The sequence below is a fragment of the Tachysurus fulvidraco genome, chromosome 11 (assembly GCF_022655615.1).
Source record: "Tachysurus fulvidraco isolate hzauxx_2018 chromosome 11, HZAU_PFXX_2.0, whole genome shotgun sequence".
Classification (NCBI taxonomy): Eukaryota; Metazoa; Chordata; class Actinopteri; order Siluriformes; family Bagridae; genus Tachysurus; species Tachysurus fulvidraco.
Window position 1 is genome coordinate 9,316,789 of NC_062528.1, and position 288,358 is coordinate 9,605,146.

Genomic DNA, 288,358 nt, shown 5'->3' on the forward strand with positions numbered 1-288,358 from the left:
GAAATAAATTTTAGAGAAAGAACTAACTTGTTTGCCTGCGTTTTTGACTTCTGAATTAAAATGAATGCAAAGAATTTTAGACTAATGACCAAATAAACAGTGACTTCATTTCAGATGTTAGCCAGACGGTTCAAGCAATGCGCTCTATTGCCCTCAGGCAGAAAACAGAACCTGCTCGTAGACTGGAAAAGAAAAATGACCAGAATTGGTCCAAGCATTTTGAGTGGATCGGGTATCGGTGGTGTGTGACCGATCCAAATCCGATACCTGTAGTGGTTGATTAATGAACACCAAACATCACAGACTTATATATTAAATTGCATTAATGAAAATAAATATAATAAATTTTTTAGTAAATATGTTGCACAACTGCCTGCGACAGACAGGCGTGTTTAGCAGGCATCCTTTCCTTTTACCTCAGCTCGTTAAAAATGTCGCTTATTTGGAAGTATTTTACGATTGATTCAGCAGAGAGTAGCACTGCAAATTGTAATGTCTGTAAAGCCAAAGTTTCAAGAGGTGGATGTAGTATTTCAAATTACACTACGACAAATTTAATCAAGCATCTTCAGAAGTATCATGCAAAAGAACACATACTGTAGAGTTCACGCAAGTTAAGCGGAAAAAGGATGAGCCGTCAAAGCAGATGACCCTTTTTTTTTAAAGTTTCTTGTGTTTTCATTTTTCATCCAGTAATGGGCATTTTTGTATTTCTTTACCAAAAACAAATAAATCTTAATAACTAAACAAGTTATTCTTTATAACATTCTTTAGTTTTAAAGGTAGAAAAGAACACAGATATCGGATCGGTATCGGCCGATACTGTCAAGCTCTGGTATCGGAATCGAATCGGAAGAGAAAAGTGGTATCGGTGCATCCCTAGTAGAAATTAGACTATTTGATGGCCAGTACTCAGTTCAATACTCACCAAATATCCAGTCTAAGCCCAGGGATTAGTCCTGACAGCACTACATAAACATCAGACTCTCAAACACCTTTATATTTCATTATTCTCACCCTATGAACGATTTATTTCACTGATATCATGCACTTCAAAAATGTTTATAAGACCTTATAATCAAATGATATTGAACTTTATTGTATCAAAACAACTGATTACAACTTCCAGAGAAAAACTTTATAACAAAAGCTAACAGTGTTTGCTGGCTGGTCACTGGCTGTGAAGGAGTAAGTATGATGAATATGATGTGGTGAAGGCGGATTCACAGGGTTTTTTCCTCCATTATACTATACTGTATTAATACTAATGGTTTTGGAAAGGGAGGTTCAATAAGGACACATGGGTGGGACGGTCAAGTGACCACATACTTTTAGCCATATGGTAACCATTTAAAAGAAAAAAGGGGAAAAAATAGTAGTAAAATAATAACTAGAGGAAAACCAATATGGTGCTCCAGATTGCAGCAACAAAGTTTTTTTTTAACTGCTATTTACAGTGCCTGCAAAAGTATTCATACCCACTGACGTTTCCACATTTTGACATGTTACAACCATAAAGAAAAATAAAATGTATTTTATTTGGATTTTGTGAAATAGACCGAAAGAAAGTGGCACATGAAAGTGGAATGAAAATTCTAAAAAAGTGGACAAAGTGTGGTGTGCATTTGTATTCAGCCCCCTTTACTCTGATACCCCTAACTAAAATCCACTGAAACCAACTGCCTTCAGAAGTCACCTAATTAGTAAACAGAGTGCATCTGTGTATGATTTAATCTCAGTATAAATACAGCTCTTCTGTGGAGCCCTCCGAAGTGTGTTAGAGAACATTACTGAACAGACAGCATCATGAAGACCAAAAAAAACAACACACCAGACAGGTCAGGGATAAAGTTGTGGAGAAGTTTAAAGCAGGGTTAAGTTATAAATTAATATCCCAAGCCTTGAACATCTCATGGAGCACTGTACAATCCATCATCCGGAAATAGAAAGAGCGTGGCACAACTGCAAGCCTACCAAGACATGTCCGTTTACCTAAACTGACAGTCCCTGCAAGGAGAGCATTAATCAGCAAATCAGCCAAGAGGCACATGACAACTACTGTATCAGTCGTGCACTCCACAAATCTGGTCTTTATGGAAGAGTGGCAAGAAGAAAGCTGTTGTAAGAAAGCCATAAGAAATCTTGTTTGTAGTTTGCGACAAGCCATGTGGGGGACACAGCAAGCATGTGGGAGAAGGTGCTCTGGTCAGATGAGACCAAAATTTTTTGCCAAAATTCAAAACGTTATTTGTCGCGGAAAATTAACACTGCACGTCACCCTGAACACACCATTCCCACCATGAAACATGGTGGTGGCAGCATCATGTTGTGGGGATGCTTTTCTTCAGCAGGGACAGGGAAGCTGGTCAGAGTTGATGGGAAGATGGATGGAGCCAAATACAGGGCAATCTTAGATGAAAACCTGTTAGAGTCTGCAGAAGATTTAGGACTGTGGCGAAGGTTCACCTTCCAGCAAGAGCTACAATGGAGTGGTTTAGAACAAAGCATATGCGTTATGTGTTAGAATGGCCCAGTCAAAGTCCAGACCTAAATCCAATTGAGAATCTGTGGTCAGACTTGAAAACCGCTGTTCAGACGCTCGCCATCCAATCTGTCTGAGCTCAAGCTATTATGCAAAGAAGAATGGGCAAAAATGTCACTCTCTAGATGTGCATAGCTGGTAGAGACATACCCCAAAAGACTTGCAGCTGTAATTGCAGCAAAAGATGGTTCTACAAAGTATTGACATGTTTATTTGTAAAAAAAATTTGAATAATGTGTCAAAATGTGAACGTTCAGTGGGTATGAGTACTTTTGCAAGGCACTGTATGTACTCATTCATTAATCCTTGCTATGTCACTCATGGAAACTAGGTGTTGGTGAGTAGATATCTGGTTGTGAATATAAATGCAGGAGTATTTCTTTACTAAACCCTATCCACGTATTCGATTTTTCTGATCTAATCGAGAGGCTGTTAATTCATTTGAATGATATGTAGAGCTGCTAAATCATTAACAGTCACTGAAGTAAACCATGACATGGATAGAACACTTTGTGACAGCACCCATGAGAAGAGGCAATTACAGCTTACATCATTAGAATTATATAGAAATGATTTTATTTGTATGCCGGGTTGAACTGCTGTTCTTATTGGTTGCCCTGTAACAAGTTCCAAGTTATAAAATCTATATTTATGTCCATGCAAGATGACAAATGAACTTGATACAATGCAGAAAAGAGAGCTGGTGGCTCTGATGAACCACCATTTGGAGTCCACATGGAGCAGAGGTGTTGATGGTGAACTAATTACAATATTGTCAGTATAAAAAAAAAATTAAAATAAAACAACCTACAGAAGCTTTAAGGTTTGCATTGCACTAGACATATCAGAAGGTTATTTACTTCAAGAATTCAAGTGAATCTACATTCTACCCATTCACGACTATGACCTGCTCTGTACACCGGTCACTTCTAAGAAACATCCTGTGCTCCTCTACAGGCTACAGGACTGTGAGCAGATTCGATAGGACGTAAAAGAAAACAGGAGAATATGTTTCTGGCATTGTTTTTTTTTCCTGCCTGTACTATAAAAGATTTGTGAAGGTAAAGTCTGAGAATAAAATAATAACCACAAAATAATAGCAAAGAAGAACACACTGGAGACAGCATCAGTGCCTGTGCAGATCTAGAACACCAGGAAGTTCTTATTAACACATGTACAGGTGAAAGCAGGCTGCTTTTGCAGTGCTTTCAGTTCAGTTTTTTTAAACTGGCCTTTAGTGCACGCGCACACACGCATACACTCTCAAACACACACATACTCATATATATATACATAAATACAGTTTCATACATACACACATATATACAATATCATTCTCTCTCACTCTCTCTCTCTCACACACACACACACAGCCAGGGAAAGGCTGAGCCAGCTTGGCTGCGTACTGCTTGGCAGAGAGAGTTCACATTAGCATTTCTGCCTCGTATCCATATCCGACTCTGCTCTCCAAAAGGAACGTACTTCATAGAGCGCAGGTCTTTGAATTCTGAGCTGCCGTGCAAAGACACACATGAGGTCTCTTCCTTGAGGGCTGCATAAGAGTCTGAATGGCAGTAGTGGATAAGTATCAAACTGCTAAAAAAAAAACATTACTTGTGCTCTTGGATTGAGTGGCAGGGAATCCCATGACAACTCCTACAACCGCCTTCATTCGGAAACAAACAAAAAACAAAACAATGCACATTCAAATATATACACAATGCAAATGTCAGTTTATATTATATATATATATATATATATATATATATATATATATATATATATATATATATATATATATATATATATATATATATATATAAAATCCAGTATTAATCTAAACATAATGCATGTTTCTATATTATTATTCTATAAATGAAATGAAAAAGTAACTACTCAAGTATCTTGACTGTTATTTTTGATGAACGTCACGACTGATCGTGACCACAGAGAAAACTCTCATCCCTGCACATGACAAGAGTCTGAATATCTTTTTACAGCCTGTTGAGCCAGGCAGCAAGTCAGAGAGAATAGCTCAATGTGGGTTCTAGCACAAGTCTTTTCCATGTCTGTGTCAATAAAGTGCATTTGATTTTAAAAGGAAAAAAAGAAAGAAAAAAAAAGATTAAATGTTACAAATGTCAGGCTGCCGTGCTAAAGACAGCTGAGTAAAACGTGTGCGTGTGTGTGCTAGTCTGACTCACGAAGAGCATCCGATCATAACGTAACACTAACATCCTCCTCTTAAAACCAATAAATAACTGCAACACCATCACAGAATACAATATTTTTAAAAAAAAGTCATTAAAAAAAGACCAGTTCTCAGTGTAAAAAGAGGGAAAAGCTAAAAGAGGTGTTCTGAGGAGAACTGCTGAAACGAACAGGAAACGGCTGGCTGAGTCCGGAGCCTCGATCTTCAGAACAGAATGTGTATTGTTGTTGCAGTTTATCTTTGGTAGTGATTCGGTGGAAGAGGTCCTATAGGAAAAAATAATACTTGTTCTGTTGGTTCAGGTGATCTCATGAAAAAGAAGAATAAAAAAAGGAAAAGTGCTCTGTCTGCTACGAAGTTGGAGAAGTAGGAGTGAGGGGATCCTCCAGTCTGAGTGAGCTGGAAGGAGGATGGTCCCTGTGGCCAGTGATGTGTGTGTGTTCTATTCATACAATGTGACAGTGCAGTAACACAGCGCAGAGATTCTCCGATCCACGCTCGCCTTATCTGTTTACAAAAACACAGAAAAGACACACTATCAGCAGGGAGAAGACTGTAACAGAGAGAACTTCTATGAGTTTTATGTAGCACCATGATCCTGGAGAAACGTTGTCTCATTTCACTGTGTACTGCAACAGCTATATATGGTTGAAATGACAATAAAAGCGTCTTGACTTGACTTTAGACAGTGTTTGAGTTCCTCCTATAGAAACAGGCTCTCAGAGTTTTGTAACCAGAGACTCCTTTAACTGTCCAATACAGTTCTCAAACCCCTCAGGACAGATTTATTTTAGAAACATAGATCTTTTAATTCTGTAACTTGCTCCAGCAGAGCACATCAAGTCAAAACATCATTCAATTCAAAAGTAACCAGTCAAACAGGCTAATAGCTATAAGAACCTAGAAATAAGTAAAATTTTGATAACATCAGGTTGTGATATCAGGACTAAATGTGACTGGATTACCAAAAGTCTGTTAAACATGGCCAAGGAGTCAAAGACCCTACTTTCATACGTAAGGCTTAGGGTGTGTGCCGTGATACTCACACTTGGTGACGTTCTCTACATCTGCCGGATCATGAAGGATCTTAGTGAGGCCTTCCAACAGCATAGCAGCTTTGTTATAGCGGTACGCAATGTCCTCTGTCTGCTGGAACATTTCGTCCAGCGCTGCCGACTGGACCTGTCCCATACACAAAGCCTGTGTCAATCCTTTACACAGAGACAAGACACATGTACAAGTGCATGCTATTGTTGGTCTTGCTCACCATCTCTACAGCATGGTTGTATATGAGCTTCTCAGCAGTCACACTGTTGATCTCGTCCACAAAGCGCTGCTTGTCTGAGAAGAAGTGGTTCAGTTTGTCCGTGAGCTGGCGGCACAGGGAGATGCAGCTCTTATAGCGCTCGTTCAGGCTTTTAACCACTGCAGAACACAGGAGTAGAGATTAAGGACATTTATCTGTTTTAATGAGCCAGTTTTTGTGTGTCTTAATGGTAAATGACATTTGTAATAAATTTTGTCAAATGGCAGAGCATATTGACACTACACTATTCTGGAATAGGGCAGAGGTTCCCAAGCAACAAGCCACAAATCGGTGTTGGGTTGTAACAGTGAGCCACTGAGGGCTTTAAGTTTCCCTCAGAGGGGCAAAGACTGAGAAACATATCACAACTGAATATGAAGGAAAAACTATTAGGAAAGGAGCTTTCTGAACAAACGACAACATGTCCTTACTGTGTGATATCTCTGTCCTTGTGAGGACATTTGGCACACACACACACACACACCTGCTCACCTTGTTTGACGGCAGTGGAGGGGTTCAGCTTGGCAGATTTGATCTGAGCTTTGGCCAGGTGCAGAGAGGACGCGAGCAGCTGAGCAGCCTTCATGTACAACACCAGCTGCTCTACTTGCCTACAGTGGGTGATATGATTGGGGTATAAATGAGTGATGGGTAGTTTCTGGTAACTCTGTATGCAAATTAACACTTGTATGTTAGTAGAATACATTTGATACCATTTGTGTGTGTGTGTGTGTGTGTGTGTGTGTGTGTGTATGTGTGCGTGTGTGTGTGTGTTTTACCCCCACTCCTTGCTGAGCTGGCTAATCTGGTCCACCACCACACTCTCCTGTGGAGGATAAAGCGAGGCTGCAGAAATGCCAAGGTCTGCTCCTCCCGCTCTCACAGCAGCCATCTCCAACACACAGTCCGTAAAGGACAGCATCATCCGTAGATACATTAGTGTGTCTGTGTGTTCTCTCTGCCATAACACACACACACACGTCAGTGTACCTTTTTAAGGTCAGCCTGTATGCACTATTCTCTGTGCCTTCCTCTGTTTTAATATATTAAATATTTATATATTGTGATCGACATAACAGACTAGAATAAGTAACGATGAGCTCTTTTAAAACAGGGATACTCATATCTCGTACCACATCTGCACAGAGCCTAACATTTTCCCTACATGATCAGTTAATTATCAGGTCCATTATGAAACGGATCATGTTTGTTATTAAGAAAAGAATGAAACTCTTAAATACAGATGGTCCTCAGGGATGTAGCTGAGAGTTCAGCTTTACAGTGAATTTTCCCTTCCTTGCATTAGTGTTAACCAAAAGGTAGCCTCTTACCTCCATCAGCGTCTCCTCTGGGAGCTCAGGGGCCTCAAAAGTGATAAACCCATCAAGGCTGGGTGGAGAGGTGCCGTAGGGGACATAGCGTAGGCTGCTAGGGGCTGCTTCCGCCCCAGGGGGAGAACTACCCATGGCCATAGCAGGAGGAGAGCCCACGCATACCTTTCCACTGGTGGAGTACACAGAGCCTGCTGAACTGTTGGACCCCACTGTGGAAAGACACACATACACAACAATACATTAACGATTGCACCTACATGAACAATAAATCTAAATGAATGGGCTGGTGGTATTAGTGCCTTCACCAAGATTATACCACAAACCCAGCTGCCTTACCTCACGACTACTAATTTAGTAGTTCTATCCCTTGAGGACTACCATCAGTGCCAAACAAATATGGCCCAATTAAGCATTTGGATAAGTGAAATATGATTATGGTGTATGAAATGTTTGTTTGTAAATGTATGTAGAATCTGAGCAGACAGATAGCACACATGCATTGATGTCCAGTACCAAACTTAGCACTATTGCTGATGCTGCTGGTGGTGACCTGGTCAGCAGAAGCGAGGTAATGCTCTCACCTGATATGGTGCGAGGGCGTGTGCTCAGGTGACTGCAAGCGGGAGGGGTGCTGCTGTTGGGGGGCGAGCCTACTGTGAACACTACAGTACGAGGACTCGAACCCCCCACTGCCAAACCACATGACCCTGCAGGGGCTGAGGGTAGCACACACACACACACACACACATACACACACACATACACACACACATACACACACACACATACACACACATACACACACATACACACACATACACACACACACATACATACAAACACACACATACATACAAACACACACACACACACACACACACACACACACACACACACACACAAATCACAGGGGTCACTCACAAACTCAGGGCAAGACCCAGGGCAGCATGACACATGCCAAAAGCCAGTCAAAGAGTCCCATGCAGAGCACAAGCTGAGATATGGAAACATACTAAATGAGATTTAGGACAATGCAAAGCTACGTATAAAACAAGCTCTGAGATTCCATGCCATGCCTTATCTAATAATATCTAACATAGCTGGGGAATTTGTAAAAGCAACACATCATATCCTCATGAAGCAGTTGGTTTTCTAGACATTTTTAAAGGCAAAAAAGATTTTAAGATGTGTTGTAGAACTGTGTTGTACCAATCAGCAAAAACCAGACATTGTAACTCTTGACCCTGCTGCTTAAAGACCAAAAAATATTGGACATTGGCCTTAATAACATAAACATGAACACATTTGCTATCATTCATTTGTTTAAGTAATTCAATGTTGAAATGTTTCTAATGCTTAATGATGGTTTTGCTGTCAGATTCTCCTTAAAACCTGATCTGCAAACTTTATTTACTACATTTTGTTTTATCACACCGTCTCCCAACTTTTTTTTAGAAGCTGGAAATACAAGGCATCAGTGTAGGCAGAGCTTGAATGGCCAACTATTCTAACAGCAATGCTTACTTGCTTTACAAGCACAATAAATACACGGTATAATGTATTGTCGGTGTCAAGTTACCGGTGTCCATGGGTCTCTCTGTGTTGAGGCTGTCTGTACTGCCTTGATATGGCTGTCCTCCCAGAGCGATTCTTACAGGCTGCTCTGACAAACGCCCTGTACTCACAGACCTGAGGAAAAGCATACATACTGTGTCATATATACATATTCTGTACGGTGCAGGACTAAATGCCCTGTAGGATAGCAGTGCCTGGTGTAAAAGGAAAGGCATAACTGAAATGATGTGACATGCTACAGAACGCGGCAGTGATTCTGATGAACAGGCTGACCGCAAACCTATTTTCTTCTATTCAGACATGTTTAATGAAGGGGACTGGATCCGTAATGTCTCTTTTGTCTGACTGCCTGCTCTTAGAGTGAGCATTACCTAAGTTGTTCATCACATCAGTGCTGCTCTCTGCATCAACATTTTTGCCACACCTGGCTTTTCTATTTTAGTCTCCACCTTTCTATGGATGTGGTGTATAATGAACGACCAAATAGCAAATGTAGGAATCATATAAATGGTTAACCCAACAGAAAATGCAAGCACAGTATAATACTTCACCTGGAGGATCCAGAAAATCATCCTTTAGACAATTAGAAAATTGTGGGGTTGTTTTTTTGTACCTGCCAAAAGTTGTTTTGGAACTTTCTGAAGCTGAGTGTCTCCCGCTGGGGTACGGTGACCAGTGAAGGGGGCAAATCTCCCGGGCATCAGTAGACATCTTACTGGAATTGGGGCTGTCCACTATGCCCTGTTGAGAAGCCAGGGCCATGAGGTTGCATGAGGCCTGAGTTTTAGGGATTTTAAATGGAGCAGTTGTCTGTAAAACAAGGATGGGTAACAGGATGAGTCTAGTAATATGTACAAACCTACTCTATTTGTTAAGTTTTCATCAAGATTACCTTAGTTGGTGAGCCAATGATAGTGGGGAGGGGGGATTTCTGTAGCCAATCAGATGTGCGGGGGGAGGAACCAAGATGCTTGGTGGGAGACGTCCCCAGGTTGCCAGGCCGTCCCAGCTGTGGTGAGTGTGTTGGGGCATAGGCTAAGGCAGTAGGCTGAACAGGATCTGAGAGCTGCTTGTGCAGCTTCTGCTTGTTTTGGTAGAAATCCGTCAGGGTGGGTGCACTCTGGAGTCGGGCACCCAGCAGTTGAGACGTGGGCACAGGGGAACCTGTATTAAAAAAAAGGAAAATAATGATAAAAAAATTAAAATGTATATGTGTTTGAAATGTCTGATAATATTCGAGTCATTTAAAGCTATTCTTGCTCGCTGCATGATATGCCCATTAGGTGGCACCACCACCACATATGAAATTTCTACGCTTCAGAAAACTGCCAATGGCACTGCAGTGGAAGAGGTTACGGAGTTCTTTTCACCTTCATTTCAGCATGTAGAGTTCATGTACTGTAAACACTTGACACACCATTGGTTTTGAGAACAGGTGTCTGCTGTAAACCAGAAATACACAGTCCCTGGAAAAGGTCCTGGGTTGCATTTCCACTGTACTAAAAAGGCCATGATTATTATGTACAGCTGCAAGACTCATGTATACTGTTATAATGGATCTGATAACTTTGTGTTGTGAATATAATGTTAAAAACACCATACACTATATGGCCGAAGATGTCACACCCACATGTGGTTATTCCCCAAACTGTTGCCACAAAGTTGGAAGCACACAGTTGTATAGGATGTCTTTGTATGCTGTATTATTACTGACCCAACAAACAGGCCCAAACATGTTCCAGCAAAACAATGTCCCTGTGCACAAAACAAGGTCTAATATGACATGGCTTGCCAATTTTGGAGGGAAAGAACTTGAGTGTCCTGCACATAGACCTGACCTCAACCCCACTGAACACCTTTAGGATGAACTTGAAGGACGAGTGCACCCCAGGGGGACTCACCAAACATCAGTGCCTGACCTCACAGATGCTCCTGACGCTCAATGAACACAAAACCCCACAGCCACACTCCAGTGGAAAGCCTTCCCAGAAAAGTGGAGCTTATTAAAGCAGGGAAGGGGGCTATTCCACAAACAGAGTGACCCAGAATAGAATTCAGAGGAAACAAAGTCTCGTGGTCATTTAATAGGCTTTGGGAGAAAAGAATCCCTCTCTGTCACACAGCATGTCATCCACTTACCACCAGATGAGCTGCGGCTGCGTGCCTCATGACTGTGGGGATGTCCACAACAGCAGTGACCCAGCTGTTCAGGAATAGTAGCCACTGAACAAAGCACAAAGACAGACATGTCAGGACATGCATGCTAAAACAAACAAACTCCTCCTTCTAAAGATTATACAGCTATATAGCTCCCTGTTAACTGCTACAAAAATTGAGAGAGATACAGAGAGAAAGGGAGAGAGAGAGAGAGAGATACAGAGAGAAAGAGAGAGAGAGAAAGAGGTGAAAAAATTTGACGAGATGGGAGGAAAAAATATGGGAAAATACAGAAAAAAGAAAAGGGGAGATAATTGGAGAAAAAGATGGATATTTTTACCCAGTGGAGAAGGTGAATAGGGGCGGGAGCTACCAGTGGAGAGTCTTCGACCCACAGTCTGGGCAGCATCAGCAGGGCTGGGGGAGCCAGAGGCAGTTTTTGGAAATCCCATAGGGCTGGTGTTAGAACGCCTTACTGTACCAGACCTGCAGATATACAGCACATGATCATGATATTGCAATACATTCGTTCATCATACTGTAAATTAGTGGTAGTACAAAAACAACATATATAGACTTTATGCATAGTTTCAATTTTCTAACATTAATATGTATCCTTACCAATCACATGAATCAAAATCCCAAATCAGATATAAAAATTGACAAATTATATTAGAGCACATTTCCATCAATGTTTCATGTGTACCATTACCATCTAAAATTCATGAGTTGGTTACAAATGTCTGCTGTAATTGTAAATGTCGGGCACTAAAAGCAAAGCACAAAAGCATATAGACAACTCAAGTTATTCACTTTCCTCAAACATCTTTCCTTGGCTTTAACTTACCAACTAATACCAAAATCCTTACACTGGCATACAGTGCCTGTTCCTCCCAGAAAGCAATGAAATTATATTGTAATTTGTCCTGCTAAAACTTGTTGGACATTTTGTACAGATATCCCAGTAGCACTGAAAAACAAACATGACTCATGAAATGACAGTGGCATTCATCTCATACACACTGGTATGCAGTTCTCTTTACTGCAACCGGTAGCAGTGTGGTCTAATAAGGAACATGAAGCCACATGCGTGAATCCGCGAGTCTAGGACGGTGAGTTTAATCCTTGTTTGAGATGGAGACAGAAGAACAGAAGTGGGGCAGCAGCTGTAGTCTGGCAGCAAGCACAGACTTGGGGCTGTTGGGTAGGTGGAGCTGGATTAATCTCTAAGCTCCCGCTGGCCAACTGTCTAAACCAAACCAGCCACATCCTGAGACAATCGACCTGCAAACAAAAGCTGCATCTTTCTTTCTCTTCCTCTTTTTAATTGCTATTGACTATTATATCCCAACCCCTCTGCTTCAACACCACCCAGAATTTGTACTTTCTGGTTGGTCGCAAATTCTATACACACACAATTACCACTGCAAAGACAAAGTTGATGAACCCAGGACACCAAGTATTTTAAGCATCAGCCATTCACATGCAAAAAAAAAAAAAGCATACCACCTGACCCATAATTAAAATAACAATCTGTCAGAACATCACACACAGGTAGTGTTTAACCCAAAATCTCATACGTAGTGCAAAGTGTCTCACCTTGGTGAACCATAGAGGGTGGTGCTGGGGCTGCTGGAGAGGTTCTGCTTGATCCGCTGGTAGTTGCGCACCTGAGTGGGCACAGGTATAGGAGTTGTCTCAGTTCGAGGTGACACCACAGGGTTCTGGCCTGTTGAGGGTTGCCTGTATAAAGTAGAAGAAAATTCACATATTCAACCATGGTAGCTGTTTAAACAAAAACCTTCAAAACACAAAACATGTGCATTTATAATAAAAATAAAAATGAAAAGCTAAAACTAACAGAGGTAAAAAAAAAAAAACCTCAGAGATCTTTCCTTCACAGAACACTGGTGGTGAGCTTGTTTATATGCAGTGTATAAACCTTTTCCTGTATAAAGCAGCAGAGGGAAGAGAAACCATGTAAACACATGCATGCCCAGCCTATCAGCAAGCAAGGAGGGGTTTAAGGTCTGGCCATGTGCAAATGAAGGCTGAGCTTGACTGGACCTCCCACTTCCAGTCCCCCAGAGAGAGAAAGAAAGTGCTCATTTGCAGTCTTTTGTTCTCTATAGGGTACAAAATGTCTTTGGACAAAAGTCATGCGGGGGTCACATTGGGTACAATGTGTTATGTAGGAATCATAGTAAGGCAAGGAACAGCTAAAACAGCCATAGTGGTTTTTTTTTTAGAACAGACGGTGGTCATAAAACGAGAAGTAATTCCAACGTTACACATGAGCTGCACAAGATCAGCAAAGACAATCTCTTTGTTTGATTCAAAATCAGTTCATCATGGAACGACACAACATGCAAAAGCGAAATCTGAGGAGGAAAAGGTAGCTCTAACGGATTTACAAAAAACACATAACAGATCTTTTTAAAGGATACTGGAAATGCAAAAAATGTAAAAAAAACAACAACAACAACAACAACAACAACAACAAAAAAACCACACCAGACAGAAGAAGCAGCCTGAGTTTTTCAACAGGATTTCAGTAAATGCCTCATTTATTATGTACATGTTTTTACAGATTACTGTGAACTGACACCTAGTTTTATATGTCTAGTTGCACCTAGTTACCTGCCTGGAGGTAGCACTATGCTGCTTGCTGCTAAGAGCCACACTCTGTAGAATCAACACAAAAATAAAGAACATGTGGTGCTACGGAGTGCACATCATGAGTACAATGTGTTGGACTGCAGCTCAGAACTCCAGGAAAAGTCAGCAGCTCTCCTGGAGGAGCTGGCACACTTCCAAAGTATTGCATGAGACTTCGCACACAAGTGTTGAGAAACACTGCATGGCCTGCTGCTCAGCCAGCTCACCCACAAGTACATACACAAAGAGTGTCTCATACTGCACTCAAAAGACTGAGGAGGGGGACAAACAAAACAGTGCATGTGTGTGTGTTTGTCAAAGAACAACAACATGGCTAAAAGGGTTTAATTTCAGTAGATATACAGGCTCTCAGATATACTGCACATAAAGATCTTTCCCTTTGGCATTTATGTATATACAAGTATACAACACATCTGTTTTTGTAACAAGGTAGTGTTGCTTATCACGTTTCACTTTTTGATTACTGATCACAAGTCAGAAGAAAAATATGCCATTCTCCACCAATTCTGTCATCTTTACAGAATATGTACAATATGGTTGTCTGCGAAAACCCTGTAAGATGTCACTGTGGCTGAATTGTAAACAAGCAATTGTTCAATTACAATGAACTGGGTTTTAAACAGATTTCTTCTGGCAAAAATGTGACTTTTCTAACCTTTCCTTGGTTTTTAAATAGTTACATGCCGTAAGTCAGTTCATAATCAAATACCGGCTGACAAATCATCTGTGATGCTCAGAAGAGATGAGTGCTTACAAAATGTGTACAGATGACAGCGGACAATGTTTTGAATATTTCATATTAATTAATAGGAACATGAATTCGTTACTTCAACTGACCGAATTAGTTTGCAATTACTTTCCCTTTGGTGTCGAGTGATGAGTCAATGAGGAAGCTCTGATGAATCACTGAGAGTGATTTTTACCTCAGGTAAGGAGACAGATACTTATGTAACTTAATGTGGCAGTTGGTGTTTATGTTGTTTTTTCATAAATACATGTCTTTCAGTGGAACTGAAATGAAGCCAAGTTTCTGCCTTTTCACTTTTTGGGGTAAGCAGGCTTGATCAGCGTCTTATGCAGTGTCTTGTCTGTCAAAAAGAAAGCTGTAACTTGCATTAAGGTGTTTTCCTCACTATTAAATATCCCATAGTCAATTTTAGTGGTCTTTTAACAAAGTGGAAGCAATCGGGAAGAACAACAACTGCAGGCCACGTAAAATCCCAGAGTGAGGTCAGCGCATGCTGAGACACATAGTGCACAGAAGTCAGCAAACTTCTGCAGAGTCAATAGCTACAAACCTCCAAACTTTTTTGTGGCCTTGAGAATTAGCTCAAGAACAGTTCGTAGAGAGCTTCATGGAATGGGTTTCCATGGCCGAGAAGCTGCCACTAAGCCTTGCTCCCATGGACTCTTCTCTGGAGTGACAAAAACTACTCTTTTTTTCCTGGCAATCTGATGGACGAGTCTGGGTTTAGTGGTTGCCAGGAGAACGATACTTGCCTGACTGCATTGTGCTAAGTGTAAAGTTTGGTGGAGAAGACTATGGTTTGAAGTGTTTTTTTAAGGAGTTCCAATGAAAGAACTCTTAATGCTTCAGCATACCATGACATTTTGGACAAGTTCATGCTCCCAACTTTGTGGGAATAGTTTGGGGATGACCTCTCCCTGTTCCAACATGACTGCACACCAGTGCACAAATCGAGGTCCATAAAGACATGGATGACCGAGTTTGGTGTGAAGGAACTTGACTGGCCTGCTCAGAGTCCTGACCTCAACCTGAGAGAAAACCTTTGGGATGAATTAGAGTAAAGACTGCAAGCCAGGCATGTGAGCATGTACAACATCATTGCCTGACCTCACAGGTGCGCTTCTAGAGTAATTGGTTCAAAAATTCAATTAACCACACTCCTAAATCTTGTGAAAAGCCTTCAACAGAAGAGTTGAAACTGTCAAAGCTGCAAAGTATGGGCCAACATTATATTACACCCTAGAAATTAAGAATGGGATGTAATCAAATTTCATGTGCATGTAAAGGCAGACGTCCCAAAACTCTTGGCAATATAGTGCATTTTGTTATAATACAAAAACAATATATTATATTCAATAACTACAATACAGTCTTTGTCATAAGAGTGACAAATTATTAATTTCTATTTTTCCATATTTAGAACCGTTAAAATTACTGTCACTTATGACTAAATGATTTTCATTCTGCCAACATTCACAATAGGCTATGCTGTCACCACAAACACTCTCTTTTACAGCCTCGTGATTCACACCCTGGCTGAGCTACGTCAGCTAGCTTCAGTGCAGAAATAGTAGATGCATCACGCTAGGTCATGTTCCCATAATGGAATCTGCTGTCTTTATCACCTTCATGAGGAACTGAAGACTGAATATATATGCATTGAGAAGACAAGCAGAAGCACATGGAAACCCACATTATCTTGGTGCTCTAAAGTAAATAGAATTAACACATAAATAACACAAACCTAATGCACATCCTAATCACTTTAAATTCACTGAGTGATGCTTATTCAGCCATAAATTAATCTTTACTGAATAAACAATACACTGTTGTCACCATTCGTTCCCAGGTTTCCAGACCTTTGTTAGCAAAAAATTTGAGGTGAATTCCCCTGCACTGTATACTGCATGATCCTAGCACACAGGAAAAGACAGTCTGGCAGTTCATATTTTTTGTGTAACTTTTTGTGTGTGTGTGGTGTGTGTGTGTGTGTGCGCGTGTGTGTGTGTGTGTGTGTGTGATTTGTTAATGTCATTGAGATCGCACTCACCCTCCGCACAGCAGAAACTCACTGGATGGTCTACGACCAATGGCCCCCATTGGCAAGTCATCTAAGTACATTGAGACAGAAGTCAGTAATTCCCTGTACACACTAACAGTTGACCACATGTAGTGTGTATTGTAGTAAGTCTTACTCACAGGACTGTTCTCCAGACAGGTGAGGCACCAGCACAAAGTCATCTGTATCACAGGAGGAGTTCTTGCTGCTGGTGCTGCCACCCGACTCTTTAGACAGCTGCAGGTAGTTGGGAGGGCCGAGAGGTGGAGAGGAAAGCACGTCTTCAGGCAGGGTCTGCATGTCCGGCAACGACTACATCAAAGAAAAAGACAGGGAAGTGGAAGGAAAACAATGGATTACCTGGAGTTGAGTCAGCAATAAGGCTGTTAATCTTTTCATACATCATAATATGGTGGCAATCACCTAACAGTGCGGAACATCTGCAGTGGCATGACAGTTTAAATGGGATAAAGTGATTAACTCACCGGAGGTGAGGCATAACGGCAGGAGGGCGAGCTGCCACAAGTGCTCTCCAACACGGAGCTAGGGCATGCAGGCACTGGCACAGGACAAGCTGAGAGAAAGGAGAGAAGGCACCTATTTAGTTATCGGGTCAACAGTTCTCCAGCTCTAAAATATGTTTCTGTGTGATCATTATTCTCACATTTTTTGATGTTTGATGTTTGCTCCAAGAAGGGATGGCTGAAGAATGTGTCTAAAAGAATTAGAAAGAGGAGAGTGCAGTGAGAATCAACAGGCATTTCCAAATCTCCTAAACAAGACCTACACAGTCCTTGTGGAGAGGATTTTGAGTCACCACTTCACTGTAGGGAGCACAATCACAATGACATGGCACAACAAAGAGGACGAAAAGGAGGTTGAGACTGGAGTTGCATTGTTCTCCACTGATTTAAATGTGATGTTAACAATAATGTAACTTTCTACAGAGATCAATTTCATGCTTTAACAAATTCACAACATTCTAAATTTGGGTAAAAGCAAAAGTGCGGTGAAATGTTCTACTTCACCAGTCATGCATCTCTGCCTCTAACAGAAAACATCCTTTAGTAATTGCTCATTTGCTAAACACAGGGTATAGTCTCAGTTACTACAAGGCAGGAAATAAAATGCTTTATGGAATTGCAGCACATGAACCAAAATCAGGTTTGTTGCCTTGGGGCAAAGTTAATGAGCTCCTGAAAAAGTTCCTGGGTTCCATAAAAGCTGGAAATGTGCCATATATTGAAAAATGCACATTTCAATAAAATGAATGATGATAAGCAATGCATTAAATCACAGCCTAATACAGACAATCTGCACGTACCAAAATCCATCCGGTCCTTCTGATTCCTCTGTAGTAAACCCAGCAGTAGTTCAGCAAGGGGGGGAGATGTTTCCCTTGGGATGCTAAAAGCAGGAAGGAAGAGCTCTTAAGTTTTGATGTTAATAGAAGCTGTATTACAGTCTAGCTTTGAATTTTATGAGTTTTATCTCCTCCAGTAACCGTCTTTTGAGTTCTGCTACTGCTTACTTTGGCACCAGTGTCTTATTTTTCTCATAGAACATCCTCAGGTCTTGTGGGCTGTTTGCCTATAGGAACAGAGCAGAAAAAATTATTGTAGTACATACATTGCCAGGCATTTGGCTGAATTACAGCAAATCTGTTCTACCACAATGACTTGATATTAAAATACACCAACACTGTGGTCTTCACAATGATACTATGAAAAAATACTGGGCCCCCGTGTCTTCTTAAAAAGGGAAAAGAACTGGCTGACAAACATCTATCACCAGACTCTGACCTGAAAAGGTGGCTTCCCGACGAGACACTGATAAATAACAGTCCCGATGCTCCACAGGTCTGCTTTGGCATCATAGTTCTGGGACATTATTACTTCTGGAGCCTGAACAGGAGAACATTGGGGAATGTTCAATAAACCAACACAAACAATATGTCAAAGTATCAAGCAGCACTGAGGTGTGTTTAGACCTGATGATGCTCACCATGTACATAGGTGAACCACACAGAGTAGCTGCCATCATATTACTTTGAAGATATCGTGCAAAGCCAAAGTCAGCTGTAGAACACAAAAGGTTGCATTTATTTAAAACACCACTGTCTTCATGTTATGCATTGTACGGACAGAAATCCCTCACATGAATGATGCCCTAGGTCATACATAATCATTTTTTAACAGTCTAGCCATATGTGCACAGTGTAGTAGTGAGTATGTGTGAGACATATCCAATTACCAATTTTAATTCGAATGCCACTGACGCTGGATTTCTTGCGGCTAGTGTAGGACAGGAGAATGTTCTGGGGTTTGAGGTCACGGTGGATGATACCCTTGTTGTTGAGAACACGCATGGCTGCTGCGATCTGCTGGAGGAAGACCCTCAGTGTGTCCTCCCGCAAAGTGCCCTTAGCTGGAACAACAGAAAGGCAATGCTGCTGAGAAAGCAATTCCCCCATCACATACACATCCCCAACCCTTTACTCCGAGGACTGATGAAACACGTGAGAACTACAGCTATAGACCACATACTCTAAAATCTACCCTGCAGCATTTAATGTCCATTAACCTCTAGACTGATAAACATACATTGTGCAGGTACCAAAACAATGCAACAATATTCATTTTGGATCCTGCTATGAGTGTTTATCACAAACAAATGGGTGCAAGGCTCAGACATGCTGCACCATGCCATATGACGTTGTAGCTTTTGCCTGTTACGTAGTGATAAAAACTCCAATCACACACAGTACTGAGGTACAGCTGTTCCTTATCTTGTGCACACACAGTCACACAAACAAATGCTTGGTGGAGGTCACCTGACTGGTCAAAACAAGGCACCGAAAGAGACATCACTGCTAGATGACCTTTAGGACTGACTGCTGAGGTCTTGCTCTGCACATGCATTAGCACTATATACTACAGTACACTACAGGACGGTGCAAAAATCTTTATCAACTGTACCAAAGATGTGAGGGTACATGCAATAATAACTTATAGTGCGTACCTTGTAAATAGTCTGCCAGATCTCCTCCATTACAAAACTGTAACACACAAGATATGCATTCTGATTCTCAGCATGTAAAATAGATAAAGTATTCAAAAATATAGTCACATACATTTGTGAAGAGAGACAAGGGGTTAGAAATACGAGGGGTGGAGAGCAAAGCAAAGCGATCGCCAATTAAACTGATATGAAGCGATGCGGTGTTGCAGCTTCCTTCGCACATGGGCATTTAATCTCCTTATGACCGGAAGAGTGTAACAAGAAGAAAGGATATGGCATTCAGAGTTCTCCATACAGAACAGCATTAGGCACTGCCAAAAGGCTTCGACATGACTGTACTCTTTCAGCCAGGGCCATTGACATAAGATACTCAGATTCCATGCTGATCAGACTGTTCTCAAAAGTCTCTGTTTAATGAGATTGACTTGTCAGCATTACAGAACTGTGTTGGCTAAATAAGGGATAAAACACTTGTGACGTGCTGTTATAAGATGATTATCAGTGCTGGGGTGATGATGGAGTTGACATGTAATCCAGGCCAAAACTGATTGTTTTCCCATAACACGTGTTTTTCCACTGTACCATGCCAATTAAAAAAATGTGATTGCAAATTGCTATTTACTGTTTGTTTTTTCCCCTCTTGAATTTAAGAAGACGATACAAATGCAGTTTGTTATCAAGTTAACAGTACTGGCAGAGAAAAAGTACTGGCAGAGACATACTGACACTCATGACTCAATTGTTATAAATATTATATAGACATGTTTTTTTTATCTGTTTATTATTCTGCTTAGTTTATTTAGTTCTACCTCCATATACATCCCTGGATTATAATTATATATAAAATAATAATAATAAAAAAATTCTGCAGTACTGTCAATGCTGTGCTGTTATAGAATCAGACTTAAGTCTTAATTAATATGGACTTGGTCAGATTGCAACATAAAAGATCCTCAGGCATCCATTACGTTAACCAAACACTCAACTCAGCTGAGTCATCTCTGTGGTCATACACACTCAAGTGGTCACTTATTTTATCAGCAGGACTGAGCTAGTATCAAAGCTGATATTCGTTTTTCAGGATAGACTTCCCTGGAAAGGTATTTTTAGTTTGGTAGACAGTTTGTTTTTCTTGCAACCGTTCCTGTATTGAGTAACACTGGTCACTGGGTCTTGTGATTAGGTTTAACATGAACATTTAGGACTTCATGAAAGAAGACAAAAAGTACAGGAGATATCTGAGGATAATGAACTCACCTCCATTACAAGGAAAACAAAATTTGGTGTTTCCTGGAAGAAAAGAGAAGACATTTTATACCTCAAATTTGCAAATCAGACATCGTTTATCTTTATCCATGTACACATTTATGGTGGATAGAAAGCGAGGTCTCAGACAGGGTATAAATTAAAGCTAGATATAGTGTTACCATAAACACCGTGTCTCTGATCCTACAGGGTTTTGATGATCGCAAGATCTGACGTTTTGCCAAGGGTCAAAATCCATATTATGTTTTATTATATATGAGCAGTCAAGCATGTTTTTAATCTTCCACTCTGAAACCTGGCATTTATTACAGCTAAAAAGGCTGAATGCATGACAAGTCAGATGATTGAGGTTCTTGTTGGGATAAAAAACAGTGGTAGAAAAGCATGTAAGCAATAGAGCAAGCAAATGATATGAATATCATATGATTACCACTCTCTATCTTTCCTACAGTTTTACTTAGAAACTGCATTGATTGTCTGACCTGTTGGTCTATTGTACAAGAAAATGTGACAGGTTTTGTGTTAGGAATATACAGTAAAGTCTGCAGGAACAGCAATCAATGTTCCAGCTGCCATCCTGGCTTTAGTGTCTCCCTAGAAATCTCATTAACTCCCTCTCACAGTCTGAATTTCTCACACACATTTGTATGCTGTAGGTGAACCCGAGACTATTCATTTGGCTCAGTCAAAGAGGGCAACAGAACCTATACAACCCACTATTCATCTCAGCAGCAGAGGAAAAAATATTCTCTGTTAATGACTCTTCAGACAAGCCTGGCATTAAACCAACTGAGATTCACTTTATGCTAGTCTAAACGGTTTGGTCCATCCTCCCCCACTCTTCCTCACACTGATGATGAGGCTGAGTGTCCTTCCTGCTCCAATTCCACTGTGTTTCCAGTAATGGGATGTGCAGGGGGATTAACACTGACCAGGGAAACGTGTGACAGTCAATAACTGACTGTACTTTACACTAGTCAGCGATTATATAAGGAGTTGTTAAGAGCGAGCTGTGGCTGTGGGAAAAAGGGAAGAGCTTGGTAAATATGTGTAATCTGTCCACCAATAGATAGAGGCAGACTGTTGTAAGGATAATGCGAAGCTCCGCAGTTTCCTTTCTGGACTCCTCAGAAAGGACGCCAAGTGCTTTCAGACAGCACACACTCATAAGGGTTGATGTGATAGGACCTGGTGATCAAGTGTGGGTTGGGAAAAATATTAAAAACAAACAGCACTACATCCAAAAACACACAGTCTCTCTATCTCTCTCTCACACACACACACAAACAGAACTGCGTTGATCTCCAGGCATTCCTGCTATTTCAATTGCCAAGAGATTTATGATTTAATTTAGACTTGAAAAATGATGTACATGGGGTACAAGGTTGTAAAGTGTACCTACTACAAGCTTGGAAGCCTTTCAAGACAATATAGTCTTGTTTTATCAATATACACATATGTGGGCTTGCTGAACATCCCGAATGAAAAACCATTGACATTATCATTGGCAGACAGTTGCCCCTTTCAGCCACAAGACCATTAGTGAGGTCAGGCATTAATGTTGGGTGAGGAGGTCTTGGGTGCAATCAGTTCGTCCTAAAGGTGTTCAGTGGGGTTGGAGTCAGAGCTCCGTGTAGGACACCTTGCCCTTGGTCACCTGGTTCATGTGTTTTCTCTGATCCGATAGCTATCTGATTTGTTAAAACTGTTCCATTTACATTAGGCCACATAAACGCGTCCTTGCGAATCGGATATCAATCCGATCTTTCTACTCCTGCCCAATATGTAAATATATTTTACCTCATTTCCGGAGTAATTGAAATGGAACACGTTTTGGTGTATGCGGTTGCTACAAAAAACAGCAATTACTGTTTGCTGCATATTTGTGTATACTCGCGAGTCACCTTCTTTACATACTTCTGTTTGGGAGGAGTTTAGTGCTGATGTATGTGGAATGTGGAACATTTACCAATAACAGAACCAAGTGTTGCATTTTTCTTACACAGCTGCAGTCATTTTTTACTTTAATGTTGCAAAGCATTTGTGAGAAACACTCATACCTAAACATTAATTCTTAAATGTTCACATACCCATATACTGTACACATCAGACCCTGTGCTTTCAACTCTCCTTCACGCATGGAGCCAATAAACACACACACACACACACACACACACACACACACACACACACACACACACACACACACACACACACACACACACACACACACAGCCTACACTGGGAATCTCAGCAAGAAGATTCATTGAAGGAAGCATGATGGACAAAAACAAGGGCCTGTGATATCAACCTGTAGTTAAATTATAATGGCACAACATGATGAACACTGTGTTAAGCTATGTGACTTGGTAACATTCCTGAAAAGCACAAGCCTGAGCCCCCACTGCTCCTCGTTTTTCACAGTGTGTTTGTTCACACAAACCCCTCCCTTTGCTTTCCAAGAACTGGAGAGAAAACCATGTAGCAAACCCTTATATACGGGACACTGTGTTCCACAACAGGAAGTTCAGGTTCTGCTTTGATGAGTCGATAGGAGGACCGTGACTCTTCGAATTTACAGTAAACAAACTTTGAACCTCTTTCTTGCTCTCTATTCTAATCCGTTGACCCCTCCCTGTTTATTATCCCACGTGTCTTAAGTTCATTTTAATCACACAGTGTGCTTGAGAGGTACATGTTCCATCTACACATTATGGGTTTCAGTTACAAAAATATATCTGAACATTTTAACTGCTCTATTAGAGGAATATGTAGGCTTAATATAGGCAGACAGCTCCCTGTTCCTGTTATTACAGAGCATCGAGCCCCCCTCCACCACACGGAGCTTTGATTGGAGCTATACAGCTCTTACTACAGGGATATAATTAAGTCTGCTCTGCTCAGACAACCCCATTCAGAAAAAAATACAGCAGAGAACAGTACCATTAGCTCTTAAACTTTAAACCTATGCAATAGGTATAAGGATACTGTATGTTTTTTAACAGCAAGTTATTCACAATGACTTCTTGCTGACAATTATTCAAGCTTCTTATTCATGTTGCTTTATAACAGAAACAAGAGCTCTGGAGCTGGCTTGGTGTTCGCACTTGAATATAAACTCACAAGTGGTTTAATTTAAATGCAAAATAAGTGATTTCATTTAAGCCAAAATAAGACCGAGTCACTAAATACATTGCTTCCAATAAAGTGTCTATGGCAAGAGAAAGAAAGTTAATCCTGATCTCTCAATGAGATGAACAAAGCTGTAGCTGAGAACAGACACCGAAATAGAGCTCTTAGAAAGCACAGGAATTTGTGGGTGATTCCTTTGTCCTCAATATTACACAGTGATGGTGACATGACAAACGGCTAAGTATGGTGACCCATACACAGAATTTGTTCTCTGCGTTTAACCCATCCAAAGTATACACACACAGCAGTGAACACACACACACACACACACCCACACCGTAAACACACACCCGGAGCAGTGGGCAGCCATTTATGCTGCGGCGCCCAGGGAGCAGTTGGGGGGGTTCAGTGCCTTGCTCAAGGGCAACTCAGTCGTGGCCGGCCCGAGACTTGAACCCACAACCTTAGGGTTAGGAGTCAGACTCTCTAACCAATTTCCCAATTTTTTGATACACATTTGACTTTGTGTATCAAATATTAAAACTTAACACCACACAAAATGCAGGTTTTAATAAATTAAGGCTCATATTAGTTCTGCTGGGACATACAATATATTTGCAGTATGTGTTATACTGTTAGTTGGAATTTTCCACTAAACAATTACATTCAATAAACTATCAAAGCTCATTATTTACACATACTAACCAACACTGCTGTTTTAATAGTGTCCATCAGTTGACCAAGCATGTGTATTTATAGCTCCCGGTCAAATATCACAGCACGTGGTATCCTGACAAGCAACTAATGAGCCGCTGCATGCTGTTGCAGGCCCCAACTTCTCCTTTCCAACGTGGAGGAAAAGTATTAAAACCAGTCAGCTGGCACGACAATAACAGGTCAGAGCCATGTTATTTTTCACTCCAATCAAATTACGCCCCAAAATCTTTTTGGAATGCAGGAAAATATATATTCAACTTTCTGCTAATACAGAGTACAACACAAAGACTCAATTTCCATCAGGTGATGGAATCTGAGATATGATGGAGGCATACAAGACAGAGTAACTGATGCTTAAAGTTAAAGGATGAAAAGCATAGCTTAAGGGCCACAGTCAGCACTGCTGTTCCCAGAGTGGGAGTGTTATATAAGGACGTTACACTGTATGTGGGATGAGCTGGGAACAGCTCTCTTCTCCCAAGCATGTGGAAATCTGGGGCTATTTTCTCCTCAAAGCCAGAAGACATCATGCTACTGAATCCAGATGAGTCCAATTAAACCAACAGCGCTGGCTTTTATACCCCAGGCAGCTTCACAGCATCCACATTAATTCATCTTTCAAATCTTTACCAGACATAGGAACAGTTTCTACCCTCAGGCAATCCATCTGATGAACACAACATTCACGGAACACACACTATTCTTACACACTATTTACTTAAAACACATACTTAACACATATTTAAATTGCTCAGTTCACACTTGTACATTTGTACATACAATTTGTCTATATTGTACATGTCATTCTGTTACACTGTGGAGCTTCTGTCACTAAAACAAATTCCTAGCATGTGAAAACATACCTGGCAATAAAGCTCTTCTGATTCTGATTCTGATTCTGATTTCAGCTAAGGATTAGAGCCAGTGGGGTGACATATCTATCCTCCACCGTACCACAAAACACTAAACATGTCTTCCCTACTTGCTGAATGTAGAATATTTCTTTCAGAATAGTCTTTAATGCATTCCATATCATACAAGCACCTTTGAACAATATTAATATCAGCAACATGCAGAGGAATGTAGATCAGGATAAACCTGGGCGTATCATTAAGAGGAACCTAATTGATAATAACTAGCCTGGTTGGTCACTATGGAAGAAATAAAACACACCAGGACATGTTGTTATAGACGTATCAACACTGGGGTGGTGAGATATGAGTTATTGCCACTGCTAGTTGGTAATTCTTTAACGGCTGATCCTAGGAGCGCTTTTTTCTCCTTATACCACAGCAATCTGCCAACAGTTACATTTTGACTTTATTACCAAACAGCAGTTCTTATTGTAGCTATTTATAGCACCATTTAATGTTGAATGTTTGCAAGACATGTCAGTTCCTGTTTTAACTTATGTCACAGCACTTTTTAACTGTTGTTCCCAGACAAGAAATCAGGTTTCCTGAAGCCTTTTTTTTAATCTTACTATATTTATTTATAAATATTTCAAGACGCCCAACGACACTCTGGTGGACAAAACATCTTACAGATTTCCTGTAAATTAGCCTAGGTTGTGAGATTTGAGAATCCAGCAGCAGTTTGGTCTAGTTTTTGTTAATGTTGGTGTCCCGTGACTTTCTTATTCAAAGTCCGAATAAAGGGTTAGTTTTGACTTTTTCATTTTTGAATGAACAGCAAAAAAAAATCTAAATGTAAAGTTCTCGTACCTGGACATCATAAAGCGCCACAATGTTCTCATGCTGCAGCTCCTGGAGAGAAGAAATCAGATATCATTTGTAAACAACCCCGACAGCTGAGTTGTCCGAAAACGCTGATAAGGACACTTTGAACGAAAATGAGACTAACAGAACTCACCTTCAAAATTTTAATCTCCTTCCCAAGCAGAATCTGAGACTTGGAGAGGTTCTTTTTGTTAATGCTCTTGATGGCCACCTCCCACTCTGTCTTCTGAGAATGGATTGATATGAAAAAGCGAGACAGCCATTGATTAAACTTCTATGCTTCACAGGAAATGAAAACAAAGACAACAGAATGAAGGCTATGACAAGATAATTTATTTTAAGCCGATGATAGGTCCTTCCTTATAGCTCAATGTTGCCTTTATTCTGATTTGGCACTCTAACCCATGCAGAGGACACTGCATTATCCAAAAGTATGTCCTAAAGGGATTTATTCCACTTACTTTTAACCATTTGCCATACAGTTGCATTTCCTGCAGGTTCAAGTTGCTTCCTGTTTTCACTTGCGTTAGAGCAGCTATAAACAGTCACTCATTCCCAACCTCCTTAAATTAATAAGCCAAAAGTAAACATAGCTTGTTATGTTTCTTAGAAACCGGAAATGTACAACGTCCTGAAAACTTTGGGAGAAAACTTACTGGCACTGACAGTGAGGACTCCTTACATAAATTCCATAAAATTTTCTTACAGAAAACGAAGACACGTTTTTTTTTTATTTTAAAGTACAGTAATACATGTGTTAATTATTAGGCTGATTACTTGCAACAAAACATCTTGTGTGTTAAGCTGTTATAACAGAAACAACAATCTATTTATGCAGTACATGTGCTTTAATATACGTATGATGCGAGTTACATTTAGCACTACAATACTGTCCAAACTGTACTCATAAAAATATCATTAACAACTTATGACCTGGCAGATCTGTGACTTCAACAATGATGCGATATAAAATTAACTCAAAATGGAAAAATTTTTAAACAAAAATTGGCCGAAGCAGAGCATCAGATGAGTGGAAGCCCATGAGAGGACATTAATAGATGTTACTGTGTTCACTGGGTCATTGCCTACATGCAAGAATGACATCAGTAAGATCATTTTAATGAAAGGCTGCTCAGCAAAGAACAGAAGCAAAAAGGCATAGACAGGCCATTTCTATAGAGACTCAGCCTCCTCTGCACAAAAAGCCTTTTTTGGGGTCAAATCAATTACACTTCAGCTAATCTAGCAAAGAGCCCATTTAGTCTTTCCCGAGCTTCAGATTAAACACATCCCTAACATCCACTACAACACCATCTACACATCATACAGACAGGTGTGTGAATTAGACCATTGGTGTGACAGAACAGTCTAAATAATTACTCAGTTAAATGTACAAGGGATTCTTTTAGCCATTTTCTCTCTCATCGCATATAAAAAACCTGAGTCCTGAACTCCTACCAATAAGCGAGCAAACTAAAAAAAGAAATCATGAGGGGGGAAAAAAATGTGCGACGATTAGTCGATGGTCCTGGCCTGGTTCAGGATCAATCAGACATGGCATTTTCATTACAATATATAATATAATATATAATTATATATTATATATTATATAATAATATATAATATAATATATAATATATAATATATTATTATAATAAGCCAATTTCTGTGCACAATTCACCTAATCGTCAGTGTGCTCATGTTGTGGTTATAAACTATTCTCTGTTAGTGGTTTCACAACACAATCCTGACAAAAGAACTGGCACACCTAGTATGTTTTGAATTTTTTTATTCAGGGTACAACTTGCCATGAGCCAAAGAAGTGTCAGGTTTCTGCTTCATCCTTCTTGGCTTAAATCATGGATAGTTTACTTACAAATCCAGCTCACCAAGAACTTAAGTAGTATCCAAGAGCAGTAAATCTCTTCGATTGAGGATTCAGTCCTCAAAATTGCTAGAATCTGTTAGCTGTGGCTGTTGTGGAATTGTGGGGTAAATCCACTGGGAGCACTAATAACTAATAACAGAATCATAAATGCAATTACCCCACTAAAAAGTCAAAGCTTTATCACACTTCTCCTAATCATTACATTACGAGTCATGCTTGTTCAATTAGTTTCTTCTTGTCCTATTCATGACAGCCTGATCAAACACATACCACAATTGCTCACATTCCCGTGTTAAAAACAGACACAGAAACTGAATCATCCTCTGTAGACTACTGCCCTCAAATTGTGCAAAACCTTACAGGTGCAATGGCAACATGCGGAAGAACAAGTTGTGTCCAATTTCCAAGCACAACATATGTAAAGTCAACACATTAGTCATTCTAGTGAACACTATGAGGCTAAAGGTTTATGGAGACCTGACCATAACACTGGTGTACCTGTACATCTACCCTCATCTCATTCCAGATCTCCATCTTTGCTGTTATAATAAACTTATCTGGAATGTTTTTCTATAGATTTTGGAGCGTGACGATGGGAATTAATATTCATTCAGCCACAAGAGCTACGGTCATGCTGAAATGCGATGCTATGTAATGTAAAGACTTAACAATCCTAAACAATTGTGTGCTTCCACCTTTGTGGCAACAATTAGAGGAAGAAAATATTTTTTAAATCTAATTCATTACTAATCAAGGATTGACCTAGATACCGAGTCTCAAACCTGACAAACTTACTCTGATGATATTGATCACACCCACAAATAACCACTAACAGAAATTATTGACTCATCATTATTCACACACACGTCACTAAAATGATGCTGATGTAACATTTGAATAACCATCTAGTGTCATGATATGTCAAGAACTTCACTTCAGAAGTTACTTCAGATTTTTTTCATATCCACAAAATCTAATCACGCATTCCACGCATGCTGTTTTATATAAAGTATTCTTTTGCTGTTTACTGTTAAATCTCAATGGAGCTGTTTGTTTTTATGAATGAACGATGCAGGTGTCTCCCCACTGGCTGGGAAAAAAACACACCGGTTGTGTTTTTATTATACTTATAGCAATCAATAACAGTTGTAGGAAGAAAATAATTCACATTTTCCAGCACTGACCCACATTTGAAAGCCTTAACGAACAGAGAACAGAGATGCAAGAACCTGAGATGTTGGGGGGAATAAATACACGACACTCACCTTTTTATGTCTTCCCTTGAAAACGACCGCGAAGGCTCCGTGTCCTATCAGGTCTTTTCGGCTGTACTCGAAGTCTCCAACCGTCTCCATATTTCTGTCCAGAGTGTGTGGATAATACACAGCAAATGGACCAGGAGGACTGAGGGAGAGTTTTAAACACTAACTGAGCAAAAGCACAGAGCTGAACCTGAACACTGTGTTATTTCTGTCCCACAAATCAGCTCGACTACTTAACATTAATATAGCAAACGTAGCTACAAACAATCAGCTAGCTATATGTGAAATAAATATAAATATATAAATACACGTTCCTTGACAAACAATACTAACCCTTTGTGGTGTATTGAAGCGAGCAGGCGTTAGCTAACAGCAGACTGCAGTAATAATAGATGGGGAGTTGAAGGCTAGTGGCCTAAGCTGTCATTATTCTGACCCAGTTAGCATTGAGCTAACCGCTGCTTTGTGTTCCCTTCGCTAGCCAGTCGACAAACACAGACTTCTACATGGTGTCGGAGGAGGTGGTCTGTGACTCTGGAGCTCAGGGTCAGTGTGAAGCCCATAGCAGGATTCAGACCGTCCAAAGGTCACAATAAAGCGGACAGAATCGTTGTGCGATGTTAAAGATCATTTTTAAAGCTTCAACGCTCGTTAGATTTAAACGTGCAGTAACGTATCAGTGTGACAGAAACAGAATAGATACCGATTACAGTCCGTTACAGAAAAATAACGGGAAAAAATGGTGATGGTCTTTAACGTCTCCACACAACCAGCTGGGTGTTTATTATTCAGCTCGGGTTTTTTTTGTTTGTTTTTTGTTTAGTTTCTTCAGTCCTCACAAGACAGGATTAATTCCGTCCTATATCTTTAACCGAGCGCCTTTCTTTATTCGCTGTAATATAATAAATAAACTAAAAAAGACATTATCGGGCTGTTGCTACTCCTCAGGGTCCCAGCATCACACTGTCCGACTCTTCCTGTGAGCGAGACTTGACGTAACTGCAGAGCGGCTCTACATCATAATAAAGTGTTCATCCGCGAGCCGTGCGCCGACAGGTCGCCATCCGCCACCGACAATAGTGCGCGTCTCCTACTTCTTCTTCTTCTTCATATAATAATAATAATAATAATAATAATAATATTTTTATTATTATTATTATTATTATTATTATAATTATAATAATAATAATAATAATAATAATAATAATAATAATAATTATTATTATTATTATTATTATCAGTAGTGTACATATTATTTGTATACATACCTGACTTACGTGTGTGTGTGTATATATATATATAATAAATTATAATTATTTTTATACTTATTATAAATACTATATATACAGTATTTAATATGGTAATATGGTTGATAATCTAATACTATAGCCTGCGTCAGGATTTCAGTGATGCACAGCTGTTTCTGAAATCTTGAATATTAAGCTAAAAGGTGTTTAGCATTCACAGTGAGCTTATATAACGTGTACATCAGTGAATGAATTAACGGATTGGTGAATGAATCTAACAAACGCTCCATTGACTGTTTTATATCGAGGCACAAGTCACCAATGCAGTAAAACAGGTGAATAGTTCATGTGCTCCACCTGGTGGTGGATATATATACTGCAGCAGCTGGTGAAGAGACGAACGTGTAGGTAAAATGCATCTTGAATTTCTAACATATCTCCTTATTATATATATATATATATATATATATATATATATATATATATATATATATATATATATGATATATATTGTTATCCTTATTGTATTACCTCTGGGATCTCTTCCAGGATCTATCTATCTATCTATCTATCTATCTATCTATCTATCTATCTATCTATCTATCTATCTATCTATCTATCTATCTATATTATTATTATTATTATTATTATTATTATTATTATTATTATTATATTTGTTATTATTGTCTGTCTGTCTGTCTGTCTAGAGCAAACATATATAAATAAACATGAATACAGACATGTAATATATAATAACTTAATTGAACTGAACCATAAAACACTATACATTGGTTTGTGCCCCTGACCAGTGTTTTACTATAGCCTCAAAAATGTGATTTGTGACAAATTACTCAAATTGCCAGAAGATTTCTATAAGTATTTGCATACATTTAACGATATTTAGTTGAAGACTTTGTAGTTTTTAAAAAGCTTGTGTTTTGTTTCCGTTTTTCAACACGACTTCGTAGGTCTATCAGTAATACGATATTTTTCTGACCAGCAGATGGCGTTTTGGAAAATACGACAGTGTCGAAGGGTGAAGGAGTCGCTTCAACGGCTGAGGAAACACCAGGTCACTCAGTGATAAGTACATGAGTACAGGTACAGGTAAAGGTAGTTAAACTCTATCTTTATATATATTTATTGTTATAGTTCTTGTACAGGATTTTAAAGATCATTATCTGGCCACCAAACTATAAGCCTAATCCAACAGCACTAGCTTTCAGTGTTGTTATTGTTTGTTAGCTATCTAGCTAGCTAGTTAGCCAGGGTGTGAAGACTGAAAGAATAACATTTGTTTACTAGTATATTAATGTTTAAAACAAACAAACAAACAAACAAAAAACATTGTAGCTTGCTGTACAACAGCGACCAGTTGTGCCCCTATGTTGTTTATTTGTAGTTATTTAAGTGCTGCTCAGGTCTGTCTAATACATTCACTAGTTTCACTAGTAATCAGAATGGAAAAAGTGCAGATTATAAGGTATTTCTCATGGAGAAAAGGAGTGTCGGGTCACGGCACCACAAAAAGCTGCTTTATAGTGCTGGCTGCAAAGTGTAAGGGCGCGATAACAAATGCAATGAGCAAAGAGAAGAAACAAACAGGAGAAAACGACAGAAAATGAAAGATTTGGGATCATTTCAAATTGAAAAGTAAAGAAAACGCCATGGCGTGTGTCCATTGCAAGATTGAGCTGGCAACACAACAGCACGTCGTCCATGCTGCAGCATGTTGATATGTTTACCTTTCTTCATTACAATCACATGCTCCTTTAAAGACTTTTAAAGCAAACACACGTTGAGAGAGAGAGAGAGAGAGAGAGAGAGAGAGAGAGAGAGAGATTTTTATATTCTGATTAATACATATGCCTAAAGCACTCGGTGTGAAACCATGCATGGACTCCAGTTCCAAGTTCCTGTTCATGTTTTTTGCCTCTTAAATACCACAAAGCATTTCAAGAAGACAGTAAAGGCTTATGTTATGCTTGAGCTGTAGATTTTAAATCTTTTAGTTCTGAAAGTAAAGTTGCATGACTTAAAGGCAGTTTTTTTTGTATTATTATTATTACAATTTTTATATATATATTTATTTATTTATTTATTTATTTATTTTAATGCATGCCTTAGTTTTGATGCTTTAAAAAATTTATTTGAAAGTAATTAATTTTTTAATTAATTAAATTTTTTTTTGTTTTTGCATCTCAGAAAAGGATTCATTTAAAACCCAGAATGTTTGGCACTTAAATGTACTTAATTCTTCTCAGTCAACTTAGTCATTGTTCACAGTACAAGTACAGACAGGGAAACAATGGGTAATATCTAAATGTTTATTTTTGATAGAAAATATTGTTGTATGCATTGCATACCGTGCATTTAAATAATGAAAGTTCATTATTCTTTAAAAAAAAAAAAAGGAAATCAATTAGTTGTTCATTTTAAGAGACCCATCTTATTTTCTCTTGTATATTTAATACTGTTCTTTAATTAAACAAAAATTAATTTTATCCAATTACTTGATTAATCGATGGAATTTTGGGTAGAATACTTGATTACTAAAATATTTGATAGCTACAGCCCTACTATGAATCTTTTCTGTGACAGATGTCTCGAGAGCAGCTGGTGGTTCAGCAGGCCAGAAAGGCTTTTCAAACTGGGAGATCCAAACCGCTGGATTACAGAATACAGCAGCTGAAAAACCTACAGCGTTTTATTACAGAAAAGCAAAATGACATCACTGATGCTCTCAAGAAGGACCTGTACAAGGTGAATTGTAATTCACAAAACTTTTATGCTGCTGCATGTTTTTTTTTTTTTGTTATACGGGTTCTTTTCTTTGCGTAGAGCGAGAATGGAACACTGCTGTATGAGATCCTCGGCCTTGAAGGAGAGATCAGTCTGGCTATGAGCAAACTGGCAGAGTGGGCAGCCCCCCGTCCTGTGGCTAAAAATCTTCTCACTATTATCGATGAGGTTTACATCCGTCCAGAACCTCTCGGCGTGGTGCTTATTATCGGAGCTTGGAATTATCCGATAGCCGTGACCCTACAGCCGCTTGTAGGAGCCATTGCTGCTGGTAAAGCAGTTAGACACTTAGAATGCTACTATTTTAGAAAAGCTCATGTCATTCTTATTCATATTCACCATATGAAGATTCTACTGTCAAATGGACTGAATATAAAAATACAATTGAAATACACAGCATTACATTACATTTATCTCCACTCATTTTGCTTTCTGCATCATCTTTTCTGTAGGTAATGCAGCGGTCGTGAAGCCGTCAGAGGTCAGCGTTCACACTGCCAAGGTCATGGAGCTCCTGCACATGTACCTGGACCCGGTAAAACCATACACAGTGTTCTTACTACCTACATGTTAACAATATTACTACATTCAGTCTATCATGAGGGTTTGGGAGCACTAATGAAATGTTTTTTTGAATACAGTGATTTTCAGTTCAGAATATATTATTGGGAACAACTTGAGGGAAAAGTAGAATTTTAAAACATTTAAAAAGACATAATACAGACTAAACATTTAAAAATACTGAAATCTGTTTATTTCTAATTGTAAATAAAGAAATCAGCCTTTTGGACTGTCAAGTAGACTGATATTATATATAAATACACAGTGAGATATAATATCATGCTTTCAATGCCATGCTGTATGCAAATACAGAATGACATAAATTGAAATAGATTCCCATCATTTTCTTCCATGATTTCAACTAAAACTTGCATTACTCTTTTAGGAGATGTACCATGTGGTGACTGGAGGAGTTCCTGAAACGCAGGAGTTGCTAAAGCAGCGTTTCGATCACATCTTCTACACAGGAAGCAGCACAGTGGGCAAACTGGTTATGGAAGCAGCTGCACGCCACCTCACACCAGTCACTCTGGAACTGGGGGGAAAAAGTCCCTGCTATATTGATAAAGGCTGTGACCTCAGAATTGCCTGTCGGTGAGCTTCATGTATCAGTTCTATAGGAGTCATGGAAAAATGTGTGGTGTTAAGCTTTCAGGTCAAGGTCTGTCATATGTGAGATAAGTAAATACACAAAGGCGTTTATTGTTAGACTATCGGTGTGTGATTGCTAGTCATTCCTGATTGGAAAAAAAAGGTTGTGTTAAGGAAATGTAGATTATTTTATAAGAAAGTCTAATTACTTGGCTCTGAGCAAGCAACATATAAAATAAACAAACATAAAAACTAATAAATTAAAAAAAAGATTTTGCCCTGTAGTGAAGTGAGCAACATTCTCTGCCTCCCACTAGCCAATCACAGGTGTCTGTTAGCTCATCTGTACAGAAATGGGCACCTTTTCTTGCAGTACATTGGTGTAATATCGACTTATCGGATGTTGATTCCAAGAAAAAGAAATACGTATTAAAAACAGCATAACCCCGAGTGTCGTCTTTCATATGACCCATTAACCACTGGTGTAGTCTACATGATACGCGGGTATACGCCGTATACCCACTAGGAAAGGCCAAGGATTTCCGTATACCAACTTAAAAAGCGTGAGGATACGTAACAGTATCGTTTTGGGACAGAACTTTCATTCATAAATTCACCCCGTCTGTATTGCGAACACAGACAGTGGTTGCGGTTGCGAATCACTAACGTTTTTGGATTATTGGGGCTTCCGTGGCCTGTGACCTGTTCTGACGTCACCTACCAAGGAGGAAAATCAGTTTCTTGGCGGTCTTTTTTGGCGCAAATTTGAAATTAACTAACTAATGTAAAAGAAGATATGAAACGAAAGCAGACTCAAAATACACTCTGAGTGTTTTCGGAAGCCTGCGCCTAAAGCTACAGCAGCTTCGGGTGACATTTCACACACAGTCCGAGTACAAATGTATTTGGAAAGCTTTGTAAACTACCAGTTCATTCAGTTCATAATATTCTGCAATGAAAGAGTGTTGGTGATAGAACTGAAGAAAGGTTTATTGTTCACTCTTAAATGTACATTGAAAATTGACAGCTGATAAAACCTGTTCTCCAGGTCCAACATATAACATTTAAGGCTAAATGTAGCTCTTAATGGTATAGGTATATACCCTCAATTTGTTCCAAAACTGTACTGTATGAGTTTCTTTCTTCTGTTTAACGTTACTGGGGCTCAGAGCAATGTGCAGTGATGTGAAGTGATGGCTTAGTTTTAAAGAATAAAAGATGAAATCCCAATGAAGAGCGATGCTCTTAACAGCTCTTTATTTTTTGTGCTTCTCACGTTGTTATTTTTCTGTGTTCTTACTGTAGCCGTATCACATGGGGGAAGTATGTAAACTGTGGTCAGACCTGCATAGCCCCTGATTACATCCTTTGTGAAAAGAGCATCCAAGACCAAGTGGTGGAGGAGATTAGAAAATGCATTCAGGTTGGTACCTATATAATATACCGGATTTAAAGAGAACTTTCGGTTGGGTTTAATACGTCACATTCAGGACTAAAAGGTAACCTTGGCAACAGCGACAGTGAAAGAAAAAAATAAATGCAAAAAAGTCGTTTTCATTTATTTAAAAAAATGTTGGTTGAAAACTTTAGAGCATGGTACTCGTGCGGAATTGGACCCCATGCTTTATTACACATGTTGGCCAAAACGTGATCTGGGTAGGGGACATGTTTTTGCTAGGTGGATTAATTAGCATACACAAGTGCTAAACAATCTTTTCAAAATCATGCGGAAATGTAAAAACACACAGAAGTGCAGTGCAAAACTGTCATGTAATGCTTCTGCTTACTATAGTCACCTCGATTGAAAGAAAATAAATTTGATAGACAGAATGTTGACTCTTTTTGTTTAGCACAAAAATACGTTGCTAATTAAAAGCTTTGTTAGAAAACAAATATATATAATACACATATAATCATTTGATGTAGCTAAATGTGACCAGTTAAGCACGCTGGAGCATTTATATTCATGATGCCCTTGCTGATATATTTAAGATCTGCTACCACTGTCTCATTGTTTAAATCTGCTTTAAAAACCCACTTTTATTCTGTATGTTTTAACTCTGTTTTTGAAGGTGTAGAATTTTTTGTTTTATTTTGGTTTGTTTTGGATTGTGTTTTTACTTTTGCACTGTTCTTGTTTGTTTTTACTTGATGTACAGCACTTTGGCTGCAACGGCTGTTTTTAAATGTGCTTTATAAATTACTAAACTAAACTGTGTAATAACAATGTAATTACATAGCCTGTGTAATAACAATGTAATTACATAGCCTGTGTAATAACAATGTAATTACATAGCCTGTGTAATAACAATGTAATTACATAGCCTGTGTAATAACAATGTAATTACATAGCCTGTGTAATAACAATGTAATTACATAGCCTGTGTAATAACAATGTAATTACATAGCCTGTGTAAGAACAATGTAATTACATAGCCTGTGTAAGAACAATGTAATTACATAGCCTGTGTAAGAACAATGTAATTACATAGCCTGTGTAAGAACAATGTAATTACATAGCCTGTGTAAGAACAATGTAATTACATAGCCTGTGTAAGAACAATGTAATAACAATGTAATTACATAGCCTGTGTAAGAACAATGTAATTACATAGCCTGTGTAAGAACAATGTAATTACATAGCCTGTGTAAGAACAATGTAATTACATAGCCTGTGTAAGAACAATGTAATTACATAGCCTGTGTAAGAACAATGTAATTACATAGCCTGTGTAAGAACAATGTAATTACATAGCCTGTGTAAGAACAATGTAATTACATAGCCTGTGTAAGAACAATGTAATTACATAGCCTGTGTAAGAACAATGTAATTACATAGCCTGTGTAAGAACATAGCCTGTGTAAGAACAATGTAATTACATAGCCTGTGTAAGAACATAGCCTGTGTAAGAACAATGTAATTACATAGCCTGTGTAAGAACAATGTAAGAACATAGCCTGTGTAAGAACAATGTAATTACATAGCCTGTGTAAGAACAATGTAATTACATAGCCTGTGTAAGAACAATGTAAGAACATAGCCTGTGTAAGAACAATGTAAGAACATAGCCTGTGTAAGAACAATGTAATTACATAGCCTGTGTAAGAACATAGCCTGTGTAAGAACAATGTAAGAACATAGCCTGTGTAAGAACAATGTAAGAACAATGTAATTACATAGCCTGTGTAAGAACAATGTAATTACATAGCCTGTGTAAGAACAATGTAAGAACAATGTAATTACATAGCCTGTGTAAGAACAATGCCTGCTTACTCTGTTGCAGAGATGTTGTGTTACTGAAGCCTTTAAGATTCGTCTGCCTCTGACATTAAATAAAACATTTCTCTGTCAGGAATTTTACACAAACGATCCTAAGACCTTCACAGACTATGGACGCATCATCAACCAGTGGCATTTCAAGAGAATAACGGGACTCATGGAGGGCAGCACAGTTGCTATAGGAGGCGGACATGATGAATCCCAGCGCTACATTGGTGAAAAAATATACATCTATATTATTGTGGAGAAATTAGTTACATTTAACAAGACATTGCCATGTGCACAGCACTAAATTTGACTTTACACTTCAGCTCCCACTGTCCTAAAAGATGTCACGGCAGAATCCAAGGTGATGCAGGAGGAGATCTTTGGGCCTGTACTGCCCATCGTCCCTATAAACGGACTGAACGAAGCCATCCAGTTCATTAATGAAAGAGAAAAGCCTTTGGCGATATACCTTTTCTCTTCTAGTAAGAAGGTAAATGACCTGAACTGTGCTGAATAAGTCATGCAGTTACACGTATACTGTATCTTTCAGGCTTACCGGTGACATTTAATTTCCAAGGTAATAAAGAAGGTGATGTTGGAAACCTCCAGTGGAGCGCTGTTAGCCAACGACTGCCTTGTACACTATACCATCAGTGAATTGCCCTTTGGTGGTGTTGGTAAGCATTCATGACTATGCAGCGGTTCACATTTTAAGTGGTTTCTTTCTAATTGAAGAAAAAAAGCCATTGTTGTTGTGGAAGACTTTATGTAAAAACCCCAAACCCAACAGGTAACAGCGGGACCGGATGCTACCACGGAAAATACACATTTGATCAGTTGAGTCACTTGCGCAGCTGCCTCATTAAAAATCTGAACATGGAAAGGCTCAACCTGATCCGCTACCCACCTCATACGGCAGAGAAACTACGCTGGGCCCGAGTTCTCCTTATCAAACAGGTGAACGTCAAACTTTGGCGACAGCTGGTGCAAGTTGCTATGCTCACAGCGCTGGCAGCTTTTGTGGTACAGGTATGCTTCACCTTCTTTCCCTTCTCCCTGCTTGCTTTTTCATACTTCCCAGTTGGGCTAGGCAAAGAAATCATGTTCTACTTTTACTGTCCACTTTAATAGTGGTCATTTATGCAGTTATCCAGTCCTTCAGTCATGTGGTAGCAGCACACTGCTTTATTGGTTTCCTGTGACTAATCTTCAATTGTCCACTGTCTTATTCCTGGAACCCAATGTTGTCTTCTGCTGTTTTAGACCAGCCACCTCAAGAGTTGTTGTTTTATGCACAATGAGATGCTTTTCTGCTCACCACACTTTGATTATTTAAATGGCCATCCATTCTGGCAACTCCAACCAATCTGGCTATAGTCTTCTGACCTTTCTTTTAAAAAGAAAATGCGTTCATACTTGCAGAACTGGTGTTCAATCTGTTTTTTTTTCCCACACCATTCCATGAGACCTGTTGTATGTGGAAAATCCCAGGAGATTGACAGTTCCAGAAATCTTTAAACCAAAATCCACCCCACAGTTAAGGTCATAGATATCACTTTTTTCCCTATGCTGATGTTTGATGTGATCATTTATGGAAGCTCTTGACCTGTATATTCATGATTTGATACCTCGTCATGTTGCTACATGATGGAATGATTAGATAGCATAACAACATACTGTAAATGAGCGTGTCCACAGGTATTCCTAAAAAAAAAAAATTGGACAACATGTGTCTAATAATAAAGTTTCTTAAGCATTGATCTTACTGTTAAAGAGGGACAAAATTTAGGATTTATGTGTAAGACTACTGCTATATATTTCCTTTGTACAAATATGAAGTTTGTATAACAGCATTACTATAATGAATTTTTAGTTCCCTTTGGTTCCTAATACCTGGTCAAATCACCATGGTGTAAGTATGAATCATAAAGGCTGCATTTATAAATTGCTTGCATTTTAATTTGGCCCCAGATTTAGGGCTATTTTAAATCTTCAACGAAATCTTTAACCCCAAGACTGGCCACAAAGGAAAGTTCTCCACAATGAGTCTCTGTCCATTTAAAAGAGATTTACTGAACTGGCTAAACCCCCTTCCTTATATAAACCAACCAAAGAGAATGAACAATAGGAAAATTACTGTCTAGGCTTGACTAGTTTTCTCTTGCATGGTCAGATGCTGATTTTTTTGCTGTAATTACCTTAGTGGGGGTAGGACGAGAAACTCAGCCAAACCAGGCTTTCTGTATTCATTTATGAAAAGCTATAGCTGGTGGTACATTGTTTTTATTTTCCTTTCAATGCGGGGTTGTGTACTGCATGAACTGATCTTTGTGTTGTGTCCTTTGCAGAGGTTCTTGAGATAAGGTACCTGAAAAGGAACACCGACAGTCACGTCCAGCCTTCTATGGAAACTTTGCCTTTTTACTGTAGCATTACTAATAAAGAGCAACACTAAACTGTAAAAAAACACTTTAGTTTGAAAATTGTGATAGTTTAAACCATGTGTTACAGCAAAATAAAATAATTCACTTCACATTGTGGACATTATTTACTGAATGCAAATATAACAGAAAAGATTCAATACTTATACAATGCAAATATAAGAGGCTATATTTCATTTCAATTATATTTTAACTGCATTGCATTTCTTTAAAAAAAATTTGTGACAAAGTGTATTTTATAATTGAATATTTGTGGTAGGCACTGGGCATATTAATTATACCACTTTTTCAGGATGTGTAGCTTATTATCATTAAATTGTACTAAACAGATTGTACAGGATAAACATTAGAATTTCTAGCATGTTGTGGAACCAGATTCCTGTAAAAAGAAGACATAAATCTTGTAACACAAGACGTTTGTAAAGATCCTAAACATGCACTTTTCCACTCTTTAATAGCACTTTTTGAGTGGCTTCCAATTTGAACAAACTCACCGCAATGTAGACATGATACAGATAACAATGTTATTTTAAACCCAGTATTAGCATCAAAATATTAAACCTGAGAATATTAGAACTTTAGATTTTTATTTATTTGTTTGTTTGTTTGTTTATTTTAAGAATTTTTTTAGGATTTTTAAGCACCGTTTTAAACTATCCCCTTTAATTTCCAATAACATTCCAATTATTCCATATAATTGGAATTATTTTCAATTATTTCCAATAAAATAGAATTCGAGTTCCAATGAGATTTAAAGAAACTGAATTTTTTATTTAGATGAGAATTATCCTTTCTTTGTAAGTAAAAATGCTTTGAGAAAATAAAATAAACTGTAAAAAATAAATGAAAACGTTGATGTCAGTTTATTTGCAAAACTTGTTACTCTTGAAAGTTTTATTATAGGAAGGTACGGATGGTATTTTATTGTTAGATTTTAATAATAAGTTTTACATTCTTGGCTGTTTAATAATTTATCTCATTCATCTGACGTGTTACTTTGGACTTTGAGGTGTGAAGGTTAGTTCACTCGATTCACTTTGTAACGTGGGTTAATGTCGGTCAAGTTATACGCAAGATATGATACAGTCTTGCCTTTTTTTAAATCAGAACAAAAGTGTTTTTGTTTATTTGCAGTTTGCTTGGTTTGTAACATTGGACACTGTGATTAATGTGTTCATTATTCAGTAACAGCTACAATAAAGGCTTTATGTGAGATGCACCTCCCCTCTGGGCAGCACACAATAAATACTGATCCATTCTCTGCTTGCTTGGACTTTTCTAAGTCACACTGGAGGTGTGCATTTGCTCTGTAACACTTACAAGCACAGATTCTAGGAATTTATCATTATTATTATTATTATTATTTATTTATTGACTAATTTTACCAGGAGAGGAAGAAATGGAGAAACAAGTGGTGGATGTAGCAAAGAAAGCCTTCAACACTGGTAGGTCTCGAGTCCTGCGGTACAGAGTTGAGCAGCTCCGAGCTTTACTGCGGCTCATCAGAGAGAAACAGGCGGAGATCAGTGCTGCTCTTACACACGACTTGCACAGGGTAAGAGCTGCTACAGTGCATCAGTGCTTATCTTATTATCACCACAGATATACTGCTTTACACTTAAAAAGAAAATTTGTATCGTTTGTAATTCTTATTATGTACCTTTAACTCTGAAATGTTTATATAGCTTACCTGTAAATAAAAAAAGATTTAATCTTTAAGGTACAGGTTTTGATAGGTGTGTGTGTATATATAACTTTTTTTTAGGTAAAGGGCAAATAGTAAAGGATACTACTCCAGTTTTCTCTATTAATTTACAGTTTACATTGGTTTCCTACTTGGATTGGCATCTCTATATTGTCTGGTGTGTGTGTGTGTGCGGGAGTGTCCTGTCCCCTGGGAATGGCTGTATGCTGGTCTATAAATGGATGGATTAGATCTCATAGAACAGTGGATCTCAGTGTGGCGTACAGGGTGGAGATGTGCATTGGGACTGGACTCGGAGCAAAAAAGTCACCAGAGCATCTGATTTTCCTCTGATAGAAGCAGGAAAGTGCTGTCAGATATATGCAGCTCACAGGACCAAGAAAGTCCATGATCACGGTGTATGAAGAGGTTGTCATTGTCTGTATTGACAATAGATAATAGTCCCATAGATCATAGTGAAGTGTGGACCAATAATGCAGGGAGTAAGGACCAGTCAGTTTTAGCAGATAGTCCCAGCAGAGCGAAATGCGCTTTGACGATTGTTCAGTGTAAATTCCTAGCACTAGTTAATATGTAACTATCATATTGTAATGAGAGTAAGGGAGAGATTTTTAATAGAGAGCAAGCATAGGCCAATTTTATTGTATTTAAAAATATTTGTATGGTTTCTTTCACCAAAAATACCCCGAAAATATAACAAAATAAAAAGGTGTAAGTCAGATTTATTGAATTTTTGTATTGTTTTGTATTATGTATTGAGATGTATTGTCGGGCCAAATAATTAACAAAAATCAAAACAAAAATCAAAACAAACGTGTAGCCAATGAGCAGAAAGGGGCGTGGCTTGTCAATATGCGGCGGAGAGAGTGTTCAGTGCGCATGTGTGACATTAACAGAAAGCGGTTTTAACATTGATATGGCGGATAAAAACAAAGAAAGAAAGCGAAGAAAGACTTACGATAAGGCAAGAAGTAGGACGTGTTAATATAGGATCAGCTTTCCAGCGCTGGAGAGAACTGGAGCGGGAAGTTGGTGCATATTCACAGATTGGAGTTTCCCGAGTCAATAACTCCTGAGCTAAACGCTGTTACTACACAAATAACACCTGTTTTCTATTGTAGTAATGTAGAGAGGCAGCTACAACCGTTTTGTGTAGTAACAGCGTTTAGCTCAGGAGTTACTGACTCTCCAATCTGTGAAAATGCGGCCAACTTTACTTAAGACGCCAAGGCACTTTTTCCCTTCTCGATAGGTGAGTAACGTTGATTTTATTTTGTTTCACAGAACTAATAAATGTTGTCTTTTGCATGATTATGCTTGTGTCATTTTTGTGTGTCTTGTTTGTTTATCTGCAATCGTATTGTTCTTTCCTTCAGCTATGATAGACAGCTATTTCTTTCTATTAGTTGCCTGGGTTACGTATGTATGTCTGGGCGGAGCTATAAATACAGGGGTGGGACCTATTTGGGTTAGGGGCGTGTTTGTTTTGGTGATTTCAAATGTCGACATTGGCTTTCAAACATCGGAGACCCTGCCTTTAATAGTTTTGATAATACTTATCTAATGATTATTTAAACATTATCTCACAAACCATAAAGGTTACAAGCATCTCGTACACCTAAACCAATTATTTGATTTCATGAACATTAAACAGACTTAAACGTATATCAGCAAAGCACATTATATGATTTTACATTTATATTATTTATGAATCACAAATGCTTGCAGTTCTTGCTGCTAAGGGTGGCCCAACCAGTTATTAGGTTTAGGGGGTAAACACTGGGCCATCTGGGTTTGGATTTTGTCTTAATAATAAAACCCTTCATTTAAAAACTACAGTTTGTATTCATTTCTGTTATCTTTGACTAATATTAGTCAATACTAAATTTGTTTGTTGATCTGAAACATTAAAGTGTGACATATGTCGGAACTCAGAGCCGGTCTCCAAGTCGACACATCACAGGGTGATCTCTTCTCTTAGGCCTTTAGTTAGATTTCACTGTTAACTCTAAAATTACTACAAAAATACTGAGAAAACTCCTCAGACCTGGATGAGAATGAGCAAACTTCTTTATTGTGGTCAATCAGCCAACAAATTATAATTTGCCAAATTCAAAGTAACAAATTGCCAAATTCAAAGTATCAAATTGCCAAATTAAAAGTAACAAATTGCCAAATTAAAAGTAACAAATTGCCAAATTCAAAGTAACAAATGAAAACCCCCAAAAAGAGCATGTCATGCAAAATCAATCAAGAAAAACAAGAACTCTCGTGACGTCCTTGCAAAAATAAAAACCACCCGCGGACACGGGCATGCGCCCGCGCGCGCACACGCGCCCCTACGCGCACACGCGCCCCTACGCGCACACGCGCCCCTACGCGCACACGCACCTTCTCCCCCGAAGAACCAAAAAAAAAACCTCAGATATCTTCTCAATATATACCCTGGCGCTCCTAGGAGCCCAGGTGCCATATCACCTTATTTACCGGCATTACCTCCTATGTTTTCTAAATACACTGACCCAATTTTCCCTTATTTCCAATTACCTTTCACCCATATGCCCATTTATGGATTTTCCTCCCCTTATTTTTCATGATCTCAGACCTGGGCCTTCTTCAGTCTGCACAACAAGTTTATGAGCACCACATGCCCATTTATGGATTTTCCTCCCCTTATTTTTCAGGGCCTAGATCTGTGGACCACTGTTTTTTTTCATTCTACATAACATGTTATTGCTATGGACCAAGGTCTGAGAACCATGGTGTTCTTCATTTTCCATAACAATTTATGAGCTAAGGTCTGGGAACAATGGTCTTTTCCCTTCTACATAACAAGTTGTTATTACAAATGTGCTCAGACTGACTAGGCCTGACAGCCCCGAATCTGGTTGCAATAAACATCTTTGGCCTACAACATCACCTACATATGTCTTATGACAGCAATTGTAATATTTTGCAAGGCCTAATACTTTACTTTGGTTATAGTATTGTAAGGAATAATATTTTAATTATTTCTACTAAGATTTTTTCCAACACAAACATGCAAAAAAAAAAAATCAGGAAGGGGGCCAACACTTTTTCACACCAGTGTATGTATGTATATTGTCAGGAAATGTATCCAGTGAAACAAATGTGCTATATACTGTCTTTTTGGCTGCAGAGTGAGTTCAACACACCGCTTTTGGAGCTCATTGGACTTGAGAATGAAATCAAGCTGGCTGAACGTGAACTCAGTGACTGGACAAAACCTCAGCCGGTTCAGAAAAACCTCATCACCATGACAGATGATGTGTTTATTAAAGCTGAACCTTTGGGTGTGGTACTGATCATTGGCGCCTGGAACTACCCATGGGCTCTTACCTTGGGCCCGCTCATTGGAGCAATTGCAGCAGGTAAGCTAGGGCTTATAGGAGCTGTCATACTTCCATTCCTTCCTTTTGCAGTTAGCTACATATCTGTACCTTAGACTCATTGTAGTGACTGAACAATTCACAGTAGCCACTGAATAATATGCTTTCAGATGATAATAAAACAGGTTGTAATTTAAGGTTTAACTCTAAAAGAGTGCAAATTACTAAGAACTGTCATCTTTTTCCACATTATACTTTAAAATTCACTTGTGCAGAAATGTTCAATCACTCTGAAACTTCTCTTGTAAGGCAATGCTGCTGTGGTGAAGCCTTCAGAACTGAGTAAAAATTCAGCCAGCCTTCTGAAAGAACTGCTACCTCAGTATTTGGATCAGGTCTGTGACTTCCAGTGAGTTTTCGTTTTGCAAGTATGGACAAAGCATAAATCTATTAACTACACCAATGTGCACCAAAGCTCTCTATATATAATATATATAATATATAATAGAGTACGATGATGTAATTGCCTAGTCAAGTGCATTAATAGAGACATAAAAATGAGTGTAACTCGTTGAATAGTTGGGTCTCTTCATCCTCTTCTTTGGGTCTCTTCTTCTTTTTCTTCTTCTTCTTCTTCTTTCATAATTGCTTATTGTGTATTATGCCGTGTTTAAAGGAAAATGATTGTTTCTGTTTGTCTAACATGCATATCTGATTTTAAATACTTTTTTCATTGCACATTGCACATAAAATATATTATTCAGGTCTGGCTAACATATTTATTTTCCCTTCAAGTGTAACCCCAAGTCAGCAATGCTAGCTAGCTATACAGTTATACAGTATGAGCAAGTGTTGACTTAGTCTGAACATCGGCACTGCTGTGATTCAGCTTAGACAAGAGGCCTGAATCCTGAATAAGCCACACTCACATTATATTGCATCAGCTTGCTGGCTAACAGTGACAGTTATTTTTTCATTCCTGTTAAACGTGCACACAGTGGAATTGGCGTCTCTTCTAATCTTTTAACCTTCAGCTGATGAGCTTTCATAGTTTAAGTCAGAAGTTACGTTTACAAAACGTACATCGTTCGTTATTCCCACCGATAATATTACTAACTGTTCGGCATATCTAATGTCAATGGGATTCAATGCGGTTTTACTAAAATATAAACACTCTTAGAAGTCTGCTAGTGGTCTATTAGTGGACAAGAACAAACTGTTGTACAATAGACTCCAATTTGCTTGGATTTGTCATTCCTGCATGTTGCTAATTCTAAAAATGTTAAATGTTATATCTGTGGGCGCTAATTTATCTGCCAGGTGAAAGACAATTCAGAATAAGTAAGCATGCTATAGAGGGGCATCACACCACCATCAAGCGCAAATGGTTTAAATATGCATTACAAAACAATGGTTGATTTCTGAAAGTCAACAGAAGTGGAATTCTTATTGACCTGGGTGCTTCATGCTTCGTGATCTCTCCATGTCTGGCTTGTTTCTATGGCGATTTTTTAGTTTAGTTCAGCATCAGCACATGACATTTTATCCAGAGCCCGAACTAGAGTCTACGTTCATTTTACTGGTCCAACTTTATGTTTGTTCTCAGTTCTTAGTTATGAATCTACATAAGTATGACTGTTGTGTAATCTACTGACTGTTTGAATATTTTAGGACATGTACCATGTGGTGATTGGAGGAGTTCCTGAAACGCAGGAGTTGCTAAAGCAGCGTTTCGATCACATCTTCTACACAGGAAGCAGTACAGTAGGCAAACTGGTTATGGAAGCAGCTGCACGCCACCTCACACCAGTCACTCTGGAACTGGGGGGAAAAAGTCCCTGCTATATTGATCAGAACTGTGACCTTGCGGTTGCTAGCCGGTAAAACATTGTTCACAAACTGCATTCATACAATAATTTAAATGCACGAAAATTCTGTCTTTATTACCTAAAAATAGGTTAGAGTTTGCTATATATGTTCAATTTATTGGGTTCACTGGATAGTCATCTATATTTTCCTGTACACCCCACATTTTGTCATTACTAACCAGGTTTGTTTGCTGGACCACTGTTTACTTTGCTGACAAGCTTCGGGATTACTATATCCCTCACTGTGCATGGACAAAGATAGACTGTAGTCTCTAAACTTCAAAAGTCTAATAAACTTGCCTGTATATAGTGGATGTAGTAAGATGTTGACACAGAACATAATGTTTCAAATGAAACTGGACATTTCAGAACACTGTCCTTAATCAGCTATGTATCTACAGTGCTTGTGAGGCTAGAAGTTGTGAATACTCTTATATGGTGCAGGGGAAGTGTTCACCTCACAGTTCACGCCCTCGGTTCAATCCACAGCTGTGCAGAATTCCTGTGCTGTGTGGGTTTCCTCCTACCTGGCAAAACATGCTGATGTCTGGGCTAAGATCAATTCCCCTATAGTGTGAATGAGTATGTGAATGTGTGGGTGCCTGGTCTCCTGCAACGGCCTGGCATCCCATCCAGGGTTTATTCTCACCACAGTGTTCCCAGGATGAACTCCAAATCATCAGCAGTAAGCCTAATTCTTTGTGTAGCTCATTAACTGCTGGTTCTCGAGTCCTAACATGACTCGGCATTAGGATCTTTATTTAATAAAGTAAAGGTACTTTTGAATGTACTGTAGCCTGTAGACAAATGATTGCTCTAATGTTAAGTGTAAAGCATAATGCTATGCAAGTCTGATTAGATTTTCAATTTGATTATTCCAGTAAAATGATAATAAAATCATTTCACTACTAATAAACATTTATTGATTACGTGTATCTATTACCTTGGTTAGATTTTCAAATGTGACATTTTTAGAATTTAACAAGACATTGAATCAAACGTTTTTTCTAGACCTTAGTATGCTGTATAGTGTAGTATTATGTTTCCGTTTTTGCTTCTGTCTTCAGTCGAATCACTTGGGGAAAGTTTTCTAACTGTGGCCAGACCTGCATCGCACCAGACTACATCCTCTGTAATGCCAGCATCCAGAACAGACTGATTGAAGAGATTCGCCAGACATTACAGGTTTGCTCTCTGAAATAGTCTTTCAAGGACATCATATTCTTCCCAGAATATAAAGAATGTACAGTACTCTGATGTTCGTGCTTACTTCAGGAGTTCTACGGTGAGAACCCGAAAAGCTCTCCAGATTACGGCCGTATCATCAACCAGAATCACTTTGAGCGTGTGCTAGCTCTGATGGAGGGATGCACTGTGGCTGTGGGGGGAGAGAGCGATAAATCACTGTGTTACATTGGTATGGATATGACTTGTGATTAAATAAAAATATAAAATGTTTGTGTCATCCGGTAGGGTCGTAGTTTGTTTCGTTGTTGGATTTGTGTACAGCATTAGTGGATGTGTATTTCCTGGTTTCTGCCAGCTCCTACCGTTCTGAAGGATGTTTTGCCTCACGCCAGGATAATGCAAGAAGAGATCTTTGGACCCGCGCTGCCAATCATCACTGTCAGTGATGTCAATGAGGCCATTCGCTTTATTAATGACAGAGAAAAACCTTTGGCTCTTTATGTCTTCTCTTCTGATAAGAAGGTATTTTTATATTCTGAGCAGCTGATAATATTATGTAATACACAGTATGTCTAGGAGAAACTTCTTTAAATTAATTTCAAGGGGTTTCGTATCTTTTTTGTCTTTTTGTGAAGGTGATCAAGCGAATGCTGAATGAGACGACTAGCGGAGGAGTGGTGGTTAATGACGTAATGATCCACTACACAATCAGCTCGTTACCCTTTGGTGGAGTAGGTAGGTCAACCTGTTAAAAACACAAGCTTTTCATTTGCGTATAAACATATCATCGTGCTCGGGCTTGAGTAGCGGGTGTATTGGACTAATCATGCTCCTAGAAACAATCAATAAAAACACAAAATTGCATCTCATCTTTGCAACTGGGTTTATTTTTTAAGCTATGTTTAAGCAATTATTTGGTAGTATGGAGTCAGTAAGCTTTCCCACTCCTGGTAGCCACAGTAATAATGTTTGTCAGTAGATGGTGCAACTGGCATTCTAGCAACTTGCAAAGTTTTCTTGTGCTGAAAAGAAAATATACAGCTTACTGTATGTGTGCATTATATCATACCAGATGAAGGAGAAGCTCTACTGTCTTCGCTCCTATAGGTATTTGCTGCACCAGGTCACATTTGCATGAAGTTAGACCCATATCCAGAAAAATAATAGACCCAGAAAAAGAATAAACAAATTATCTGTTTGTTTCGAGCGGAACCAAAATGTGAACGTTTCTATTCTTGTGTTTAAATATCTAATATAACAAAGAAAGAAAACGCAGAAAAGAAATGCTTATTCCTGTATCTACACAAGCTGTATGCAAGCCTAGTATTATAAAAAAAATAGTAGATTTTGAAAGTTATACAACTCGACAGCTGTCTATTTTGATAAGGAATCACACAGGCTATGAAAATTTGCTGTTTGTGCTTCAACATATAATTATAAAATAGCATGTAATAATTTACTGGAGGATTGTCAAAACCCAAAAAACAATGATTTTAAATAATGAATGTCCTGTTTAAAAATATATCATATAATCATGTTAAGCCCTATCTTTTCTTTAATTTACTAAGCTAAGCTGTTTTTGTTAAGAGAAGCTTTAATGGTGAGAAAATGTTACTAGTGCTAGGTCTGTCTTTGTCTGCATGCTTTACAAATACATAGCCATTTTTCGAGAAGCCAGCAAAAGCAACACAATCACGTAGAGGCTGGAAAAGTGTCATTCATCCATCATTTATATGAATCATTCATTTATTTATTACATCCTTGTAAGACAGAATACATGTGTATGAATGAGAGGGAGGGAAGTAGAACGGTGAGGTAAAAGGGGGCTGAAGAGAAAGAAGGTGGTGCAGGGGGTTAGTGTGGGTGGAGAAAAGTGTCAGGAGTGTTGTGTGACAGAAGTTTGTCAGCAAGAATCAAAGAAAAGGTTTTCAAGACGTTAGACTGCTGTATGTGTTAGAGACTGTAGCAGTGAGGAAAACACACGAGGCAGAGATGGAGGTAGCAGAGATGAGGATGTTGAGGTTTTCTTTAGGAGTGATGAGGATGGATAGTATTAGAAATGAGCACATCAGAGGGACAGCTCAGGTTGGCTGTTTTGGGGACAAGGTCAGAGAGGCTAGATTGAGATGGTTTGGTAAAAGGATGTTGGAGATTGAGCTGCCAGGTAAGAGGTCAAGATGAAGGCCAAAGAGGAGATATATGGGTGTGTTAAATGAGGTGCGAGAGTAAAGGATGCTGAGGACAGAGTTAGGTGGAAACAGAAGTTTCACTGTGGTGACCCCCAATGGGAAAAGCCGAAATTAGAAGAAGATTTATTTATTATATCCTTGCTTATTAATTTTGTAGCTTTTAGGTCAGCCAAACCTTTTAGACATTTTCTTTACATTTTTACAAAGTCTGCGCATCTCTCTCTCTCTCTCTCTCTCTCCCTCTCTCTCTTAGGAAACAGTGGGATGGGCAGATACCACGGCAAGCACACCTTTGACCAGTTTAGTCACAAACGTGCTTGCCTCATCAAGTCTTTAGGTATGGAGAGTCTGAACAAAGCACGCTATCCTCCACAAACAGCGTCCCGTCTGCGCAGAGCTCGGTTCTTCATGCAGAGACGCTTATGCAGCTGTACACAACTCACCAGCACCTGGGCTGTCATCTCCACCATGCTGGCCTTGGGTCTGCTCATTGCCTTACTGGTCGTCCTGCTCAAGGTTAGCAGCCATGATCCCCATAAACATAGGACAATTAATTTATTCATAATAAAAAAAAAATGAACCAACATGTGGCATCATGCATTCACATGTCATCCATGTAAAAATCTCTTTTAATCTCATATTATATTAATTAGTCTATCTTATGTTAATTGCACCTCTGTACAATGAAGATTTTCTGAGATTCCCAGAATTCCCAGAATGTGGCACACACTTAACACTCGCTAGACGCTATATGCTTACTGTATAGTGAGTCAGTCTATTAAGTGGCATCATACCGTGAATATGTGTGAGTTTGTCAGTTCTTCAATCCTCATGCCTGATGTTTTTTTTTCCCTTAAAACTGTTGCTGTAGCAGTGACATGTACACTTAGAGCAAGCTTTTTAGGACCACTGCATCCTTCTGTATTGTCAAACCCAGTAAAAAAACTGTCCGGTCAAAGACAGTTAGGATCATGTTTTTTTGACATTAATGGAATTTGACTTCAGGAAAAAACATCCTGAGAAGTGATTCACCCAAAATGCTTTTTCTGTTGGTACCTAAGCACTTGACTTTAAAATCACTTATTATTGTCTTGATGTGTGATTTTGTCCTGACGTTCTTTTTTTTCTGCTTTGGAAGTGCTCTAGCATAGTCGCTGCTTCAGCTGGGGCTTTATTAAGCTGAAAACAAAATCTCACACTTTCTTTGCTTTTTATCATCTACCCTGAGGACTGAAGAACAAAAATCACAGAAATCTATTCAACCCCTGTATTAATCTTTAAAATAAACGTACAGCTTAAAGATCACGATTATTAGTGTACAATGCTGTCAAAAAGTATTTTCATTCTGCTGCTTGAAAGTAATCGAACCCTAAAGTAAAATGTGCTGATGTCTTGGAGCTGATAAGGGATTTGATTAATGAGCAATGCATTTTTAAGGTAAAACAGTGCTCAAATAAAAGTGTGTCCTCACTTTTTTTTTTTTCTTGAGGACTCAAATAAAACTGCTGATTTAGCCACGGCTGCTGTTACGAAGACAAATATCTGCCCTGGATATTATTTTAAATGAAGAAATTGTGAATCTTACAAAAAATAACAGACAAAAATCTACACAGGACACAACAGGACTGTCAAGCAATAGAAAAGTGAATAAGGAGCCAGGTTCAAATTTCAAGTGGACCAAAAGTCCAAAATACATCCAGAGATAAAAAAGCGAAACAACAACAAAGAAAAAAAGACAACACACACACTTTCTAAACTGAGTTAAATGACAAGGAACTGCAAGTGCTAGGGGGGACCTTGATGGAACAGACGAATCAATGTTCGATCAAACTAAAGTTTGACACAGACTGAGTAACAGCAAGCTTTACAGAGCTTTCTAGATGTCAACAACCTCTTTATCACTTCACTAGCACTCCTGAGAAGCGCTAAGATACAGTCGTACCTCGAGTTTGCTCGAAGCCATCTGACAAAACCTGAAAAAAGAACACAAAATGAGACTTTTGGCCTGAAGGCAACGCACTTGGTGTTTGTGACAACCAAAATACACAAATAACACCATCATGTAGGCAGACCGATGTCCTGTGGTGACGTCTCAGCAGGAGGGATCGGAAAGCTTGTTTTGGGTTGTGTTTTGAGACAGAAAAAATTTCATCAGGACAAATATGAAAAAGAATGAAAGGGTCGGGGAGGTGGGACAAAATAATTTGAAGGCGTTAATATGATTTATATTGAATGTTTCATTTTGTTCCACAGGGAATCGTGATTTGAAGATGCCTTAAGACCTACACCTCAAGACATGCTGCAGAATTGAAGCAAAGTCTGCCAAACTGTAGTGCATTTATTCTTCCTGGCAGTGTTTACATGTTTTGTTTGCTTGTTCTTAAACCTTCTTACAGATTCGTACAGCAGCTGAAATGCCAGTAGGACAAACACAGACTTGTCAGCATTGCTTAGATTTCCTGAGCATTGGACAGGGAATTTGAATTGCTGATGGTTTCGGATAAGCTGTTTTCACTGTTCAGTGACGGCAGCAACAAAGAGCTTGTTCTTTTCTGCTTCTTGCTTTGATGCTCAAGCCAGACTCTGAGACTCTCAGGAAGGATTTGGCATCATTGAACTCCATAAAATGCCACCAGGTGGCGTCATGTCACTATATTATAACATGAACTCATCTCTTTTTAGTAATTGTCTCAATTTATTTCAGAAGTTTGGAAGTAACACTGTTGTTATCTTTTGTAATTAATTTGTTAATTAAAAAAACTCATCAAATGTCAAATAATATTCACAATATAATAAAAGTGCACACCAAACCCTTTTGATATAGAGCCTTCATTATCAAAACTAATGTTTTTCTTTAAAGTGCCATTAGAACTGATAAATCTTTAATATTTTGGTCTCGATTTATATCATGAAAGTCTGACTCTTTGACTGACTCTAATCCCCTTGAGTCGGAATATTTCAAATTCAGCATGCATTGTTCTTCTCAAATATCATCTAGGTTTACATTCCACATTTGCTATACCACATGCTGGGAATAGAAATAGATTATACTCGTGTGCTCGTGGACGTCCTGTCTTTTCCATATGTGATTCATGTGCAGTGATTCTGTATTTCATCAGATTGCAATTCTGCCATGACTCACAGCATCTAGTGGACCCCTGAGGCAATGACCCCCCTCTCTGGTACTGCTTTACCACTCTGTACTCTGCATTCCAGCACAAGCTCAGAGTTGAAGTGTCTGTTTACTTTAGATTATAGTCCTTAATGTGGCTTTACAGTTCTAAGGGAATACAACATCACTGAATATATGCATGCTTCTGATGCTTTCAGAACTGAAGCTTTGGGGCTTTTTTTTTTTTTTTTTTTATCAAACTTACTCTACATCATCAGTTTTCTTTTTCTTTGTCCACTTGTTTCTACTGATTCTGTGAACATCAAGACTGCTGTTTTCTCAATTATGGTCACCAAGCTCCTTTATGTAATGAGCATTGCAATTTATTTCTTGAGTACAGCAGCTTTTTGAGGCAGGACACAGATATAGGTAGACACAGAGTGGGTCATTTTAAATCTGTACTCTGAAACAAAAAAAGAAAAAATGAGATGACGTTGTATCGGAGATATGAATTGTGTCTTGCTGACAGATTAAAAAAAAATACTGGTCATTTCCCTGAGTGTCACTTTACTATAGCCTTTATCATTAGCAAAAATATGAAGAGAGAGGAAAAGGCAGACAGAGTTGACTCACACACACATACACACACACATACACACAAACATACACACGTGTATCATTATTGGATTTTGTACAAGAATATTCACTGGAGATTTTTCTTTCTGAATTTTCCACTGAGAAAATTTAGTCCAAGTTGACTTTGCTTGTTTTTGAGTTATGAATATACACTGAATATCAGTCAAACAGTCAAACTATATTGGTGATAATAAATAACACTTGGTGGGCTGTGATTTCCACTACCGTGTGATTACCCCTTGGCTATTCTGCTCAAATCCCATTTTGAGAACCAAAGTAGTGGACTATTCATCTGTCCATCCATCAATCCATCCATCTATTTTCTGTACTGCTTATCATACACAGGGGTCACAGGGAACATGGAGTTTATCCCAGGGGACTTGGGGCACAAGGTATGAGACACCATGGATGGGAAAACAACCACACTTATCTTATACAAACACTGCAATCTCTTTATTTTGTTTTTGCTGCATTCAAAGCATAAAACCTAATCTCAAAATCAGGTCTTCTCATGTCTACGTGATTAGAAAGCTTCAGAGAGGATTAGCGGTTCTCACGTTAGCCTCGGACCTCTGCGGTTGGGGGTTTGTTTCCCGTCTTTGCCCTGAGTGTGGAGTTTGCCTGTTCTCCCATTGGTTCAGGGGGTATCCTCTGGCTACTCTATTTTCCTCCCCAAGTACAAAGGCATGCATTGTAGGCCGGTTGGCATTTTCTAAATTATGTGTAGTGTGAGTGTTTGTTTTATTGTGTCCTGGGATTGACTCCAGGTTCCCTGCGACCCTGTGTAGAATAAGTGCTACAGAAAAGGGCTTAACGGATGAAGTGCTGCTGTATGATTGTATGATTCTTTTGTGTGGAGTTGATTTTCTCTGGATAGACATTATCATCCTCTCATCTCGTTCTTTTTGCAAAAAAAAAGTGGCACATCTCTGTCTTACAGCTCCAGTGTTGCAGTTTCCATGACTACATATTAACCCTGCTAACCTTGGCATGCACAGCATTTATGAATATGCGTGTGTGTGTGTGTGTATGTATGTGTGTGTGTGTGTGTGTATGCGCTCGCTAAGTGACTGTACCTCCCACGCTAGGCCCACATGTCTCTCTCTGCTAAACACACCTTCCTCTCAGCTTCCCATGTGGTTCTGCTCTCTCCTCCTACTGAATATAAGCAGATTTGGGTAAATGACTGAGAAAGTGTAATCCTGTACTGATACAAATTACAGGACTAATGATGTCATCAGTACCGTTACTTTAATGCTACCTAATCTTTTTATTCGATTAAATTCTACTTCTATGTAAAGTAATCCTATCCTGATTTTATATCACAGTGCCGTTGAATGCTAGGATATAATTGCTCAGAAGCTGTTGGTTTGTTTTCTATAACAGAAGCTCTGACAATAGTTTATACTAAACATGCTGCACATAAAAAGATGTTTTAATTGTTAAAAAATGTAAACTTTAAAATTAATATTTTTAAATTCAATTTAAACTTTAATTGCATGTATTCGTTTATTGCTTCTTTCTTTTTATTATATAGATTTATTTCTTTTTTCTCTCTCTCTTCTGTTTCTATACCTCTATAAAGCTGCCTTGAGACAATGGGAATTGTTAAAAGCGCTATACAAATAAATTTAATTTAATGTTTAAAATTGAGAGGAGACGTACAGCATAGTTATCATTTTTTGGAATCTCCAGTGTCAGCATCTCCGAATCTCATTGGAGTCTCCAGTTTCAGCACTTAAAATAGCTGAAATATGTTTTTTGACATGGGAAATTCTTCAAGATATAGAAGTTTGCTGTTTTTTTTTTTTTAAACGTGTCCTATTCCGAATTACATAATGGATCTTACATGTAGTCTGTTACTGCCTATAAATATTGTTACCGTTGAATGACTCTTTGCTATGCAAAGACTGACAGTCGGATCTTCTTTATTAGGTTTTAAAGTTTGTCATTGTCAACCATAACAAAATTGTAAGTGCTCAAAAGAGCTTGGCTTGTCGTAAATCCTCTAATTGTGTTAGAAACAGGACACCTGCTGCAAAAGCAAGACTTCCACTTCACCTCCCCTTCCCTCTGCTTTCCTTCCTCTGATTCAGTCTTGAGACAGCTGTAATATACGACACAGTGAGGCCAGGAGATCTGTTGATGCAACTAATAAGACCGCATGAGCTATAATAGGCTGAAGTTAACCACTGGAGTTAGGAAACCGGTAGTGTGTTTTGCAACCAGGTTGCGTTTCCTTTAACAAAAGAGAAAGAGTGTTGTTCTTTTTCAACAGCGGTTTTTAGGGACTTGGACCTGAGCTGTTTTAAGTTAAATCCAGAAAAATGAATGTGAGGTTTGTTCTACACAACACTCATGAGAGACAGAGTGTAAAATTCTGAGTGTTTTCCTCTGACTTCTCCTATTTCTCAGTGCAAATGCTCTATGCCAGTGCTCTGGTTATATAAACATTGTTATTTTTTGGAACTCAACAGGAACAAAAAGATTGAGATGCAGCCACCGTTCCAGAGAAGTGGATCCATTCCTCCGAGGCATATCTAAATCCTTCACACTTAGCCCAATCCTCTGTGGAAAAGACTTCTTCTTCATGTCACAAAGGTTGGATTGTATCATCACAAATCCTCTAGTGACAGAGGACAACAAAGCATGATGCATGTCCAAGAGCCCCTTGTCGCATGCTCCAGTGCTCACTGAGCGCTCTGCTGATCTTTCACTCCACTCCTACTGTATCCTAACCGCTTTGTTTTAACCTCCGAGATCTTAGCTGTCTTCTCCTTTTGTACAGAGGTCAAGAGAGTCTTAACAAGTTGAACACACTTCTCTAGACAGTTTTTTTTTATTTGCTAGGCTGAACATTCTCTTCAAAATTCAAATGTGATTTATTGTTCAAAAAAACAAAAAGAAAGAAAGAAAGGGTTTCTACATTAATAGGGTCGTGCGGGATTTGCTGATTTAAGAACAAAGGTTGTCTAGAATGCGAGAGTACACTTATCCACAACTGCTCCATGTTTTCTTATCTAAATTACAGGAAAGCGTAATCTTTGTTACCAACAATTGTTTTAATAATTTTGCAAATATCAAGTGATCAAACCTGATTTGTTTATTCAGAACATAATCACATATACCTCAATAGCCAATGTAATTATGCTCCATAGTACAACCCAGTAGTGTACCGCATACTGAATAGTGTATTTTAGCTAGATAGTATAGCTGCCTACAGGGCAAGATCTCTTGTCTGTTTTAAATGTCTAGTAATAATAACTTCGACCCAAACCATACAAGATAGAGAATGTTGATTAGAAATACCAAAAATCCTTCCTGAATATAGTCAAAGTGATAATGGAAGTCTATTTGTGCTGACTCATGACTGAGCTGAGACTTGTTCACATGTTTGTGTGAACATCTGCAAATATTAGCAGATTTTTTTTTTTGCTTTGCTTTGCTTATACTTAAAAGAGCCCACACCAAGCCCCAGTTCATGAGACAAGAATGAACATAAATAGCCTATTACAGAAAATGACTAAGCTATCCTGCCATTAGAAGGTCCAGTTCAGATGTAAATTTCTGTTGAAGCCTAAACCTCTTAAACATCAGGGTAAGTGGCTTCAATTAAACCACAGTGGTTTTGGACTTAAGTATTCTGTGACCTTATAACTAAGCTGCAGAAGCAATTGTGTGTGTGTGTGTGTGTGTGTGTGTGTGTGTGTGTGTGTGTGTGTGTGTGTGTGTGTGTGTGTGTGTGTGTGTGTGTGTGTGTGTGAGAGAGAGAGAGAGAGAGAGAGAGTGTGTGTGTGTGTGTGTGTGTGTGTGTGTGTGTGTGTGTGTGTGTGTGTGTGTGTGTGAGAGAGAGAGAGAAAGAGAGAGAGAGAATGTTTCATTATTCCTTTTCTGTCTGTCACTATCTCATGCTCTGAAGCATCTGAGGTAACAGCAGGATACTAAAGCAGAGTGAAATCTTTTGGGGACTTTTTGTGATGCTGCGTTTCAACTTCCAGATCTACTCAGACAAATGTGGCCTACTTTCTTTTCCTTTTGTGTTCTACTTTTGTTCTTATATGCGGGATTACTATGCAATCGTTTAAGGTTAACTCAAGTCAATGTGATTTTTTTTGCTAAAGCATGATGTACTGTATACGTGTGTATCTTTTGTTCACTCGGGATGTTTTTGTCACTGTTCATGTTTTACTGTCTTTTTTCTTTCTTGTGTTATAACCTTTATCTATATGGTCTGGAGTATCCTTTGTATGTACATCTCAGTATAAAAGTCAACTGTTTTCAACTTATATCTAGATTTTGGCTCTATTTAGCCCAGGCTCTATTTGTGCATGTAATAAACTCTTGACTAAACCTTGAATCTTAGTCTCCTGATTCTTCAGTCATCTTTCTACTGGTGAAACTGTAGTTTTTTTTGATTATCAAGAATGATAAGAAAGTCTTGTTTCTCACTTCTCTGACTACCTGAATGCTTTAACTGGTAATATCTGATCACAAGTTACACTCTTCACCCTCTGTACTCTGGCTGCATGCTGACATTTTGTCCCGCTTTGACAAAAATCAATTGATGACCACAGATAAAGACCTTGTTCCACATTTATTCCCTGTTCCCAGAGTTATCAAATGGCCACTTATTTTTTTTATGATGGCTCCACATCAAAGATAAGATTGAGACATGGACTAGCAGATAACTAAAAGCCTTTTGCCAGTGCAATTATGACCCAAACCCACATGTTGACATTTCCAGACACCATTGATCTCTGGTTTCTATCTAAGGCTGTCCAGTGCAATCATATCAGTTAATACACGGTCAGTGTGGGTGGACGCCATGTGTGCATTTTGTTTGGTTAACAGATTAGCTTTGTGGGAGGCTTCAAACAGCAAAGTGTCGATTACACTGGACTTATTTACATCCTGTCACTGTTAGAACAATCTTGTTGAACATTTGCAAGCATGTATATGCTTGTTAATCTTCATGTGCTAATTGCAAATTTATATATGAAAAAATAATTGTAGTAAAATAAATCTGTAGCTCTCATTGTGTTTTTTTTTTTTTTTTTGCATGCAGAAGTTTCTAGGACCAGTTCAAATGCAGTTAGGGATCTTTGCAGCATGCACAAATTACATGTCTATAATGCTTTGGAAGTTTCATAGCCTAAAGACCTAGTGGATAAAAACCATCATTTAATGTGATATTTTACCCTTAAAAACCAACTACTAATCAGTTAAATTGATGATTTGGAATAGAAATTAAACTTAAGGCAGTGACTGATTCCATCCATCCATCCATCCATCCATCCATCCATCCATCCATCTTCTACTGCTTATTCCATGCAGGGTTTCAGGGACCCTGAAGCCTATACCAGGGGAGTCAGGGTACAAGGCAGGACACACACATGCTCTGGACAATTTAGAGATGCCAGCCACCCTATAATGCATGAAAAAGAAACCTGGAGTACTTCTAGGTAACCCCTGAAGCACAAGGAGAAAATGCAAAATCCAGAAAAAAGTCATGTGAAAATCAAATCCCCAACACAGAGCTGCAAAAAAATATGGAGGTGAAAAGTGACGTGACATACGGCTAAGTGAACATAAAATACAGCAGTGAACACACACACGGAGCAGTGGGAAGCCATTTTATGCTGCGGCACCCGGGGAGCAGTTGGGGGGTTCAGTGCCTTGCTCAAGGGCAACTCAGTTGTGGCCGGCCCTAGACTTGAACCCACACCCGTAGGATTACGAGTCAGACTCTCTAACCATTAGGCCACTTTTTGCCTGGGGTCAGAGCGCAGGGTCAGCCATCGTGCGGCACCCCTGGAGCAGGTGAGGTAAGGGCCTTGCTCAAGGACCCAACGTAGACGTCTCAGCAGCTTGTGGCCTTGAACCCCAACCTTCCGATTAGGAACCCAGCGCCTGGACTGCTGGACCATCCTGTCCTCACCTGGACCATCCCGTTCTCACATACAGTATATGGCAACCATCACAAATATATATAAGCCATATGCCCCCTAAGTGATTCAGTTACGCTAAATAGATTTTTAACGAAAACTGTATTCCAGTATGCTATTGTAAATGTGTCACATTCCAGTACTTTAACCCATCTGGAATCCTGGGAAAACGTTTATAGTCAGCAGATCTTCTAAGCACCTTACTCTTTAGCTACTGTAACACTGCAGTGTATCTTATATGCCTTATTAACATATTGTATTAACACCGAAAACATAAAAAAGTATCATTATCTATAAAAAAAAAACTAGCAAAAGTGGCTTGTTTAATGGCTCCTTTTCTCCATTATTCTGGCATCCTAAAGCTTGATTAAGCTTGAAGTAAAGTTAAAGCTAGTGATAAAGATAATTTTAGCCTGTGTAGCTAAGTAACTACAGTAGCATTTACTAGTTAGTCTTACTGTATGTATATTTTAAATAGATAACACCTGTAATGTACGTTCTTATTGTTTTTCTGAGGTATTCAGGACCATAAACCATATCTGCTATTTGTTCTCATGAGCACTGAATGGTGGCTTTGTTAAACAAATTTTTGTATTTTTTTTAAATGTATTTTATGTAATAAACTTTTGCATTGGTGATTTATCCCTGGTGGTTTCATATTACATTTTGGACAACAATCTTGTCATTTTTTGGATAGGACCTGATTGAGGCTTATAACTGGGTGCTCATTAAGATCCAAGCCAGCATGAGGATGAGCTCAGCAAGCTGCACCATATGACTGGCATATTTTTATATATCAAGCTGTTTGTTGTCTGTTGTTGCAGTACACTTAGAGCATGATTCATGACTGCACTAATCACGATTCATTTAAAAATAAGTTTTCACATTCTATGTCATGGTTCACTGAGGTCAATCTGACATGAAATGACTAACTCTTGTGTAACTGCAGACAGGAGAGCCAAGAATTTGTGTTTCTATTCACTTCCAATCTATTTCCATTCCATTTCTTGGAACCCCCCCCCCCCCCCCCCCCGTCAGTGACAAATGTAAAGTTCTGAGAATATTCAGAAATTTTACCCTACATAAATCAATCAAACATGCCCCAACATTATATTTTGAAGAACAAGTAGCTTTTTTAGAGGCTTCACACCTCAAGTCCAGATTTTCTGAGATAAATCCATCCCAGTAGATCCATCTAAACCCTATCAAGTATTATGAGTTTCTCCCTCTGTGGGACAAAAAGACCCCTGAAAGGTTCAATGAAAATTTGATGAAAACCTTTTCATGAGCTGACCCCACTTTACTTCTATTAAGTGGAATCTAACTAGTTATCCATGTAACCTGTCCAGAATTAACACTTAACTTGAACGAACAAGCAGTAAACAAGTTTTTCATACTGATGACAATTCTGTCTAGCCATTTCCTTCCATTAGTATCACCTCTTGTCTGTTGGTAAGTGTCTTTAGCAAATCAGGAACACTACTGGGAGTGTTCTGGCTTGGGAGCATATGGATAGAGAGAAGCGTAAACTGAGCCTGATGGAGTAGATCATTGACAGGCTTCTACATATCATGATGAATCCCTTTCACCTTGGAGACTTCTCCCGGAACTATAGACTTTGAAGAAAAAGAGTAAGCACTAAAAGACTGCAGTGCTATTGGAGTAGACAGCACTATTGTTCCTCTTCATTGTGCAGAATCTCTGACCTTGCACATTTATGGACTTTCCAGAACTCTTGATTGGGCTCATATTTCGCCACACAGGCAGTGGCTGAGGCCATTAATCCTCTGGGTTTCAGAAGAGTGAGGTTGGAAGACAACAAAGTGTCGAATGCTATACTAGAGTGAATTTGTTATGTCTGATTAGCCACACAGGGTGGGGTTGTGGAGGAACCTTGCATCATTAGTTTGAATAATCCAGTTAAGTGGTTCAGTATATTGCATGCAACAGCAAAAGAACTATTCAGTACATTTCAATTCAATTTGAGCACTTTTAACAATAGACACTGTCACAATGCTGTTTTCTTTAGAGATCTAGATCATAAATGAGTCAGAAGTGACTTGGGCAAAGAGGATTCCCTTAAGAAGAAATATTGAGAGGAACTATATTCTGAAAGCCACCCTCTTCTAGCTGACACCAGATTATTATTATATATTATTAGATAATTCAGTTACAAGAGTAAAGACAAGCATTAGGTAGGTTAAAACATATTACGTATGATCACATTAGGAACCAGTATCCATAGGATTTATGATTGAGGCATCAGTCCTTAAGTACAAGTACAAGTCTACAGAATCCATTTGAGATTTGGGAAAGTGTATATATTTACAACGTCATGTTCTAGTGAATATTCAGTGCAGTTGTTTTCTACCATTTATTCTTCTGAGTCTGATAAAAGCTGACATTTCTATGTCTATCTGACTGGAGTCTCTAGGGGATTACTACTAACATACCAATAATATGATTTAAATACATAAACAGTATATCATGTGCTTGTTCCTGACTCAACCCTCCCATTTTAACCAGGCTTGGGACCGGTACTAAGATTTTACAGTTTGGAGTAATTCAAACTTACTCAAAAATAATGCAAAAACAAATACAATTATATAGATTTTTTTTTATATTATAGAAACTCAATATAAGGATTAATAAGCTCCATGGCTTTAAAATATTGTTGCGCATATTTAAATAATGAGCTTAGTATTTAAGAAGTTTATATTTGTAAATATAATAGGGCTTTTTTTCTTCAACATAATATAAGGGGTTTACTATAATTTTTTGACTATACAGAAACTTTGTTTTGGACTAGAGTATAGTTATAAATAAGAAAACTTTGTTATAGAAATGTATTGTTACTGCAATGTTATGAAAGCCATCTACTTTAAGTACAGTATGATGCTTGTTTTATTGTTCCTATAAACTTTGTAGGAAAATAGTACCTACTTATTCTCTAAAGTCTAGAAAACATTCTGTAAGCCCCACATGTTATCTATTCATCTGGGTGTGTGATAGTGCTTTAGTTACACACAAACAAACCTTGACCCATCAGCATTCAGATACAGATTCAGCATTCAGAACTACATACACCACCGTTGCCAGTGGACACTTTCTGATTTAGCAAACACTGCAATGACACAACTGTTTCCATGATGTTCTCTCTAGACAACTCAGGGTCACACCATTCCATTTCAATCGGTTGCTGGATTATGAATGCACTATAAAGAATCAGCTTGTGTGCATAGCAGGGAGTGGAAGAGAAAATAATGGAGAGCATGAAATATCTTTAAAAGCTCAGACAGCGGTTTTGGAGCCAACTGCTGAATTAGCTTGAAATTACTGCCAATCTTTGGCACTTAAATGAATGAGCAGCCAGGATTTATTATGCTTTGGCTGCTAAACTGACAAGCAAAAAGTGAAATATGTGAAATTTCACAAAGCTGCTCTATCAACATTTAGAATAGTGTATGAAATAGTTAATGAAATGATAAGCTGCTCTTAAAAAGGCAGGTATTTTGTCCATTAGTGGTGTTTAGACGCCTAGAAATCTGCTGGGTCAGTGTAGGCAATGATGCCAAAGCTTATTTAATCTGTTTTTGAGCAGTGCATACTAGATAAACAAATGCAAGCTGTGCAAGTCAGAGACAAATGCTGTCAGAACAAATTACTTAGCAGTGATTACAATGCTAAAGAGTCATGACTATATAACGTGATCGCTCTGGTACTCCCTTTTTCCCCCTTTAGATCCCCGGGGACTAAATGAATACACATAAAAGCCAGGAAAATAGAAATTATGGAACACACACACTTATTGGATTGTCCAACTCAGCATACTGTAGCTGGCCAGTAGCTCAGTTGGCTATCCTGCAGTGCCTCTGTATATTTGTGATGTCTCAGCACTGGTGCATGCTGCAGACAGCCTGTGCCGACAGTGTGTCATTTGACTCCTATACTTTTTAAACCTCAGCCAGGCTTACTTCCTAAAGAGCTACAGTAGCACTGTTTAATATAGTCAGAAGTTCCATGCATGTCACTCTGATGGCATCTTCGAAGCTTGTATCCAAGCAGAAAGCATCAGGAGTCTGGCTGTCACATCACAGCGATTTTACAATGACTCATGATTCATTTCTGCAGCATTTTCATTACCAGCATGCTACAGTATTCAGGTTCACTCTTCAGCCACACTGATACTCACTGATCCTTTCTTTTTGTAAACTAAGTATGAAGTTTCATGTTTTTTTTCACACCGTCAGCTTTTGCTCTTGTATATGTTGTAACAGAATGGTTTGAGGATTTCAGATCAACTTCCATTGCTGAATAGTAAGAATGTGTAAAACATAAACTGTTTCCCTTGTAATTATATACCACGTAACATAATGCTGTTTTAACATAATGCTTTTAGCTCATCACACCACAGCAGACCATTAGTCTGCACATTTGATTTGTCATACACTGTTCCTGACACAACCCTCCTCAGCATCTCTGGGCTTAGAGCTGGCACTGGGAGTGCACTGTCTTGTGTGACCTCAGTGGGTGGCTGGGGCTGGTTCCTTGGCCAGGTCCTGAACCCAAGCCATGGCAATGAGAGCACTGATGCCTATCCACTAGTTTTCCAGAGACCCAGTGTCTCAAATAACTAATTAAAAAAACAAAAGCTTACATCATCAATATTGATGCCTCCACTGCCAACACATCTAGTACTTCTTTTTTCTAATTTGTAACCTGAAATAAACAGAAAGGAAGCAATTGAACAAAAAACAATTTCAGACAATCTGCTGTTTTCTGACCCCTTCCACCATTTATTGCTTTAAGCCCATCTCTCTGATCAACAGATATTTCTGCCCTGAAAATTTTTCATCTCAACTGTCCTCTTCTCCTCTCTAATAGAAACACTTTCTGAAATAAAAATTATTAATAAAATAAAAGTGAGGAAGTCAAGTTAAAATGCTGGTCACTTTATTATTCTGCTTTCGGTCACAGCTTTTGACCTTGCTGTGATCTTGACCCTCATTGGATCAATTTCAAAATCTGTTGGTTACAGTAATAAATCCAGATAAATCCTACAGACATTCAACTAATCTTTCTGGACATATTTTGCTAATGAGAATCTTCGATTTGCACATGAATAGACAGACAGACAGACAGACAGATAGATGTCTGATCTGACTGACCAGTTTAACAGACAGACAACCTGAAACAACACAATGCCTCCACCGATTGTTAAAGCATCGACCATTAATATAAGAATTAAAGATAAGATAAGCAAATTTTCATATCCTTAATTTCAGCATTAAAACACACTCTGTCACACCAGATATGAGTGCTGAATAGCTAATCCACCTACCACCATGTTTTTGGGAGAACCTGAGTGAACTAGAGAGCCGTGAATCAGCAGTGCAGCCTGCTCCAGCACCATGCTGCCCTAAAAATAGTTTAATACATGCAAAATGTTATTTCAGCAAATGCTGACAACAGAGTAATAGCAAAGTGTACTAAACTGTGTATTCCTTGTTGCTGACTAGCTGTCCTCATTTTATACCATGAATATTTCCAGTTCCATATTCAAGGTATAAAAAGTACAGGTAAGTGTACCTTCTGTGTACTCTGTAGGAGGGAACAAGTAAACTAACCTTTATGATGCAGGCAATAAAAAATATGTTTTGTGGCCAAATTTCACATTAGAGCAAAAGATAACCCAATGGACTAATGAAATAATCCAGTATTCAATTTTCAAAGTATGGTGCTAATGCTGCGCTAAACGAGAGCAAGTGAATTCACAATGACGTTTTTTTATTTGAGCTTTGTTTAAACAACTTCCGTGGCACCTTCCGTGTTTGAACAGCCGTCACTCTTTACTGACGGTTAACATATTTCAGCTTCATTAAATCTCTGTCACACAGAACAGAAAAAAAAACAAACACCAGAGTCTGCACGGTGTCACTGATGCTGCCAGGGGCTGTTCGTTCAACCGTGAAGGCTGGCTGAATAACAAACAAATCGAAATCTCATTTCTTATCCTTCACATGTGGCGGATACGACCATTTCCTTTCATGCTGACAGTTACCGTCAGCACATGCAGAGCATCATCTAATTCTGTCCTTATTTAAAGATAAGCACTTCTTACTAATGAGAGACTCTGTAATTTACGCATACTCTGTAATCAATCACTTAGACGGGCTGTGAATGGAAAAAAAAACGATTGGGTGGCTGGTTTGGTAGAGACTCAATGTATCCTACGACGAATGTGTAGAAAAAGAAAAATGTAGAATGTTTTGACATGATGATGTTTACTGTAAGGAAGTGTTTATTTCACATTTATGGAAGGAGTCTCCAATGTGCATCGTGAGACGTCACCTTTGTCAGTACGTTTTCCAGCAGAGTAAATTCTACCGAGGAAGTTGCATTTCGCAGTTTCTTTATTTGTTTGTTTAGTTTTTTATTTGTTTTTGCTGTTGTTGTTTTTGTTCATGTTGTTTTTGAAGCTGGTAACAGCTCTTCAAAATTATAAGTAAAAAAAATTAATAAAAGGTCATTAATGTTTTATTCTTTAATTCAGTTCTAACTTTTTAGCAGTACGCTGGCATCCCGTTCTGCTGACTTGTCAGACATTTTCGATCTATAAACAAATGAACTATTTTATCATTGCAAGTCTGAAATTAAAATTAGTCAGGACACTGTCGACTTTCAGTGAGATGTGAGATGTTTTTAACTCTTTTGTGAGGAAATGTACGCAGATAACACCTTCAAATTTCAGATGCTTTCAGAGAGCAGAAATGGGTTGATATCACTATTTACTTTGAGAACTTTTTTCTTTTTCTTTTTTTTTTATGAATATATTGGGTATTTTTAACTGCCTTTTTAAAAAGTGTCTTTGATATGATCAAATAAATTTAGTTAAAAGCTCATTTATGTGTCATTCTTTAATTCATTTTAAAACTATAATCAGTTCCAATTCTCCTGTGCTGTAAAGGAATAAAACATTCACCACCTCCACATTAATTTTACCAGTGATGACCTTTGTGTGTTTTAATCATTCTTTATGCTGAGCGTATCCATAATTGAATGTGATTTCTTTTTCATTTGTTGTAAAGCACTCCTTATGTTGCTAAATGTGAGTGCTTGTGTTTCTGGTCCATTTAGCTTTCTGCCCTCTGACTCTAATTTTGAGCTTTTAGATAATTATCTCATATGCTATGCATCTGATTAACGCTGCATCCTGTATTTTCTTGTTGTTTGTACCATTGTCTTTATATCTAAATCTGGAGCATTTTTTTTAATGTATTTGCGTGGTCATTTTTTAACTATAAATATTTCAAGAGGTTTTATTTTCCAATAAAACAAGTCCTGAAGTGTTTTATTCTTCTCATACCAAAGAGATTTGACAATGATACAGTTTTTTTTTTAGATAAACAATGACTTAATTAATTCAATAGTTACTATATAATGTCAATAATTACTGACACTTTCTGACACATTCTGGCCAAAAACAGTGTTGTTATAATTTATTCATACACACTGAATATGTCATGCATTTGCAGCTGAGTGGACTACTGAAAACCATTGGATCTTGATCGAAAAACGTTAGATCTGACATCTTTTTCGTTCCTAGCAAAACAAGTTCCACCAGTAACGAGCAAATTGATCTTCCAAAGTACAGAGAAAGAAAACTGCAGAGTTTGCTAGTTTATGAATGTGCTCTCCTCTGAAATGTTGAATGTTCCCTGAGGTTACTATTCATTGAAAGCCTTAAATCTCCATGATGAGTGCTTACATGTTTTATATCAACCACATTTTTTCCGCATGAAAGTTATTGTCTGGACTTTATTATATTTTTTCAGCTATAATATGAAAATCCCCAGGCTATGTCTGCACAACCCTGCTTGTCTCCTGTTATCAATGGCTATGAATAAAATCCAGCCAGCAGCTTCATCATCATGACCACTCAGCATACATGGCTCTGGTTTTGTCTTCAGTGAACCACTGAGTTGTTTTAATTAGAAGAGAATCTGCATTGTTTCTCACAACAGTTGCTGCAATGTTCATTTCCAAAATGCTTGTGTGACGACAAGGCCTGCACCACTGCCTTTCATCAGCATTTTCTCACTTCTCCTGCTAATACAACCTGGGTGCTGAACGGACAGCAGCATTTCAGCGCATATGGCCTTGAAGAAGAGACCTGTCCCAACTGCCATTTCTCTCCCTGAACCCTGTTATGACTCACAGCAGATCATCACCAAGATGAATAGCGAGGATGATGTGGAGGCACACTTCCTCTAAGAAGAAGCCCAAGTGGCCAACTACTACAGGATATTAAAACAGGAGAATCTGGCATGCTGCAGTTAATCCACAGTTTGCACCACCACTAAGTTTCACAAATGGACTTACTGTCCCGGGGAAAATCCCAGAACCCAGATGGATGCCCTGCTCCACACCACTCGATGCTGGCTGCAACCAAACCAACTATCAGCAGTGGAGGCCGGCGAGTGATGGACTGGTTCCTCTACGATTTACCACCTGAGGATTGGAAAGCTGTAAGGCAGGCATGCCGCAAGGAATGTTAGGAAATCTAGAGTGCGCACTGGCCACCCGAGAAATTGGCAGGGAAGAGCAAAAATGCATGGAGATGAGGCAACAGTACAGCCTCCCTGCTGGGGGACCCATCCTAGATGAGCCCATGCCCACTGAGCCAGACCCTCCCACACCTCAACAAGACAACAAGCCTTGGTTAGCAACCCCCACTGCACCCAGAACACCCACTGTCACCCTGGAGGTAAATGGATGTCCCTATCCGTTCTACTGGATTCCAGTAGCAAGGAAACCCTGGCCCAACCTTCAGTCAGTTGCAATACTGCCAGGGACCCTTTTGGTCTTGTGTGTTTATTGCAATGTCAGTGTGGTTCCTAGGTAAAAATCTGGAACCAGGATGGTGAGTGGCCATTGCTAGCTGGGCTCATTCCTGACATCCTCATGCCCTTGCTTTTAGGTTGTCACTGGCCAGACTTGAAGCACTGCTGAGGCCAAGTGCACATAGTCGAGGAGGAAAATGTTGACCGCACACAAGCCTTGTCTGTGATATATTTTCTGGTATAAAGAGGGCTTCTCTATCAACACACCAACTGGCACAGCCAACCCTGTGACCTCTTGGTTGTAACTAAATTTGGCTCCTCTGTCCTCAGTTGTCATCCATTACTCCACCTGGTCCGACCAACTACACCATCTGGGGGAAGGTCTTGGGAGCTCTCCAGAAGGTTTGGCTGACAGCAACTCAAAGAACTGAAATCTGGGGCTGACAAAGGTGCTGTAAGTGGGGTACTGTATAGGCGATGGATTGCTCATATATAAAAACCATTTAAAAAAAAAAAACTCTGATCAGTCATTTAGGCTCATCTTAAGGTATCTTAAGCCTTTAGCCTAGTGACCCAGAGTTACATTCAATGGTAGAAACCGAAGCAATTTAGTACGTCGCTCTGGATAATGGCATCTGCCAAATGCTGTAAATGTAAATGTAAATGTTCTTGAGCCCTTCTTGTAAATAGCCAGGAAGCTCATGGCCAAAAGGCAGGGCCGAAGATGCAAAACAATAAGCTGTCGGCCAATCAGAGCAGCACTACAACCTCTTCACCCTCCAAGAGAAGAGAAGAGAGTACTGTGGAGCGCAGCATCTCCGAGGAGCTAAGAGCGCAAGTCACACCTGAAACAATGTGCATTTCTCCTGCTTTTGTGTTACAGAGCTGCCAGTGGACATGGTCCCTAAACCTGCTGTGCCCTGCCAGCCACCTGGGTTTTGAATGATTACTGCTTATCACCCTAGAAGCCCTCAGCATGCCGAGAATGCTAGCACTCAGCTAAATATCATTCTCTTTCTAATTGCACCTTAAAATCCTATCCTTAAGGAGTGCTTCACTTACTGCACTGTCAATAGAACTGCACTTAAGTTCACAATATCTGGTCTCTAGTGAATTTGTGTTCAGCCCCTTGTGTTCAGTGTTAAACATTATGACTCAGGTACTGCAGGGACTGTGGTTTCCAACACGCCAACACAACAAGCTGTGACAGAAAACAGAATAATAAAGTGAACAGCATTTTATCTTGCATTTCATACTTATTATTCTATTTCAGGAAGTATTTTTTCATATATAGAGAGGAAAAGAGGACAGTTGGGAAGAAACAAATCTGCAGTTTTGAGAGACAGGTTTCAAGCAATAAATGCTTCGTTTACAGGAAGGGGTCAGAGCAGCTGGAGTACTCATCCTGTGCTCCGATTGAAGCAAGGCTCTCCAAACGCTTCCTTTTTTCAAAAAATGCTAGGTTTCAGAGTCTGACAACATATGAAAATGATTTTTTTCCCTGCAGACCAAATTTCCAAGCGAGTTTATGAATGTGTAATCAGCTATCACAGCAGTATGTTCACTAGAGAGTAGGAATATACAGTGACTTCACCTCAAATCTGTTTGTAAACAGATTTATTTAATCAAGACTCTGCTCAGGCAAGAAACACATTAAATCAAGCTTCACGTTTTTATATTTCACTAAAAAATAAACACATCATTTGTTGATGACACTGGTGTAACGAGTCTGTCTGTGTTTCCCCTTGTTTCTGTCTGCTGTCATTCCCTGATGTTAATTGTTGACCCCACCCACCTATTTGTTACCACGGACATTTAATTGCATTCAATCTCTTCCCCAGGTCTTTTGTCTTAGTCCTTGTCTGTCTCCGTCTTGTGATTGGTTCTCGTTCACTATATGTACTCTGTTTTGTTCACTTCCCGGTGAGTCGTTGTTTAGTATGTTGTCTGTTTATGTCTCTGTTCCTGTTCCCTGTCCTGCTCAGTGTTCTGATCTGTTTTACCTGCTTGTTCATTGTTTATTTCCTGTTGTTGCGTATTTAATAGTAACTACACATGGATCCACATTCGCCTCTGTGACACCACGTGACAACTGGTAACCCGTGTGACTCCTTTCTATGTGCAAGGCTGCCAGATACACACATACATTATATTCATATGACCATTCAATTCAGATAAATCTACCATACTGATGCTCTTTCTATCATCACAGACTGTATTCTACATTTACATGTATGCATTTAACAGACACCCTTATCCAGAGCAACCTACAAAAGTGCTTTTAACTCTCTATCGATGAATACACTGGTTCACTAGGTTATAGACTTAGAATAATGTTTTAGATCGTTAAACAACTTTTAATAGTAGTCAAAGATAACACAAGTAAACACAACATGCAGTTTTTAACACACACACACACACCCTGCCACAACTGCAATCAAGACATCACTTACAGTACATAAGACCTGACTGACAAAGTGAAGTAGACCAAAAGATCCTCAAAAGCTACACATCATGCCGGGATCCAAAGAAATTCAGAAACATATGAGACAGAAAGTAATTGAGATCTATCAGTATGGAATAGGTTATAAAGCCATTTCTAAAGCTTTGGGACTCCAGTGAACCACAGTGAGAGCCATTATCCACAAATTGTGAAAACATGGAACAGTGGTGAACATTGCCAGGAGTGGCCGGTTACCCAAAGAGCGCAGAGACGACTCATCTAAGATGTCACAAAAGACCCCACAATAACATCCAAAGAACTGCAGGCCTCGATTGCCTCAGTTAAGGCCAGTGTTCATGACACCATAAGAAAGAGACTGGGCAAAAATGGCATGCATGGCAGAGTTCCAAGACAAAAACCACTGCTGAGCAAAAAGAACAAAGGCTCGTCTAAGATTTGCCAGAAAACATCTTGATTCCCAAAACTTTTTTGAAAATATGTGGTCTGATGAGACAAAAGTTTAACCTTTTGGAAGGTGTGTCCCCCATTACATCTGGCATAAAAGTGACACTGCGTTTCAGAAAAAGAACATCATACCAACAGTAAAATATGGTGGTGGTAGTGTGATGGTCTGGGGCTGTTTTGCTGCTTCAGGACCTGGAAGACTTGCTGTGATAAATGAAACCATGAATTCTGCTGTCTACCAAAAGATCCTGAAGGACAATGTGTGGCCATCTGTTCGTGACCTCAAGCTGAAGCGAACTTGGGTTCTGCAGCAGGACAATAATCCAAAACACACCAGGAAGTCCACCTCTGTATGGCTGAAGAAAAACAAAATGAAGACTTTGGAGTGGTTTAGTCAAAGTCCTGACCTGAATCGCATTGATATGAGGTGGCATAACTTTAAAACGGCGGTTTCATGCTCGAAAACCCTACAATGTGGCTGAATTACAACAATTCTGCAAGCTATCGCATATGCTTGATTGCAGTTCTTGCTGCTAAGGGTGGCCCAACCAGTTATTAGGATTAGGGGCAAGCACTTTTTCACACAGGGCCATGTGGGTTTGGATTTTGTTTTCCCTTAATACTAAAAACCTTCATTTAAAAACTGCATGTTGTGTTTACTTGGGTTAACTTTGACTAATATTTACATTTGTTTGAAGATCTGAAACATTAAAGTATGACAAACATGCAAAAAACAAACAAACAAACAAACAAACAAATAAATCCGGAAGGGGCAAACACTTGACTAATCTCTCATTACAGTTACAGAATCTCTAGGATAAGACACATTAAAATGTTGTGGTGGTTTAGGTTTGTGTTGCACCCAACACCTAAAGTAATATTCAGAATATCCTATCATCTAAATATTCTTTAAGTTGTGCAATAGTAACTCTACAATGGTCCTTTTCTGTTGGTGGAAGGAAGATGTTGGGCCAACACGTTTGACATCAATTCTAGAAATTTCTAGACTAGAAAAATATTTTTATGTAGATATTGATCTTTAAATAAAGGCTTTCTAGAGCGTGCCTCTACAAAATCTCCTGTAAGTGTGTAATAGGTTTAAATCTAGTGGCTGTGAAGCTCAGGGCATGTGATTTACTCACCATGCTCATCATACCATTCACTGACCCCTCATTCCTTATATTCTGTAATTATTTTATCCTGGGCAGGGTTGCAGTGAATCCATAGCCTGTCCATCACTATATTGAAGAGAAACATGAACACACACTCACTCACACTTAAGGCTTATTTAGAGTAACCAATCCACCTACCAGGAAGAGGAAAACTTGTGAAACTTCACACAGGCACCAAGCTGAGCTCAGTTTCAAACTAGGCACCCTGGAGTTGTAAGGTAACCACTTACCACCCAGATCACACCAATCATGACACAAGTTTCATTAGAGAATAAAATGTATCAGTTAGAATACTCTTGTATTCATTTGTAGTGATCGTTCATTCTAAGAGGAAAGATTCACTAGTAAAATTTGCCATAGTCACCCAAATACTGTCAACTAGCAGGCTATAGAACAGAGAGAGAGTAGTAAAAGACTCAGGAGAACTCATTTTGTTTTTCTCTCTTCTCTTGATCTCACTCCATCTCTGCTGGCCCATATGGCCACGGTGTGGGACGCTGTGACTTCCTCCCATTCTCCCAGGACTCCCATCTGTTCCCACAATTTACAGTACAGTCTGGACATATTCTACTCCAGCCTCCAGAGACATATTGTTAAGAATGCCATTCTTGACCCCATTGCTCACCATTTAGTGTGGTGAGAATACACTATATGAATAGCCGACAGCCCAGGCAAGGAAATGCATAGAAACTGGATAGTGATGTAAGATATCAGTGTGAGATATTTTCTGCCTGAGAAACTCTGAATGGATTTTTGCAATATAACAATACTGTAGGGGATGTGGTAGCCTAGTGGGTAAGGTGTTGGGCTACCAATGGGAAGGTTGTGAGTTCGATATCTATGTCAGCTTGTATAAGGGTGTCTGCTAAGTGCTGCAAATGTAAAATAATAATAATAAGAAGAATGCCAACTTTGCCAATCAAGACTTCTGATAAAAGTGATGAGATCAGTTGCCAATCCCCAGGGCTCTCAACAAGCCACAGATCTGTTACCAGCTAAGTAAAACTGAAGACAGATGTGACCATTTTCCTGCTATACAATTGATAGATAGAGAGATAGATACAGTAGATAGATGTGAACTTAGATGACTTCTCCAGGTCTTAGCTCCCATATTCATCTTACTTTCAGCTTTCATATTAAGGACCATTAGTCCAGTTGAGGCTGTCTAATTTGCCCTTTTGAGTTGTCTTGTTGAGGATTTATTTGCTTACTCTGGCTATTTTGCCAACATGTTATTTTAGCTTGAAAGTGCCCAGGGCTATTTGTAAAATCATAAGGCTATAATGCCATAAATACGTATAAGAAAGCTGGACACTACATCGGGCTGAGATTGACGTGTCTACGGTGCCGCCTTCTTGGTGGGGCATCATTTTGGTTTCCATTTGAGATGAATGTGTAGCACTGTGGAACATATGGATACATGATATTTAATTGACATTTCAAGACAAGAAAACAAATAATTACTTTAAACCTGAGTATATTTTGATTTCAATTATGAAAGAATTAAGGCAGCATGCCTATATGAAGTGTTGCACTCTTTTGCACTCAAATAATGGTCACTTTTCCACCATATGGGGAAGCAGTGCACAAAATACATTTTTGTTGTTATAGTTTGAGTTTCAGTTATTGTTCGAACATGTGATGAACAAATGTGATCTCAGTGAATTTGAATATTGCATCGGGCCAAGCAGATAGGTTTGAGTATTTCAGAAATTGCTGATTTTCCTACCAGTCTCTAGAGTCTCTAAATCTCTAAACTGGAAAAATCTGAAGCTACGGTGAACACAGACAGACTGAATCTAAGCTGTCAAAGACAGGAAAAAAGGTTTTGCAATCCAATTGACCAGTTTTAGTGAAAATGATACTACAGTTAATTTATAATCATCCATTATTCGTGTTTGATTCTGGAACAAATCAGTGTTTTTGAACTAATCTAAAAAAATAAAACCTCTTCAACATACAACATACTCATAGCATAGCATGGTTCCTGCCCTCCTTCTGCTCTTGTTGAACCAGTAATACTCACATCTAAGCTGAATTGATCTGAAACCTTCAGCTCGTTCACGACCGACAAATCCCGGTCATATCATATAAAACTTCTCCAAAGTACTACATTCTCTTTATAGAATGGCTCATGTCCATTTTGTCGAAGTAGTAAAACTAATTCATGGTCATTATTAGTGGTAATTGTCAGCATGGTAATTGTCGCAGTTGTTTTTGTCAGAGTGTTAACTGTTGTTTGTGAGCAAAAGAAAAACAAACTGGTAATAGTCATCCGTTAATGAACCGGACAAACGTCTCCTGACTCACCTTTCTTGTTTGTTGAGTGTTTCACAAGAAGATAAAGAAGATATTGTACGTCTGAAAAAGTATGTACACTAGAAACACAGGCAATACAAGACAAGCCTTATGTGTTGTTCAGAGCATCTGCTATACACAAATATGTAAAAATGACTTATACCTAAATTATTACAGCACAAAAAACTCCATGCACATATGTAAAATGTTTATTTGTTCAAATTACATTTGTATCCCTATTCGTGACCACTCTCTCATATATACACCATACAGGAATACCTGGTGTTCTTAATTGATTGTATTGATTCATTCCGAATAAATCTTTTTTTTTTTTTTAAATATTCGAATCGGAGGGGTGAATCGAAATTACCATCTGTACTGTCTCTTTAACAGGAGATACACCGTGAGGCTGCCTTATGGAAATCAACTACAAAGGGCGGGGCCTAGCGTTGTCCTCAATATCTGAACCAATCGGCTACTTGGAGACAAACACGGTAAGAGATCTGTAATCCAATCAAATTTTTGCCTCATCCACGGCCTCCCCTTCTGAATCCTGGTTGCCAGATTGACAGTAGACCCTCGTTAGGTTAACTGGTTTATTTAATAGAAGATCCTAATGTCGTTTTAACGTGTCCGTGTGATTTATCACTGAAACATAATTGTTAGTTAAGGCTGTTTTTTAATTTTTTAGGTTAACGTATCGGTTTAATAAAACACGGTCAAGATGTATGGACATATCTGGCAACCCATCCAAAATGACGCGCATTCTGTGTGATACAGTTATGGGGAGAGCCGAGAGGATTTCAGTGTCGCGTTTTTTCCTGCGTCTAGTGGAGCGATAACCGAATGGAAAGCGCAGCTGCTGGTGTTTCATGGCTCAGATCTGCTGCGTGAACATCTGACCGTGTCTCTGCAGACGGATCTTCTGCTTTAGGTGAGTTACAGTTCGTTAGACCCGTGAACGGTGCGACGTGAACGCGCCTTTGCTCCTGCGGCTGCAACTTAGGCTCCAGAACCTTCAGGGTTTCCTCCTGTTGATGTTGATCAGGCGCGTGCATGTGCAGTAGGACTGGAGATCCGAGCGCGTGCAGGAGGTTACAGCAGGCTGTCGGTGTGGTACAGAATGTCGACTTGTAGTGAAATGCAGTCCAAAAAAAAAAAAATTCACCTTTCTTGTGGTCTCACTGGTCGGCTTATAAACATCGCAGGGCTTCCACAGACCACAGGGAATAATAAAAACATCTCATTTCACTGTAGGACCGAGGAATAGATGGACGGAGCTGGAGATATTGTCCATGTCTCTAAGTTTGTGTAATGCTTTTGTGTGTCTGTGAGAGTGTGTGTGTGTGAGAGAGAGAGTGTGTGTGTGTGTGTGAGAGAGAGTGTGTGTGTGTGTGTGTGTGTGTGTGTGAGAGAGTGTGTGTGTGAGAGAGAGTGTGTGTGTGTGTCTGTGAGAGTGTGTGTGTGTGAGAGAGAGAGTGTGTGTGTGTGTGTCTGTGAGAGAGTGTGTGTCTGTGAGAGAGTGTGTGTCTGTGAGAGAGTGTGTGTGTGTGTCTGTGAGAGAGTGTGAGTGAGTGTGTGTGTCTGTGAGAGAGTGTGTGTGTGTCTGTGAGAGAGTGTGTGTGTGTCTGTGAGAGAGTGTGTGTGTGTGTCTGTGAGAGAGTGTGTGTGTGTGTCTGTGAGAGAGTGTGTGTGTGTGTCTGTGAGTGTGTGTGTGTGTGTCTGTGAGAGTGTGTGTGTGTGTCTGTGAGAGTGTGTGTGTGTGTGTGTGTGTGTGTGTGTCTGTGAGAGAGTGTGTGTGTGTCTGTGAGTGTGTGTGTGTCTGAGAGAGTGTGTGTGTGTCTGTGAGTGTGTGTGTGTCTGAGAGAGTGTGTGTGTGTCTGTGAGTGTGTGTGTGTGTCTGAGAGAGTGTGTGTGTGTCTGTGAGAGAGTGTGTCTGTGAGAGAGTGTGTGTGTGTCTGTGAGAGAGAGTGTGTCTGTGAGAGAGAGAGTGTGTGTGTGTGTGTCTGTGAGAGAGTGTGAGTGTGTGTGTGTCTGTGAGAGTGTGAGTGTGTGTGTCTGTGTGTGTGAGAGAGAGAGAGTGTGTGTGTGCGTGTGAAAGAGAGAGAGAGAGAGTGTGTGTGTGTGTGAGCGTGTGTGTGAGCGTGTGTGTGTTTCTGTTTGTTTGTGAGTTGAATCATGTTCTGGAGTCCTACTTAAATATATCCTCTCCTTGATACCTACAGTAGGTGACAAGGTGATTTACGATGACATTTCTACCTTCCCTATGAATATCCTATCCTGTGTTCCTGTAGCTGCTCTCAACTCTACCATGTTTATGTTCTTGCTGCAAGACGGATTTGCTGGTATTATACAGCATTAATCCATTCAAAACCTACTTAACTAGTAGGAATCAGGCGATACATTATAGACAGATTACTTTCTTAGTCAGCAGTTTACATATAAAATAAACGTGTGCATTTGCTGCGTTTTGAGGTGTTTCTTAAATTGTGCAGTTTTAGACTTTGAGCGTTTTGTATTCAACAATTCTCATTCATCTTCTGTAAGTGCTTCATCCTGGTCAGAGTCTTCACCAGGGTCAGGGACCCAGAACATGTCCCATGCACACAGGCACACAATGGGGAAATCATGCAGTCCGTCACACATTAACACATACTGTACATTCACAGCTAGGTTCAAGGTGTCATAGACGATCCACCTACAGACATGTTTTATGGGAGGTTATAGAACCTGGAGGAAACCCACGCAGACGCAGGAACATGCACAGAACATACTCAGAAACTCTACACAGACAGTAACCCAAGCCTGCGATTGAACCGGAGATCCAGGAGCTGTGAAGTGGTAACACTACGCCGCCCGCCGTGCCTTACCGCCTCCGTAGTCAGTCAACATCGTGTCTCTTTCAGATGCTCAAACTGTGCTCAATCAAACAAAACGTTCGAATGTCAGGATTGACTTTGCTGAAATAACAAATTGCCTCTAGACAAGTATCAGTATGATGCTGTTTTGAAAGATTGACCATTGTCGGTTTTTATGAGATGTCAGTATTGAATCGGTATGTATAATACGTACAGTTGTAATCTCTATAATGTATCAAAAAGGAAAAAGTTGGAAAATCTGTCATTTTGTCATATTATGATGAGGACCTTTTTTTTGTGAGCTCGGTAGAAATTATTTGTCTATGGCTCAAGTAGCATTTGAGAGCTTCAGCAACAAAATGAAACCTTTGTAAATAAATTATAATATTTGTGATTTTTTTTTCTTTTTAAAAAAAATAAATAAACAAATAAAGAATATTTAACTTGTAAATAAATATAGATACGTTTTAAAATCTTTTAGATTTTTTCACGTTGTCATGAAAGTCTGAGTTATGTAATTGTTTTCAGGTTTATATCAGGCTTCAGTCTTCCAGTCCCATTTCTTGACTGATTTATTGAATAACCAATTGCTTTAAGATGACTGCTGAGTAAGTGCTAAACATTAATGCCACCAAAACAAAAAAAAAATCTGCTATGTCGTATTTTCTTGGTTACGTTTGTTTGCAAAGCGCTCAGAAATCTGGACTTTATACCTGTGAGAAAACGCATTGCCGCAATGTCTCTCTTCGGTACATACTGTAGCTGTTAGTAGTTACGTGGTTAAACGTGTTTGGTCAAAAGCTTGTGACATTCAGCTCCGTCAGCTTGTCTCGGTCTTGGTGTTTAAACCCCGATGATTTCTTTTCAATTGGGTAATTTTTTAAATAATGGCTTAATATCTTCCCTTTCCAAAGTGTTTGATGGGTTCTGGTGATGTTAATCTGTTGATCTGACATGGAGCCAAACCTACAAGTAAAAAAAAAAGTATTAGGAATAAAACAAAAAAGCTGACATTGTTGCCAACTTTCTCGTTGTTCCTCTTGTTCACTTTGTTATAGACAGCAGCAGCTGTGTTCTCTGTGTTACGTTTTTTTCATGACTTTTTCACTACCGCCGACAGTCGCTGAGATGTCGGTCGCAGTGTGAAGGAAGAAAGGCTGTTCCTGATAGATTACACAAACCCGTAATGCTTGTAAATAGCATACAGAGGCAGTGTAGTTTGTTCCATGAGGTTATAATGACCACAGAAGGGGATTTTATGAGGCCAATTCATTTAAAGAGCTATTTTACAAGGTTTCATCAGAAAAAGTTTTAGAGTTTCTGTCATATATTAATGTAGTAATGTAATTTTAGGTTATTTTAGTTCTTATTAACCGTTCTTGCCATGAAGATAGCCTCAGTAGCTGACATTGCAGTAAACTACAGTAACTAACTAACTTGTTCCACAAGGTCACCATGTTTATCGTACATGTTGTCCCTATGCGCTCGTATCTAACTTCTCTTCCAGTCAATCCTGCAATCTCTTTTGTCTCTCTTCAGTAAGTGTCAGCATTTTCTGCAATAATTCCTGTTTAAATTTAATTCCTGTTTAAAGAATATGTTGATGATTATGTACAATTGGTTTATTTGGATTAGGTCATTTTGTCTCAGCCTGGCCAGTCAATCAATATTTTCCCATTAAAGATGTCTTTTCTGACCAGGTCACAGGGCTGCTGGAAGTCCGTGGTGATTGATATGTTTTGTTTCCTGAATGTTAGCCCCTACGGGAACCATTAGCTCATGTTGACAGTGTTGATAAAAAGCACACATGTACGTGGAAGGGCTGTGACACTACAGATCGTTTGTTCAGTTAAAGGTGATGTATGTTTTATATCATATATGTGCTGCTGGATGCTCAAATCTGACTGGTTTGTAGGTGTTAATTATATTTCCTATAACAGAAACTCTGTAGTTTTGGCTTTAAATTCAAATCCCAGGTTTTTCATTATGTCTGTAACATCATAAGCTATATACTATTCTTTATAGGTGCTGTAACATAAGCGATAAAAGGAACTAACTTGTTTTGTGGAAATTAAACTGAACTACAAACAGATGTGCCATTTTTCCAAAATTAATAAAAGTAAAATTGGTTGAAAACGAATACACGCGCTGTCTCAACATTTCTCATCAATGTATTTTATGGTTTATTCCTTACTCATCCCACTATCTGGATCGCTGATCATATAATTATACCTTTAGTTGATTTGTTATACTACAATAATTTGGGGCAACAAACGAGCCGTGACCGAAGATATAACATCTTCGACATCATGTGTCTGACTGAAACTTAGTCATACGGCACCATGCTGAGTCGTTTATGGTCCTTGACATTGTAGCTTTATGGCGTAGCTCTGCTGTAAATAAACATAGCTGCTCGCCTTGCTCAAAGTACCAATGGACGATTTTAGCCAACATCTGGAATAAATCTGAATGAAGCTGGTCCTGAAAATGTTATTGCATTTTTAATTATTCCAATATATCAGATTCATAAAGCTATGCACTATAAGTCATGGCCTAATGGTTAGAGAGTCTGACTCCTAACCCTAAGGTTGTGGGTTTGAGTCTCGGGCCGGCCATGACTGAGGTGCCCTTGAGCAAGGCACCGAACCTCCCCTGGGCGCCGCAGCATAAATGGCTGCCCACTGCTCCACTGATGCGGGTCAGTACGGTGCCCCTGGAGCAGGTGAGGTTATGGGCCTTGCTCAAGGACCCAACGTTGATGTCTCAGCAGATTGTGGGCTTGAACCCCGACCTTCTGATCGGTAACCCAAAGCCTTAACTACTGAACCATCACTTCCTCAAGTACTGAAGTACATTGTTGTGTTGGCAGTGTCTTCCCAATGACATTTCTCTGTAAATTGTTTCTGTACACTTCTGAATTTATTTGGCTTCTAACATCATTGTGAGAATGTATTAGAATTAGCCTGCAAGCCCAAGCCATGGCACTACTTGCACTCTGCTTGATCAGTGAGCTTGTATATTTTGAATCATGAGCAGATCCTTCATTTTTTTTTCACACTTTAGCCTTTCCATCACTTTGCTAGAGGTTTATTTTGGTTCCAGAACTTTTCTGGCTCATCTGTGTATTTTGTTGTGTTTCCTATCTAGCCTAGTGGATCTTACTAATGATGAGCGGTTTGTATTTGGTGGTATGGCCTCTATTTTTACTCTCAAGGCCCTTTTTAAATGTTGGATCGTGAGACCTTCACCCCTGTGAAGGTTGCTGGTGATGCCGATGACAGCTATATTTCTGTCATTAGCTATTGTTTTCCTTGCCGTCCTCTTCAGTGTCTAGTTGTTGGTTTCACCAGTAGTTCCTTTCCTCTTCTGGACGTTCCAGTAACCAGTCATCCACAAGTAACAACACTGATCACTTGATAAACAGGTGGGCTCAAACAAATGCCATTGTCTTCTAAATTGTTTAACACATCTAGAACAAATATAAGGAAATTCAGGAAATGAAAGCTGTAACTCTTTTCATTTTCATCTTCTGATCACAAACTCAAAAGATTTCGGTGTAGAGCAACAACAACAGAATTGTCTTTGCTGTTCCAATACTTTTGGAGGTGTGTGTGTGTGTGTGTGTGTGTGTGTGTGTGTGTGTGTGTGTGTGTGTGTGTGTGTGTGTGTGTGTGTGTGTGTGTGTGTGTGTGTGTGTTCGTGTTCTAAAAAAGTAAAAAAAAAAAAAAAAAAAAAAAGCATGATGCATAGCGATAAACAGCAGTCTAGCCCTTCTGATGTGTTTATAGTTGTGTCTGGGCTGAAGGTTAAGGATGGCAAAATGTGGCATAACCCACAGTTTGTAGTGGTCTGCTTTTGTTGTTAAATCTAAAACCGGCTGTACAAAGCCAGGATACACAACACCATTAACCAGGGGGATGATTCAAGAGAATGGTGGAGGAGAAACATTGAGTTATTTACTGGGGTGTGTGTGTGTGTGGGTGTGGGTGTGTGTGTGTGGTCAGAGCTAAGGTTATAGCTCAGGATATATAACTCAATGATCGCATTATCTTAATAATATCTTGTCTTACAATTAATGCTTCAATCTGTTCTATTAAAGTGGCATTAAGGGTAATATTTTTGAGTTTGTACCCATGCCATGCAGTGCTATAAGTAAACAACACGGTGTGCTGTTATAGGAAACTAATCCAAGATGGGGCATTGTCACAAAAATGTGGATTACATTCATGTACAGTATGTCCTGAAGTGTGTATTGTTTTTATACCTCAGTGATTTGACAACAGTGACGATTGTATCAATACGACATATTAATAATGAACGATGCGTCTTCGGAACGTTAACAAGTTCTTTCCGAGTTGGCTCCATGATATAACAGCTACAGTATGTACAGTTGTTCCGTTACAAGAATATGTTTTTCCCTTCTTAACAAGTTAATCAGAATATATGTCTATTTTTTAAAATGCAGAATATTGAGCTAGAGAAAAACAACTGAATATCCCGAAGGGCTTTTACTCGTGATCTCATCTTACAGGAAACGTCTTCATCATATCAGCTATATGGTTTTTCCTTAACTACCTTTAAATTATGTGTCACTATAGAAACAACGGTATATTGGCTGGAAATAACTGCCATTGTGCTGTTATAGAAAACTCATCAAAATCTTCTGATCGTTCATATTCAAGACCCATGAAGTTTTTTTTCTATACAAAACGGCCTTCAAAGAAGGGGCCAGTGTGGTGCGGGAGACGATTTCTGGGTCAAGGTTTAGAAACGAGAAGAGAACATGCTTGATAAATTTGCATTTCCCAGAATTTAGTCAAGGAGCTTTAGAAGGCTTCCTGGTTGGCCTCCAAATCCAGAAGTATAGTATATTCAGAGGAAGTATAGTAGTTGTGATCTTGGTCTCTTTACTCTAGAGTCGAGTCAGAAGCATCTCATTTCCCCTGTTTCCTTGCATGTTTTTTGTAAAACAGACCAGGAGTGATGCTTCACGTGTTGCCAATTAGGTCTGGCTGAAGCACGCATTATTAAGTGTTGATGTGGTCTGGTTGCCGCACAGGTCCATGGAGAATTACCAAACAGATCAATGGCAAATCCAATGGAGGATATCCGTAACAGAAGTGAAGAAGCGCTGTTAATTTAATACCAACACTTTCTTGATTTCAGTTTCACCAAGATGAAATGTGAGAGCAAACATTGCTTGACCACAGTAGTAAATCAGTTACAAGGCCTCCTGGGTTGGTTTCCTCTCAGATAGAATTGAATCTACATAAGGATATGTTCTTAGCCTGAGTATAGATATATATCGGGTTTGATTGTGGATCGATGGTTTCATTTGAATGTCCCTGCAGTGGAACTGCTTTATTTATTGCTTTATGGTTACTCTACAGACTTCTTTTCCTTTCTGTGTCTTATTGCCTCTGCTTGGATTTAGCCTTCGTTTAGAGTCGTGCATCGTTCGGAGATTGTGTCATCGCTTCAGCGAGGAACCTGCTGTTTCTGATCCAACATGATTTACACAATCATGATTTTGGAATGTAGAGTCTCTCTCTCTTTTTTTCCCCCCCTCAGCATGGATATATGATGCTTCAAGGTCTCTTTTTATCAAACCCTTGCTTTTTGACACGTACAAGGTCTGTGAATGGCTTTATTTCTCACCTGTCCCAGGTGTTTGATGTGCTTCAGTGAGGTGATTTGGGGCAAATAAAGTCAGCTCTGACTCAAGCTATTCATATTAAAAACCTTCAAAAGGAATAAAGCAAAAGGAGCGTGGGATTCTGACATCGTTGCCTTAATTCTCTTGCTAAATTTGGACAGATAGCAGCAGCTGTTTGGAGCTTTTTCATTTTTTCATTACTGGCCAATGACAATCGGTGAGACGTCAGTCGCAGTATGAGGAGTGGCCGTTCCGGATAGATTCTCTTCTGCAAGCTCTTAATATTTATAAAACGGAAAAGGCAATTTAGTTAGTTCCAGCATCTCATCATTTTTACTGGATATATTGTCCTTGTTTTCCTTGTATCGCTCCACTTTTCTCCTAGCGCATACAGTTCCCCAGTCAGCCTGCGAAAGCTTTTGTTTTAATCTGTAAGTATTGGACCAAAATGTTGAGCAAAGCTTATGTTGAGTGGGGTTCCCAGAGTTGCCATCCTTTTTACATTTTGTGTAGGAGCAGCACAAAGTTAAGCTTACATTTGAGTTATCGGGCAACAAAACACAAAAAAGTCATCTTGTTCTCCTCAATTTAATGGAAGAAATCCTCCAATCTCACATGCTCTTGATTGACCTTAATTTGCTGATCACCTTGCAAAAAAAATCAGAAAATAAAAAATCAAACATATTGACCCGAACAAAGCACAAGGGCTAAATTATGCTCCGTTTCCACCATGGTGCTGGTTCAGAGTGCTGGTTCAAAGTCCACTGCCGAGACTTCTAAGAACTGGTTTGTCTTTCCATGGGCTAGAGAGTCATCACAGTGCCCAGACTTACGTCACTGTATACAGCGTTATACAGCAACGTTAGCGCAGCAGCGGCAAACACAAACGCAACACCAACAATGTGGAAATTGTGGAATTCCATGCCGAATCCCTGGGTGTTTTTAAATCCCACCTTAAAACTTACTTTTTTAGGGTAGCTTTAGTAACTGTAATGTTATGTGTATCTATTAATTTCATCTTGTTATGTCAAGCGCTTTGAGATGCTACTTTAATGGCGCTATACAAAATAAAGTTTTATTATTAATGGTGCTTGCAAAACAACATTCCTGTTATTGTGCCGGACAAAACTTCGGCGCGTAACTAGTCCCACACCAGACTTGACCAGCTCCTTTATGACCTTACTCTGGACAAAGTTTTATTTCAGTAGCAACTTTTGTCCAAAAGTATTGGCATCCACCAGATATTGACATCATGTGTAGCCCCGCCCCCAAAATAAGCGAAATCAAAAAGGTAGCACAACATGGACATGTCATGTATCAAAACACTCAGCACGATGAGGGGAACTTGCCACGTGCAAGCACTATTCACATTTTCTTCAGGAAATGTACATTCTAGTTATTATTATTATCAACAACGATGGTGGATGTTTCTTTACTGTTGATGCTCATGAACCTACATTGGCATCCAAACATGGCGAATCTTGATTTAAAATGGTTTAAACATGGCATTAACCATGTTCTCTTTTGTCTTATTGGTCACAGTAACCCCAGTCCCTGACACAAGCGGTTCTTAAGTGTAGACCAGCAACGTTTTGGTGCTACTTAAGAACCACTTTTCCTGGTTCAGAGCCCGTGCATTGGGTGTCGAAAAAGAAAGAACCGGTTTTAAATTAGGCTGTGGCCCCAAACCAGCACTCAAACTGCCTCGGTGAAAAGGGGCATTAGTGTTTAACTTCAGGAGCCATTATTACCCTTATGTATAAAACGTATAATCTTAGAGACACATTCTCTTGAGATCAGCTTGACAGGCTCTAGACAGAGTAAGTTTTAGCAGTGAGGCTGGAGTCTTTCCAAGCATTACACAGTCAACTCAAGAATGCTTTGGCACCTTTCATGAAAATGAGCAGCACATGTCATGAGTCATATTTTTGAGTTTAAACATATGGATAAACTGTAGGGGTTTACATTAAAAACAAAAAAGAGAGAGAGAGAGAGAGAGAGAGAGAAGTAATGCAGTCTTTTGGGAAAACTTTGGTTTCAATATGAAAACGTGTTGACGACTGCAGAGAACTGCAGCACAGAGCTACTTCCTGTAACATCCACTGTCATATTTTATAGCGAGTGCTTTCTCCTCGTGACGACCTGCCACTTGTGACGCATCCACACACCTTATACTACTGAGGTGGTATCTTATCTTTCATCTAGTAGTTTATTTTGAAATGTGCGACCCTCAGATTCTGCTAAACCGAGCCATTCTAAGACGAATCTTTGGCTGGTTCTTTGTTTGCCTCACTACCCTCCTCTCCTCACTGTGTGTATAGGGGAAAATGTTCAGTCAGGTCATGTGGGATTTTCTATTCTGTACGCTTCATATATTTAGCTTAGGTAAGCATTATATTGATCCGATTAAAGCGTCTAATAATAATCCACTTCCATCTGTCATTACGTATGTCAGCTCCTGAACTTATTTCTCGCTCAGATTATTTCCCCTTGAGAAGGCAGACGAGACGCGGATGTCTCGTCTCGCGGAGGCGTCAAACTGTATATACTTTTTTCAAGGTGATCTAAAAACATGGACTTGTTTCCTTTACTGAAGGAAATCATTTGGCAAAGATTTTTTCCGGAAGCTTAAAATTCCCAATATTTTCCTGGCTGCATTACAGCTGCCGTAAAAAGGCATGGAGTATCTTACTATCACGTTGTATTAATTCCCTTTTAAGTTTAGATTTACATACCAGGTAAGATATGATCAAGACTTTGAATGGATATATGTAATAATTCTAAGACCAGGATTTGTGCCTGTTTTGAGGTATCCATGTTCAGCTTTGAATTTCTTTGTCATGTCACAATCCACAGTGATGCGAAATGGCTCGTATGGAAAAAACAAACACGCAGCTCTTTAGGAATGTAGTGTTTTTGTGATTTAGAAGTATATTTATACTGATTGGAAAAGTCTGATAAGTCCATTTCCATTTCTCTGGTGTAAAAAAGGTTCAATTATTTACTTAAAGGTGGGGTGCACGATGTTTGAAAGCCAATGTTGACATTTGAAATCACCAAAACACGCGCCTAATCCAAATGGGTGTCACCCCTGTATTGATAGCTCCGCCCAACACATACGTAACCCAGGCAACTATTATGGCGGAACCTGCTGGGGCAGCTGACCGAGGGTACATTTTTAGCAATAAATGAACTCCATGATTAATACTGTGGTAATACAAATGTGTTTTTGTAGTACTGTGTGTTGTACTGTGAAAGGTTTAGCTCCGTTTCACGCGGAAGACGTTCAGTTCTCTCCAGCGCTAGGAAGCTGATCCTATATTAACACGGGTCCTGCTTCTTGCCTTATCATAAGACATTTTTTGCTTTTCGTTTTTATCTGCCATGACAATGTTTCAGTTGCTTTCTGCTAATGTCAGACATGCACACTGAACCATCTCTCCGACGCATATTGATAAGACTCACCCCTTTCTGCTCATTGGCTACACGTTTGTTTTGTTTGTCAGCCCGACTCAGTTTTCTGAAGCATTTCTCAAACAGCGTACACCCCAGCTTTAAGCTTATACTGTACAGTCTGTCTGGATAGCTTTCTTTTCTTGTTGAGGAAAAGCACAGGGGAGTACTGGGCAGTACTGATGCTGTATATTTCAGAGTTAGGGATTGTGATAAAGATAATGGATGTAAAAAAAAATCTTATTCTGCTGTTAGATCAATTTACAGAAATCCATATTTTGCTTCAGCTGTTATAGATGATGTCTTTTTTCCTCACTGGAAATTTTAATGTATTTTACTATCAAAGGACCTATAAGCCGCAGAAAGTATTTATCAGTTTCATTTCATTTGTTCCCATGTGCTCACTTCTTTATATGTCCTTAAAGGCAGGGTCTCCATTGTTTGAGAAATGCTTCAGAAAACTGCGTCGGGCCGCCAAACAAAACAAAAACAAAACTAACGTGTAGCCAATGAGCAGAAAGGGGCGGGGCTTGTCAATATGGGTGGAGAGAGTGTTCAGTGCACATGTGTGACATTAGCAGAAAGCAGTTTTAACATTGACATGGCAGATAGAAACAAAGAAAGAAAGCGAAGAAAGGCTTACTATAAGGCAAGAAGCAGGACCCATGTTAGGAGCGCTGGAGAGAACTGAACGTCTTCCGCATGAAACAGAGATGATCCTTTCACGGTACAACACACAGTACTACAAAAACACATTTGTATTACCATAGTATTATTCATTGAGTTCATTTACTGATAATAATATACCCTCGGCCAGCTGCCCCAGCAGGTTCCGCCATAATACTTGTCTGGGTTATACTTGCATTATACTTCTCTGGTGTATGTGTGGGTGGAGCTATAAAAAAAGGAGTGGGACCCATTTGGTTAAGGGCGTGTTTGTTTTGGTGATTTCAAATGTCAACATTGGCTTTCAAACAACGGAGACCCCACCTTTAAGGAAGGAGTTTAGGACAAAAAGAGAAACTGTAAGAGAATTCAGCCGGAAATAAATATCGGCTTATACGTTTATCTGCTTGTTAGATTTATTGGATATAGAGACATCCAGCTGTATCCTCCTCTTCCTGACTTCCACAAGTGCGTATATGCATGGAGTTTGTTCAGGGCAGCTTGTGGCCCTTTGGTCAAAGAAAAGCACAGGAGAAAACCTCATGACATAACCGTAGAGTGTGAGCCAGGGCTGTGTGGTAAACTTTTATACGTTCTGCCTATTGTGCAGTTTGCCACTCGGCCTTTAAATCCATGTAGCAGTCAGCAGTTCAAAGAGTTTGAGTGATGCTGGAGCACAAGCAGAAACTGTGGCTTGAACGAGAGCCAAACATGAAAAATAATGATAACAATCTGTGTTTCTGAAATCAAACTAATCTTGCATTTTTTCTGAGTTCAAAGTCCTGCTTTTTCAGGTTCCTGACGTTCTGTATGCTCCTCGCGTCCTTTCTTTTTCAATCATTTGTTCTCATTGTAGCTAGATGAATAATTCTAAGCAAATGCCATAATTTCATATCTGTGTTGGTGATGAGGCTCTGTTCTGGATTGCTCTTGCAGGCCTGATGGAGCTGGGAACACGGCGAGTGTCTCACGGAGAAGATCCTGATCTAAGCCCGTCCTTCAGCAGGGAGTCCTGAAAAGCGGGTATCATTCTGAACCCTTCCCCTCCCCTTTTCACCAAATACATCCCCACCCTGTCTGGCACAGGCCCATCCCTGGCTCCTTTTCGGGCCTCAAAATGATTGGCAAACTGAAGCAAAACCTGCTGGTGGCCTGTTTGGTCATCAGCTCTGTGACAGTGTTTTATCTGGGTCGGCATGCAATGGAGTGCCACCACCGTGAAGAGCGAATCCAGCCACTGTTGGGAAGCCTGCATGCTACGCTGCGCACTGGACAGAACATCAGCGCCCCCTTTGTCTACAATAAGGACATGCCGCTGATTTTCATCGGAGGCGTGCCTCGCAGTGGAACCACACTTATGAGGGCCATGCTGGACGCACACCCGGACGTTCGCTGCGGTGAAGAGACACGGGTCATCCCCCGCATCCTGGCCATGAAGCAGATGTGGAGCCGCTCGGGACGTGAGAAAATGCGCCTAGACGAAGCTGGTGTTACAGATGAGGTGCTAGACTCTGCCATGCAGGCCTTCCTGCTAGAGATCATAGTGAAGCATGGAGAGCCAGCCGCTTACCTGTGCAACAAAGACCCGTTTGCTCTCAAGTCCCTTTCGTACTTGGCAAAGATTTTCCCTCGCGCCAAATTTATTCTTATGATCCGTGATGGCAGAGCCTCCGTCCACTCCATGATCTCTCGCAAAGTGACCATCGCTGGCTTTGATCTAAACAGCTACCGGGACTGTCTTACAAAGTGGAACCGGGCCATAGAGACCATGTACACTCAGTGTTTGGAGGCAGCGGGCAAGTGTCTGCCGGTGCACTACGAGCAGCTCGTCTTGCATCCGGAGAAATGGATGCAGACGCTGCTGAAATTCCTTAACATTCCTTGGAATGAAGCTGTTCTGCATCATGAGGAGCTCATTGGGAAAGCAGGAGGTGTATCGCTCTCCAAGTAAGTGACTGGGGGTGTGTTCTCTTCCAGAAGTTGTATAAAGGCCATTCTTTTCAGTAGAAGACATATAAAGGGTGTTCTTAGACACGATTTTAATTGAGTAACCAGACCTAATAGGCTTCCTGTAATTACAGTCTAGGGAAGAATACTTAAACAGAAACTAACACCCATTTAATTCTCCTGGCCTCTGACACAGTGACTTGTCTTTTAGTTTTTTGTGCTCGTGGCTTCTGTTCTTTTTATTGAAACAAGTACTTTAATATGTAAATATGTGCCTGGTCTCCGTAAGTTTTTTCATTTTCGGCTCTCCCGATGTAGGACTTCATACTTCTATATAAATTCGTTCTTTAGTTGCCAAATCGAGAAGTAAAACTGAAAGCACATTTCGTTCCTTTATTTCTTTTTTTCTTTTTTTTTAAGAATATCCACATTATCTGATTGTTTTCTGTTAAAGGAATGAAGATGTGGTGAGTGCTAATGTCTGGTGAATGAATGTTGGGTGTGTAAGACAGGATAAACGATTGGGCGAGGATGAAGGTCACGTTCCTCACACCGTTAAATCGTGTTTGTGCAAGCCTTCATGTTGATACGACTTTGTAAAGGATTAAGCGGATGTAGTACACTCGTATAAACAGCACGTAAGCTCACCTTGTTTCTAACTAGGTTTTATTTGTTTTGTTTTTTTTTTTAAACCAAAGTTTTTATTTAATATATGTTTAAAGAGTTTTATCACATTTTCTATAGGTAACATACATGTGCAGGATGTTGACAGCTTTCGCTTGCACCAATACATCGTGGTTTGCGGCTACATTAAGGCTTCAGCAAACATCCTATTGTTTTATCAGATTTAAAATGAAAAAGTGGTACAAAAATCGGCTCACGTTCTAACACAATCATTACAAAACACCTTAAGGGCCTTTTTACACCTGGTCACCTGGTTCATGTGTTTTCTCTGATCCGATAGCTATCTGATTTGTTAAAACTGTTCCATTTACATTAGGCCACATAAATGCGTCTTGGGGAATCGGATATCAGTCTGATCTTTCTACTCCCGCACAATATGCAAATATATTTTACTTCATTTCCGGAGTAATTGAAATGGCACACGCTTTGGTGTATGTGGTTTTCAGAATGCAGTCAAAAGACGACGGAAAAACTTGTTACGATGTTTATGCTACAAAAAAACAGCATTTACTTAACAGCCATGCACAACTCGTGAGTGACTTGCGAGTGAGGTACTTCTGTTTGGGAGGAGTTTAGCGCTGATGTATGTGGCTTGAACAACCACATTTATTTACACCTGTCCAGTTTCATCTGAAATGCGTCCCAGACCACCTCCTGAAGTGGTTTGAACGATCGGATTTATATCCGTCTCGAAACCGTTTCGGAGGGCATTTACACCTGGTCTTTTTACCATCAGATAGCTATCTGATCACAGAAAACACATGAAGTGACCAGGTGTAAAAAACCCCAGAGATAGTGAAATGACTGTGGGCCTCACAACTGACCACCTCTGATTTGCTTTAGAATTATTTCACAAAAATATAATAATGGCACTATTTCAATAAGTAGTGTGTAAAATTTCAGGTTTGTCTACACGGTACTCTCTGAAATCTAGTTTTTAGATGCTCGGTTACACTCAAGACTGTGACAAATTGAATTATGCCGGGAAAAAGAAAAATGTACAAAATATAGAATGTACAGTATACTAGATTTCAGTAATCTAAACATTACGTTTAAGTCTGATCTTATATCGTATATTTTACGGTGCACTCTTATTATTTCTTTTTCTTCTTTAGATAAAATCCTTTCAGAGTGTTCTGTTTAAATGTTTTCTTTGCTGCCTGAGAGCTGCAAAACTAAATATTGTTGTATGATATACAATGAAAACAAAGTATTTTACCTTACCTTACTGTACCTTAGACTTTTCACCAGTCGTTATTATACATTTTACGTATAAAATGTTTTTTGGTATGCAAGTTGAAGACATCTTATAGTAGACAATTCCATGCATTTATCATGTGTAGGTCTTATGAGTAATACTGATAGGTCTCCTATGTACTATACCTATTTACAGGGAATATTGATATTACATAATTCCAGAAATTATGAAGCCAATCTGAGAAGGTCAGTCGGAAACATGTATTAAAACATCTGGTGATTTGAGGGGTGATTTACCTATAAGCAGCAATAAGGGTAATGAATTGGGCTTGTGTCATTATAGGTGCAATCAGAAAAATAGTGATCAGGTTTAGTGATTAAGATCTCCGTCTTGTTGCAGTGTGATGTTTGCAGTGGCTTAGCGTTTAACTATGAATCTCCTAGAAACCCCAGAGCAGATTATTTTGCTTGTAAATAGAAACATAGCTTTCCTGAATCACTTTAGAAGTATTAAAGTAACACCTATGTATAAGATAGTGTTTTGTACATGGTGTAGTTTTTCTAAGCAGGTTGCGATCAGCTAGCAAGCTTCACTCATTGTTCTGTGTTTATTTCGCTAACATGCAGACAAAAAGATCATTTGGTTATACCATCTATCCAGCCTCCATTACCTCCAGATTATTGTCAGTCTGCCATAGTTGTATTTACATAATTTGCTTCAGGACACAAGCAGGCATGACCAAGTCCCAAAGGTCAAACAAGGGAAAGTTTCCTGTTTCCTGGCAGTCCAGATGATAACGGCAGCCCAGAGCAGATCTAAACCCACAAACTCCTGCTTTAAATCCATGCAAGTGTATAGGCTAATTTTGGGGTTTTTTAGTGAGTCCAAACGAATTTGATTCTTCTGAGTCAAACTCTTATTACATTTACAGTACATTTACAGCATTTAGCGGACACCCTTTTCCAGAGCTTTTATACAACTGAGCAACTGAGGGTTAAGGTCCTTGCTCAGGGGCCCAGCAGTGGCAGCCTGGTGGACATGGGAATCGAACTCACAACCTTCCAACTGGTAGTCCAGGCACCTTAACCACTAGGCTACCACGTCCCCTCATGTTACATTGCAGCACTTTACTCCCTCTTGATCCTCTGTAGACAATCGGCTTCTGGCAGAAAGGAATAGAAAATGTCTTTTTGTTAAAAAGCATGCAGGCAGACAAGGCTATGCGGTTCGCTCTCAGGTTTTCTCTCAGGCTGCTGCTCAAGAATTCAGTTGTTGTTTGTTTTTTCCTGAGGCTCTTTTCTCTGCCTTTCATCTCGTTGTCAGGCAATTTAGCAGTAGGACTAAAGTAACTGCTCGGTGAAACACGTTCTAAAATTGACCTTGCTTGTGTTTATCTCATATACTGTGAATTTAATTTCTCACTTTACTTTTTAGTGGCTTGCTTGATACATCTGAAACGGACGCTGGAGCAAGCCTCGTTCCAGCAGAGTGCATTAAACCTTCCACAGCGGCACGCCGATGACCCGCGTTCTAGTTATCTGTGTTCGTTCTCTGAGCTCTAGAAGCTGGCAGGAAATAACACTGAGGCTGAGAACCGTTAGTCTTACTGTTTGTCTTTTGTATCAAGGCCAGTAGCAGATCCCAAGGCTTGTGTTCTTGGAAGTTCTTGTGTTTTTGTATAATGATGTTACTTTTTAGAAGTCACATTATGGTGGATTAGATTGCACCGAAACTACCGAAACTGAGGCACGATTGAACTTCGTTTGCATTAATTTGATGTAAGTTGACAAGGAAGGTTGTGTGATTGTCTTTCACCACATTAAACATGAGCAGCTGAGAATTGTAACGAGGAGCAGTATACATGCTTTCTTCCTTTCTTTCCCCCTCCAGAATATTTGGGTGATGTAGTATGGTCTAGCTCTAGTTCTCCAGATCAATGTTGTATACTTTTAATGAGAACTTTACTCCTTGAGTTTCATGTTTCAGGCTGGGTAAACAGTGACATGGCTGCAGTGTTGAAACTTCCTCTAGAGGAAATTGCAATAGGACACCGTAAGCGAGTAGTTCACACGACTCATCATCGCTTGGCTAAGACTTTCCCCATTATCTTAATTACTACATTACTACTTTATAATCGTTTTATCTAATAATGGTACAAAGGCTAGCTATGTTTACAAGCTATATTATGCAACCTAATTCTATGACGATAACACAAATCTTTCGTTTATTTATTTGCCTCAAGTCAGAACAGTGTAAACCGATTGAGACTGAAATGTTCAGAATCAGTCTGTTAAAAAAGAAACAAACAAAAAAAAACATAAAAAGGGAGAAACTTTATTAAAACTTACATTTATTTTAGTTTAGTTTCTCTTAAGCTTCAGTGATATGGAGAAATTAATGTGCAGCCAATATCTGGGATTTAATATTATTATTATTATTATTATTATTATTATTATTATTATTATTATTATTATTATTATTATTAATCTAAGCTTTCAGTGTTCAGGAGTACTGCAAGCTCTAAGAGGTGTTTAACAAGATAAGAAGGTTTATTGGTTATGAAGCATATATGTCTGTGTCTGTACATGCGTAGATTCTTGATTATTAGAACATTTTGAAAAATCGTGTTAAAACTTTTATTAAAATGAACCTAGTTTATCTCGAAAATCACCCAGGGATAGTTGCATATATATATATATATATATATATATATATAATATTTATATATATATATATATATATATAATATTTATATATATATACACACACATATATGTATATGTGTGTATATATATATATATATATATATATATGTGTGTGTGTGTGTATATATTGTTGTAAACTTTTTCCAGAGAAGACCAGGAGACTTGGATATCCTTGTGCAGTAGTCTTTATTGTAGATACACGATGAAACGAGTCTGCAAGTCAGAGCGTACTGGCACGGGTGCTGCAGTCATCAAGTCTGACTTACAGTTGTAATACATGGTAAATATACACATTTTAGGGGGCAGTCCAATCAGATAGCGACAAAACACTCGGGTGACAATCAAAACATGAAAGGATGTAACAGCCCCCACACCAGATCCTGGACTTTCACCCTTAATCCCATTAACATAACAGTCTTTCTCAGACCCCTTCATTAACATAGAAACAAGTTCACCTCTAATGCTTGGCATTCCTTCTTGACTCGGACCTTGAATCAAATGGCCACCTTAAACAACGGGACAAATGGCACAAAGAGACAAATGATAACCTGAGTTACCTTGCCCCTTTTCCTTTCATATTAATGAAATACAGGAACCACAAGTCTACTGTAAAGTTTGAATTTAACTAGCATTGTAACTTGATTGGGCTTCTATATTATCCACAGACATATGCTAGAACTAAAAGGAAATAAAACAATGACTTAAAAATTATTTTCCCACAATTCCCCCTTTGAGAGTTTTAATAACTCTCACAAAAGATTTAATTCAATACTAAAAAATAAATTAAAGTCACGCTCAGTTTTCTATTTACAAAAAATATATATCTGGCATGAGTGCTTTAACATAGACATTCGTGCAACTCTAAGATGTAGGCAAAAGAAAACTTTTTAAGGGTAATAGTTATTTGTTGTTTCCTGGAGTCCGAAGCTTTTGCAGTGCACATTGTAGCTTGATATATGATTTCCCTTTTGTCATCAGGTAAATGAAGAATGTTGTCTGCCAGTCCTGAGCAGTGGTTCTGCAGATGTCTTCAAATGTCAGTACTTTGGTGCTTCTGTTGCCTTGGTTGTCGCAGTGCTTTTCAGTCCTTGTATCTGTAACACAAACATAAGAAGGCGAGCAAGAGAGAAGCAGGAGAGCAATATTTCCATACTACAGTTTATATTCAGAATCTATTGTAGGATCGTATAGTTTTTAGTTTTCAGAATCTCTGTGATCGTATAGTTTTTTTTTTGTTGTTGTTGTTGTTTACTTTCCCTAATCTGCAGTGTTATGACACCTAAGGACCAGTTAGGTAGGGATAAACTAATAAAAAGGGAATTCTATAAGGAAGTCTTCACCACCGGGTTGACCCCCGAGGCCTACTGCCTTCGGTTCCTCCCTGGGCTCCTTACTGGTCTGTGTGTCCTAGTCTATCCCTGCAGGTGATGAAACTACTTTACAGTATGAGACATGAGTCCAACTTTTTCCTTTACATAGTAGCATTCTGGCAACTTTCTTCACTACTTCTCCTGTAAAATACGTCCTGTTTGCTCTCTCTACTCGACCTGACTCTGTTGGCATACAACACAGCATTTAGCTGTCTCTGTGGCTATACCTCTACAAGCCGGATTCCAGGATTCCACCAGTGATTTGACAAAGGTTGAATCATTGCTGCTGCACTAATGTGACTTAAGTTAAGTAACTGCTGAGCCAAATATGGCAGAAGTGATTCTGTTCCCATATAATTTCCCCCTTTGGTCCAGCAGCCTGTTAAATCAACCATGGCTCCCTTATCTAACCATGTTTTATACATTGGAACATCTTTGTAGAGGTCTGTTAGAGAGTCTGGAGGCATAATGACACTGCTTGTTGTCATTCTAGTACCAACTTGCACTGTACCGTATGAACAGGCTTTTTTAGCAGCAACGTCTGCAAGAACTTTACCCTGAGATTCTGCAGTGTTAGGTTTGGAATCTGGGAGACGGTTAGAAGCTGCTACATCAGATACAGAGGTCATTGCATTTCCTGCTCTTCTATTCCCTCCAATGACCTGAGCTGAACCATCAACAAACAATTCAAAATCAGCATTATTTAGTGGACTCTCTGCAATAGCATTTGAAGATGAGTGTGTAAGCACAACACAATCATGAGTCATTGCTTCATCCTCTAAAGGAACATCAGTCATTGCAGACATCACACAAGAGGATGGGTTAGTGACAGGGGCATGGTCCAAAACCAAGTTGAGAGCTGTGAGAGTAGTTAACCAATTTCCCCAACAGGAGGAGGTGATTTTAGCTTGATTCTCTGATGTGGATACTGAATTTGGGCACCTGACTTTTATTGTTTGGTCTAAAACTGCATTTGTACAGGCCTGAACAAGCTGTCCTATGGTTTCACTAGAAAGAGGATGGACTACCTCTGGGTTATAAGCAGGCTGGGTGGGTGAGGGGTTATGTAAATTTCTTCTGTTATCTTGCTGCTTTTTCCTACAATCTTTTACCCAGTGCCCTGATTTTCCACAATAGTTACATGTTCCCTCTCTCTTAGGGAATCCGGGTTCTTGCCTAGTCTCTGTATAGGAATTATTCAGCGATTCTGCGGCTGTTCTGACTTTTATCTTAACATCAGAATCCCTTTCCCAGATCGCTAACCTGTCCCAGTTGCTTTTCAGTGTTTGAATAGACCAAGTAAGGTCTAAGAAAGGAAGAGCATTCCTGTACTCTGATGAAAGGCCATCAAACCATGCCCTGACTAATGGTCCCTTATCATCTAACACATCATCTGGACTGTTGGCTATTCCACTGTATGCAACTGCAGATTGACAAAATCTTTCAGTGTATTCACTTACAGTTTCTTCCTTTTTCTGCACACAGCTAGTGACTCTGGCCCAGTCAATCTTTGGCCCAATAATATCCTTCAGTATCCTAAGGACTCCTTCTCGAAACTCATCTTTGCTGGCACGTTTAAAATCAGAAGTATACACCGTACTTTCAAAACACTTAAATTCTGATTCTGTTAACACCTGAGACATGAGTTGAGTGACTTCCACTAGAGACATGTCATAGAGACGCAGTTTTTTTGCTAATGCTCTCCTAAATTCAAAAAAATTTGAATGTGCTGATGGCAAACTTTGAGAAAGTCTCTCTATTGCTTCAGGCCCTAAAGCTTTAATGACAGTTTGCACTTGTAATACTGGAGCTGGGCAAGGAGAATTTTCTGCCTCTTCTATTCTACTTTGAACTCTTTTTCGAGCTCCACACACAAGGGCATTGACTGGCTGATCAGTAAGGTCACTAAAGGACACATTATCTCCCTCTTGGTTAGACAAGAAATGCAAGTCAGGATATACATTAGTGATGGAAGATACTCGTTCACGTAATTCTTTGTTTTGCTCTTCTAGCTCTGCAATACGTTGGGCATGCTCTTGTGCTGAGGTAACACAAAATTCCATGTGGCAACAGATAATTCCTTTGACATTTTTCTTTCTGATACAAGCACCTAGCACCTTTTTGCACTCTTCAATAGACCATACTTTGCCTGGATGAATGCCATATTTCTTTGTCAAATTCTGTTTGACTGAGTCTGTTACTATAACATTCATTTGCTCATCTAACAGTGATTTGAACTCTCCACTAGTCCACAAAGGGGTAGCTAATCCACCTTTTTCAGTAGTGGGGATCAGTCTTGCATTCTTTTGAAACATTTTGATTGCTAGGGATTTCTCTTTTTAGACAATCTACTGTTAGTTTCTCTAAAGTAGGGAATAACCCATAACTGTTTCTGATTTCTAGATGATAACACACAATTCTTCCCTGATGTACAGGGGATAAACCAAAACTCTTCCCCAATAAACAGAGGGTAAATCAAATTTCTTCCCTGATAAACAGAGGATACACCAAAGTTCTTCCCTGATCAACAGAGGATAAACCAAAATTTTTTTCTGATCAACAGAGGATAAACCACAAAATCTTCCCTGGTAAACAGAGGATAAACCAAAATTCTTCTCTGATCAACAGAGGATAAGCCAAAAAATTCTTCCCTGCCTAAACAGAGGATAACCCAAAATTCGTCCCTGCCTAAACAGAGGATAAACCAAAATTCTTCCCTGATCAACAGAGGATAAACCAAAATTCTTCCCTGATCAACAGAGGATAAGCCAAAAAATTCTTCCCTGCCTAAACAGAGGATAAACCAAAATTGTAGTTAAACTAAACCCTGCAGCTGTTTGTTAACTCTTCCCTGACAAAGCAGAGGATAACCACATGTATACTGGTCTGTAGGTTCTTTGGATAGAGTGACACTCACCAAACCAAAGTTGAGTTGGAAAAAATCTGAAGATTCTGGAGCTTGAAGTTTTGAAGAAGTTTAGTGAGATGAGAAGCTCTATCCGGGTCACGGCACCATCTGTTGTAAACTTTTTCCAGAGAAGACCAGGAGACTTGGATATCCTTGTGCAGTAGTCTTTATTGTAGATACACGATGAAACGAGTCTGCAAGTCAGAGCGTACTGGCACGGGTGCTGCAGTCATCAAGTCTGACTTACAGTTGTAATACATGGTAAATATACACATTTTAGGGGGCAGTCCAATCAGATAGCGACAAAACACTCGGGTGACAATCAAAACATGAAAGGATGTAACAGCCCCCACACCAGATCCTGGACTTTCACCCTTAATCCCATTAACATAACAGTCTTTCTCAGACCCCTTCATTAACATAGAAACAAGTTCACCTCTAATGCTTGGCATTCCTTCTTGACTCGGACCTTGAATCAAATGGCCACCTTAAACAACGGGACAAATGGCACAAAGAGACAAATGATAACCTGAGTTACCTTGCCCCTTTTCCTTTCATATTAATGAAATACAGGAACCACAAGTCTACTGTAAAGTTTGAATTTAACTAGCATTGTAACTTGATTGGGCTTCTATATTATCCACAGACATATGCTAGAACTAAAAGGAAATAAAACAATGACTTAAAAATTATTTTCCCACAATATATATATATATATATATATATATATATATATATATATATATATATATATATATATATATGTATATATATATATATATGTATATATATGTATATGTATATATATATACACACATACATACATACACACACATATATGTATATAAAGTGAATAAATAGAGATTTGGGTGAAGTTTATATATTGTGTAATGCAAGCTTGGAGTGAACTTGAAAGAAATGAAAACCATTTCCTCTTTTGATTAATTGCATCTGAAAGCCCATGCTTCTCTCGATATATTTCTGCCTTTTCCAGTTTACATACTTTACTTGGATGTTTACACTGGTTTGCTTTGTACTGTTCCAGTTGTTCATGTGAAGGCATCTAAATACTAATGTTTCATTGTTTGACTACAACCGGGTAGAGGTTCTGTGCTTGAATGCTTCAAAAACACTTAAACAGCTTTAAACTTGGTAAAATTAGCAAAGCCCTTCCAATTGCTATGGGTTTCTGCTTCTGAATGGAATCTTCGGTGGTCTACTAAAAGTCATAGTAGGTACTGCAAACACTGCTGGACTTGTTGATTCCAAGACGCTGCCTCAGCTCCACACTCTAAACTTGTCTTTTAGGTGTGTTAATATTAGGATATTGAGAAAAAGATAGGGTGGGTGGAGCTGAAAGGATGAAGAAGGCTGGCTGAGTTTTCCGGATGCCAGATGGTACCCCCCTAGTCCCCCACCAGTCCCCCCACCCCACCCTCCCATTGACCATATGCATGTTGTTCTTCAACACATTGATTCCGATCAAATATTAATAAAAAGGGACCTGATGGAGTGTCCCAAGCCACAAACTAGCACTGGGCACATCACATGACCAAACCGATGTCAATATCGCTCCTGAATAAGACCATGACGAGCGGTGTTCTATGAATACGCTTGTCAGTTATTGACAGGAGACGAGGAATAGCAGCGTTTGACGTAGAAGCTCTGCATTTAAATAAACAGCCTACGCTGCTATGAATTGTCACTCAAAAAAATATCCGCAAAAAGCAACGCTCTACCCCCTCCTTCCCCCCACTCCCCAAAATAAACCATAGATAACGAATCAACATGAATCATGTGTGATTGACAGTCATGTAGATGTTTTGACATATTATCTTACGCCCTCTGGAAGTTCTTCCCTTTCTTCCCACGTTAGTCATCGTTCTTCCCTTTCTTCCCACGTTAGTCATCTTCGACTTGATTTTTCAAAGCGTTCTAACACCGTGCCATCGCGTTCTGCGAAGGTAAATGGAGAATGTTTTAAGTTTAGTTATGTGAAATAAATTGATTGTAATACCATCTTTACAGATAATTACAGAGAACTTTTCATCCCAAAATGTGCATAAACTTTCAAAGAAAAAAAAAGCGTTGAGAGTGATGCAAGAGTAAAAATGTCAGCCTTATGGACAAGATTCTGTACGAATAAGCACTGTAGCTCTTTGGGCTTGGCAGGTCTGGAATAGTCAGACAGGCCAAAGCATGAGATCTAGAGATCTCAAGAGATCATCAAGAGATCTTCAGTACACGCTGCACCCAAGGTAGCCTTCCAGTTTTTATGAGGTATTTGGTAGAACATGTCTACTCAAGCCTCAATCATGCTACAGTCCTCCAGGGCAACTGGGGCACCATCCCTCATTTTTCAGAGGGGGCATTGATACGATTTTAGGTGGGGGAGGGGCCCCTACAGGGCTCTAATGGCTGTTGATGAACACAGAACCCCACCCAGACTCCCAGAGGGCACTTACAGAAAACCATCCATTAAATTTGGCACACAGCACCTGCCAGCAAAGTGCCCAGGTCTCTATCTACGGTGCACCACATAATCCAAGCCCAGAGTCACTAAAGCCAGGACATGACCATTAAGATCCATTACATGTTCATGTTTTTAAGGTGACTTGTGGCAGAGCTCTGGCCATTACTTAGTGTGATGCAGTTGGGATTTCTCTTATCTGACTTTAGGAAAACATCACCCTGCAAGAAAGCACTAGAGCTCATCATGAATAATTGACAAATAGGCAGAAGCCATTAAGCAGAGCTCAATGAAGAAGAACTTTGAATGTTTTTTTTTTTAAACTTGTTTGTAGAGATGAGCAGGAACAGTGTTTTTTAGGTTTTATTTATAGTCTGGAAAAGGATATTTCGGGATGTTGTACAGTAGTATCCTGTTTGCTTTGCTCAGGAATCTGCTTGGTGCTTTGACATGCCCTGAACAATTGAGTCTTGCTCCTGCTCTAACACACCTGACCGATTTTGAGTGTTTTTGTTTATTCTCCTTATCGCCTTATCGATCTCTGTGTTAAGAGGTCTTATGACTCTTGTTGGAGAAATGGACATCTGTAGCTCTGTTAAATTATTCCTCTTTCTTTACCAGCACTGTTCTCAGACACGTTGGGGATTTGTGATTTCTAAAAGCACTCCTGTACAACACGGGCTCTGGGTAGGGAGGAAGAAGATTGATCCGGCCTACTTTGGTCAGCCCATGGGAATGTGAATGAACAAAACTCAAGTGCTGTATGCTTCAGTTCTGCTGATCCATAAGAACTAATTGTCAAAATACAAATACTGATATAGAGCATTCTGGTATTTCAATATCTTAAACATAAAACTTAGCATGGAGAATTTTGCTGCTAGCAGCACGTAACTATCATCAGCATAATGGACCTGATCGCTTAAACCCTTTTACTAGTACACTGGCATTCCATTCTCCTGTCAGTATAAACAAATTTATTATTATAATCGCCACAAATCTGATACCTTTCTAAGGGAGCGATAAGAAGCGGAGCGATAAGAAAGGGGGCGACGTTTGGCAACCTGCTGGACAAATATTTCACATCTCTCCAAAATAACTCAAGATTTTTTCATTCTTCTGTTATACTGTATACAACAGCTTCCATAAAATTAGAACATTTAAACCCAATAATCAGATTTTTATACATGTCATCTTGAAAATGTAATTTTTTTCTTGAAAAATTTTTAAAAAATTCAAAAACTTAAAAAAAAATTCTAAATTGAAGTGAACTTGAAAATCCAGTTTGTTTTCTGGTTTTTAGTTATTCCCATTTCACTCAGTATAGAATCCATCAGCTTTATATTAAGAAATTCAGTACTCAGTATGAAAACCCCAAACAGGTGGAAATTCAGTATTTTGGCCTCCAATTATAAGAGTTAATGCGATTTTTTTTAATGCAACGGTATCTGTCAAATGCCTTAAAGGTATCGTATCAGGATTGGTATTGACTTGAAACAAAATACTTTTTACTCTAACTCTGACTTGCTTTAATGCATACCTAATATTTACAGTTGTATTTAGTTGTTCCAGATGTTCTAATCTGCACTAATGTCTAATTTGCAGGTCTTTCATTAATCGGCTTTGAGGCAGCTTTTGAATTGCAAATGCTTACAGATGCCACCTCAAACGGACTCGTTATAGCTTTATATATTCCTACTAATTAGCATCGGTATATTGAAGCCATGCTGACTCTTCATTAGTTGGCCATGGCAACAAGAGATGACAAGATTTTTTTTTTTCCCCTAGAAAATGGCATGAGTCATCAGCCTGGATCGTCTTTACCTCTTTTCATCACACATGCGCTTGTTTGTTTGTTTGATTTATTTATTTATTTATTTCATTTCATTTCTAAGAGCATCACTTTAGAGTGAAACTTAGTGCCAGCTTCCATTAGTGGAAAATATCTTGAGCTTCAGTCTGTCTTAAAAAAAAAAAATAAAAGGAGGAAAGCAATTCCATCTGTCTTTAGACAGAAATAAGTCTATTAATCATGTAGTAAGTGCGGACGTGCAATTCAAACGTAGATGGATAATTGAAGTAAAGCACTGTATTGGCCAGGGAGTCCAACACGTAAAGCACCACTTGTTTCTAGTGTAAATGGACTTCCTAGTGTCAAGGGAGAAGGCTGGGGCTCTAACTCAGTATGGAGCTACTCAGTAAAGCTAAACGCTAGCGCCTTCACGTTCGAGGAAAACTGGTCAAATCGTGTGCGGATGCGAAACCAGAATTTTTCATAGTCTAAGCCATAGTCTACTGTGTTTGTGGAGGAGGAGGAGCAGACTGTCTGAGAGAAGAGCTGTACCTTCACACAGATTCTTAAATTTTAGCCGAGCAGCTCTGAGAGTGTAAAAGATGCCTAAGGAGACGTGACGAGGCATGAGGCAGCCAGTCACGCGTTCTCCTGGGCCGTACACTCATCCGTTCGTGCACTCGAACACACATAGCAGTGTGAGTCAGGCTAGAGGCGTCGCCCTAGTGGAAATAAAAGTATGGAAAAAAAATCTTTTAGGCCATGTCATATTAGAGCTTCGGTCCCGAAGGACATTTGGCACTTGGCATCCATGCAGCTCTCTGATGCTGGAAGTCAGGGCTTGCTGGAGCTTCCCAGTACCTGGATGGCAGATGGGGATTGACTGTTGTAATCTGTTTCCCATCTGTTTCTAGTTTCTAACAAAGGTGGCCTCAACTAGACTTTGCTCCAAAAACAGTGAAAGTGAGATGGGAGGGAGACGGCGTTAATGCATAGCGTTCTTCTTAAGCTCTTTTCCCATTCCATGTGGTTCAAAGCCAATGGAAAGTTCACTGGAAAATTTCTGTGAAAGAAACAAACGTACAGTATTTGTACCGTAGCAGCAGTTTTCTTGATGCTGAGAATTGCCTGCTTTGTTATTCTATTTTGGAGACCAATAGTTGAATTTTGGTTTGGATGCTGGTTCCCTGGTTTAAGTTTACACCAAGACTGTGGAGGAGCAGTTTAGATTTAACAAAGCACGGTTTGTTTGAAAAATTGGATAAAATGTAAAAGCTGTAATACAGAACTAGAAGCTCACCGTGGTACAGAACCCGAGGCTACCTGTAGGTTGTGGTCTGAATTCAGTTGCACTGGAACTGTGCCACAGTTCCCGTGAATGTGAACGCAACTCGTACTCGTATCTGCAGTCGTTCAGGAAGTAAAGTAACCTACAGTACTGTACGTGTGTGTTTTGGCTGATGACGACATCATTCGTTTCCACAACACACATGCATGAGTGTCAGGGGTAAGATGTGGGACACAGGAGGTGAGATTACTGCCTTACTGTCAAAAAAGCACTAAAATCACAGCAGAGGCATGTTGTGTTTTTCACGAGCGTCTGTGATGACGTAGCAGTTGAACACAAATGCACCATGAGAACCATCACACTCCAATTCGGACCACGACACGCGTGCCTCCAAAGATATATACGACAAAAAAAAAATATGATGCTTTCTGAAAAAAGTTTAGAAAACTAGTTGGATATACAGGAAATGCTTGAAATGATCACAAGACTTTTAGTAAAATATTTCATTTTAATAAATGTAATGTTTTTGGTGCATAATGACATTTGATTTAACTGCATGATGATTTTTTTTCAGATTTGGCTGTGACTTGAGTTGTTTTCATTTCTCATGGACAACAATACCTAAGACATAAGAAATAAAACAAAATTGTTGACCAACTGATGTGTGTGTGTGTGTGTGTGTGTGTGTGTGTGTGTGTGTGTGTGTGTGTGTGTGTGTGTGTGTGTGTGTGTGTGTGTGTGTGAGAGATTTGGGGGGGAGAATTACAACCAAAATGATCCATATGAGGTTCAGAACATACTGTAGGAAAAAGCCCAGACTGTTAGCAGTGCAAACTTTGGCCAACATGTGTTTCAGAACCTTTTTGTAATGCGTTCAGAGACACAGATGTGACCGGTTTACTGTTTATTTTTATTTTTTTCAACTCTAAAGATAATATAGACCAGATGACCATTTTTGATATGAATGATCATGAAGGAACATCTGTGATAAAACGATAATGTTTCTGTCGTACAGATGTGGAAAAAATTTTGCAGTAAAGTGCGGAATTATTTTTGAAATGACATTAAAAGCAGAAACATCCAGAGCTTTGTTGTGTACGATTCTGTGTTTTTTTTGCCAGAACTGTGAGACGCCACTCGGGCAGGCTTTCAATATTCTCTGGAGGAAAAACCCTGCATATGTTGTGTGAGCGTATCATCCTCGCTCTTAAGCCTGGATAAGGGTTTAATGTCCTCTCAGTGCTAAAAGTATGGAAATGAACTGAATGCCAGATCTTATGTTTTCTCTAATAAACATCGGCTCTGCCCAACTTACTGAATATTTCATTTCACACAGATCAATAATTTAGCATGGGTGTGACATAATGCATGATTCATTTTTAATCTGCTCATGAAATTGGTTTCAAAAAGATTTCGTGTTAAAGTGAGCCCCTCCGTAACCATAGTAACAGTGTTGTTTTGTTCGAGCGATCTGGATGCGTTAACATACGTGCAAAAACAACATGCCTACACACAATGTGGGGTTTGTTTTGCATTATAGAAATTACATCCATACCGTCAAGCTGCGTGTTGTTATTTCTTTATTTAAGCAATTTCACTGCAGCATGTGATTAGTGGCCTAGAACTGGGTGGTTAAGGAGAATTATTGGCACTCTGTCTTTAATACAGCCATTACTGCCATTGTCATTATCTTAATGAAATCCAAACGTTATGTAGCTGAAGAAACGTGATACGTGGCAATGGGGAAATGATCTCAGCATGCGAAATGTTCAATTGAACTGTTTTATATGCCGCTGTAAATGGAGGATGCATTTCGGGGTAATTAGGCAGCTAGCCGTATGGGGAATGATATGTTAGCGTTAGTGCTAATCTCGGAGCTTGATGTGTTTTACAGGGTGGAACGCTCGACGGATCAGGTGATCAAGCCAGTCAATGTGGAGGCATTGTCCAAGTGGGTGGGGAAAATGCCAGTGGACGTACTGAGGGACATGCCTGTCATCGCGCCGATGCTCGCCAGACTGGGCTACGACCCCCATGCTAACCCACCCAACTATGGTCGCCCTGACCCACATGTTCTGGACAACACTAGAAGGGTGAGCGCTAAGACACCACTGCACGTTCACGTTCAATTGTACTTTTTCACAAACACATTGCTAGTTTGCTAATCCTACAAATACACATATAGTATTTTGGAAAATATGAGAAGCCATAAACGCTACTGTAGCTCTCAGGTAGTCTGAACATCTGACGCCTTTGGCTGATCGTCTGATGCATATGGCACACAAAAAAAAATGGAAACACTTCAGGAGTTTTGAAATTGTCATCTGATTGGTTGGATTCTACAGGATTTTCAGGAAATGTGCGCGTCAAGTTTTTTTAACGGTCCACACGGAAAGTCTTGTGATGCTTTGCTTCCATCATGGACGAAGGAAGCGGTCATTTTTTACATCTGTGATAATGAGGGGTTTTTGAGGATCAGCTAAATGCAAAACTTTCCAATTGATCTTTAGTTCACAGTACAGACTTTTTTGTATATTGTATATTGATCTTTTTGGCCAACGCATATTAAAGTAACGCAGATCAGAAGGTTTTTCACCTAGTGTAGGAGTGGCAGTTACATTTCTGTATGCGAGCCATGTTAGGGAAATCAAATTATATGTTAAATCCTGGTGAATCTTTGAGATCATAAGCTAGAGACTTCTACTCTGTAGAATCTCGTGCTGTCTACTGAATTAGACTGAATTATACTAAACTCCACAAACTCCAATGGATACTCTTAACAGCAGACGTTTCTCTGAAAGCAAGTGCTTAAAATGTCATTTTTCTGGAAACAAGTCTTGTTTAATTCAAGTCATTGAGTCATTGAATCATTAAGTTAATGAATAAATCAGAGATTCTCAACTGGCCGTATTTTAAGTTCATTGCAAAAAATGATCTAAACAAGTGGAAACAACTTTATTAAGATTTAACTTTATTAATGATTAAACTTATTTCTAGTCATTTCTATACTACTTTCAAGCTTGAAATATTTTTCTCTTGGCAGATAATTTTTCAAATTCTTATATTTTCCCCCATTATTATTATTATTATTATTATTATTATTATTATTATTATTATTTCAAGAAAGAAGTGAAATAATCTGCAAATTAAAATTTTTATATCTAATATACTAATAAATAAAAAAAAGCTCGAGCTTTATCTTTTATTATTTATTTTTTATATACTTTTTTTTTCCGCTGTGGACTCAAAATTCTCGTGACCCCCATTTTCAAGAGCGTGAAGCTTGTCATCAGCGTAAAGCTTTGCAGAGCATTTATTTTTGTGCTCTCACTTAGTAAATAATTATTACTCACTTAGCCAGCTTTAAATATAATGTACAAATCTCTGTAAATATTTGAAACATGCATTACCATCGTTTAGCAAATAGAATTCATTAAGGAAGTGAAAGTTTCTACTCCTAGTCTAAAGGCTATTTTGATTAACATGACAGCACAAAGACACGCCACCGTCTGCCATCTGGTGTGAAATGGCATTAGAAGCGCTTTAATAAATATGAAATTATTCTATATATCAGATGCATTGGAAATAACACTTGGAAAATATCTCTTGAAGTGCAAGACCACATTTGTTGGCCGTCACCACTGACTTTAACCTCGTCCAGAGCTGTTTTAAAATATTAGGACATTTTGGGAGACGAGAAAATTCTCTCAAATTTCTTTCGGCATGTCGTCATATTTCAGAAAGAAATTCTCTCAAATATTCCTTTTGCTTTTTATAAAGTCGGCATGAAGAGGTGCAGTGTTTTGACAGCTTGTGAAAGGTTTCCAAGCTACAGCTGCTGTATTTTTATTGTTTTCCTTGTTATTGATCCTTAATAATTCTTGATGTCTTGTTGGATGTAAGCCCACTGGTGCTTTCAAGACCTAATAGTACACTCTGTTATGAAATGGGAAGAGACTGCTAGGCAATTGCAGTGTTAACGTTATTCTTCATTCGCCAAATTCCATTACGGACGAACGTGCTGATGGGTTGCTTGCAGATATGGATATGGAGTTCGGTGCGTAGTGTGTAAGAGGACACCACACTCGAGCGCATCTCATCTCAGCCATTCTTCCCAGGTTAAAGGTCAAAATCGGCTACTGTCGTTTGGACTAATTCTTTTTGGAGGATTCTTGAGGCTTGGTGGCAGGGCTGGATGACTAATAGCTGGTTGTAGGCGATGTGTGGGAGCAGGGTGTGGACCCACATGTGGTCACCGACACACAGAAAGCGGTGGTTATTTAATGTTTTAGCAACTTTAGGCATCTTGTTTGGAAGTGCTGCACTTAATGAAAAACAATCATGTGTTGTGGAGAACTGTGGGAGATTTGTATTATGCTTCCTAATATTCCAAAATGGCACCAGGGCAGCAAACTAGTACTGAAATTTAAAGGGCAGAGGCATCGTCTATGGAAAACGTCTGGCATGGTAAATGCTCTGGTTCAATTTCCTGCCTCTTTTTATTCATTCGGCTTCAAATGCAGCTAACTGTTTTTGAAGAGATCTGTCATTCACTTGAAAGGCTTAAAACAACTGGCAAGTTTTCCATTAGTTAGGAACTGGGAAAATAATAGAGACTCGTTTTTTTTTCTTCTTCTTTTTTTTTTTTAGCATCGGTGAGCTGCTGTAAAAGTACAGACTGTAGAATGCAAATCCTCTCCCATCCCCCACCCCCTCCGCTACATGTCCGACCCCACCCCCGCTCCAGCCGACCCTCCCAATGAGGTTACTGAGGTTAGGACAACTGCGTTCTGAGCCAGATTTACACAGCGTTTGTGTTATTTCATTAGGTGAAATATGTGCTGGTGTTCTGATAAAACTTTTTACATGTGTCCTGTGGTTGAAAGGAATCTTTGGCATTAGCTAAAACTTCATATCCTTTGTATTTTCAAGGTGATTAAGTCCAGAAGTTGAAGCTTATGTGTGTCTGTGTGTGTCGGTGTGTGTGTTGGTGTGAGTTTCTGTGTGTGTCTGTCTGTCTGTCTGTGTATAACTCTGTGTTTGTGTGTGTCTGTGTGTGTATAACTCTGTGTTTGTGTGTGTGTGTGTGCGTGTGTATAACTCTGTGTGTGTGTCTGTCTGTATATAACTGTGTGTGTGTGTATGTCTGTGTGTGTATAACTGTGTGTGTGTCTGTGTGTGTGTCTGTGTGTGTGTCTCTGTGTGTATAACTGTGTGTGTATAACTGTGTGTGTATAACTGTGTGTGTGTGTGTATGTGTCTGTTTGTGTGTCTGTTTGTGTGTATCTTTGTGTGTGTTTATCTCTGTGTTTCTGTGTGTCTCTGTTTCTGTGTGTGTGCATCTGTTTGTGTGTGTATGTGTGTGTGCTGTGTGCATACATGCGTGTGTGTGTTTGTATGTGTCTAGGTTCAGTGTCCTTTTTAAAAGCATGAATTCTCTTGTACAACAATAGATCCTGCCTTTCTTCCTGACTGTGAAGCATGTGCTCGAGATCGACCCTAAACATCTGCATTGAATTAATGTATTTCCCCCCTGATCCAGCACAGCTACATGACTCTTCTCCTCCTCTACATGCAGTACAACATACACACACACAAACACAGTAGTAAGGCTGTAGGATCTGCTCCCAAGGTGTGCGGTACAGCTCATTGCATTGAGTTACGTTAACACAGTAGGTTTTTTTAGATCCTGCATGAGCTGATCGTGTATGTTCAAAGCCCTGGATAAACTCGAGCTCAGTTCTTCATTCAGTACCAACAAGATTTTGGACCGTAACTGGATCGTGTTGTTATATGAATTGATCACGGTCACTCTACAGGATTCAGACTAGTAATTAGAAACTTGTTTAGTATCAGCAGTGAAATCCTATTTTTATAAGTAACTCGATATTTTAACCTGCACTATACTTAACCTTTTTTTTTCCCACTATATACAAACAGAATGGAAAATATCTACTAAGAAGAACACAGTTTAGTCTGATAAGAGAAGGAATGACACTACTGTACTTCACCCTGTCTGATGTGATTTATTATCACCCTTTTATACAGATCTGTAAAGAGGAACATCTCAGTTTGCAATATTAGCTTTGTGCTTGGATGTATCTTCACCTAAATCTTTTTTGGATAATATTTAGATGGATTACGAGAACGATTTCTAAAGCATGCGCCAAGAATAACACATTTTTCAACAATATGAGCCAAACACACATTTTTTTTATTGCTCCCTATGAAACAAGATGATACTTTTCAACCAGATGTTCTGTCCACAATGCTGAATATGAAACCAATAAACTCCTTAACTCTCCAAAGACCTAAATCGGGTTTCCACACAGTCGAGTCAACGCAACATCCAACTCCGACCAGAACAACAGTATATTTCACTTCAGACCTGAATTAGAAGGAAAGGCCATATTAATGCAGTTAACAGATTATACAGAACAGTTCTTTGAGACATGATGATGATAGGTAAAGGAAAGGAATTTTGTGTGAAAATGATGTAAAGTGTTCCACAACCTCATTGTCCTGCTAATAGCAAGCAATCTTTTTTCTTTTTTTTTCCCTTGCAGAATGTGACCTTAGTTAAACTTGCATAATCTTTAGTCATGGTTACTATATATGTGTTACTATATGGCAACAGTTCCTGCTTTAAAGGCAGGGTCTTCGATTTTTGAAAGCCAATGTCGACATTTGAAATCACCAAAACAAACACGTCCCTAACCCAAATGGGCCCCACCCATGTATCGATAGCTCCGCCCACACATACATACGTAACCAAGGTGACTAATAGAAAGAAATAGCTGTCTATCATAGCTGAAGGGAAGAACAATACGATTGCAGATAAACAAACAAGACTCACAAAAATGACACACAAGCATAATCATGCAAAAGACAGCGTATATTAGTTCTGTGAAACAAAGCAAAACCAACGTTACTCACCTATCGAGAAGGAAAAAAGCGCCTCGGCGTCTTAAGTAAAGTTGAAATTCCCGATTCAATAACTCCTGAGCTAAACGCTGTTACTACACAACACGGTTGTAGCTGCCTCTCTACATTACTACGATAGAAAAGAGGTGTTATTTGTGTAGAAACAGGGTTTAGCTCAGGAGTTATTGACTCGGGAAACTCCAATCTGTGAATATGCGCCAGCTTCCCGCTCCAGTTCTCTCCAGCGCTGGAAAGCTGATCCTATATTAACACGTCCTGCTTCTTGCCTTATTGTAAGTCTTTCTTCACTTTTTCTTTGTTTTTATCTTCCATGTCAATGTTAAAACCGCTTTCTGTTAATGTCACACATGCGCACTGAACACTCTCTCCGCCACATATTGACAAGCCACGCCCCTTTCTGCTCATTGGCTGCACGTTTGTTTTGATTTTTGTTTATTATTCAGCCCAACTCAGTTTTCTAAAGCATTTCTCAAAAATCGGAGACCCTGCCTTTAAGAACGAAACAAAGGTTTACATTTCTGCTTTTAAACCTTTTGGTAAAACAATGTAATGTCTGATGATGCAATTGGGTGATTGTTACGTAAAATGCGGGAAAAATCTCACTTTCTCTATCTCTCTCTTTCTCTCCCTCTCTCTCTCTCTCTCTCTCTCTATCTATCTATCTATCTATCTTATCTATCTATCTCACTCTCTCTATATATCTCGGTCTCTGTCTCTCTCTTTCTCTCTCACGCACATACACCCACACACACACACACACACACACACACACGTACACACACACACACACACACACACACACACACACACAGAGTACACAGGCTTAATTGATTCATCCTTTGTTATGTGCATGTACGCTGTGTTCCAGCGTTTTTGTCTTGTTCAATGACTTCCCACTGGGTTTCTCTACTGTATCTCGCAAATGGCCCTGCAAGAGGTTTCCATGGCAACAGGGCCTAACTGGAAGCCCATGGTGTGTTGGAAATTTAAGGTGTTGTTGCCTGGATGTTTTGACCTGTTAACAGAAACAGAAATTGCAATGCAAATGTCTTCTTATGCATTTCTAAGGAGGAGGAGGTGGCACTACACAGTTGTTTTGGTTAATAATATGGAGTCCCTTTAAAATATCCTTTGCTGTTGTATACACACTTTAAAACATTTGTGATAACATGATCTAGCCCACCGTTTTGGATTGAGTTCACTTCAGATTGACCGATTGCCTGGTCACAAATCTGTGCTCGTTAAGTGCTTATTTGGCTGCTCTTCTTCAGAGCTTCACTTATTGCCACGTATACCAATTTATCCGCCTCAGTAATGCGTCTTTTCAAATCAATGGGTCTAAGCACTTAAACTCTCAGGACTCTCAGTATTAAAACTATTCTTACTATTTTAGGTTAGGGTCAGAGATGGTTAAGGGCTCTAGATTCCAATAGTAGCAACTTTGTGATGCTGGGACTTGAACCCTGACCCTCTGATCAACAACCCAGAGCCACCACTGCCCTAAAACAAAGCCGAAACTAAACATTCTCACATGTTGAAATAATTTTGCAATGGTAGCTGTACTCATGTTCAGCGCACGTGAATCAAAGTGGGTTTCGGGTGAATGCATGTCCTGGTAACATCACATGATGTGTCTAGGCACCAATCTGGTGAAATCTGGGGTCGGATCACAGGGGCAGCTATGATACAGAGCCCCTGAAGCAGGAAGGGTTAAGGGAGGGTCCACCACTGCCCCCTTGGTGCATTAGGGACCTGTTGAACATTCTCTTTAAATCAAGGATCATGACTAATTAAAAAATGTATAATATCAGTAGGCATGTGGTTAAATTGTTTTATTTACATGATTTATTTTGGTTAACATCTTGAACACCTGATTTAACTCCTGTAACACCTGATTTAACTCCTTTTACAGGATACAGGATAAATAGATACAAAATATCCTAATTCTCCTTTTCATATGAAATACTCAGATGTTTCTCTAGTTATTATGTCACGCCCTGGCATTTGGTTCCAAATGTAACGGCTGGTCTTTAACTTAAGACAAAATGTCTTGAATATCTTTGTTCAGAACCAAGTCTGAATTGAAACATAAAGAACCCTAATATGTGGAAAAATGTACTTCATACATATGATTCATGTTTGCCACTGTGTTCTTTCCCGTAGCTAAGCCTGCACAATACCCCCGAGGCCATGATCGAATCAATTCCTTCTTATGAGCGAGCTTCAGATTCACAAAAAGTTGGAACCAGATGTGGCCATGCGCTGTTTAACATGAAAGCTCTGACTTTGACCACACGTCTTTACTCCATTTTTCTTTTCTCCGCTGAAGTCCAGAGACGTAAGGAGAGTGCGAGTTTGACAGAACAGAGTCATCTAGTGTATCCAGGAGAAAAGAAAACTCGCTGTCAATCTCCTGATCCTCGAGGTTTATCTACCGTGATTAGTTAGAAGAAGATAACAGAGTGTTGTTTAATGCAGGATGAGTAAGGAGAGAGTAATCCTAAGAGTACAAATCCATCATGGTGTGTGTTGAGATGATATTTCTCTGAATCTCTCACACATACACGTACAGAGAGAGAGAGTGGAAGTTTAGCTCAAAGTTTTTGTTGAGACTTTAGACTTTCGGCTGGCTCTGACCCGACCCGATCTGCCTGACTCATCCTAGCTGAACTGATAGATCATGACATCGTTAAACAACCCAAGGCATCAATTGTCATTCTTCCCTGCTGTAGACATGAAGAGCGCAGGATCTCGGCATGTTATAATCCCGTTTTCACTGACACACACTGAGTAAATGTGTTTTATAGGAGTTTTATAGGCCGACTAATGACTAATTGTAGGCCAGCTGATAAACACACGTATCAGCTAACAGTTTAAAATCATTCATAATGATTATTCATATTACAATAAGCAACATTTAAGGTTTGACACCATGGATGGTGTCATGTGCAGAACAAAAAATGTATGTTGGTGACCGGTGGCACTAAATCTGTCCAGCTGTCCATCTGTTAATCCATCTGTCTATCCATCCATTCATGTGTCCATCCATCCGTCCATCCCTTCAGCCATCCCTTCATCCTTCTGGCAATCCATCTATTAGTCCATCTTCAAAGCCACCCATGCGTTCAACCATCCATCCATCCATGCAATTAGTCCGTTTTACCATCCATCCATCCATCCATCTGTTCATCCATCCTTCTATACATTTATTCATCAATCGTTCTTGAACTGCTTTAACTTTCAAAGTGACTGTTCCTCAGTGGTGGAACGAACGTCCAACCTCAATCCGGACAGCAGAATCCATCACTATTTTTAAAACCAGATAAATACCCACTTCTTCTCTGAACACTTCTCCTGGCCTTGGTCCAAAAAAAAACTGGACTTAGTCTAGCTCTTACGTCTCTACTTTGTGTTCTTTGCTCCTCGATCACTCAGTTAAAAATCCTGTATGTAACACTATTTGTTTTGTCCATCACTTTGCTTGTATGTCTTCATTTGAAAGTCGCTTTGGATAAAAGCTTCTGCTAAACGAATAAATCTATTATAATGCTTTATCCTAATTCTCATGAGGACATTTTCCACATTTCAGGATTATGTTCTGTTTTCTGAAATTATACCTTATTTTAAAACATCATTCAATTCTGACCGATTCAGTTATAAGGTAGAATTGTACTGCAATTTGAGTCTTGAGGACCATTCTGCTCAAATATATAGAATATTTAACATTTATGTCACATATTGTTTCAGTAGTTATTAAATCTGACAGCTGTATAAATGTTATGTAATTAGCTCTGCATTTTTAAGACCAGTGCAGTTCTATGGGCAGTTTTCACGTTAGACCGCGCAGCTGAAAGCTCCAGCTTTATTTCTTCTACTGGATGAAAAAAATAAAAAAAATAAAAATAGCAGTGCTACTACTACTACTACTACTACTACTACTAATAATAATAATAATAATAATAATAATAACACCTTTTATTGATCTTGTTGCTGTTATTAACAATTATATCAATTATTAAAAAAAATATTATTTGATAATTCATTCTCCTGGTGATCCAGGGTCAGGACCCAGCAATCTTATTTCCGTGACCCGGGTTTGATTCCTGTGCAGGAAGTAAACAAATCCACTGAAGCATTAACACTAAGGGCCTTTTTACACTTGGTCACCTGGTTCATGTGTTTTCTCTGATCCGATAGCTATCTGATTTGTTAAAACTGTTACATTTACATTAGGCCACATAAATACGTCCCTGCGAATCGGATATCAATCCGATCCTTCTACTCCTGCCCAATATGTAAATATATTTGACCTCACTTCCGAGTTAATTGAAATGGAACATGCTTTTTTGTATACGCTTTTCAGAATGCAGTCAAAAAGAAGACGAAAAAACTTGTTACGACGGTTATGCTACAAAAAAACAGCATTTACTGTTTGCTGCATTTTCGCAGGCAGCAGCAGTGCATTTTAAGACCCAACGAGACACCTGGGTGAAAGATTACTTGCGAGTGATGGTATTCCGTTTGGGAGGAGTTTAGCGCTGACGTATGTAGCTTGAACAACCACATTCATTTACACCTGTCCAGTTTCATCTGAAATGCGTCCCAGACCACCTCCTGAAGTGGTTTGAACGATCGGATTTATATCCGTCTCGAAAAACTTTTCGGAGGGCATTTACACCTGGTCTTTTTACCATCGGATAGCTATCGGATCACAGAAAACGCATGACGTGACCAGATGTAAAAAGCCCCTAAGTGCCGGTCTCAAGCGGGAGGGTTGTGTGAGGAAAAACCTGTGCCAGATGAAATATGCAGACTAGTCTATCCGCTGTTGCGACCCTGAACAGGGAGCAGCCGAAAGAACAACATTATTATTTGATTATACAATAATTGTAATAATAACTAATAATACCAATAATTTGTTATTAATATTATTGCTATTAACAACAACCTCATCATGTAATTAGGTGCCTTATTATTTGTAGAGCTTTTTGCAAAGTTCAGTTGAGGTGTTAGAGCACCGTGAGAGATCGAGCAAACCAACAAACGAAACCGTACGCACTACAGGAAAGGCAGTACGAGAGAATAGCTTAAGTGTTGTGCATAGAGCTCGCTTATCAGGTTACTAAACAAGCTGCTGTGTTCTGCTGCGTGCGTCAGTGCCCCCGTGTTAGCTTTCTGCAACACTTTATATACTAAAATCATTTCAATGAAAGCGGAGTTTCCCAAAGAGGACGTTTATTTCTGACTTCTGTCCCTTCAGCTTGTTTTGAACGAAGCGTTTGATCTCGTATTTGCAATAATTCATTCTGAATTATTTGGCACGTTGTTGTCACTGTGATTAAAACGGTATGGCAGTGTGATGTGTCCTCACAGTTAAAGGCATAGATTAAGCTTTGCTTTGCTGTTCAGCTTCTACTTTCTGTCTCGATCTCGGCTCTCTCGGCGGTCGTAAGTGCACGGTTACGTTACAGTAATTATCATTTTGCGGTTTGTCTGGTATAATTCTTCCCTTCTACCCTTTATTTGTCTGTACACCATTCTCTCTATGTGAATGAATTAGCACGTCTTGAATCCTTTCCAAAGCCACAATCAATACCTATTAAGTGACTTTACAGCTTCTCTGATCTATGTTGAGAAATTTTATATCAAGATCGATACGTTCCTGGTCTGAGGATGATTATGATAAGTTTGTGTTTAACTCAGATGAGTGAGCTCAAACACCGGGGCTCAATTAGCAGGATGAGACGACACAGTCAGATAGATGATCGGGCGTATGCTTACGGTACAAGCCTGGAGGTTGGTGTAAAGGCCCTTGAGGAGGAAGCGGATGAAAGGTCTGATTTGAGGTTTAATTTAATTTCAACCCGGTGTGAGCACTGACTGGTGTGGCTGTAAATATGGTCCGACCGATGAAGCTTGTCACCCACCGCTCGGATTTATGCTCGGAGGCTTGCATAAAAAACCTCAATCGTGTCAGATCAGAGACCAGTGAGAACAGTGAGAAGGTGTTTAGATGCAGCAAAAACAAGAGAGTAAAAAGAAAGTAAAAATAAGAAAGTAAAAAGCCGTGTCTTTCATTTCGTTTTCACTAGATTTCACTTCATCTTAATAATAAGAATAATAAATAAGACAAGATAATATCCGAGAACGGAATTCCGGCATAAAGGTTGAGACCTAAGACTGAAGAAGCCTGATGATGAATCAATACTAAAAATACAGAGATCTTGACCTTGAGATCCACCTTTAAGAATCCAGCTGATTAACAGTAAAAACAGGTGATTAAGGTTAGTATTTAGACCTTTAGTTGTTTTTTAGACCCTTAATTGTTATTTTATATTTTGTTATTGTTATTGTATATTGTTTAATTGTGTGTTACTACATAACACATTCAACAGATACATTTCATTTCTTATTCGTTTTATTCTTTTTTTTTTTTTTTATGTAGTTTTTATTTTTATATGCATTTTAAGGAAGAGAAGGCCAGTAGGAACAGGTCTTCATTTCACTACAGGTTTACTGTACACTGTATATAAATGTGTACTTGATGACAAACAAATCTTGAATCTACTGATACAATTAGTAGAGCTCTCGTTTTTAGTTTACACAATCCTCTAGACATCAATTATTGAATAAAAATTCATATATATCTATATATAGTGTTTGTGTGTATATATATCTGTATATTGTGTGTGCTTATATATATATATATATATACCATGTGGAATGTGAATATGAAGTGAGCTCTGCATCACTGTGCTTGAGTGTGTGTGTGTATATATATATGTATAATGTGTGTGTATATATATATGTATAATGGGAGTGTGTGTGTGTGCGTGTGTGTATATATATATGTATAATGTGTGTGCTTGTGTGAGTGTGTGTGTGTGTATATGTATAATGTGAGTGTGTGTGTGCGTGTGTGTGTGTGTGTGTGTGTGTGTGTGTATATATATGTATAATGTGCGTGTGTGTGTGTATGTGCATGTGTGTGTATATATGTATAATGTGTGTGTGTGTGTATATGTATAATGTGTGTGTGTGTGCGCATATATATGTATAATGTGTGTGTGTATATATATATATATTTAGTTAGTTAGTTAGTTAGTTAGTTAGTTAGTTAGTTAGTTAGTTTCAAGATTCAAGACTCATTTGCACAATAATATACAGCTTGCAGTGAAATGAAAACCCGGCCTGCTCCTTCTTGACCGTGCAAAAGTAAAACCAAATTTAAGAACAAGGTTTTTAAAAAAAAAAAAAAAAAATGCATCAATAGTAATAAAATGAAAGAAAAAAATACTATGTAATACAATGTAATGTAAAATATAGTTCTATGTACATGTGGTAGCATGATGTGCAGTGTATCACTTCTATCCTGAACTTCTATCCTATATTTACAAAGCTGCCGTTTGTCAATTTCAATTGTTGTTCAAATAAGAAAACCGAATCGAATAGATTTTTTTAGGCCCAAAATATTCCCATGCAAGTAAAGAGCGTTTCTACTGTACGTATTTAACACAAAAAAAATCATATGTAGGGAAAAAACATCTGACCTTTATTTCAAATGACATCTGTAGCTAATTCTATAAAAAACTAAAGGAAAAAAAACTGCAACATTACTGTGGAGATTGAAAATCCAGCTGAAACAGCATCTGCCGCATTCCTCTGTCTCTCTCTACTGTACCATATGTGCTTCAGGGGTGAGACGACTCACACCCTCGTCTCCAAAAAACCCCTGATTCTTTCTGTACTGTACAAGCTTCTGGTAGATCCATGGGCTGATCAGAACAGGCTTTGTTTTTACACTTTTACACACACACACACACGTTTCTCTGATCCTGTTCCATTTGGAGATGCATTTAAGATGCATTTTAAGCTCTAAATGTAGCTTGTAGATTTCTTCTTTTAACTAAAATCTAGAACAGTCTCTTCATATAACAGTGTCTGTCACTGTCCTGTCCTTTTTACTAATCAGCCTGATCAGCTTCCTGTGACGTCTCGGCTGCCTCGTTTTGGCCTCGTCTGACGGATAACGATGCCACGTGAGCCGTCGATCTTGATCATCATCTCAGGTTTTATGGGGACGTAAGTGATATGTTGGGAAATGGAGACGATGTCACAGGAGAAGATGAGAAAATAGGAGCTAGGATTCTGGACCCCTGCTGAACCTGGCTAAGGATTATCCACAGCCGTCTGGCTCCAGGCCTCGCATTCCTCTCAGACGTTGATGAGTTACATGCAAGCAGGCGTGAGGCTTTGGACTTTTTCCACAGAAAAGATTGCGTCGTTCTTCCTGCATGTACAAATATCATTGTGATCGCTGGAGCTTTGTCTCGCTTCCATTTCCAAAATTAAACATTGGGAGGAGTAGATATACTATTTCTGTCTCTAGGTTTGAAATGACACCCTGGAAAACGAGACGCACAATGGCCATCGGTGCTGGAACCGATACACACAAATTCCACGCCGACTTTCAGCAGGAGGAGGCAGTTTGATGCAGGAAGTTCTCTCTCTTGGTGCTACCACCTCTAGTCCTTCTTCTCATTAATCAGAGTTAAACACTCGAGTCATGTTCGTCTCCTGTAGGTAGTCTACTGTGGCTAACCCGAGCAAGTATAATTTGCTCGGCTCCTCTGTGAAAGAATAGGTTCAAGTCCTCGAGCGTTTTCTGTCCTATTCACTCTCGTCTCACGCCGACTTTAAGTCACGAGCGGCTTAGATTTCTTTTCAGTTCAGGTTTTCTGTTGTCATATGAACAGACTAGTAGTTGCACTAATGAAATGGACTTAAATTAACGGAAACATTTCTAATTATAAAATAAAAAGTTTATGTAATGTTCTCGCACTCCTTAACATATAAAAGAAAAAAAACACCAGCGATTATAACATGACACTGTGTGTAGTGAATGTGCAGTGAAAAACAACACAAAATTGTGCTCTGGATGTTTTTTTTTGTTGTTGTTGTTTTTTTACAATTAATGATGCTAATCTAAGGAAATTGTGCGCTGTATAAAATAAAAAATATCCGGAGGAGGAACTACAGCACAATCCTTCCTCCAGTACATGCAGCTTGATCCAACATCTTGTACGCTAACCAGGAAAGAACAAAGTCTACAAATAAGCCTTATGAAAGTGAAAATTAACAGCGCTTTAGCCAGCATGTTGTTACTGGCACTCTGTGACTGAGTCATCGGCAACGAGGGACTTCGATTCAAGTAAAACAAAAGCGTATTTCAGAAGTGATTTTCTGAATGAAACAAAGCCTTGATCGTCATCGTAACCTTACAGCAAATCTTAGTGCACTTTAATGCGGATCAGTGAGTAAACGTTATAAAGATTAAGCCTACTAGCTGAAATATATGAGCCGGTGCGTTTATAGGCATGATTTAAACCAGGAAAACAGATACAGCTGAATAAAAAAGATTCCTTTATACCATTAAATGATGATTAATAAGCAGGTTAGAAACTCAGTACTCTTATGTTACAGTATCAGGAAACATGGACTCGTACACCATCTAAAATATTATATTAAAGCTCCTTTATGTTTTCTCTATAACTTGAAGTTTTCATGTCGCACCATCGGAACGACGTCTTCATCTTCGTCTTTTAACTGGAACAGCTTTAATGAGAATGTTGTGTTAAGTATCAGATCGGCAGCAGTCCCACTTCCTTTAGTCTTTTCCTTTCAAACTGCCACTCAAGGGAAGAGAAGGCTGAAGGATTTGAATGGATTAAGACTCCATGGGGCTCTAACGGCTGACGGGCCCCAGCGGTGGAAAGTAAAACGAGCGAGAGGCCCTTCGGCTTTCTGAATCGCTGCTTGTTCTACGGTTTACTTTACAAGAGAAAGCTCTGTTTGGGAAAGTTTGTAGTTTTAGCATGGGAGAGTTTTTCTATTTTGCCCCTTCGCACCGTTACATCCTGTTCTCTCTACCTTTTGTTTCCTTTTGGGGGTTTTTTTTTCCTTTTAATATAGTATTCCATTCGTATTTAACGTTCCTTCGGACCCTCTTTGTTTTTTTTTTTACCCAATAAGTTCCTGACCCGAGTCACACAGAAAAGCATGAACTGTCTTTTCTGTCTTTTCTGCAGCCTCTGGCTTTTCTTAAACACTCAGTAATGAGACTACTTCTGATATCAACAGTGCACAGAATTCACAAGAGCCCCTTCTACCCCTCCTCCTCCTCCTCCTCCTCCTTGCCTCCCTTTTATTCCATGGCTTGGCAGACACAGTGAGACATGAGTGTCGAGTTCAGCTGAGTCCAGCACCTTGGCCGATAGAGAATGTCTTAATAGTCTTTAGTTAAACAGGGCTTATTTGACAAAATCCACAATTTGGCCATTTGTACTGAGATCTTAACAAAATGTGGCCTTTTAATTGCTTTGTTGTGCAACGTTTGCGTTCGGTCTCGACTACTATTGTATGAATAAAGCGTTAAATAAATCTACGAGCTGATAGATTACAGATGTTAAAAGACAGAAAACTCGGTCACGGCGAATGGACGATGGTTTCAGTGGCGCTGTGTTGTTTGCTCTAGATGTAGGAACAAAGCTCTGTTGTAGTGACTGCTGCATGTCAGCCTCTAAAACAGTTCTTCGTTGTTTTTTTTCTAGGTATTTAAAGGTGAATTTCAGCTACCTGACTTTCTTAAAGAACAATCACAGGTATGGTGGGGGTTTTTTGGGGGGTCTTTTTTTTTTAACCACCTTTAAAAAAAAATTTTCTTCCTTTTCTTATTTTTCTTAAGATCCAGTAGTTGTTGCAGCAGTATCAAGTTTCATTTCCTTCTCCTTTATCTCTTGGGCTTCTTTAAGTGTTAGTAGTCGTTGTGCTAATTAATAATAAACGTCCGTGTGACATCCTACAGCTTGTGATCTCCTAACTTTCCTTATTGTCTTGTTTGGAAATGCGTTTTTTGATGTTTAGTGCTCAGATTCCTGATTGCTGATAGAGAGGAAGTGGAAACTGTTGATACTGAAGTGTGATGGATAAATACTGCCCCCTTTCGACCTGTCAAAGTGACACAGTCTGAAGATCCAAGATTTGCCCATGTGCAGTTCTGTCTTTTCATGTCAGTAGTGCGATTAGATTAAGACGGAATGATCTGACCGTCCATGAGCCATGCTTGTCACTGCATGTTGCTAACACTTTGAAAGGAGGGATGCTTTTATTAAGGTGTGTCGCTGACGCTAATCGTCAAAGCTTCCTCGTCTGCATGTGGCTCCGTTATTCCTACTCAACTTGGTGTGTATTTTTATAAAGCAGGTTCCTCGTTGTGTCAGGTCTGTAGTAAACCGATATGTCAGACTTCGTAAGCAGTAAACTATTTCTCAACTCTTTTACAGCTACAAAAGTCTTCAGAGAAGCCAAACTCGAGTTAGGAGAAGGGAAGAGAAGGAGCTACGACAACCAGACAAGTGAGTGGCGCATTTCGTTATCAAAGCCAAGTTAAGGCTCTGTGTTGTTGATAAGAAGCTGTCAGTTTTGGGGCCCTTGATCAAGGCCCTTAATGCTCCCTGCTTCAGGGGAACTCTATTATATCTGACTCTGTGCTCTGACCCCAGCTTCCTAAAAATCTGAAATATGTAAAGAATATTTATTGTTTTTTTCCCTTATCTCCTTACAGGACAAAACAGGAACAGATGCAGCAGGACCATGATGTGCTCACATAAACCCCACTGGGACCTCTGTGCTCTTTCACTCACTCAGACTGTTTCACCTGCAAATATACACACACACGTGCACACACACACACACACACGCACACACCCCTCACCTCCAACACAACTTCTCTGGCTCATGGGCCTGGACCACTATAAGGAGAACTTTAGGCCTTTAATGTTGTACTGTAACAATTGTGGCCTACAAATGTCATTGCTATGTCGAATCTCTTTCCATTCTTCTTTTTTTTGGGGGGGGATTTTATTTTTTTGGTCACATGATAATCATCTGACTTTTTTTCCTGGCTACATAAATCTGTGATTCTGTTATAAGAAAATACAGTGGCTAGCAAAGGAAGTATTTATGGAAGAAACTTAGCTTTTGAAGATGCAATATCTATTTTGATGTTCGGTTTTATTTCCATGCCTTTGTATTGTGCAATTCCTCTGAGATCCGTGTACGAGATGACAGTTTGGAGGTGGTTGGCGGTGGGAAATACAGAATTGCATTTTGTACCATCATTCACGAGTATGAACTTTTGTACACAGAGAAATGTAATAAATGAATTGTCAGTGTTGAAGGCTGAAGAGAATGTACTTGCGATTTTTCCGTTCATAAAACATGAAATTTAAGAAACACTACGCTTTGTCCTGAAGTGGAATACAACATTGTCTGACCCCTTTTTTATTTTTTTGTATGTTGCTAATTACTTACGAACAATAACTATGACTTAAAAAATGGAATACTATGATTAGCTATGGTTTAATAACTAATGCTACACTACAGTACACTGTGATGATCTGTCAGAGGTAGACCTGGACACCACCTACTGTGTGTGTGTGTGTGTGTGTGTGTGTGTGTGTGTGTGTGTATGTGTGTGTATGTGTGTGCGTGCGGCACTCCTTGCACTGCACCCCGCACCCTCCGATCTACCAGCACTGCTCGACTGGTTCCACCATCTCTCAGGGTAAGAGGCAAGTATACTACACGACTCTTCTCTGTTCTGGCACCAAGGTGGTGGAATGAACTTCCCCTAGAGGTCCGGACATCTGAGTCACTGGCTATTCGGGAAACACTTCAACTAGCACTTCTTTCCTTATCTTTTGCATTTAATATATATTAAAAAAACACACGACCTTTGACAGTTTTTCATTGTAACTTTGAACAAATGTTTTAAACTGATGGTATCTTAAGTATGTAACCTAGTGAGCCAGCATTAATGTATTCAATGTTAGATTTAAGCACTTATGTACGTCGCTCTGGATAAGGGCGTCTGCCAAATGCTGTAAGTGTGTGTGTGTTCCTTTACATTAACATTGTGAGCCTGTGTTTCTCCTGTCTCCTGTCCTCCATAGCTGGAAATACGTCTTCTTCTTTTCTGCCTTCATGAGAGTGTTTTCTTCTGTATTGCATGCATTATTTGTATATTATCATCATTTGTTAGATGGGATTTCCCTCATCGTTGCTGCCCTGTTTTTAGCAAGTCAGTCGCTGTCCTTGTGCAGGATCGAGTGCGTGTCAGTGACGTTGCCACAGCGCCGAATCGTTTCTATTGATCCTACCTACTGTGAGCTTTCTATACCACATTTAATGGAGGAACTGACTTTAGAGTATTCTAGCTTGCTTGATGTTTACTAGCACCGTTAGTGTTTTTCCCTCAACATATAATACATTATCTGTCACAAAGCTTGCTAATTTAACTGGATTCAGACTAATTCATCGCTACTTGTTATGCTGCACATTCCCTCAACACTACACTTGTGTGATGTCGCCTCCATAGTAGCCACAAACGTCCCTGCTGCAAGACTTGTACTGATGTAGCGTCTGAATGTGCGTGGCCATCTCAATGATGCTGTGTCTGATTTGTCCAGTTGAATCTGGCCCAAGCACTTTGCTACTCACAAAATCCCAAGACCCAGAAATCACTGAATTGTCAACAAAAAGCCTAGAAAACAAACTGAATTGCACTGGACAACTCAACAACTCGTATAAACTCAACAAACAGATCAATGATCAATGAGCTTGGACCATATAAGAGGCTTAGAAGAAAAAAGGTAGCATCCTTCTTAAAGCTTATTGTGCATACTATATGAGGCTATATCTACAGCCATGTTTTGTCATTTCTTCAATGATCTATAATTTGAGACACCACTTGCAATAAATAGCAAGCGCTTTATCAGCTACAGAGCGGTACAGTATATTCAGCCACAGTTAGACTCTTTGCTAGTTATGACAGCAACCCTGAAAATAGTTCTGTTTAGATGGTACTTCAAGCCACATTTAATGCCCTCGTTCACATGGCACTTGTTACGACAGAGCGTACGAGGACTTTTTAACAGTTTTCATGGAGAATTCACACAGGCCTCAGCTCATCCACACCTAACTAAGCCTTGTGGCATGTTTTCTGACTACTATGATGAATCAGGAGCAGGTTGGTTTTGGCCATACGCCTGCTGTTGATGCTTGCTTTGCATTAATTCCAGACAAATGCTCTATTCCTAGACCGTGAAGTGTTGCCTTAAGATTCACCCTTTTCACATGCTATGCTATGACATATAGTTTAATCCATGTAGTTACAGGAATACAGGGGGACCTGGTGGAGTATTCGTTGTTGTATCCACTAGGTGCTCAGCGGGGCTATTTGGACCTGTCAGCAGACATCTAATACACCAGACCAACTGTTTCTTTGTTAAGGAGGTAGGACACAGATATGTGGGCTCACTTGTCTAAGCAGAAGATACTGTGTGGTGAACAGCATCAGCTTGGCTTACAGACAGCATGGATGTCAAGCTCCTACTGTGACGTACCAGTGCATGAGCAGCATCATCTCCTTGCATCTTATTTATTATTGTGTCTGTGCTGCTGCTATATGAACGTCACTAGGCGCTTTCTCCAGATTGTCCAGGTTGCCAATGGTGTGTGAGTATTGAAGACGTCTCTTTTTTTGAATGTAACTGTAGTTTTATGTTTTGAGTCTAAATAAGAAAAAACGTGGACCGTCGATTTTCGCTGACAAATCTTTTTCAATTTCTCAACATGATATCAATCCACTGCAGCAGCAAGGTGTGTGTGTGATTACCACAGATATGATCTTATCTGTTAAACACATATAGAACACAATCGTGAACTCTTCAGTCAAAGATATTTATGAATTAGGCTCTAAACCTGTATGTAATGTGCTTTTAATGATCCACTAATGTTCCTTATTTACCATCTGGGAGTGTGAAGTCCTAAAGCATAGTACACTGTGTTTTATTGTCTTGCATGAGGATTTGAAATTAAGAATGACCAAATTTCATAAGGACTGCTTTGGTAATACGTTCTCCCACGTCTAAGCATTTTTATCAAGTTATAAAAGTTCTAGTTTTGAATTCATCTTAGCTGCATATTTGAAATATTTATTAATGTGTATCTGCTGAGCTTAGTCTTCTTTTGATATTTTTTATTACTGTGTCTGTGCAGCTGCTGACTTAATGGCTAGCACGTTCGCCTCACACCTCCAAGGTTGGGGGTTCGATTCTCCCCGTGCCTCTGGGGTTTCCTCCGGGTACTCCGGTTTCCTCCCCCGGTCCAAAGACATGCATGGTATTTTGATTGGCATCTCTGGAAAATTGTCCGTAGTGTGTGATTGCGTGAGTGAATGAGAGTGTGTGTGTGCCCTGCGATGGGTTGGCACTCCGTCCAGGGTGTATCCTGCCTTGATGCCCGATGACGCCTGAGATAGGCACAGGCTCCCCGTGACCCGAGAATAGTTCAGATAAGCGGTAGAAAATGAATGAATGTGCTGCTGCTATATGAACATCACTATGCACTTTCTCCAGATTGTCCCGGTTGCCAATGGTGTGTGAGTATTGATGACGTCTCCTTTTTTGTATGTAACTGTAGTTTTATGTTTTGAGTCTAAATAACAAAAACTGTGAACAGTCGATTTTCACTGACAAATCTTCAGTGTGTGTCTCCATCAATTTCTCAACACGAGCAGTAAATATCAGCCGAATTTTTCTATTTTCTTTTTTCTGTACAGGAAAATGTGCACATTTTCTACTGTCTGTGGCAAACACACACACACACACACACACACACACACACACACACACACACACACACACACACACACACACAAAAAAAGCCTGAACGGTGCTGTGACTGAGAACTAGCCCCAAAAAATCCAGTACCTTGAGAGAATTTTAGTCTGTAGTTCAAAGATATCTTGGTGGCTAAATTATTGTGTGCAAAAGTTTACTTGTGCATCTGTGATAAAATGTCACATAGTTATCAGCTTTCTCATCCAAAGATAATGGCACTAAAAATAACCATTAATGGACAGTTATTAGTACATAACACCATGCGGTCAGCTGATTCCACTTATGCTGGTGGAAGTAGTTTTTACTCAAATGATCATGTACATAAATGGATCTAATTAGTTCTAATAGATCTAATGGATTTATTTATTTTTGCTATTTGTTTGACTGGAGCACCCACTAGTGGTGACTTTTGGAAACAGCATTTTGTGAGGTATTGTGATATCCCTCAGAAACAAGTTTCCTCATGTAGCTGCTATTAATCTTCATATACAAATAGATTTTGACAAATGAAACTTGATTGTGGTAAAATATGTTAGGAACAACTTTTTTTTTTCTTTAGTAATACATTCAAGGTAAAATTATACATCCATTAAAATACATACTTCAGCATTCAGAGTTTGGCATCCAAAAACAAAATATAGAATTTTCAAATCCATAGAATCCAGGGCACAACATGAATAAGGACCATAACAGTCAACATGTAACAAAGGCTTCGCACATTCAAACTGTACAGTTCTCCAGTTATACAGTGTTCACTGAAGCACATTTCTACAACCAAAAGTTAAAAAAAAATAGAGTTTAAAATGCAGTTGCCTTTATGGGCCTCAGAGAAACTCCAGAGCTTTTACTTTCCTCTTATTTACACTACAGTAGTTGGACATGGGGGGAGGGGGGAGGGGATAATAAATTAAGTGTTTCACAGTAAAAATTAAGATGATGTTTATTTTCTTTCAACAGTCTTTGAGTTATGTGTGAAGGTTCCACAACTGTAGGACACTAAGGATGATGTTCTGGAGGCTTTGGTACACAAGCTCCTTTTGGAAGTAACCTTTCATAGGATGTATCATGTCCATCACACACACTCACAAAATGAAGACAAGTGATCTGCAGTGTCTGAGGCACAGAAAATATACAGGGCTGCTAAGGAACCGCTACCTGATAATGGACAAAGAAGCTTTCAGGCAGTACAAAGAATCTGAAGGGACTTGAGAAGGGTGTTTGGAGGAATTAGGCAGCAGTACAGTAGCTCAGGATAGGGGAAGACATTAATGGTCAATGTTTAGGTTTCTAGCACCAAGAGTGCTGTGTGTACTGAGAAGGTGCTTTGGCTAAAATATAAGGATGATCATCTTCTGCAGGACACTTTTGAGACTTTCTGGTAAATTTAGGAATGTTTATACAGCTGCAAACGAGTGCACAGTTATATACTAGTTTGTGTAAAGAAGCCATGCACCATTCTTGATGTGAAATACATTGAGACACATAACATTGCCCATTGTTTTTTCAATGCAGCCTTGCAGCCGTCATGTGGAAGCAGCTCGCATCTGTGTCTCCACAGCTCATTTCAGATCAGAGAGAATTCTGGGAATTACACATCCATCCCCTTGTCCCTCTTTTGGATTGAGGAAGGGAGAGATATGCAAAAGTGCAAAAGTAGCCACCTTATTTTGAACCATCAGAAAAGATCCAGAAGATCTAAGAGAGAAAACAAGGCCAGCAAAGTCAAAGACAAATACAAGGTAGACAAATACTATGACAAGGTCATATAATTGGCACAGTCCTTTTGGTCACAAATCGATGCTTTGATGACTTCTTCGTGGCTTAATTCTTTAGTGGATTTGACGTTAGGCAGCTTCCGCTTTTTCTTCAGTACTGTAATGTCAGGCTCTGTTGACTCAGAAAAAATGTGCTCAACTGTACTGTTCAGTGCCATAGCTAATAAAGGCAGACGAAGAGAAGAAGGGATTCTCCTGAGAGTCACAGAGAAGTGCGGGATACTTTCTGTACATTTGGCCGAGAGGAAAAAACAGTCATTTGTAAAAACAGAACTACACTGTGGCAATCTTGAGGCTGAAGAATTTTTTTTTCCAGAAAGTGGACGCTGAAAGGACCCAGTGGATGCAGCGTATACTGGAGGAGCGTACGAACAAAAAAAAAAAAAGAAAGAAAGAACGAAAGAAAGAAAGAAAACCAAAAAATAGAAAGATCAGAAAGAAAAATCAGTCACAGTGTGCTCAAATCCCACATGCATGCAGACAACTCCAACAGCCAACACAATGGCGTTCCATTACAGGCAAAGGATACAGAAAAAGGACGATTCAGGCCATTTATTCTAACTGCAGGTCCCGAGCAGTGTCATCGCTTTACCCCGGGGGAGTCACTGAGACCCAGCGTGCTTCACTTCCCCCTCTAGCTCTCAGTACAGGGACTGCTGACTGGACCACAGGTGGAAGGAGTAATGCAAAACTGAGTGATGAAGCTGGATGTGAGCTTCACTTGTTCTCTATGAGTGTTTGCACCTTGTGTACCAGCTCGCGGGCTATCCTCAGAATGTGCTGGACATCATGCCTCTCAGCCATTTCTATTAAACACAACAAAAAGCATACAGGTTTTTATTTACATTTAGGAATACATGGATACTGGTTCATTAGGTCATGAACTACGAATGCCATCAGTCTAAAAACTTTGTTGGGAAGAAATGCAGCAAGAAAAGCAACACAAGACAGGGTTTTTTTTTAGTTTTTGTGTCTTTAGTTTTAAGTTAAATTAAGAAGTTTACAATGTCATTAGATATCATTTGAAGACCCAGACATCACCACCGCCAGGGTGCCAAAACAATGAGTCTTAATGCATGCCTTCATTGTACATTGAGAGATGTTGGGACCAGTCGAGCAGCACCTGAGTATCGGATGGTGGTGGATACGAGGTGCAGAGGAGGGTGTGTGAAGTGTTTGAGGTAAGTTGGTGCTGGTTTTGGCTTCATAGGCAAGCATCAGTGTTTTAAATCTAATGTGGGCAGCTACAGGAAACCAGTAGGGGGAGTGTAGCAACGGTGTGGTGTAATATAGTCATTTTCGGTCTTATTGATCAAAATTGTGAACTGTGAGCGTAGGCTGATTACGAAATGATCGAACGCTGTTTCCACCAACAGTTTCCTAATTCATCACTTTATGAGCCAGTCTTAGGTGTGGTTAAGGCTCTGGGTTGTTGATTGCAGGATCGCAGTTCAAGCCCCAGCACTGCCAACATTGGGCCCTTGAACAGGGCCCTTAATCCTTCTGCTCCAGGGGTGCTGTATCATAGCTGGTCCTGCGCTCTGACCTCAACCTCCAAAGTTGGTATATGCGAAGAAATAATTTCATTGTGCTGTAATGTTTATGTGAGGATATGAGTGAGAGCATTCACTCCACAATTGTTTCAGCTTTTTTTTTATTCTTGATTTGATTGTTTTCATGGATGACTTTAGTTTGACGAATGTGTTCCTTTTATTGACTCCCACCCACATAAATGCTGGGAATGTTTTTTGTAACTTAAATATATTCATCTACATTTAATGTGTACATTAAATAAGAAAGTAAATAAGTTACTGTTGGACAGGAGCGTGTTTACATATAGCTGATACTGATTCATCATTTGCACTTACTGTAAATCACCACTTGATGTTGTTTTATGTGTCAGATGAACATCATTTCTGGCACTTAAAAATGTGTCTGTATCTACGTAACTCTGATGAATGAGTCTATATGTCAGTACAATCTACTACTTGTCCACAGTTATATACTCGCAGGAAATAAACGGAGGCATTTAAAAATCGGGCCAAGAAGAAAAGCATTTAAAGCTTTACATTACATTTTCCCGTCAGGTTTTACTTTCATCTAACATCACTGCAAGTGACAATATCTTGAATCTAGAAAAAACTATTTAGAATTTATTCTTTTAACAATATTACAATAAAACAAACTGTTTTAAGGTTTATATTTTCTTATTCTATTGCCAGATCATTTCTTCTCTTTCCATAAATAGAATAATAACATTTAAAGCTTAAAAACAGTAAAGAAATGTCTTAAAATAAGTTTAATAATAACTTGGTCTCTTGTCAACTTTTATTATGAAATGCTAGAAGATTTTGACTATATTCATATTTCAACTTGCTAATCATTTGTCTTATTTTTGCAGGCAACCTCTTTATGATGGATTAGAGATATACACTGTAACTTCTGACTGATAAATGAGTTTTTGATACGTATTAAAAGAGACAGGTTTTGTCAGCCGTGTTACAAGAATATAATAATGGTGGTAGTTCTTTGTTGCAAACAGTACACATGACTACAGTGATGAAGCTGTGCTGTTGTCTGGGGTGTTATAGTCATTGTGGTGCGCACTACATACGGTCTGTTTATCCAGGTTTGAAAAGAAAATCTAATTTAGAATTACATTATAAAAAAAATGGCCCAGTGTAATAATGTCCTAATGTTTAAATCCTCATTTGGTCTTTTGCACATGGCAGTGTCACATCATTGTCATAACACATCGGTGCTTTAATTAAGTATAAGCATTCAAAACAAATTCCCTCACCATTGAAGAACTTGATAATGTCTGTAAAGTCCATGTTGTTGTCGCGAATGATTTCCCGGTACACCTCCACCAGAGCCAGCGCAATGAACAGTACAAAATGCTGCGAGGAGATCCGAGGTGCCACCCAGATCACCTCCCACACAGCAAATACATCCTCATAGAGCAGCTCTAACACATACATAACAAGCAGCCATGAGCAGAGGCTTTCACTATCTCAAAATAACAATAAAAATTTGCGTTAGAAATCTCATCATACCTCTCTTGAAATCTAAAAGGAACCAGCGGTAGCAAAAGTAGAAATGAGTGTAATCTCCATTCTGGTGCATGAGCTCAAACAACTCGGAGTCAAGGATCTGTAAAAGCAGCAAAGGTGACAGCTCATTAATAATCATGTCAGTCACTGTACGAGTCTCTATCCAGATGGCCTCTGTGAGGGGGAAGGAAACATCACCTGTATCAAGGACCTCATATTGGCAAAATGAGTGTCCATGGCTCCTCCATTGGGGAAATTCTGACTCATCCTCTTCATTAACTGTGTGAAACAGCTGTAGGCAAGGCACTCTGAGAGAGAGAGAGAGAGAGAGAGAGAATGATAGAGAGAGAATGAGAGGGGGGAGAATGAGAGGGGGGGGGAGAGAGAGAGAGAGAGAGAGAGAGAGAGAGAGAGAGAGAGAATTAGAGAGAGAGAGAAAGAGAGGGGGGAGAATGAGGGGGGGAGAGAGAGGGGAGGGAGGGAGAGAGAGAGAGAGAATGAGAGAGGGGGAGGGGGGAGGGGGAGAGAGAGAGAGAGAGAGAGAGAGAGAGAGAGAGAGAGAGAGAGAGAAAGAATGAGATAGAGCACAACTCATGGACACAGCTGTTAAAGAGATAAATTTAGCCTCCCTTATAATAATAGGATTCTTTATGCTATAATAATGCATTTAACCCTGGGGCACTAACATGGATTTGAATTGGATTTGCACAGATAAGAACAGGCTTAATTCAAAGCTTTTTAATGTACTTAACAATAGGACAATTATTTTTAAACCTTTACAAATAGAGTAAATAGAAGAGGTCTTTAATATGCAGTTACTCTCCAGGAAAAACGCAGTAAAGAAATCAAGAGGTATGTACAAGCTTTTCCATTCTGTTAAAGAAAAGTCAGCAACGTCTTAACCCTGTTATTTATAGTCATATTTATGATACAAAAGGGTTCAAAGGTACATTATTCTCTCAAATGTATTCTCTCATTGCTGTTCCTGAGTAAATATAAAGATGAATTGAATTTTCTGAATAATTAATTTGGTACTGTAAAGCGTTAAAAGCCTTGACAGGGTGGAGTTTATGCCTCTGTCTTCTTTTAAATGAATGCTGGAACAACACTGTTGTTGGGACTAACCCCATGAGATGCCTTGATGAATGTTGAGAGTAAATTCTGTCAAAACACCATTTGGATGGCAATCATTTTTGTTGGGGTTCAGTGGAAAAGAGGACATGGAAGCTCTTAAAATAAGTTTTTTAAGTGATAAACATATTTTTTTAGCAGGCAGACTGGAAACTCAAGACCAGTGGAAATATTTCTGAATTGAAGTCAAGGGTTGAGAGGACTTTAGATTTAAAGAATTAACTCACCATCATCCAAAATGACCATCAGAGGGGCCAGGAGGTCACACATGCCCTGCACATAGCCCACCTCTAGATGCTCCCACACGTAACTGAGAGGAAAAGGCAGGAGAACACAACTGATCAGACTGAGTAGAGTTCAGAGCAGACAAACACTTCAGAGAGGCTGTGGATTGAGAACAGTAGTAAGGGAGGAGCACAGATTCGAGTCTGGCTCACCTGCACATGATGTTTCGCAGTTTCTCCAGGTTGCTCGAGGTGAAGTAGTAGTAATTGCGATCACAGCGTGCAACATCCTTATCTATCCTGTGCAGGTTCAGAGCCACTGTGTCCAACACCTCAATCTGTAAGAAATGATAAACTCAAACTTTACCAGACTTTCCAAAATAATAATAATAATAATAATAATAATAATAATAATAATAAAGCAGGTCAGAAGTCAAACTTCAATTCAATTTCAATTCAAGTTTATTTGTATAGCGCTTTTTACAATTGGCTTCGTCTCAAAGCAGCTTTACAGAACATAAACATAGAACAGAAGTTAAACATAAGGAGAAAAAAGAATATAGTAAAAAATTAAGATATAGTAAGATAGTAAGAAACTCAATACATTCATTAAATATTACACAACACAATACTCAATATAACAAATAAAATATTTTTATATAACACATTTTTTGTGTATGTATATAAGCTAAAAATAATTAATCGTTTTTTTTATTCTTTTTAATAACAACTAAAAAATTATTACAATCCAAAAACCAAACAAAATACTAATATATCTAAAAGTGTCTTGATTAAATTACTGACTGTGTCATTTACTAATTATAGATTGGGCGGAATAAGGTGTGCTGAATTTACCGTATATGAGGAGAATGATGGTGGAACATCACTGTTAGTAACTAGTTTATCCAGCTGACTGCACAGCCTGTCCTCACTCAGTGAATCTCGCCCGCTCGGCTCTACCAGTCCACCCCTAGGCGTTGCCACTTCTCCTGGCTCCTCCTCCATACTCTGTCCATCATCGATGCTTGATAAAATCTGGGAGTGTGCTGACGCTACCGAGTAGTTCCTTGAAGAAGGGAGGCCTGAGTCTGGAGAGTCAAACTCCACTAGTAACCTCTCATCAGGAGCCAGAGCGACCGGATTAACCACAGTGGTCATGGTGGGGGTGTTTTCACTCTCACATGGAGTGTCCTGACCAGCCCCGTCAGGTTCATCCACTGACATGAACACCTGATAGAATGAGGGAGAAGGGAAAAAATATTCAGCAGAAATTATTATATAGACACACTGAGGAACTATTAGGAACGCCTGTATACTTACACATTCGTGCAATTATCTAATCAGCCAATCATATGGTGGCAGTGCAATGCATACAGTCATGTAGATACTGTCCAGGGGCTTTGAGTAATGTTCACAGTGATTTTAATTTGATCTCAGTGATAGAGAATGTGGCATGAATGGTGATGGCAGATGGACTGGTTTGATTATTTCTATTACTGCTGATCAAGCGTCTCAAGAGACGACCACATCGTCAACAGAAAGCTGAGGCTAGAGTGAGCACTGGCTCACCAAACACTGGACAGATTAAGACTGTAAAAACATCTGATCAATCTCAATGATCAATCTCAATTTCCACAACACAGTCTGACAGATCCTTAGCTGAAGCTCTGCTTTATAGTAGAAGGGAGACTCTTACCTCATTGCTGAGAGTCGAGTCTCTGTGGATGAGTTTCATGACGTGGCTGTCAATGCTGCTGCCCGATGAGAGTTTGGCAAATATGGCTGACTGCATCTCCTTCTCCCGTTGCTTTACAATCACTTCGCAGGCTTTCCACTCTCTCATCACCTGTTTGTAGCGTGCTGCGATCTTCTCGTCAATCTGCAGACAGCAACACAGTCAGACCTGCTCCTAAAACAGCTTGAAGAACCAGTTCACTAGTTTCTCATCAACTTTTGTTTTTTACCCAGAAACTGAGGGATTTGTTTTACCTGCGTCATGTCCTTTTTCCCCATGCCGAACTTATAATGGCCCAACAAAAACGGCCACACCTCTTTCCTGATCTCATGCTGCACACCACCATAATAAACCAACCGGAGCAACTCCAGCTCCTTATAGTTCTGAGAAAAAAAAAGTAAAATCATGGTAATAGGAGGAAAAAAGACAACTTAAGACTTCAGTTAAAAACCATGCAGCTCACCAATGGGTCTTACTCACACCAACCTTACAGTCTTTTTGGTATTTGCTCCAGACATCTTTGCTGAGGCCTCCAGATGCTTCACAAGGTTTGTCTGGTGGGACAATGTTGTGGTTGACCAGTGCTGATAGATGTGTTCTCACCGTGGACAGATGTCGACAGTAGGCAAGCCCTAAAGTAATCATGTGCTTTTTTTTAGCATGGATGAATGGCTAAATTGCAACATCATGCTTTTATTTATAATGCTGAGAACTTACAGCCATAGAAGGCTCTGGAGACAATCTGCCGCTTCATGTTATGACAAAGCATCTTGAGGGGGATTCTGGATGCAGAACGGAAAGAGCAGAGGAGATCAGCATCCGGAGGATGTGGAAGGTTAGCGACAAAAAGGCAGTGTATTAAAAATAAACTGATGCATTCTCACCGTTCATGAATACAGGTGCACGCTCCAGGAAGCTCTATGGACAAGCTCCTGCCCCCAACAGAGCAGGACAAGCATGACGACGCATGACTGGCATTCTCAGCTTGCTGCCATGACGATGGGCTGCCTCCGAAGCCCTGCATATCCATGTCCCCATGGTCTAACAAAAGATAGGGAGGGGAGGGAGAGAGAGAGAAAAAGAGAGAAAAAGATGAATGAATAAGCTATGTGAATCCTTCCCTAGTAACCTTCTGTACAAGATTGCTCCTTTGTGTTTCTTTATGCATCAATCCTGTGTTTTTTTACAAGATCTGAAAAGAACTGCTGATGGCCTGAGCACATTTGAATTAAACTCTGGATTATTTCAGAAATTCAAAGAATAATGATGGCAGTAATGTTGCACTAAAAGAACAGGTTCGCACCTGCTCATACAAGATAGCAATATGTTCTGTTACAAATTACATTTTTTATACATACACACATACATACATACATACATACATACATACATACATACATATACACACACACACACACACATACATACACACTCATACATACATACATACTTACATACATACATACACACACACACACATGCATACACACACATACATACATATATACTGTACATACATACATACACACACACACACACACACACACACACACACACATACATACATACACACACACACACATACATACATACATACATACATACATACACACACACACACACACACACACACACACACACACACACACACACACACACACACATACATACACACATAAACACACACACATACATATACACACACACATATACATACATACACATATACATACACATACACACCCGTACATACACACACACACACACAAACATACACACACATACATACATACACACATACATACATACATACACACACACACACACACACACACACACACATACATACACACATACATACATACATACATACATACATACACACACACACACACATACATACATACATACATATAAAATGGCCTGTCAGCTCAACCATCATAGCAATTAAGTTAGAGACTCATCTATATCAGATCCATGAGATCCTTAAATACAGACACATGGAGGTAAAAGGATTCCTGTGGTAGCATGCATCTGTGAAGGAACAGAAACCAAAAGATAATAAGGCATGAACGATGCAAGGGGGGTGGCCATGCCAGAAGACCTGCCAATCACAGCGTGCCACTGCACGGACAGAGCCAGGCATTTAGAGAGCTACGAGAGGAAGATAGGACATACAGCCACTGCTCCCACCATGCTGGATGCATGAAACCAAATAACAGAGTAGAGAAGAGGACAAGAACAAACCAAAAAAGGGCAACTAAAGAGAGAAAAAATTCATGTCATTAAATGTAAAATGTACTTGAGATAACTAAACCGAAAAAGTTCAACAGTACACACTGAGCAAATGCTCTTCACCTTAATTCTTCAGGCCCGAGCTGGTGACCTGATAACACTATAAGCTTCCTGGTGGGCCAAAAAAAATACAAAAACAAACAAACAAACAAACAAAAACAACAGAAGGACAGAATGTCTGAATTTCACTGCTGGTGGGTCTCTTGTGTGGGCTATGAGAGTTTAAAATGTGCCAACGTTATGGTCAAATAGGTCATTTGTTCACGGAACGATTCACATATCTACCACGCTAGAACCCCACAGGACCAGACTGTTGTAATGAAAGGTGACCGCAGTTTGTGAAGAATTATAGTGAACAGCATTGCAGAAAACTGGCTGAAAACAGGAGGGAGGGAAATAAACATTAACTCAATGATATCAAACTTAACAAAACAGAAAAGTCATAGAAAGGGAAGACATAGATTGGACAAAGCAGCAGAGGTGCACATACTGGTTAAATCATAAATAAATAAAAAGATATTAGTAGGAGAGGTGCAATTTTCCCATGCAGAGTCATCAAACATGTTGCAGTGAAATCAAATGAAAAAGTGGAACCCAAAAATCAGGTGATTCTTCAAAGTCAAGTCAACCAAAAGGAATGCCAAAGGAAAACAGAGCAAATAATTGGGAGCATTGCTGCCTGCCCAACAGTGCAGAGAAGAGGGAACAAGAGAGATAGACTTGCCCTGATTGGGAGGAACATCAGTCTGATCTGCTCTTCCTACTGAACCCACATCCATTCCCTAATATATACTCTGCAACCACTTGGTGACCTTTAACATGTGTGTGTGTAATTAATAAAATCACATTGCTACCGAGTAAGAAATAAAAGAAATCCCCATCAGCACCACCATCAGAAACACTGCATTACTGGGAGAAAAGCCTCTCATTATTATGAGATAATAATAAACAGCATATAAACGTATACTTATTTTTACAACATGGCTACAAATTGATAGATTGGATTTGACAAAGAGTTCAGCTGAGAGAATAAGTCAGAGTTTTACTTTATGCTTGGTTAAAACCACCCTGATGCTGTCATTAATGTATACACTTGTATATAAAGGATTCCCGAGTTCCAGTGTTTATACAGATGCAGAATTTGCAGACTGTTTTATTTCTTGCTGTTTAACTTAAACAACATGGGAAGCTTCATAATTATCATTTTGAGCATGTTAAATGTCTATACGTTGGGTGTGGTGTTAAGCAAAACAGACAGGATTTTATTATAAACTTTGGATCTTTGTGGAATTGAGCAGAGAAGCATGAATTTTCTTCAATACAGGCAATAGTGTTACAGTCAGGTCCCGAAATATTTGGACACGATGATATTGTAGTTGTCTAACACGATATATTGGAGCTGAAATAAAATTTCATGACCATTTGCTCAAAGTACAGACTTTCAACTTAAATGTGGAGATATTTACATCCAGATCAGGTCTTCAAGTCCTGCTGATCCTTGAGGTTTTGCCTTTGCACAACTGGATTCAGTTCAGGTGAGTGACTTTCCCTTCGCACTTTCACTTTACTTTGCCTTACATGGTTTGGATGGGTTATTTTCCAAGAATACATCAGGTCATAGTCCATCTGCACTGCAAAGCAACATCCGATGGGTTTTGAGGCGTTTTGCTGAATATAAGCAGATAACATCACTCTGTACACTATGATACGCCTACCTCCCGCAGGAATGTCTTGATCTGGCTTTTCTTCACTAGGGAAAGGATTCTTCTGTCATCCAGCACAGTTGTTTTCTGTGATCTTCTGGGTGTTTTGGTGTTTCTGATCTCACCATTTTAATTAGTTCATTTCAATTTCAATACACTATAGTAGAAAGCTAAACTAATACTAACGTTGTTAAACGACTTAGTATTTATGGATCTGTATATGGCCCAAGCAATTATAATCAGTGAGAAATAAAAGTATTAACCAATAAATGCTAGAATTTGAGAATCCTTGATAATGTGTGTATAGTAAGGACTATATCTAGATACATTCTAGATACATAGTATTCTTACATTAACATCTTGTCATTGAAACCTATCATGAAGTTAAATTTGACTCATTTACTTTAAAGCATTTGGCAGACACACATATAAAGAGTAACTTATATTTATCTTGTTTATATGACTGGCTGATTGAGGGTTAGGAGCCTTGCTCACAGACTCAGCAGTTGCCCCTCGGTGGTTTTGGCATTTAAACTCACAACCTTCTGCACTAATTCTGTCAACTGCCCCATTTGTCAGAATCCATTAGTTACTCTATACTGCAAAGATGTTGTTTAAGATACAATCTAATAACAAGATGCTTTTCTAGATGTAATGCATGATGTTTTTTGTTAGAATTGAGATCCTTGTAATAAAGATATGCCGATGAGGATCTTATTTCATGTAAGACAGCACAGTGCTTCCGTATACTTGTGTGTGGGTGTGATGCAAAAAGCAGCACTGAAGTGTACTAGAGCTGCACAATGTACCATTTGTTACTTGGTATGACAATATTGGTCTGGCAACCAGAATTATGTAAATAAGCAGCTTTACAAAAGAATATAAATATTTTTACATATTTTAAACTATAAATATAAAAATAAGTCTGGCAACCAGAATTATGTAAATAAGCAGCTTTACAAAAGAATATAAATATTTTTACATATTTTAAACTATAAATATAAAAAATATAAATGATCCTTTATCCTGTATATCGCAGTTTTACCAGTTTAGTTGAAATGTATTATAAAGCATATAATGATCAATATATTAAATAATACAGCAATATAATCACCAATATGCTTATTTTGTAGTAGTAGTAATGTGTTTTCTGTGGCCATGGGGTGACAGTTCTTATGCCAGCAAGACAGTTTAGGTCAGGTTACCCCCAGCAACAGAGGAGTGCAAGGGAAAAAGTGACGGCAGCAAAGGGGGTGGGGGTATTAGAGGGGGAAAACGTGGCACTGATTTGTCTCTCCCTCCCACACACTCATACACTAATTCTCTCTCTCTCTCTCTCTCTCTCTCTCTCTCTCTCTCTCTCTCTCTCTCTCTCTCACCCACACACACACCCACACACACACACACACACGGACACAAAACTGGCCACCAAGACTTGCATTGATACAAGGGTCATCAGAATAATAACATTCATTCTGTTGTTTTTTCCAAATGACAAAATGGCAAAAGGGGCTAAAATATGACAACGTGTGAATCATTCAAAAAAAGGGATGATGACAACATTATGCTGTGTGCAGAAAGCAACTGCATTTGCAACATTCTCCCTCCCTCTTTGCTCTGTAGTGGACTGCTTTGGAGCAACCCGGGCCTCATCATTTGACCTAGCTTTTGTTCTCTGTGTTCTTGTTACCATGGTTACCATGCACACAGGCTTGGCCAATAACACACATGTCCAAGTGATGAAGTTAGACAGACTGGAGCAAATCCAACTGTTCTGACTGATATGATAATACCTGCACTGTTGGACTAGGACTTTTTTTGGGGGGGGGGGTCAGGCAAGCATCCAGAAGCAAGGTAAGATGGCATGCTAAAAGCGAGTGATGGAGAGAGTGGGAAAGAGTGAGTGGGGTGGGGGGTGGCACTTGTGATAAAAACCTTTCATGACATTAGGGTCTGTGAGGTTCCGCGAGCAGATCATTGAGATCATTGCGTGAAGTCTATCTTCCTCCTCCTCATCGTCGTCCAGAGAGGGCGCACGACTGCCTGTGGTGTGGTGGTAGTTTATAGTGACTGCTCGGGCAATAAGAAAACACAGTTTAGCACCCTCCACACTAAAACCACACCACATGTGTGCACATATACAATACATACATACACACACACACCAGATTTACTCATCACTTACCCTCAAGTCCAAGTTAAGTATGAAGTCATGAGCTCTAACAAATCTAACCCAGTGTCTGACTCGGTGGTCTCAATTTCTTTCAAACATTAAAGTGCATTGTGGGTGTTCAGTGCCTGTCGGTGTTTCTAAGTCATCCTCCACATCTATACGGTCATCCTCTTTTTTTCACCCTGTGTATCTATGTTTTCATCTTATATATCTATATTCCTTTATATCTATAACTTTTAGGGTCAGGACCTAAAAAAATACATGGTGTTACCACTGCTGATGATTCAGTCTAGCTAATCAGTGGGACTCTGTGAAACTGCCGTTAACTGCCGAGTCATGTGGTTTGTATATGTATGTTTATTTGCTTAATTAATTCAGACAAATCACGTACCCTATTTTACATATCAGTGCACACAAAATTAGACACAAACCTTTCAGTCCAAACCAAGTCTGCTGTCTGAGGTACATAACAGGCAGAGATGCACTCGCACTTAATCTAACACATTAATCTAACTGCATCTCAGAAGGGCTACTAAATGCTCTCAGTGTGAGATGCATATTAATGTATAAACGCCATTTGGAAATATTGGAATTGGGCAATCAGACAGCCATCAGAAAGCTCTATAATAACCAGAAAATGGACATTCAGTGATAAATTTGTTAATAAATTATATTCTTATTCAATGAAAATACTCATGTCGTAGCAAGTAGATTGTATGGAGGACTAAAGGCTGAGTACACCGGTCCTCAGTCTTTCGAATCAAGTCCAAGCGAGAGTCTTATGTCATAGATATAGTTTAAAATTAAGCCATGTCCTAAAAGTCCAGGACTTCAGTACATTACTAAACACACATTAACACCCTAGCATGATTATTTCTGACTCCTGATGGGATTATCTGAACTTAGATCTGTGTCAGCAGCTCCACAGCAGCTGTAATATATCCAGGGAATAAGAGCATAAAATAAATCAACACTAAGGCCCCAAAATCTGTGGCAGTGGCTTTCCAGGCATAGGTGGAAAGATGGGTGGAGGAACAGATAAATGGCTGAGACAAAAAAGAAAGCAATATCAGAGCTAACTCACTGGAGTCGTAACGGTGTCCTGGGTAAACGATGCGGAACACGTAGTCTGCAGCAACTGGTTCATCATCACTGTCCTGATCTACCAACCGAGCGGTGCTGTTTCTTTTACGCAGCTTGGGGAAGACTTTACCCTACCGGACACATAGCCAAGAGAAAAAAAGGCTAAAGAAGTGCTCTTCTTGAAATTCTAAGAAGTTAATCGATTCAATACATGATGTGAAGGTGCACACACTCTATTTGAGAAACTTCATGTACTGCATCCTAGTGCAATTAATAAAGCAGAATGTACTGAAACACTCACCTTGCCCTTCTGGGACCAGAGTGGGGGCTCCAGTTGCCCCCGGGGTAATAGCCCAGTCTCCAGGCAAGACAAGAAGGCCAGCAGGTGGCCTCCGGGAGGGAAGTGAAGAGGTGGCCGCTGGATCCCATCCTGACTCACCAACACCAGTGTCCCACCACAATCGGCTAAGAGAAGACACGGGGTGTCATATAAATGCAGAGAAGCTTTACTGCTTGAAGAAAGCATAGATAAAGACTTTACAGAAAAAAAGTTCTGTAGGTAAGTAAGTAAGTAGAATGAACAAAATGAACAAAAGCAAGACTGAAACAGAAATATATCTAATTTGCAATGTTTTCAAATACTTTCTTAGGAAAATGATGACTAAATGACTTTTTCCTCTTCTGTAAATCCTTTAATAGAGAGCCATACAACAACGGGTTTCCTTATCAAGGGTTTGAGGTAGATCACCTCTATGAAGCAAGAAAGCTGAACTTTACAGTGAACTCACACCACCTCCTACTGGTAGCCCCGGGTTTAGTACTGTGCTACGCTTCCTGGTCTGCATGACAGATTTCACGTTAATAATTTTCATGTGCACCGTGCTTTGTTTCAGACTAAACTGCCAGTGTGAAAGCCTGCATGAACTGCACTATAATCTGCATGCACATTTCTATGCTATTATTCCAACTGACTTATTATTTTGCTAAATCCTTCACTAGCAAGGCGATATAATTAATTGAGAATTATAGCCACACTGTCTATTTGCAATGACTATGTTCTGAGCGTCAAATAAGAGCGGGTCATCTAACAGGATGGTACATTGGTGCACTGATTCTATAAATTTTTCCATGTCCTTGAGTAGATCTGCTATACCTAGTGGACAGGAAGATTTGGCAACCGCAGCCTGCACTGTTGGGGCTGGCCCTTAGGTATTGTATGAGGCAAGGCCTGAGGACTGTAAGTAATCTAAATACAAGAACCCATAGTACTTTCTAACACTAATTACTCCATTACTCCTAACGCTATTACTCCATGGAGGTTCATAAACCTTTCTGAAAGTGTGAGTTGCCTTGATCCAACCACAACTACCCAAGAACCTGGGATTCAGTATTCAGGGTTTAGTAGGTTAACATCGCCCTTACAATCTCCAAACACCTTTCCAGTGAGGTCAAAGGTGGGGAAACTTTCTCAGGATTTTGAGATTCTTTCACCTGCCAGGGTTCCTTGTCATTCACAACCAGCATTAACGCAGCAAGAACTAGGTAAATAGTTGGTTACACAGGGTTCATGGTACAAAAGTTACATATTACTAGGAATCTCCAATTTTTACTTTATTATTTATTTAACTCATGTGCCAGACACGTCTGTCTAAACAATGTTCTTGCATTGCCAAATGTTTGTGGACACCTGACCAATCACATCCATAAATGCTTGTTGAACATCCCATTATAAAGTCTCATTTGTTGTTATAATGTAAACTCTAGTGTTTTGGGAAGATGTTACTATGGGGATTTGTGCTCATTAAGGCACAAAAACATGACTGACTCACGTCTGGTAAAAAAAAAGTCAGCAGTGCAGTTCATCGCACAGGTACCAAACCACAAGGCTCAGTACATGATCAGGGGCAATGCCATGCTGGAACACGTTTGGACTTTTTAGTTCCAGTAAAGTTGAAAACTTAATACTACAACAGACAAACACATTCTAGAATTTAAACAATTTTGTCAACCAAGCTTTAGCCTTATAATTCATCTCATTGATATGTGGGTGAACCTAGGTGAACTTAGTCCTAACAAACTGTCGGTGAGTGTGTGTTCATGCGATGTTTACATAAACTGAGTATTTTACTGGATTATATACAATGACTATTGTTTTGTGGAGTGATCACACGATTCTTAATATGAAGATACTGCAACAACTGTAATTAAAATTTTATAGGCTCTTTTACTTTACCCCAGTGCTGTAATTAGCACTTTCATAAACAAAGTAAAATCTCTTCATACCGCTCAAATTCGCTAAAAGAAATTTGTCAGAAATTATAATTCTCTGTAGTAAATATTTTAAAGAAATATGCTTCCTAGTCCATTAAGCCCATTGAGTTACAACAATTTTACTATGTAATATAAGTGTTGTTGCATAACAGAATGGATAAGCATCCTGCTTCAGGCACAATTAAGCCAGGTTTAAGGTTGACTGAGTGATTCCAGGATCAAAGAATGAAAACAGAGAGACTTACGCCGTTGGTGACAGTGGATGCAGACAATCTGTCTTAAGGGTACGGTCAGCGCATAGTCCCAATAAATACTGTAAGCGAAGGATCAGTATATGTGTCAGAATCAATTTATGTGACTGCACGGATATACTGCTCGATCAATGAAAGAGAGTGTGTGTGAGTGTGATGTGCTACCTCTTCTCCAGGTCGCAGTCTCCCAGAGTGCCGTTGATTAACTGGTTGGGTGTCCATTTCAGTGTGAGGGTGTCAGCAGACTGATGTAAAGACAGGTAACCCCTCAACACCTCCATGTCCTTCTTCTAAACTCAACAAATAGACGTGTGTTACTTTGAACACTCACATATGAGATGGTGCATGTAATACGAAATAGTAGAAAAAAACGAGACAAGACCTTGCATTTACTAACATACACTTATCTATCCATTTATTTATTTTTTGTACCACTTATTCTACAGGAGATTGTAAACCCACCACATCACACTTACACATGGATCATTTAGAAGAGGAAACCAGAGTACCAAGATGAAACCCCAAATCAAGAAGAACATGCAAGTTCCACAGACACAGGGTGAAGGCAGGAATCGAACCCTCATCCTCAGTGTTGTGAGCCAAACAAACTAACCACTAAGTCTCCATGTGTGTATAATTGCCATATTAAGTAGATGCTGATAATACCTTCATCTACCTTGATCCTGATCTATGTAGCTTTAAATTGGAAAATCTGCTTACTCAAGAGGTTTAAATTCTCTCACAGGTTTTCTGATACAGCACCTTCATTTCAATGTAACATAATTTGATTGTTTGTATACTTTATCATAGGCTTAAAACAATTCCTGACTATACCAGAATGATAAGCACTGCAATCAAAAATTTTTGCACCTGGATTAACTTCTCTAAAGTACTGAATGACATGATTAATCTTTCCTTAGATTAAACACAAAATTTCCTCACCGGCTGAACAAGCACATTGTTCTTTCCATAAAGCAGATGTACGCGAGAGTTCTGATGAAGAGACTCCACGTATTCCCTTGCAGAGGCCGCAAACTTATCCTCGGACATGCTCCCGCTGGACTGTCGCTTACGGATCTGATGTCAGGTAAAGACGAGAGATGAAAAGAAAAAATAATTGTACATAAATTGTATTGCAAAAGTATTCCAGGCCTTGAGGGGGACTGAAACACACATCCAATTCGAAGGATCAATATGCCACTGTTGGGCGCTTGAGCAAAGCCTCTAGCTTTCACTGCACCAGGCGCACCGTATCATGGCTGACCCTACACTCAGGCCCCAACTTCCATTGTTATGTTATGCAAAAAAAGATTTTCACTCTGCTGTAATGTATATGTGACAAATAAAGGCTTCTTAGTGAATATGTTCTCAGTGAATATGTGCTTATCAAAAATATGTCAGAGGGCACTCAAAGCAACAGAACCTAGTTGCTAGTAGATTCTAGTGAAAGCAGGAGGAGTTTCTGAATAGATGGTCCACATAATTGGCAAGCATGTAGAGAAGATTTTTTTATTGTAATTAGTTTTTTTTTCCTCCAATTTACACTGCTGAAGCAACCATATGGAGTTCACTTCTCTGAATATTAGTGACCGTATTGATGCTTCTATTATCTATATACTTTATAATATCTTATTCAGCAACTTTTATCATGATCAAATAGATCAAATCCAGTATTGTCTATTTTATGTTATGTCTATTTGCTCTTCCATGCATCCATACTCGCCATTACTCTCTCTAACCCCCCAATCACCCCCCCCCCACTTGCCCCCACTTTCTCACCCCCAGAGCAGGTCTGCGGCCAGGTGATGCCTCCTGGACTCGATGTGCTCCATGGATCCTGTGCCTCTGAACCAGCTCATTGGCTGAAGGATCTGTCCAGAAGTGATCTGAAGTCTTCAGCTTGGTGTATTCCAGAGCACAAGGCCCAACTAGGGTCAAGATTAAATAAAGGTGGAGATATACAGGTCAGTGAACAACCACAAAACAAAAAAGAGACTATATATATACCAGTCTACAGTTCCACTATAAAAATGAGTTCATAGTGTGTTGCTGAGAATTAAAACATAGAAGCTCACCCAGAAGTGCTGCCAAGATTGGGCCGAATACAGAGTCATGCATCAGGGATTCTTTCTCATAATACTTACTGCAAACACACAGACAGCACAAGGTGATTCGTTTAACTTTATTCAAATGCAGACATGTGCATTAATGGAGTATACATGTTAACGTAAGCTTCATCCTACCTTGAGTTATCTACAATATACTGCACTATTTTGTCCAGGACTTTATCAAAAAGGGCAGTGCGGACCCAGATGTGCTTGATGGCCTGAGCTGAAAGAGGCTGAGGAACTCGGCCTGAAGATGAACCCTGCCTGCGGAGAGGCTCCTGTCCACTTGTGCTCTGGGTTCTTCTGAAAGCAAGATAAAGCCAGAAAATAAAACTCTTAGTTAATCAATATGGCATAATATACAGCCAATCACAATGATAACACAATTATACATCGTTTAAAGACTTTGTATACTATTTTACACACACACACATGCACATACATATATACAAACAACTTGATGGCAAAATTGCAAGCTCGAGGTTCTTTTTTAAACTTCTACTAGTCATAAAACATAACGACTTTCTATGACAGCTGTACGCATGTTTGCACATAAATCAAAGAAGCTTTGGCTGGATGTGTCACGCCACATTACATGTCTTGGTCCCAATCTGTGGTTATTTTTAAAATTGGCAAGTTCCTAAATTTGCTTGATAACAAAACCCTATCACTGTAATTATAACCATGGATGGATGGATGGATGGATGGATGGATGGATGGAGCGTAAAGCCACACAGGACCCACCAGAATGACATTATCTCCAGTATCCCAAAGCCTGAAGGTGGGTTATTTATCTTTTCATGCAATCTTTTGTATTTTTTTCACACACTGTATCCACAGGGGAGAAACAGTGTTCAGCTTGTCGACTGCAGACAAGAAGGGCTAGCAGCAGTCACGACACGCTTATTCACAGCCACTTATACCTGCAAAGCCATTCACCCAGAGATGATAAAATACATATAAATGGATTGTGTCAGCTTGTGTTGAGAGGCTCATCGCAGATCACTGCTTTCTTGGATAAAAAAGTCAGCAATATCAAGTCTTGGACAGCTAGATAGTACACTTGTACTTAAATGTCGTGAACTTAATTTTGAACTATTACAGAAAAAAGTGATGCTTCAGGAAAGACACCACAGTGCTGAGTCTGATTTGTAAGGCTACCAGCACTTTTAGAAATAAAGACGTCAGGCCATGGAGACAGCATGACCTTTACTGACACAAAAAACCAAGAATGTCTTGATGGCACTGTTAGAGGAATCACGATAGACTCTGAAGGGACTAAGAAGGTTTCTAGCCACTACACCAAGCAGGAAATTATAAAGACAGACTTCCAGCATTTGAGCATTTTGGGTACCAACATGATTAAACTCTACAGTGACCTAAGCCAATATTCTATTGATCTTTTCAGCTAAGGCAAGCCCAAAGATGAATGATCCTACTTCTTGCACCACTGCATCTCCCTCATCCCCACAAACCATCATTAGAATCGATCCCAGACCAGATGCCAGTCGAGCTGGGTGCGATCCTACAGGCCATTTTAAGCAAATAAATCCCAGTACTTGAAATGGCTGCTCAAGATATGCATATACGATTGCAATTTACAGTCATATTCTGCACAGAGAGCAATAACACCTTCCCTGACTAGAAAGAATGATGACATTACATAGACCGGTTAATACAGACGGTATGGGCAGCAAACAGATACCATGATTAATGAATGAATGAAAAGAATAAAGACTTATTTCAAATGGGCTCCTTCTCCATATCGATATGTGGATGACAGCAACATCAAGTGTTAGGGATTAGGCCACCACACATCAATGACTAACGTGGGTTTGTTTCGAAGTCAGGCTAACGAGTCATTACAAAAATGGTAAGGTCAATAATTGTTTATCACGATTTAGGTCTGTTTATTGTGCCTGGTTTGTTGTGTCTATGTTCATTGTTGAATTTCTTTGTCATGTCAAACTCCACTGTGGTGATTAACTGCTCATATAAACATTTGTCCTTTTTTTAAGTATTTCAATTTTTACCTAGTCTACTAGTGGCAATATTATCATAAAAACCACTACAATTCTGTGTAATGTTATCAGAGGTAACAGAGTTAAAAACACCAGACACCTAAAGCCAACATTGTCCATTTTATGTCAGACGTGTGGCCTTAAAATAATAATTTGTTTATACTGATTGGAAATCATCAGAATTAAATAAATAAAAAGGGCACATTTGAATAATGTTCTCTTTAGTAATGCTTCTGCATTTTTTCCCCTTTGAAACCATCTGATTTTATTAATCCAAGCCAATATCCAACTCATACTGTTTAGTACAGCTCAGGTCAGGTCTTCCTAAAGATAAAATACATTTACAGCAATTTACAACGTACAAATTACGAACAAGTCCGTTTATTTATGGTGATACATGATGGTATGGTTCACCTGTAAGCACCTTATATCACCCCGAACTTGTCATCTTTGTGATGTGAGAAACACTTGCATAGGGACATGCATTCCCACTGCCATGTAATAGCCAACGGTCCACCTCTCTCTTATCTCTCAGTAACATCCATCTAACATAATTTAAACCCAGAATGGATCAAGCAAATTAGATTTAGTCTGTGCTGTGGGACGGGGCTCCACTGAGCAGCTCCTATCGGCTGATGTGGCCTAATTAGATTTCAGAGCTCCTAGTGCCACTCTAAGAGAAAGATGACAAGCAAATTCAGAAAACAATGACGCTCAAGCATGCCACAAGTGCAATAACCTTCTTGGCATCACAAATCTATTTGACTCTGTGATGTACTTAGTAATAACCTTTTCTTCTGCTTCGAACCAGAGCCTTAATCATTGTCTCACAGATATCCTATAATGAGCAAGTTTGTCCTTTGTTCTACCGATCATGATGCTGTAATGTTGCCATGGCAATTGGAGTAACTGAGCAAATGGGGCCTCAGTGGAGTGGAAAGGAGTACGAGTTGCACTGCAATAAGTCTGTGTGTGGAAGCGTCGCTGAGTGCAAGCTGAAACTCTTTTACACGGTTATACGTACACGCAGAAGGCAAAGGCTGTGTGCGCCACTCCTTTACAATCACCTAGAGATTTCTCCCTTTTCTGCAGAAGCCCTCTGTGCTCCTCGTGCCATATGGGTTTGCTAATGGAGAATTAATGGACAAATAAGAAGCCAAGTGAAGCACTGGTTCATCCACACAAACCATCTCTCACTTCCAGCAGAAAGCTGCAATGGCTGTTTAGGGAGCCACCAAACAGCTCTGTGGTTTTTCTAATTTCTTGCATAGATTTTCAGCCATTAACATTGATTAATATCATGTTGCAACAGCTGGACGTAATGAGTATGGCTATACGGATTGACTGTAAAGACCCAAGTCTAGAAAATACACTTATTATACACATGAGACTGATTCCACAGAAGAGCTTATTCAGTTTGTAATTTCAGATGTTTTAGGAACAAATGAAGAAAACGGCAGCTCAACTCAGAATTCCTACTCAGTTAAGCTGCTGGACTTCTGATCAGAAGGCTGTAAGTTTAAATCCTAGATCTGCCAAGCTGCCATTGCTGGGCCTCAGGTCAATGCTCTTAACCCTCAACTGTTCAGGTGAATAAATAAGATAAATGTAAGTTACTCTGAATATACTGTAGGTGTCTGCCAGATGCCATAGATAAACTTGGAACAGTTTCTTCAACCCAGAGATAAGCAAGTGACATCAAATCAAATGGTTTCTCATAGCATGAACGGTAGAAAAGCAGCACCTCTTACCATTACATAAATCAATCTGTGTATACAAGAAATAGTATCTTTGTTCATTTTGAAGATGGAAACATCTGGTAACAAGATGGAAAAAATCTGGTTGTTGGGTGCGACTATATATATATATATATATATATATATATATATATATATATATATATATATATATATATATATATATATATATATATATATATATATATTCGTATTCAAAAGTTTAGGATTTCATTTTCACAGTTTCACAATTTCATTTTGATCTATCTAAATAACTGAAAGTCACAGTAATATTTCAGTAGTGAAATGTGCAAAATGCATCAAAGCGAAATTAGACAGGTGCATAAATTTGGGCACCTTTGCCATTTTGTTGATTTGAATACCTGTAACTAGTTAGCACTGAATAATTGGAACACACAATTGGTTTGGTGGCTCATTAAGCTGTGAACTTCATAGACAGGTGCATTCAATCAAGAGAAAAGGTATTTAAGGTGGCCAATTGCATGTTGTTGTTCTCTTTAACTCTCCTCTGAAGAGTGGCAACATGGAGGCCTCAAAACAACTCTCAAATGACCTGAAAACAAAGATTGTTCAATGTTATGGTTTAGGGGAAGGCTACAAAAAGTTATAGCAGAGATATAAGCTGTCAGTGTCCACTGTGAGGAATATAGTGAGGAAATGGAAGACCACAGGCACAGTTCTTGTTAAGGCCAGAAGTGGCAGTGGTTCCTAAACTTTTGCATACAACTGTGTGTGTAATATATATATATATATATATATATATATATATATATATATATATATATATATATATATATATATATATATATATACACTGTATTTACTTTGGTAAAAAAAAAAAAAAAGTAAAATTAATGTGAACAAGGTGAAAGCTCAGACCTGGTGATGTCAGCCTGCTGCTGCAGCTGCTCCTGGACCTTACGGCAAACCTCTTCAGCAATGGCGTACACCTTCCCGATCTTGGTGAAGAGGGCAGCAATCTTATCGCTGCGGAGAAAGCCTGCAGCTCTCCGCTTCAGCATGTGGCCCAGGCAAGCTTCAATAGCACCTGAGAGTGGAAAAGAAGAAAGGATGAATTGGCATGGAGGAAGGGAAGAAAGGCAAAGATACAGCATTACATGAATTGAGGTGCAGTGGGTACATTTGCAATTCCAATGTAAATAAGCAGAAAGGTTTTTTTTTTGTTGTTTTGTTTTTTTTTGCAAAATACACCATTGTTTCCTTCAAGACATGGTGTGACACCAGGCGGCTTTGCAGATAGCTGCCCCAGACAGAGAGAAATTATACAAAGCACAAAAGACAATTACTATCTGCAACTTACAGGCTGATGCTGAAGCTATGGTAAATATTTTAGTAGGGGAAACAGGACAAACAATATGTAGTGTTATAGCTGCTGCTTGGCCCTGCAGGGTCTCTACTTAAATGAGTAAATAATCCCAGCTCGGTCTGTAACAGTCCTCAATAACTAATAAACATGCTAATCCAGAGTAGCCATACTTGTTATTAGGACAACGAGTAATCTTGTTAGATTCCCGGAAAAACTAGTGACAGTAATATTAATGATGTTTAATTTGTCTCAAAGGCCACTTGTGAAATTTGCATCTGTTGTGGGAGACAGTGGGAGAAAGTCAGGTTTTTGTCTTCCAACATGACGGATGTTGTTGATATCTTGGAGCAATCAAGGCGCTGGCAGACTGCATAATCGGTTTTATGATGCAAATGGCGCTTTTATTGCTAGCCATGCAGCACTAAAGCTGTCTCTTTAAGATGTTATGCCTCTTATTTTTAACAGATTTCACTTTTCACAGGAAACTACAGGAAAGAAATGTGGTAACTGATCCACATCACACATTTATTCCACTGTAATTTCCAACTAAATACCATTTTCCTGCTCAAACCTATTAGTATTAAGCAATCAGTGGCATCATGGAACATTGTATTTATCTCTGTTTATGTTGGTTGCTACCATGTGCTGCTAGCAATTAACTCCTTGTTACAATGAGAACCTTGCATTCGTTTTAATGACCACGCTCACTGATAATGCTCTGCAGGCTGAGGCCGGCCATCCTCGCCATCTCTATTAAATGCCATTAGACGTTTTTATCTGTTATTTGTATTGTAGGATGATTCTGTAGTATCTTCACTTGATTTTCACATTGAACATGTGCTTTGCTCTGATTTCCATTGTTAATCACTGATCATTTCGTGCCTTCTGTTCATTAAAATAACAATGTACACTATTCACATGTATGTATGTATTGGGGCTTTTTTTTTTTTTTTACAAGAACTAGCAGATTTGCACATTATAGTTCCCACTGCTTGATCGAGATGATGAGTCACCAAATGTGCAGTTATGGGATCTGAGGATTAAAGGTCATTAGAAATCCAAGAGCTTTTAGATATTCATCAGTCTTGCCTGTCTTGTAGATCTGCTGCATGCATTTGGAGGCCAGTAGAGCAACATTACCCCAGAAACAGGCCTCTGTGAAGCCAAATGATCCCTGTAATGCTTCTGGTTTCTCATGACATTTGATCCATCTACAAAATGTGTTTCTTCTCTGTGTCACAATATACAGTTCAGTTCAGAAGGCTTCACAAGGAAAATCACTCAGAAATCACTCTCTCCTCACTGCTTTTTCTGATAAACAAGCAGTCAGCCCTAACCATTGTGCAGATGAATCATCTAAGTGCTAAGCACTTTTTTAAAAAGCATGTTAAAAAAAAAACAAGCACTGTAGGTAATAATAAGGCAGGGATGAGGCATACCCAACAGGACATTGGGTGAGATATACAAGGTGTAAATTGAAACACGTTCATTTCTGTGTTTACATGCTTGGTTGGCTTGCTGGGGTGCATTTGAACACCAATGTTTAAACATATATGCAAAATATGCACATACGCATGCACAAAATCATGCTCTCCTGAGGTTGCTGCATCAAAGCCAATAGTAGGCTGTAAAGAATAAAATGAAATAACTAGAGCTTTTAAAATATGTTTTAAAAAAATACCAGACGGTCAAGTCCCACATTGCACTAGTGGCTTTACAACTGAATACTCTCCACTCAATCAGAGGGAATTAGTACTGTTAAATGCATCTCGAACTTCACATGGGTTTTAATGAGCTGAAGCTGATCGACCATATTAGGCCCGACAAATCCCAGAGCCGAAGTTTCGCAGCTCCGCTTAGGAAATGACAAAAGGGGTCCTAATGGCACACTAATAGCTGAAAGAGCCTTCAATTTATTGAAATCGAGAGAACAGCCACGCTGAGCAAGGAAGGGGGGGAGAGAAGTTGTCTGGACTTGACGTCTCCGTAGTTCAATCTCCTCTGAGCTCATTAGAAGATCTAATTAAGGCGGAGGCACAGATAGCAATGGCTGACAGGAAAGAGTGAACTGAGCATGCAGAGAGATTAAATACACACTGTTCTTTCCAAGCATGCCCTTGGAGGTGATGTATAAGTGTGTTTCTGTGTTTTACATATTTATTTTGCTATACATAAGTTTTGCTAAATTTGAAACAAGTGGATTCACTTACAAAAATAAGCATTGCCAAATTACGGCTCTGGGGTTCATGGTTCAATCTTGACTCTTTCGTAATGTCCCCAGTTAACCTAATTCATATGTTTTGAATGAGAATTATTTTTTGGAGGAGTTTCAGCAATAAAAGGCAATGAAAGGCATTACATACTACCCTGTAGCTCTGTCCTTAAGTGTTTCTCCAGACTAATTCTAGCTGCTAAAATGAAAAACTGAACACTATAATCTTTACATTTCTTAAAGACAAATACACTTGAAATGTACCCTGCAAACCAACCAGTTTCACATCTGAAGCTGCCTGGCTAATAGACTCTGTCATTTTTGTAATGAAGAAAAGTATACACTTAGAGAGTGGCATTGTTATGCTGGAACATGTTTGAGCCCCCTACGTCAAGTGAACTGAAATCTTATTACAACTGCATACAAAGCCTGGGATGGGTTCGCATTTAAGTCTGCTTCCTCTCAAGCTTTCTTCCTCATATCATCTCAGGGAGTTTTTCCTTGCCACTGTTGCCTCTGGCTTTCTTAATTGGGATAAAATTAAATTTAAAATGGTATCATATAGGTTCAAAATTTGTATATTCCCATAAAGCTGCTTTGTGACAATGTCAATTGTTAAAAGCAATATACTAATAGAATTTAATTTAATTGAAATTCATGCTATACAATTAAAGGAATGCCAGTGTATGAGAGTGAAGATATGAGAGTGAAGTTGTCCGAAAACTTTCGATCATACAGTGTAGTTTATTAGGTTATACCTGTTTATGAGCACATTTACACATTTATCCAATCAGCTAATCATCTGGCAGCAGCACAAGAACTTTAGATGATAACATTAAATATCTAATATAAATATAAAACACAGAAAATAGGAGTTTGATTTTAACTGTGGTGTGGGTCAGTTTTTCAGAAACTACTGATCTCTTGGGATATTCATATATACAGTATACAACTCTATACACAGAATAGCCTCAACAGCATGAATCCATGGACCCAATCTGCCTTGTGTCTCCAGTCCACCCTGGTGGGGGTGGTGTAATGGTGTGGGGAATGTTTTCTTGGCACATGCCACTTAATACCAACCAAGCATCGTTTTTATTCCAGTGCTTACCTGTATTGTTGCTGACAGGTTGCCCATCTAATAACGGCTTATTAATTGCAGAATGATAAAGAGCAAATTACAAAGTCTCAAACTGCTTCCATAAACATGAAATAGTGTAAGTTCAGTGTTCTTTAGTGGCTTCCCCATTCACTGGATCTGAAAAGGTAATTTGCAGCATGAATGCACAGGTGACAAACCTGCAGGATTTATGTCATGCAATCATGTTTTAATCCAATATCTTATGAAATCCATGCCAGGAAGAACTGAGGCCCCTCTGCGAACAAAGGCTTGGTCCTACCCAGTATTATTGAGTGTCTGAGACCATCTTACTTTGGGAATTTTAAGTCAGTTAATATTTGTTCGAACAAATAAAAAATACGGAACATAACATTAATCCATCCAAGGAGACTCGGTGCACAAGGCAGGAGACACACTACAGAGATGCCAGTCAACTGACATCACGTGTCTTTAAACTGGAGGAGGAAATTGGAGTACCCACTGAAAACCCCCAAAGCATGGGAAGAAAACGCAAACTCCATAAACAGTGCGGAAACGGTAATCGAACCTCCGACCCCCACCGGTGCAAGGCAAATCACTAAGCCAATCACATTAACAACCCCCCACCCACAGCATATCAATGCGATTCAGGTCAGGACTTTGACTAAGCCACTCCAAAGTCTTCATTTTGTTTTTCTTCAGCCATACAGAGATGGACTTCCTGGTGTGTTTTGGATAATTGTCCTGCTGCAGAACCCAAGTTCGCTTCAGCTTGAGGTCACGAACAGATGGCCACACATTGTCCTTCAGGATCTTTTGGCAGACAGCAGAATTCATGGTTCCATTTATCACAGCAAGTCTTCCAGGTCCTGTAGCAGCAAAACAGCCCCAGACCATCACACTAACACCGCCATATTTTACTGTTGGTATTATGTTCTTTTTCTGAAATGCAGTGTCACTTTTACACCAGATGTAATGGGACACACCTTCCAACTTTTGTCTCGTCAGTCCACAGAGTATTTTCCCAAAAGTCTTGGGGATAATCAAGATGTTTCTGGCAAAACTGAGGTGAGCCATTATGTTCTTTTTGCTCAGCAGTGGTTTTCGTCTTAGAACTCTGCCATGCAGGCCATTTTTGCCCGGTCTCTTTCTTATAGTGGAGTCATAAACAATGACTTTAACTAAGGCAAGTGAGGCCTGCAGATCTTTGGATGTTGTTGTGGGGTCTTTTGTGACATCTTGGATGAGTTGTCACTGCGCTCTTGGAGTAATTTTGGTCGACCAGACACTCCTGGCAAGGTTCACCACTGTTCCATGTTTTCACCATTTGTGGATAATGGCTTTCACTGTGGTTCACTGGAGTCCCAAAGCTTTAGAAATGGCTTTATAACCTTTTCCAGACTGAGTTACTTTCTTTCTCATATGTTCCTGAATTTCTTTGGATCTCGGCATGATGTGTAGCTTTTGTGGATCTTTTGGTCTACTTCACTTTGTCAGTCAGGTCTTGTGATTTTTTGATTGATAAACCACAGTAAAGTTAGGTTTTAACAGGGGGTGCAAAGACTTTTTTCACACAATTTAAATTTAAAACTTTTTTCACACAATTAAAAAATATTTGATGATCTGAGACATTAAAGAGTGAACAACGTGCAAAAAAATTAAAAATCAGGAAGGGGGCCAACACTTTTTCACACCAATGTAAATGATTAATTTTAATGTGTAATATTCTTTAAATATCTATTCTATGTAAGTGCATATGATTTATAACCTGAAATGAAATAACCATTTACTGTAAGAAACAGATGTCTAGTGATGATCTAGTGATCCGCGACTATAATCGGTACTCGTAATCACTCATGGAGGAGCTTGGAGTCGAGTGAGTGTGTGTCTGTGTGACATCTGTGCCTTTGTTGGGAGGAGCCACCTGTGAATGTGCTGCCAAGCTGGAGATGTGACTCACTGTAATTGACAGTAATGAACTGCGTAACAGAAGCACCAGGCAGCTGTACGCTGTGTGGGAGGGAAAGAGAGGAAAAACAGGAGAGAAGAAAAGCAAGAGCACGAGGTGGAAGGTTTGGGTAAAAGGGGTGAAGAAATGTTTTAAACAATCAAGCAGAGATTGAGAGCCTAAGAATTGTGTCAGAAGCCTGATACAGAAGCCTAACACTCAGCTCCGATTGTACTAAAGAATGGTTGGTGATATATGCTTCAATGACACCCACACTATTTATGCAGTGTTTATTACGTTCCAGTGGAGATGTTAAAGCCAGCTAATGTTAACTAACCAAGACACTTCATTTTACTATTTATTTGTTTGCTGCCACAGAATTAGAAAACTAGTAACTCGAAAAAACTAACCTTACTTAACCCATTATACTATTACACTGGCATTCGGATAAATCGACTTAACAGCCATCGGTATAAATGTAACACCGTCATTTTTTAGAGGCTTATAAATAAGCACTTGGAGCATGGTTTTGATATCACTATTTTGAAGATTTAAACATTTGAATATTTGTGTGATTAACATTGTGTGAACTTTTCTATAAATATATTGACCCTACTAAGCTAGGTAAAAACAGAAATAAACAATATATATTGCCCCTAAAAGGCAAGGTAAAAGCAAAAATACACTAAAAAAACAACAAATTCTTAAAACTCTGAGTGTCTACTTTCATATAAGTCATTAAGCATCATTGTAGAGTGTGACATGACACCACAAAAAAACCCACAAATGGCTTGCAGCTCCTATATTTCGTTTCTCTGCTTTATATTTTTAAATGTATTTGAAACATTTCTTTGCTTCTTTATTTTGGCACAAAATGCTGACTTAGTAAATCTGTGGCCACTGAATCATCAGTCATATGGTCTGTTTAAAAAGGCTTTATTTTTAACCAGCACATATTAGAATTTTGTTTCTAATGTCTGCATTATGACTCATAACATTTAGAAGGGGTAAAAAATTTGGATTTTGAAAAACTACACGTCAGATCTTCCATTGTACTAAAGAAAATACACATGAAACCCAACCATTTCCAATGTGATTCTAGCCATATTTGTTTGTAGGGGTCAATTTACATTGGACTGCAGAACATGTGGCTAAGTCTGCACAGTCTAATCCGATTTAATTGTGGGACTTATTTATTTTTATTTTTTTGTTATTTCTTGTACAACACTTCTTGACACCAAAAACAAGAAAAAGAACAAGTGTTCAGAGCAGGTCAGGAGAGTATGTGGATCCAAAAAATAATAAACATTAGCACTAGCTAACACTAGCGAATTAGCTTTCACCTTCACCCTGCACTACTCTTTGAACATAAGCCTCTGAAAAATAGTTCAACGAAAACTTCACCCTGAAATATGCTCATATTGAATTATTGAACATGATTTCCATAATGATTCTACTGTTAATTGATTAGATGGTGCTGTATTTATGTTTTTCCTGTGAGAGGTTAGTGCTTGTCTGCTACCATGATTTTTACAGAAGTTTTCATTTTTCATTTTGAATGAAAATCAAATGGTTAGATTGAATATAAACAACAATCAGCAGATTCTTTTCCTCCTCACCGTGTTCCAGTGACATTCAACAGCACATTGTATTGTTTTCTTAAATCTTGGTTATGTTTTTTATGCCTCACTGTACTGTACTGTAATGTTCTGTGTACACTTTTTCTCCAGCACAAAATAATTCCTCGTATTAGTGAGCTTACTCTGCAATGAAGCTCATTCGATTATATATACAAGTTATATTATGATTGCGTTGATGAATAAATTAACTTGAAGTGTGAAGCTGTGCACAGATGAGGAAGTGACATGGCTGAACAGAAAAGGGCTTAAGTGCTGCTGCAAGGGATATTTCTTACTGTTCCTCACATGTAAAATAAATCTCCCAGTGGAAGATCACAAAGTAATTAGAAACATCGATTTGTTGTTAAGTTGTTCAGTTTGTTTTTTTTTTTCCTTACTACGGTCTCAATATGAAACTGATCACTTTTTGCAATGTGCAATCCAGACACAACAAATGAGATTAAAAAAAATCATGTTTGCTTAGATGTGTGTACCAAGCCCATGAGGATATTTCTGAGTAGTGAGCATGAGTGGGCAAGCTACAATTAAACCCACTGTGAGCACTGGTACACGGCAGAGTGACTAGAGCCACTGGGGCTGCTGCAGTTTAATTAGCAGAGGATAACCTAGATGAGTCAGCCACTCGGAATCTCTGTGTAATTAGATCCAAACATCGAGAGGTCATAAACATGTATTCACAGGTTGACTGTGAGGGATTTTTTTGCGTTAGTGTTCAGACCCCCTGCAGGAGCTGCTCAGGAAAAAGTGCCTTACAACACTGAGTCAAGAAGTGTACAGCATACAGTGTTGGCTGACACTGGATGCAAAAATGTAAATTTCCTGGTCACAAAATTGGAAAAAAAAAAGCCAGAGGAACAGAGTCAGAGGAGCTTGAGAAGAGAGTGGGAGAAGAGCTTAATGACTCATCCATCTCATACCACACCCTCCGGCAGATTGGGACCAGAGAGCAAGCTGAAAAGCCGCTCAGGTCAAGAGCTTGACCGTGAAGACAGGATGAAAATGAGGTGAAGTCAAGAGTCAACTGCCTTTTGTGCAATAGTAGAATAAGACTTGTGACACTGAAAACAAATCTGCCATTGAAATAGTACAGTAAGTGCTTTAATGTCATATAAAGTGAGCCCACAACCACTTTTCCCAACACCCCAAATAATATCTGACAGCTAAAATGAAGGGTTGAGGAAATTTTTCAAGCAGTTATTCCGCACCCCTGCTATTTCTGCCGTGAGAAATTTATCCAAGAGAGCAACACCTTTAATAATAGCAGCAGGATGTCGTCACTGGTAGAAGCTTGGAGGATGAGTGTGTTAAAGCATGCCATTCCCTTTCCTCACACTCACTTCAAACAAAGTGAAACGGTGGGTTACTATGATTATGTATGGACGGGTAAATAATTTCCATTCATGCTGAAGAACAAATAAGTACTCAAGGTGAAAAGCTGATATAACAGACAAGTCCAGATAAATGTCAGTCCAGATACCAGAGATCAAGGAACCAAAACCTCTTAATATTTATTTGTTTGTTTTTTTGCTCTCTGCTTTTTCCCCTAGTCTTCTAGGTCTACACATCACAGTGATATGATTAAATATAAATTTTCTCTGGATTGTATAATTTTATGATTGTTTGGACTCATAAGCTCAGGTTTCTTTCACACAGAATTTCTTACTAACGTCCCTTTGTGCATTTACGGGGTTTTTTGTTTTTTTTTTACTATTTTTTTTGCATTAATCATTCAAACATCAACATTTTGGATCTCGTTGTGAAGGAACACCTGTGAACCAGGGGCCGAACCCTTAAGAGAAGACTTTTCACAGTGTTGTCAGTACAAACACTTGCTTCACAAAAGCTAAGCTAATTACCTAAGCTCACATACCACTCCATATATCATAAAGGCAATATATTTCCTCTGCTGACTATAATAAGCGTTTCCCAGCATTCACACAATTACTAACTAATCACATGGATGGAACAATCACACACCAGTCCAGTGTTTTTTTTGAAGAGGTTCTCTGGATGCTTCAGATTCAAATCCAGATTTCCCATGTGTACTATGATGTATTCCCTTTAAGTCCAATCCTGAAACATTTCCACTTCGGTGTGGTCATTTGGACAGGTGAGGACACAGCAATCACATTTAGGTGTAGACCAAAACAATTGGTCCAGAAGCTACTGAGCAAGATCTCCGTAAGGTTCTGACTGAACACTAATACAGTTCAACTGCAATGAAAATGTAATTCAATTGAAATCAACCTAACTGCATAAAGTATCTCACTCAGATCTTGCGATTTCACTGGAAAGCTTGTTGATCTCCTCTTCAATCACCACACACACCTTTGGGGTAACCATAAACAATCAGCTGTCATTTTCTTTCACATCACTAACCTGATACGCTCATGATAGTATCATCTTTACAATATCAGTAGGTTTTGTTCAATTTGATTCCCAGACACCAATCAGGGCCTTATTTATTCCTTTTTCATTTCAAGATTGGTCTACTCTCAGGTCTTCCACCTCTGCAGCTGATCCAAAATGCATCCGCATGATTTGTTTTCAACCTTCCTACATTCTCCCAAACTACCCCATTGCTACACTTTCTCCACTGGCTTCCTGTGGCTGCCTTCACTAGATTGAACACTGATCCCTGCCTACAAAGCAGAACCAGACCAGAACCCACTCACCTTAAATCTCTTATCACATCCCGCCCTGCACCACTCTCTCTCTGATCCTCAAGTACTCCTTGACTGGTCTTACCATCTCTCAGTGTAGAAGGAAGTCTGTCTGCTTTACTTGTACTGTAGTATTTCCACCCAACAGAGTTTGCAGTCTAATGGTATACTTAGTCTGTGACCTAGTGAGCCAGTATCGATCTATTCATTGATAGATACGATACTTCAAAGTACTTCAGGAAGTTGCTCTGGATAAGAATTTCTGCCAAATAGCACAGATGTAAATGCAAGTACATCTAACATGGTGTGTATTTTGGTTTGCAGGCACAATTTCTTGTAGTTCTGCTAAACTGAACTGTGAAGCACAAACTCAGCCAAATAACAGAGCTGTAGTGCTACAGAAATGTTCTGGAATTTTTTTACGCATCTTTTTAATGCGCTTAATCAGAGCATCTAAAAGATTTATCTCAGTTATACAACTGAACGGTTGAGGGATAAGTGCTTTGCTCGCAGCCTCAAGAGTAGCAGCTTGGAGATTTGGGATTGGGATTTGAACTCACAGCCATGTTATCTTTGCACAAAATGTTGGTTATAATTACTTGGTTATAAGTTATATAGTTATATATAATAATCTGAGTTCAGGTGATTTTTTTTTTATTTCTGTGCCACTAGGCAAAGGTTTATTTACCTTTTTTCCTTTTTTCTTTTTTGATCTATAAATAGAATCATTTTAAGAGTGTTTTTATTTTTATTTTATTCCTCTAATTATGTAGAGTGTGATACTGATCGAAATTGCTATTCAGTTTCGCTCTGTTCTGACTCTAAAAACCTGACTAATAGGTGAGAAACCTATCCTTGTATAACATCAATACCCCGGTGGGTACCAAGCAGGCTCAAACTCATCATCGCAAATAGCTTTGGGTCTGAAAAACATTTGCAAGTGTCAACAGGACTACAATTATATACACAGTTTAATGAAACAAACACACCACAAGAATGAAAAAAAACAACAACACTGAAAACACCATCTATTCCATCTGACTAAAGGGTCACATAAACATGATTAATGGAGAGATGGTTCTTAAAAAACATCATAAGGGGGAAAGGGAATATTAAAATATTAAACAGATAAATCTCCTTTTCCTTTGTGCTCTTACACCGGCACAAGCTCCTATTTAACAGGTGCAGAGCAAAGGTACGATGCCTGTATGACCCATTCATCATTACAATAAAATATTATGAGCTCAATTCCATCCTGTGCTCAAGGCTTAACTCAGCCAGGGCATCTGCTCTAGTCTAAAACTCTGTGAGATTGCAGCAATGGGAAAAAGGGGATTACAGAGAATACTAAAATCTGATGGGCATCTCGAGTTGTTCTGATGCTGGAAGCATCTGAGTGAATTGCGTAACTGTGAGCGTGTGTACAAAAGAACAGTTACTAAACGTTATTAAAATGTGCTGATGTTTATGTTTTCAGCTGAGCGAGATAGGAGATAATGAGCTAATAAGGTGTTCACTTAGAATTCGGTTTCGGTTTGTCTGATTGATTGTGCAGACTCAGGTTTAATAGGAAAGTCAAGTAATTAATAAACAGCCTACCTGTCATATACCAGCCAACACAACACACACCACTCAGACAGGAGCAATTATCATGACTCGGGGCTTTAATGAACTTCCTCTGACTGTCTGAACAGCTGAGTCACTGGCTGTTTCCAACGTATATCTATATTTACCTAAATTAGTGCTTTCTTATCATTTGTTTTTAATCACCCCGTTTTGATCTTACCAATTTCCAATAGCTAACTCTCCAATTTCAGAATAGAGAGGGAAACACAATCAGAGGAAAACAATATCTGCTCTCTTCTGCATGCATAAGCTCAAAGGGACCTATGGTTGGTTGATTGTGAATGTTGATCTGATTGACAGGGAAGAAAAGAACAGAGAGTGGCTAGTTGTACTCTCTTGACCCCTGGCCACAAATAGCGTTAGTATTGTGGCTTTTCTGCTGTGCCACTTGGAAACTTTATTGTTATTCTTTGATAGATGATTACACAAAAGATGCAAACACAAGAATACACTGCCAGGACCTGGAGAGTGTCAGTGATCTGACTTATGGGAGTGTGATGATGAAATTACTAGTACTCTGTATAACTGTCAGAGTTTCAGAAAGCTTGTTGTAGTAAATCAAAGTGATGGGATATTTTAAAATGAATCTGTGAGCCTTCACCAGTTCTGATTAGTGGGAAAATTATAAATCAACTTGTAGACCCGAGACGTCACAACTCCAGGATGGCAGACTCCAGTGTGATCCTGAACTTGGCTTGTTCTCTGTGTGGAGTTTTGCATCTGTGGAGTTTTGCAACGTCTGGGTTTTCTCCAGGATCTACGATTTCCTCGTAGCTCCCCAAAAACATGCAGGTAAGTAAATCAGCCTTGCTAAATGGCTTCAAGCTGAAAATAAGTATGTGAGCCTTTGGGAGCCTTGGAATAGACTTGCATCATATTGAAGGTGTTCCCAAAATTGCCTCTGGATACATTGGGACCCTGACTATGATAAAGTCCTGTCACCTTTCTACAATTTAGCGGTCAAAAAGACCTGCGTAGCATTTTGTGTTTACACAAAAATAAATAAATAAATAAATAAATAAATAAATAAATAAATAAATAAATAAATAAATAAATAAGGGGGCACTTTGGCTTAGTGGTTAGCATGTTTGCCTCACACCTCCAGGGTTGGGGGTTCGATTCCCGCCTCCGCCTTGTGTGTGCGGAGTTTGCATGTTCTCCTCGTGCCTCAGGGGTTTCCTTTGGGTACTCTGGTTTCCTCCCTTGGTCCAAAGACATGCATGGTAGGTTGATTGGCATCTCTGGAAAATTCTGTGATTGAATAAGAGTGTGTGTGTGCCCTGCGATGGGTTGGCACTCAGTCCAGGGTGTATCCTGCCTTAATGCCCGATGACACCTGAGATAGGCTCCCCATGACCCGAGAAGTTCGGATAAATGGTAGAAAATGAATGAATGAATACGTTAATTAATTCATTAATTAAAATGCGACAATGTGATTTACATTTCTCAGTCTGCTTGTGAAATGCTTATAAATGCACCATTAACTTTAGTTAGAATATATCCTCATAAACAAATTGCAATCTCAATTGACAGTAGTGACTCTTTTGTTTCTGAATAACTCCAAATTCCAGACACTTCTTCACTGTTTCTTCTTCATTCACTCACCTATTGTCACATCACTGCAGCGGTGTTTCAAATCAGATGTCAAGCATTTAAAAGGTCAATCTAGCTGTGATTTCAGCTGTTTCACGCACACTTAACTATGTCCAATTAATCACTGTTAAATTCCTACATAAAAGTAAATGAGCAGTCATATCTATGGGCTCTTGGATAAAGAGAGAACATGTGAAAAATGATTTCATCTTGCTCTAGCTTTTAATGCTCTGGCTCTGTCATAGAGACCCCCAAAAGTGCAACCCCTGTAGCTAAAATCAGAGGGAACAGGGAGCCTGCGGGGGTTTCTCATGGTCCCCAGCACAGTATCCGACTCGGCTTATTGACTGTGCATGTTTGAGTCACGCTGCGGGAGAGCCGACATGCCACAGCGTGATGAGAGCTCCTCTTGAATCCATTCTGTCCAAATCTGGGACAGTTCAGAGGCATCATGTCAGACAAAGCGATCACAAAGTGATGCTCTAATACACCACCCACTGTGATAGACTGTACATCATAGAACTACATGCTGGTGAAAATCTAGAAATAAACCTAATCAAGACCACTAATAGAGAAAATAGCCTCTGTGTATGTGTGTGTGTGTGTGTGTGTGTGTGTGTGTGTGTGTGTGTGTGTGTGTGTGTGTGTGTGTGTGTGTGTGTGTGCATTAATGCATTAATGTGCTAATGTATTCAATGTTAGAGATTTAAGCAATGTATGTCGCTCTGGATAAGGGCGTCTGCCAAATGCTGTAAATGTAAATGTAAATGTGTGTGTGTGTGTGTGTGTGTGTGTGTGTGTGTGTGTGTGTGTGTGTGTGTGTGTGTGTGTGTGTGTGTGTGTGTGTGTGTGTGTGTTTGCACTTAATAGATTCTGACATAGCCAAATGTGTGTTTAAAGAGTGACAGATTGGAATACCGGAGACTTTTCCCGGTTCTCTGGTAACCTCCAGATCTTGTCATTCTAAATTAGCTGCACAACAAAATTTAATTTCAAATGTAATGACTCCTGCCAAAGTGGGGTTTAGTGCAAATAATTAGACATTTCATCAACCCACAGTTTGTCTCGGTGAGCTGCCGAGCTACATTTCAGCAGATGGGAGAGATGCTCAAATTAGGCTTGCTTTTCTTTGTTATCCAATTAATACATGGGATGAATTTGACTTGTTAATAAAAAGTAAGGGTTCTTCGTCAGCATGATTATGTAAAAAATAAGAATGGATCATATCCAGCAGCGTTCGGACAGAGATTCTTTTTTGGTCATTTGTTCATACAGCAGGAATTTGGCTCTGAAATGATGTACTGATGTTTGCAATATGGGAATGCTCTAGCTTGTGTTTTGGAATCTTCCCGGTGCAAATGAAGTGCTACTGTCAAGTCAAGTCAGGTCAAGAAGGTGTATTGTCATTGCAACCACATATAGCTGATGCAGAACATGAAATATAAACAACATTCCTCCTGGACCATGGGGCTGCATAAAACACTAAGCTACATTAAACAAAACAGAGCTAAGGATTAAGTAAAGTGTATAATGTTTCAAGCACATGTGTGCAAACCTGTACAAAAAGTGCAGACAGTAAAAGACAGGAGACAGTGCAAGACAGCAGACAGTAAAAGACAGGAGACAGTGCAAGACAGGAGAAAGTAAGAGACAGGAGACAGTGCAAGACAGGAGACGGTAAAAGACAGGAGACAGCAACAGACAGCGGAGACAGTGCAAGACATGAGACAGTGCAAAACAAGACAGTGAAAAACAAGAGACAGTGCAAGAGAGAAGACAGTAACAGACAGGAGACAGTAAAAGACAGGAGACAGTAGCATACAGGAGACTGTGCAAGACAAGAGACAGTGCAAGAGAGAAGACAGTAACAGACAGGAGACAGTAAAAGACAGGAGACAGTAGCATACAGGAGACTGTGCAAGACAAGAGACAGTGCAAGAGAGGAGACAGTAACAAACAGGAGACAATTAAATACAGGAGACAATTAAGACAGAAGACAGTAAAAGACAGTACAAAACATTACAGTAATGTACACAGTACAGCACTGACCAGTATATATTTCAGTAAAGTGCAAGTAAGATTGCCTTGGTTATAAATTTTGCTTCCACGATTCGACTCATTCACCAACACATAAAGCTTGGGCTTGTCTGGATTTGTGTCTGCAGAACACCCACTACCTCAACCAGATTTTTTTGCACAGCAAAAAATATACTGTACTAAAATTGAACACAACAGCACACATCATTCCTTCTGTATTTATATCATCATATCCATATTCGTATCAGCCATACTCTGTATTCATAGACTATCTTTCTATATTTTCTGGATATTTTCCCCTTTCCTACTGTACAGTTGTATTCTAGTCTGACTGAAATTCAGCTTCTATTTTTATGACATGGACTGCGGGGGAAAAAAGCATTTCACTGCATGTCGTATTGTGTATAACGGTGAATTTGACCAAGAAAATAAAAAGAATTAAACATTTTTAACATGTATTACTGGTAGTTATTCCACTTCATTACAAGGAACCATTTTAAAGGGAATGTGTCTTCAAAACAAATTTTTTTAGCTAAAATTTCCTGGTTTGTGGTGTCAGTGCTCAGCTTTAAATTTCTTTGTCGTGCAATGCAAACTCCACACTGATGTTTAATGGCTCATATGAAAGTAGACACTTAGGGAATTAGGAATTCATAGTCTTTTATACGTTGGGGCAATATATTGACCTATTATATATCAGACCTATTTTTGCTCTTTGAGATGCCCCAAGTGCTTGTTCATAAGCATCTAAAATTTGAAGTTTACTGTAAATCCTGTGTAAAGTTATCCCAGCCAACAGTGTCCTGATTTGTTTATATCAGACTTGTGGCCAGAAAATTATTGATTTGTTTATACGGATTGAAAATGCCTGTCAGTGTACAGGTAAAAAGAGCTAAACTATTTCAAAACTTATTCTAGACCTCAAGACTAAAGTGCATTAAGTGCATGTAATCATTTAGGAATCAAGGCATTCACCTTGATTCATCTTTAAAAAAAAACAAGCCTGTAAAATACTGAACATTCTACGGAGGTCCGTAACCATCACGGCATCGTCCACAAGCCGATTGAAGCAGTTTCGTCTACAAACCACGTCTGCGTGTGTGCAGTGAAATTTGGACTCAAGTAAGAACCAACTGCATGTTGCATGTCTTTGTCATGTTGTTAGAATCTGCAGAGATAAGTGACTAATATCTCTATGCATTGTCGTTATTACTTAATTACCACTGTGTTGCAGATGTTCGGTTTGCAATTTGGCATGCTCTTTTCAAACCATGAGTAATTCATTCTGCTAATGTAGTACCACACGACCATAAAAGCACCATTAGTTACTTGTCTATAGCGCTGTTTGAATTAGTCTAGCTAGTCTCTAGAGAGTCAGATATTTGATATGACCATAACGTCCTGCTTTTTCCTGATACAGCTGAAGGATGTTGAATAATAGTGTAAATATTTTAGACAAAAGAAAGCTGTATGGCTAAATATGTTATAATAAATATATCTTATAATAAGTATAAGATGGAAAATAATCCGATTTACTTCAGTACATATTAATTCACTGATGTTTTCCACAACAAACAAGAAAAGTCAACTGGGATTTAGCTAATTATATCCACATTACTCATTAATACTCTCCAAATTAAAGGGCACACGGCACTGCGGTCCCTGTGCAGCTCAGGCATGTTGTAAAGCTGTGTTAAATATTTCAATGTTCAATACACACCCACCCATTTGTCTTGACCTTTAAACTTGCACACACTTTGTAACTGGAAAGAGTTTGTAGTAGACTTCTGTGAGAAACTGCATACAATATCAGAATAATCTGCTTGTGAGCAATGAAGCGTATAAACAAAGCAAAAGATTTCATGAGGGAAAACTGTATAAGGAGACGCTTTTATAATACTTTTATAAAAGAGAACGTGCTGAAAATAAATTAAATAAACAGGCATGGTGAGGCTTCTTTGTTCCTAAAGTCCACAGGTTTGTACAATCGTTCAACTGTAATGCTGGAAGTTCCAGGCATTACATTTTCCCACTCACATAGACATACACGAGCCTGAGACCACATTAAACTTGTGGATTCCAATTAAAATAGGATGATTTTTTTTAATAAATATTTTATATAAAGAGAGGATATGTTCAATATCGTGAATACTGAACTACTGTGTATTTGCATTGAGTTTTATTTATTTCATTAAAACACGTGTTCTAACAAAACAATGATGGATTTGCCAGGTTTTTCCTAAACCTTTAGGGTCACATTAAAACAGAACGTAGATGTAACTTATAGAAAGAAATGATGAAATTCACATAAAAAATTTTATTCTATTTAAAAAAAAAATATTCTATTTTTCACTTCTGAAAGTTAATACTGATAAATGAATGAAAAATCTGCTAGAAAAGAAGGCGACACAGAAGTATTTTTTTAACGAGAGGTCTCGGTGTAAATGTGAGGTCCTGAAACTAACAGACTGTGTATGCTATCAGGAAAGCAGCTATTACCAGGTTCCTGTTAAGTAGTTAACGGATGAGTGTCATAGAGATAGCAGTACTGTTTGTACTCGTAAGAGACGATGTAAGTTCCAGTTACACTACGGCACGACATCACCTCTAACGGCACACATCCAACGCAAGGCCAACACTCTGCTGAAGGTTGGAAACAGGTGACATGCTATCTGCCTCATCACACAGAAGCCATCTGGACATCGTGTGAATCTGCGTCCTGAGCTGCCAAACTCACAGAAAAACAAAAATCTGAAAAGTTGCCACTTCCTTCTAATCCATCAGACGTACTTCTTCTCAAGGGAGTTTGGATTCAACTTTTTACACAAACTCCCTCTTATTTTTCCGTCCTGACTGGCAATATTATGTGGTTCAGGTTTGCCGTTTAACAGCTTTCCTCCAAAAGATCACAGCATTTCCAAATATACTCTGTTGGGGAAGTGTTGCTGTGTGGGTTGGGTCATCTGCGTGATTCCTACATGGAGGAGGCAGGCTGTGCGGGGGAATCCTTGTTGTGTGGCTCTGATGTATGCTAAAAGAGAGCTGCTGTCTTATTTAGCCATGCTGACTGTAGCTGGCAGCACTCCCAGAGTTCTCTCCCCCCCGCCACAGCCTGAGCGTGAGCTCCTCACCCAGCACACCCTCGTTGTCACGACTCTCATGCATCCAGAAAAACAAGGGACCTCAAGCACACACGGCTTTCCACTGCGTTTATGGCTCCATCTCCTGCCTCAGGTAGACATGGTGTACAATATTGTACATCTTGCAATTTTTTAAAACATAAATATTGTCTTACATGCCTAGTATTATTGCGGAGGATGATAGAAAATATATTTGTCAATTCTTAATCTAACTCGATGAATTTCAATTCATTTGCAATTTCTATTCAATTACAAATATGTTGCAATTGTTCTGTAAAATAATATTTATGCGCATAAATGCTGAATAAAATACATTCTGTACACTAAACTTTCATTTTAGAGACCGAAATCAATCAGTTTAAAAAAATGCAAGTACCAAAATGTAGGAATTGTGTAGGTGGTTAACAGAAGCGCAACAGTAACAATCCAGAGCTGCAGCATTAGCATGTCAACCTCTCAGTCTCTCTGTAATCCCGAGCTAATGAAGAGGGAGTCTAGCAGAAGTGAAAAAGTGCTGATACAAATCACAGACTTTTGAAAAAAAAAAACAATGAGGGCATTGAAGGCGTCGTAAAGCAGGTGGTGCGCAAGTGTCGAAACAAAACTGTGTTAGCAGTAGCACAAAGACAGAACAAACAGTACAATCGTAAAAAAAAAAAAAAAAAAAAGAAATGAAATGAAAGTTTGTTGATTTCTGCTGTACATGCCAGACCGAAGTGTAATTTTAGCCAACACTGGACAACTAGCACACGCTAACATGAAAGGATTTTGGACAGGATTTAGCATTTAAAGAGCAAACAGAGCATAAATGCACCAACAAGAAGAGTACAAAAAAAAACATGAAAAGTCACCAATCATCGATTTCAAGTCAGTACTAATGGTGATGTGCAACTCAGCTCTACATGCCTTTGCTTTATTTTACTTAAGTAGTTATCAGAGGGGCTAGCATATAATGTCAGACTGTAACTTTCATTAGCAGGCTGGCTTTAGATTATATGTTAGAGACTCGAAATTTTGGTTTTTGTTTTAAAAATTAGGGGACAGTTTGATGGTATTTTTGTAAAAAGATAAGGTACAGTATCTTTAAGTAAAACACAAACATGTTTAAGTTTAAAAAAAAGGACAGCAGAGAAGTTACCCATTACTATAGACCACAGATGAGATGATGATGACACAATTAAAAACAACTCCTATGACTATTCATACTACTACTACAACTACTACTACTAGTAGTTGGGATCAGTGGTGGCTCAAGCGGGTAAGACTCTGGGTTTTGGATCTGGGTTCAAGCCCCAGCACTGCAAAGCTGCCACTTTTGGGCCCTTGAGTGAGACTCTTAACCCTCTATGCTCCATGGTTGCTGTACCATGGCTGACTGACCCTAAACACTGATGCCAACCTCCAAAGTCGGGATATGCAAAGAAATAATTTCACTGTGCTGTAATGTATATGGGACAAAATAAAGGTATCTTCTTCTTGTAATAGTAGACAGTCAAAGATCTCTTCTTCTACTGCATAGAGAAGTATAGTTTATTCACACTGTGGCACTCACGCTACTTCTAAACTTGCATCTCGGCACACTTTGTTCAGACTCGCCTCAGATAGAGGATCAGTGCCACACATTGCTTGCATCCACCTGCCTCTACGTCACTGAAGGAGAGAGGTGAGTCATACATTTTTGTTCCCAGTCATCAGTAGCAGATGTTTCTGGCTTTTTTCCAAAGCTCCGGAACCACCATGTCACTTCCTACTCTCAGGAGATTGCATTCCCTAACGACACCTTTTCAAAGACGTGTTCATAAACCTGTGCACAGCTAATCCGAATGACATCAAAAGACATCTTTCATTCTGAGATATCAATATCATGTCAATATCAACTCTTGTGGATTTTTTTTAAACCATGCTAATAACTATTTGAGAAGTACCCGAAGGAGATCTTAAAGATCTCGCTTTGTACTCACTACACAGAGCGATGACATGGCTGCTGTCTTCATGGACGAATTTCTTGGTGACTGCCTCCTCCATAACCTGCTTCACCTGCAAATAACAGGAAAAGACACATCATCATTACACCAAATGTGGAAGGTGATGTCCAGCTCATTGTCCACCTCACATTTGTTCCAAAAGAGATTAACAGCTGCTAATTTGCACTGATAGAGTCACAGCATGTGATTATAATTAGACAGTATTTAATTGATAAGATCCCCTGGGAATGTAGAGAGCTGTGACAAACCCTAGATGGATGTTTCTGGTCTTTTTTCACTGTCAGTAGACTGCCAGGCATTCTAATTAATCACAGTGTCTTCCTGGAAGTTTAAATCTTTTAGAAGAGAACCAGAAGCAAGAGCAATTACAGCACTGTTATAGGTTGGGGTGTGGGTGTCTGCCTGGACTGTGCAAGTGAGCGTGACTGGAGTGGGAGCTGTGACTGGGGGCGACAAGCAAAAAGTCTTAGTCTTGAGTCTAGCTGTAACCAGTTCAGCAGTTACATCAGATTAAAAAAAAACAGCCTAATTTTGGAATATCTTTTTGTGGAACTGAGTCCAGGTAATGGTAGAAAACTGAAGAAATTGCATGATCGTTGTTGAAAGGAGGAGCCTTACGAGACACAATCACAAGGGGACACACCAGGCTCTTGGGGAATTGTAGTGACTTTAGGCACTTCAATCCTTTCAGAACTGTCGTGATAGGTTTATGAGCCCCCTGAGAGATTTTTATGTTGCTGTGATGTACATAGGGTTTTTTGTGAATCTTTTTGGGAATTGAACCAGATCTGCTTGACAAGATGTATATCATTCCCAGATCAGCTACCATCCTCAAGGGCTCTTGAACATGCAGAAGTGTTTCCTGGATCACTAGGTCATATTTTTCAGTACATACTGATGGTCCACACCAATAGGTATATGTAATCTGCCTGGAGATGCCAAATGTCTGCATTCTTTTAGTATAGCAAATCTGCTCAGAGAGAAAGCTGCCATGGTAGTCCAACAGTCAGTGAAAACTGTCTCAATGCTCAAAGGATAAACAACTAAAACTGTCCCAATGCTTAAAGGCTAAACAGCTAAAAAGGCTATCAAGGGAAGACCAACTCTAGGCAGGAGATATTATAGGGGTCTATTTCCAGCTCTGACTGTTGTAACAAGCTGTTAAGCATTATAGCTCCAAAAGGTACATGATATTAAATGGGAAGGCAAAAAGAAGAAAAAGAAATAGGGCTGGAAGACTGCGGTAGTTACTGCAAATACTGCATCATATGTCATTTAGGTTTATATACTGTATGTGTGCACATGGGCACATGACGGTATCCAGATACCAGCTTCTAACACTCCAGCTGGTTAACACAGATTAAATAGACCCACATATATTAAGAGTAATACCGGTCAATTCCATAGAGTCCTGTTACTCCACTGATTGTGGGGAGAATTTTATCACAGTAAGTTGTGCTGTGTGTTTCGCTGTATTGTGCAGTCATCATGTCAACACTACATGCTAGCAATTTATATATTCAAATATTTTATATGTATTAAGCACTCACACAACTGGCTAACACAAACAATTATCTTCTGCATTTCTGACTGCATGGTTCAGCAGGTTTGGATCAGGTCACAGAATGCAATAATATAAATTTAATGCAGGCTTAAAGATTGTCTTTTGAGAAGCCTCCTCTAGAACTGGGCTGAACAATATGGCATTAAATCACATTCTGCCAGCTTGCCTGATAGCAGGAACAATAGCTTTAATGAAGTCATTTTTCATGGATTATTTCAGCTGGAGGATAAAGGGGGTTGAAACTGTCAGTTGAGGCGTAGATGTTTTACAGACATATCGTAGCATCTTAGATGTTTCACAGTCTGCTGGGTGATTTAGCCACGTTACAGAGTAAAGCCTGGGTCCGTGACTGAGTTTAAAAGCTTATAATACGACTTACGACAAGCAGAAAATGTCTGTCAAAAAAAAAACCTGGGATTTGGGGGATTAAGAGTATAAAAGAGAAGCGCAGAAACAAAAATGAGGAGTACACAATATACAGAAAATGGCAGTTTAAATACTCTTCTGTTTCATATCTGGAAGTGATTTAGTCCCCATTTGTATGTATGTTTTTCAGGCTAAAAAAAAATACATGTTTTGTGTAGTAAATAGTAAAGCACTGAGCATTAACGTTAATAGTCTGAGTATTACCATTCAGTTTTACACAGAACATTATAGTATATTACTATAAATGAAATACATTATACACTATGCATAAAATCCAGATGTTGACTAATAGAAGAAATTCACCTTCGAGTAATATAGATGTTCGTTTAATTTATTTTTCAATAGCTGGAGTTTTTTTTTTTTTTTATAAACCTTCTGCTTTACAAAAGCCAGACAGTGAATACATTCTTAAATCATACCATTTCATACCATTTTCAAATTAGGAATGAGTGAGTACAAAATAGTGTGTCACAGTGGGTATATTTGCTAGCTCAGAGCTCCAGGGTCTCAGGTTCAGTCCTGAGCTTGGATGAGTGTGTGTGGAGTTTCACATTCATGATTTCATCCATTTCTGTATAACACTGAGGTCGATCGGTTACGCTAAAACGCCCCTTGTGTGTGTTTGTGTGTCTGAGTGAATAATACAAAATTATTCAGGATAAAAGATATTGACCAGCGAGATCCCTTTAGCATTTTAAGACAAAACAGCAAATTAGCATGTATGTAAACTGAAGTTTCATCATGCAGGGGAAAAAAAAAGGTTAAATAAAATGAGACGCAAGCGCAAAGGAAGCAAAACTGAACTGAAATTGAATGATGTTCATCACTAGAAAGCTGCATGCGAGGAAGTGTAATGAATACGGAGTAATGGCAACTGTTCTGATGTGGAGAAAGCCTCCTCGCACAATCCCTGCAAGCTGCAGCTGTATAAATGGTGAATTGATGCAGTTAAACTTCTGAGGTCGTTGCTGATGCTTTCAGTTCCTAGGCAACAAGGAGGCCGCTAAGAGCAGCTGATAGTGACAGAGGTCTGAGGTGTAACACAAAGACGGCTGCGAACAGAGGACTGACTCCACGCATTCAGAGATGCTCCTAACATTTCCAGATTGAAAGCATGCGTTCTTTGTTGATTATATCGGTCTTGCGGTTTACTCAGGGAACAGACACAAAGAGAGTCTAAATTATTAGATTACATTCGGGGATACTGACTCAATTTTGGCTTTGACAAAGAAATCAATATCCATTTGTGAAAGCGTAAAGACAAGCATAAAAAGGTGTCTGTACAAACAATGAGAATCATTTTAAAATGTTCAATTATCCTCATGAGTATTATAAAGACTAGTTCTCTGATACGACTACAGCTTGACTCGCTCTAAGACCTGAAAGATGTCCAAGACGGATGTACGAGATCTCTTTAAAACTTCATTAACAAGATGATGTAAAAAATTCATTTCCTTATTAACTTTAGCCACTGCATCACTCTCAGGGGTGCAGACTGAATAGAGAACATAAGTCTGTGTCTCCTCGAAAAAGAACAAGAGGTGTAGTCTCTTAAGTTCATCTGGAAGTTTCGTTAAAAAAAATGATTTCCAGTGTTCATATAGATTTATTATTAAGATTATGATTGTGGCTTATTAAGATGTTGAGTTTGAGTTTTGTTCTATTGGAACAGTGCAGTTTTATAGCCCAGTGGAGACAGATTTTATTTTAGGTACTGCCAGCCAGACACAGGCTCACTGTACCATAGATTCAATTACTCATTTATCTACCGACTGTTGCACAATATTAATCCATGTGAGCGAGATTATACAATATTCTTAGAAAAAAACACGATATGCTTGAAAAATAAAAAACATGCTGAGCTTTGAAGCTATTCTGCATTTTTTTCAGGCTCTGTTTTCTATTTCTGTAGATTTATCAATATCTTCTACACTATATGACCAGTTGGGTTGAGATCAAGACTCTGTGCAGAACTTCAACACCAACCTCGGCAAATCTTGTCTTTCTGGACCTTGCTGTGTGCACAGGAGCGTAGTCATATTGGATTAGGTTTGGGCCTCTCAGCTGCACTGAAGGGAAACTGTAGATGACCATAGATGGTTTTCTTAAAACGAGTGCAAAGGCTGGGAACACAGTTGGTCTCCACAAAAGTGGGGCAGGTCTCCACATACAGTGTCTAACAGTAGACCACATTACACATTTCTACAAAGTTATATTATGCTCATGGTCCCCATCGCACTTTCTTTTAGTTGTGGTGGCTCCTATCCCAGGAGCCCTGGATGGAATACACACTCACTGGGTTGCCAGTCCATTGCAGAGAACCATGCACTCACATCAACACACTCATCATTCACACAAATTTCTTTTCCAGTCCACTTACTGACTTGTTTTCAGAACGTAGGAGGAAACCAGAGAAGCCAAATGAAACCCACACGAATTTGGTAAGAACATTGCACAAAAGCTCCACGCAAACAGCAATTCCAGCTCAGGATCACACCAGGGATCCACCTGCCACCTCACATGCACCTGCTCCAATTAATCAGAGATCTTTCGCTATTTAAATGTAGTTTTTGAATGACATTGAGGAACTCTAGTAACTACTAATGAAAGGCCTTCAATCTACTAATTTATAAAGGAATGCCTATGATGATAAAAAACTGCCATTTCTAAATTTATAACACACCATGATCTGTTGAATGAGGTGAGATAATCAACCCCACAACTACAAAAGCATGGAAAGACAAACAGAAAGGGACGGAACAGGCAGCATTCAAAGTTACGGATCATTCGATCGTGATCGTGACAGGCAGCTGTAATGAATAATTTGCTGTAGGTGGTACGAATTAAATCCACAACTCAAGTGTGAAGTGCACCCGGACACTCCATTGCTGTTTCTGTACATGTATTTACAAATCCAGCAATGACTCACAAGATAGTGGAAATGAAGCTGCATGGCAGATGGTGCTACATTTAAGAAAATTATTCATTTCAAGCAAGGAACCACCATCGGTTTATTTAGTTAATTCTGCTGGGACCCACATTGTGCATTGTGAATATAGCGTGTATATCATCTTCAAACAAAATCAGGTTCTATATTACAGTGGTCCAGGATGCAGATCATAATCTGTGTAAAATATTCAACAGGTTCAGCATGCAGACTTCACCAGGATTAAACATTAACTGTAACAATAACAGTTCAATCCAACAAGACCACGATGCAATAAATGAAATCTTTATTCTTAGAGAAATAATAATAAAATAAAATAATCTCAAAAAAGTGCATAGGTTCTTAAGAAGTTCTGTTTTTTTTTTGTTTGTTTGTTTGTTTTTTGTTTGTTTTATTATTATATATATATATTTTTATTATTCTAAGGGCGACTGATGAATGATGCGCCTTTAAACTGCAGGGGTGTGAACTGATAACTGGAATAAACGACATCACTCAGCAGATTACAGTCAAATTACAGTCAGATTGATGCACTATCATCACATTAATCCCAAACTTCTATTCTCTCTGTCTGTTGTGCAGTAAATACTGTAAAGACTGAGGGCTGATAGTGAGCGCTGATGGATCTTCCATATTTCTCAGTATCGCAGCAGCTCATTCACAGAAATCACACTCACCTCTCGTTTCACGTTCCATAGCAATTTCTCTTTAAATTCTTCCTCCGTGGCTGAACCCATCGCCCCGCACTTCTTGCGCACAGCCGGCGCACCGCATAAACTGATTTTACACAGCGCAGATCACAGGCTTCGCCTTCCTTCCTTCTTTCCTTCCGCACCTCCTGTTTTTTTTCCCTTCTTTTTTATCCCTCCTTCCTTTTCACAAGAGCGTGTGTTGTGGCTGTTGAGCTCTGACGCATCCAGGAGTCGCGTTAACGCACCGCGGAGCCATCTTCCGTACCGACTCTGTGACGTCACCCGAGGAACACACACACACACACACACACACACACACACACACACACACACACACACACACACACACACACACACACACACACACACACACACACCTCGGTCATGGCTGACCAATAGCATTAATAAGATCACGGCCTCGGCTGCCCCGACGTTTATTTTTGGATCCTTGTCACAAAAGCAGCAGATTTTAAGGCGGGCCCATTTACATGTAGTGTTTATTGACGTTGTCTGATCACCGAATCCGCGCTGTGTGTTAATGTGTAAACGCTACACACCACTGCGGCTCAGTTAGTTTCCTCCTATTACGTCATACAGCTGAGATCTTAACTCTGGTACACTGTAAAATACTGTAACGTGTTTACTCAACAGTCTATCTATCTATCTATCTATCTATCTATCTATCTATCTATCTACAGTCTATTTACCTGTCTGTCTGTCTGTCTATCTATCTATGGATTTATTTTGAATTCATTTTACCACCGTTCCTTTAGTTTTTGTGTTATTTTCTTTTTTGTTGGTCTGATCTTCACCAAATTTGTGTTAGGGAGGTCAAAACTTACATTGTGGTTCAGTTAGTTTCTTTCGATCAAGCTTAGATCAGCTGAGATCTTACTTTATATATATGTGTGTGTGTGTATTAAATACTGTACTGTACACTATACCACTGTTCTCATATACCCCTGTTCACTATACCCCTGTATTTAACAGAATTTAATAAATAAGATCCTACTATATATACACAAGTCACTATTCTCTCAGTGCATGAAAACATGTGCAGAACTAAATGTTCTTTTTCACTTCAGTTGATTTTTGTGTCTGTGTATTTGTTATATAATCCATTACATATCATGCATACACTCTCAGCCATGTAACCCTGCTTATTCATGCAAAAACATTGCATTGTCTTTTTTCTGTTTTCAACCTTTGTCTCAACAGCACATTTTGAGAGTTTAAATTCAAGCACTATCTAATCTTTCCAGCAAGGAGCTTCATCTTCACCTGTCACATGTTATAAGTAGTACATTTACAACTCTTATACAGAGTGACTCACGTTTATCTCAGGTGAAGGTTAAGAGCCATGTTCAAGGGCCCAGTGGTAACAGCTTGGCAGTGATGAGATCTGAACACATGATCTTCCCAAACATGGACCAAGATCAAAACCACTGAGCTACCACAGGACATGAGACTATTTTGAAAGCCAAGATCAACTCACTAAACAGGTGGAAGCCTTTCAGTTACAATGTTATATATAACATATGTAAACACTATAGACCTTAAAAACTACCCTTGAGACTCTCTCTACATCTATATATATATTCTTATCTTATATAGCTGATTTTATTTGTGTGTATGTCCACACACGCACACACATTGCACAAATACACACAACTTTTTTTCCCAGCCTATGCTAACAAGTACAAAAACCACAAAAAATCTATTTAAATAAAATCTTTTATAAAGTGTATGAAAGGCTTATAAAATAAACCTACAGATTTAACAAAATACAACTTTTAGCAAGAATCACAAATATATAATTAGTGAACTTCAAAAGCACAAGTTCTCCATTACATGATTACATTTCGAATCAGAAAATTATTTTGGCCTTATGCTCATTTCCGATTATTTAATACAAAGGAAGGCATGAGTGGCATTAAGGAATCCTAAAATATCAATGAAGTCAAAAAGACTCGATGTGCAGCAAAGTTCTGTTCATCGTTGCGGTGTTCTCGATTAGTTTTGCCAGTATTACAATTCTGAGATTAATAAATAAAGATTTAAAAACACCAGCAAGCCTTGCCAGTTGTGTTCACATTATTGGATTAGGTTTTTAAAACCAATGGTGGTTACTAGAGAAGTGGTCTACCAGTCATTGCAATTCTAGTGTTTATACAGAGCTTTTTTTTTTAAAAAAAAAAAAAAAAAGAAAAAGAAAGAAAGAAAAAAACCCACAAGAAAGCCATCATTCTACAAAGGTGCTGGTCCTTTGTGAAAAAATTATGTAGACGACCAGAAGGAATCTAACAGTTATTTGATCAGATTGTCAGGATTCATCACTGTGGTATGGCTGAGTTAAAACAGTGGTTAAATATTATCAAGAAGAGAGTTGCCTGTAGTGTCATATTTCTCACAGAATTTCCAGTGGGCGAAAGCTCACACTTTCATGCTGTTCGGTACACTTAAGTATACGTCACTAGAAATCTGGCAAGTGTGCATTTCCCCCAAAATAATTACAAGTACCAGTCAATATGATCTGTTCGTCAGTATCTGCACTAACCTGCCACCCTGGTCTGATCGTTCATTGCTCACAGAGTAAATATAGTGTTATCATTCTTGTTCGCACTCAACAAAGTGTCCCCGACCGTGTGTACGTGAGATCTCAGTAGACCGTGTGAGCTTTTGACTCTCGGTTCTCAGCTAATGTCCCAGTGGTCTGTCGTCGTAGGTGCTGTATCTCTTAATGTGTATGCGCCGCACTCGCTCTCTCAGCTCCACGCTCTCGTCCTCCTCGCTGTGTGAGCAGCAGTGAGCTCGCCGGCGCGTGGCCTCCAGCAGAGAGTTGTCAGGAACCGGGAGTGTCTCATAAAGCAGAGCGTTTAGTGTCTCTTCGTAGATACGAGCCTCTGGAAACTCCACCTGAGACAAAGCAGGGGATCACAGGAGGATCACATCAGTGCTCTGGATTCATTTTCAGACGCATGCGCGCAGCAATCCGAGACATTTTGAATTCACAATTCCCTTAAACTTGAAAATGTCAGAAAAACAACTTTCAAGACAAACGGTGCACCAGGTACGAATCACTTTAGTGCATGGAGCAGTCCATATCCAATACTGTGCCTTCCACCATGTCGTGCGCTGTGTCCTATACCAAAAATTCTGACCTTACATTCAAATAGTTACTAATCTAGAAAATCCGTAAGGTTTGTATAAAGGGATGGGAACACTGACTGTAATAGGAAGGCTGGTTAACGTGGGTACATACGATCTCAAATAATACATAAAAATGCGAATTAACAGTTTCAGGTTTTTGGAGGTTGATGGACAGGGACAAGTTCACTCTTAATTTAAATGCTAATGTTGAAGGTCAGGATTTAAATATGGATTAACAAGTTGACGTGTCAACTACGCAATCTTCTCTTAAATTTATACGTCTTTAAATCTAGATGATGACAGATGACCATGTGACATGCAAAGTTCTCACATCATGCAGTGGTGCAGAATCGTCACGCTACCTTGGTCTGCTTTTTCTCAGTAGCATAGACAATGGACGTGCAGCAGATTTCTGCTAATTTGCGGCCTTGCCCGTAGAAGGACCAGCAACAGATCTCGTCCCCGATGACGTCCTTGATGAACAGCACGCGTCCGTTGTAGCTCAGCGACAACTTCTCAAACAGTTCGATGTTCTTGAGCAAGTTGTCGTCCGAGTTGCTTTCAGAAAACAGTGGGTCAGTAAACAGATAAAACAGCAATGTAGCGAATAAAGCAAGTGGACAAGAAACCCTAATGATGTTTACCTGGTGTAGGAATATTTGTTGTTGCCTCGATTGTAGAGTAGCTTGACTGCAGGCTAGAACAGACCGTGAACAGTAGCAGAATGTTTTCTGGGGTTCGAATCAAGAATTTATAGTGAAGATGTAATTATTCTGTCATTAGACATATGGGTAGAGCCTCACCCTCGTACAGCCCTGGATCAATCTCTCCTCTTCCTTCTGGGATGTGATGATGGGGATAACGCACACGGCTTTCTGCGTATTATCCTGTAAAGAAGAAAGTCCATTAAATGTTAGGCTAGATTGATTTATCATGTTCACCTGCTCCTCTAATGCCAACTTGTGTAATAGGTCATGTCTGATGGATGTCAGTATGTCTAACAAATTTTTTTTACACTTTATGGTCAATGTATAGTCGGTGATTTTTCAGACGCGAGCCAAATTTTGCTGTTGTGTAACTGAAGCTGAGAACAAATCCAATAAACCATCTTTTTTACACTGTGCACATAGGATGGGAGTCATTTACCTCATCTTTGGGCCTTTTTACACCTGGTCACTTCATGTGTTTTCTCTGATCCGATAGCTATCTGATATGTTAAAACTGTTCCATTTACATTAGGCCACATAAATGCATCTTGGCGAATCGGATATCAATCCGATCTTTCTACTCCCGCCCAATATGAAAATATATTTGACCTCATTTCCGGGGTAATTGAAATGGAACATGCTTTGGTGTATACGGTTTTCAGAATGCAATCAAAAAGAAGATGAAAAAACTTATGACGTTTATGCCACAAAAAACAAGCATTTACAGCATTAGCATGTTTGCTGCATTTTCGCTGGTGACAGCAGTGTATTTTAAGACCCAACGAGACACCTGGGAGAAAGATCACTTGCGAGTGAGGTACTTCCGTTTGGGAGGAGTTTAGTGCTGATGTATGTGGCTTGAACAACCACATTCATTTACACCTGTCCAGTTTCATCTGAAATGCGTCCCAGACCACCTCCTGAAGTGGTGTGAATGATCGGATTTATATCCGTCTCGAAAACGTTTCAGAGGGCATTTAGACCTGGTCTTTTTACCATCGGATAGCTATCGGATCACAGAAAACGCATGAAGTGACCAGGTGTAAAAAGCCCCTTTAACTATACATGATAAACAAATACATTGATTGAACCTTTGTCAGCTCTAGGAATTAAAAGCTATCATTCTTTACTTATATTTGTTTACATTGTACTTTAACAGCTTTAACCAGTACTTGCTTTCAGACTTTCAGACATGTTCAATCAGTATAAACTAATGAATTATTATATTATTGAAAAAAAAATGCTTTTTTTTTTTTTTTTTAATTTTATCTAAGGATATATTAAAGACTAAACGTGTCTACTTTCACAGATTCCATTAAACGCCACTGTGGCGTGTGGAACAAATACCATTTTTTGGCCTGATTTCTTTCTCGACACAGTGTATATGCTGAGTGTGTGTTGAGTGTGTGTTGAATGCACGTTTCACAAATGTCTAATACTACACTTCCCATCAACGTTGTTTGGTTAACTAGGGACATGTATGTGGGAGCACTGGGGTTAGGATGAAACCCAAACCAGAATGATCACTCAAGCATAATGGAGCAGTCTGAGGTGGTGCAATGGTAGAAGTTCAAAAATAAAACACTCATAAAAAATAGTAAAAGAAAAGAGATCTAAATGAAAGACATTTGAAGGCACTTGGTAAAGATTTGAAGGTGTTCTGGAAAGTTTAGAGTTAAGCTTGAGTGAAATGTAAATTGTATTTTAAAACTGTCCTTTATTAGATGCAGTAGTTTCTTCCTTATGCTTCTGTGAAATCTGAGACTTTTATCTCTATTCTGTACGTTCTAGTTTAGCATATGGGACACAGTGCAACCGCTGGCAGACAGATACATGAACATGAACATCTATGCAGTGAAATGTAACATTCGTAAATACATACAGCTCCGAGACTAATTTGGATCGAACACCTTTTCCTTACCTGTAGCGCACACTGACACAAGTCCACCAGTCCCTGGATCTGATAATACTTCGCCTCAGTGAGAAGCTCCATGACACCCTGTCTGCTCTTTGGCAAAGTTACACTTCCATCCCGCAAGTAGCTGAGAATCGACCCGAAGTGTTTCCCACATCGGTCTATCAAAATCCAACCTGAGAGAAACAGAACACTGACGCATCACTATACTGTATGAATTATAGCATAAAAACATAATAGAACAAGGAATTCTTCTACTACATTCACCTTCCTGGTCGGTGAAGACCTCCATCTTGCCGCTAAACATGGACTTGAGCAATGTGTCCTGTCGTGTAAGCACTTGCACGGTGGAATAGTAGAGCGTTCCTCCCACGTTGAGGCGGACATATTTGCTTCCCGCCGTGCCATGCTGACTGCAACTCTTAATCTTGGGACATCGGTTTGAAGAGATGGTGAGGACGGGATCGGCCTGAGGCTGTAGTGGGTGCAGGCAGCTCTCTCCTGACATGTCCCTCTGGAGGTAGATGACCACCCTGCACACGGTAGGTTTGATGTTTCCCGCCGTGGTGAACGGCGCTGAGGAAGCTTCCAGTTCGAGCCTCTGCGCTTCCTCACATACCTACAAACACAAAAGGTGACTTAGCACCGCTTATATACATTATCCACTACTCACAGTTCAGTGACAGTAAACTGAATCTAAATCTATAATACATCACAGTACTGTAGATGGGTGTTTTAGGGCCAAAGCTAACAAGCTAAGACAAACTAACTAAGTTTTTTTTTTCCCTTTCTTATTTTTATTTTCTGCTTTGCTGCAATATGTGAAATAATTGTAGAAATAAATGTAGAATCAATTGAATTTTGTTCAAAAAGGTGACACTGAACGTTGACGACTTTTTTCTGGACTGGCGTGTCCAGAAAAAAAACCTTTTTTAACTCCATGCAAATATAACATGACTAACAAATATTCTGGCTACGGTCGAGTACAAAAGTTTATACACCCTTGGGATATAGTTAATAAGACAAACAAATGTTATTTGCAGAGGGGAAAAAAAGATATTCATTGTTAGAACTGACAGATGGTTCTTTTTCAAATGAATGTACGGGAAGATATTAATTCTGAATAAAGATATCGATGTTAAACATTTGCCTTTATAAATGACACCAAGCTTGTTTGTATTTTGGGTCCAGTAATATTCAGCTCCTGATTTTCATTGCAGAATTTTGTTTCATTCATTCATTTATTATTTTAATCAAGCTTTTGTACTTCTTAGTGGATGAGTTTGTTTGTTTTTTCTCTTTCTCCCCCCATCCAGATATAATGGGGAGTGTAAACTTCTGCACAAAACTACAACACTGGACATTAACAATATGTGTAAACTGTTTAGTTCTACACACGCTAGGCTACTACAGGCTAACAACAACAAACTAGCTAGGTTATTAGCCACAAGTGATTTTAGCTGAATATACAGTAAATTTAACATAAAGGTTAACAACCATCTCTCTCTAACACACAGTTCTGCTATGTAGTTAGCATTTCAGCTAACTACATAGAAGACACACACACACACACACACACAGAGTAGAACTCTCTCTCTCTCTCTCTCTGTGTGTGTGTGTGTGTGTGTGTGTGTGTGTGTAGTTAGCTGAAATACTAACTACATAGCAGAACTGTGTGTTTGTTTAATTTTAACATAAAGGTCAACTATCTCTCTCTCTCTCACACACACACACACACACACACAAACACAGCAGAACTGCTATAAGTGTTTGTGTTTAAATTTAACATAAAGGTTAACAACTCTCACTCTAACACACACACACACACACACACACACACACACACACACACACACACACACAGAGAGAGAGAGAGAGAGAGAGTTCTGCTATGTAGTTAGCATTTCAGCTAACTTATGTAGTTTATGTAGTAAACTACACAAGCACATGTTTTCGACTTTTGTCAAAAGTGATAAAGTTCATTTAAAAAAAATCTTTTAGAAGCAAACCGTAATAAAACTTTTTAAAGCATCCACAGGTGTGTAAAAGAAGTCGATACTAAAACAACAAACTTTAGTGAAGTAATCATTAGCATAGACACGAACACTGACCTCAAATCATCAGCTCTGTTCTGTTCATAGGTCCATCAGAAGAAACAAGTATATGTACGTTATATAACTTAACAAACACAACGACTTCAATGTTAACAGACGACACGAATTTCCTTTTTACAACGACACTGTAGCCTTTAACCCAAACGCCTTCGCCGTGGTTTTTCCTCTTCTTCTATGTCATGTTTACACAATCCACAGAAAGTTGAATGCTTTCCTGCTGCCCCCTGTTGTTTAGTGCTGCGAATACAATGATGGTGCAAAAAAGGGGGGGTGGGGTAGTTTTAGGGCTGATCTATACCATCAATGTCAGAAAGTTGCATACTTTTTAAAAATACAAATAAAAAATCAATAAAACAAAAAAAGTTAGAACTTCATACTTAAAGTCCAAGGATAAACTTGTACACACTTAGGTCTACAGTTATTAAGTGCAAACTGAATTGAGTTGATCGAAACCAGGAAACAACAATCTATGTTTTACCGTGTCTCTACCCTGCAGAAAACTCCATATCTGACCAGCTACAAACTGTAAAAAAAAAAAAAAAACAGGTCCAGCTGGTAGACTTTAGCTCAGAAACGTCCATAGTCCAGCCATAGGGCCAAATAACTAAATGGATTTGCAGTCAATTATCATAAATCATCATTTCATTTGTTTACTTTGATCCTTTTAAAAGGACATTGCAGCACCTATACATTATTTAATTAATAAATCCCATGTATGCGTTTGCTAAACCTTTTTTTCTTACCTGTAAACATATTTTGTATATTGCACAAACAAAATGGATTCATAAACAATATATAGTATTAATAATAAATAATAATAAAAAAACGACAACACTGCATTAGTTGGTTTCTTTTATTGAGACATTTTTACTTGTAAACTCTGTGCAAAGTTTAGTTTGGGGTTTTGTAACTTCCCCACTGTTGCTCTGTTAAAAAGTAATCTATGTATGATGTCACGATAACTGTAAAAGTTCTACCAACTTGATGAGCAGTCTGTATAATAATAATAATAATAATAATAATAATAATAATAATAATAATAATAATAATAATAATAATAGTATCTGCAAGCAGCGATTCCGGGGTCAAGCCAATCAGATGCGCTCAGAATATGTCGCTGATGAACCATACCAAGTTTCGTAGCGATATGGCATTGCTTTCGTAAGTGTGTGTTGTGTGTGTGTGTGTGTGTGTGTGTGTGTGTGTGTGTGTGTGTGTGTGTGTGTGTGTGTGTGTGTGTGTGTGTGTGTGTGTGTGTGTGTGTGTCACTGTGGTGCTGATTCTGAGGGTTTGAGCTAGACACACCAAACTTGCTATAGTACCTTATAAGACTGGCCTCTACATGTCTGCCAAATTACATAACTTTCCTACGTACAGTTCTATAGGCTGCCATTGACTTCAATGGCAGTAGAGGAATAATAATAATAATAATAATAATAATAATAATAATAATAATAATAATAATAATGATAAAACCGACAATAACAATAGGTGTCTACGCCTGATAAGAATAAGAATAAGAATAAGATATCCTACAACCCTGAATTTTTTTATTTGGGACACTTTGATATATAATATTTTTAAAACACTGAGCAGAAGAAAAGCAATAAAAAATAAAAATAAAAAACACAAAAAACGACTCTTTAGTGTATGAACATCATTATCTTGTGTGTAAGATTTTGTCACCACGACCCTAGTCAAGTCTTGCACGTGCCATCACTTCGACTTTTATCTGCTCGAAAAAGGTCACTGGTGTAAAGAGAAGTCCAGCCTTAGTCGCCGCTATACGAACAGCGGTTGGTTATCGTGCCTGTCAATAACAAGAGATTTAACCAATCGTGTCCGTTTGTCCTTTCCCACTCACGGTAGAGCGACGGGTCGCTTTCTGTTCAAGATGTCGGCGGTGTGTGTGTATTCCATGTGTGTCCGAGTAAGCAGGGGCCTCGTCGGGTTCCGGAGTCAAGCCTCGGCTTCCACAGCGGTCGGTTTAGTGAGGAAACTCTCTGTTGGATCAGGAAAAGGGAAAGAAGGCGGCGCCACAGAGGGTTTAGCTCAGGCTATTCTACAGAAGAGTCAGGTAATGCTAGCTCTTAATGCTAATCACCGGCTTTGACATTCATACATCCTGTCTACACTAAACAGACTCTTTTAATATCAAGGCGAACCTGCTTATAAACTACATTACGTCATCGAAGGTGTATTACCGCAGAAGGATATCCGATAAAATCTTGTAATGTTTTGTTGTTGTTGTTTTTTTATCTTTCTTTTAAATAATGGTTGTCGGTTAACCGTTTACGAGTTTGAATGGACGTCACGTGACCTGAGCTTTAAATTCTCCCTGTAGAATATTTGGTGCGCGTGCTACACGGCTACTGTACCCCTGTATTGTGCACGTGTGTGTTGTGATTTTCAGGGATTTTGTTTATCCGTGTGTAGTGAGAAACTGTTTCGTGGATCCGTTCACACACTCGTTAGAAGAGCCAGGGTGTTTAACGTGTAAACCTTGAAGCACGTGGACATGGACAGGGTGTGTAGAAATGTTGTTAAAAAAAAAAAGATCAAGCATGATCAAAGCTTTATGGCAACAGCTTTGGGAAGATGCACATGAGGTTGTGATTGTTATCCAGGCGAATCTCTAATATGTCTCTTTGAGCATAATAGCATTCAGATGTAATTAGACTTCGACAGACTGTACACTATTGTTTGGAGCATGGAGTGTTCTCTGTATCAGCTCTGTATTGCGTGTATCCCATAATATTCACTAACTCGATTGATTCACCTTCAGTATGCGCTTGATCCTGGTCAGTTGTCACAGAGGATCAGGAGCCTGACCCAAGAGCACTGTGTGTGAGGTGGTGATACACCCAGGATGAGACATCAATCTCGGGGACATGCTGAAATTTACACACACTTTCATACATGAAGGCAGAGGCGGTAGCTTACCTTCTGGCATGTTTCTGAGAACCCAGAAGATCCCACACAAACACAGAACACCTTGTAGATGAATAAGATGGAAATATGTGACACATGTCTAAATATGTAGACATGAGAGATGCAGAAATGCGATGTTAGGATGAGAGACTTATTCCATGTGTGTATGATCTAAACTTCTGTTGAGTATGACAGTGAATCTTGACCTCCATCATTGTGTCGAACAGATTTTCTATGGATTTAACGCATAAGCCGAACTCCGTGCCGCATGCAATCCTAAAGATAACGGAGTTCCAGGTGGATGTTCTCTAACTTGTTTAGAAGTGCATGAAATAAAATGGTATGTAGTGAAACGATAGAACATCAGCCTAACCCTACCACTAGGTGTTGAATATTCAGGAGGAGCCTTTACAGAGACGTACCTGATTTTTTGTGCTTGCAGAGTCAACCTCCTCCTACAGGGGAGGGAAGCGCAGAGCAGCAGGATGATCAAGGCGAGGACAAGAAACAGAAAGAGAACACAGCATATGCAAAGAAGGTGGTGCTTCGCTTGGCGGGGCTTATGGGACTCGGCGGTGCAGTCGGCATGGTCTACATCTTCGGTGAGATGATCCTCTGTGATGGACTTTTTTTTGTTCTCTAGCATGAATCCTCAGAAGTCTGAATTGGGTTTTAAACAGAAGTTGCGTATCGGAAATACGTTTGTGCTGATTATATATTTATATTTTTAAATATAAACCTATATTTATTTGCTTTATATTTGATGGAATTTTTGACATGTGGAGCGTTCTGTACTGTGGATTGATTTACATCAAGGGAAACTGAAGATGAAGCTAAAAAAAAGTAATATTACTTTTAATGATTTCATTTTATTTATGGTTCTATGAAAATGATTATGCGTTGAACAGCTTTCCTGCCATTTATGTTGTTTATCAATTCCTCATGATGTCCAAGCAAATTTACAAGAGAAAGAGTCGAATTGTTGCATATTATTGATAATTGATCGTTTTAATGGTTTCTTTGCATCACATCTATAATGTTTGTATCGAGAGCTGTTTAATATCAAAGCTCACATTACAGTCTGTGACTAATCTGTTTTTTTTTTTGCTTTTGTAGGTAGCAACTCAGTAGATGATCATGGAAATAAGGTAGGTGCGAAATCTAGTGTGGAAAAATATCTGGTTTGCAAACCATCAATGTTTAAATGTACAAATCATCCAGAACTAGACAGTGTCGTATTTCTGACAGGAGTTAGAGTTAATTAGACGTCTACAGGAAGTGCGTTATAGCGACACACTTCCTCACCTATCATTATTCGGTGTTTTTTAAGAAGTAGCTCAAAGGTGTCGGGGCACACTTCTCAGGGCAGTGTGAACGAGTGCAGGTAGGCTTCTCCATGAGCACACTTCTGAAGGTGACATTCATTTGGCACACTTCACAGGGAAGTGCAGGAGACGAGCGGAGTGTGCCAGGAGCACTGGTGTCTGATCTCATACCTGTCCTTCCTCCTGACGAGTAAACCTGTGTTATGTTAATGAGTTCCATGCTATGGCCACCTCAACAATGACTTGCTTAAGATTCGAAAATGACCGCAATTACGAGGGGAGAATGCTGGTGTGAGATTAAAGTCAATGTGGCATTTCTGCTGGAATTGGATGCTCACGTGTCGTCATCATGTTACTGTTCTGTGGGTCTTGAGTCTCTTATGGCATGTTTGGCAGATGTAAAGGCTTGGCGTTCCTTAAATTGTTTAATCTTCAATGAAAAGAAAACTGAAATTATAGTGTAGTTTACAATTTTCAAATTCCCCGAAACTAGATTTGGGAGGGCTGTCTTTGTGTTTAAACCATCATCAAAAATAAATTTTACCCATGATTTCAAAGTTTGACCGACAAATATATTCAGTCGTCAAAGCTTGCTTTTTTTCCAGCTGCGTCTGCTTTCTAAAGCTAAGCCTTTTCTTTCTTTTAAAGATTTTGAAATAGTAATGCAAGTTTTTATTTCATCTAGGCTGGATTACAGTAACTCGTTTTATTTTGGAATCAGCCAGACAGCTTTATCCCGCTTGCAGCTTGTCCAAAATGCTGCGGCTCGACTCGGGGTAAAAAAGAGGGAGCATATTACTCCTATTTTATGCTCAATACATTGGTTGCCTGTTTGTTTTAGAGTGGAATCTCTGAATGTTTTGGCCCTCCCTAATCTCAGTGAGTTACTGACTATCAACCCACTAGATCCCTTCGGCCTTCCAACCAGGATCTATTGTTTACCCCAAAGTCGAGGCTTAAGTGCAGAGGAGGACGTGCTTTCTGTATTGCTGCCCCTAGGCTCTGGAACTCCTTGCCACTGTCCATTAGATAAGCCTCTTCTTTTAATATTTTTAAGTCCAGGCTGAAGACATTTTTATTTTCAAAAGCGTATGGCTGATGGGATATTTGTTCGATTTTATCATTTTTCTATTTGTGTGTTTTTCTGTTTGTAATGGCCTAATGGAAACCACATTGGTCGACGGAAGTTGTAATTAATTGTGCTATATAAATAAGTAAGTTTTGGCACTCCATAGCAGTGCATATGGGTTGAGAAGGGTCATTTCAGTGCTACTGACTTTGCTTTTGGACTTGCATACAAAATATAGTCAAAAATAAATGTTCGTCTGACACACACACGCATGCGCACACACACACACTTCTTCCACAAACTGTTGCTGCAAAGTCGAGGTGAAATGGAACACTGACTGAACCCCAGACCTCCTTATCCAACATCAGCGCCTCATCTCACTAATACTCTTGTAGCTGAATGATCACAAATCCTCACAGCCAAACAGTTTTTATTTTATTTTATTTTTTTAATTTACAGTAAAGTGTGGATTCGATCAGTAATCGCATGACCAACCAGGACACGTGAGTGGTATAGTCCGCTTTCCACAGACACGTATTGAGTGCTGGCACTGTTCATACTGGATGGACTAAATATATCATTTAATTCAAGGAATCAGGAGACATATTTTCACGTAACGGTCACCAGCGGCTTTTTATTTAATTCGTATGGCAGCCAGAAAATAAAAGTTTCTTGGACATTACAATAACCCCCAACACCTGAGCTCCATCACCTGCTGCACTACACATGCTGTTCGGAAGGTCACGAGTTCAAATCCCAGGTCCCCCAAGATACCACAGCTGGGCCCCTGAGCAAGGCCCCTAACCCTCAATTGCTTGGTTGTATAAAATGAGACAGGAAAAAAAAGTAAATGCATGCAGTGAGTAAATTTTCAGCTTTCTCTCTAATGTGAAAATCTACTCACTGCATGCTTCAGATAAACTGACAGGTATGCTTGTATAGTCCTGTGTTGTGTTTGCTCTGATGTGTATGGATTTTTCTTCTGACTTTGGTACTAGATATTTGGCTAGATATTAGAATTTCACAGCTCTTCCAGGATTTTGGCTTCGTTTATCTTTTTTTTTTTTTTTTCCCTTGGTTGAATTAATTATTGGAATTGCAAGCACTGGATCGTTCATTTAAACCACTCCCAGTGAAGAAATGTGTAAATGTTAACTAATGAATAGCTGTACACATGTTTGACGCAGGTGACTCGAAGACGGCTTCGTGTGTCGTGATGACATCAACCATATCTGCAGTAATGTGTAAAAATCACGAAGAGTTTACTTGATCTTGCGTTCATTTATTCATTATATCCCTGATTAAACATTGTCATTTATTTGGTAGCGAGCATTAAATTCTTGCTATCCATTTAAAAAAAAAAGTTTGATTTGGTCAGACTGTAATTCTCTTTTTAATTAAGTCCACTTCAAAGAGCATTCGCCACGGCTGTGTGACTTCTGCACTGTACGAAGGTGTTGGTCTGGGAAAGTAGCCACAAAGCTGCTTCAGGAGCTGTGGGAATTCCTGTTCGACTGGATTTGTGTGTTTAGGGCTCATCATCCTGAAAGGACATGTATGTGTGACCTTCCTGGAGTTGAGGGTTGAATTGGCCTGTCCTTGTTCACACCTCGTTCACTAGATCTGAGGGCTCTGAGGGAGGAGACGACGTGACCAGGCGAGCGCGGCCGACGTCCTGTCTGGATTTTATATGTTAATAGGTGGAACAGACTCTTAATGATACAGAAGGAACTGCTGTTAATTTTATTGTTGAAAAGTTCAGAAAATATTACAATAGTTTGTGTCTGTGACCGAGGTTACTCATATTGTGGGTAATAGGGTTAAGCAGAAAAAACACACAATGGAATAATGGGGATTATTATTATTATTATTATTATTATTTTATTTCTCTTCCACACTCGTTTTCTGTCTTCCTCACTCGCTCACTCTCGCTCTCTCCGTGTCTCTTAAAGACTTTTTCTCTACACAAGAAAAATGAAAGAAATGGAGCTGCTGCCATGTGTGTGTATGAATTGGTTTCTATTCGAAATGATATTTAATAAATAGCTAAAACTACATTATAAATAACTCTGCCCCTGTTTGAAAGCTGTCTATTTATAGAGCTGTAATTCATCACAGATTGAATCGACCAGAATTCAGCAGTCTCACAGTGCAAGTCGTTTAAAGCCGTATAATTGAGCCGATTGACTGGAGCTGAGTTAGTGATGTCACTATACCAAAACTTTTAATGTTGAACCTAATGTAAAATCCCTAAAACCCTGAGGATTACTCACTAGTATTATTCTGCACGTTAAAATGCAATGATTCTTTGTCCTTGTAAAATGTCCCACTCCTGTAGGTGGGAGGTTCTTTTGGATAATGACGTTGCAGTCTTTAAAGTGCACACTTTGTCACGTTGCTGTGACGTGGCATGTGCCAAGAGCTTGGTGTGAGTTCAGGAAGGTTTTATTATTCTTTTTAAAAAGCTTTCTACTTGAGGTGTTTTCAAGATGCAATTCTCACTCAAGTGGGACTGATCAGGAGACTGATCCGAAGTGTGCCAAACCTTTTGGTGTCGCTAAATAGGGGGCCGTTAGATATGCGGGAAAAAAAACAACCGAATCCCTTTACCCAGGATGAGCGGGCTGTTTCAGGTGTATCTTAATTATTCTTGATATTTGTGTCTTTCTATTTCAAATGAAACATTCATTTGGTATAAACTTTGGTATTGTTGTCTTTGTTGGAACATGGCTCATGTTTTCTCATGACTCTTCTGATGCTCGTGCCTCACAACTCATCACTAATATTTCAGAACAGAACACAACGGGGGCACATAACCAGACACTGATAACTCTATTGGTTCCTGAATCATGATACAGGATGATCATGTTTTGTGCTGGTTTGCTAGCTGCTCTCCTTGGGTGTGTTGTTGATGGGAAGATTTATTGCACGCTTTCTCATTTGTGTCACAAGTCCTTTTGTTTCTGAGGCATACTTGTTAGGGCACACTTCACAAGCAGGGAGTCATTGACACTTCATAATAGAGGTGTAAAGAGTGTGCCGGGTCTGTGGGTGTTAAATGTACCTGAGTCACTAGACTAACTGCTGACACACTGCGAGAACAGCAGAACTTTTTTTGGCATTAGCTGTTACAGTGTTCAGTAATGACCTCACTACAGAGACCAACCATGTTTGTTTTTTTAATCTAAACATGTACTCATTATGTTTGCTTATTTCACCAGCATCAAACTCTCTTTCTGGCATGGAACATTTTTGTTTTGGTTCTGATGTCACTGGGTCCTTCATCCATTCGCAGCATGTTTCTCGTAATACAGACGGCTAATTGGCTGTTGAGTGTCACGCGGAGGTGTGAAGGGCACACTTCTCAGCCAGCTGCTATCCTCACGTGGCCGTAATTGGCATGGAGCCTGCTGTAATGGCACTCTTTCTTGTCGTCTACCTTTTGGGCCAGAGTTGAAAGAGCAGCGCTAACAGACAGCTGAGAGCCAGAGGGAGCTGGATGTGAAGTGTGCCAGGGCGAAAGGTGCCGCTCTTAACACCTCTAGGCTTTAATTGGAAGACTCGAGGTGATGGCGTGGGAGCAGGAACTGAGTCCTGGTCACAGGAGGCTGGTGTTGTAATCAGGAAATAGAGCCTCGGGTCTTTCACAGCGAGTCCTATTGTGTTGCCTGCGTGGTTACAGACTTGGTTAAAAAAAAAAAAAAAGTGTTTAAAATTGTTACATTCTATTTTAATTCTCTATTCTACACAGATCATTAATAATTATGTAGGATAACTAAATGAGCTGTGATTTCCACAACTAGAACTGAACTCATTGACTCCGAGGCTCAATAAACTCCACTTGGAGAACCAAGACATCAGAGTACAACACTGGATGCCCCGAGAAACGAGTGCTTTGACATATGAATTTTTTGAGATACGAGCTGTGATTCGACCAAATTTTTGTCTTTATATACGAACAAATTTTTGAGATCCAAGCATCCGAGCAGCCGCCGCCGAAACAAAGATCCCCAATAACCATGTGCGCTCTGTTTTCCCTGCCTCAGCTTCCTGTCTCACTCGCTTAGTGTTTGTGTAGCACTTGTTTTCTTTGTTAACACTTGTGTAATACTGTGCTCGTATTCTGTGCTTTATAGCATTTAAAACCATGGGTCCTAGGAAAGTGAGTGTAAAGGACAGTGCTGTGAAAAAGATGATGTCTATTGAATTAAAATGGGAAATCATAAAAAAAACATGACCAGGTTATGCGAGAGAAAGACTTGGCGGTGCAGTACGAGCGGAATACATCAACAATATGATTCTGAAGCGGAAGGAGTCAATTATGCGTATAACGCCAGCCAAGGGCATTACAATAATTTTAAACCTCCGGAGGCAAAAACCAGTGAAGAAAATCAAGCAAAATGAATGTAAAGAAAATTGTAGAAATTAAGTTCAGGTAAGAGAAGTTTGTTACAGTTCGTCATTTTAGTGAAGTTTAGTTAAGTTCCATTTAAGTGTAAAGTAGCATTAAGAGTGTACAGTAGCGAGCAAGTGAACAAAAGTGAACGTACGACACAAAATTCCTCCACCTGTTTACTCCTCCCTCAACCTCCGTGCGCATCTTCCGTTAGCTCAAGTCGTCTGCGCTCCAAGGTAAAAAATACACTTTTTAACATTCTCTTTTATGAATTAATGATTAATGGGATTTCAATTCATTTAAATGGGGAAAATTGTTTTGAGATACGAGCAAGGTCACGGAACGAATTAAACTCATATCTCGAGGCATCACTGTATTAGTTAGTACATCTCTATCTTCACATTAGACTCCTACTTAGACAACTGCTCATGAATTGTGTCAGAAATAACCACCATAATAAAGACATTAATCAGATGACATTAAAAAGACCAGTTCAATACATCAGCAGTATTCATGGTGAAGCTGTGCACATGGCATCAAGTACTACATTTGTTTGGGGGAACTATTTATTTATAAATAACACTTTTATACAATTGATTGGAAAGTACAGGCATTAACCTCATCATTTTAACATTATATGCCTTTATTTTTAAATGTGAGAAACTCTCCGATAAACTCTGGTTTGATTATCACCATGACCATAGAAACAGCTTTTAAAAATTGAACTGTCTTGAACTTCCTGATAACTGTCTCTGTTTATAGTCGTATGTAATTATATGTAAGACCATGTCTTTTACACTTACTTTACCTGTCAATCACCGGACACTCGTATGTGCTTGTTGAGCTTTTACAATAACCTCCACTCTTCTAGGAAGGTTTTCCACTAGATGTTGGAGTTTGTTCATTCAATTACAAGAGCATTAGTGAGGTCAGACACTGATGTTTGGTGAGGAGACCTGGTGTTCAGTGCATAACTCTGTCTTTATGGACCTTCATTGTCTTCATGCACAGGGATATTGTCATGCTGGAAGCATTTTGTGCTCTCTTTGTTCCAGTGAAGTGAAATTGTAACGATGTGAAGCATGTGAAGACATCTTGTACAGTTATGTGCTTCGGACTTTATAGTAGTTTACAATAGTTTGAGGAAGAAGCACATACTTTTGGCTGCATTATGTATATTCACCTGCCAAAGAAGAAAAAATCAGAACAGTCCTATTTATTTTTGTAGAATAAAAAAGCAGGCTACAGTAATTACATATATAACGCTATCATTAATGTATTAATCTAATGCTGTTATTTTCAGTGATTTGTTTTATTCATGTAAACTCAGTTGCTATTCATTTTTTTTACTTGGTTCTGCTATTTATTTATTTATTTAATTCCAAAACACCCCCCCCCCCCCATCTGCTTTGGAGGTTGTTAATGTTCACTAGTTGTAACTTAAATTCACCTGCAGGTGGCGTCTTTGTGCTTCTGAAGCCGTGAGTCAAACACTTTATACCCTAGTCAAGGGCTGCACCAAAAAAATAAACATTAAAATTGTGTACATAATTTGACCATATGTCATTCTAAATAGTCACTCGAGTGAGAGGGAACACATTTGTCTAAAAAATTCTGAATTATTTCATCAAACTTAACTATAACTTTGGTTGCTTTGTAATTCTAGTTCACTTTTTCTGTTTTTTTTTTTTTTTTAGTATTTGATAATTATTAAATTGAGACTCCTGTATGATGTGTGTTTTGGAATCGTTTTCACATATAACAACCTTAAAAGGACGCAAACAGAAATTAGTTGGAAAATGTGTGTTTGTGTAATACCTAAATCTCCAGTAGGTGGCAGGAGAAGATGGAAGGCTTTGAGTGTAGTTTATCCTGCCATTCTGTCATACTGTCTAAGCTGAACACCACAGAGATCCTTCTTAGACTTTGTCCAGATCAACTTTGATTGTGTAAAGGCTGTGCATTGCCTTGTTTTAATCTATCAACTTTTAAAAAAAAAAGATGCACCTTCGATTGTTTATACATTTGAGAAGATTTGTTTAAAAATGTTTGAATATAATGAAATTACACCATACTCATTTGTACAGATTAAAAATAAACACTAAAGGTATAAAATGCATCTCCGCAACAAAGTAAGGTGCAGTTTAGTATTATCACCACTCGGGGTTAGATTCTTTCCTCATGCCAAGTCTTCCAGAGAAAGGCCTGGAGAGAATAGAAAGAAGCCAACCTCCTGGGAAACTCAAGGTCAACTAATTTTTTGTGTCGCAGTGACTGCTGTGGCCACTGAAAAGGTGAAAGGTCAGTACAGCTGCCAAGTCAAGATAGACTTCAAGACAAAGTGTTTTATTCAGTAGTTCTTGGGCCTACCACAAAGCCTTTCGAATGTCGGCTTGTTTAGAAAAAGCACCTAGTGACTCCGCTCCATCTGACTGGGGTACGAGCAGCAGAAGACACGGCTGTTTCTAGACGTAACAAAGCAGGTCAGAAGCATATAGATGGGGAAAACAATACAAATGTGATCATCAACCAATGGAATGGAGGAGGTGGTATCAGAAGTCATCAGGATGGATGCAAAGCAGCATAAAATTTAAGGCACAATCCGCATTAGCAAGTCCTAGGCCAACACTGAGAAGTAAAGAGGGATCCCCTTTCTACAAAACAGCTGATCCGCCTTGTAAAAGCATTTGGGTCGGTATAAAACTCCACAATGATTAAGTCAATCCTGCCATCTGGGTGCAACTGGAAACTACAAGCGGACCTCAATTGCCAACTCTAGTCCCCTTCCGAAGTCACCTCAACCTTTTTCCGGCTAAACTAAATCCAAAATCGTCATAATCCCCAAGCTCGGTGTCCCATAGATGGATGGGCTAGAGGTAACTTTTGAAAGGATGTGAGACTTCGGCCTGGCACGTAAGTGCAGAAAAGTATAGTGGAGGACATTTTGCTCTGTTGAAGTGGGATTTCAATGTTTGTAGGAAGTTTTGCCCAACTGTTCCTCCATGTATTTGGAATGTCAAGGAATTTCTTTGAGGAAGACACTTGAAGGAGTTGGCAGAGCAGGGCAGTCTTCTGTCTGATTATGGCAGGAATCCTGGGACCAGTTGGAGGGGTCCTCTGCCCTACCACCAGGAGCTCTTCTATAGATTAAAGGGGTGAAAACACAGGGTAGCTGGTGGGTAATAATCCTGCACATGGCTCACTGACACCATCAGAGGTGAAACAGGCAGCAATACATCTCTGTTATACTTATTACACCTCTCATTCTTTTAAAAAAAAAATCTCAAGCAGAGCAGAGGAGCTTAGGGTGTTAATGAAGCTTTTGTTTATCTGTATAGTTAATTTGGCATGGTGGCAAGCTTCAGGTGCAGATTACATTTTTTGTACCAATTACATTGTCTATAGTCGATTCCAGCCTAGCAGCGACTGAGGGTCTTCCACCCTCCTTTTTGTGCCCTTCTAGGAAATGATAATCTGTCTGAGTCACTTTTGATGTTTTTGGCTTGTATTTGCGTCAGCCACTTGATGTTTTTTTGCCTTCTCTTATGTACTTGGGGTGGTTTCAGGAATACTTGTAAGCTTGTTCACTTGTTCAACCGGTCAACAGTTTTATCAACGAAAATCTGCTTTATGCATGAACCAACATGTCCTTTGAATGTAAATGAAATGGACACCCACTGATACATGCTAATTTCCAGGCAGAATGTGGATTTGTAACCATGACTCCTCCTTTCCTTAATCCCTTTATGAGGGTTTGTGTTTCGATTGAGCTTCTTGTTAAACGAGCAAGATGTGTTCAGATGAATTCTTCTGACCAGGGATAAGAGACGTATAGGAATTTTTATTTGTCAGGAAGAATTTAATAATAAAATTTATATGATGAATAAAATAATCTAATTATACATTTAGTACATGACTTATTAATCTGATATTACTAGCAGTATAGACTTTATAAAAACTGTAGGTTTTAATGTGAATCACAAACATTTTAGGGTTCTCAAAAATGAAATGTCTTACTTGCACATATCTGACCTGTTTTGTTATTATAACCTGACCATCTCTCTTTTTTTCTTCTCTTTCAGATAAAAGACGAGTTCGATAACGGTAAGCCAGATCCTTCTTCCATATCTGTTCTTGTACATGTGCACACAGATGAAGGGGAAACACGAGTGGCTCTGATTGGGTGACAGGATTGCTGAGCTCTTTGCTTTTTTAATACATGTCGATGCCTAACATGCACATACATGGTAATGTCGCTTATGTGGAACATCACCAACAAAGAATTTTACTTCTCTCCATATGCTTAGCACAAGAGCTCACTACCTTCCAGTAATTTTTGCAGGACTTGGTTACAGTAAGGCCTTAAGGATGTTTGAACTTGTGTGGTTGCGTGGTTGTTGGGAAGGACATCAGATAAAACACTAGCCGGAAATACTGAATGATTTCTTTAGAAGTGTAAAGAGTCTTGTGTATTGTTGTACTGTGTTTGTGTGTTATTTGTTTTAGTCAGGAGCTCCCGCTTGTCTGTAGATTTTGATGACGTCTCGCTCAGACGCAGATCATTATGTCCACTGGAGCTGTCTCTTCTGGCCAGAGCCAGACGGATGATCCTGTTACAAATGGTTCTAATTAAGATGGCAGGGTGTGATGTACTTGAGAGAGAACCGGAAATGACTGAAAATTAAGAAAGCGATGTTGTCACATAGCTGTGGTAATGGAGAGCCAGCTGTGCTCTTCTGTTCAGTGAGATTTCAAATAAGATGCGCACCTATTGCTTTTACAATCACTTAACAGCATTCGTGCCGAAGTCTTCACCTATGCGAACACGCACCCATTTGGATTTCTAATCTCCACAGTTTAGGACACTAGTGTCCAACATGAAAGCGTTTAATGTCACAACTAAGGCAGATAATTACTTTAGAGACCGCGGTGTATCACCAGGTCCCTGAGGGGAGTGTGGATGCAGCCTAGCTGCCTTCTGGCATCACGCTATCCATCCCTTCATAAACAGAAGGTCGTCGGAGGGATGCGAGCCGAGCCTCTCAACAGTAAAGTCCTTGGGGAGCTAAGCAAGCGTCCCTCTGAAAGCCTTGGCTCCGTGCCAAGGAGTACTGTTCATTCAAGTGTGTGTGTGTGTGTGCGCGCGCGCTTAATCGAAAGTGCTTCACTACGCCGAGCAACATCGAGTTCTAACAAGTTTTAAGGTAGTGGGATGTTTTGTTCCACTGAAGTGAAAAGAATTTCCTACTAAAGGCTGTTGTGATGGATGTAGAAAGGTATTACATCCTTTGCCAAGTTTTAGTTTTATGTATTAAATTTTTCTTTGGCGGCCGCTTTTTGTCACAAACCTGAACACATCTTTCTACCTGAACATTTGGCAGAAGTTTTGTTTACACCAAAAGTGTCCTGTGCATTGACTAAAAACTTCATGTCCTCAGGCACAGATAGTTAGTTAGTAATCCACCACCAGCAGCAAAAATAAGAGTGCCCCGAATGCCCGACCAGGCTGATCAGTGTGTCCTAGCGCTCCAAGTTCAGAGAGGTGTGATAGCAGAGTTTGTGTTAAACTTCAGAAATTTTCCTTTCTTCACAAACCCATCTGACAGTAAACCAGGAAACAGAATTAGACCTAAAAAAAAAAAAAAAAACGATTCAAAAAGGTAGAGGAGAAGAAAGGCAATTGAGCAATAATGGCCTTTGGCAAAATAGCGGAGCATATGCTATACTAGTGCCAGATTAAAGGAGGCTTTTGTTGAGGCTAGAAGCCCAGCCATCGATCCTTCTCTCACTCCCTCCATCCGGCATTTTAATGGACGTCCCTCCAGAGAGCCACCGAGCCTCTCTAGCTCAACAATAGGCCTCTCCATTACACTGACAAACAAGGTTAGGACAAGAGGCTCTTCAAAGCACACCCAATTGTTGCACTGAACTTTTTTTCCTTCGCCGGTGTCTCCTCAGATCAGCTTTAACGGTCTTTGCAACTGTCCATTCTTTTGGGTTGATCTTGAACTCTTGTGACACACAAAAGTCTTAAACAAACGATTAGGAATGTGATGTTTTGTTATGTTTAGTGGGGTTTTGTGGGTTACTATGATCAAACACTCTTTCCTTTTTCTCCTCGCTTGTCAATGCAGCTTTCTGTTCTCTGTTTTTCATACTACCTTTACATTTCTCCCAAACCTATTTAAAAGCAATCTTTTCAGGATGCTTTCACGCTTGTGGCATTCGAAATCAATTCTTTTTGCTTTGTACGTTTACGATGCTTGTAATTAAAACTAGCCAATAAATAAATAGTTTTAAATGGAAAGTCATTTCATTCTTGTTCAGAACGCCTGCAGAATGGAAAACAAACATTTACTCACAGAGATGACAGAAATCACCTGAGCATAAAGGATGGATGAGGATTATATAAAGTTACTAGTTCAGAACATTCTGTGTATCAACAGCTACCTTTTTATTTGTCCATGTGATTATCCAGAACACACGGAATCGCTAAACTAAAACGGACCTCGCTTAGCTGTGTTTAAATGGCACATGACTGAAACCTGAACGTAGGAGCTGATCAGCAAACCTCACATCGTTTTATACTAAATTTACTCCCCTTTATCCCTGTTCATCTATTAACATATTTAGCTTTGCTATAGGTAGGATTCCATCTTCCGAATGGCTCTGTAACGCTTATCTGTCTCTTATGTGTTTTCTGCCCGTGTAGAAGTACCTGTTTTCCAGCAGCTCAAGAGAACATTCAAGTATTTCAAAGATTACAGACAGGTGAGATGAATCTTCCTGACATCCTTTTATATACAGTACAATTATTCGATTTATTGTCAACAACAAGCGGACATTTCTGTTTGCCACAGATGATCATCGAACCCACAAGTCCGAAGCTTCTCCCAGACCCGCTGAAGGAGCCGTATTACCAGCCTCCGTACACCCTGGTGCTAGAGCTCACCGATGTTCTCCTTCATCCCGAGTGGTCGGTACGTCCTCTCCACCTTTTTAATAAATATCTCCAGTGACATGAGCAGCACATCCTGGGTTGCATTTTTTCCCCCTTATTTTGTCTTCTGTCCCTTGTAGATAAATTCAGTCTGTGTTATTTTTCCGCATTTTATAGACACACATGGTCATAGCAGGTAGTATTTATTATTATTATTATTATTATTATTATTATTATTATTATTATTTTTTATTTCAAAGAAACTAACATTTGCTGATCTCAATCTTTAGTTGTTACACTAGACAAATCTGTGTAACGGTGTAAAAACAGACCTGTGGAAGACTAGTCTGTACCTGTTGTTAAAATTTGCACTGTGTTTGAGGACACTATTCAGGATGGTTCGGTTGCATTTCATACCTGCTTTACTCTTTCTGCTATTTCTCACTTGCACTTAGTCTTTTATGACAAACTTACTATATACACGGTTGTTGCCATTGCAAAGTTTTTGGCACCCCTGCCGAATGACTCATTTTGTTGACTTTTATTTATTTTGAATACCGTTAACAGCTGTAAAACCTCCAAATGTGGAACTCTAATGTAGAATCAATGTCAACTTTTCAACCTCTCTTTTTATTTATTTGTTTGTTTGTTTATTTTTGTGTGTGTGTGTAGTTGGCTACAGGCTGGCGTTTTAAGAAACGCCCAGGCATCGACTACCTGTTCCAGCAACTATCGCCGCTTTATGAGATTGTCATCTTCACATCAGAAACTGGCATGGTGAGTAGCATGAAGCAGAGGAGCAGCACAATGTTTTTTGTCAGTGCATAGAGATTATCTGCATCAGTGAGGGCAATGCAACAACAGTGAAATACCACAAGTTGGTTTAAACGTGTTCGTGCAGCCTTATTTACGATGCCTTAAAGTGATTGTTGCAGGGTCTCAGTTGTTTTACTTTTCTGCTTAAAGTTTTGCAGTAGACCCAATACACATGGACAATACACATAGCTTTGTCCTTGTGTTTGTTGTTGTTGCTGTTGTTTTGTTTGCACTAGCTGTGTTATCAGTCGCTCTTGTTCACCTGATCACCCACCATGCCACCGGACTTGTTGTGGGTTTTGCGTAGTCTTTTATAGTGGGCACACGCCTTTATTATGTCAACAATGATATGCTAATGAGGCATATACACCATCTAATTAGGTTTCTTTTTTAGGTCTGTTGTTGTTTCTTCTCTCTGACCGTGTTCATTTGTTAGAGCGTGTCCAGTCACACTGACAACCTCTTCACTACAGCTAAAAATAATTGTTTCTCTCTTGCGTAATGCTTGACACTTTACATCTGTGCAGCTTTCCCAGATACGGATCATGAACTGCCTGCATGCTAATGGAATTTGTTGAAGCTGCCCTCATTCCCCTCAAAAAGCATCCACTTATTTCTCATGGAGGAGCTGGATGTTACGCAGCTCAGTCTCTGCTGAATATGGTGCCCAGAAAATTTGTTTAGTTTTAAAACAAATCTTAAGGTCCAGAGACCGTGAAGTAACTAGACGATTAATTTGGCACAGCTTTTGTGGTGCCATAGGAAGTCAAACCTGACTCCTTGTTTAATTTTACTCATCGTTCAACATCTAACTATGACAGGTTTTATTCTTAAGAATTCTTAACTTTCAGAGGGTGGGTTCCTGATACTTTACCAGAAAAAGTTATCAGAAATCTGTGTGTGCGCGCGCGTGCGCGTCTCTGTGTGTGTGTGCCTGTGTGTGTTAATCTGTGCTCTGGCCTGTGTGTGTGTGTGTGTGTGTGTGTGTCTGTGCGCTGGCCTGTGTGTGTGTGTCTGTGCACTAGCCTGTGTTTGTGTGTGTGTCTGTGCACTGGCCTGCCTGTCTCTGTGTGTGTGTTGTCTGTGCGCTGGCCTGTGTGTTGTCTGTGTGTCTGTGCGCTGGCCTGTGTGTGTGTCTGTGCACTAGACTGTGGACTGTGTGTGTGCGCACGCGTGCATTCTGGCATGTCTGTGTGTGTGCGCGCACGCGCTCTGGCCCATGTGCGTGCTCTGGCCTGTGTGTGTGTGTGTGTGTGTGTGTGTGTGTGCGCTCTTGGGGGGGTTCAGTGCCTTGCTCAAGGGCACCTCAAGTGGCCAGCCCGAGACTCGAACCCACAACCTTAGGATTACGAGTCAGACTCTCTAACCATTAGGCCACAACTTGCCCATTTAAGTGCCAAACATTCTGGGTTTTAAATGAACCTTTTTCTGAGATGCAAAAACAGAGAAAAATAATTACTTTCAAATTACTTTTTTTAAAGTATCAAAACTAAGACATACATTAAAATAAGTAAATAAAACAAAAATACTGCCTTTAAGTCATGCAACTTCAAAAGTAAAAGATTTAAAATCTACAGCTCAGGCATAACATAAGCCTTTACTGTCTTCTTGGAATGCTTTGTGGTATTTAAGAGGCAAAAAACATGGACAGGAACTTGGAAATAGAGTCCATGCATGGTTTCACACCGAGTGCTTTAAGCATGTATAAGCATGGACGACGTGCTGTTGTGGTGCCAGCTCGATCTTGCAATGGACACGCGCCACGGCGTTTTCTTTACTTTTGAATTTGAAATGATCCCAAACCTTGGATATTTTCTATCGTTTTCTCCTGTTTGTTTCTTTTCTTTGCTCATTGCCATTGTTATCGCGCCCTTACACTTTGCAGCCCGCCCGCGCCCTCAAATCAAAAGACCGCTCTGTTTGTGTGCACGCTCTGGCCTGTGTGTGTGTGTGTGTGTGTGTGTGTGTGTGCTCTGGCCTGTGTGTGTGCGTGCTCTGTCCTGTCTGGGTGTGTGTGCATGTCGTGTGCCTGTTGGGGTGTCGGGGTGTGTCTGCGTGTCATGTGCCTGTCTGGGGGTGTGGGCGGGGCGTGTCGTGTGCCTGTCTGGGGGTGTGGGCGGGGTGTGTCGTGTGCCTGTCTGGATGTTTAGCTGTATGAGTGACACCCAAGTGACACCTGAGTGTTAACCATGAATCTGTGTATCTGGACAGACGGCGTACCCGCTGATTGACAGCATAGACCCACAGGGCTTTGTCATGTACCGTCTCTTCCGGGATGCCACACGCTACATGGAGGGCCATCATGTCAAGGTAAAGTTGTCAAGTTAATTTAATTCCTTGAATTGTTCTCTATTTGTGTGTGTGTGTATGTGTGTATGTGTGTGTGTGTGTGTGTGTGTGTGTGTGTGTGTGTGTGTGTGTCCACACGATTCCAGTAATGCAGCTGACAGTGTAACGGCCTTTTGCCAAAGTTCAAATTAATGAGACACTTTTTAAGTGATTTAGATAAGCACAGAGTAAGGACTGAAACAGAAAGCAGCAAAGATTTGGCTTGCAAACCTTGCAGTTGCTTCTGTTCGTTCTCTCTCTCTCTCTCTCTCTCTCTGTGTGTCTCTCTCTCTCTCTGTCTCTCTCCTGTGTGTACATGTTATCACTGCTATCCCCCTTTGATGGGTCTCCTCTCTACAGTGACCCAGGTGGCATAATGCTGCAGTGCCCCCTTGTTTCTTCCCTGTGCTGCCCTTCTGCTCCTCCATTGATTTTTTTTTATCCCCCTTTCTTTTCCCCCATGCTTTGCCACTCTTCCTTTTTTTTCTTTTCTTTTCTCAGTATCCCAGGACAATAGCAGTTTCTTATGGTCCTCTCCTCACCCTCATTTTTTGCCTCATTAACCTTCTGTCCCTCTCAGCTACTTCGTTAGGTCTTTGTTACTGAAACTACACTCTCTATGTGCTGCTATAAGAGCAGATAGTGTTACTGCACGCAATGGAGACGGTGATTAGCATGAAAGAATATACTTGTAGATCATTTCACAGACTATAGGAACATCTCAGCAAGGTAAAGGGACAAATCATATGTCTAGATATCATTTGTTTCGATGTTAATCACACTGAACGAAACAGTTCCCCTAAGTCTAAGAACTAATTAATGGAGGTAACATGCCGTTGTTAGTAGTGTTTATTGCTGAACAGAAAGGCAAGAGTAAGATAAATCATGAAATGGCAGCATGTGCACACTCCAGTCTATTTTGAATGTAGCCCTACACTGCTAAGTACTTTTGTGGCATGAAATGTGGGTTTTATAATGCATGCAGCTATGAAGGTTCTTTAAACAAACATCAATATTTGTCAGTTCTGAACCAGTTTTATGCTATTGCTTGTTGGAACCTGTAAAAGTGTGTGTGAATGATGAAAGTGTGTGCTCGCGCGTGTGTGCACGCACTCTTAGCGGTCACGTTTCGCAGATTGTGACTGTCTTTGAAACCTTGCCTCATATTCGGCCACTCGCTCGCTCATTCGCCTCCTGCACTGACTGCCTCCTATCCACTTGCCACCTCCCCCATATCCCCCACCCTCACCTCCCATCTGGCATACTGAAAGGCGGGAGGCATTAGACTTGAGGTGTGTGTTGGGGGGGTTGGATAGGCATTATTAACACCAGTGATTTTATTTGAAAACTATAAAGCACTTAATCAGCGAAAACAGCAATACTGTGGGATACTTGTGATTTTTCCCCACGCAAGAATTTAATGCATTTAAGTATAGTGACAAGAAATAATAAAAACTCATTAGTGTTTAAATTCTACTCCTCAGTGTTTAAATTCTAGTCATGACATCATTTAGCTACAGGTATACATTTAAACATTGCCAAGTACTTTACAGAGTGAAGCGTGTGTGTGTGTGTGTGTGTGTGTGTGGGGACATGACAACAGTGGATAATGAACACCATTCTGACTTCTGCCATGCTCCCAGTAACAGAGCTGCACTGGGGAAGCAGAGTCTAGATTGGCAGGTGTTGAGCGTGAGGGTGTGTTTGTGTATGTGAGAGAGAAAGGGGCAAGCATCCTCTTACATTTCACCTGGGGTGATTAGAGCTTGTCTGATGCCGCAACCTAATACTCTTGCGCTGCTCCCAGTTAACACACACTGAGGTATTAAGACACTGCAGGCTCTATTGTAAAGCGATGCTAATCACTAATACCTTAAATACTGCTTAAATACACATACGCTACTTCAAACATGTACCTATTGCACAGCAGCTCCCTGTGGGCTATTGGAGGGGCAAACACGTAAATCAGCGTGAAGCGTGCCGCGTGTGCATATAGGTCTACAGGGGTTTCCCTTTTGGGCTGGCTCATTCAATATTTACCCATCTCTCTCTCATATCTATTTGTCACTCTCTTTCTCTCTTCCAACTCGCTTTGCCCCTGTGTTCAGCCCCTCAGGGGGATACAGATGACCTCAGTGATAGGGAGAGTACAGCGTCCCTGTCCATCTGCTCCTGGGGCCCACAACTGAGACAGCTGCCACAGAGAAAATGTGTGTGTGTGTGAGTGAGTGTAGAGAGACACTGCAGGGGTCATTGAGTGGGTTTTAACAGTTTACAGCTATTTACACATGCATAGGTGTGAATATGGTTTCTATCAGTGTCATTACAAGGGCATGGGGTTTTGTTTAGTTTGGAAGGGTCACGTTCATGCAGGGTTAAGAACGATGCCACTTTTCTGAGATGTGGTAGTATCAGCGGTACAGTATAACCCTGAGCGTTGGAGTAAACACACCAAGCTTCAGTTAATGAGAAACAGGTCCATGATCCTGTTGCTGTTAGACTTGTGTATGCAGTTGACTGCACTGATACACTAAACACTTCCAAATACTTTGTAAACTTTCTGAGCTCTAAATAGCCTATGGCCAGGAGACTGTGGTCCGGTTCACACTACAGAAATGCTTTGAAATGTTGTAGTAAACTCATTAGGTTGCCAGGTATCAGATCTGGAGATTCAGAGAGCGTTTGATTTCATGTCATCTGGAATAAATTATTTTGATTCATCGGAATGTGATGTGTTAAAAGAAAACAAAAGCAACCCATAACCTTTTGCCTCCTGTGACTCTGCTTTCAAAATAGTCTGGTATGGACTTGTCGCAAATCTGGCAACCCTGGTCATCTGGCTTGCTCGATACATGAAACTCCTCCACTTCTAGTTTAGCCAATGTTTTAATTCACACCAGGTCTGTGACATGCTATAAACAGACTGCTGGTGAACACAGAACGTAGACGCATATGCAATCTGTCCTCACTCAACCTGTAAGAAGTAAATCAAGCACAGTGATGCAGAGCTCACTTCATATTCACATTCCACATGGTCAGAAGTGTTGATTAAATCCACAGTGCAGAACTGTGATCAGCACCATGTGCAAATCTAGATTTCAAAGGATATCCGTTCTTTCCACATTAATCCGTGTGCAAGAAATAGGTCACAGAAGAGGACGCGCACACGGTGGAGGCCAGAAGATTGCGACGAAAATACTTCTGTTTGATTGTAAGGTGGAATCTTAAAGAGCTTGTATGAGCTCCACAGGTTTGTGTAAAAACCATTGATCCATGCTAGATCCAATCTGTTGGCATGTCACACATGCTTCAGGAAATCTCACCTTTTCTTTCAATGACTTGCCTTTAAATAGGGCTTCTTGAATATTGAGTAGTCAAGACATGGAGTTCTGTTCTTTTAACTTTCCATTGTTTTAATTATTAGGGGGAAAAACGTTTTCTATCTATCTATTTATTCATTCATTTGTTTGTTTTCTATCTGGCCTCACATTTCTGGGCCTCAGAGTTGTATTTTAGGTGGCATTTCCCTCCTTGGCTCTGCTTAAACTTTTTTTTTTTTTTTTTTTATGTAAAGGTAATGAGCTTTCCATTTGTCCAAGCATTTTAATTTTTTTCTGCTGTTTTATTGCCTCTGTTGGTGATTATATTGTAACTATATACATTGTGTGTTGTGAACATTGCAATTAATCCTTGATAATCCCCCCACCCCACAGGACGTGTCATGTCTGAACAGAGACACCTCAAAAGTAATTATAGTGGACTGCAAGCGAGAAGCCTTCAGCCTACAGCCCTTCAACGGTATGGCACTGCGCAAGTGGGACGGTAACTCAGAGGACCGCTCGCTCTATGACCTGGCTGCCTTTCTTAAAAGTAAGTATGAGGAATGCTTGCTGAAGAGTTTAAAGTATAAAAACACACACACGCTCTATCTTAATGATTCTTTGTCCTGTACAGCAATTGCAATGAGTGGTGTGGAGGATGTGCGTACCGTACTGGAAAACTACGCCCATGAGGAAGACCCCATTGAGGCCTTTAAAAGGAGACAAGCACAGCTCGCACTGGTATGCCCAACATTTTTCCTCTTGTAACCTTGTCAAATGAGCTGTTGAGCTGATCTTGGCTGTTGTTTTGTTCCATGCATAATTTAATACACACTGTAATATACCTAAGGAATAAAACTCATAATCGTATAGGACAGAAAAGACCAGACTTATGTTACCACCTGTTGTGGATCCCAAAGTTCCCATTACTCCTCTGTTACCACTGAGCCTTGTCCAGCCTGCTGTTACCACTCAGACTTGAAAATACAACAGCAATAAATATTTTTATATGCATTACTTATTTTAAATGCTGAAATTTCAATGTCTGATCTGGACATCTGATCACCCCGGGAGTGTTTCTGATATGATTCTGATGACATACTTCCTAATATAATTTATTTATTTTTCCCTCGATCTTCCTGATATTCCATTTGTTTTTGTGTTTAGGAGGAGGAGCAAAGGCTGGCAGATATTTCTCATCAGAAGAAGCAGGGCTTATCTTTAGGCTCCATTGCAGGCCGTTTCTGGCCCCGCAAGCAGCAGTGATGGTTGTTCTCTACAGTGAAGGTGGGCAGTTCTGGGCCACTCTGGACAGTGACTGGTCAGTGGGGCAAAGCCACGGTCACTGGGCAGGTGGTACCCCTGGCTGCATTGGAGGGAGAATAAAGGGGGGGAAACCATCCAGTACCTTCCACTGAAATCTTGCCACCATGGTCTGGATGAGGAGTCGGGAACTCCAAAAAGACATTTAGTACTTTTGTGCTGGTGAAGGCATTCCTTGGACTGATCACAGCCTACAGCATGCTTTCCTCTGATTTCACTTCTTGTGTTTGTGTCTAAAAAATTGTTCCAAAGGTCTAAATACATAGACCAATTTTTTGCCACACCTTGATTTGGACACAGCCAGTGCTCACTAGAAGATCCCGGTTTAGTGCTCGAGCACTGATGCAGTCTGGCCAACCAATTTACGTAAGGAGTTGCTTGTTGGAGTTATGTACTCTCGCTGCTCTAAGGACTGCTTCTATGTCACAGCACAGCAGAGTGTAGTTCATTTTAAATGAAGTCACGTCTAATGATGACATCGACAGGGTGCCATTTCTGTTTAGAACTACGGTACACTACATCTACTGTGCTCGTTTAATGTGATGAATCGCTTAAAGGACCTTCAATAAAAAAATATTTGACTTTCTATAATCAGAGGTATTTTTTCCCCACACTTCACTCATTTTACTTCTGCTATTAATGAGTAACATGTAGTACATCTGAACAATGACCACATGGAGGACATACTAGTTTTCTGGATGAATGAGTACATGTAAGATTACTAGAGAAATCTGCAGCTCTTCTGTTTCTGAAGTATTTTCCTCTTCTACGTGCTTCTTCCCATTTTCGATGGTATACCTGAAAACCAATTTAGTTCAATCGTGTCCTTTAAATTTGTAAACATTTCCGTACCATTACTCAGGTTTGAAAATTCAGCATCTTCTAAATTCAGTATTTTGATAAGATTCTGCAGAAAGCTGCTTATTCATTTTTTTTTTTGGTTATTATAAGACTCTATCTGGCATTTTGGTTCGAAATGAGTTAATTATTTAAACCTGGGGATATATTATTCTCACGTGGTCATATTTGGGGGAACATTAGCTCTTGTATCCAAACTTTTGTATCCAAAAAGGAACACAATCTATAAGCCAGGCTATTTTATTAACAAATTATTGACAAAAACAAATACATCCCATAACTGTGAAATGCTTACAGACAGAATACGAACAAGCTGTCTGTAACACGCGTACAGCTTTGGCTGGCACCTTGGAACAATTAGAAGTTCATGTATAATTGTATTGTAATTTTAAATGTATTCAGAAAAAACGCCTAATGTGATGGATAGGCGCTGTGCACGGAGAAAAGCAGGTCCACTCTAGGTTCAGTTTTGGAGATCACCCCCCGCAGATCATCTTCCACTTTAAGCCGTGAACTGCGAACACTTTATTGTTAATGTAAATCAGTGCGGAGAATGTCTTTTCACATAAATACGATGAGCCAAATTGCATGAGTACATACAACACGGCTTTCGACGATTGTGGATATTCCAGCGCGACAGACGCCCAGAACTCATCCAGCGTCTTGCTGTCAAATGCCGTCCTCAGGGTTCGATAGGTTGAAAGTTCTATCAGCTTCCGCATCTGACACCAGATGATTTGCCGCGGTTACATTGAATGGTGACCTTATGTTGGTCGGGAGCGTCTCCTTCAGGGAAGTACTTATGAAAGTGATCCAAAAGGGACATCATCACAACCGTTTTTAACATATAAAAATAAATAACGTTTCTGGAAATCATCTAGCGACCCACTGACCCCCACTCCGCAACCCCCACTTTGGGAACTGCTGCTGTAGACCATAGTGCTGTTCTTTTTTACAGGATTGTAACCTGATGAGTGATTTATTCTAGCCCCAGGAACAAGGATCAGTGTGTTTTGTGTTGACATGCTTTTCTGTTCACAGTTGATTCAATGAGTGATCTCTCGAATTACTGCAGACTGTAAGCTTGAATCTGACCTTTACTCCTCCAACGTCTTTCATAAAAGACATTACTACTCGTGTGTGTTTTGTGTGTGTGCGAGTCCCATAAGATCAACAGTTTCTTAAATTCTTAACCGAGCCTAGTTTGCACCAACATCCACACCAGAGTCACTGAGTGAACTCACATTTTTCCCCATTCTGATGTTTAACTGAAGCTCTTGACCTGCATATGTATGATATTTATTTTCTTCTGCTACATGATTGAATGGATGAGTGAGTGTGAGTAATAAAAACTACACGCTCATTAGAAATACTTCAGAGCAGCAGAAAAAAGAATGTACATTGGATAACAGTGAGGAAATGAGTCAATCCAGTTATATTGGGAATATAATATTTTTAAATAAATATCAGTTCATTTTAGATCTTATTAATACAATAAGGAAATATGATTATGTAGTTTTTAAGTGTTAAAACATCTGTGCTTATAATATTAATTAATTAATGAGATAAAGATAAAGTTTTACATGTCTGTTTGGTCAGTTATTCTGAACTTATACCATAATCCTTGAGCTGTACATTTCTAGTATAATGAAAACTAATATCAAACAAATACTATGCCAAGATAAACGAGGGTGCTTCCTGAATAGCTTCAGTATCATTTCTGAGAACTTTAAAAGATTGAAGAAAAGATTGAAGTACGTACTTCCATGGAACTAGTGGGTGTTTTAAGATATTTGGAAATGCATGATTCTTGTTTATTTCCATTTGGCAGTGATTTCGCTTGCAGATTTGATCCAGATTGACTTACTTCCTGAGAAAAGTCTTAAAATTGTATTGGTATGGAATAATATTTAAGCAACAGTAATGCGTATGTATTCAATGATAAATCAGTTGCATTTTCAGTAACACTGATGATATAAATATAATAAAAAAAATTTAAATGGGAAAAATAAATAAAGGTTTGCTTTTCTGTTCATGTAAAGTTGTTGTTCTTCATTCTTATCTCATGGTGAATCTGGAACCTATTATACCGATTATGGAAAACTAAACATGAGACCGAATTCCATCCTGGATAAGTTGTGAGTCCATTACAGGACACTGTGAACACACATTCAGTTAACAAATAATAGAATTACCAAATAAATTTATGCTCTTCTTCAAAGACTTTCTTAGTCTCGCTGGTATCTCAGCAGGGGTGGGAAGTAACGGAGTAAAAATACTTCCTTACTGTACTTAAGTACATTTTTCTGGTATCAGTACTTTACAGTACTTAATTTTTACTAATTACATTTTTAAACAAATATCTGTACTTTTTACTTCTAAGATTTTCAAAACGGACTCGTTACTTTTAGTATTATTTCTTCTCATTGAGCGCTGTTTCCAGCCTATCATCGTGCGGCTTTTTCCCCATGTGACTGGTGTACTGTATTATTTACTGGCTATCAGACATAGACTAAGGATAGCGGAGCTAACAATGAGCAGCACACCTACAAAAGGAATGGCATATGTTAATTCAGAGGCAGTCACCGATGTCAAAATAACTAACACCGAGGACATTCCTGAACACACATGGCCATATATGAGGGAGATGTTTGAAATAATCCGCGTCAAAAAGGATTCCTGGCGAATGCGTTGCGAATTGTGTTAACCAGGGGCGGTTCTAGCCCTTCAGCCCCCTGTCTGTAATCTCAGCCACCCTAAAACTATAAGGATCATTTTTACTTTCATAAATAAACAATAAAAATTATGTTAAAATGCAGGACATGTCGTCGATGGGAAAGAAAATTATTTATCAGTTTGATCCAAGCGATTTTTTTTTAACTTTGCTTTCACACGCGTGTGTTGTAGTCTTTCAAAAGTGCGTCTTCAGCTGTCTGCTTTATTTGAACGGAAAAGCACAGGTACGCGCAGCGTGCACGCGCAGTCAGAGCTGGAGGCGTTTATCTATAACGTTAATCGGCGGAAAGACGCAAAGACGGAAACCAAAAGCAGTGAAATGTCACTATTCTTATTACCAGAGTTGTCGTATATAATATAGAAATCTTCTTGTTTTAAATTCTCACTGAGGGCTAAGCCCCTCATGATAATTTTGAGTTGTTTTTGAAGGACAGAGCTGGAATCTCCCTACAGTTTGGGATACGGCCTTGGTGATACACTTGGTATACATTATATTTCCAAACTTATTGGGTCACCTGACCTTTCCTGCTATATGGGGTTGTTTTCTGATCTCATCCCTACTGAACACCTTTGGGATGAATGTGAACGCTGACTTCACCCTACCTCACCTACAGCAATGCCTGCCTTTCGTAACACTCTTGTGGCTGATGAACACAAATATCCATCAGCACACTTCAAAATTATACACACACACATATATAATGTGTGTGTGTGTGTGTGTGTGTGTGTGTGTGTGTGTGTGTGTGTGTGTGTGTGTGTGTGTGTGTGTGTGTGTGTGTGACGTCCGTATAACATGACGTCCAGTTACCAGCATGACACTAAACAGGTAGTAGTATCAGCGACTTTTTAATTAAGTACATGTCAGAGCCCATACTTCTTTACTTTAACTTGAGCAAAATAGTGTAGTCAGTACTTCTACTTTTACTGGAGTCTTTTAAAAAATGAGTATCTGTACTTCTACTTGAGTAAAGGATGTGTGTACTTTTGCCACCTCTGTATCTCAGAATAAAATTAACACTGGACTAATAACATTTGCCTGCACTCACGGTAACCCTTGCTCTTCTACCACATTTAGCACCTTGCTGATAGACAGCTTGACATTTGCACAATAAGTATGTCACTGATGACTTGACAGAGAATTAAGGAACATGTGAAGTGATCAAATTTTCACCTTCCAGTGTTAAGTTTAATCCTGAGTTCAGGTTGCCGTCTGCACATGTAGAATTTCACATATTCTCAGTGTTTCTGTTTTCTCTTGGTCCTCTAGGTTTTCTTCTGCCTCACAGAAACATTCGGGTATATGGACTGGTGAATGTCATGTACAAGGTGTGAATGTGTGTGAAAATCTGCACGCATGGTGCTCATTTTCAAGCCTAGTCAAATCAATTCAAGAAGCTTTTATTGTCGTTTCAACCATATACAGCTAGCATATATGCAGTGTTGTAATGTAACGTAGTACAAATACTTTGTTACTGTACTTAAGTAGAAATTTCACGTACCTGTACTTTACTTGGCTATTTAAATTTGTCAACTTTCACTTTTACTCCACTACATTTCCAAGATAAAATGTATACTTTTAATCCGTTATATTTCCACTAAGCATCTTCGTTACTCGTTACTACCAAATAAAATCAGAAGAAATGCAATAAGTGAGGTTTGACGAATCACTGCTCCTAGATTGCATTACGCACGTACGCACGCTCTACGGAGAAGCACAGGCACGCGCAGCGTGCACGCGCAGTCAGAGCTGGAGGCATTTTTCTATAACGTTAATCCGCGGAAAGCCGCAAAGACGGCAACCAAAAGCAGTGAAATGTCACTATTCTTATTACCAGAGTTGATAGCACAAACAAAATATTAATGCAAACAATCCATTAATTACTAAATAAAAATAACATTTATTGATTTGGTCTTTGTCTTGTGAATTTTTTTTTTATTAATGACTGCATTCATTGGACACACAGTTAGTAGAGAATGCACACATACATGAACTGATTTGATTCAAGACTGGCATCATTACATCATGCATAACATTTTGGTGTCCACTTTTGCCATTTAATAATACCATAACTTTTGGCTTACTATGTAGTCATATAATATATAATATAAAACTCTTCTTGTTTTAAATTCTCACTGAGGGCTAAAACCCCTAAAGATGAAACCCTAGAACCGCCCCTGTTCTTATGCCTACCGAAAATCACTAAAATTTTACTTTTTACTTTTACTTCAAATACTTAAATACATTAAATATCAGAAAATTACTTTTGATACTTAAGTACAGTATATATCAGATACTGTTAGACTTTTACTTGAGTAATATTCTAAAAGGTGATTTTCACTTCTACCAAAGTCCTTTTCTAGTACGATACTTGTACTTTTATTCAAGTATTGCTTTCTAGAACTTTATACAACACTGCATATATGCATAAAATGACATAAAGCTAAATTACACAGAGCTAATGACAATGTAAGTTTAAGTACCCACATAAAGTACACAACGTGTGCAACGTAGTGCAGACAATACAAAAATACCACAAGACAAATAAACAAAATAGCGCTGAACAGTGTGGATACTGTATATTATATATTTTTATTTTAGCAAAACTAAAGAAATTGTAAACAAAGAGCTTTCAATTAAAAATATACATACTTATGCAATAGCAGAAGTTTGATGAGGTATTAAAATGTGTTCCGCAAAACTCAATTGAATGAGTGGTTGATTTGTACAGTTCAGTGCAGTCCACACAGTTGGGTATGTTAGGTTTAGTTCAGTTCTATTTGTTGAGGAGTCTAATGGCTTGCGGGAAGAATGGCATGTGCAGTGTTTCCCAAGACAGGTGATCCACTATGACTCTCATCAGTATACATTGCTCACTGAAGATGCATGAATGACATTTCTCACACTGATATGTCAAACCCTGGATAGATACATAGATCGGTTTTGCTTTCGCTTAAACATTGCTTCAAGTAGAGCAGATTCAGCTGTGATCATGTTCAAAGAGGACTTCATTGGAGATTTCATTGATAGATTTTGTTCTATGGTCTGTGGTTGTTACTTTGGAGAACATGTCAGCCAAAACTTTCCTATCAACTTAGGTGTGTAGATTTTCAGTTCAACTTGAGTCTATAGAGCTGGATAGCATTTTCAGTATACACTTTTTATACAATATTTGCATACAGTAATTGGTCATAATAACATAATAACAATGTTATCAAACTGTTAAAGGTCATACAGCTTAGTGCTGGTGAACATGTGCATTTTCATTAGATTCTATTTGGTTAGATAAATGCTGACCAGAAATGAGCTTACTCAGCATAAGGGCTTCAATCACATTCTCAAAAGCTTTGTGTAATTTTATTAATAGCATGTTATGTCATTGTTTATATGCTTCTCTCTCTCTCTCTCTCTCTCTCTCTCTCTCTCTCTCTCTCTCTCTCTCTCTCTCTCCATATCTATCTATCTATCTATCTATCTATCTATCTATCTATCTATCTATATATATATCTATATATATATATATATATATATATATATACAGAGAGAGAGAGAGAGAGAGAGAGAGAGAGAGAGAGAGAAAGAGCGAGAGAGCGAAATTTTATGATTTTAAGCTAAGCACTACATTATATTAGCTGAGCAAATCTTAACATTCCACTTTTGTAACATAACAGTTGATAAATCTTTGACTTCACTGGCATTTTTTTTTTTACCATTCAACCAATCATACCTGTATTTATTTGTCATAAGAGATATTAGTACAGTTCAGTTCTGTATTTTCATAATTCCCATATCTTGACCTGATTAAAAACGTTTTGGTTGCTTTATGTATGTATGTATGTATGTATGTATGTATGTATGTATGTATGTATGTATGTATGTATGTATGTATGTATGTCTTCCTGCATGTGTATGTATGTATGTATGTATGTCTTCCTGCGTGTATGTATGTATGTATGTATGTATATATGTATGTATGTATATGTATGCATGTATATGTATGCATGTCTGTCTCCCGTGCAACCTTGGTGAAAAACTCATTATAGGTCTCTCAGCTCATCATGCTTGATCTAGATGTTTTTTATGCACCAGGCATGTTGGGGTCACCGAATGTTTAGGTGTTAAGTGAAACTTTTGCTTTTAGTTTGACGCCTCGGAGCTGGACAGACGGCCACGTGCCGCAGTGCCTGGGGCAGAGTTCAGGCGCCTACAGACATCATCATTACAGCTAAGCACATATTCTAATTATCTTTTGTTTTTGAGCCACATAAAGAGCCACGCGCAAATCCCGTACTTAGTGCCCTCGTACAGCATCAAGTTGGAGCAGGTTGGACATGTTTTTTTTTTTGTCTTTGTCTTTTTAGCTAAACATTTTTTAATAACTGCTCAGCCTGAACGTTTCCCACAAAAACTCCTGACCAAAATGCAGGCCGAAGCTGTGAACAAAAGCCATGCGCCAGAGTGACACTTCAGATCTCCGTGTGCACGTGCACGATAAGGTGCTTGTGTGGGAACCAACGTGGCTCGAGCGCACGGTGTCGCACCTTACACCTCGACAGATTCACATTTGTGAGCACACCGTGCCTTCTGCCACCGCTTCACACCTTCCCAAAAGTCGGAGTGTGCCTTTCCGACTATTCTGATCTCCAACTAATTCTCCTCCTCCTCCTGATCCTCACACCACTGGAGACACAATGCCGCCTTGGCCCAAAGCGTTGGTTCTAACACCTCTGGACACGTGTGTGATTTTTTTATTTATTTATTTGTTTTTTTTTTTTTTTTTTTTTTTTACGTTGATGCACAAGCATAAAATGCACAAATGTCCTGCCTGTGTCTATATAGTATATAACACTTTCTCTGGATACTAGTCAGTATATTGCAGTGACGTACCGATCATTACATTGTATGCGTCTGCTGCAAACATTCCACGTGCGTCGCGTGCTCTTTCGATTGCACCAGATGGCCATCGATTTGCTTAATTAATACGTTTCCTCGGTCACGTGACCCCTCGTTTTTCTGCGTTTTAAAGATCCGCACCGATAACAAAATAGGTCCATTGCTGAAACGTTGGAATATCGGCTCGTCATACACGCCTGCTTACTATATGAGCTAAAACAAGAGAAATCGGGGGCCAATTCATTCTTTAATCTGTCCTGAAGCAGGCAGTGTGCCAGCAGAGGCACGCGCTGCTCTCATTAGCATAACAACAGGCAGCCGCTACAGAGGAGCAACAGTTTGCAGAACAGTTAGTCATCACATAATCTATTTTATTTTATTTTTTACCCAAACAAATTGACTTATCTACATGTTCAAATGCATAGTTATATCCAAAAAAAAAGTAGCCCAACCAACCCTATAAGCTATGACGCAACCCATAATCCGGGCTCCCAAAGGCTGAGGGCTTATAGATTTCACGCCTCTGTGAAATTTCTCCAAAACGAGTCTGATTACCTGTCGTGAGGTATGTGCTTGTGATACAGTGCCAGAGAGCGCGACGCTCAGTGAACACGGCATATGTCTGGCGCGCACGCACACAAGAGGAGACATGATGCGCGAGCCGTCCAAAATAACCTTATTGTTTTGCTGGTTTTAAACCACGTCTGTTAAATAGAAACCCTCAGGTCGACCTCGGACGGTTAGAGTGGCTTAATTACCCCACTAGAGCTTATTTTCACCACGCATTAATGGGTATCTGAGGCGAATGTGTTCATTAGGGGAGAATTGGTGACGATGTGGCGCGCGTAAGATACAGTCTCAGTCTCACCAGGTGCTGTTTTAGCATACAGCTGTGGTCAGTACAGTCCCCCTACACACACACACACACACACACACACACACACACACACACACACACACACACACACACACAATTTACAAAAGCAATTATGTGTAATTTTCAGCCCCCAGAGGCCCACGAGTGAAGCCCTGAGAACAAAAGAAGCCCCGGATCTTAAAGGCACAATAAGCGGCGCGCCGGTTTAACGACTCACACGCGTCCTAACAATGACACACACACAGATCTGAATTAAAAGGGGCGAGAGGGAACAACCTCTGCAACCCTCCCCCGAGGAAAAAGAGCTCAAAAACATGCATATGAAAAAAGCCCGGCACGAGTCAGAAAGAGGGGGAAACTACTGGGGGTAGATGCTAACTTTCACAACGTCTAACCACAAATCCTGGATAAATAAATCTTAGGCTAAGAAAAAAAATCCTACAAAAAGAATTACAAAACATTTATAAATCATTTCTCTGAGTCATGAGAAACTTTAATAATAATAATAATAATAATAATAATAATAATAATAATAATAACAAAAATGTTTAGTCGGCTATACAAGTTTGTTTGGATTTCGTTTTTTCTTCTTTTTTCTCTAGTGTATCTAAAGTCAGACAATCTCGCATTTTCTCAATTTTCGTTTTAATCAGAGGTCAAAATAACAGGTCATTTGCATACGCCCCGCCCCTGTGGAAGCGACTTTAAAATCCTCGGCGCGTGCACTCTGCTCTACTAAACAGAAACATACAGGTCCAAAGATCACATATTGTGGAGCTCATAGGTTAGTTTAGTGGTCGTAAGCTCCAGGTCACGATACGTGTATTTAGCAGGTTATTTGTATACTTAACACTAGTCTCTCGGTTTCCAATTAAGCTTTTTTTTTCCTTTCTTTTTTTTTCTTTCCATTTATCCATTTACTTGTACAAACAGGCATCAGACACTTGTATCGGATACCTGCTCTGGTCCTGTCTGCTGTTTTGGCAGACCATGAGGAAAATGGCTAATTTTTTATCAACGTGCATGTTTATTTTGATAGCGTCTCACCTGGTGAGTAGTGTAACTGGTGTTTGTTAAGGTGCTTGGAGCGCCTTTAACCCGTGCGCATTTATTTACCCCGTGTCCTGTTTCTCAGGTCGACTCGTCCGGTGTGTTTGAGCTGAAAGTGCACTCGTTTACCAGCCCCGGAGGTGTGTGTAAGAACTCGCATAAGAACTGCCTCATCTTCTTCCGTGTGTGTCTCAAACACACTCATGATGTGATGTCGGCTTATCCCTCGTGCTCCTACGGTTCCGGACGCACAGCCAACCTTAGCGCAGAGCCGAGCGCCATCTCCAACAGCGCACCTATTAAAGTAAACTTCACTTTCAAATGGCCGGTGAGTTTCTCGCAATATTGTCCCTTATACGTGTTTTGCACCTTTCTTTCTTTCTTTCTTTCTTTCTTTCTTTCTTTCTTTCTTTCTTTCTTTCTTTCTTTCTTTCTTTCTTTCTTTCTTCTTCTTCTTCTTCTTCTTCTTCCTTCATCTTCACTTCTATCCAATGTGCATTAAAACTTTACGCATATAAGCGTTTACGTGTGCTTATGGATTTTTTGTGTATTTTTCTCACAGGCAAGGTTTTCCGTGATAATTGAAGCTTGGTATGCAGACTCCTCATCAGGTAAACCCCTGTCCTGTGTTTCTGTCTTCAGCCGTGCTTTAACCTTAAGTTTCTTGTGAACACGTGAATAACCACTTAATACAACTGGTGTGTTTTTAGAAGATCAAAGCAACCGGATCAGCTTCCTAGCCACTAAAGGGAGTGTAACAACTGGGGAGAACTCTGTGCAGGACGAGCGACTCGGGGAGCAGAGTGAACTGCGTTACTCTTACCATGTAATGTGCGACGAGTTTTACTACGGAGAAAGCTGCTCGGATTACTGCCGCCCGCGCAACGACACCTTCGGCCACTACACCTGTGACTCCACCGGACAGAGGATCTGTTTACCTGGCTGGAACGGCGAATACTGCACTGATCGTAAGTATCTTTATTTATCTTCTAACAGTGTAAACCTTATGTCTTAAGAACCTTCTGAAAATAAGTTTTAAAATGCAATCCTAATAATCCTAATAATAATCGTGATAATAATAATAATAAAGTAGAACTAGCGCACGCGCACTGCTTCAGATTTTTCTTTGATTCTGTGTTATCCTTTAAAGTGGTTGACCACATCGCAGCTTTATAGTGTTACTCTGATTGATTCCAATGATTAAAATAAGCTTAGAGAAAACCGGGACATAATATGCATCTGTGGTAAGGAAAGTTAAGCAATTTAACAAGCCCGTTTGGGTTGAGGGAAAAAAAGAAATCTGGGACTCTAATCTCTTTTTGTTCTTCTGACAATCAGACTAAGGAGGACTAAAGACGAAAGGTTTAATGTAATGTGCTCTGTGTTGCGTAAAAAACACGGCATGTGTCTCTTTTATCTGTGTCCCAGCTGCTTAGTTTAGTACTTAACAAATACTTGACGTGCCCGCGCATTGGGAAGGTAAAGGGGAGGGGTTTATGTGTGTGTGTGTGTGTGTGTGTGTGTGTGTGTGTGTGTGTGTGTGTGTGTGTGTGTGTGTGTTTTAGTGCAAGAGGAACCCGTATTCTAATTTACCCCCTTTTTTCTGCCTCTCGTTTCTAACAGCCATCTGCTCGCCTGGCTGCAGTGAGAAAAACGGTGATTGTAAGACCCCTGGAGAGTGCAAGTGTCGCCTCGGGTGGCAGGGCCCCCTATGCAACGAGTGCCAGCAGCACCCTGGGTGTGTGCATGGAACCTGTGACCAGCCTTTTCAGTGCAATTGCAAGGAAGGCTGGGGCGGCCTGTACTGTAACGAAGATCTTAACTTCTGCACCAATCATAAACCTTGCAAGAATGATGCCACATGCACAAACACTGGCCAGGGGAGCTACACCTGCACCTGCAAACCTGGCTTCAGTGGTACCAACTGTGAGATCGAGACCAATGAGTGCAACAGCAATCCATGCAAGAATGGTGGCAGCTGTAACGTAAGTGCCCGCATTTAAGCCTAGAACAAAATTATCTTGACTGTGTGTCTTTTGGTTTGCATCAAAAGGTAGTATGTTGTTGGTAGTTTATGTTTTTTCCTCCCTTCTTCTTTGTAGGATTTGGCGAATGACTACTCGTGCACATGCCCCCAGGGTTTCTATGGAAAGAATTGTGAGGTCAGCGCTATGACCTGCGCAGACGGACCATGCTTCAACAGTGGAACATGTGTGGAGACAGAAACTGGAAGTTACTCCTGCCGCTGCCCTCCTGGATACATGGGCTCCAACTGTGAGAAGAAAATTGACCGCTGCAGCAGTGACCCCTGTGCCAACAGTAAGCCCTGCAACCCATAACAGCATAAGAAAACAGACACAGTAAACTGGGTTTCTATAAAGCTCTTATCTGAAAAATGCAAGCAGTTATGCTGCTCTGGCATGTCTGAGCTGTCATCATCTTCGAGTGGCAGACCACTATGTGTGTAGCTTGAGATGCATCCATTTAGCGTGACTGCCAGCCTCCTCGAGATTGCTGCTCGAGCAGGATAGGAAAGACGCCAGTTTGTCTCACATGCTGATATAGCGTGAAAGATAGAGCTGTCATGATGAGCACAGGAGTCTTATTGCGAAAGAAATTTAACACACTGTTCCCATATGTACTATTTAAGCATTACATGTCTGCTGCTTATGTTCTCTATAAATAAAGTATACATCTCAGCCTATGATTTGTGTTTCAGTCTTTAACTTTCCTTTCCCCATTTCTATTTGAAAGGAGGCCAGTGTCTAGACCTGGGTCACAGAGTTGTGTGCCAGTGTCGCCCCGGCTTCACAGGACTGCGTTGTGAGATAAACATTGACGAGTGTGCCCGTAACCCGTGTCGCAATGCGGGCACCTGTGTGGATGGCATTAATGACTACACATGCAGGTGCACGTTGGGCTTCACAGGCAAGGATTGCACCATGCGTGCTGATGCATGCAGCTTTCTCCCCTGCAAAAATGGCGGCACATGCTACACTCACTTCAGCGGGCCTGTGTGCCAGTGCCCTCCAGGATTCATGGGTTTGCGCTGCGAGTACGACCAGCTACCCACAAATACTCCTGTTGTACCTAGTTTCCCCATTGCCCTGGCCATCTCCTTTACTCTGGGCCTCATCACCTTGACGCTGGTGCTGTGTGCTACCATCATCCTCCTCAAGCAGATGAGACGTGGAAACAGATCTATGTTTTCTGCAGTGCGCAATGATCTGGACACCATCAACAATCGCAACTCGGTGATCTCTAACACTCAGTCCAGCTACAAAGAGAAAGAAGCTTTACTCATCCCTGGTGGACTGTTCAAGGTGTCCAACAAGGATGCGGAGCTTAGCTCTGGCATCATAGATACACTTTGTAAAGATAACAACAAGCAAAAGATGTTGGAATATAATCTTGCCAAAGATGAGAAAAATACAAAAGATAAACTAGACCTGTAAGTGTTTTCTCCTTCTATCGGTCTTTAACTCACTTCCTGCTTAACTAGGTAACGCTGAACTTGGTCTAACCTGTTTTTATGTTTGTCTTCTCTTCAGGAAAAACTCAGAGTCCTCTATATTAGTTCCTCCTTTGAGCTTCCCTAAAGGTGATTTGTATCATCCTGTATACATCATTCCTGAGCCACGTGTTTTTGCTACTGAGGTAAGTATCATTCTTTAAAAATATCGGAGTTTTGCTTTTGCTTTAAGAATGAGATTTAACACCTTCTCTCTCTCTCTCTCTCTCTCTCTCTCTCTCTCTCTCTCTCTCTCTCTCTCTCTCTCTCTCACACCAGGTTTAACAGTATTGTATTAACTGGAGCACCTCAATCAACATCAGGCCTCGTCTGAACATGTTTACAAGCGTTTAAAGAACAGTTGAAGAGACTATATATATATATTACATTGACATATTTAATATTTATTGATGCTGCTCATAAGAGAGGACTACTTTTTGTTTTGGACGTTGCATTGGCAAGCGAAGAAAAGAGCTTTAAGAGGGGTGAAATTGCATAATTTGCACTACAATTTACTATATATATACGTGTGTATATATACATATATACACGTATATAAATATTCTGTATATATATATATATATACATACAACAATTTATATATATATATATATATATATATATATATATATATATATATAATATTGTGTGTGTGTGTATATATATATATATATATATATATATATATATATATAGATATATATATATATATATATATATATATATATAATATGTGTGTGTGTGTATATATATATATATATATATATATATATATATATATATATATATATATATATATATATATATATATACAAATGAACTTTTGGAAAGAAAAGCAAACTTTTCAGAACGATGGAAATGGATGGAAATTAATCAAAGGATCCTTAATCACAAAAAAGGAAGGACCTTTTCTCTCCATATGCCTTACTGTGGAAAACAAAAAAACTGAATGGTGCGTCTTAATCAAGAAGAGACACTTTATACCAAATGAGGCCTTGAATTCAGTCAGTCAAACCTAAAGAGGCAATGTAAATGTAGTGGAACAATTTAAGAGGCTGACCATGGAATATGATGTGGAACAAGCAAAATGAGGATCTGCCTGAGGACATGTAATCAAACCCAAGACAAGGCCGGTGCTGATACACTCAGGGTGAACACTGAACTCTTCTCATGGGAAATGATCTAAAATATTGTGTAATCAGGATCTGTTACACAACATCTAATGTCTTTAATGGCCTTGACTATCAGAGAAAGCAAAGTCAATCCAAATAAGTACCTAATCTTAAATGCTGTGCCTGAATGAAACCCTGAATTATATTTGTAACAGAATTTGTCAAAGGAGATCTAGACATATATTTGAGGTATGCAGGAGTAATTTCCCTCAGTACACTGCAGAGATGTTTGTATAGCAGGGTTTGGTGGATAATTTGTTGTTGTTTTTTTAACTGTACAGCTTGCATCTCGCCGCTGTCCACAATCAGTAAGCTATTTACTACATTCCCATGACTTAAAAGAATCATTTTGTTTAGGCAAATAGATTCATAGTTGTTAAGATGTCCTGGTTTGTTGAAGTTCTGCATCGGGGTCTTTAAAAAGACTCCACTAAAGAGGATTTTTTAAAAAATATCTATTTTTTCACTTTATACCAAATAGACAACTTTTAATATGTTTTATTCATATAATTCTTAATTTAACAATGCAGTGTTGTACAGAACCGTGAGACGTTCTTACTATTTAATTTGTAAATAATTTGTATTTATGAACAGAATTGTATATATGTCAATGTTATAAACCTATTATCACAAAGTCAGAAATATATATATATATTTTTTTCTTAAAATAAATAATAAAATCTATATCAGTCTCTTGTCTCTTACTCAGTTTAATGGAAGAGGTTAAAAAACGAGTCGTCACTCTTCCATTCCACTTCGCTATTTACTTCTTTATAGGAATGTCTAAATACAGGGATAATAAACAAATGAGATGTGTTATTGTCTAGTCGAATCCTGGGAAATGTTAACAACTGATGCACTCTAAATGACTCAGCTCATAATGTATCGTTAAGAGATGGATTAGATTGCAGATTTACCTAACAGCTGAATGATTATTTATCGAGAAATGAAGAAGACTCCTCATCCAGGGATTAATGGAGGGAAATCTTAAATAGCAAATTCTCTAAAGCTTCAGGAGGAGTTTCCACAGCATACGCTGTCAAGCTATAAAGACCAGCTTTAATCCATCTCCTCATTGCTTGTGTATATTTGTGATAATTCCCAAACACAGAGCAACCCACTTCCATTTCACAGAAATTACGTAGAGAGTTTAGTTGTTAAACATTTGAATCATCTGTTAATGTTAGAAGTTCTTACTGTTTTCACACACTGTCAAGCCCTCAAAGTTATCACCTGTCACTCATAAGATTTAACCCTTCCTGTACCTCCTCCTCTTCCTCCTCCTCCTGCTGCTACAGAAAAACTGAATCTCAGGCTTAAATCGGGGAGGGTGGCCTCCCACACTGGACTCCCTGGGAGTCTGGCACCTGTCCTCTGCCACTTCAATCCTACCAACCACCTCTTCCAATACCCTGTAACACTCACATTTGGAGAGGTAAAATATAATAATGAGTCCTTGGATTTGAGAAAAGGCTTTTAAATTCCTTTACATTTTCCCAAATGAAAACACCGGGACTGATGGGCCCAAATATGAACGTCATAACAAGCCACAACAGCAGCAGTATTACAGTTCAGTGATTTAACAAAGATTTCTCTCAAGTCTGCTCATATGAAAGTTGCAAGTTGTAAACAATTGTGTACAATTTGTTAAATTAAGACATTCTGTACATGCATTAGACATTAAAAAACATAAATTGTAAACCTCACCCCTAGCGTTGTCTGTGCAGCATTGTCCATTTTAAAAGAAAGGCAAACTCTCTAGTACAATGGAAAGGAATCAAGGGATCCTTGATAAAACATGTCCTTTTAATGGAAAAAATTGGTACATTTCAGTCAAGAAGAGCCACTTTAGATAATGTCAATGTAGCAGAACAAGTCAATAGCCTGACCATTTGAAAGCATAAACAAGAAAGAAAAGGTTACAAGATAATAAAGAACTTGTCCTTGGGATTGAGAACAATGCTTTTAAATGCCATCAATTGTGTGTCCAAAATAACCCACAGACTATGTGTGGGGCAAATATAAACTGCATAGCTTGTCACAGCAGTATGACAGGTCTGTGATTTAAACCAGATCTCTTCTGGTCATGTTATAACTCGTAAGAGGACGAGGCATTTCTTACCATTAGATTCAAAAGTACTGGATTTTTGGGAATACATAGTCTTATTGGATTTCTTTTCCTCTTTTGTCATCAGCTGTAATGGTTGAATAAACCTCCTGGTATAAAACTGCCATGAAGATAAGCACACACCTGCTGCTCACCTCATTGCTTTTGTTGTGTGTTGGCTGCCCTATGAACGAGGTGTGGTTGTGATTGCGTATTGTAAAGTCAGTGTTGAATTAATAGTGGAATTGTGTACACTCTTACACTGCTTAGCGTTCCTGCTTTACACTGTATGTGTGTGGTTATGAACAGAGAGTTAATCGTGCTTGCTCTGCAACCTGGACATAGAGCAAAAACAGTGGAACACAAAGTACATAATAGATTATGTGGAGATAAGACTTTTCCTGTCTTTCCTGTTCCACACACAGTTCTTGCTTTCAGTTTCCCCTTTAACCCTCTTCCAGCATTCATATCCAGCCAACATGACCTGTTTTCCTCTTTATGTCACACAGCATATTATTTGCACAACTCCAAAAAAGGAAACACTGGACTTTGCCCAGTCTTTATTACATCCTTAAAAGAAGTTCAGAAAAAAGGTACTAAACTGTACCATTGCTTGCCACTGAGTTGACGAACTAAACTGTACACCTTTTTCACTTTAGTGTGAATCTTAACTATAACCTAGAAAGCTGCAGCTAGTGTACATTTAAAGCTCAACCAAAAGGTCATTAGAGTTCATTTCGTACTTTAACCTCAAGTAAGAGAACAAGCATTTCGATTTCTATAATGAAAAGGGGAATAATAAATATACCAAAAACGATATCTACATAAGTATACTTAAATGAAATACAATTACTTGAGTATTTCCACAAATAGATTTAGAACTACAGTTGCTATAGCTGTCCATGTGTGTTTGAATATTTCCAATCCACCAGACCGCAGTGTTGAACCTGAGAATGAGCGCCCTGGCCCTTCCACAGTAAAGTGATTTATTAAGTGAAGAGTTTAAGTAAGCAAAGACTTTGTAGCATATCTTTTGCCTGGTTAGAAGACTTGACCTCCATATAACCTGTAAAAGCATGCTGAGATAAATTCTGCCAATTTGCTACTATAAAATTCATCTATTTATTCAAGAAATCAACATGTTTTCTAATGCCTGGCTAAACTAGCATTGGCTCCTGTAGCTAACATAATCAGTCAGGGTAAGAAAATTAAATCCTAGCGAATAGTAAATATTTACATGATGAAATTTAACTTCTGTGTAATTAAATTACAAAATAAATAGTGTTAGTCATGCATATGACAAGCAAACTTACAGAGATTGCATGGAAAATGGCATATTTGCTTAAAATATCAGACAGTCACCAGACAAATGTTAGTGTTTTATAATTTACTGCATTTTTCACAGATGGGTGGTCTTCAGGTGCCAGGTGTAGAAGAACACACACACCTGCCTGTGACTTCCACCTGCTCTCCCCTTGTCAGTTAAACCTTTCATTAAACCTTATCACTCTCTGCTCCTGAGTCAGCTGGACCGCAGGCCTTACAGGAGCAGGAAGGTGTTCATCCAGATCTTTCTTACCAAGCAAAAACAGGATGCACTTATGTATACGCAGCAGGGAGCAGCCAGCTGGATCAGGGGCATCTTCGGGGTCCTGTTTACCTCATGAGGAGATACTCAGAGTGAACAGGCCTCAGAAAAGGAGGTAAGGTTTCTCCGGCTTCCTTTGTCTGATAACTCTGCATCACCTCTCCCTGCTGTCCTTCCACGTTCAAAGCCACTCGAAAACAAATCAAGGTCTAAGGCTGACCCTTTGGAAGTGGATGCTGCATTGTTTTTAAGGACGTGACACAAAAGCATTGATTTACAGGAGAATTTCCGTACAATGCAAATAGAATAATCGGTGGTTTGTAGAAACAAAAGTTTGTAGAATGTTTTAGCAAGGGGACTAAAACATGAAGGGGCTTACTGTTATAGTATGTTATAGAATATACTGTTATATACCGTTACAGTTATATACTATTCGAATTACATTTAAGGTGGTAGTGGAATGTTCAGGAGACAAATGGAACCAAAACCTACGATTACAAGGAACTGACACCTGAGACTTCTTCTATAAATATCAAATGTTAAATAAACCTTTCCTTACAGAAGCCTTAACCATATCAACCATCATTCATTTATTTGGTTAGATAAATGTTTTCACTGAATGTAGATTATTATTATTCAACTTTATTTGTATAGTGCTTTTAACAACGAGCACTGTCTACAGTATAAGCAGCTTTGCAGGATTTTAAAAATAATAAAGTTTAAAAAGTAGATTTATATTGCTTATAAATTTATTAATCCTTTATTAAACTTATGTTCCTGTGAGTGAGCTGTTATAATGGAAAAGATAACATATTAGAACAGGTTCGTATAAACCAGCAAGCTCGATTATTATAGCCGTGCTGTTATACATGTAGAACAACAATTAACAGCTTTTTCACGAGATTTTCTTCAGATTTGAGAATTCAACAGTGCTGCGGTATAAGAAATGTTTTACTCATTGTCTCATACACATGCTCTTCAGTGGCAAAACAAATGATGGACATGTATCCTGTGTTAAAGGCTTCTCATCGTAATGGTTTATTATCTACACTTATACTGAAAATAACTTTCGAGTGACTACAGTAATGTCAGTATAGTAAGCTGCAAGTATACTGTGCTTTCAACACCACTTCTCCATCACTGCCTCTGTATTTTACCCATGAGCACAAGAGGCACTTCCTTCAAACCTCATGAACATTTCAGTCACTATAAAGAATCATTTACTGCATCATATTTGGGAGGTCAGAGCTTCTTTTAATCCACAAGAGCTGCATTTGTTACAGGGGAAAGGGAAAAGGAAATGGGAGCAGTAAAAAAGCCACACAGATAAAAGACACACCTGTTATCACTTCATCATTTCTGATTTCAACACTCTATCTCACCAATCACACCATGTCTGCTTTCAATCCTGTATGACCTGTGTGTCCAAAGTCAGCAGCACTCCTGCACAAATCCTTTAGCAAACACACAATACCCCTCAATTTGTTGTCATCATTTCTATGACATTTTATTGACAGAATGCATACAAAGAAACTACCTGTGTTATGTAATTGACGTGACATATGGCTAAGTATGGTGACGCATACTCAGAATTTGTTCTCTGCGTTTAACCCATCCAAAATGCACACACACAGCAGTGAACACACACACCGTGAACACACACCCGGAGCAGTGGGCAGCCATATATGCTGCGGCGCCCAGGGAAAATGTAACAAGATTATGTAATAATAAAACTTGAATCTGGTGAAACTCAAAATAATAATTTTTCAGTGATTTATTCTGTCAGCACAAAAGCATGAGGTGACCTCTGTTGTTTATGTTGCTTTTTTTTCCTTCTTTAACTTAAAATAAGATCCGTCGTTTCTGTCAGTGTCAATAATGCATTGACAGCTCAAAGTGAAGCTTAGACTTTCGTTTCTAAAAAACTAGGTCAAACCTCTTACTGGAAATGTTCCTCAGATGTTCCACAATGAAATGGAGTTCATCTGTACATGTGCCAGTGCAGGAATATTACAGCGTCTTCATTGTCTCATTCACGTCGCTCTGCCATAAAGGGTTTCTATGAGTGAGTTATGTTTGTATTGTGACCCTGTATTGTATTATGAACTCTAAAGCCACATCCGCTAAACACATACACTACCAAGACTACAACACCAGAATTCAAAGCAAGCAAAGCAGAGCCTTGGACTGTGCACGGCGGAATACTTCACTTTTAGTTTTGAAATGAGAATGCAAGGAAAATAAATATTTATTGCCACACAATAAAATTGAAAAATCTTACTTAAAAATATGTATTTAAGATAAGATAAGATAGAACTTTATTAATACCGAAAGAGACTGCTTCCGGGTACACAGAAGAAATAAATATAAATTAAATACGCTATATATACACAGAAGGAGAAAAGATCATATTTAGAAATATTCACAATATTTTAAAAATAAAAAAAATAAATTTGGGCTGGTTCAAATATAGTTAAATATAATTATAACACCTATAAATTCTTGCTGACATTTTCAGTCAATGTTGTCAACTTTCACTACAGTATAACCTTCTTGCTTTTTAAAAGCATGTATTACTCCATATTAGCATCAGAGACTCAAAGCATTCTGTAATTTGTCCTTCTTGCTACAAGCTAGCCAGTCATGGATGACCCTAATGTTATCCTCAACCAAGTCCAAACTGTATAATTGTTCTGTTTAAATGATAAAATCTTCTACTCTACTTATATAAACGAACACATCTAAACTCAATTGAATCTGACTTCTGTAACACAACCATGATAAATGACTAGCATTTTTTTCTGTTTATTTGAAAACATTGTTTGTGTGCTGTATTTTTAGACTCATGGTATCTTTAGTTTGTGACCAGCAACCCAGTATCGATGTATTCACTTTTAGAAACAAAGTACATTGCTCTGGATAAGGCGGTCTGCCAAATACCATAAATGGAAATGTAAATGCTAAATCTGTATCTCAGACCATACAGCTGTGCCGCTGTCATTCTCGAATTGAAACACAACACACCCAATGCTCTTATTTGGTCCATTATTTTTTTCTCAGGGTTCAAATACCACTCAAACCAGTGGCTTATAACTGGGTCACATTTGGTCCCATCCTTGGCAGAAATAGCCCATATGTGCTGACACAACCAAATGAGGCCTGGAATACATTGCTATCTTGCTATTTAAAAGCACCATATTACATTTATTTCAGTTCAGAGTTCACACAGATAGAAATTAGTATACACCAGCAAAATCCAGCCAAACCACAAGACTGATTCAGTGCACAAGGATCTGGAGATGATCCTATATAGCCAAGTAACAGAAACTTTAGAGTTACTGGAAAGGCTATGGTATAACCCTAATAATACACAATTGTCAGACTGCATATGACTATGAGAAGGAAATAATAACACACTCTGGTGTTTATAATAATTTATAACCACACCCTCTAGTGTCACCCAAATGAGGATGGGTTCCCTTTTGATTCTGGTTCCTCTCAAAAGCTTCTTCCTCTTCCATCTAAGGGAGTTTTTTCTTGCCACAGTCACCTCAGTCATTTTACATTTACAACATCTGGTAGACGCCCTTATTCAGAGCAACGCACAAATGTGATTTTATGACTCTATCGATTAATACATTAGCACTGGATCACTAGGTTACAGACTGAGGATACCGTCAACGTAAAACTGTTTTTTTTACACATAAAACATACAAGGAAATCGTGCTAGTTCAAGTGTTTCAGGAAGAGATAGGTCTTCACCTGTTGTTTGAAGACAGCCAGTGCCTCAGCTGTTCGAACATCTAGGAGAAGTTCATTCCACCACCTTGGTGCCAGAACAGAAAAGAGTCTTGCTGTATATCTACCTCTTACATTGAGAGATGATGGGACCATTCGAGCCATGCTGGTAGATATGAGGGAGTGAGATGCAGAGCGAGGAATGATAAGAGCTGTGAGGTAAGTAAGAGAGAGCTGGTCCATTTTTGGCTTTGTAGGCCAGCATCAGTGTTTTGAATCTGATGCGTGCAGCTACTGGAAGCCAGTGGAGAGATTGCAGCAGTGGGGTGGTGTGTGAGAAGTTGAAAACAAGTCGTGCAGCTGCATGTTGGATCATTTGCAGAGGACGAATTACGTTCATAGGTTGCAGTAGTCCAATCTTGAAATGACAAGAGACTGAACAAGAGCCTGTGTCGATAAAAATAAACAAATCAATGAAAAAGTCACCTCAGGCTTGCTCATTGGGGATAAATACAAACACATTTAAATATAAGTCTAATATTAATCTTGAACTTTTATATAATACTAAACTTTTCTTATTATATTTCTTATGTTCCATAAAGCTGCTTTGAGTCTATTTTTATTGTCATTATTTAAAGCGCTATAAAAAGAAATTGAACTGATTTGAATTGAATAAGGAACATTTTATCTATATGTACCTTATAAGATGTAAAGCACATGCAATTTCCAGAATCCAAAAACCCCCCAGAAATGAAACACACAAAAACACACAAACAGAAAAGAAGTAAAAGCATGTGAAGAATGATGCCCCACTTGCTGATCTGCTTCTGTCTCTGATGGTTATCATCTGCACACCCTTATTCTTATGCACGGTACGCTGTACTTAGTTCTGCATGGATGCCCAAGGTTCAAAAATGCATTGCTAGTCTTGCTTGAAGTGTTCATGGGAGATCGGCTCTATAATTCAAAACATGTGTTCTGAGTGTTTCCTAAAGCGTTTGTGGGGAAAAAAGGCTTGATTTGTGCCTGCAGCTAATTGTCTAGTGATGTTTCTGGAGGTTGCACATGTGATGTCAGGCTAGTGTGTCTATCTAGGACTAATGTTTGCCCAAAGTTCTTTTCCTGTTAGTTTCCTGTTTTCAGCATATTTATAGGTCCTGACATGGGAAGGGAAGTGAACCTTATTCTGGCACACTCATCACTCCTCAGACTCCATTCTTTCTTTTCGAGGAAAGGAAGCATATTCCTGGCCACCCACAACCCAGCACACATGTTCGCTCACACACTCTGGGCACAGCATGCAGCATGTCTAATATTTTTTTAATGAATTATTTATTTTTTAAAATGGCAACAGTCCAAATCTCATCCAGTTACACATGTCTAGCCTCACTTAGACAGAGGTTGTGGTTGATTTGGATTAGAAAGTGGATTCTTAGATGCTGTACATTCACAGTGCTGTTTCAGAGATCTGGATCTGACACCAGCCTCTACTCCTCAGCTGCTGTTACCCGACATGTCAAAGGTCGGAACAACTAGGAAGTGACCAACACAAATATAGGCTCAACTGAGTGGTCTTACGGAGGGGATGTGCGGAGAGGAAAAGGGATATGGGGGAGGTGAAGGCTACCGTAGCCTGTATAGTAGCAAAACAGACTGAAAAACCATATGAGGCAGAAAGTAAACAAAACTCATTTCAAAAGAAAACAAAGTGCTAGCCTCTTTCTTTTCGCTGTAATCAGAGGCACACTTTCTTTCCTCTCACATAGCTGAGGTTTGCACAACATTTACACTGTGTTTTGTCTCATGTGAGGTAAACATAATACATTGTACAGGCTGAGAATTTCCTACAATTGTTAACAAGGAAACTGAAGCCTGAAGAGCCTAAAGAGCCAGTGTGTTGAGACGTATAATTTTAATGTAATTGAGAATGACCTTAATAATACAATGCCCTCGGGGAGAAAAAGGGTCAATCCAGCACCCTGAATAGTAGTTTGGTTTGTCTGAACTGGGGGAACAGAAAGAATCTATACAGAACGCCATGGAGTGTTTTTTTTTTAACAATTTGAATATAATTTTTCAAATAATTTTATTTCAATAGCATTTATACAACTTTATTGTGAGTAAGTAATATATTCATACTTAACTCCATAGTTTAACTCCAAACTTATCATGATAAAAATTGGATAGGAAATTGCTTATTTGCGGATCTTATATTAAAGTGTTGCCAAGTATTGTATAATGCATGAATCCTTCACTGTCCAAATAATCCTTTGAGGACCCCTTTCTTTTAAAAGTGTGGTATTTCTAAGGGCTCATACTGATTTATAATTATGCCACAATAAATAATTTATTTATTATTACCACAACAAAGTCACGCCCTAGAACAAGAACTTGCGGAAGGTAAAGAGACCCAGAACTTGTCAATTGTGTTAGTTAGATTGCTTTTCTCACAGTTTCTCGTTATTTCCTTCAGGAACAGATGGAATCATCTTGTCTATACCCTGCAGTCCTAAGAAAACAATAGCAGTAACTCCTCATTCACATAAAGAAAAAACAAAAACCGAAGAACCGAAGGCCGAGAAAGCCAAATCCCCCTCCACACCTCCTCTCAAGGCTTTCTGCAGAGCTGACTGAGGCCTTGGTTAGGATGGATGAGGTTGTAAATCAATGTGTGCAAGCAGTGTTGAGCTTCCTGCTGCCTCGCTGTGCCCTCAGACATGTTATAATGGCAGGTAAAGAGTTACGAGCTGTCTTTTCCTCTCTCTGTCTGTGGGGCTTTGTGTGTACAACATATGGATATGGATATGGATATGAACGCACACACACACACACACACACACAGGCTTGATCATGATGACGCTCACCATGTTTTACCACATCCTGGGGTCAGGTTTAAAGAGGTTATGGTGAAACGCTGGTTTGGTCTTTAAAGGTCTGGATGCAAGAGTGTTTACATAAGGAGGGAATCGGTCACTTTTTTGTGTTTACTGGATCCTCTTTTATGTTGGGAAGTTGTTTGAATTGTCTTTTCCGTTTTTTTCACTTATTGACCATGGAATCCAAAAATAAACTTCAAAAAAGCAAATGTTCAATATTCAGGTTCAGGCTACTATTTAAATGTTCTGATATAAACCTTATATGTTATCAGAACGAAATCATAAAGGAAATGAAAAAAGAAGCATGTTACTACTGTTATCAGATACTTTTTGGACAAGGCATCTGTGATGTCATTGATATAAGTGATGCTGTGCGGTTTGAAGACAACGTTTTGGATGTTACCTGAAGGTCCAGAGCTTGGAGCAAGGGTTTGTGAGAGCCCAGCATCCGGTATCTTGCTCCACTCTTGACCCCCGGCAGCGTGGGAAAGTGTTGTCCGGGAGCCGGCGTGACCGAGCGCATTAACACAGATGACTCTAGCAGACCTGACTGAACACCTGTCCCCCTCCTCTCTCCACTAGTCTGAGGAGACCCAAAGAGCTGCTGTTTCCCAAGCGGGGGGAGGGAAAGAGCACCTCCTGTCTCTCACCCATCTCCCTTACAAAGGCAGAGTTGGTCAAACATGACAAGAAAGAATTAAACAGATGGCACTCAATCACATCATCATGAATATGACAAGCTGCTGAACTGCCTTAAGACCCTCAAGTCCCAACAACTCATTTAAATGTTTCGTCAAAAAGCAAGTCATATGGCTTCGAGGTGGAAAAGTCAGTGTGTTTGAAATATCTGATGGCTGTATTAATAAACAGGAAACTGGAGATAAGCAAAGTGGGTCTAAACAGGATGCTAATCACGGAGGCTAATTTATCATTGCAAAGCCATTGCTGTGATTCACTGAGAAACTGAATCATTGTTTGTTTACTTTTCTGTCCCACAACTTTAAATCACAGGTATTGCTCAGTAGAACCCACAAAACAGTGTATTACTAACGAAGCAGCAAGGCACAGGCTAAGCAATCCCATAGCACAGTGTGGGAAAGGAGGACGAGGAGAAACAGAAGGAACTTGTTCTCAGCGAATTCTTGATAAGTATCTATTGTGCACAGCAGGGTGATTTTCCCAGACCAGATCCATGCAGAAGTGATGGCTTTCCTTGACCCCAGTGAGAGTCCTGAAACTTTGGGTATTTTACAAAACATTTAACCTTCAATAATGATGCTGCAAAATTCTCAAATGACATTCAAAAGGTTCTTTCAAAAAGTCTTCATGACTCTTTATAGCAGTGACAGAAAAAAACAACATTCTTTGTCAACAAATCCACAATCCCTGTGCTAAAACCTGATTACTGCTATATAATAATTGTGCTGATGCTAGCAGTGAAATAAACGATGCTAGCAATGTATTTTTACAAATTAATTGTAGAACCAAAATAAAAAGTCCAATATATGAGTATTACTTCCTCTACAGAAATCCCACACAAAGTTCACATGGGAAAAACAAATCAAAACAATTCCATGCAAATTATTTTTGACACTTTTAGATTTTTTGCACACATTTTTCACATGCAGACTTTTTATGTCTAAGGTGTGTGGTTTTATTTACTTTGTAAAAAAAATTCTATTCACATGTTGTCACCTGTTTAATTTGAATTTAAAAGTTTAGGGCATTACATGATGAAATGCTCCTTCACCGTCAAGAATAATCCCATGAATTAAACATGAGCATGGCGTTTACATGAGTAATACATAATATATTTATGATTATGATTTGGGAAATGTATATAAATGTAATATAAATTTTCAGAATTGTTCCCATAAGAGATGTTCCAAAGTAATAAATAAATAAATAAATAAATAAATAAATAGAAAATGACATATATATATATATATATATATATATATATATATATATATATATATATATATATATATATATATATATATATATAATATATTTATATATAAATGATATATATAATCACCACTATATTGTATGTATATAGTATGTACATAGTGGTGAAAAGAACTGAAAAAAGAGAATAAATGAGTCTGAGATTCACAACCTATTTGACTAAGATACCCTACTACAGATATTTACACTTATTGGCATGTTGTATTTTCACACTGTACAGCCCCCTTCTATACAATTCAGTAAATAATGCAGTCAAAAACCCCTTCACTAACACCAGACCTACACTGAGAAACGATTCTCGAGGGCAGCATGTGAGAATAAATCATAAATATACAGTCTTTTTATTGTTTTATTTTTATTATTTTTGTATTTTTTCTCCCCATTTAGAAATAAATTCAATTGTAATACGTGTAACTGTTGTAATAAAGCCAGAAGAAGGGATCATTTCAGATATATTACAGATCGTTTAGAATAAGGCAGTTTTAGATCAGATACACACAGGTTCATCTTTATGCCATACAACTCTACAACTCGTACAGAAACAACACACTTACCCCACTTGTATAACACGACATGGATTTTAGACAGTGCACAATTTTTCATATGGGCTGTGATATTCCTGTGATGTTTTATTATTTGTTGATTTTGTTTATTTTATTTATTGTACAAATTACTCATTTATTCTCACATATTCACATAGTGCTTTAGTGAATCTTTAGTGATCTTAGAGGAGATAGATAGATAGATAGATAGATAGATAGATTAGATAGATAGATAGATAGATAGATAGATAGATAGATAGATAGATAGATAGATAGATAGATAGATAGATAGATAGATAGATACTTTAGTGATCCTGGAGGAAATAGATAGATAGATAGATAGATAGATAGATAGATAGATAGATAGATAGATAGATAGATAGATAGATAGATAGATACTTTAGTGATCCTGGAGGAAATAGATAGATAGATAGATAGATAGATAGATAGATAGATAGATAGATAGATAGATAGATAGATAGATAGATAGATAGATAGATAGATAGATAGATAGACAGATACTTTAGTGATCCTGGAGGAAATAGATAGATAGATAGATAGATAGATAGATAGATAGATAGATAGATAGATAGATAGATAGATAGATAGATAGATAGATAGATAGATACTTTAGTGATCCTGAAGGAGATAGATAGATAGATAGATAGATAGATAGATAGATAGATAGATAGATAGATAGATAGATAGATAGATAGATAGATAGATAGATAGATAGATAGATAGATAGATACTTTAGTGATCCTGGAGGAAATAGATAGATTTTTGGTACCTATTGGTACACAATTTTTACTGATTTATTGTCAAAATAGATAAACTGACTTTTAAACATAAATGTTTAAACAATTGAGTTTTTATCTATTTACAAACATTTAACATTTAATAGAAATGGTTCGTTTGTCTGCTTCATACATACATTCGCTTTGTATGGTCAGACAAGGCATACGCAGACATTTTGTGTTTTAAAAGTGTCAAGACAGCCGCAGAGAACTCTGAAATCATTCCAGTCTCAGATTAAGTTGAAACATCCACATTTTTATTTATCCTCAGTGATAAGTTCAGAAGTGAGGCAGGTCTGCTGTACTTGGGGAGAAGGGGGGGAAGCGTCCCTCTGTCTACAACAGACATTTCCCATGAACATGAAAGACTAAATGAAGTGTGAACAGCAGACAGAGACGAGGGGGTGAGGCTTCTCACAGCAGTGATCCTCTTCTTCCTTCTAATCACACCTTGGGAGTTGTGAGAGGAGTGGAGATTGGCATCAAAGAGTCTTCTGCAGCACAGAATGTTTCTGACTGATGCTTTTTATTGGCAGCTTTGTCAACACAGTCTCAGGAACCTGAGCTCCAGGTTAATAAGTTCAAACATTAGACTGAGTGATGTTGTACATTCCATTGAATTAAAATTAAACTGTGTGTTTCACTCCTTACTCTTACTTTCTCCTTGACCACACAAATGATTTACTAATCTGTTACTAATTTGCAGGCTAGTTTTAACTTGAGTAAACACAAATAAAATCGATTTTTTCCCCCAGCATTATATCCTCCCTCCACTGTGTACCTCAGCCATGTTAAACCTCAAGCTGAATTTTGATAAGATTTTATAACGTATTTGCATTTTGGAAATGGTGGTGTAACATTTTACAAATTCTGTATTTAAAGGTGCAAATTGAATTCAATTTCAGAATGTTTCACAGCTTGGGTTCCACACATAAAAAGTAAGCCCGAAACTAAGCATTGAAACTATGACGTGTCAGTGTAAAGGGCACTGATTTTAAGGAAAGAGAAGTAGAATTAGTGGTACTTTAAAAGGACTGCATCGCTAAACAATTCCAGCGTTGCACTTCCTGTCAGAAATAAAAAAAACACCATAAATACAGAGCAGCAGTTTAGTGTAAGTCTTTCTATTAGAAGCACTCTGCATTATTCAAATCAACATCTCAAAATTTCCTGTAAATAATCTACTAGAAAGATGACAAGCCTAAGTAGAGGTTTTGTAGTGAACGGTGAAGAGAAGTGAAGTTTCCTAAATTTGTATAATAAAAGAATTAAGTATACAAATGTATGCATGGAAAGACTTAAGGGAAGTTGTCTGAATTCCAATGCCATGTCCACAGAAAACTGGTGGACTGCGAGTGGCTTGAGATGAACAGAGAATAACTCTTTATTTTTTCTTCTGAACATCAAAGCCTTTCCTCTTGTTTCCCAGACTAAGATGTCATATTTATAGAGGGTGAATAAGTTAAATGGGTAAAATGAAACAAAGCTACCTTGGCTGTATTTTACACGTAATAAAAAAAGTGAGAAAAGTTGCTTTGCTAATCAAATGTTTGCTTGATTAATGTGGCTACAGTTTTGTAGTCAACACTGAACCACAAATCTCCCTTTACTAGTATTGCGTTAAACGTTGTGTATCCTGTAGCACAGATGTTTCTTGCAAGCTCATGTAAATGTTTGATAGTTTCACATATTGTAACGGTACAAAACCACAATGTCACAATCACCACATGAAAGAATGTTTAGAAGATTTGTCTCATTTCTTGGCAAAGTCAAGGTGTATTGTTTCACTCTAAAAGTGGAATGTTTCAGGAATAAAACACTGGGACATGCTGTTATAGTGAAACAAACAGTTATTTTATTTAAAAGCCAAAGAATGACACACTAATTATTTTCTGTCTTCTGAAGTTAATAACACAAAGAATAACTATCTGAGATATTGATGTTGTCTGTTTCTGATTCTCTTTTTCTACCTAGTTTCAGCTTCATTCCCACCCAGCAGTCAGCTTTCCCCATTTACAGTTCAGTGCTTCCTCTTAGACAAACTCTTAGGCTTCTGGTGCAGCATTATAGCTATATTTATATATATTTATATTTACAGCATATAGCAGACACCCTTATCCAGAGAGACTTACATTTTATCTCATTTTTATACAACTGAGCAATTGAGGGTTAAGGGCCTTGCTCAGGGGCCCAACAGTGGCAGTTTTGTGGATGTAGGAATCGAACTCACAACCTTCCGATTGGTAGCCTTACCCAACAAGCCTTACTTGTTTAACTGTAGCATATACAGTATGAACAGTGGTTGAAGCTGCTTTTGTGTATCGTCTTGTAGTGTTTTGTATTGTTTGTTTGCACTGTCTTTTGTCTTGCACTGTTTGCACCAGGTTGCACATATGTGGCTAGGACTAACATATTTAAGCCCTTAGCTCTGTGTTGTTCTATGTAGCACCATGGTCCTGGAGAAACATCTCATGTGCATCGTGAAATCAGGTAAAGCAATAAACCAATAGTCAATAAAAATATTAATAATCCTAGATAAATCTGTAACTTCTGATCAGCTGAGGTAGTCATGTGCAGAAGCTTGCATGGCACAAATAAACCACCAGTGAGACTCTAAACAAAGAGAAACCAATGAGTTGCTGCAAAAAAATAGGGAACAGCATAGACAGAAAACAGAAATCTAATTCAAAACTCACTGACGTGTCCGTCAGCTAAATCATCCCTGTTTACTGTCTAGATTAAAGAACTAAAACCAGGTGCTGTAACGATCCATGACTGACTAGATAGTTATGTGAAACGTTGGGAAATGTTAGAGAAAGAGAGAGATGCAAATGTAGAGCCCCCTTGGCTTCCTTTCTCTGCCCTGATGCTGTTGTTTCAGTAAACTGAAAAAAGAAAAAAAAACCTAGTTACTTGCTACAACTTCCTCCATTTTTTTTGCCTTTCAAAGAGTCAAAAATATGAATGGAATGTTCCAGAGTGGGCAAGTGGGTGCAAAGCAATTTTGTTTGAAAAAAGCATCATTTTCATATGAAGATAAACAATTCCTCTGCTCATGGTACATGACAGGGTGAAAGTTATGCAAGCATTTCTCCTGTTTGTTTCACTGCATCTTACTCCCTGAGGTAATGTCTGTGTGAAAGCATAGGATCTTCTTCCTCTAATATATCTAAAACAAGCTCTATTTGTACATTCTGTAGATATGCCCATGTTTTAGCTAAAGCCCAAGAACACATTTCATTCGTTTCATGAACAGATATCACAGCGTGTTTTACAGCACATGAACAGTACATGAATCCAACAGAATTAAACAGTACATGAATCCTCACATTTTAAAAGAAACGGGTTCTGTAAATGACACCTTATATAAAAGCATTCTAAAACTTTCTTTTAGGTAGATCTTTTAAAAATTATTTAGGAATTTATTATTATTATTATTATTATTATTATTATTATTATTATTATTATTATTATTATTATTAATGTTGTTGTTGTCGTTGTTGTTGTTGTTGTTATTATTATTATTATTAGTAGTAGTAGTTGTACTAGTTGTAAGTTATTACATTACATTTACAGCATTTAACATGTATAATACTAATATTATAACTAATACTACTTATTAGTTATAAGTAGTATTTGTTGTTGTAGAGTAGAGGAAGTATTGATTATTTTTATTATTATTATTATTATTATTATTATTATTATTATTATTATTATTATTATTATTAGTAGTAGTAGTAGTAGTAGTAGTAGTAGTAGTAGTAGTAGTAGTAGTAGTAGTAGTAGTAGTAGTAGTAGTAGTACTAGTGGTAGCAGTAGTATATACAAATAAAACAAACAGTATAAATTGTTATAAGCTTATTGTGTAAATTCACCTGAAAAATTATATAATTTCAGCTTGAATTTTTGCACAAATTTAAAAACTATTTAATTTTATGTTTATGTTATCTACACAGAGCTACAATTCCACTTGATCTCATTAAACCTCTTACAAATTTTATAAAGCATATATAAGGTGATATGGTAATTATCTTGCTGTTATTATATCATGCAGTGTTTTAATTGTGGATGGTTATGTATTAAATTCGATGTTCTAATGCAGCAGTCTCCAATCTTATCCACAATGGGCCGTTGTGGGTGCAGGTTTTCATTCCAACCAAGCAGAAGCCACACCTTATTCCACCTGTTTTAATCAGTTGTTCTTGGCTTTTAGTAGACTCTGGTGTGGCTTCTGCTTGGTTGGAATGAAAACCTGCACCCATACCGGCCCTTTCCGGATAAGATTGGAGACCCCTGTTCTAATGTAACAATACACCAGATTTAGATCAATGTATTTTTCTTATATTAAAATAACAGTTAAAATCAACAAGGTTACCACCATACTATAACAACACCTTATGAACCGTTTTATTTCTCTTTTACCTCAGCAACATCTTTTAGAATTAAAGAATGTGTCACTTTTTTTTAATCCATTTATAGTTACAGACTTTTCTGTATTTGTGAGTGACGTGACATAAAGTGTGAAGTGAAACTTCCTGCCAATTACTGACTGACACTCAAGATCCTTTCCATGCTAGATGTTATTCTCCATAAACATCAGCTTCAAGAAGACTTTACTACAGTATAAAAGTAATGAGGGTGTGTAATGGGATGATTTTCTTCATTAATAAAGCAATCTGTTTTTTATGAGCCCTGTCATGTGGAGTGTCTGCGGCACTTTCTTGTAAATAAGCTGTTACAATATAAACAATAAGTGTGGTAATAAAAACCTGTTTTGAGTTACAGCCGTCACAAATGTCAGAGACGAGTTATAGAAAACTGCTCAGAATTCAACCATAAGTCTTAATCACCTTAAGTCTAGTAGGACAATTTGTCATGTGACAATGCAGACAGCTTTTCCTGTAAACTCACACTAAGAATTTAAAACATTTTGCAAAACTGTGCTTATAGTAAAAAAAAAAAAAAATAAGAACTAAGGGGAACTTTCTGACATTTCTATACATGTGGGGACTTTCTTGAGATAAAATAGTTTATATCAACTAGAGTTTGTTTTATCCTGATCATAAAAAAATTTATCAAAATGATCTGTTCCATAATTGCAAGCACTTAAAGAGCTATGTAGTTTTACCTGATTACATCAGCACCACTTTTAATTGTAATAATAATGCACTTACTTCATGCAGGAAGGAAACAAAAATCATGGGTGTGGCAATTTGAGAAAACAAGATGATTAGAATCTTGTGTATATATACACACATTTAATTTTTTTTATTTGGCTAAAGAAACTCAAAGGTACTAAAATCTAATGCACTAGGAGAATTTTGAATACAATATTTAATAAATAATATTTAATATAAAAATTAGTTTCTTGAAGAACTGTTCAGTTTCTCATCAAATATGACTTGACGATCATTAACATGATCCTTCCTCCACCTCTTTCCCCTGAATATTGGGTTTTTTCCCCAAGACACATCCTGTTTTTCCTGTGCTGGAAGAAGAAGCACACAGTCTATTCCGTTATTACACACTCATGGCACAACGCCAGCCAAACAGTGTCATTGGCCTCTGCTCTGGCAGCACATTCCCAGCATTCCAGCCATTATTAAGGCAAACATTACAGTTTCAAATGAACAAGCCATAGCAAGGCTATAATCTTTCGGGGACTGTAACATTACCAGTTAATGTACTGTGCTGATGATAACTAATGAAAATAATAATGATGACGCAGATAATATACGTTAGTATTGGATATTCGGTACATGGCTTGCCAATTCAAAGACTTGCTTTTAAATCTTTACAATGAACTAAGATTTGTTTTGTGATGGCATTGTTAGTCTAAACTTTAAAGTATATTACTTTATAATTATTGATAAGTCTATTTTGACTTCCACCAAAGCACAGTTTGACCAAAATTTGTATGATTAATTGATACTGTAATTACTTGCATGCAGATCAGGAAGTGCACCGATGGAACCGAACCCGAGATAATCTGATTTTGGTTGCACTGGAACTGTACCTCGATTCCTGTGAATATTACCACAAGCTGGGATATGGGAAACAAGTAATTTCACCTTGCTGTAATGTATATGTGACAAAATAAACCCCACATTGCATTTCCTGGTATTTTACCATAAACCCAACCTCTTCTTGGATTACCAAATTGTTTACAGCTAGTACACAGATTTATCTGATAAGTTACTTATTATGCAGATGTTGAGATTATGAAGCCAAGAGGACTGCATGACTTAAGCCTTACAAGCTGATAATTAAAACTTTTAATAAATCATCGGGTTCAAATTAATTTTCATGAATCAGCACAGGAATGTTTCTTTACTGGATATCAGTAGAGAAGTGAAAAGACCTAGGTGTTGTGTATGCATTCTTCAGGGTTATACATGAATCACAACCCTGTTAATAAAGTCCAAGGACACACATACAGTTACTCGGTGGTCTCATTCAAATCATAGGATGCACAGGGTGAAATCTTTACGTGTTGCAAAATTCCCCAATTTTTTCCCACATTCTATCAAGGGACGTATACATCACAGCTGGAGAATGAACCAAAATGGTTCCAGTGTAATGAATCCACAAAGCTTTTTCTGGCTGTGAATAAGCGCTGTGTAATTTCCAGCAGGTTTTCCCTCTTTTTATCTAAATTTGTTGAACAGATTTTGTTTGAAGTAAGCAGTCCAGAGATGCTTACTGGTTTAGATTCATTTAACGTCCACATTTCACCAGATGGCCAACAGAGATTGCTGATGTAAATATCTCAAGAGCAGACTAACTGTGTGTTTTTAATGTTTACTTATGTGTGATTTTATCTGCAAGTATTCTGCTTAAAACGAAACTACTCAAATGTCCATGTTTGGTCATAACTTCATAGTGAGTTGCATGTCAGATCTACTGTTTTTCTTACTTTCATATTCATTTGAAATACAATTCATATGTTCTTCATCTTCTGCTTTAGATTGTACAGTAGATACCTTTGTTATAGCTGGATTATTCACAGTGTACCTTTAAACGTATAGCTCCCTTTATCTAATTCTCTCTCTCTCTCTTACTCGCTCTGCTTTTCTACGGTGTTCTCTCTCTCTGTTGCTCTCTGTCTGTCTTTCTCTCTCTCTCTCTCTCTCTCTCTCTCTCTCTCTCTCTCTCTCTCTCTCTCTCTCTCTCTCTCTCTCTCTCTCTCTCTCTCTCTCTGCTGTGTCTGCAAGGTCTTTGACCCTTCAGGATAAATCGCTTCCTCTGACTTTTGATGATATAATGTTTGACTGCCTCCAGCAGCTGCCCAGACTCCTGCAGGAATGTCCTGAAACTTGAGCGATAAATTGCTATAGATCAAACTGTCCAGCCACAAACTCTACAGACACTGATCCCTGATTTTCCTGTGATTAAACCAATGAACTGTTTAAGCCAAAAATCTAAAGTAGAGCCAAAAATCTAGGTGGCAGTAAATACATCATCACACATTGTGAGGGAGTGATGCTATCCCTCTAGATTTAACTGGTTGAGTTAATGTATGAACAGGATTCCGGTTAGAGAATCAGACAGTGGAGGAGAGATTCTTCATACAGGAGCCTTTATTAACATATTTAAGTTGTCACCTGCAACAATCATCTTATGGCGATGATGTCTTTATGAATGTGTGTGTGGTCTATAGGAACAATAAAGAAATACAATTATTGCTATATTCAGAACATTAACACCCTGACATGAGTACCAAACATACAACAAACAAATGGCACTTAACAGATACAAATAGCCTGATGTTATCAGACAATGACGTGCTATTAGTGTAAACACGTGCGATTCAGTATAATAATGCTGCCGATGCTAATGCTAATTAGTGCATTTTCTCACAACAAATTACGGCTGCTACAGATCTCAGATTGTATTAATATTAACCAAAACAATCACGGAACATCAATAACACATGCAATGTACTCACTTTAAAGCATAAACGCACAGTACATACAATAGCTTTATTTGTTATACACTGGAGTAAAACAGTGTACCGCTTTTTTTTTTCTTACAGAAATACCTACTCATTTTTCACCCTAGACATGACCTAAACCATAGACTAAACCCGAATAGACTTTGAAAAACTTAGCTGATCTCTCTCACTTTGAGGAAATAAGACACTAATCTTGTTCAGACACGAAAACAACTGTCCAAAGGCACCTTTCCAGTATCACAAACATGCCGTTAGACAACTTCTTTAAACAGACGTTGCTACATAAATAAATCATGTATGACTATAAATATGATATTTAGTTTCTCTGAAACCAATGGCACAGACTTGGTATCAGAATTAATAGGAACCTTTATTATTTGATGTCTGGCTAAACCAGTGTTCACACTAGCAAGCAACAAGTAATTGACATCACTTGTATTTTTTTCTCTTGTGTTGGTTTTATTTCTTTTAATTACTTTGAGAAGTATTTCCTGGAACAGTTCCTAATGCTAAATGGTTAAACAGATTAAATAAACAAATAATGCAATCGGTTGATTTAAATATTTTGTACATGCTAGCGACATTGGCCAATTAGCAAAAAGCTAATTGTTCTAGCAATTTATACCCAGCATTCTTTGATACTTCCTTCCTAGATTAAATTTTCTTTGTAATCTATTTAAACAGTAAATTGTAATGAGGAACTAAATTCATGAGTGGGGAACTAAAATAAAACTACCACAGGCACCACTGATCTGAGGATTCATATGAGTAACAGTTACATCTCAGTTCAAAAGTCAATTGTTATGCCTTTTGATCTGAGGATTCATATGAGTAACAGTTACATCTCAGTTCAAAAGTCAATTGTTATGCCTTTGCTTTGTAGCTTGTGGCTGTTACTATATCTTCAGCTCTAAACATAAAAAAAAGCTTTGATGCTTAAAGTGAACATAGCATATAGAATATGATTTGTAATTTCAACAATTCTCTGTGTACAATGAAATGTAAAAACACAATTATTAAACAAGTTTTCTAAATTCTTACCTCCTAAACCCAGACCAACAACTCTTTCTCTATTAGTGTATTTTTCAACGTATACAAAAAGGTGTTCCAAAGCTTACCTTAGAGTCCATGTGAGCCATATCTGCTTCTCCTTCAGTCATCTACTGATCTTTTTCTGTATTCCACCTTTTTCTTTGTTTTTCTTAATTGGTAGCCTTAAATGACAGCATTCAACATTTTCTGATGTTAACTAGTTAGCTTACTAGCCACACCATGAATTTGTAATTAGCAAGCCAGTTATTATCTGCTAGTGTTCTCTGACAGGAAAGCTTAGTTCACTAACTTCTTTCTTGCACATGGTTTAGGTTTATGTGATATATGATATGCAGGTTTCAATTCTTTCAGATGCGTTTGACAAAATGGCATGAGGTTTGAGTAGAGATAAGGTATAATTTCTTTGGGAACTTACTGTGTAATATGTTAATAGTGTGACATTTATTCAGTCTCTTATTCAAGATTCAGAATATGGCATGCAGTTTTGATCCAAAATTGCCCTCAGGCTTGCCTCCCCATCTCTCTCTATCTCTGTCTGTCTCTCAGAAATCTCTTTACTCTAAGGAGGCCGGAAATGTTTCCAGTATTGCACCAGAGTACACTTTTCCAGGAAGGTCAAATGAGAAGCTAGTACTGATGTAATCGTTTATTAAGCTGATCAAGCTGTTGACCTTGTTAACCTTTGTCTGCCTCCTTTTCAGGGTTCGCACAGCAGATCACATTTGCTTTTGGCACAGGTTTCATTACCCTGTAAAGTTTTGTGATTTAACGTTGGCTTGGTTATCCAAGTACATTTGTATTGGAAAACACAAGTCAAGCAAATGTGTCATTCATATTTTATACAGTGCACATCCAGGACCATGATGTAACATTTAATACACAATACTACTGAAAAGTATAGATATTGCTAAAATGGGAAAACAGAATGACAAGACAAAGTCAATTTAGTACATTGTAGTAGTACAGAACAACAGTGTCATTATCAGGAGGTAAGATGTATACTGTATGAATGCATTTTTATTTAATTGTTAAGTGATCCTGGACTTTGCCTATGCCACCCCATGCTCAGTGTTTCCATACCTGACAATACAAAGCCTTTTTTTTTCATGTTGATGTGTTTTTTGTAACTAAATTAAATTAAATTACCTTAAACCAAAAAAAAGTTTAACAATAGATTGTTTTGAGTGCAGATAACCTATAAATTGTTGAATTTACCATTTTTGTCATTTTAAAATTTGTTTTTGTATATCTGTGATCAATATAATGTAGAGTTCATTGTCATTTTGTCCTTATTAGGGTTGCAGTTTATTTCATGAATCCTGGATATGAGACAAGAACACAAACTGCATGGGACACCAGTCCATTACACAGACACTTTCATTTGTACTTAGGTGCAATCTGTCTTAGGCAGTTCGTCTACTGGCTTGTTTTTTGGGAAGCAGGAGGAAACCAGGGAACCCAGAGGAAACCCACAGACACAGAGAGAACAGACATACAGTCACTTGATGCCAGGATCAAACAGTGGATCCTGGGGCTGTAAGGTGGGAAAACACTCCCTCTGTGGCACCACACAAGTAAAATTAACAGGTGTAATATATATTTGATGTGTCATGCTTTTTATTTTTAGTACTAGCCACAAACAAATTATTAACAGTCAAGTATTAAGAGGTAACACTTGTCACCATTCAGCCATGAAGGTTTATTTATTCGTGCTTATTCGTAAAAAAGGGACACACAAAATTTCACACACAAATGAAATAACTATGATTAATATACTATTAAAAACTAATAAATATGTACATATGACATTTAAAAACATTTAAGGATATTTAATAATCCCTCATTTTATGCAGTCATGAACTGACTAGATAATTTGATATGATTATGATAATAAATGAATTGTCCAATCCAGGACTAAATCACCAATAAGGTGTGTAAGATTATATTAATGGTGGAATTATACTGATAATTTCTTCTTCTTCTTCTTCTTCTTCTTCTTCTTCTTCTTCTTCTTCTTCTTCTTCTTCTTCTTCTTATTATTATTATTATTATTATTATTATTATTATTATTATTATTATTATTACAGTATCAGCAGAACATTCTGACTGTCATATACAAACCCAGTAACTGAGCCCTTGTGTGTGTGTGTGTGTGTGTGTGTGTGTGTGTGTGTGTGTGTGTGTGTGTGTGTGTGTGTGTGTGTGTTTGTGTGAATACATGTGTGGAGTTTCTACAGAAATTCACGTTAAATACCTTATCAGGATTTAACAGAGAGAAAGTGATATATTAACGGCCGAGGTGATGACGTACTGTTCTGGTCAAACTGCAACTGCAAGTCTAAAATAACAATGACAACGGAAGGTGACTGATTACGTGGTACAGAAGCAAAACTGAAAGCATGACTGTATTTACTTGAAGTTTCCTGTGGGTTAAACAATTTAACTGGAGTTTAGGGGTGGGGTGACAATTTAACTGAACATAGGCTACATAAAAAAGCTATGTAACTGATATGTAGAATGCTATTGACGAGAAACTCATATGGGTTTTGTCTTATACCAACAAACCTGAAAGTCAGGTATTTTTACTCTGTTTATTTCTGTTTACTCATAAAAAGAAAACATGTTTGTTAGCTGTCAGGAAAACCCAGAGAACTCCATGTTTCCTCCACCCTGTCTTTATCATACCGGATGAAGATCATGATAAGATAATTACTGTCAAAATATATTTTCAGTTCTTTTCACAATGTCAGTAAATTACATTACGGTAAATCAGTATATAACATCAGTATTCTTATACACATCTTATGAGAATAATTTTTAAAGTAATTGGAAATTCCCTCTACATTCAGGCAGGGGATTTTAGACGCTAAAGTGACGCTAAGTCACATTTTTATACTCTGAAGAAATGCTATAAAAATTGCACGTGCCTTATCTAAAATCATTGGAAAAACCAAATCCTGGTATTTAAAAGGAAACATCACCAGGAAACAAAGGTAGGAAGTCCTTTGTGGAATGCTGACCTGTTCGATAATATGTACTTCGAGTTCATGCAGAAGGACTTTCCAAATTACCACGTGCAGTGTTTCATCCTTTTTATAAACATTTATCCAACTACTGATAAGGAAACTGCGTAGTATACTGTCCAAAGCTGAAGGAACACAAGATGGAAATTCAGAGGCAAGACACGATCATTAACTGTTCCTTACTTGTATCAGTGGCACACATTACTGATCAATTTAAAAAATAAAATAAAGAACTGTTGAGGAATTAAATACAAAGATTTGTGTTTATTGAGTCAAATAATCTATTGATTTTCCTAAGAAGTTTTTCTATTTTGCTTAACTCAAAGCAAATGCTCAGCTGTTTCTGACATTATTTAAATGATAGCAGTCATTAACTGTCTCTTTTGTTCCATCTCGAAGTTAATAAGACAAAATATCACACCTTGCCATGTTACAGAGGCAGCGAAAAAAATGAAATTCCTCTATCCTGAAGACTTTAATGGCTTTTCAATTTGTCACCTGATTCAACACGTCATCTTCATAAACAAATCAATTTATTATTAGCCTTAGATGGGATATTTGCCCTACAGTTTCCTGTGAATTACCTTCTGAAGCTACCATTTCCACTTTGTCATACTGTCTTCCTCTGCAGCACTTTTTGAACAATGTGGCAGAGTTTGTGGGATTTTTTTCTGCATCACCTGGATCATAGACTGGAAACTCCTGTCAAACAAAAGATATTGTTTCCCGTAAAAGGTGTGGTAATAAGAGTGTATGATAAGAAGTTTAGAAAGAAATTAAAAGTGGTTTGTTGTTGACAATGTTTCTTTCTATTTCGCGATGTATAGATGTTTAATCCTTATACACGTTTAAATGTCCTACATTGTGTTCATCTTACTGAGATGAACTATGGAGACTATGGAGCGGTTGCATGGACTTGTTTACATGTAAACTTGTTTCTATTTAATACTCTTTCTAATCTTTGCAACAACAAGAGCCTCAAAAGAGTTTGTGGTAAAGCTGAAACAATGGTCTCTGTTCATGCTATAATTTCTATCACATTTTTGGAATACGCATGTTTATCCAGATGAGGTCTGGATGTAAGTGCAGTTAAGCTTTGCTCAAATTTTATGTCTTTAAAAACTGATTCTATTAGTTCAGTTTTCTGGGACCATTTTGACTGAATGAACAAAAAACAATTAAAGAGAATATAAAGAGGAAATAATATATTTTTTAGTTAGTTTATGCAAAGTTACACAGGACAGCACCAGGTCATTTATTTATGTCTTTTGACATAATATATATCATTTTTGAATGATATATATTTTGTACCTGAGTTTATCTTTATTTAAATTCAGCAGATGGAAAAAAGAAAGATCCAGTTTGATTCAGCTCTTTCCTGATCAGACCGCTGTGTGGCCACAGGCAGCACGACCCTTTGACTGTCCGCCACAGGAGCCTTCTGTGGTGACGTGAAGCAGCAAGGATGGTGTTTCGGCAATTTGTACAATTAGAGATTAATCCCTGTCGTCTCACTAATGAGACGTCCATCCTTCATTCAGATGCTCTGTAATTAAGAGCTGTTTTTTTTCCCTTAGAAACTTTTTCCTCCCCTCCATCTGTCGACATGGCTTCACGCTGTGCACATTGTTCACGTTTTCACCTTTGTTACATGAGTCAAATTCATTTCACTGGGCTTAATGTGGTTTCTCTACAACACAAGAGCCCATTCCAATAATTCCTTGGGGTTTGTATTATAGTCATTTTAACTCATATTTAAACATATGATTTTAATTCACCACTTTGATTTGATTTGATTTTAGTGATTGACCATCCCGCAGGGTTGTTTGACCGGTTTGCATGAATGTAACTGAATTTATGACCCCCAGACCATATCCACTCCCTGGAGTACTGTAGGTTTACATTATACCTGCTCTCTGTTTTTTTTTTTAAAGAACATGTATTTGAATCATCAAAAGCTTCAATGTTTAACTTGCTGGGAAGATCTGCTATGCTGTAAACTTCCCCTCTCCCAGTCAGTGTTATTGTAAATATTGGGTGATAAACCTGTAGTAGTTGTGATCAAACTTGGAAATATCCCCATAACAAAGCTCAGCAAAATCTCTACAGTCACGTGAATGCTTGATTACTTCATTACTACTAAAATATTCAAGCACAATAAGGGGTGTTCCTTCTATGTTAGCAAGAGACAAAACAGCAAGCTTTTGCTGTTAATGAGTCATAATTATTTCACACAGTCATAACAAACACTCTGGTTTGTGGTTTTGGGTTGAGATCTGATCTATATTTGTGGCCATGATTATAGATACTTAATTAAATCTTGAGGCTGGATTGCTAAGAGGCCACAGTCTGGGTGGCCAAGACAGCTCTTATTTGGCTGCTGGCTACAGATTGGTACATGAGGTCTGGGTTTGTGCCAGTGCGTGCTGTGTGCAGTCTTTCCAGTCTCCCTAATGATGGATTGAGGAGACAAAGGGATTGACATCCCACAGAGAAGATTATGCTCAACATGCCACAGAGGTCCTGGGCACAATTGAGGGACTATCTGTGACCTGCAAGGGGAACTTTGGGCAATTGTGATAGACAAGATTGCTAGGAAATTTTAGGGAATTTACTGTGGATCTCCATTGATTGTCACCAGTGTATACAACCAAAAACATCACATGTTTGGTGGAATGGTAATGTAGTAAATACATTAGAGTTTCTACCTCACAGCTCCAGAGTCCCTGGTTCAGTCCTGATCACTGATTACTGTCTGTTGTACAAAGCCATGTGATGTTGTTTTGTTGGGTATTGGGTAAAGACACTGATGTGTTGATGGAGATACTGTATTCAAATTTGCAGTAGTGATTTCCCTAGCATTCAGTAAGTATTCAGCGACATACACTGTTGTCAAAACTAACAACATATTTAAGATGCTTGAAATCATAGTCATCATATTTGTCACAGTGCTTGGAATACCCCAAGCAAACTCAAGTTGTGCACTGATACTTTAGGTCAGGTTTCTGAAGTTGGGCTTTGTATGAGGATATTCGTCACAACACTCAATCATCTGCAGCTGAAAGGTAAAACTTTGAAAGAAAAGCTCAATCCTTCACTTTTGTTCTACATCCTAAGCTGGTCACAAACATACTCATGTCTCTATTAACTCATGTCCTGTATTAAAGCTGTGACAGAAAATTTTAATGAACTAGAAACAATGAATGCACACGTGCAATAAAAACAACACTGGAAATTTCTTAATTTTCTCCCCTGTAGTAAAGGAATTAAGTCCTGATTACATCTTTTGGACTATTAAATACGTAAGTGTACATTCTGCGTATTGCTGTTGATTACTTTCATTTCTGTCATTCCTTTTAGGCCACAGTTTACAGGAATCTTGGACAAAGAAAGAGCATAGGAATGCAAGCTGATTCGTGGTATTTCCTTTCATTCATGAGCTGATTGTCACACAGGGATTGGGGAACCTGAAGTTTACTTTCATCATTTTCAATGAGATGGCCATGTGTTTTGTTATGAAGTCCGAAACTGAATTTAGTCCAAAACTGAATTCTGGCTTCATACTGATACTGTAAACAAGGCCAGTATTTACGATGTCAGAATACTCGATGAACAGCTGTACCAAAAAACACAGACATTCAAACAGAGACGCTTACAGACCCACATCTACACACAAGTTGTTACCCCAAATTGTTGTGATAGTGTATTTTTATGCATTTTAATACTTTATATATATATATATATATATATATATATATATATATATAGATAGATAGATAGATAGATAGATAGATAGATAGATAGATAGATAGATAGATAGATAGATAGAAATATATAAAGACATGCTTTTACACAGAGACACTTTTTTCTTATTAGCCACTGGGGATGTCAGTCCTATTACTGTCACCCACACAATTATTAAGTATCAATCAAATGTGTTTTCCCAGAAACAGTTATTACCACATGAGAAACAAACAAAAAAGAAGTATCTACTACTCCAGGTTCTATCCTATGTCACTCCTCCAAGTCTTATGTCACCCCTGGGCATTAATGTGTGTGTGTGTGTGTGTGTGTGTGTGTGTGTGTGTGTGTGTGTGTGTGTGTGTGTGTGTGTGTGTGTGTGTGTGTGTGGTGCCCTGAAATCGATGTAGTCCATAAAGGTATATATTATATGAATTATAGGGCATAATCCACTTATAGAGTTATCAAGTCATAGAGAATGTAACACAAAGGACATAAATAGCAAATAAACAAATAAACTTAATTTTGGAATGATGCATATTCAAGGATAAAACATTAAACAGTAAATAAGTTTAGAAATTAGATGGATTGTTGCTGTGTTCTCAGAGAGTCCTCCATGCAGCTGAATACCCCACAGTCCTCGTATTTTTCAGTACCTGGAATCTGTGCTATGCCTGTTTTATAGGCATATTAAAAGCCATAACAAGAAACACAACTCCTTTAACCCCTTATTTAAGCAAACAATTTATCTATCAGCAAAAAAACAAACAAAACATATCTATTGACTAAAATAGGATGGAATTTTACAGAACAAACCTTTACTGCAGACCTGGAAATGTAACACTATCTGTAATATCTCTGAGAACAGCGTGGCTGCCAAGTGGAATGTTGTAAAGTCTAACTGTCTGTCTTCACTGTGGTGTGGGCGTGAAATGAAATGTTCTAATGGTCTTGGCCCTCAGTTGGACCTCTAAAATCAGGCACTGTCCAGTACATTATACATACTGTAGCTGTCAGAGTTATTCAACACAGTAGATAAAGTCAGCAATACACCACAACTAACATTTAAAAAAGTAACTCAAGCTTGCATTAGCCATCCATCAACTTTGTGTACCATTGTATCCAACACATAGTAACAGGGAACCAGGACAGGGTGCCAGCCCATTGTAGGCTATAATCACTTACACACACTTCAGACAATGTAGAGATGGCAATCAGCCGACAACATGTGTTTGTACTATGTGAGGATAACAGAAGACTGGAGAAATCCATTTAAGCACTGGAAGAACATGAATTCCACACATAAAGTGCAGAGGCAGGAATCAAATCCCAAACCCAAAGGTTTGAGGCAAACACATTAACCACTAAGCCATTATGCCTCCACATCCTGTATTAATTTAAGATTGTTGTTTGTATATAAAAGACCAAATAAGGCAAATAATTAATACCTGTATTAATCAATATTTATAACTACCTGTAATGACCAATATTTTTAACATATTTTTTTATCATTGAGTAAAAGCCCATAATGAAAAAGATTATTTAAATGTATGTGTTCCACAAGTATTAAAAAACAATGTCATGTATTGAAAAACTCAGATGCATGTATTTAGCATAAATAAACATCAATAAATGTTAATCAATGCATGTCTTAACTTACTGTATTACTTTCTAACATTACTTACAGTTTATTATTGATGACATTTAGTAATGAAAACGATTGCATAGTAGCCTCAGAATCCATTCACATGGTCAAATTTCAACATGTTCTACTACACAACATTTAGTTGTGAAAACTACAGACTTTGCCTAACTGACTTATCTATCCTTATCTGTCTGAATTTTCAAACTGTACATGTCTGTTTTTATTGGAAAGAATCCAGAAACCAAAGAACATTAAACTACTCAAAAAACAAACCACAAGGCAACAATTATCCTAATTATTATAACACTTCCAATAAGTATACACTCATTAAAATATATTCTTATACATACACTATCATTGGGTATTGCATAATTTACATCCACAAAAGTTGGAAGTTGGAAGTATTATTAGTAGTAATTGTGGTAGTAATTGTAATTATGTTAAAAATAACTAATTATGACAGACTTATTTTGAGCATACAATTTTTTTTTGGCAAAGATATTGTTAAAAATGGTATTTAATAATTTCTAAACCAGGTGGTGTAAATAGTTGGGCATTTTTTCATTTAAAATAAACAATATAATTGTATAAATCAAGCAATAAAATGTGAAGACTTGCAGAAAAAGAAATGAACGGAAGGATTTACATTTACCAGACACCCTTATACAGAGTGATTTACATTTATTTATTTTTTTCAATTTATACAACTGAGGGTTAAAAGCCTTGCAGTATCAGATTGGTGGACCTGGGATTCGAACTCATGACCTACTGATGAACACCTCAGCTATTAAGCCACATCACAGAAGGACCTGCTGATCGTCTTGGTGCCGGATAACACAGCACACCTTCAGAGGTCTTGTGGACCCCATGATTCTGTGGGTCAGAGCTCTAGTAGCTGCACAACGGGGACCTGCACAATTTTCATCAGGTGGTTTTAATGTTGTGTAGAATGTAATGGCGCCATCCAGTGTTCAATAGGGTTCATTTCCATTCTATCACTGGCTATTGAAGTCTTCTTTTAAGGGTAGAAACATCGGCACTGCTAAATTTGTGTCGTCATCCAAAACAAGAGAGAAAATATGCCAGAAAATGTCTCGCACAGTTTTATCTGAACTCCAACACATCCGTTGTTTTGATAGGCGGCTAATTACAATGCGGATGGGCGTGACTACTGAGCAGGAATCGGTGCCTCTGATTGGCCACATCTCCCGTCAATCATTAAGCTAACACAAGCATGCTTGCGGTTCGGATGTAGTTTAGCGTCACGGTGGTCATGATTTAGGTCATGATTTAAACACTGTATCAGTTTTGTTATAATAAAACATTCAGTATCAAGTATTACATAGACAGGAGTATGAAATGGGGTCGACCAGCTCTGAACTAGCCAAAGTACCAAACGCGGAGGATTTAATGAGAGAAACTGGTTGTAAGTAGAGATTTTATTTGTTTTTGTTTACCTTTTTTTGGTTTGTTTGTTTATAATAATATAGGGTAATATTTCCAGCCTATATGCCAAAAGAAATAGCGTCTTTTCTTACATTTTCTTGCAACTAAAGACGATTTTTTTATTATTATTATTAAAGCTTGTTTGTGATAAAGGTGCGTTTTGTTTTACACTAAAAAACGAGAAAGAGAAAGTTGGTACAGAAATGAGAGTGGGACCTGATCAGGTGTAGCCTAGTGGTTAACATGCTGGACTTCCACTCAGGAGGTTGTGTGTTTGAGTCCCACGTCCAACCAGGCTGCCGATGCTGCATATTTTAAATTGCATATGTTAAAGTTGTGGAAGACTAGTGGTTAAGGTTTTGGACTATGAGTTCAAATCCAAGGGCCACTAATGTGCCACGGCTAGGCCCCTGAGCAAGGTACTTAATCCCTCAACTGCTCAGTTGTACAAAACGAGATAAAATTGTAAGTCGTTCTGGTTAATGATGTCTGCCGATTGGCATAAATGTAAAAAAAAATAATGTGTGTAAAATACCCTGAATCACACTTCAGACCACCACCGGGACATTAATAATTAATATCCAAAATAAGCCGTCACTCCCTGACCAGTTATTGTCTGAGTAGCGACACAGGCATGATGTGTTGTTGTTAGATTTAGCAGGATCACTGAGGGGTTTAAAATACCTTACTCTCTTTACTGGGTTGAGAAGAGTCCCTTAAAAAACAGGCTAGGTTTTCCAGCTCAGTATTTTAAAATCCTAGCACACTGTTATAGTAGAATTTGAGTGGCAGAGTATTTTCATACAACAGCGATTTGCCAACGATTACAATTTTTTATTTATTAATGAGAAACACATGCAACATGCTTTTTATGGAACCTCCATGAAACTTTAGACTTCAGGACAGAGGATGTTAGAAGGTGGAAAGGGATGGACGAGTGACTGTCTATAGCTAGATAACATTATAACATAATATATTGTAATGTGTTCTAACATATTTTAACATTATCTAACAAGAAGTAGACTCAATATCAATAAACTCAGAAAATAATAAACTTAATAAACTTAGTAAACTTAATATCAATGATTATATGCTGTTCTTTGTTAATCACTACAATTTTACTCTGTTATTAGAATTAGGTTTATGTGAATAAGATGTTATTACTGGACCAATAATGTGTTTGAACGTGCACATTAATATCAACATGGAATTTCTGTAGCTGTATTTGTCAGAGTCAATTTTTAATAAATCCCATTAAGTGTAGATACCGTCATGGTGTATGTAATAAAGTGGTGCCGGAGTGTACACTTGTTAAAAGACATCTGTCACCATTATAAATTGTGCTTTGCGTTTCTTGCAGTCACTGGTGCACACCTGGTTCGTCTGTATGACCGTTACCAATCTTTGGACAAAGACAGCAAGGGTCATCTTAGGTAAAGTGCTTCAGATTCATTTTTTTAATTAGTAGTTAGTTACTTGGCCAAAGTGACATGAACCTGCTTTTCTCAAAGTGTACAGGACTTTGAAGCCATAAAGGAGCTGGCCATGAATCCTATATGTGACAGAATAATAGGGGCCTTCTTTACTTCCGGGTAAGTGAATAATATCATGGCGTAATAAGCTTTGTTTCTGCAAATGATGTATCTTATTTGCTGTATAAGGAATAATTTAGATTTAGATTATTATGTAAAAGGTATTACAAGTTGTGGTATTAAACCCCAGTGGTGCATAAGTGTAGCTAATGTCCTAGAGATTAGAAGTTATTATTAAGGACACTTACATCTGTTCATCCAAACAGAGCAAAAGTGCTACTTTTGGCTTTCTTGCCTTTTCACTTGTGTTGGCTTCAGAAGTCAAACACTCGAACCAACCAAAAACCAACATAACACTGAATGCAAATAAGGCATTGAGCTTTTGATCAGAAGGTTGTGAGCTCGAATCTTAGGTTCACAAAGCTGCCACTTGGGCCTTAACCCTCAATTGCTCAGCTGTTTAAAAAGTGTTATAAAATGTAGGTTGCTGTGGATAAGTGTAGGGTGTCACTAGAATTGTGACATGAATAAACTACTAGCATGTGTGCTTCAAGCAGATTCTCCAATGATTTTGCTGTCATTCCAACTAAGTAACAAACTGTAGAACATGTGCACTACACAATGCATGGTCACAACCTAATAATTTATAGCTATAGGATTCTTGTTTTGTGACCTAGAAATATTAACTGACCCATTGTTGTTATTTCTTTATAACTACTTTCATCCCGTCTTTTGTACAGGAATCATTTCAAGAGACAAAAAAAGTGTTAGTTAAAAGGCAGATATTTAAAAAGGAAAAAAAAAGTACTTTTTTCCCCTAAAATGTCTGCGAATGGAACTAAATGATTGTCACGTTCAGACAGGAAACACTGGACTTCCCGTCATTTGTGAGGATCTTGGCGCATTTTCGGCCCGTCGATAAAAGCCGATCCAAAGAGCCCAACTTGCCTGACCCCGTTAACAGCAGAATCAACAAACTGAAGTGTACGTTTATGGTACTTTCTGGTAAAAGGAGAGACCTGCATGTTATCTGCTTCAAGATATTTTGTCCTGATTTATTTCATTTGAATTCTCATCTAAATTCGCTGCTTCTGTAGTTGCCTTTCAGTTGTATGATCAGGACAAGGATGGCAAGATTTCCAGAAATGAGCTCTTACAGGTCAGTGCACATGAGTATGCTGCACCTCATGTCTAAATGTTTTAGTTAAGTTGTATGCAAATGTTAGTGGCTTTGGAAGTGCTGGTTTTCTTCCTGCTCGCACACATTTATAAACACCAACCAATTCAGTTCGTTTCAGTTTATTTGCATAGCACTTTTAACAATTCACTATGTCTCAAAGCAGCTTTACAGAAGTATAGAAACAGAATAAAAAAATTTAAGTTCAAAATTAAGTTACCTTATATCTCAAACATCTATCCTTAATGAGCAAGCCAGAGGCGATGCTGGCAAGCAAGAACTCCCTGAGATGGTATGAGGAAGAAACCTTGAGAGGAACCAGACTCCGAAGCAAACCCATCTTCATTTGGGTGACACTGGACAGTAAATAATGTCAATGTAAATAATGTCCTTCCAACAACAGTTTAAGTGAACTAATGGGTCAGCGCAGTTTCCGAGTTAACCACAGATCCAACACTAATTCCTTCCTTCCGAAAACTTCAAATGATCGCTGATGAAGACCCGAACATAAAGCTCGCATGACCGTGGTTCAAAGAAGGCATGACAGTCTCTGGGGCCATACACAGCAATCCCATGAGTCACTGTCTGTCCATGCAGATCAATCCCCAGCAGAGTGCACACTGGGCGACGAGACTCCAACCAGGGGTAGAACATCAGGATTGATGAAGTAGGTCCGGAAGAAGAGGCGAACAGACTAAGAACTCAGCTATGTCAGCAATCACCTATATATTGCAAGGCACATGCAAAGCACAGCTGATTTGCATTTAGCGATGCCCACAAAACAAATAGTAATCTGAATTATTTAACAGCATAACAATCTCTGAAGAGGCCAATACCTGGAGCCAGATTAAATAAATAAATTATTAGGTGTACATCAAGTGAGGTGAAAGGTAAATGGTTTGACATGAAAACAGAGAGCGCCCTCTCCAATGATGTGTTGTAAAAGCACAGGGTAGGATGTAATGTGTTCACAGGCTCAGGAATAGGATTTTCATGAACACTGAATATCTTCTAAAAATGCTTGTTTGTCTGATTTACAAATATTCTGTTAGTATTCAGTTTGATAACTGAGACCTACTGTTAGCATAATTTTACTTCTGATGTATTTCTGTGCACTGTGTCTGAGGTTAATTATTAAACTTTATTAAAAATTAACTTTTTTTTTCACTCAATGTAAATAACAGCTGAAAATCATTGGCAGGTTCTTCGGGCCATGCTGGAGAGCCAAGTAACAGAAGAACAACTGGAGTGCATAGTAGACCGCACTATTCAAGAGGCAGACCTAGATAACGATGAAGCCATATCTTTTGAAGAGTTTCGGAAGGTAACATATTGCATAAATGATCTGTTTTTCTTTATGGTTACTGTCTAGACTTTAAAGCACAGTGACATTTCAGTTGTTGTTTTTATCATCCTCGTTTCACGCATCATGTTGGAAGTTCGTTCAGTGTTACTAGGAACCCATAAAGATTTTTACTTTGTGTGAACTAAAAAATGACAGACATGCTGTTACAGTAAAACAATTATACTTGTTTTACCACCATGAAGTAGATGATTTACAATAACAGGATGTCGAGAAACGTTTTATTCCTGTTACAGTTTATTTTGAAGATCATCCAAGAAACAAGCTAGTTCCTGTTATCACTTAAGGATCGAGCAGTTTAATCCACTATTACCTCTTATTTTTTAAAGACATAAAATTGCAGCTTGTGTGTTAATGAGAAACTTAAAAGCCTGCCAATCTGAGGACTTTCCTGTGTCAGAAGATCTAAAAGTATGGCATTTGGTACAACTGTTAAATAGCTCTGACACTGAAAACTCCTTCAATAAATGTTAAACATCTTATGTGTGTGTGTGTGTGTGTGTGTGTGTGTGTGTGTGTGTGTGTGTGTGTGTGTGTGTGTAAATTGTCATCCAGGTTTTGGTATAAGTTACTACACCAAGAAATGATAAAGATATTAGACTAAAAGCATTAAATAAATCTTGCAGCTACAGTAGAACTACTGTCAGAGTCATTATTACAGAAACTTATACTTTCTCCCCAGATAGAACAGAGCTATCAAGAGCACTGTGGTATAAACAGTTTCATTTCTGAGCATGTCTAAAATTGTTGTGGAGCTCAGAATATCTATCTATCTATCTATCTATCTATCTATCTATCTATCTATCTATCTATCTATCTATCTCTCTCTCTCTCTCTCTCTCTCTCTCTCTATATATATATATATATATATATATATATATATATATATATATATATATATATATACGTATATATATATTATATACACACCCATATATTGTTTCTTTGCTTTAGTCTTTAGAAAAGGTCGACATTGAGCACAAGATGAGTATCCGCTTCCTGCGCTGAAGCATCACAAGCTTTCAAGAAGCACAAAGAATGAAGTCTTCAAAGGTTTAGTTTGCTTTCACCATAAACATTTTTATCATCTTTACTGGAATGCTGTTCTTTTATGTGGCCTATTGTCAGAGCTGAGAAGATTATGTATAAATGAAAAGGTATTTGGTGAAATATGGATTTTAGTCCTATTTCAGTCAGTGTGATATTTGGTATAAGCCGTTTTGATGTCTGATGGTGTTTTTTTTATTTCTGGCTGGCTTTACTGTGACTATGCATGATTTTATACATTTGTTGAGAATGTTACTTTGTGCATATCACAGTTTCTGGGGTAAACGTAGTTCCTTTTCACAAAAATAAACATGGTGATAATAACAAGTATGGCAGTCTAGACCCCAGATGAACTGTGGAGAGAAAAAAAAACAATATGAGGATATCGAAATGCATAACTACGTATTTGTTAGCAAATTCCTGTTGCCCAGGCCCAAATATTTTAGCAATTAGCATGAGGTTTAGAAGACATAGCTTTTGTCAAGCTAAATCATTAATTGGTTAATTAACTTCAGGTCATTTTTCTCACAGTAATATACTATACAACTTCTTCTCAAATGCTTAACTGCTTCTTAGAAAGCATGTTTATGCCAAAGTGTATATACAGTAGATATAATTATTGATCCTAACGAGAGATCTCACTAACGGTATTTACCTTGTAAAGTGTGATTTTTTTTTTTTTTTTTTTTTTTTAAAAACTATTGCCACTACAAACATCGAACAGGGCTCAATGTTGTTAAATAGACATTTTTGTATGCAGTCTTCTCTATTCCAAGTGTGGGTGTAATAATTTTTATCTAATGCCTACCTCAATAATCCTACTGATTTAAAGAGCCTTTATGTAACCATGTGACAAAAAGCCTTCCATATAAACCACATTGCTTGTAAAAGCATGTTTGTGTATGCAAGTTTTGAATTTGTATTAACTGTTTTAAAAAAAATTATAATAAAAATGCATTTGTACTTCCCTTTTTTATTGTAGTGCATTTTGTCACCGAGTAAAAACCTGAAGAAATAAACACACAGTTTGCTCTGTAGCACAACGGGTTTGTTTAATGCAGAAGAAATGTTAATTGAGGAGAAGTTAAGCTAATATAATGTGTGTGTGTTTGTATGTACAGTATGAGTGTGTGTATGTGTGTGAGTGAATGTGTGAGAATGAAATGAAGGCATGGAAATGAATTCAATATAAAAATCCTGTAGGATTCTCGCATATTGACATTACCTTGCTGCACAATTAGTCTGATCTGTAATAATCATCTCAAGATAAGAAATGTTAAGATGCTGTCTCTGATTTCCTCCATGTGTAAACAATTGTGGACTTTAAAAGAATGATATTTATTATTTAAATAATTGTCATTTATTTAATGATTGGCATTACGTGCAGTAGGTCAAATAAAGTCTACACACCCCTGTTAAAATTGTAGGTAGAAGAAGCTGACCTGATTTAGCTTGATCTGCAATGTGTTAAAGCATCCAACAAAATTCAAGTGATAAACTAATAGAAATTAGAAACTTTAGTAACGGTAGCAAGAGTGCACACGCATTAACTAATTTTTTAAAGCACCTTTTGATTGTATTGATAAGTTATTCTAGTCTTTCTCACAAAAATGCTCCAGATCTATCAAAGTGAAAGGAGGTTTTTGATGAGATCAGAGATGAGGCCACTATGACGTCACTGTTTGAATCCCTCTTATTATAGACCTACAGTACAGTACAGTCAGTGAGTTGAACTGTGTTTTTTCAAGTGAACACTAGGTGGCAGCCAAGTCAAAACGTTATGATTTTTTTTTTCATTATTGTCGTGTAATGTGATGGTACTAGTGCTGCTGTATGAAAGAAACACAGAGTCAGCATTTACTTTATACACACTAAACATCAAGAATGTCTTTAATCAGAATTGTCTGTACAGAAGGAAGTCAGTTATGACACATGAACAGTTTTCTCAGGTCCTCCTCTTATTCTGCTTTGCTTTTGGGCATCGAAGCCACCAGAAGCCAGTAACAGGAAAACCCAGTGCCTAAACAAAACCAGATAGCTGAGATTTAGCAATAATGCACTGAGAGCTGCAGACTGGAGTCAGAGTTTAGAATCATATTATGCTTTATCTTACCAACAATAGTGAGGGTCATGGTTACACGGTAGAGTAGCATGTCGGTGCTTCCCCCTTTGATGTGGACAGGCAAACCGTTATCCTCCTAAAAGACAGGGTTGGTTAAATATATTGCAGTCATGTTTTCTCTTATACACTTCATGAAATACACTTTTTTAAATACTGGATGGAGCACAAAACTAGAACGTGAACCATCAAGGAAAGTACGTTTAACGGCAACATGCTGCTCACCTGGAAAAGCTTCTGCTTCTCGGGAACCCTGTTCCTCATCTGCCTGGCTGTTGTATTGAAGGCCCTGGTGGCCACACGTTGAAGGCTCTGTAGAAATTTCATACAAAGTGTAGTAAAGTTATGGTATATTACAATCAACTTGGGAAGACTTGGAACTGAACAGTTTCATCTAGCATGTGTACTGTTCATCAATCATGTTCTTGCATGACTGTGCTTCTGTGCACAAAGTGAGCTCCATGAAGACATGAAGGTTTACTGAGGTTGAACTGAAAGAATGTGTGTGTCCTGAACACATACCTAACCTCAACACCAACAAAAAGATCTCTTCACACAGCATCAGAGTCTGATCTCACTAATGCTCTTGTAGCTAAATGATGACAAATCCCTACAGTCATGCTCCAACATCTAGTGAAACCTTCCAGAAGAGTGGAGGTGATTATTATAGCAGGAGGATATAATTGGATGAAATTCATGCTCACAAGCACATCTGGCTCTGATTGGCTCTGATTGGTCCACATACACTGTGCTCTTATATAGTGTATATTGTTATTGAGTTTTTGTTTCACCTTCTTTCTGTAGAGTTTCCGTAAATTCAGTGACACCACCTTATTCTTATGAACCTTATTGTCTTAAGCAAAAAAGGTTTTCATCCAGATATTTGGCTGTAGGAGAAACAAAAAGAAATAATTTCTATTGTTTTCTGATTACCTCTTTCATATATTAAACATTATTTTAAAGTTGCTGTTAGAAGAAGTATCAGGATCCTTGTGTGGGTCTCCACTTGATCATCTAATTCTAGGGCAATGCTCAGAGTAATCATTTTACATACAGCCCAATCACTATGGAAAAAAAAAACACTTGTACAGGTAAAAACCGCCAGAAGTGTAACATGAAATACACCCAGTGTCATGTGATGGAAGTTTTTAATATAGTCTTAATATATTTGAAGCAACTTATTCTCCAGGCTGTAATTTTCAATTTCGAGTTACTCAACTTTTAACAATTAATGTGACTGCTTAAGTAAAAGACATACAACAATCTCCATTTGATTTTGAAAATGTAAAATACAATTGTCTGACAATTCAAAGTGATTCTGTAACTGAAGCCGTTTCTTACATATGATATGTCTGCATAATGAGATGCTTTTCTTCTCACCATTGTTATAAAGAGTGATTATATGAGTTACTTTATTTTTCCTAGCAGCTTGAAGCATTCTGGCTGTTTTCTTCTGACCCTCTTATCAACAAGGCATCAAAAATATCCACAGAACTGTCACTCACTCAGTTGTTCAAACCTTTCTATGTAAATTTGTAACTTCTATGTAAATTCTGTTATGTGTGAAAATCCTAGACAGAAATCAACACGTGGTTATGAAACCAGTCCATCAAACACAATATCCATGTCACAGTTAACTTCAGGGATGTGAACATTAAGTGAAGCTCTTGATCTGTATCTGCAGGGGTTTATGTGTTGTGATGCTGCCACATGATTGATTTAGATTAATATACTGCATGAATGTGAAAATATATAAAATATATTATAAATATTAAAAAAAAATATATGCTCACTGTAAATCCTCTAATCTTACATTTCTTTCTTTGCTTTAACTCTCAACTCTTGATGCTTTCTAACAAAGATTCCTTTTTCCACAAAGAAACAGTTGTGGAGCTTCAGTCAGTTTTCTCCCACTATATTTCATGAAGCAGCTCTCAGTAGATTTGAGCAAGAAGTGTACTGAGTCCATTCACCTGTTTGCTACACATTAATCAGTCATGCAAGTGGGTGTTACGGTGTCCAAGGTCAAATGTGCAAGTGAAAATGGAGTCGCTTGTGTATTTAGCCTATTGGGGCCATGCAAGATGTTCACAGACCAATCAGAGCACAGATCACTGATAGGGGTGGGACAGAGAAGCTCTTGACGTCCATAAGATATCTGTGTCTCTACATGTACACAAGCTAAAGCAGGACTGTGTGTCAGTGACACTGAAGTGACCTATTTCTTTTCTATTTCAGCGAAACCACAATTTACAGCAAAACAGGGGATGTTTGAGATGCACAATTAGATCACAAAAAAGTCTTTTGGATATTTTATTCTACAGAAGGTGACTTCAGAGAACCGATTAAGATTAAATGTTTACAATGTCACATTTAAATCACTTCACTTTAAAAAACTTCCTTATAAAGTAGCTCCCTCGGTATAAGCTGAAACATTATCACTGGTCAAAACATTTCCTGAATTCCTGCTGCATGTTTTTGTATTTAATCAAAGTTTATTTCCTGAACATAAAAGCAGACTATTAAAACATCAGTCTAAGAAACAGAACCTCTGTACTTTCCTCTTTACTCTTTCCCTTAGTAGCACACAAGAAGTACATACAGTACAAGTACAGAGGTCAAGTTATATTGGCCTGCTTACAGGAACAAGTTACTTTAGTTTTTAATCATGTTACATTTTTCTCTATATAGAATAAAAAAAGTTGTGTCGCCAATAACAAGGCAATGTAGAAATAATACAAAAGTAGTTACCAATAAGTGTCTCATGTCCGACTCTGCGAAATGTCCTGCTGCTTGTCTAGAGTGAGGCCATACAAGAACACACACACACACACACACACACACACACACACACACACACACACACACACACACACACACACCAGAGAGCTCTTGAACAGATGCCAAGTATGGTGTACAGGACAGAACAAACTACATCTGGCTTAAAGCTTTGCCTCATATCTGTTTGTCAGAAGTACCACAAAGTAAAGGACAGAATTAACAATATGAGAAAAGACTAGAAAATATTCCTAGTCAGTGTCGCTGTTGAACTATATTATTATCTATCTAGTAAATAGCTTTTAATGCCTGTGTGGATTAAAATAGCAAATAAATAATCGCAAAATTTTACATGAATATTCCACTTTGAATATATCTAATGTTAAGCAGTAAGCCAACTGTGACATGGGCAAGTGAAAAACAAGCAGTCATATGATTTCTGTGGTTTGAAACAGAGAAGTGAATGGTAGCAGACGCTTAACTTCAGTGTGAAAGTTCTGACATTTGTTTTGCACTAATGGACTATTACACAAACTGCTCACTTGCACACTTTGTCTCTTTTTTGCATTGCTGATCACCATTGCCTTATTATATATACCCACCTGAGTCCTGTTTATAGTAACAGCAATATATTATACTAATAGCCATATATTTTGTCTAAAGCACATACCATTCTGTAAATTTCAGTTTATACAGTACATATTACAGTACATATTATATTCTTAGTACATATATATTCATCTGTATATTATGTTCATAGTACATACATATTCACCTGTATATTATGTTTATAGTACATATATATTCATGTGTATATTATGTTCATAGTTCACACACATCTGTAAATTACTGTTTATAGTAATAGCCATATTTTGTTACATCCTTCTGTAAATTTCAGTTATAATTATAGCCATCTGTATATTATGTTCATAGTACACACACATCTGTAAATTACTTCCATATTACCATTTTATTTAACTTATCTAAATCTTGGACAAACTGTATATCCTGCACTTACTGCTATTGCACTCTGGTTAGACCTAAACTGCATTTCGCTGCCTTGTACTTGTACATGTGTAATGACAATAAAGTTGAATCTAATCTAATCTAATCTAATCTAATTATTCGTGGTTGTAAAAACAGTTTCAGAATAGTATTTTTATAGCATTTTACCTATCTAATCATTTTGATCAGGCTGATAAAGGCGTGTAATTATAATGATATTATTCCAATAAAGAGACAAAATAAAGTTTCTCACTTTAAAAAGATCTTAAACAAACGTGTCCTGTAACTTGTAACCTACTCCAGAGTCCCCAGTTTGATCCTGAGCTAATGTTCGCATGTCTCCCTGTGTGTGCATGTGTTTCCTCAAGTTCTTCAGATTCTTGCTACCTACCAAAAACACACCAGAAGCTGGACTGATCATAGTTGCATGCGCCCTTTGCTTTTACAGTACATCATGTAGGAACAACGGGCATGAGGTAGCAATCATGAGTCATCAGACTAGACCACCTTCTTCCATTGCTCCACGACACGTTCTGATACTCACATGCTCACATGATCGTAGGCACTTTTGTTGATGGACGGCGGTCAGCATGAACACGGTCAACTTCCAAAACTGGCCGTTCAATTGCTGCCTAATAATATATCGCACTTCTTGACAGGCGAAACGATATTGAGATAATCAGTATTAGAAGTTGTCAGGGAATTAATGTTATGGCTGTATGTATATCTGATCAGCCATAATGTTAAAATAACACCCCTGATGTACTGTATGACATTGTAAGGAATCGTTAGTGATAGTACAACCCTAATGATTGTATCACTTCTCTGTCGACGTTTAAATATGGAAACTGACGTGTTTCTTTGGTTGCAGTTCTGCTTTGTAAACATCAGGTGAAAAGAGAAGTGAGTGCAATGCTGATCTGTAATCTGTGACAAGTGCAGCACTGCCATGGTCTTGTGTAAGTACTTCTCAGTGATTTTTAAGTCAAATGTTTGGATTGAGATGAAATTGAAATATTTTGAGGAACATGACTTTACAAATTGCATGTTAAATCCTGTACATATTGAAGTTTATTTATCTGCAAGAGCTTTTTTCAGCATGCTATTTACAAGGCTTCTGAAAGTGTTCATGTGTCTGATATTACTTTAGATAAAATGTCCACCATCTGGGTTTGTTCTACTGTTCTGCTCATTGGCTGGGTTTTTACACAGGATCAGCCACACTGGCCTACGAGTGAGATAAGACAGTAAGGTTCACTTATTTAATCAAGGTCTGTTTTTGCTTCTAGTTTGCTTTTATATATATAGATATATATAATATGTTTTATTCTTTGTTAGTTAAGGTATTTTTTTTTGTGCTTTAAATAGATTCGAACCCTCTATAAAGGGTAAATGTGCAAAAAAAAAAAAAAACAAACAAAAAAAAAAACTTGATGCTTGTAAAGTATTTTAATATTGATTACATCATATTTTAACATAAAACCTTTATTTCAACTCTTCTGAAAGTGCATGCAATGATGTTTACAATATTTTCATACTAATAGTCATGAATGCCATAAAATGCTTCCTGAATACAGTCTACACATCTAACAGCAGCTTTATTTCCTGAATCTATTCAATTATTCAGTAGATTTATTATTGAACTTTATTACTGAAATGATTATAAAAAGATCCAGGTTCTAGATGGTTGTATTAATAAAAAAAATTGCATGTAAATTCTTAAAGTTTGCAGCTATCATGTAAAAGTAAAATTGGGTTAAAATGTTAAAAGTCTATAATGTCACATAACATTGCTTTAAAACGATTGATGTCTTAAATAGAAGATTTATCTGTATATATGCTGTATTTTAACAAATATAATAATTACACAGTTGTCTTTGTTTAAAAAAAAGATTTTTATTAGTTTAACACTTTTTAAAAAAATCTAAAATTATATATATATATATATATATATATATATATATATATATATATATATATATATATATATATATATATATATATATATAATTTAGTTAGATATTTTGTGTATAGCAAGTATAGACCGAAATGTCTTTCACCTATCATACAGTCAACCATGATGGAAAATATTTCTATAAACAGCATGCATTAAAGGTTTTTTTTTTTTTACTGAAACTGTGCGTGTGCAGCTCTTGTAACTGGACCTGCATGCTCTTCACACTGCAGTGGCCAGGAAGCTTCTGTCTGGTGAGTCAAATAAAGATGGTCCATTGCAGATCAACAAGTATATATGTATTTATCACAGAGTGCTGACACACTCTTTGATTGAGATCTTGTAAATAATTGTATTAAGTGTGTACTTTTATGTGTCTATCCTGTGCATACTGCTTTCCTACAGAACATCGACAAAAAAAACATTTGCAGGATACCGGAGAATATCCAAGACTGGACCATCCATGGCCTTTGGTAAATATTTGCATGAGAAGAATCAATCAGTTCATATTTCTTCTTGTTTTTTTTTTGGTTTTTTTTTAGAATTTTACAGCATTGTTTAGTGAAATTACATTTACAATAAGGAAAAGACATGCCACTAATAAGTAGGAAAATGTTCTTCCTTTCTTCTTGTGGTTGTTGAAGGCCTTTGAAGGATCATTACTGCTGCAACTGTTGGCCAATATTTCATTCTCATCTTCAGGTAATAGGATCTGCTAGACTTTAGAATAGATTTGGCTTAAAAACATCACACATTTTCTTGAACTTTTGCTTTTCCAGGAATTGGAGCCAGAAATCTCTCAGCTTTGGCCTTCATTAATAAAAACAAGGAGCAACTTCATATTCTGGTAATGAGCCCATGTATAAAACCCACATCATTTATAAAATCTGATGATGCGTGTCAGATTAACCAGGGGAGAACAGAGTTTCCTATCACTTTGCCACCTGATGTATTGTTAGGATTATTTTTCTGAAAATACGACAGGGAAGAAAACTTACTTGGGAATTCAAACAATTGAATATACATAAAAAGAAACAGAAAAAAGAAACTTATTCATCAAAAAAACAAATAAAAGTAATCATAATATTCAACATGGTGAAGATTTTTAATTAAACAAGGAGAAGTCTTTAAAACAGAGGACTTTCCAATGACAAGACAACATTTTATTTAATTAATAAAATAAAAAAATAATAGATGGTGTTTCTGTGGTGTAAAAGCAATAACTTGCTGTTGATAAATTTCCTAAAGCACCACATCCTGCAGTTTATGTTTCTTACTCACTAAACACAATAAAGTGGTTTATCATGTATTTAAGACTGACTGGTTTTAACCTCTTTTGGCTTTTTTCAGGAAAGATGAATGGTTTAAACATGGAACATGTGCAGGCTGTGTGGAGAACATGAGTTCTCCTTTTCTCTACTTTAAGGCGGTTCTCAAGCTCCGACTCCTCTTCGGTGTTGATACGTAAGTGTCACGGAGCCTTTTACACAGCACAGTGTGTTCTGGATACCGCATTGGGAAACTGGACTGAACATGAACTCTTATTTTTACTTGAATAGCTTCTTGGAAAAAGCAGGCATTAAACCATCCTGCAATGTTTCATATAAGGTAAATTTACTGATGTTCTAATGGCATTTTTTATTCACTGCAATAAAACCGAACGGCTCGAATGAAAAGCTTTATTTTGTGGTTTTAGTATGACGACCTGCACGGTGCACTGAAACCACTGCTTGGAGATAACTTTGTGTTACAGTGCGTGAAGGATGAAAAGGTGAGTTAATAATGTTGTTAAAGGCTGTAACATGGTGTCCTTTAATGATTATTAACTCTGTCCACAAGAGAACATTTAGAGAATGGATTAAGAAACAAATTGCATTTCACTTTACATCCAATCAGTTTTTTTTCCCAGTTCCTTTATGCTTGTATGTTTTTCAAGGCATTGGTTTTAAATGGCTACACAAGGCACATTGCATTGATATATTTAGCAGACTGTGGTGGCAGTTTTGATCTAGATGTATAAAACACCCTCCGACTCAGTGGAAATCTCTCCACTTAATTCTCCTGGAATGGTAAAGTAGGTGTTGACGAGGTTTCTTCCCGTACATACAGAGGAACAGCTCCACCATTCACAGACGGTGATAGCTGGACTCAGATTCTTATTTGTAGGGGCTTAGTTTCACCCCAGGTGGAAAGAGCGTCCTACCCAACTGTTTCTGTACTCGGTGTCAATTATATCTGTGACATCAGTGTGATGGTGTGAATTCAGTAACTACTTTTCTAATTCCTCTCAGGTGATCTTCGACTGGTCTGTCTTTTATAATGGAGAGTTCAGCCACTAGCATGTATTTCTGATTCAGGTTACTGTTATCGGTGCTCTGCAGTCTCCTAACAATGACAGTTCTTGCCACAACAATAGGATCTTTCCCAAAAATATTGTTTTCTTTTAAGGTGGTCAGTGGGCTCTGGCAGAGTAGAATATCTTCTAAAGTATGGTGTAAATGTAAGGCTGCTTCTTGTCAAAGTTCACTATGAATTTGTTGCCATAGATCGATTGCCAGAATCTGGAGCAGTCCAAGCCAACGCTTGGCCTTCCAGTTCTTTCTCCTGCAGTCTTTCACTATGATCCACTCGCCAGGCTTTAGGTCATGCAATGTGTCTGCATGTCGTTTAGGAATAGCATACATCAATGGTCTGTGAATAACAGATTACACAGAGGACATACTGTAGGTTTGTGCAATTGTTCAACATTGCATCTTCACATTTGCCGATATTAGATGTCTGGCTTTCCGGAGGACCCACTCCTGTGGTTAACGGGCTGCCAAAAAGAATTTCAAATGGACTCAAATAGATCTCTTGCTCGTGCTCGCATATGCATCAATGCTATTATGAGGGCTTTGACCCATGACAAGCCTGTTTCAGTGCAGCATTTTGCCAATTTTTTTTTTAGTGTGCCATTTTCCTTTTCTACTGCTCCATCACTAGCTGACTGATAGGCACAGTGTTGTTTTAGTTTGAACCCTAAGTATTCACTGACTTTTTGTAGAGCCTGATTTATGAATGGGATGCCATTATAACTGCCAATTCTCTCTTCTAGCCATTTAGAGAACATATCTACTGTACAATGACCAGACTGTACTTCTTACCTTCACTTCAGGTGTTAGCTCAATAAAGTCCATCTGTAAGTGTTCAAATGAGCCTTCTTGGTGACAGATGTGTGCTCTGAGTAACCGGAATGCCTCTCCCAACGTTTTTTGTTGCACATATAAACATTTTTTTTAATGATGAACAGTTGTCCCCTGGGACCTTGCCAAACAATCTGTTTTTGACACGTCCCAGCTTTCTTCAGCATTGTTTCTCATCACGATCGCTCATACTCTGTAATTCAGTGAGATCTAGGATAGAAGAAGACAGTTTAGTCATGATGTTTGTGCTTTGTTTCTGCTCAGGTTGTTTTGATGCTGCCTTTGCATCAGCTTTGCCTTTACCTATGGAAATACAATCATCATTAAACATATGCGCTTCACATTTACAGTCTGCGATTGCTTTCGGAAGTAGGATTGCATTCTGGAGGTCATCTATCAGGGCATGATGGGTGATAGGAGGTCAAAAACCTGCGATTTAACCAAAGGCCACCCTCTGTCACTTTGCAGGCTTCTATAAGGGCCATCTATAAGTTCTGCCGCCTGTCCTGAGTAATAAGATGGGAGCTTACCTGAAAGTAAAATTTCGTTATGGGTAACTACTGCAAACCCTCACTTTCTCACACAGGGCCATGTGGGTTTGGATTTTGTTTTCCCTTAATAATAAAAACCTTAGTGTTAGTTGTGTGTTATTTTTGATTAATATTTACATTTAAATCACACCACTGTATTTAGCATAGCTTTCATTCACAGGTGTAATATAAAACTGATTCTTTGCTAGACATTGAATTAGTGACTGGTGAAAATGGAACAATTAGCTTAAGCATTTCTTTATTGCATTGCATAAAAGAGTCAGACTGCTGTTGTAAAAAATCTTAGGAGAAATAATTAAAATATTATTCCTTACAATACTATAACCAAAGTAAAGTATTAGGCCTTGCAAAATATTACAATTGCTGTCATAAGACTTATGTAGGTGATGTGTAGGCCAAAGATGTTTATTGTAACCAGATTCGGGGCTGTCAGGCCTAGTCAGTCTGAGCACATTTGTAATAACAAATACAAACTTGTTATGGAAAATGAAGAAGACCATGGTTCTCAGACCTTGGCCCATAGCGATAACATGTTATGTAGAATGAAAAAAACATTGGTCCACAGACCTAGGCCCTAAGAAATAAAGGGAGGAAAATCCATAAATGGGCATGTGGTGCTCATAAACTTGCTCTTTTTGGGGGTTTTCATTTGTTACTTTTAATTTGGCAACTTTGTTACTTTTAATTTGGCAATTTCTCTTATAATTTGTTGGCTGATTGACCACAATAAAGAAGTCATTCTCATCCAGGTCTGAGGAGTTTTCTCAGTATTTTTGTAGTAATTATAGAGTTAACAGTTAAGTTTAACTAAAACAGTCTTTAGTAACCAAAAAGTCTAAGTGTGGAGATCACCCTGCGATGTGTCGACTTGGAGACCGGCTCTGAGTTCCGACACTGCCTCACACCCTAACACCCGCATACGACCTGTCCAAACCTCAGGACTCTTGATACTTGGTTTCCCCTTGATATTTCTTAATGCAATCCCGTGCCCAGCAGTCTGAACTTCCGCATACAGAAAACATCCATTCCATCCATTCCATCTAATCCATCCAGTTCTACCCCGTCATCTTCCTCTACCTTTTCCACGGCCTCCCTCTGGTGGAATCTCCTTGGGCCTCATACAACTGAACCATGGTGAGACAGGTTTCTTTTTCTTTTCTACCCTTTTGTCTTTTCCTTTTTGTCTTTTGGCATTCAGCAGCTTTTCTGCATGGACGATGTAACTGTTCAATTAGAGATAATTTTCCAGTGGCCCATTCAATGCAAGTTTGCTTGACATTTACTGCAATGTCCTCTCTTGATCCATTTATGAATCTGTTTCTTAGTTGTGCCTCGTATGGTGTGAGGTCAGCCGCTGCTGCCGTGTTATCATTCAATGATGTACTTCTGTCAATCGTGTAATATATCTGGACATTGTTTCTTTTTCCTCTTGTCTACATAAGGACATTTTTTTTTGTCATATCCATTTTTAAAGGAAAGGCCTGGTCAAGAGCTTCAGCCAGGCACGCTACTAAGACTCTGTATTCAGCATTCTAGACGTTTTTCCAGCTAATGTGACGAACCTGAGTATTTCCTTCTGTCCGGTCAAAGCACAGCTGTGACATCAGTGCTGAGTTTTCTCATCATGAGGCATCGCAGTTCATGAGCCATAGGTCTGAATTCTCTGCAAAATCAGATTAGTTCATCACCGAACTTTCAACCTCTCACTTCTTTTGGGTCTGGGAGTTGTTTTTGTGACGGTACACGATAAGTGGGTGTCCCGCTGGACCTGCTGCCTTAAGCATTGGCACTTGCATGATGGAGGGTAAACGTTCTTTATTGTCTGGGTCAAGTAGTGAGCTGTGCCCGCCATCTAGATCTGTTTCATCATCGTGTTCCCAGAGTGTGCTGGAAAAAAGATAATCTGCTCCTGTCCCTTTAAATGCTGCATTCTTTTGTGTGTATAATATTCCGCTGGAGAATAAACTGTCCGTTGGTTGGGTGTAGAATCCGCAGCAGTGTAACGGGGTGGTGGCTGGTTATTGTTTGACTGCAAGGTGCCTGAGAGGATATCTGTTTCATAATCATGTTCTCAGAGTATGCTGGGAAAAGGATAATCTGGTCTTGCTCCTTTGAAAGCTTAGAAGCGCAGCAGTGTAATAGGGTGGTGGTTAGTTATTGTTCGGCTGCGAGGTGCCTGAGGTGGCGTACTTACTGTACATCTGTTCTCTCTGCCTTTCACTAAAATAACCTTTTCCTGGAAATCCACAGTCCATCACCCACAAACAATATTACGATACAGAACCAGGTCCATAATTAGTTATCATAAATTGAACATTAGGATGTTTACATGCCCTTAAAAGATCATCACTCTAATCTTTGCTTCCTCCACCACCCATGTCTGTAACCTTCTTTGTTTTCCCTCTCAACAATCAGTCAACAGACAACCGCCTTCGCTGTGCTCGTTAACATGCAGAGGCAGCTTTCCTTAAAGCTTGCTGAAAAAGGTTAACATGATTAAAGCATACGAGTTGCAGCACACAGTAAGTTCCCAGAACTTTCATGTAACTTTAAATTTTGCCAATTTTGAGGCAGATTTTCTTGCATGAAGAAGACTTAAGAAGTGGTGGTAAAAGCAAAGAAGTAAAGAAAGAATTTTATTTTGCTTCAGTGAAAGGCGTCCTCCATTACAGTGCAAAGTTATACACAGTGAAGTGTCTTAGCTCTCATGTTTGCACCTCATGTGTGTGTGTGTGTGTTTTCCTGCACCCTCCCTGGTTACTGAAGATGCATCCCTTTGAGTTATAACCTCAACAAGTTCACACACTATTTTCAGTTCTTATCAAACACCTGCGCACATACTCCCTTAATGTTCCCATAACAGTTCAATAACAAGAGCCTCTTGGTGTTTCTCATGAGTCTTTCACACAGAATACTGTAAAAGCACATATCGTTATATAAAAACACTCATGATATTTAAAATGTCCACTACAAGACACTTTTAACCAAAGCCACTTACAACTTAGAATGCAAGTTTCTCAGGATAAAGATGTCTTCTAGATACCGTAAACGTAATGCTCTTAAGCTGCCTTATATTTTTTTGCTGTTCAGCTTCATTCCACCTCTATGGAACAGTCATTCTACTAACAGTTTGAAAAGCATTGTTAGAGGATATACAATGACTGCTACAGCAAAATGAACCCTAATAATAGTAATTAGTAAATAAAAACGTAATAAGAACAGAACTGCAGTACACATGAATAACAAACACATTTAAGTGTTAAGGATTTTACAGCATGCTTTATAAAGGTTAAACCTTACTTTACAGATCATTGTTCACTGTATTTATAAATCTTTCTCCAGGGAAATACTGTCCATTGTATTGAAGTTATTAATTACAGGATAATTAGGTGGTTATTGCCAACAGCTCGAATAGATAGGTTTATACAATGGATGTGCAGACAGCTCAAGACAAGAATTAATAATCGTCTGCATTCCTCCTCTTTACAGCACACCAGTTATTCATTCAGTGAAAGTTTCACATATACAATTTTAGTTTATGTCAAAACATCGAGGCTGCTGAAGGGAAAGAAGAATTTCCTGCTTTATTAAACAGAAATTAATCTCCACTGGAGATGGAATAAACATGAAACACTCTTCTTTGTTTTTAGGAAAGGGAGGCATGGCTTCAATTAAAGATCAATGTCTCAAAGAATGTGACTATTGGATGCCCTGCGGCAGAGAAACTCGAGAGCAGCAGAGTGACGAACACTTCTTCTGGACACCCCTGTCCCAGGAACGACACCATTTTCTACTTCCCTATAAACCACAAGCATCCGCAACAACCATGCACCTGAACACAGCATTAGTCAGTGTTCTCACTGGTAGCGACGGAGAGGCTTTCAATGCCACTCTGAGTAATCTGCTTATATGCTAGTCAGTAATACATACAGTTTAAGACTAAAAGGAAAATAATTAACCATGATGAAAGAATTTCTAAAGCCAAACTGCAGGTTTTTTTTCCTTTTATTGTCATGTAATCCATTTGCCAAAAAGCAAGACAGTGGTGATGATCTATAGCCACTAAAACAACACTGACTAATAAAAAAAAAGCAAATCATTTGAATGACCTTTTTTATTTAACTCTAGAATAGAACTCAAAACCACAAATAAAAAAAAATAAATCTTGGTGAGCATGATGCAGCTACATAGAGTTCGTTTGTTCACACTTCTAGTTTTCCGAGGAAGCGGAGGTTGAGAATTTTGAGCTGCTCGTCCAGTTCCATTCGGACGATGCCGTCCTCTCCGTCAATACTGAGCAGGACACCAGTGGCCTCTCTGTCTTCTCCCAAAATCACCTTCACCTACACACCACACCCACACATTACACAATGAGACATTCAGTGCTTCGACAGCCTCAGCAGCTGTTCTTTTTAGTCACAATATGATTTCATCTCACAACCTTATCTACATGTGTTAGAGGAAAGTCAGTGGTTTTTAAAGTCAGGCTCATGAAGATAAGGCTGAAGAGCCATATATATTTTTCATTTAATTACAGTCATTGGAAAAAACAACCTATTATATGATTATAATAATAGTGTGATGATAATTTAAAGTGTCTCGGTTCTTCCAGCAAGTGCTCCTTGTTATTCCAAGGGCAAAGTTGACTGAAAGGAAGACTATACAATTCGTGTTTGTTTCTTAGACTTTGGAACAGTTTAAGACTGTACACTTGTAACCCCAAGGTATCTGATACAATTAGCCTACTTACTAGCTACATTTCTGCAATGAAATGAGGACTACCGTGTGGTTTTGTACATATTAGCACTTATAATACTACTATAGGTCCCGATACTGGTAAAGAGCACATTATTTAATACACTATTTGTTATACTATTACATAAAATCTCATAAAATGTGCTACAAATACAATCTCCAAAAACAGCAGGCCACTTCCTTTCAGGGCTTTCCAGAACATTTGTTCCAAATGATTAGTAATAGAAAGCAACTGTACCTTGTTATTTTTGGTTGGAGTCACAGGCTCCAGATGTTCACTCGAAATGCTGACAACCTTCTCTGTCTCCTGCAGATATACTGAGCACATGCCACCCTGTGTGCAAAACACAAATCAAGTGCAGGAGATCAGCACCTACTGCAGCTCTAACATTCACACCTTACAATTATTCAACACAAAAATAATCTTCACATTTATCTTAGCCCTTAAAAAGATACAAAATAAATACCCAAACACTAAAGGCATATGATCTAGAACCTTTACAATAGTAAAAATGTGGCTTAGACAACGTGTTGAGATATTTTTTGCATGCTTATGATAAATTGTGCAATGCATATAAATCAGATCAGTTGATCAGGATGAAACGAATGAGTTGTTAACAGAATTCTAATTACCAGTTAATTAGCTCTATTAACTACTGACAAAAAAAACAACAACATTGATGTGTGCATTTACTACTCACATTCATACACATGTATTAATGTTATGATAATACACCTGTCATCAACAACATGATTCAGATTATTCCTAAATAAAGACAAGCTGATTCTGTAAGACTGACATCTTTTTCTATCCATCTGCCATGCCATGGTCCACAAAGAGCTTACAAGCATGTACAATTTCTCATTGTTGAATGATAACAAAAACAAGAAAACAAGAACACACTTATCACAGGTCAGCATGACCAGAGTGGGGCCCATACGCGGTTCATAATACATCGGAAAATACATGGTCCAAAAAGAAATAACAGCAACATGATCATGAGGACAGGGACGATCATAGAAAGATAAGGGGTCCATTGACCAAATAAAACATACCACAGTCCCCACCCAGTTTTAAAAAAAAAAAAAAAAAAAAAAAGCTTATCAGTCAAAGAACTCGAAACACAGTCATGACATCATGCTATGGGGCTGTTTCTATTTGGAAGTCAGGGGTTAGGGTTAGAGGTTACAGAGTCCAAATAGGAGGGAATATAACAATCTATTTTGGCACAAAACACAGTCCTCTGTAAATCAACAAAGAAAGGGCTTCAAAAACAGATTTAGCAATGTTTTGAAACAGCCCAAAGTCAGAGTACAGATTCATGGGTGTTCATGAGAAATCAGCTTACCGTCACACTGCGAATGACACCAGTCTGGTTGATGACGCCTCCATCCAGAAATGTGTCCTTGACACGCACCTGGATGTCTGTAGTGACCCAATCACTGGAGGTCTGGTCGATGTTTGAGCCAGGGGTGTGAGGGTTGTAGCCACCTGGGGACGGTGCCCCAGGAGTCATGGGGCTATAGCCTACAGGACTGGGGCTTGGACTTGCCTAAAAGGTTATACAGTTAACCATCATATTAATTCACACCTCATTTGTGAAGGCATATGTAAGCAAAAGGCTATGAAAAAAAAACAACAAAATCAAAGTACCTGGTATGCCATGGGTGATGGTGTTGGGTGGTAGCTGGCTGGTGAGTGGGTGTTTTGGTAACCCACTGGACTTGGGGCCACCTGGTGATAACTCTGCGGACTAGGGCTAGGCTGGTAAGAGCCCTGTGGAGACGGTGCTGCATATGGAGAGTACTGGTCTGTGTTGTACCTGTAGAATAATTATACAACCCAAAAGTTATGCCCCAAATACAGCAGTCAATCAGGCCTAAACAAACATGACCACGTACTAATAAATGCCCAGAAATTGTCTCACATTGCTGGAGTTCCAGGGGTTTGGGGATTGTATTGGGGATTGACTTGTGGAGAGGGCACTTCTGGATAGCCAGGGGTCTGAGGATTAGGCGTGCCCCCATAACCCTGAGGAGACGGGGAGGGCTCGTCATCATAGCTGAACTCATAATCCTCATCTTGCCTGCACAGAAAAGAACATCAAGGTTAGGACAAACAGATGCATTAACTGTGCATTAAACTGGCCTATTATACATGCAAGTGGTTCTCTCTTGCCTTGATGGTGTGTTTGGATTGTTGGGGTCCCAAGCTCCACTCTGCCCAGGTGTCCGGCTACCATCATGCAGCGGTGTCTGGGAGCCGTAATGAGGTGTTCGGCTTCCTGAAACAAATCAGACTTCCTTAAAAAACAGCCAATAACACAGCAAAGGTAAAAGCTTTAATGATACCTCTAGATTGGCCTTACCGTCGTGGATGGGTGTCTGGCTGCCATACATCGGCGTACGAGAGCCTGAACCGTACATTGGTGTCTGGGAGCCATACATTGGAGTCCGACCATGAGTGGATGTCATTCCACCGTGTCTCTTTGCACCACTGCATCATAAAAGAAAAAATACATTAGAAAAGCTATATTCATCAGATTTCATTTGATTTTAATTCTTTGCAATATTTGTGCCACGGAGAACGGAGATTCAACAAAGGATAACATACACGCTGGTCAGACGCTGGCGGTCCACAGAAATAGTCTGACAGGTTGAGTGCAGCTCTACTCTTGCTGTTGATTCTGTGGCATCTTTGACCACCCCAATGTAACCTGTACAAGGACAATAATCAGAGTCTTTAATCAAAGAACATTGAGGAATATTGTATTTTTGATTTGCATGATTGTATCACACATTTTCTGCAGGTTTTTCAGGTGAACTTTCATTTAGCACATCTCCCATTCTATCAGATCCCAAAGTTCATTCAGATCAGATGATTAGTGCCCCTTTTCCACCGAGGCAGTTTGAGTGCTGGTTCGGAGCCAGAGACTAATTTAGAACCAGTTCTTTCGACAGCCAAAGCACCGGCTCTGAACCAGGAAAAGTGGTTCTTAAGTAGCACCAAAACGACCGCTTGCGTCAGGGGCTGTGGGCGGAGCTACTGTTAGATAATGTACCTTAAGTATACTAAAGTTTAATACACTTTATTACTTTACTGCAATAGGATTATTAATCATCAGCACACATGATAGTAGGTAGCTAAATGCTAAGGCTAACTTTTTTTCTGTGTTAATGATAAAATAATGTTATGTACTTTCTCGATTACAACCTCCGTTTACAGATTACATGGAGCTGCACGAACACATTGGAATCGGCGCGTTTGGATGTTAATGTAGGTTCACAAAGCCATGAGCATTAACAGTAAAGCAGCAGCTGCCATTGTTGTGTTTGCCGCTGCTGCGCTAACGTTGCTGGGAAACGTGACACGTACATAGTGACGTCAGACTCGGCTCTGTGATGGCTCTCTAACCGATGGAAAGGCAAACCGGTTCTTAGAACGTTCGCCAGTGGAACCAACTTTGAACGAGCACTAGCTCTGAACCAGCACCCGGTTCTTTCTGGTGGAAAAGGGTCATATAAAGAAGGCTAATAAAGAACAGTGAACTCCTATCATGTCATGTTCATACAATAATATCTAAATGGTTTTATGCGTTGCAACGCTGGCAGCAGATTAATTGATTAGACAATAACATGAATATGAGCAGCACGTACAGACATTCCTCATAAAATGCTTAGTCAGTGTATATATTACATAATGTATATAAATGATTAAGTTTCCTCAGAATGTATTGGAGCAGCAAGGCTCGGAGATAAAAAGGCTAATAAGTGACTGTCATTTTAGCTTTCATTTCATGATATTTACATCTAGATTCATTTAAGAAAATTTTTCGGTGAGCAAAAGTATTTGTACATCTCTTGTTTTCAGTCAACTTCAAGCCAAACCAAACTTTACTATACATTTATAGGCCTTATCTATAGCTTTGTCCATTTGTTGTTTGTTTCTTCTTTCAGTCTGCTATTCAGAAGCCGAAATACATGCATTGGGTTAAGTTTTGATGATTTACCAGCCATGTTCTCTTTGATGAAGTTTATTGCTGTGATGTCAGGGTCCTTCAAATTAGATTGAATACATTTCTCTCTAAACTGGTGCACACTGACTGTACACGATGGTCACCCAAACCACACAAGAGCCATCGCCCTCCTACCTTTGTATGGTCCTTGGGATATCCTGACTGTCTGTCCAATCAGATCATTGTCTCGTCTTCCACGGCCACGCCCCATTCCTCCGCCACCGCCTCCCCTCTGCATTTGACCTGGTGGTGCAGATATAACAGAAAATTTTATTAATTTATTAATTAAAATTAATTAATATTAATAATTAATTAATATTTTTTTTTCTTTCTAAAATAACAACATCCTCCACTTGTTTAAGTATTACATTTAGAATTATTCATGACATTGTTGGGGCACAGCATCACTTACCCCCTCCTCCTGGATGCATTGGACTGCTAATTCGAGGACTCATGGGAGCAAAACCCCCAACAGTGAAATTGGTCACATCTCTAGGCTTCAATATCAAAATAACAACAATTAATTTAGCATTTAATATTCTATAAGTAAAAATACAGGGGCTTTTGTTTGCAGTGGTATGTGGAGGAAGAGCACAGACCCCAAGCTGCTTCATTACACTTACCTTTGAACCCCCAGCCAGCACAAGATGGCGTGTCTTACAGACAAACATGCCTCCATTTTCAACAAGCTTCTTACAGTGAAGGAAGGCAAAGCCTCGGAAGAGATGGCGGATTTCTCCCTCTCTGCCCTGTCAAACACAAACGTCAAGAACACATCCGTTATACTTTTTTACATGTTAAATCTACTATAGACACCATTCTTTGAGGATCTCATTGCTTCACTTTAATAGTACACAAGACATTGGTGGCAGGTCTGGTAAACCTTCCAAACACAACATTGTCACTATGCTGGGCTATGAAAATGTAATGATTGTAAAAAGTTTCTGTTCATAATATATTTTTTCAACATTGTGATTCCTATGAATATAATTTTAGGGAGAAACCCCCTTGGCAAAGTGTCCACACCCTTTAATAAATACTTTGATGTTCCTTTTGAATTTTTTGGGCAAGAGTATCAGCTTGACATGTCTTGACATGGCATTATTTATAATTTCCTGTCTTGAAATACCATTGCTTTTTATTTTTAACCTCAAATATTCAGATTTTTGATTGAGATACACAGGCAGAAATTTGCTCACAGAATGTGGTCCATCTATGACTTTGACGATGTCCTTCACATGGATGTTGTTTTGCTCAGAATCCAGGGCAACAGCAAAGCGGTTGTCCTTCCGTCTATTCACCGCCTGGTGCCTTACCGTGAGCACCTTACCATGCATGTTAAGTACCTGGGAGAAGGCCCAAATGTTGCAGGATCAGCATCATAGAAAAACTTTACATTTACTGTGCATTTAAGGATCCAATCAGATGACTGGGAAGCCACTACCTGAAACGTCTCTCTCTCCAGCCGGACAATGACACCCACGGTTTGTGGATCCAGCTGTACCAACTCCCCCCATTCGTGTTGTCCTCCTGCATCCACCCCAGATGCAGTCTCTGAACACAGCTGTAAGTCTCGGGGCAAGACTTTAAGCTGTAATACAGACAATATGTTAATCATCATGGAATGTGCACTAGTGATGAGATAAAAGAATATGATTGAACAAGGGTACATTCGAAAGTCTCTGCAATCTTGAAGCAACCCACCTCATGCATTGTGAGATCAGAGAAGAGAATTACAAAGTTTTCTTCAACACGAACAATAAGACCAGTGTCGCCTTCGAAACGGCCCGCAATGACTTTCACATGGTCTCCCATACGGAAATACTTCCTCAACTCATGCGCTGGAAACTCTAGAGGGTCCTAAAGAAAATAAAACAAATATATAATTAGTAATGTAGTAATAATAATAGATTAGTTGGCCCTACAACAACTACAACTACAACTACTTTTGTTGGTAATGTTATTTCAGATGTTCCCTGTCTGGATCCTCACATCTGCATTTTTGATTTGGCAAAGGTTTCATGAAGGTTTCCCTTCCCGACACAACCCTCCCACTTTTTCCTGGCTCAGGAACGGCACTGAGAGTTAACACTTCAGTGGCTAGATTTGATCACTGCTTGAGAATCAAAACGGAGCAATAAGAGCACAGGATCTTGCCTCTTGACCCATTTATGTACTAATGCCTGAACCACCCCTGCTAAGGTGCCTCATGCAGGAAATGAAAAAAGATAGGCAAGTTCCAGCAACAAATTTAGACAGCTCATTGGTATCCGGTTATGTGCATGTACCTTCAGGTCCTCATGCTTGGGCATGATTGTTATCTTGCTGCCATCAACACTGAGAATTTTCCCCTGAAGATTGATCAGCTCACCCTCGCACACCTCCACATTGTCCCCAGCCTGGAGGTTGTGCTCCCGCTCTTTACCTGTAGAGATCAGTCAGTAACTTATCCCATATCATCAGCTCCTTCACCTATACGCATCCACAAAGTAATTCAAACCTGTTGTTTCTGTCACCACTTCTAGGTCAATGCCCTCAGGCTGGTCCTCAAACTTTTCCAGTTCAGAAAGAGTTGGTTTAACACCGTCTGTGATCTAAAGGAAAATAAATTAAACCAACCGCTCACCATTAGATAATCTGTAAATACATCCAGATGGGTCTTACCACAGCAGACATGGCAAAGCTTTTAAACAGGAAGCCTTTGCGACTATATCGGTTGCCTTCAAATATCATAAAATCACCATCGTGGCTAACTTCCCCTCCAAGTGACCTAAAGAGATGGAAATTCTGCATTATAAGGAATTATATTGCTTAAAAAACACACACACATTACAACATCGCTGAGAACACAGGAACCAAGAAACTGCCTAACAAAGACACTTCATTCCCTCTTACCTGATCTTCTCAGCATCAAACAGTCTCTGCGCTGGCCTTTTAAACTTTTTTCTCTTTGCAAACCAGTCTTTCTGTAAGAGTGAATAGTGGTTAAATGGGCTTTAGGTGAGAAAAAAGCTTGATCAGATTATCAGTACATATATTACTCTTATATTACTCATATATCTCTTACCATGCTCATCTTTGCTTTGATTCGATCCAAATCAATTCGAGGAATCATTTTCAGTGATATTGTATTTTGGCTTGGTTCCACATAGTCAACCTAAAACAAATTTTTTTTTAAAAAGTTTTTCCAATTTCAAAATAAAAATTAAATCAAAGCGGTATCTTTGTTTCAGTTTAAACATTGGTGAACTTAAGAAACCCACCTGTGCAATATCATCTTTGTACAAGCCTCTTTTAAGGCGGACCCAGGATTTAGGTTTGAGGTTTGTTACTTCTTTCACCACTTTAAGAACATCCGTCATTTCCTTAATGGGCACCATTTGCTGGTTCCAGTAGCCCATTCGCAGGTTTCCGACTCCTTCAATGGCAGCTTTCACATGAGTCTGCTTATATGCCTCTATATAGATATATCCTTTCACATGCTCAGGAGCCACTACTGATTTAATCTGAAGTGGCTGTGTTGAGATAGAAAAGAGAGAAGAAATAATAATGAGGTGACATTCTAAATAAATATACGTTGACTAAAAGTGTACACCATTACGAATATTGTTTTTTACTGGACGCTGCAGGATATCTGTGATTAACTTACTGTGTCAGTGCACTGGTAGGCAATGAATTTTCTCATCAGGGCAATGGCAGTTGCTCTCTCCTCCCCGATCTAAACAGAAATATTAAAATGAGAGAAATGCAGTGCGATAATCTTTTTTCGAAATCCTTAAATTAATGCATAATCTACACCTGCACATACCTTACATTTGACAGTCCACAAATTTGGATCTCTGAAATAAAGCACAGGGCAATAAAGAAATAAATAAATAAGCAAGCGCGTATGTGTGGAAGTCTACGTTCATTACATCATCACATTTGAGAAAAAAGACTGACAGGATAAAACCTACTTAACACCAGGTAGCAGCTGTTGCTGAGTAATGTCATCAGACAGATCCTCTGATCCTCCATAGAAACTGGGAGCAAGAAAGAGTTAAGTGTTATAACGCAGTTTGTGATGGGGGGGGGGGGGCATTGCCTATGTGAAGAAAAAATAAATACTGATAAAAGGATAACATACTGTTCTCCTCCTGAAGACTTGGCATATTTCCTCATATAATATTCTCCCAAAGCTTCCTCTCTGGAATCTCTACAGTCAAATAAAAACAGGCAAATAAAAACAAACAATGCTAAATATCATCAGAGGCTCATGTGGACATAAGTAATCACAAACATCAGCATGTCTGCTCGCTCACACCTCCAGAGATTCTGCAGTCTGCGGGAACCGGAATGATCCTCATCCAGAGTTACAGGATCAAGGTTGGAAACTAGACAATGGGGAACAAAAATAATGATCAGAAGGAAAAAAAATGAAAGAAAAATGCAGAATCTGAAAGCAGCTTGTATCCACCTTAATTTTAATCTATTATCAGCCACATCTGGCTATGTAAGCTGGCACAGATCAGCAGCTAAATAATAATTAATGTTGGGTATGGAATTAAAAAAGAAATTCAAATCAATCCATCCCACTCCCACAGTTATTGTTTGCATCAGCCCATGATATCGTCTACTACATTTAGCATCTATTTGTGAAAATGTAAACAAATTAGTAAACCACCAGGAACCTGGCCAGTATTAAGCAGTTAGTGGAGCCTCAGCTATCACAACAACTGGATAGCATTAATTTGTACTGATTTTGCATAAATATGTATGTGCGCATGTGTGTGTGTAATGCATGATTGTATTGTTCAGATACAGTGATATCTCATGTTGGATTGTCACAACAGATGCTGAAGCTCTGGAGAAAAATAGTGAATATATCAATAACATGTTTATAATAATCAGTAAAATATGTGGAGGAACTGATCCTTTTATCAGGCAGCATGAACATGAATTTACTGAAATTTACATAATAAGTCTAATTTATATTCCAAAAACAAACAAACAAACAAAAAATAAATAAATAAAATCCATGAAAATAGACCTAATCTACTCTACTCACCT

General features: G+C 38.7%; 12 protein-coding genes across 31 annotated transcripts in view; 7 read left to right on the forward strand and 5 right to left on the reverse strand.

The window, feature by feature from the left end:
* Nucleotides 1-3,095: 3,095 nt before the first annotated feature.
* Nucleotides 3,096-30,626, reverse strand: ulk2 (unc-51 like autophagy activating kinase 2). Of its 3 annotated transcripts, none has more exons than XM_027175224.2 (28): nucleotides 29,971-30,626; nucleotides 29,641-29,734; nucleotides 26,621-26,713; nucleotides 26,473-26,514; nucleotides 20,891-20,923; nucleotides 19,634-19,670; nucleotides 18,866-19,039; nucleotides 18,617-18,690; nucleotides 18,415-18,516; nucleotides 18,144-18,202; nucleotides 17,937-18,019; nucleotides 17,277-17,327; nucleotides 17,098-17,186; nucleotides 16,753-16,924; nucleotides 16,604-16,664; nucleotides 12,726-12,869; nucleotides 11,467-11,612; nucleotides 11,109-11,192; nucleotides 9,862-10,133; nucleotides 9,583-9,779; nucleotides 8,974-9,083; nucleotides 7,976-8,110; nucleotides 7,392-7,603; nucleotides 6,840-7,018; nucleotides 6,553-6,671; nucleotides 6,022-6,179; nucleotides 5,801-5,936; nucleotides 3,096-5,261 (listed from the first exon to the last, which is right to left on the reverse strand). In XM_027175224.2, the coding sequence occupies exons 2-28, from the start codon at nucleotides 29,728-29,730 to the stop codon at nucleotides 5,197-5,199; spliced, it is 3,117 nt and encodes a 1,038-aa protein (XP_027031025.2). In that variant the 5' UTR covers nucleotides 29,731-29,734; nucleotides 29,971-30,626; the 3' UTR covers nucleotides 3,096-5,196. The 3 variants fall into 3 exon arrangements, with proteins under 3 accessions (XP_027031025.2, XP_027031024.2, XP_027031026.2); XM_027175223.2 differs by having other exon boundaries at nucleotides 29,641-29,779; XM_027175225.2 differs by lacking the exon at nucleotides 7,976-8,110 and having other exon boundaries at nucleotides 29,641-29,779.
* A 1,216-nt stretch (nucleotides 30,627-31,842) lies between these two features.
* aldh3a2a (aldehyde dehydrogenase 3 family, member A2a) lies at nucleotides 31,843-40,639 on the forward strand. Of its 3 annotated transcripts, none has more exons than XM_047820682.1 (11): nucleotides 31,843-31,985; nucleotides 33,486-33,647; nucleotides 33,726-33,957; nucleotides 34,139-34,221; nucleotides 34,633-34,841; nucleotides 36,144-36,261; nucleotides 38,192-38,333; nucleotides 38,430-38,596; nucleotides 38,684-38,783; nucleotides 38,897-39,135; nucleotides 40,455-40,639. In XM_047820682.1, the coding sequence occupies exons 2-11, from the start codon at nucleotides 33,486-33,488 to the stop codon at nucleotides 40,467-40,469; spliced, it is 1,467 nt and encodes a 488-aa protein (XP_047676638.1). In that variant the 5' UTR covers nucleotides 31,843-31,985; the 3' UTR covers nucleotides 40,470-40,639. The 3 variants fall into 3 exon arrangements, with proteins under 3 accessions (XP_047676638.1, XP_047676637.1, XP_027031032.2); XM_047820681.1 differs by having other exon boundaries at nucleotides 31,848-31,991; XM_027175231.2 differs by having other exon boundaries at nucleotides 31,861-31,997.
* Nucleotides 40,640-40,779: 140 nt separating this feature from the next.
* LOC113661223 (aldehyde dehydrogenase family 3 member A2-like) lies at nucleotides 40,780-54,505 on the forward strand. 3 transcript variants are annotated; one of them, XM_047820678.1, is made up of 11 exons: nucleotides 40,780-41,841; nucleotides 41,936-42,102; nucleotides 45,413-45,644; nucleotides 45,912-45,997; nucleotides 47,274-47,482; nucleotides 48,538-48,655; nucleotides 48,746-48,887; nucleotides 49,014-49,180; nucleotides 49,294-49,393; nucleotides 51,101-51,363; nucleotides 53,101-54,505. In XM_047820678.1, the coding sequence occupies exons 2-11, from the start codon at nucleotides 41,947-41,949 to the stop codon at nucleotides 53,113-53,115; spliced, it is 1,488 nt and encodes a 495-aa protein (XP_047676634.1). In that variant the 5' UTR covers nucleotides 40,780-41,841; nucleotides 41,936-41,946; the 3' UTR covers nucleotides 53,116-54,505. The 3 variants fall into 3 exon arrangements, with proteins under 3 accessions (XP_047676634.1, XP_047676635.1, XP_047676636.1); XM_047820679.1 differs by lacking the exons at nucleotides 40,780-41,841; nucleotides 41,936-42,102 and adding an exon at nucleotides 43,443-43,504; XM_047820680.1 differs by lacking the exons at nucleotides 40,780-41,841; nucleotides 41,936-42,102 and having other exon boundaries at nucleotides 45,608-45,644; nucleotides 45,912-46,011.
* A 21,835-nt stretch (nucleotides 54,506-76,340) lies between these two features.
* tpst1 (tyrosylprotein sulfotransferase 1) lies at nucleotides 76,341-123,994 on the forward strand. Of its 5 annotated transcripts, none has more exons than XM_027175217.2 (6): nucleotides 76,342-76,695; nucleotides 89,331-90,341; nucleotides 106,648-106,846; nucleotides 122,309-122,359; nucleotides 123,041-123,112; nucleotides 123,322-123,994. In XM_027175217.2, exons 2-5 carry the CDS (start codon nucleotides 89,512-89,514, stop codon nucleotides 123,074-123,076), a joined length of 1,116 nt encoding a protein of 371 aa, XP_027031018.1. In that variant the 5' UTR covers nucleotides 76,342-76,695; nucleotides 89,331-89,511; the 3' UTR covers nucleotides 123,077-123,112; nucleotides 123,322-123,994. The 5 variants fall into 5 exon arrangements, with proteins under 5 accessions (XP_047676559.1, XP_027031018.1, XP_027031019.1 ...); XM_047820601.1 differs by lacking the exon at nucleotides 76,342-76,695 and adding an exon at nucleotides 78,450-78,602; XM_047820602.1 differs by lacking the exon at nucleotides 76,342-76,695 and adding an exon at nucleotides 78,670-78,816.
* A 3,674-nt stretch (nucleotides 123,995-127,668) lies between these two features.
* On the reverse strand, nucleotides 127,669-178,381 carry sgsm2 (small G protein signaling modulator 2). Of its 5 annotated transcripts, none has more exons than XM_027175279.2 (24): nucleotides 177,906-178,381; nucleotides 172,268-172,343; nucleotides 151,901-152,069; nucleotides 147,379-147,543; nucleotides 147,211-147,278; nucleotides 146,915-147,063; nucleotides 146,078-146,212; nucleotides 145,301-145,425; nucleotides 145,130-145,197; nucleotides 142,915-143,078; nucleotides 142,615-142,744; nucleotides 141,293-141,427; nucleotides 136,244-136,400; nucleotides 136,077-136,141; nucleotides 135,840-135,991; nucleotides 135,614-135,742; nucleotides 135,321-135,503; nucleotides 134,480-134,854; nucleotides 133,838-133,962; nucleotides 133,628-133,710; nucleotides 132,468-132,577; nucleotides 132,273-132,369; nucleotides 132,017-132,184; nucleotides 127,669-130,022 (listed from the first exon to the last, which is right to left on the reverse strand). In XM_027175279.2, exons 1-24 carry the CDS (start codon nucleotides 177,963-177,965, stop codon nucleotides 129,934-129,936), a joined length of 3,177 nt encoding a protein of 1,058 aa, XP_027031080.1. In that variant the 5' UTR covers nucleotides 177,966-178,381; the 3' UTR covers nucleotides 127,669-129,933. The 5 variants fall into 5 exon arrangements, with proteins under 5 accessions (XP_027031080.1, XP_027031079.1, XP_027031081.1 ...); XM_027175278.2 differs by having other exon boundaries at nucleotides 127,670-130,022; nucleotides 147,379-147,546; XM_027175280.2 differs by having other exon boundaries at nucleotides 127,672-130,022; nucleotides 135,846-135,991; nucleotides 147,379-147,546; nucleotides 177,906-178,379.
* A 1,259-nt stretch (nucleotides 178,382-179,640) lies between these two features.
* On the reverse strand, nucleotides 179,641-186,021 carry tnfaip1 (tumor necrosis factor, alpha-induced protein 1 (endothelial)). The gene is made up of 7 exons (XM_027175210.2): nucleotides 185,804-186,021; nucleotides 183,960-184,311; nucleotides 183,699-183,868; nucleotides 181,874-181,957; nucleotides 181,715-181,767; nucleotides 181,433-181,628; nucleotides 179,641-180,836 (listed from the first exon to the last, which is right to left on the reverse strand). Exons 2-7 carry the CDS (start codon nucleotides 184,198-184,200, stop codon nucleotides 180,618-180,620), a joined length of 963 nt encoding a protein of 320 aa, XP_027031011.1. The 5' UTR covers nucleotides 184,201-184,311; nucleotides 185,804-186,021; the 3' UTR covers nucleotides 179,641-180,617.
* Nucleotides 186,022-187,613: 1,592 nt separating this feature from the next.
* On the forward strand, nucleotides 187,614-210,840 carry timm50 (translocase of inner mitochondrial membrane 50 homolog (S. cerevisiae)). 2 transcript variants are annotated; one of them, XM_027175269.2, is made up of 12 exons: nucleotides 187,744-187,883; nucleotides 188,965-189,077; nucleotides 189,180-189,339; nucleotides 189,854-189,885; nucleotides 199,610-199,631; nucleotides 202,240-202,298; nucleotides 202,388-202,507; nucleotides 203,140-203,244; nucleotides 205,495-205,593; nucleotides 209,325-209,481; nucleotides 209,566-209,672; nucleotides 210,099-210,840. In XM_027175269.2, the coding sequence occupies exons 2-12, from the start codon at nucleotides 189,075-189,077 to the stop codon at nucleotides 210,195-210,197; spliced, it is 963 nt and encodes a 320-aa protein (XP_027031070.1). In that variant the 5' UTR covers nucleotides 187,744-187,883; nucleotides 188,965-189,074; the 3' UTR covers nucleotides 210,198-210,840. The 2 variants fall into 2 exon arrangements, with proteins under 2 accessions (XP_027031069.1, XP_027031070.1); XM_027175268.2 differs by lacking the exon at nucleotides 188,965-189,077 and having other exon boundaries at nucleotides 187,614-187,883.
* A 9,496-nt stretch (nucleotides 210,841-220,336) lies between these two features.
* dlc (deltaC) lies at nucleotides 220,337-224,720 on the forward strand. Its single transcript, XM_027175283.2, has 9 exons — nucleotides 220,337-220,666; nucleotides 220,752-220,994; nucleotides 221,229-221,277; nucleotides 221,377-221,634; nucleotides 222,290-222,651; nucleotides 222,769-222,985; nucleotides 223,421-224,117; nucleotides 224,218-224,323; nucleotides 224,457-224,720. The coding sequence occupies exons 1-9, from the start codon at nucleotides 220,607-220,609 to the stop codon at nucleotides 224,460-224,462; spliced, it is 1,998 nt and encodes a 665-aa protein (XP_027031084.2). The 5' UTR covers nucleotides 220,337-220,606; the 3' UTR covers nucleotides 224,463-224,720.
* Nucleotides 224,721-257,601: 32,881 nt separating this feature from the next.
* Nucleotides 257,602-263,917, forward strand: chp2 (calcineurin-like EF-hand protein 2). Of its 2 annotated transcripts, none has more exons than XM_027175271.2 (7): nucleotides 257,602-257,810; nucleotides 259,191-259,263; nucleotides 259,342-259,422; nucleotides 260,222-260,346; nucleotides 260,460-260,521; nucleotides 261,741-261,863; nucleotides 262,458-262,724. In XM_027175271.2, exons 1-7 carry the CDS (start codon nucleotides 257,744-257,746, stop codon nucleotides 262,467-262,469), a joined length of 543 nt encoding a protein of 180 aa, XP_027031072.1. In that variant the 5' UTR covers nucleotides 257,602-257,743; the 3' UTR covers nucleotides 262,470-262,724. The 2 variants fall into 2 exon arrangements, with proteins under 2 accessions (XP_027031072.1, XP_027031071.1); XM_027175270.2 differs by lacking the exon at nucleotides 262,458-262,724 and adding an exon at nucleotides 262,857-263,917 and having other exon boundaries at nucleotides 257,604-257,810.
* An 888-nt stretch (nucleotides 263,918-264,805) lies between these two features.
* On the reverse strand, nucleotides 264,806-267,969 carry LOC113661240 (cytochrome c oxidase subunit 7A2, mitochondrial). Its single transcript, XM_027175272.2, has 4 exons — nucleotides 267,820-267,969; nucleotides 265,294-265,380; nucleotides 265,063-265,147; nucleotides 264,806-264,969 (listed from the first exon to the last, which is right to left on the reverse strand). The coding sequence occupies exons 1-4, from the start codon at nucleotides 267,832-267,834 to the stop codon at nucleotides 264,908-264,910; spliced, it is 249 nt and encodes an 82-aa protein (XP_027031073.1). The 5' UTR covers nucleotides 267,835-267,969; the 3' UTR covers nucleotides 264,806-264,907.
* A 1,753-nt stretch (nucleotides 267,970-269,722) lies between these two features.
* On the forward strand, nucleotides 269,723-278,637 carry rnaset2l (ribonuclease T2, like). 3 transcript variants are annotated; one of them, XR_007144315.1, is made up of 11 exons: nucleotides 269,723-269,810; nucleotides 270,002-270,098; nucleotides 271,002-271,059; nucleotides 271,211-271,278; nucleotides 271,450-271,507; nucleotides 271,585-271,652; nucleotides 272,156-272,269; nucleotides 272,365-272,413; nucleotides 272,502-272,576; nucleotides 276,954-277,060; nucleotides 278,189-278,328. XR_007144315.1 is itself a non-coding variant. In XM_027175228.2 (10 exons), the coding sequence occupies exons 1-10, from the start codon at nucleotides 269,801-269,803 to the stop codon at nucleotides 278,372-278,374; spliced, it is 783 nt and encodes a 260-aa protein (XP_027031029.2). In that variant the 5' UTR covers nucleotides 269,723-269,800; the 3' UTR covers nucleotides 278,375-278,637. The 3 variants fall into 3 exon arrangements, 2 of the variants coding, with proteins under 2 accessions (XP_027031029.2, XP_027031030.2); XM_027175228.2 differs by lacking the exon at nucleotides 276,954-277,060 and having other exon boundaries at nucleotides 278,189-278,637; XM_027175229.2 differs by lacking the exons at nucleotides 269,723-269,810; nucleotides 276,954-277,060 and having other exon boundaries at nucleotides 270,002-270,122; nucleotides 278,189-278,637.
* The window catches only part of supt5h (SPT5 homolog, DSIF elongation factor subunit), a 13,123-nt gene continuing 3,290 nt past the window's right edge, over nucleotides 278,526-288,358 (reverse strand). For both annotated transcript variants that reach the window (XM_027175227.2, XM_027175226.2), the window contains 25 exons: nucleotides 287,613-287,682; nucleotides 287,436-287,504; nucleotides 287,266-287,331; nucleotides 287,118-287,148; nucleotides 286,959-287,027; nucleotides 286,573-286,824; nucleotides 286,377-286,466; nucleotides 286,205-286,275; nucleotides 285,974-286,079; nucleotides 285,810-285,903; nucleotides 285,598-285,734; nucleotides 285,014-285,169; nucleotides 284,754-284,900; nucleotides 284,509-284,655; nucleotides 283,933-284,058; nucleotides 283,722-283,806; nucleotides 283,445-283,552; nucleotides 281,908-282,010; nucleotides 281,663-281,790; nucleotides 281,473-281,578; nucleotides 281,222-281,380; nucleotides 280,948-281,116; nucleotides 280,643-280,846; nucleotides 279,532-279,627; nucleotides 278,526-278,881 (listed from right to left, as the gene is read on the reverse strand). In XM_027175227.2, the coding sequence (XP_027031028.1) occupies nucleotides 278,741-278,881; nucleotides 279,532-279,627; nucleotides 280,643-280,846; nucleotides 280,948-281,116; nucleotides 281,222-281,380; nucleotides 281,473-281,578; nucleotides 281,663-281,790; nucleotides 281,908-282,010; nucleotides 283,445-283,552; nucleotides 283,722-283,806; nucleotides 283,933-284,058; nucleotides 284,509-284,655; nucleotides 284,754-284,900; nucleotides 285,014-285,169; nucleotides 285,598-285,734; nucleotides 285,810-285,903; nucleotides 285,974-286,079; nucleotides 286,205-286,275; nucleotides 286,377-286,466; nucleotides 286,573-286,824; nucleotides 286,959-287,027; nucleotides 287,118-287,148; nucleotides 287,266-287,331; nucleotides 287,436-287,504; nucleotides 287,613-287,682 (2,930 nt within the window). In that variant the 3' untranslated portion in view covers nucleotides 278,526-278,740. The remainder of the gene's footprint in view (nucleotides 278,882-279,531; nucleotides 279,628-280,642; nucleotides 280,847-280,947; nucleotides 281,117-281,221; nucleotides 281,381-281,472; nucleotides 281,579-281,662; nucleotides 281,791-281,907; nucleotides 282,011-283,444; nucleotides 283,553-283,721; nucleotides 283,807-283,932; nucleotides 284,059-284,508; nucleotides 284,656-284,753; nucleotides 284,901-285,013; nucleotides 285,170-285,597; nucleotides 285,735-285,809; nucleotides 285,904-285,973; nucleotides 286,080-286,204; nucleotides 286,276-286,376; nucleotides 286,467-286,572; nucleotides 286,825-286,958; nucleotides 287,028-287,117; nucleotides 287,149-287,265; nucleotides 287,332-287,435; nucleotides 287,505-287,612; nucleotides 287,683-288,358) is intronic.

Coding starts and splice junctions, on each gene's coding strand:
- ulk2 (XM_027175224.2), bottom strand. CDS start 29,730: ATGGAGACGGTTGGAGACTTCGAGTACAGCCGAAAAGACCTGATAGGA. Junction 18,203..18,414: donor TCGGGAAGCCACCTTTTCAG/GTCAGAGTCTGG, acceptor CTGTTCCTATAG/GCAAACAGCCCACAAGACCT. Junction 12,870..16,603: donor GAGTTTCTGCTGTGCGGAGG/GTGAGTGCGATC, acceptor TACTTTATACAG/GCAACCCTCAACAGGCCAGA.
- aldh3a2a (XM_047820682.1), top strand. CDS start 33,486: ATGTCTCGAGAGCAGCTGGTGGTTCAGCAGGCCAGAAAGGCTTTTCAA. Junction 34,222..34,632: donor TGCACATGTACCTGGACCCG/GTAAAACCATAC, acceptor TTACTCTTTTAG/GAGATGTACCATGTGGTGAC. Junction 34,842..36,143: donor GACCTCAGAATTGCCTGTCG/GTGAGCTTCATG, acceptor TTCTTACTGTAG/CCGTATCACATGGGGGAAGT.
- LOC113661223 (XM_047820678.1), top strand. CDS start 41,947: ATGGAGAAACAAGTGGTGGATGTAGCAAAGAAAGCCTTCAACACTGGT. Junction 48,888..49,013: donor TAAATCACTGTGTTACATTG/GTATGGATATGA, acceptor GGTTTCTGCCAG/CTCCTACCGTTCTGAAGGAT. Junction 49,394..51,100: donor GTTACCCTTTGGTGGAGTAG/GTAGGTCAACCT, acceptor TCTCTCTCTTAG/GAAACAGTGGGATGGGCAGA.
- tpst1 (XM_027175217.2), top strand. CDS start 89,512: ATGATTGGCAAACTGAAGCAAAACCTGCTGGTGGCCTGTTTGGTCATC. Junction 90,342..106,647: donor GGAGGTGTATCGCTCTCCAA/GTAAGTGACTGG, acceptor TGTGTTTTACAG/GGTGGAACGCTCGACGGATC. Junction 122,360..123,040: donor TTCTTAAAGAACAATCACAG/GTATGGTGGGGG, acceptor ACTCTTTTACAG/CTACAAAAGTCTTCAGAGAA.
- sgsm2 (XM_027175278.2), bottom strand. CDS start 177,965: ATGGGTTCAGCCACGGAGGAAGAATTTAAAGAGAAATTGCTATGGAAC. Junction 136,401..141,292: donor AGACCCTAATGTCATGAAAG/GTTTTTATCACA, acceptor ATCTTTTGTTAG/ACCATGGGGACATGGATATG. Junction 132,185..132,272: donor CCTTTTAGATTTCAAGAGAG/GTATGATGAGAT, acceptor TGTATGTGTTAG/AGCTGCTCTATGAGGATGTA.
- tnfaip1 (XM_027175210.2), bottom strand. CDS start 184,200: ATGTCAGGAGAGAGCTGCCTGCACCCACTACAGCCTCAGGCCGATCCC. Junction 181,768..181,873: donor TGATCCAGGGCTGTACGAGG/GTGAGGCTCTAC, acceptor GGTCTGTTCTAG/CCTGCAGTCAAGCTACTCTA. Junction 180,837..181,432: donor CTGAGAAAAAGCAGACCAAG/GTAGCGTGACGA, acceptor GCTTTGTCTCAG/GTGGAGTTTCCAGAGGCTCG.
- timm50 (XM_027175268.2), top strand. CDS start 187,701: ATGTCGGCGGTGTGTGTGTATTCCATGTGTGTCCGAGTAAGCAGGGGC. Junction 187,884..189,179: donor CTATTCTACAGAAGAGTCAG/GTAATGCTAGCT, acceptor TTGTGCTTGCAG/AGTCAACCTCCTCCTACAGG. Junction 189,886..199,609: donor TAGATGATCATGGAAATAAG/GTAGGTGCGAAA, acceptor CTTCTCTTTCAG/ATAAAAGACGAGTTCGATAA.
- dlc (XM_027175283.2), top strand. CDS start 220,607: ATGAGGAAAATGGCTAATTTTTTATCAACGTGCATGTTTATTTTGATA. Junction 222,652..222,768: donor AGAATGGTGGCAGCTGTAAC/GTAAGTGCCCGC, acceptor TCTTCTTTGTAG/GATTTGGCGAATGACTACTC. Junction 224,118..224,217: donor ACAAAAGATAAACTAGACCT/GTAAGTGTTTTC, acceptor TCTTCTCTTCAG/GAAAAACTCAGAGTCCTCTA.
- chp2 (XM_027175270.2), top strand. CDS start 257,744: ATGGGGTCGACCAGCTCTGAACTAGCCAAAGTACCAAACGCGGAGGAT. Junction 257,811..259,190: donor TTTAATGAGAGAAACTGGTT/GTAAGTAGAGAT, acceptor CGTTTCTTGCAG/TCACTGGTGCACACCTGGTT. Junction 260,347..260,459: donor CAGAATCAACAAACTGAAGT/GTACGTTTATGG, acceptor CTGCTTCTGTAG/TTGCCTTTCAGTTGTATGAT.
- LOC113661240 (XM_027175272.2), bottom strand. Junction 265,148..265,293: donor AGAAGCAGAAGCTTTTCCAG/GTGAGCAGCATG, acceptor CCTGTCTTTTAG/GAGGATAACGGTTTGCCTGT. Junction 264,970..265,062: donor CATGACCCTCACTATTGTTG/GTAAGATAAAGC, acceptor GGTTTTGTTTAG/GCACTGGGTTTTCCTGTTAC.
- rnaset2l (XM_027175228.2), top strand. Junction 271,060..271,210: donor GGCCAGGAAGCTTCTGTCTG/GTGAGTCAAATA, acceptor GCTTTCCTACAG/AACATCGACAAAAAAAACAT. Junction 271,508..271,584: donor TATTTCATTCTCATCTTCAG/GTAATAGGATCT, acceptor TTGCTTTTCCAG/GAATTGGAGCCAGAAATCTC.